The sequence below is a fragment of the Monodon monoceros genome, unplaced genomic scaffold (genome assembly GCF_005190385.1).
Source record: "Monodon monoceros isolate NGI ecotype Baffin Bay Population unplaced genomic scaffold, NGI_Narwhal_1 Super_Scaffold_12, whole genome shotgun sequence".
NCBI classification, from domain to species: domain Eukaryota; kingdom Metazoa; phylum Chordata; class Mammalia; order Artiodactyla; family Monodontidae; genus Monodon; species Monodon monoceros.
Genome location: NW_021703768.1, coordinates 21023853 through 21312210, shown reverse-complemented (window position 1 = coordinate 21312210; position 288358 = coordinate 21023853). Strand labels below are relative to the sequence as shown.

Genomic DNA, 288358 nt, shown 5'->3' with positions numbered 1-288358 from the left:
AAAAATATTATATTTGGCAATATTGATACGTAAACATAAATTGAATATATAGTAGATATATAAAAATTATTTTTCAATGAAATATATATGAATACAGTATTCTTAAATCTAAATAATTTAATCATGGATATTTAAGGGTTTTTCCTCCAAGAATTCTAAGAAGCAAACTGTTATGGTTATATTCTTTTAACTAAATCTTTAATTTTATTTAAATGAAATAATGATTTCAGGTAGGTCTACCTATCCTTCATAAAATGAAGCAAATCTAAAATCCTTTTAACATACTAATGGTAACTCATTTTCACTGATTAAAGTTACATTTGATTTACTGATAGCTAATATTCATGTCATCATTTTTGAAATCAGAAATAAAATTATGTGTGTACGTGTTCTCAAAGAATAATATACTAGGTTTTATTTTCAGAGATTTTTGAAATGAACTTAAAGATATTTTAAAGTAAGCCAAAATATTAGAAAGGTTTTACTGTATTCCACTGAAGCAGTTGATTTTCAGGAAGACTGATTGAGATTAGCAAGCATATTCTGAAAGAAACACTGTTTTGCACTGATGAGGAAGATTGCCGGGCTCATTCCCATAAAACTTTTAATGATTCAAATATGTTGCCAGGCTGTTGTAATTTTTTAAGTTGTATTTTACTGTGGTAAGAACACTTAACATAAGATCTACACTCAACACATTTTTAGGTGTGTAATACACTATTGTTGACTATAGGTACAATGTAGTACGGCAGATCTCTAGAGCTTATTCATTTTGCAAAACTGGAACTTTATTCCTGTTGAATAGAAACTCCCCATTTCTCCCTCCTCTAGCCTCTGGCAACCACCATTCTACATGTACTTCTATGTATTTGGCTATTCTAGATACCTCAGATAAGTACTTATCTTTCTGTGACAGGCTTATTTCACTTAGCATAGCGTCCTCCAGGTTCATCTATGGTGGCACATTTTGCAGAATTTTTTTCTTTTTAAAGTCATAATAATATTCCATTGTACCTTTATACCATTTTTATTGGTATCCATTCATCTGTTGATGGACATTTAGGTTGTTTCTACTTCTTAGCTATGGTGCATAGTGATGGAATGTGGGGATGCTGATATCTTTTTGATATCCTGATTTCAATTCTTTTGAATATATACCCGGAAGTGGGATTGTTGGCTCATATGGTACTCCTACTTTTAATTTTATGAGGAACCTCCATACTATTTTCCATAGCAGCTGTTGTATTTTGAAAGCATTAAAATTGCAGAAATAATACAGATTGAGATAGGGACATTTTTTTCCCTTCATTTTATAGATGAGGAAACAGAGGTAGAGGAAGTTTAAGTCACTTGCACAATGTCAAACACCCACTGAGTGACAGAGCCCTAAAGCTAAGAACTACTGCACACATCCTCTAATGTAAGGTAGTATGGTGAAACATTTCACCTGTTTTCCCATCGATAAGATAAACTCTAATCACCACCATTGTATTACTATCATTGATCCCAAGATGAGAGAAAAAAGAGACATGGAAAAATAACATACAGGATTCTGCAAAACGTAGTTAGCTTTCCAGATATACTGAGATTGATATCTTATCTCCCAAACAAACATATCTCAGTTCAGACATTATCAATTAAGCACCAAAGACACATATAAATGCTTCAATCAAAATAGGCCTTTCTAAATGAAACCATGATTAGTCCACCAGACAGACCCAATCAGTGTCTACATTAAATCAAAATTTGTGTAACTCAGGACTAAAATCCTGTGGAGTTTTTTCAAAAGCTGTTAAAAATGTTATTTAACATTTTGAAAAAAAAAAAGTTGACTGCTTTTTTAAAAATTTCAAGTAGTTGTTGTGTTCTTTGGTTGATACAGCCCCAAACATAAAAGCTGGTATATTTTAAAGCAGCAAAACATAGCTTTATATAGCATTACATTTTCTACATATTGTGTTATTTTATATAATCTCTTCAGTCCCTTAAAAGTGTTATTGAGTGAGTAAGTGGTTGTTTGGCAGTTTTACATTTATAATTGACCAGTAATGAAAATTTAAATAAGAGAAAAAATATAAAATGTTGTCAGATGGTGATCAATTTATAGTGGAATTTTTCCATGTAAAGTTCTATAAATGAAACAATATTTGGAAGAGTTATCTTAGAAGAAATTTTTCCTGAGTGCATGCATATGGAGCGTTTTCCAAATTGCCTTTGTTAAAACTTTATTCAGAACAAATATTTAAAAATTTTATTGGTATTAACCTTTCAGAAAATGAGTAGGACTTTTATTATGACAATAATATTGAGTACACAAACACCTAGAAATAACTCTATGCTTGAATATGGGTCTGCTATAAGAATATGGTACTGAATAATAATTTCATGTAAGTCTCTTTAATTCCTAACTTTGTGTGGGTTTTAAAAACTGAAACATAGGGAAAACAAACAAACAAACAAAAACAAACATCCCCAAGCTTGAACTAATAATCTCCCACAGGTCTTAATTATACTTCCTACCTTCATTCACTCCAACACATTAGAAACTTTCAGAACCTAGATTTGGATGAGGTTTCTTAGGAAAGCAGTGCAAGTAAAGAAACTAGAATCAAACACCCTTGGCTGTTTACCAGTTTATACATGAAAAATAGAGGCCACTGGCCTCTTAAACACATGGTTTTTGTTGTTTGTGAGTTTGTTTTTGTTGGAAAAAAAAAAGATATATTACCTTAAGATAAAACTCTGTATTTTTTTTTTGTTTCTTTATGGACTTATTATTCTGTGCCATACTATACTTTTTGTAGATAAAAATATAAAAACTTCTTTAGGGAATTGAAACATACCCTGCACCAAAAATAATATTTCAAAACTCTATTTCAGGGAAAAATTATCATGATGAAAGCTTCTTTCTAGTCTACATTGACCCATGTGCCTTAACCTTTGTCAGGTAAGTTACAGCCTACAGAGCCATAATAATTCTACAGAGTACATAAAAACTGGTTTTCCAATTGGTGAGGTCACATTAAATCAAAACACAACCGCCGAGGTCATTGGTTTGATTTCTACTGTCCTATTAATTCCATCCATCAGCCATAGTTTGGTACCCTAACCTTGGAAAGTGAGCTTGAAAACATGAGTACTTATTTTCTTAGATTTTGGGAATGAGGTAAACGTTAAGTGTGCAAATAGATCACCAGTCTTTTATGTAAAAAAAAGATAGAGATAAAACTGGAAAGTCTACAAAGGGGGTTGATGAGGAGTATCACTCAAAGGACTCTACATAAGAGTGCATTATTGTCACACACACGTGCTCTTGAAGATTTAATCCTCTGCTTCAAACATGCAACTCCAAGCTGGCAAGTGCCTTAGACCCAAAGGTCATGTGATTTAGTGTGCTTCTAATTCTGTGGTAGCATGCACAAGAATAAATAAGTGCTTAAGTATCCAGTCGTTTGACAGGCCTTGACTTTGCTAAAAATCAGCATTTTAGTCTCATGCAAGAATTAATATTTTTCTGACACCTCTTACTCAACTCTCGAACAATGATTTTGGAGAGGCTCACTCCCAAGTTTGCCACTCGATCTACGGTTTTATGAATTAGTGAGTTAGTTAACAATTAATATGTTACAAAAGAGGTCATATAATGTAGTCAAAGAATAAAAGTTAAAAGAAAAAGTCATCATGCAGGAAATCAGAGAATATTTAAATAGCACAATTAGTCCATTCTCAAAAGACATCAGAAAAATTTTGTTGAGTTAAAGTGATAGACAAATACTAAGATAAAAACTGGTGATTTGACTTATAATTAAAAGACCTTATAACAAATGTATGGAATAAATTAAAATTAGTAACTTTGTGATTTAATTTGGTGAAAAAAAAAGGCCTATACAGAACAATCATTAATTAAACATTTGGAAAGCAAACCTGGGCATTTTAATTTTGACATCACTAAATTGTATTTGCAGGAAAAGGAAAAAAAAATTTCTGTTGACTAACAATTATCTTAAGGTGGATGACATTGTGGTCTGCCTTGCATGGCTATTGATCACATCTCACATTAATTTTTAAAAAACAATGAGATTAATGAAAGCTATTCTGGGTTGGTATATTTTTAGATTATTTCAATAAATTAGCAGAATAGTAACTTAATTCTACTATTTTTAAAATTCTGAATTTTGTAGAATATCTATGTTTTATCCTGAAACAGAAAGAGGTATTATTTTTGGTATAAATTATATTTTTATATTTAGACATAAATTAGTGAACATATTTTATTATTATGTTATTAATTCAGTACCTAGGTCATGACTCAGCCGGTACTAATATTTATTATAAACTATTTGTTATTTAATAGAATATTCCTTTTTTCCATCTATGTGTTGCTCTTCACACTATATACTTATAAGAATTCACCCACATGTGTATGCCTACATGACATTATCAAAGTTCAGTGAATGTAGGAACACATATAAGCCTGAAGAAGGCTCACATGCCCAGGTAGGTAAGAATATATATATATTTTTTCTTTAAGAATATCTAAACTCAGTAATACTTCAGATACTTGATGATAATCTACAAAATATATAATCAAAATAATTTCATTACCTGTCATTAAAATTATTTTCTCAACTGATGATTTAATGGGTGTTTATGTTGATCAGTAAATGTTTAAAAATACTACTTTGCTAAAATATAGTGAGAGATATGCACATTTCAGTTACATTAAAGTAAATCTTATTTTGTGTACAATTTTTAATTTCATATCTACATGTTTAGGTACTTCATATGGGTCTGGAGAGAGTTTATTATTGAGATCTACTTTTCAACAATTGGCAATTCTTGTAGATGTTTTAATTAAATACAAATTACTTTCAACTTTATTCTTCTTAATTCACTGTTTAATATTAAGTATACAAATCCATGCCTACTGTTCCTAGTACGATGTTTTTGTAATATATGATGCTGACATTTTTGAATTCATGAAAATGATAGTAGTTATTTTTAATGTTTGAAACCTATCACCTAATAGAACAAAAGTGCTCATTCCCACATCCTAGCACCTGGGAACCAATTGCAATGGCTAAGAAAATCAAAGAGTAGAACTTTATAATTGTGAAATTTCATCTCAATGAATTTGCATATACCTTCAAAATATCATTTTTATTTCGATTTTCAAATTAGGTTTTATCTAGAAAATACTCAAATGAAAAATGTATAATTTTCAGGATGGTTAGGAAGATAGGTAAGCAAAAAACGCTGAAGCTATAAATTTCCAGGTGAGCAACACAGAAGTGGTGCATCCAGCATGAAAATATTAATGGTCTCTTCTAAAGTATTATATATTCTGAAAATTTTAAATTAATGAAAACTGAGCAAATAACTGAGCAATAATAGTCATGTGTGATATTGAAGGCAGAGAAAAAGACAGGTAAATACAACATATGTGAGGTGTGGAGAAGAAATGTTTAAAAATCACAAAACAGACAACCAAACCAATACTTTGGTTGGTTCCAAATCTACTTTTCCCTCAGTTCTCATGTCAGGATGGCGATTCTATTTGGCAGCCAGAGTCATCCCTCTCTTATTTTTCCTAACACTAATATGTAATTCATCATCAAGTCCTATCATATTTGTCTCTATAGTATATACAAAATATAACTGTTCCTCCATGATATTATCATCTTCTACTTGAACATCATCGAAGTCTCTTTTTTGGTCTCTCAGCTTGACCAGTCCTACTCTTCCCCTTCCTTCAGTCTGTTCTCCATGGTGTGATCAAAATGACCCATTTTAAAATCTAAATCAGATGATGTTTTTCCTCTGCCCCAAACCTGCAAAAGCTCCCTATCTCAGTTAGAATAAAATGCCTGGATGTAACCAGCCCCACAAGGCTGACTCCTTGATGCCAGCACTCATCTCATTACAGAATTATTTACTTTCAATTTACTGCTTTTCAGTCCTGATGGTCTCTATGCTATTCTTCAAATAACTGAGCAAGTTTCTGCCTCTGGGCATTTGCATTTGCTGTTCCCTCTGCCTGGTGAGTTCTTCCCACATGTAGGCAGACGGCTGGTTTCGCTTCATTCACTTCTGCTCAAGCATCACATTATCAAAGACTCCTTTTCTAACGGTGTTGTGCGAAAAGGCACATACTTACCAGTCTCTCTCGATCTCCTGTATTAGGTTTCTATTGCTCCTAGAACTAAGTACCTCAAATTTGGTGACTTAAATGACACAAATTTATTATCTTACAGTTCTGTAGGTCAGCATTCCCACACGAGTCTCACTAGACTAAAATCAAGATGTCAACAAGCTTTGTGTTCCTTTCTCTCTAGGATAGACTCTGTTCTCCTGTGTTTTCTAGCTTCCAGAGACTGACCACATTCCTTGGCTCCTCCATCCTCTCATACCACCGTCTCACTGATTCTCTTCTATTTTCACATCGCTTTTTGAGATGAGAAATGTTCTCTGCTTTTAAAGGTTCGTGAAATTATACTGAGTCTGCCAGAATCATACAGGATAAACATTTCATTTCAAGATCTTTAACTTAAACATGTCTGCAAAGTCCCTTTTACTATGTAAGGTAATATATTCACAAATTTCAAATATTGGATTGTGGATATCTTTGGGTGCCATTCTTTTGTCTACCGTCTCTCTTTACCCGCTTTATTTTTACCTATAGCACTTATCACCATCTTTGGCATTAGTATATGCTTGTTTATTTCCTTACTTCCTTTCTCCCCTTACTTGAATGCAAGTTTCTTGACACGAACCTTTCTATATTTTCTTTACTGCTCTATCACTAAGTCCTAGAATAGTCCCTGGGATATTAGAGGCATTAGAGAAATATTTGTTCAGTGAATAAATAAGTCAGGTGCATTTAATAACTAAAATAGATACTTATGAGCAGGAATAGTAGATTTGATTTTGAAATTAAGAAATATTACTAAACAAATCTGTGATTTCATTTGAATATAAAAACAGAATTTGCAGGTATAGTGAAATAATATGCCTTACGTTTTCATCATAGCCGTCTGTCAGCAAAGGACCACTTCTTCCATGACCATCCAAGGAGTGGTAGGTTAAGTATAGAAAAATGAACAAAGCTCGTATTGAAAGTTTGTTATCAGATGACACTTTAATTCTGTAAAAAAAACAAAACACACAATAGCATATTAACTGCTAAGCTAGATGGTACCCCGAAGATTCCAAAGTGGGTAGGTGGTAGGGTCACTGGAGAAAACAATGACGTCTAAACATTTCATACGAAGAGTACTGCACATCAATGTCTTTTCTTTGAAAAGTGTTAACACATATTAAAATAATTATCATCTGAAGTTATTCCCTTTGGCTATGGTCATAAATCTATCTCAAATTTTATCATTTAACTTTTGATTACATTTTATTTTTGAGGAATTGCATATAAACAATGTTATATTTTTGAGGGATTGCATATAAACAAAAACTACATATTTATTTCTATGGGCTTCAAAAATGGGGGCTTGTAATCTTATTTGCACTGTACATGGTAAGCTAATAAGAACACAGAGGATAAAAGGTAATAATGTCATGAGAAAGATTTTCAAAGCTCTAATAATTAATAGCTGGAATGTATTTCTCTTTTGATATCAAATAGCCATTTATATGTGACTGTATATTGTGCTAAATTTGAATACATCCACATATTATGTATGGTTCACCTAGCTGTGTCAATACTGCTAATATAATAAAGATTTAAATTTTTTACCTGTATGTGGTTATCAATTTCATAAATTTTTTAGTGGTTTCTATTTATGTATAATTTTCTCCCTTAAAAACAAAAGAAAAGGAGAATTAATTAAAGGACAGAATATATTGATCAGAGAGACAAAGACAGAGATACTTAAGAATGTACATAGAATTTTAAGATTAAATGCTAGGATTAAACCGTTATTTTAGCTTAGTCCACTTTATCCTACATCCTGGTTTAATGAGGGGGAACAGCCCACTGTTGTGGTGACAACCACCTGTTCCAAGCTAGGACCAGAAGCCTCCAGTGATGAAGCCAAGCTTGGAGGCCTCCCTATCCTAGGGCTTTGATTCAAACTCAGTTCTTTCCCACTTCTGGGTCCCTGCATATTCTCCTCAGTTCAGGTCTTCTCTCCTTGCTGCTGTCCTCCCCCAACCCCAGTGTAAGATATAGGAGCTGAAAACATCTAGATTGATTAATATTGGACTGACCAGGAACTTATTCAAAAAAATGTCAATAGGTCTGGACGACTTATGAAGGGGGGTGTTTGCGAGAGAGAGGGAAAGGCAGTTCAGGATTAAGATACAGGAAGGAATTCTTTTTGATAAATAAAAAAAAGTAATAATGTTTAAACATACTTTGATGATTATGATACTATAAGTCTCATGTCGGTACAAACACTTTAAAACTTTTTGGGTTATTATGATGCTATTAGATATGAGTTAATGTTGAAAGTCACGGATAGTTCTGCATCATAAATCTTTCCCCCGGTTTTGGAATTCTATGTTTAGCACTACTTATTTTGTTAAATTATGTTGTTCTCTTGTTTTTCTTAAATACTGATTATTTTATTTGTACTTTTCAGAAAAGCCCTTTTACTATACTAGAATGATGACAAATAACAAAAATAAAGTTGATATAGAACACACTTAAAAAATTTCCACTCCTGGAGCAGTATTTACAGAAACCAACTAAGGAATTTCACAAGTGATCATTCTTTTGCTTTGATTTATTTTGTTTCTTAAATTTATTTATTTTTGTCTGCATTGGGTCTTCACTGCTGCGTGCGGGCTTTCTCTAGTTGCGGTGAGTGGGGTCTACTTGTCTCTGTGGTGCTCGGGCTTCTCCTTATGGTGGCTTCTCTTGTAGAGCACGGGCTCTAGGCGCACGGGCTTCAGTAGCTGTGGCACGTGGGCTCAGTAGTTGTGGTGCATGGGCTTAGGTGCTCCATGACATGTGGGATCTTCCTGGACCAGGGCTCGAACCCGTGTCCCCTACATTGGCAGGCAGATTCTTAACCACTGCACCACCAGGGAAATCCCTATTTCTTAATATAATATTTAAACTAGGCAGTAATTGAATTGCTAATAATTTTAACAAATCACCTAGAAATTGCTTTTGATCTTGTAATTTTTGCAAAGAATTTGAATCATTTGCATTAATTAAGTTAGGATAAAAAATGCAAAATGTTAAGCAACTGTACTTAGCTTGAGATCTTGTATCTAGCTGAATAGCTGCAGTATCAGTTAAATGAAGAAATTTATGAAATATAAACCTTTATCTAAAAATAAAACTTCTCGTGAGGGTGCATTTATTTTGGCCCTTGGTCTAACTGTCGGCTGTATCAGATTGTGTTTAAAGAAATCTAAATACTTGATAAATCTTGGTGACTTTTCAGCCAAAGGATATCTTGATGCAGGGACCATGATATCAAAAATAAATAAATCTTTACATAAAATTAAACAATGGTGTAGTCACTATATAAATGACTTGCACCAACACAGATTTTTTTTCTCCATGATTTTCCTAAAATACATGTGGTTCAATAGGTGTCGTTGTTTTGCTTTTGTTTTTGTGTTGTTTTGCTTTTGTTTTTGATTTGTTTTGCTTGTGCTGAAAAGTGGTTGAAAAGTCGGCAAAGATTAAAGTACTTTTGCAGGGGCTATGCTGTAGGAGTTGAAGTGTGTTTTGCTCTATTTCAATGACCTATATAGCATGAGCAAGATGTTCTTAGGGCAACAAAAAGGATACATGTATGCATAATATGTCTGGTAAATTAGGAATCTATTGTTGTAGTGGTTACATATTTGCAGTAAGGAAACTACTTTGGCCAATTAGGTGCTAGGAGGGCATGATTTAAGTGTTACCAGGCAACACACACAATGATTTCTTCTAACAGTCACTGGAGTAAAGGGCATTCCATCATGTTTCTAATTTCACCTCAAGCCTCAACCTCATCTAGGAAACTTCTTTGACCCTCTTCCTAGCCCCTCCCCAGTTAGGTCAAGACCCTTATGAGATGCAATAGAGTGGTGTCTTCTTTCACAGTACTTATCACGGTGAATAGTAATATGATAATTTATGAAATTAAATAATTATTCTTTTCTCCTACTAGAGAGTGAGCTCTGTGCAGTTGAGAGCTAAGTGAACTATTGATTACATCACATCCCCAGTGATAAACAAAATATATGATGCATTGTAGCAGCTCAATAAGTAGCTAGAAAATGAGTAAGTGAATACATGGATGAATGAAACTTTACCTACTGATATCATTGAGGCCTGATGCCAGTGTCTTGACACTAGAGATCAGATGTTATAGAGTCAAGCCCTGCTTAACAGGAGTCAAATACACTTTATTGTCCTTGTTTACTATTGACAAATAGATTTATCGATGTGTTTGTCTGTTAAATGTCAACACTGATTACTGTTCAAAGACTCATCTATCATGGGAACTTTTCAGTCTATGAATGACATCATAATGCATTAGTATTATAAGTAGTTCAGCTGCAAAATCATGGGTTCCAGAGCAAAATGAAAATGTGGAACCCCTTGTTCAAAAATTACTAAGAAACTCAAGACTGCACCAGCAGTACATTAAACCAGGAGTGGGCTCCTTCTGAGCATGGGGCCCTGTGTGACTACACAGGATGCAGGCCCACAAAGCCAGCCCTATCTATAAGGAAGAAGATATTTTCAGTTTCCTTTAGTTTTGGAATCTATGAAACTCCTCCACCTTCCCCTGTTTCCTCTCCTCGTTTCATTACCTCTAGCTCTTCCATATTATCACATGAAGGATTACACAGGACTGAGCGTAATCCCAAGAGGGTATCGGGTAGGAACAGACATTTGCATGCCAAGCAAGCTACCATCATCACTGGAGATTGTAAGACAGGAGTTCAGAACCCCTCCTTCTTCTGTTTGTTCTCCTGGTAATTCTGGTGGGACTCTGTTTAATCAACATGCTGCCGGCATGGAGTATCATCACCAGGCATTTTCACTGCTGTCCTCCCTCTAGCATGTTGACTGCTGAAATTAAAACCAAAACTGACATTTATAGGAGTTGTAACACTATATTTTGGAAGCTCGAGAGTAACTACTTCCACATTCATCACACACTTGGCAAATTCCCCCTTCTTTCCCTTCATTTACTTTCGTGTATCACTTGTCTTCATTTCTGTCTCTCTCATTAGACGGTTACGTCCTCATTTAGCCGGGATCATGATTATAGCTCTCCCCTACAATCTCATAAATAGCACAATGTTTTGCAGTGCTTCTGCATATAATATATATGTGTTAAAAATAATGAGTGACTGCATAAACAGTTCTCTCAATTGTAAATCGTGAGTTTTAAGTTGGGGTTTCTTCCTTTCCTAGATTGCTTTACAGCAACTGTAGGCCAGTGATTCTCAGATTTCAGCTCTCAGGATCAATTTGAGACGTTTGAAAACAGAGTGCTGACCACCCCCTTAGTTTCTGAGTCAGTAGGTCTGAGAAGATGAGAATCTGCATTTATAACAAGGTTTCAGATGATGCTAATGTTGTTGGTCCATAGACTGCATTTGTGAACATTGTTCCACACATTTAAAGAAAACATTACTACTTTTCCTCCAGTTCTATTGAGATATAATTGACATACAGCACTAAGTTTAAGGTGTAGGGCATAATGATGTGATTTACATACATCATGAAATGATTAGCATATTAAGTCTGATGAACCTCCATCATCTCATGTAGATGCAAAATTAAAGAAAGAGAAAAAAGTATTTTTTCTTGTGATGAGAGCACAGGATTTACTCTCTTAACTTTCATATATAACACAGAGCAGTGTTAATTATATTTATCATGTTATACATTACACATCCCTAATACTTATTTATCTTATAAATGAAAGTTTTTACAGAAAAAAAATATTCAGTGATACTTGCTAAAGCATGGTAAGGAAGTCTTTATTCAAAGGGGTCATCGAGATGGGTATAGGGACCACTGCAGTGGGGTCTGCTGTGGAGTAGAAAGGTTGGGCTTAACTCTGAATACAGCATGGGTAAGTCGGAATTATAGCCAAGGAGCAGGATGGGGCCAGTGGATGGAAAATTACTGAGAGGGAACATCAGCGGTGAGGGGGGATTCTGGTTAAATTGACCTAATCAGATTCTTGTTAAAGGCAGAACAGAGTAATCAGACATCACCTGGGGGATGATAGAGCATGAGGAACTTGATCAAAAATTGAAGGTGATCAGATATTGAGGGTGGGGATTTTAATTAAATTGACTCAGCAGGATTCTTGCTAAAATTGAACAATGCAGAGTTGAGCATGGAAGTCCAAATGTCAGGCCTAGTTGTAAAAGAGTTCAGGGGAGCCTGAGTAAAGTTTGATCAATGAGGGAGTCTTTGTCACAGGCCACATATTTGGTTCTATAGGTTGAATGCCCAGTTATGTGCAGAATTTTCCTAAAGACTAGGGTGACCACATGCTGCAAATAGGTGAGTTTCCAGCTGACATTTCTCATTGGAACAACAAATAATAATCTGGGGAGACAATTTTCCATGTGTCTCTCTCAGATTTTTGTACTAAACTCCCTTTTCTTTGAGCTATCTCTTTAAAGACATTTGTATAGAAACACCCTTGAATGATGAGTTATTGTTTCCACCAGGGTAGAGGGATTTGCATGTTTTACAATAACGTAAACATAATATCTCCCTTTGGAGTTCAGGCAGTTTTGTTCACAATCCATTATATAAAAAGCAGTGCTGGGCTTCCCTGGTGGCGCAGTGGTTGAGAGTCCGCCTGCCGATGCAGGGGACATGGGTTCGTGCCCCGGTCTGGGAAGATCACACATGCCGCGGAGCGGCTGGGCCCGTGAGCCATGGCCACTGAGCCTGCGCGTCCGGAGCCTGTGCTCCGCAACGGGAGAGGCCACAACAGTGAGAGGCCCGCGTACCGCCAAAAAAAGAAAAAGGCAGTGCTCCCTAACCTTGGTGTCCCTCAGTTACAATGAAAACCCACTGCCTGTGCAACATCCACCTGCCCATCTCAGGCATTGCCCAAATGAGATGTGGAGACCAAGAACATGGACACAGATATGATAGCCATGCTGCTTCCGTTGCCTTTAGTCTCTGACTTAGGAGTCTCATGTCTTCTGCCAACACCCATCAAGCTCACAGCTAATTTGATAGCTTACGTGTAGGGTAAAATGTCACAAAATTAACATTTATTGACAAATAATAAGTGAAGGAAAGGAAGAGGAGGAATGAAATATTTTAAGAGAGAAGAAATAAAAAATAGTTGTGACTTTTCTAGTCTTAGATATTTAATTTATTTAAGAATATTGCCTTTTCTTAAAAAGATTCTAAGAATTCTTAGAATTCTTTTCAGAGTGATAATATTAATTAAAATGTTTTTACCACTCAGACCTAGTCTCTGTATTAACTGTACAACTTAAAATCTAACATAAGAGATTATATTTTTGTCCATTAAATGCAATTGCAAACACATTAGAATTATGATTTATTGTTTTCCACTTTTTTTATTTGAAAGATTTTCCTTTTATTCACTTTCTCAGGTATAAATTTAAGTCATAACCAAACAGTCGAAAATTCAGTCCTAATTACTTTCATTTCACCAGTGTTTCAAAATTTAAAATAAGCCACTATCCTTATTCAGGTAGAGATAGAAGCAGTCAGATTGAGTAAGAATTTACTTTTCAATCAACATGAGAATTATTCAATCTATTTTTTTCTGTCTCGCTAAGACAATAAGATTCAAGTTAGTTGTAAATCTTTTCATGTGTCACCAAAAATTTTTACATTAAAAATAGTAGGAAAGAAGTCAAACAATGTGATTTAGGTTTGATCTAAGGAAGAAAATGAGCCCTGACCTTTATACCTAAAGTACACAGAACATGGTGGCTTATAAAGAGAAGGGGGCAGGAGGGTCAAAATAAATTTAAGATCACATGTTCTTTCATTAACTCTTGATTGTTTTTCATAATAATTACATTTTTGGAAACATAACTGGCTATTTGATACTTTAATTTTTCCTGGCTCAAGCCTCCCTCGTCCCACTCCCAAACTGCATGATCAAAGAAATGTTGACATATGGTTAAATAGTATTAGTAACAGAGGTTATCATTACAAACAGGTTGTAGTAAGAGTTCAGTTGCAGATAACAGAAACTACTCCAGCTACTTCAGGCAAAATAAATAAGTAAAATAATAATAATTATTATTATTTCATTCTGAGTGATAGATGGTAGTTTACAACATGAATAGAAAGAGAGGATTAGATGACTATCATCAAGAGCACTTCTAGCCCCCAAAATCACACATCCATTGCTGTGATCCAAACAGCTGCTTCAGGTAAGGGTGACTGCAAAACCATGCTTCTTCAGCTATTATCCATGGTGGACAAAATAATGCCTCTCACCTTGCCTTTCTCTAATTCAATTTCTAATTCTAATATGATGAGGACACCTAAAAAATGGAATATGAATCACCCTACCCCCTCCCAGACCACTCACTGCCAGGAGAACGTACTTTAAAATTTTCCAGCCTCTAGAGTCTAGTAAGGCAGGCTGGTAGGAGATTAGAAAAAATGTGTCAAACAAACTATGCCAAATTATTTCTCTGCCAATGTATTTGTGGAGAGTGAAGCGGTGTAGACATTCTCTATTCTCATTTCATAACCATAGAGAACTAGGTTTGATTAACTTCCTGTTATAGTGGAATTGATATAATCTCTAATACCATTAAAAGAAACCCTGGATTTTTATTTTTCCTTAAAAAAATAAAAATAGAATTACCATATGACCCAGCAATCCCACTACTGGGCATATACCCAGAGAAAACCATAATTCAAAAAGACACATGCAGCACCATGTTCATTGCAGCACTATTTACGATAGCCAGGTCATGGAAGAAACCTAAATGTCCATTGACAGATGAATGGATAAAGAAGATGTGGTACGTATATACAATGGAATATTACTCAGCCAAGAACAAGGAATGAAACTGGGTCATTTGTAGAGACATGGGTGGACATAGAGACTGTCATAGAGTGAAGTAAGTCAGAAAGAGAAAAATGAATAGCGTATAAAACAAAAACAAATGTATGCACACGAAGGTAGGAAAGTGGCGGGGGTGGTGGTGGTGGTGGTGGGATGAATTGGGAGATTGGGATTGACATATATATGCTAATATGTATAAAATAGATAACTAATGAGAACCTGCTGTCTAAAAAAATAAAATAAAATTCAAAAAAAAAAGAAAAGTAAAGAAAAAAATACATGTGAAATTAACTTGCTTCTAAAAAAAAAAAAAGAAAAAGGAACCCTGGAAAGGTAGCTGAGAAGCTGTTGTTTTAAAACAAGTATGTAGCTGTTTAGCAGGTGACACCTTAAGGATTGTTGCTTATTGTTTAGCAACAGTGAGACAACTTTTAGGCATATAATTCCACATGGAATGGAAGGTTGTTTTAGTTAACTGATTTTAACCAAATTGGGTCTTTTACATTTGCAATGAAGAGGGTCAGCTTTCAGAGGGTCCCTTATTATAATGACAGCATGCTCTTCAATTTCTTGAGTGTTTTATTACTATAGTAAGGCATTTTCTGTGCAATTTCACATTTAGTTTTTAAATTATGGAAATATATTTTTTAAAGTTTTCATCAGCTTTTATTTGCTTATAATGGTCATGTGGCCTTTCCTTACATTGAGGGACACTTTTGTGAGGCACTGACCCATTTGTCCCATTTATACAGAGTTTACTGTTCCTTTTTCTGACTTTCCATGGGGTAACATTTCCTAACATTTGTGACCATAGGGAAGCTTTACCTAACGCGCAGGACTAGTTTACATAAGATTTCCAGAGAAGACAAAAGAAATAGAGAAATTTGCAGAATCCCAAGTTAAACCATGTATAGAGTGAAAGAAACAAGGAACTGAAAAATGATATTGCTTAATAAAACAAAAATTATCAGAAGCTTTAATTTTTAGCCAACATTTCATTTATACTTTATTTTAATTTTTATTACTAAAGCTTTTATTCAATAGGATACCATACGAGTCTCTCTTGCACAAGGAGGGCATTAAGAAAAATGGGATACATTTTAATGCACTCGTTCAAATTCTCTGTCTCTCTCTCTCTCATATCTGTATCTACACATTCTGAATTTTAGGATACATGGATGTTTTGTTTATTATTTACTTAATACATATCTGATCATAAAACAGAAAATGCAATAACTGGTGATACCACTGTTTCATACTTCAAAGTTTTTAAATGCTAGTAAAATTTATATTGCATGGATACCATTCTGTAACATTATGACAAAATTTAAATTTTAAACAGAACAAAATTTTGTTTTTTCTCTTAAAACTAATAAAATATGCTGCTATATGGTACATAGATATGGTGACACTACTGCTATTTTTATCCAATTCTGTCATCTTCTCTAATAGTATGAGTGGTTTTAGCTGGGCAAATAGCTTTCCAGAGTAAATACTACATTTCCAAGCATCCCTTGAAACAATTTGTGGCCAAGTGTCTCATTTCCAGCTAAGGAAACCATAGAAGATTCTAATGAAAGAGGGCATCCTTTCCTTCTTTATTTTATTCCTCTTTCTAGAAAGTGGATGTGGGGGTGATTGCTATTATATCATATATGTGAGTTCAACTCCTCAGGACTAGGAGAAAAGGAACCATCAAGAGAAAAGGAACCCAAGTTTCTGATGACTACACAGAGCACAGAAATCATATCAATTCAGAAATTTATGCAAGAGAAGAGTAAACTTCTATCTTGTTAAAGAAAACTATTATCAGTATTTGGGGAATACATCATTCCAACATGTATTTTCATTAATAAAACAGCATTTTACATATGAGATCAGCCTTTGGTTATTTTCTCAACTGGACCAGTGAAAATGTAATATAAGCAACTCCTCATACTATGCAGCCATTTATTCTGAAACTAACAAAAAACATACAAAAATAATTAATCTAGTAAAATGCCATCATACATGTATGCACCTGACCTGTTGCATTTAATTAAACACTATACAATTTATATATAGACTATGACATTCTATAATTTCTCTTGACAACCAACTTTAATATGTCAATGGCAGTATTATATTGAACACATACATACATCATATTAACACAAATACATTACAGAAAAAAATGGAATATTTATTTTTATCCGATTCTAAAGTTAAGGTCCTCTGTTCAAAAGCAAAAACAAAAACAAAAAAACTATGGGTAAGTGATCTAGAGACAAGTGTAAGAATTCTTGCTCTATTATCACACAACTTTAGTAGGGTCATCACAATTTTCCAGATGCCCTCATCTGTAAAATTGTTTCAAAAGGCTCTTTTGGGGGCTTCCCTGGTGGCGCAGTGGTTGGGAGTCCGCCTGCCGATGCAGGGGACACGGATTCGTGCCCCGGTCCAGGAAGATCCCACATGCCGCGGAGCGGCTGGGCCCGTGAGCCATGGCCGCTGAGCCTGCGCGTCCGGAGCCTGTGCTCTGCAACGGGAGAGGCCACAACAGTGAGAGGCCCGCTTACCGCAAAAAAAAAAAAAAAAAAGTCCCTTTTGGCTCTAAATATCATTTTGTTGAACCGAAATATTTGATATTTTAAAATATTAAACTAGCTGGTAACATTGGTCATATAATAACCTTGCGTATACTAAAACTTTTTTGAAATCTAATTTAGGATCCCCACACCCTTTTTCTCCCCCAGACTGAGTTGTCAGTTGAGCTGATTATATAAGGGGTCTGCTGGGGTTAGAATAATAAAATAGTCTACCAGGAGGTAGTATGACATCTCAGAAACAGTACTAAACTGGAATTATGAATATACATAAGTATATATGTTTTATATTTAATAAACATGTTTATATAAATATAAAATATAAATGTCATTCTAGTTTTAACTCTGTCACTCTAGTTTTAACTCTAGTTAGCTCTGTGACCTTAATTAAATCATTTAACATTTCTGAGCAGAATCATGCATTCTAAAAAAGTTACTATCTTCATAATTCCTCCTCCAGCTTTACGATTATATTTATAGTATATTATTATTTTATGGCATGTTTATGTAATTTATTCATTTAAAAAGGAATCTACATGTAGCCAGAAAAATATAAGGACGCTCATTATTTTGTGGAGCTATACTGACATCCTTTGGTAAGATTTTGGTTCATTCCAACTTAATGTAGAGATAAATAGGGAGATGAACAGTTAGATGGTTAAGTAAACAGAACCACCCAAATGTATTTATTATCTCCCCCTCCCCCCCGCCCCCCACAGGTTTGGGCATGACAGTTAAGTTTCCGAGAAAAAAAGTTAAAAGAAAAAAAAAGGAAAGATGCTGTTACGCCCCAAATCTAAATATTTTAATAGCGTTAATTGAATATTTACATTATGAATAAAATATTTTATCTATAAAATATAAAAAGGCAAAGCAGGTAAGATTAAGCAGACAAGACTGGCTCACGGACATCCCCAAACGATGAGCAAGGTATGTTCTAGTATGAAAATAAGCAACAAAAATAAGGTGTTTGGAGAATCAAGGAAAGAAAGTTCCCTGAAAGCAAAAATAAATCATTTAAACCGCACCAAAAATCACTCTGGTAACGTGTCAGATCTGGTTGCAGTGTGACTTGGCACTCGGTTCATGTATTTTGGTAGTCTGGCGTAAGGATGGTGCCCGAATAGATATATCAGATGAAGAAGTATCTATTAAAAGGAATTGCAAGAAGCAGTCCTGTTCTGAGATTGTATTACGGACACAGCCGGATTAGATTGGGTTGATTACCTTAGCCTTGAAACAGAGAGTCTTTCTGCCCTGCGGGGGAGGGGACGCCTTTCATCCAAAGCTCTCCTCTGCGCTGCGCCCTCCCCTCGCATTCACTTGCAAATCGCTGTGTGCTTGCAAAAGCCAGCACTTCTAACCTTCCCATGGCGAGTGCTGCAGCTCTATCAGCAGAACCTTTCTCTCCGAGTGAGGAAGGGTTTTTCCCCCCTCCTTCCTTTTCTTTTCTTTTCTTTTCTTTCTTTTTTCTCCCTTAATCAGAAGCACTGAATGAAAGCCAATCAGAGAGAGCTCGCCCCCGTTTTTTTCGGTTCCCTGCCGTCCAGAGTTAAAAGTGATGCTGAGAGAAAGCTTGAGTTAGATTGAAGTAGAATCAGTGATAGAAAATAACAGACGAAAACAAACAAAAAGGGGACATAGTGACAATTTCTCCAGGGTTATTTTGGCTGGAACCAACTTCCATTATCCAGAAGCTGATAAAAAAAGGTAGGAAGACTTCATCTCGCTCTCTCTCTCTCTCTCTCTGTCAATCTCTCTCTCTCTTTTTTTCCCCTAACTCCCTTAAGGTCTCTTATTTTCTTTCCTTGGGGGAAAATGTTTGTTTTTAAGTTGTATTCAGCAGTTATTTTCAAATAATTATCTTTAATACATAGAAAATTACTAAGCATAAAACTATATATTGGATTCTAGAAACAACTGCTTTGAATATCTGAAGAGGTAATCTAAAACTGGATAAATTACATATTATGCTCAACAGTGGGTCATTATGTTAGAGTTTATGAATTCATTCACTGTGAACAAATGCTAAAAATATATTATGGAGTGTAATTTGTCACGCTCATACTTGTTCATCTTAATTTTAAAAAATCCGTTGAAAAGAACATTGTTGCTATGAACTCTATCACCGAACATTACTTTGCATTCCATATGAATGGTCCCACTCTGCACTTATTTATAGTCGTAGTTCATTGAAGGTTCAATATAAGGAGAAATGACAGGCAGAAGACAGATGCCTTGAACCTGTCAATGGTCACTAAGCATCTACATAAATAAGATAGATTGGCATTTATCAGAAATAGAATAGGCATAATTCCTAGATTCGCATTTTGTATCTGAGTCAGAAGTATGAGAGGGGAAAGATGAAGAGGGGAGATTAAATGCATGTAGTCAGCAGTTGCAGCATTTATTGTCTCTGCTGCAATAAAATCCATATTTTATGTGGTGTTAAATTAATGCAGCACATTGCAAGACTAAATGCATGTCCCCAACAAGTAACTATTGATAGCCCTGTAAGTATGGGAAAAGGCGGTAGTCTGAAAGTGTTTTTATGCCACTGCAATAAAAACCTACCATCTTCTTATCATTAAAAAGGGGGGTCTACAGGTGCAGTCACAGGCAAACGTCATTTTAGAATTGACCTCTTGTCTTTTGCTTCCAAACAGCAGATCTATTTCCTATAATTGTTCTTCATTCCAGTAAGAGCTTCTATTATCCAAAAGGGCACATGCATTACTCTCAGCTGTTTGGAGCTGCATGCTTTTTTCTTGCTGTGTTTTTCTTGAAGGATCTATATTAAAAATAATCTGTCCCTCTGATGCTGACAACTGGTATACTTCAATATATATGTTAGTAGAGTTTCTCCCTCCACAGCATCCCCCTGTCTATCCTGCTTTAAAATGTGGCTACAAGAGCTTCTCTGTGGTGAATAACACTTGGCAAGAGTGTGCTCATTTTTTAGGTCTGGTATGGTGAGGATTTTTAATTAGTAGAACTTTCAGGAAAACATTATGTCATGGACAAGAGCTCTAGGTTCATTTTTAGTTAAAGTACGAAGAAAATAGGAAGAGGTCTGTGTCATAGGGAAATAGGTAAATGGTAAATTGCATAGATAATCTGCTTGCCCCCCTTCCCTGTAGCATAGTAAAGGTGGCACATACGTATTCTATGTGTAATGCATAAGGAAATAGTGGTTTATTGGCGGGTGGGTGTGGAGCAAAGGTGTTAGAAAGTGCACAAATCTAAGCAGAGTGTGTTTGTGGCTTAGGAACACATCAAATACAAATCCATTCTGATGATGAAAACAAAGAAATGCTTCTTTCATTTGCTTTCACTTTTTTTTTTTTGGATGTGTTTTTAAAGTGTGAGTCAACGTCTGCTTTCATTAAATCAGATACTTCTTTGGTTTCAAATACTTGCTGCTAACATATTGACTTCCCTTGTGAATGTGTATGCCTTCCCTGACTCCAATCAAAGCATAGAATTCCATACACTTAGACGCCTGAAAAAGAAAAAAAAAAGAGAGAAAAAACCCCCAGGGACATAGGAGAGGCGCACATAACCTGTATGACATCCATATGCACATGTATATGTGTGGTTAGATTGCTTGGTACCTGATTAATGCTTCAGGTGATATTCCTAGATGTTTATAGAACCTAGCTGTTTGTTGATAAGAACAGTACTATACAGGTATTGAATTTAATATTGTTCTGTTAGATTTTCACCTACACTAAGATTTTCTTAAAGAAAAAAGAAAAAAGGGATAGAAAATTGTTTTTCTGTTTAGCGAGATATGCATTTCTGGCACAATATTAAGAAAGTTAGTGTATCTGAAAGAGGTGTGCTTTTTTTTTTTTTTCCCGTGTTGAAAAAGAGAATATTTGAAACTGAAAGGTTAATTCCAACATGTGTGAACCCTGTTCAGAGTCTAGGATGTGTTTTTTGGTCTTCATTTAATTTCCCATATAAACAAATGACTGAGACAGAGTATATATGATCTGGGAGTTTCTGGGCATATGACTTATTTCATATGTTTCTTAACCTACTTTGCAGCAAGTGATAGAACCAGTGCTCCTGGAATATGTTATTTTTATACCAAATCATTCCGCTAGGCTGCAGCATGGGAACAGCATTCGCTCTGACGATGCTGATTCAGCAGCAAAGTGAACAATATTTCTGTTAAATGTTATTATCAGAAATAGCATTGCAGAGTAAACAATTAGTACAAAGTGGGGCTGTAAAACCAACTACCTCTAGTCTAGCCCTTGGGTTTCAAAAGCATTGACCATAATATATTCTTATTTCTACCATGCAAATTACATTCTAACACTGTTGCCACACAGAAGTTCTCGTAAAATACTGAAACAACAAAGTATTAAGTAGAGAAATAAAACTTATTTATGCCAGTCATAAGTAATTTTATACAGCTGTTTGGTCTCCAGATTCCAGGTCTATTTTTGAAAACTCTACTTCTGATTAAACTAAAATATTATCTGGAATAGGGTTTCAGAAAAGTCACTTCACTAACCATATTTATTTAACAGTCATGCCTGAAATAGGCTGAAGTTAAAACCCAAGTAGCAAGAAAGGTGCCCTCATTCTTGTTAGGTTTATACTGAGCAATGGTGGCATAGATTAAGCCCTGTACTAAGTGTGTATAGTCCCTCTTATGAATATTTTGAAAAAAAAATCAGAGTCCAAAGAATAGCATTATGAATTCATAGTTGAGAAATGAAAGTTAACATAAAAAAATCTTTTTCCTTTTCTTCACACTTAATTCGGACCAGTGAGTTCATGGAGAAAATTTTATTTTTTCATAATTACAATAACCTAAAATATGCAGATAGAAAAAAAGTTCTGAATTTAAGCATTTTTAGATCTGCCTTTTTTTTCCTAATTAAAGCATTTGAATTATGTCTACAGAGCAGTGATATAACAATCCCTGCTTTTACCTCCAGTAAGTTCCACACTCAGAATTACAGATTTTTTTTTATCACGCATCTGAATGAGAAAATTTCAAACAAGTCTACAAGGAATGCCTGTTTTCTAAGATAACAAAATCAGCTCAGGGTCACCTCTCTCCTCTTCCTTTCTTGTCCTGGAGTAGCTTCAGCTCACTTGATATTTTAGTATGAGACCGCAAGCCCTTTTATAATCCAGTTGTGCTGTCTTTCATAAGGGTATCTAAAACATGTGATGCCATTTTTGCCTTTGCCATACCTTCTTCGTCCAACTAACTCAAGAGGCAAACATTATAAGAAAATCATATCTATGACATTAAAAGTTGTAGATTTCTGGGAATGCATTATTTTAATGTAATATTGGCATTGATTGGTTAAAATAATCTGAGTTTAAAAAAATGTTTCAGTATAACTTTTGATTACCTCTTTATTCTCAATGCAACTTCTCATGAAAAAGTAACTTGATTTTTTTTAAAGAATAAAGGTACTTTGTTTTCACCAGTCTTCTTACTTTTTCTCTCTTGCAATGTATGTGAATTTCTCTATATCACTAAGAGACATTTGTTAAATATTACCTATTGGTGGTAATATTTAAATAAAGGGATTTAAAGAAAGGGAAAACTGAAAATTGAGTAAGAACGAATAAAATAGAATTCCATTGTACTGCATTTTACGAAATAAAGTGTAACGTTCCTTGAAAATAATGACTGTCTGTGGGAGGCTGAATTACCTTCATATAGCAGTCCCTTATAGCAGAGGACATTATGTCCTTAGAGAGTTTGTCAGTAACAGTATAAAGTGCTTAACCAAACCATGTGATCTCAATTTGAAATCCACCCCCCCCACCCCGCCCCTGCTTTGTTCTTTTTAGAAAGAAGCCTTGATACTACATACTCTATATGATGCAGAAATATAAAGTTAAATAACATTTCCACTTTCAGGGCAGGATTAAGCAATAGGCTATAAGGTATCATACAACAACATTGCTTCATAACAGGAAATTCAGTATTAATGACATGTCTAAACATTTCAGAGGCCTGCTGACCTTCCTCCCTTCCTCCACCGCCCCCCACCTCCTTCTCCCTCTCTCATTCCTTCTCCCTTCCTTTCTTCTCCTCTTCTTCATTTATGACAATTACAGACGTCTTTGAATGAGTTTTCTCTTGTGCTTTTTTTATATTATCCTATATGAAATAATATTTCTGTAAATCTTGTGATGTTTATGGCCAGTATTCTATCGTCTGCCACATTGTACATTGGATTGATTACATTATCCTTTGCATTATACCATAAAGTATATGAGAGTTCAGTTGACTAGAGCGTGTCCTTTCAAATGAAAGCAATTTTTATAAACATTATAACACCTAGGCTTTTAAGGAATTGAAATTGGCACCAAAGTAGTTTATTGCACTAGCAAGCAAAGTATGGGAATTCAGCATTTATTAGTGAAATGACTTCTCCTAAGTATCAGAATGTGGATGCATAGGCATAAGTTATTATACTCAGTACATCAGTTATTGATTGGGAATCTTTGTTGATTTACTGGAACAGAGAATATTGAAATAGTTTGACAGAGCCCTGATTTTAAACATACATTAAACATAAATTGTGTGTTTTCAGAAAGCAGTCTTTCATTAGACTTGTTGACTCTTCTTCGTTGCAAAATACAGATATTACCAGTGTGTAATCTAAAAATGTAAACTGATTTAAAATGAGCAAACGTCTATTCTAGATATTGTAGAGTAAAGAATTACATTGCTCCTACCTTGCTTCCAGTTGAAAATTTGGGGAACAAAAACCGTAACAATAATCAAGTCAAGCAGAACATGTGGGGAATTTAAATAACCAATAAACTGAATAAAGTCAATGTTTTAACTTGGGTTATTCTGGTAATTCTCTACAATGTTCATATGGTAGTTATAAATATAAGAATTGAAGTTGAAATTTGGAAGAGTTAGATGAATAGATCAAGGGCAATCAACATATTTGCCTAGGTTATTGAGTGCATTTTTTGCATAATGCTAGTATCATAAGTTTCAAAAATGTGACTGATTCTCCTTTTTTATGTAACTCTACTCCTAATAAAATCAAGTTCAATCAATCCCATGTGAAAACCATGGTAACTTCTGGGATTTTTAAAAGTAAAGAATGTTTCCATAATTCTTGGATCAGACTTCAAATTTAGATGAAGTACCATAATGTTTCTGGATAATTTGACTTCTAAGTACCAGCTTTAAACTAATAGCCTCACATATAGGTTGACTTGAAAGCATTTGAACTATCTGAGGGACTTTAATAGTTTTGTGTTTACCATGTAAATCTAAGTGTATAGTATATTAATTATTTTATTTAAAATATTTGCTTTAAATAGACCCAAAATTTTAAATTTTATTCCTTCAAACTCATTGGTTTCAATCTATTGCTAATAAAATAAAGACTGTGAATTACTAATCTTTTCATACCAACAGTGTGATATTTATTTGCTTTTGCAATGACATAAAAAGAAAAGGAACCATTAGAATAAAACCAAGTGTATATCAACTTATTTAATCAAATAAGCAGAAATTGAGTACACAATGACTAACCATAGCCTAGTAAAATATAATATTTTGTTTTACTTCTTTCTGAAGCCTTCTAAGTTGGGGGTTGTTCCTGCTCTGTAGTCTTGAACTGTATTTTGTCACCAGAGTGACTTTTTAATGTGTAGTGCACATTTATTCTGTCTGCATCTAGCTTCCTACTTTGAATAAAATCCTTTCCCAGTGAATAAGTACCTATGGAAAGTCTTGATTTCTTTATCCACTCCCTTCAACAAGGCTTCAGTGAGTCTTTTGGAGATTTGTTCAACATTGAATGCCAACCACAGGCAAATACTTAGAAACCCCTTCCCTTTCTCCTCTTCTTTTCCTTCTTCTTTTTTCCCCTGATTGAGTGAAGAACGGAGATTTTTTATAGAATTTCTACATTTTAACCTACTGACCTAAAATTTCAACATTTTAACATACTGACCAAGGTTTTGGATGGATGCATCTGAAAGAGAACTACATTTTTCTAAGATTCTCCTCTGGCTACTGTGCCCTTTAAAATATGCCCTGATTTTTCAATATTTAACTAGATACTTCTACATAATCTTATCTTATTATCAATTTGTAAAATGTCACTATCTTGGGAAGAGACACTAGTAAGTATTTTCAATACTAAAAAAAAAAGAAAAAAGACAAATACTGGGGAAATGAAATATCCCTAAAATCTAAGTTAAGAAAAATGGTTTCTTAGCTAGACTTTTTTTCTTTGAGTTGGATTATCCTCCATAATTGAGTATGAAGTCTGAACAAAGTAGGTGAAAAACATGTTTTCTATTTTAGGGCAAAGATATGTCAGTGTTAGGCATACAACCTCTGCTGGGCATCTAGACCCGTGGAGATGTGAAGTTAGAGAAATGGTGACCACAGACTTGTCTTTGACTTCAGAACAAAGACATTAATTCACCGCTTTTTAGGTAGGGGTTGGATCAAACCAGTTTCTAGGTATGTCCAAGATGAACAAAGTATGAATGAGAAGAGCCTCGTCTTTTCTAGAAGGAAACTGAAACATTGAATATAAACCACTGCTCCCTCAAAATCCTTATGGAAATGTTCGGCTTTTAATGGTGCTAATAAATTAAGATATGATAATGCAAAATTCATAATCATTGTGTTTTGATTTTAAGCTATCATGTATACCTACATATTTATTATTTTTCATGTGTTATATTTTTCGTTTGCCTTTTACTCAATAAATTTAAATGATCTCCTGGTATCTAAACAATCACTTGCTCAATTTTTTCTTAGCTTCTAATTAATTTTATTCATTTAGGGGGAGGTTCCTACGAGCCATTCCCTTAGTGCTACACCCAGAGATATAAGGATGTATCTAATATAAATTTTGTGCTTGAGAAGTGGTTTTAATGTGAGATATTCACAATTAAATATCATATGATTTATAATAGAAATATTAGTAGTTATGTTCTAAATATTTCAGTTATGGAAAAGTATTAAATTAGCAGAATGTCGTTGGACAGTTACCTATTCCTCTGCCTAACACAGATTTTTCGGTTTTGATTTTCTATTATGTAAACTACCTAAGAAACTTCTCACTATCTTGTTTAATTAATTCTTTCATTTTTCTGTTCACTGTTCTTTAAATGCCTACCATGAGCCAGACACTGTGCAAACAGCCAGATACGAGAATGAAGGGGAAGAAAGACAAAACAGAACAAAAACCTTTTCTGCAGTGAGGCATTAAATAATTAATCACATTACTTTTTATTATATTCTAGTTTTGATTAATACAAGAACGATGAGTATCAGGTACTTTTAAAATGAGTAACATGAGGTTCTAATTTCACCTGTTTTCATAAGCTGTATTATTGTATTCAAGGCCACATGACATCTTTCAAGAACCTATCAAAATGAGTTAGCAGATTAGTTTAAGATGCATATTTGTTCAGTCAGTGTTCAGTCAGTGCAGGCCCGAGGGTGGATTCTGAATTGGTGCTTCAGTTAGGAGCAGCCATGGTGGTTGGTGATCCATGTTTGCACTTCACATGTGCAGTAACCGATAGTCATCCTGCAGCAAGGACTCAAATTTGAGACTAATATTCCAATCCCAAACGAGAAGCCTAAATGAAAAGCCTACATATCTGAAGACCAGGCAAATTCTATTGCTAAAAATTCTTATGAACAGAAGCTTTCACACCCCAACAAGCAAAATATTCACTGCATAGAAGCCACTGAGTTTCAAACTTGGTCACTCTGTCAAAAAGTTTCTTCTATATAATATTATTTCGTGAGGATACCTGATAAAGGTCATGTTTAATAGGGAGATGTTAAGGCTACATGCCAGAAGCACTGAGATTGCCTTTCTTAATAAATGTAGTGACTCTTACCTAAGTTTACTCACAAGGATGAAAGCATGGAAGGTGGCACCAAACTGGGTTCAAATGCTGTGTCACTTACCAAATATTTAATATTCCTGGTAGTTTTTTCATCTGTAAAATGGGGTTAAATAATTGTACTTATATGATAGTGCAGTTGTCATGACTGAAAGAAACCATAACTGTAAAGTACTAACAATTCTTGACGCACAATAGGTGTTCTAGTGCTACATATTATTGTTATTGTCACCTTGGGTTTTTTTTTGGTATTATTATTTGTAAATTAATGTGACCTATGCTTTTTCATTAATATTGAGCGTGTTTTATTTTAACCATAGCATATGATGCAACTTGGGCTACCAAATTCAAATTTAATTTGTATCATGTAATAATTTGTGTTGAGATGACAACTACATGGTGTTTGAAGTCTGATTTTGTCACTAATTCTACGGCCAACATCATAAGTTTCTCATTCCAAATTTTTTGTTTGTTTGTGAAAATGGGAGTTTGAACCAAATAATTTCCAAGGACACAGTTTATCTATTGTTCCAATTGGAAAGGGCTAATACAACCTATTATTGTAACTGGAAAGGACTCAGCATATTACTGTTAAAATATAATCATTCCCTAACCATTGTGAAAATGTCAGTTGCGTAAAGTGAGAATGTAACCTGAAAACTTAAACTACATTCTCAGAATCACATATAGTTAATCACATGAACTAGGGAATTAATGGATTCAAATTTTGAAAATGATGTGAAAGACCTAAAAAGGGGACAGAGGAGAGAGAAAGCATTAGAAAGATGGACACTAAGTGTTGTGAGTTCTGTAAGCCACATACACTCACTCAGGTGAAACATGAACCATTTCTGAATATACTGCAGTAATGGTTCCTTTCACAGATTCTCCTTCTTGAGGTCAGAGTAATGAAAATTAGAACAAGGATGATGAACAGAGTCAGTGCATTAACAGAAATAATCCCATTAAAGTTTTGATACCTATAAATCTCAAGAATAGTTCTGCCGTCTGTATTACAAGCTGAAAGGTCAGTGGGTCAGAAAGTCTCTATTACAAGCTGAAAGACTAGGTCCAAGAAACCGTCTGATGGAGACAGAATCTGCTGCAAAATGTGAAAATTTTAACAGGTTTTACTTAGATAGTTCATTTTTTCATTCTTCACATTTAAGGTAATATGAAAATCAATGAAAAATCACTGTTTCTGTTTTTTTCTGCCTTTTTGTGGCTCTATTTATATGGTATATTAAAAAGCATCTGGAATGAATTCTATGGAATTACATAAAGTCTATAAATTCCTTTCTTTTTAAAACTTCATTTTAAAAATCCAGAATTATATCACATTTTTAAATTTTCTAGTTTTATTTATAATTCCGGACTCATTAATATATTTGTTTTAGAAATTTAAACATATTAAACATATTTAAAGAATAAACTTAGCGGGCTTCCCTGGTGGCGCAGTGGTTGAGAGTCCGCCTGCCGATGCAGGGGACATGGGTTCGTGCCCCGGTCTGGGAGGATCCCACATGCCGTGGAGCGGCGGGGCCTGTGAGCCATGGCCGCTGAGCCTGCGTGTCCGGAGCCTGTGCTCCGCAGCGGGAGAGGCCACAGGGGTGGGAGGCCCACGTACCGCAAAAAAAAAAAAAAAAAAAGAATAAACTTAGCCTTTTATCTTACCCACCCACATGTAGAGGTGAGGTGAGCCATAATAGAGACTACTAATCCTAGCCAACAAATATAATTTTGTGAACATAGTGAAGATAATTCTCATTTTTGGTCATAGCTATATATTTACATTTATTATCTATTTAATTATTTACTATTTAATCAAAGTCACAGTCTTCTTCATAACGTGTTTATTAATGCTGTGATCATTTGATAATACTTTTTTTGTCATGGCTTCACTATAGCTTTGGCTAAGCAATTTAACTTTATGGCTGATTGATTAGAATAGCTAATTTAAAATATTCTAATAATAATATATACTTCATTTTACTTGACTTTCTAAAGGCATGTACTTTTACAATTAGACCTCCCGAGGGCTAAAAATTAGTCATGCTTTCTCTTTAGTTTTAAAATTCTTTAATTATGCTAGAGAAAAAGTTCATTCACTCGCATATATATTTACTTTCATTTAACTGGGAATCAAGTGAGAATAAAATTGTGTGAAACTACAGGAGAAATTAATTTTGAAACCTAAGTAAATGAAACGTTGAATAAGTATGCAGATTAAATCACTTCCTTTCAAAATCCATCAAATTCTTCAAGGTTTTCAACCATTCAATGTGTTGTTTTGAAAGTCTGCATTTTAAAATAATATAACTTCGACTTCAAAACTTAATCAGAAGGTTGAAATGAGTTTATGTTTCTGAGGTATTGACCCATTTATAGGGTAAATTGCTGCTAATATTTCTGGTAAAATTCTATTCGACAAGAGGTAAAACATACTTAGGTGTTTGGCGCCCCCTTGTGGCCATCATGTAGTATATTAGGGAAAACTCCAGATTCTTTTCCAACTGAACGCTGCACTTGGGAGCATTGAAACCAATGTGAACTTATATTAAGGGTTATACAATGGCATTACAGATGGTTCATGTTTAATATTTACATGTCTATATGAATTATAAAAATATTGTTTTTCAAAAATCTATACAAAATATTTTAAACAACACTTTTCAGGCAAGATATAATTTCTAAACCAAAATATACTTTTACTGTGCAGCTGCAAGTCGACACTAATGACTCCTTAAACATTTAATGTTCTCAAAGCAAAATTCCTTCCAGTATCCTCTGGTGTGCAGCACAAAGAAACCCGGGGCTGCGTTATTGTGATTTTTGCATTTTGTAAAACTTAAATGTAAATATGTGACCTGCATGAAAAGCATGAAACGACTGCCAGTAACCCCTGGTCATTGAATGTGTTTTTCAGGGGGCTCACTGGAAATTCAGAGAGACAAGTTGTTTGCTTTCATTTTTTTCGTAAATATTAGAGTAATTTATAATTTGCATAGTGTAATATACATATTCACCAAATGTCTCTTTTACTAAGTTTTTTGTAACTTAACAACACACTTTCATGAGGGTAGGGCCCATTGTTTACTTCTCTTACAATTTTACCAGGAAGTACCTGCATTTAAAAATAAAACAATACTATTATTTTCTTGAAACCAAAAATAAGACTTCTAGATTTTTAAATCCAGAACCCTCACTGATTTCTTATATGGTTTTCTTCCTCATTATCTAGTTTATTATCTGAGGGTAAAAATAAAGAAATTTGATCAGAATGAATTTTCTTTGTACATCACCCATAGCAATAGATGAGCAAAAGAAGTTCTCTAATTTATTGCTATATCTATAGCTCTCTCTCTCTATCTCTACCTACCTACCTATTAGGATGGCACACTTATGTTACCATCCTAAAATATTACCATTCATCATCATTATCATTAAAACCTGAGTAAGACTTCAGTTCCAAGACTGGACATGAAAATGCCTAGTCATACTTACAGGCTTCAGTGTCAACAGTTCCTGAACTGCCTGTCTTTGGGGCACTGGGATGATTAATTTTAAAAGAATGGAACTTAATGGGAACTGAAGACAAATTTATAAAATAACAAAAAGTCTTGTGAAGATTATCTGTATGTTCTGTGTTAATGCCCTGAGTTTCCCATCTTTATAAAGCAAATCATTTTCTCTCTGTTCTGAACTTGCCAGGCTGGCTCTTGATGTAAAACAGGTGGTCAGAGCACGTCATTTCTCATGCACTGCCCAACAGTCTCACTGAAAACGAAGATTACCTTGCTTCCCATTAAACCATGTTCCCTCTGTCAACAAAAGTGCTTCTATTCTAAGAGATATTACTATTGATTTGCCTTTATTCTCAAAAGACTGATAGGGTTTTCATTCTATGCAGTGGTGCACACTGTGTAATTTAAACAAATATGTAAAGTATATATTTCAACTCCAAAAGGGAGACAGAAATTGAAATGGTGTATTTAAGAGGTTAGAAATGTTTAAAATTTAGAAGAAGCCTTGTAATGATGTCATATTCACATTTAGTGCTATTGCTTAGGGCAAAGTCTCTTTTTTTGCAGAATGAATGGTAAACAGATAATCATAGATATTGAAAGAAACATATAGAAATCTCTCCTCTGGTGAGTAAAACCAAGAAATAACTCAAGACAATTTTACCTAGAAATTTCTAGTTCCTTCTCAATTTTAGTCTAAAACGTAGCATACCTATTTGCCCAAGATAATTTAGCTTCAAGTGATAAGGGAGATTTCCATAATTAACCATCATCCTAAGACCATTTTTAAACTTCTTAAAAATTTCTTCACTGTCCTAGAGCTAAAAATGCATTGTCTCTAATCTTAACTCTCCACCCCCAAATATGCTTATTTGATAAATCCTTTTAATTCTAACTGTATAACAAGTATAAAATTGGTCTTTTTAACATTTCAACTCAATACTACAGAAGAGATTAAAATTACATCTTTCCTTCACAGTTCAATCATGTTTTAGAGTTCTTAATATATATTATAGAATTTGCTAGGAACTTGAGGTACAGTTGTAGATAATATGGCCCCTTCCTCAATGAAATGAAAATATAGTAGGAAAGAGCAACATTTAAAGGTAAATACGTTGTAAATTAGTGTTTTGCTTGTAGGATGAATGAAATTTTAGGGGAATGTAGGTGGGGGAACATGGCAATTTAATCCTGGGGGAGCTGAAGGGGGGCTTGAAAGGTGAGTGTTATTTCATTGGTTATTAAGAGATGAAATTAATGAAATAAGAAACAGCTTTCTGCACATCCAAAATCCTCCTAGCTGATCTTCTCTCTTTCCCCTCTAACCCTTCCTAAATATATTTTTCTTATTTTTTTCATATAATTATTCATTCAATAATACTTACCGATTTTCCATTATAGAGAAGGCAGTATGTTAGGGACCAAGATGTGATGGAAAATAAGTCATATTCAAACTTTTCAACCTCGAATGCCTTCTGGTGTTTTACGGGAGACCATCAAAACAGAAGTTAAAATATAGTCTGATAATTGCAAGGAACAGTGTCAGCACAGGGTACTATGACGTTAAAGATGTGGGCATATGCCAATGTTTGAGTCCAAGAACGGACTCCTTCAGGGATGAGATTAAAGCTAAACCCCTAAAGCTGTGACACTTTGTGTCACTCATACACTCAAAGATTTTTCTGCACAAGTCCATTTTGAGAGATATTGCTACATAGTGGTAAATTGTTCTCCAGAGTTGGGCAGATCTACATAGAGTATTACTTCTGTCACCAAGGAGTTTGGGAATCTTGGCCAAGATATTTAATCTAGCTAAGCCTCAGAGTCTTGTCTGGAAGATGAGATAATATGGCTACTTCTTAAACCTGCTGAAAGGATTAAATGAAACTATACTTATAAAGCACTTAGTAGAATTGTTTTTGTTTTGTAATTAATAGATTCCTAATAAATATTCCCAGCATTATTACTCCTTGTGGGTAAAATCCAAATTCTTTAACCTAATATGATCTAATTCTTCCTTCTTCTTTTAAATCATTGTAAGTCCCTCTGCCCAAACCCCTGTAATTTGCCTCTTAGTAAAGACAAGTTCACCAGCTCTCAGTTTCAGGTGAATTGTCCTTACTTTGTGTATTATTTTATTATTATTATTTTTTATCTCTCTAGCTTTGTTTATATTGGTCACTTTGCCCCTAGATTCTGCCTGGTAAAACTCATACTACTCAGGTAGGCTTCAAAAGTTATTTTTTCCTTAAGTTGTTCCTTGCATTCTCCTGCTAAAAGGGTTCTTTAGCTTTGGAAAACTCACAACTTTTTATTCATACCTCTCTTTACCATGAGTAATCATCTGCCTTGAATTTTTTTTGTGTGTTTGTCTTATTTCTTTTTTTAATATATAATTACTTTCTTAAAACCAGGATCATGTTGATTTTTATCTACAACTCCAGCACTTAGCTCAGTAACTCCCACATAGTAGCAGATGTGTGATAAGGAAATTCATGCGTCAGATAAGTACAACATATATTATGGTTTACATTTTATAGACATATTACCATAGAATAATTGAAAGATTAAACAACCGTTAAAAACACAAAAGGCATCTTCCTTTTCACTGGATAATATTCTGGATCTCTCCTTTACCCTAAAGCAATTTTCTCTTTTACAAATACAAACTCTAAAGCAGCTTTTTTCTCATCCTGATTGATTGATTGACTGATTATTATCTTATTCGTTTAGCATTCACAATTGGCCCACCCCAGACCTACTTTATCAGAATTTTTGGAGTTATGGTATGGCCATACATATTTTATTTTATTTATTTATTTTTTTATGGAAGTATAGTTAATTTACAATGTGTTAGTTTCAGGTGTACAGCAAAGTGATTCAGTTATATGGCATATATATACACACACACATATTGATATATATGTGTGTGTGTATATATATATTCTTTTTCAGATTCTTTTCCCTTGTAAGTTATTACAAAATATTAAGTATAGTTCCCTGTGCTATACAGTAGATCCTTGTTGGTTATCTATTTTATATATAGTAGTGTGTATCTGTTAATCCCAAACTCCTAATTTATCCTCCCTCTTTTCCCCTTTGGTAACCGTAAGTTTGTTTTCTATGTCTATGGGTCTATTATTGTTTTGCATGTAAGTTCATTTGTGTCTTTTTTTTTTATATTCCACATATAAGCAATATCATATGATATTTGCCTTTGTCTGGCTTATTTGACTTAGTATGATAATCTCTAGGTCCATCCATCTTGTTGCAAATGGCATTATTTCATTCTTTTTTTATGGCTAATATTCCATTATACATATATACCACATCTTCCTTACCCATTCATCTGTTGATGGACATTTAGGTTGCTTCCTTGTCTTGGCTGTTGTAAATGGTGCTGCAGTAAACATTGGAGTGCATATATCTTTTTGAATTATGGTTTTCTCTTTATACATGCCCAGGAGTGGGATTGCAGGATGTTATGGTAGTTCTATTTTTGGTTTTGTAAGGAACCTCCATACTGTTCTCCATAGTGGCTGTACCAATTTACATTCCTACCAACAGTGTAGGAAGTTTCCTTTTTCTCCACACCCTCTCCAGTATTAATTATTTGTAGACTTTTTGATGAAAGCCATTCTGACCAGTGTGAGGTGATACCTCATTTGCATTTCTTTAATAATTAGCAATGTTGAGCTATACCACAAAGCTACAGTAATCAAAATAGTATGGCACTGGCACAAAAACAAATATGGATCAATGGAACAGGATAGAAAGTCCAGAAATAAACACACACACCTAGGTCAATTAATTTACAACAAAGGAGGCAAGAATATACTATGGTGAGAAGACAGTCTCTTCGATAAGTGGTGCTAGGAAAACTGAAACAGCTACATGTAAAAGAATGAAATTAGAACATTCTCTAATACAATACACAAAAATAAACTCAAAATGGATTAAAGACCTAAATGTAAGACCAGATAGCATAAAACTCCTAGAGTAAAACGTAGGCAGAACACTCTTTGACATAAATCACAGCAATATCTTTTTAGATCTGTGTCCTAGAGTAATGGAAATAAAAATAAACAAATGGGACCTAATTAAACTTAAAAGCTTTTGCATGGCAAAGGAAACCATAAACAAAAAGAAATGACAACCTATAGAATGAGAGAAAATATTTGCAAATGATGCAACCGACAAGGGATTAATCTCCAAAATATACCAAGAGTTCATACAGCTCAATATGAAGAAAACAAACAACCCAATCAAAAAATGGGCAGACGATCTAAATAGACATTTCTCCAAAGAAGACATACAGATGGCCAAGAGGCACATGAAAATATGCTCAACATCACTAATTATTAAAGGAATGGCTGTATATATTTAATTTTTTTTCCTGGGTTATTTGAATGTGCACATCAGATAAATAACTGTAACTAGAAATTACTATGCTGTTTTTAACGTCTGAACCCATGAACATATTCTAAAATCAATTTTAAAAGGAAAGTTTCATAAATACATTTAAAATTTATGTTTTTGAAGGCAGGTGCATTAAAAGGGACATTACTCACTTTGAAATATGCATATTTTTATGTTATTCTTTTTTGACTCTTGCTTTATAGCCATTTATTGGTTTAAGCACATATGTACAGAGCTTCATGTTGTACACTAAGATGAGTATAATAGAACAAGTAAGAAACATTATGTTATTGAGAAGCAAAATAGCACAGGCTGTGGTATGTAGTTAAGCATTAAAATGACTCTAAACCAGTAAGTATTAGGATTCATTAGTATAAGTCAGAAAACTGAAGTAATGAGGGAGATGAAATTGTTACTTGACCTTGGCTTGGAGGATACACAGAGTGTATGCAAGGGGCAGGTATTCCAGAGCTTATATCACTGTGAGCAGAGACAAGAATGAACATGGGGATTTGGTTGGTCACTAAGGAACCAAGCTGGGTTTATGCTGAGAAAGCTATATTTATGAAGAAACTTGAATACTAAGGGTTTTAGACATGATTAAAAAGTTCATAAAAAGGTACCATTTTAAAAGTCCATTTAAAAAGTCTTATTTTACCCCGAACTCATTGGGATGAATAAGGTTAAAAAAAAGAATCAACCATTATTCTTAGCATTTTATTTGCCTCCAATGGTGGGGTTAATGTAAATCCAAATGCCTCAAAGTCAACCCAAAACTCTTGTCTCCCCCAGGTACCAACCTGAGAGTGCCAGTGGAATTATCCTAATAAATACCATGTCTGATTCTGCCCATTCTCCATCCCTAGCAATTTTCTTATATGTGCTTTCAGATACATATATGCTGTGAGTTACCATTTGATATCTGCCATTTTCCTCCACTTCATATATAGTTCCTCAAGGTTGATTTCTGTCTAGCATTTTCTCCCATCAATGAAAGTGTAATTTTCTCTGGTCTGTGCATGGTCATAGTGTTCTGGTGTCCAAAGCTATTAAAACTACTGATGGTCACACTAATGAATTAGCATCTTTGATGTATCAGATAGTTTTGTTTAAATTCTCCTTTAGTATAAGCTCATTTGTGTGACTGGGGGTTATTTATTTCAAATTCTGTTTTGGTTTTTTTCCTGAGAAAACAACTTGCTCTTAATCTCATAGCTAGTTATTGGCAAAATACAAAGTAGAACTTATGCCTTAAAACTCCCTTTCCTGTGTTATTATTAAATGTTATAGAAATAATCAAAGCTTTCCTTACTGTAAAATGAAAACTCAGACAATATTAACGTCATGACTTTTTTTTTATAATTAACTGAGGTAATACATGAAATATGCTAGTGCTGTGTGGTGTACAGTACATACTCTTAATATGATAATTGAAGCTATCATTTTGCTTTCACTAATAGTGATTATTTGTAAGAGATGTTAGTTATGTTATTACAAAGTTTTAAGGAAATGATTAAATATTGATAATACACATAATAAAGGTAACTATCATTTATTGAGAGCTTGTTAAGTGCTAGACGCTATACAGAATGATTTGTCCAGTATTTCTTTTAATCATCATGTTAAAGGAAATGGGTAATATTATTGTCTCCATTTTATAAATGAGAGAACTGAGGCACAGAGAGGGTAGATAACTTTCACAAATCACAAAGCTAGTGAGAGACCCAGAATGCATACTCTGATAATATTGTCCCTGCCCTTCTGTTCTTAACCTTTACCCCATATTTATGTAAGTCATATGTGCATTCCTGAGAGGAGAAGATGTAGCATCTATTTATTTCTACTCCTGTTTTCCTTTTTATAAAATTTCTACTTATTAAAGACTTATTTTTATTATTTCTTTTTCAATGAGATAACATTGGCCTAAAAATAAGTAGGATTTTAGGATGTAAAAGTACAACAAATGTGCCATATTTTAAGCCCTGTTCTAGTAACATGCACAATTGAGTTGTCAAAATTTGTGAATGATGAAGAAAGACTTGCCTTGTAGGTAGGAAAAGGTTCACTAAAACAACTTAAAAACTTAAAGTAACCATAACTTACAAAGTAGCCGTAAATTCCTCCGTGGACTTCGTATCATTCTCTTAGCATTATGTAGTAGTTTTTTTTTTTCTTAATGCTCCCTGTTGGAGAAATAAACATATAATGCTATTTTTGAAGTACATAAGATATTTTTCAGGTATACATAGGAAAATAGTCACAATGATTGCTTCTGGGAACAGAAGTAAGGGATTCATGTGTCGACAGAGAACCATTTTCATTGTATACGCATAATTTCGTTAGAAAGTATTATCATAAATATGGATTAATTTTTGAAAAAAAATTTAATTTTAAAAAAGCTTGTCACTCATCATGACTCCTATTGAGCATATGAAAAATGAAAGATTCCAAACTCTTAAACTTGTCTTCATAGCATAAGATGACCCACTCATTGTCCCTTTATATAAAGGAAAAATAAACAACAGCAACTAACAAGTCCTTGTATATGCAGACACACTACTCACTGAGTTTTAGTAAACTGAGTAATTATTATGAGAAAAACAATAACATTTCTTTCCCACGTGGCTCTAATCATAAGAAGGATATTATATTTTTTAAAGAGTTCATGTTGAGGTTGTGACAATGCCCAGTTTTTCTCAAACCTGATTCAGGTTGTATGAATTTGAAAGCTGTGCGCTTTCATATGATAATGTGAATATACTTCACATGGTCATATATTTAAGGTGAATAGCTATCTTGTAACAAGTAACTCTCATGTTATTTCAGGATCCACTTTTCTATTGTTATCATTGTTGCTTTCATACCACCTTTAGGTTTCTGCAAAAAGAACAGGGGTGGCAATATTTTATATCTTATAGGTTTTTGCCAAATGAGCTTCAAATGATGTTGCAATGAATTATGTGAACTATTTGAAAATTTTGCCACCTAGAGAAAAGTGAACCAAGAGTTTACTTTGCTCTATGTGTATTAATCTCTAAAGAATTTTCATTTTAATTCTTGGTGCCATATTCACACTTATCAAGCACTTAGTTTTGGTGAACCAAAAGAATCTGTTACATAAAATTAACATTAATTTGAATGCTATTAGCTTTGAGATTTTTGCTTGCAGATATTACTTTTTATGTTGTATTACAGGCACAAATATTTATCATTTTACAAAAAATATATATAAGCTCTTATGCTTAGTTTATACATGTTCCAATAACATTATTCTGCAAGTCATTCACATCCATGAAGCAGCAACTATCATAAGAGAACACAATTCAACATAAACGCCCACGATAAATTTGAGGTGATCTTTCAATACTTAGGAAAAATGTTGCAATTAAAACATTACTGACGGAGAGTAATACGTAATGATGGTATTTTATTCTGAAGCTAAGATTAACATTTTACAATGTGATGGACATCATGATGTGAGAGAAGATAGATCCCTAAAACCAAAAGACTAAGATGCTTCAAAACAAACCTCTCTGTGTACCAAAATCTAGAATGCCTCTCTGGTTGAGACAGCCTTTGGTACGTTTTCATGTTTGTGAATTTGTGAATATATATAACCCCATTTTCATAATGCTCATTTGGAAGTTTTACCCTGACTGCAGGAATTTAATTTATTCAACAGCCATTGGGTCCTTGTTATGGGTAGAGCATGGCACCTCATCAACTCTTGCTATTTAGCCCATGTTACCAAGACACCTGGTTCTTTAATTTCAGTCTGAAAATATTCAAACTCAATCACTTCAGATATAACTACAGAACAAGGAGAGCCCTGTACTTTGGCAAAGATAAAAGCAGTATTAATGGTATATTGGGTCACTTCACTTGAATAGTCTAGGATTGATTTATTGTATGGTTTTTTTGGTTTTTTTTTTTGCGGTACGTGGGCCTCTCACTGTTGTGGCCTCCCGTTGCGAAGCACAGGCTCTGGACGCGCAGGCTCAGCGGCCATGGCTCACGGGCCCAGCCGTTCCTCGGCATGTGGGATCTTCCTGGACCGGGGCACGAACCCGTGTCCCCTGCATCGGCAGGCGGACTCTCAACCACTGCGCCACCAGGGAAGCCCTATTGTATGTGTTTTATCTAAAGCTTTTATGAACCTATTATATTCTCAGCCTGTGTTACTTCCATGAGCACTCCACCTAATAAATAAAGTACTATGGCACTTCGCATTATTTGTCCTAAATTTATCTCTTTTAAACTTCAAAGAGTGCCCTCAGACCTGGTATAATTGAAGTATGTGGAGAACTTGGCTTTCACACTATCCACCTTTTTCATGATTTAATAGATGTCAGAGTTTCCAGACTGAAAATTGTGTGGTGATTAATATGGAAATACCAATGCAATTTCGTGTACTGACATAGGAACCTCATACCTCTGTGACCACCTCATCATAGCTGACATTAAATGTCTCAGAGAATTTATGTTTTCCTCCCCCTTTGTTTATGTTGTTTACTCACAATTTGATTAAACAATTTTCAGCAATATTTGATATTTTTTATTGATCCATTTAAATATTATTGAAGCAGCGGGAAAAAATCCATATGTAAGATAGACTAAAATCTATGACCTTATGGAGTTTACATTCTACAGAGGGGATCAGACAATAAAAATCTAAATAACAGAAATATTTAATATGGCTGGTTGTAATAAGTGTTATGGAGGAAATAATGCAGAGAAGGTGGTGTTATCGGTCCAAAAGTGATTTATTTCTCAAAACAGGACTCTGCTTCTTTATGTTGGATTTTGTCCCTTACTATACTTTGGAGCACCTAGTGAGCTCCCAAAAAAATGGTTGCTGTGTGGTTATCTGTCTATGTCCCGTTTTTTCCCTTCAACTTGTTGCTGTACTTTGATAGTGAACAAATGTTACAGAAATGTATTTCTTAGGAAGAAAAGGGAGAGAGAACTTTCTTTCTCACTAGATAAGGTACAGTTCAGAAAATGCAAAAAAAAATAGTTTTGAGTGATACATTTTTCATTTTCATCATTGATATAGTTGACAGTTGTGTGAAAGAAAAAAGAAAAGACATGAGCCATGAGACAAATCTCTAAAAGCACATATGCGGTTATTTAAAAGTACAGCTCAACCTGCAATAGCATTTGGAATTCAGCATTGCCTTCTGCTTGCTTTGTTGCTGATAGCTTTCCTTTTCTGCGAGGTAAGAGGTACTCTGACCAGAGGGTTGTTTCTTCTCATAAATATTTTTGTTCACATGATGCTTAAACGCTGTTGAAAAACTCCTGCCAAACCTACAAATCTCCCTGTTTGGGGTTTTCTGATTCTCTATTGCTAACTTTGCATTATTTTCCATTCACGTAGCTCTGAGGTGATTGAAAAGAGAGATTTTCTCTAATTGTTTAAATTATTTCTGATTTGAAAGAAATATCCTACTATAAGAATGCACATCACAACGAGGGTTCTCTTTTAAAATTTGTTATGCAATTTACGCGTTTTGAACTGTCACTGCACATTTGTTCTGTTGTATATTGTTATTACCTTTTCTCCTCATTGCATGCCATATTTTATATGCAATCATCAGACACTTTCATGCTCAAGTGGTCGTTAGCTGTGCGCTCTCCAGCTGTTCAAAACTGTTAAATAAAACTAGTCCACCCATCGGGAGTGTGCCTGACTGGCTTCCCTGCATCTTTAGGAACCGCTGGCTTGGAGCTGGCTGTGAATGAACACTGACGCTGCCCTGAGCCCGTTGCTCTATTTCCCAGTCCTATACCTGCTTCCTGTGTGACACAAAGGAAAGGCGAAATAATACTCATTTCTGGCAGAGGCATAACCGTTTTCTTTTCTTCTTCTTTTCCATACACTTGGCGATAAGCATAGCACTCTTTGAAGCTATCTCACATTTTTTATAGCCTAGAAAGTGCCAGAACTAAGGTCAAATATGTAAGTCACTTAACTCTATTTGTCTCAGAATCCTCTTTTAGAAATCAGAGAATTAAACTGGATGATATGTTTTTTTCTGAGTTCTACAAAATGAAATGATTCCAAGCAAATATTTTATTGTAAGAATATATGGGTAAAATATAAACCTGACTTTAGAAGGTTTTTTCCCTAACTACCTGTATTTTTATTTCTTTGTCATTAAAATACATGAAGCAGTGTTTGGTGTCTCATAAATATTGAGAGATACCATACTGCCACCTCCATAAATGCCTCTTCTGTCTTAGAATTTTTAAGTCCTGGGGACCTGGAGAGGAGTAAGACAGAGTCTGTATCCAAAAGTTGATATTATTGGATTTAAAGTACATCATGATTATTACTGTCAAGACTGGCAAAGGTTTGAAATGGTGATCAATTCTCTACTCATAAGCTAGAGTGATTTGGCTAAAGCACATATCTGATTCTGCACATTCTCATCCATCCTAATGTATTCCAAATTTTGCACCCGACTGGAACAGATCCTTTAGTATCAACAGAGCTAATGAATCTGATGTAGCTTAGCTAGGAGAATGTCTCTTCTGCCCTCATACTCCTATCCGCTCCCTCCTGGCAAATTCTCACAGCCCCTTTATGATGAATATCTCCTTGACCCACTCTGTGTACTCTTGCCCACAACATCCAGAAACCGAAGAAATTTGGTCACTGATCATTCACCAAATCAAGTGAATATATTTTGTCAAAGGTCAGCTGTGACTCCTGTGTTTGAGTTTGTGCCGACTCTTTCTGGAGTCTTCGTCCTGACCGAATAACCTTCAGATAGGTCTAAATACCCTTCAAATAGGTCTCCTTGTTTCTGTGCTTGCCCTACCTCAACCTGTTCTCAGCCCAAGGAAGTGAGATTATTCTGTGCAAATATCTCAGTTGGTGTAAAAGCCAAAGACTTTGCAAGAGCTGGTGAGACTTCTCTATCTTCTGATCCCCATTCCCTCTTCAACCCCATCTCTTTCTGCTTTCCCAAGGCTCTCACCACTTCTGCCAGCCTGGTTTCTAGCTAATCATCTAACTTTCTATCATGTTCCTGCTTTAGGTGAAGCCTTTGCATTTTGATGTTTCTCCTGCAGGAAAATATTTTTGTATACACCTGTACATATACACTTACATGCATGCCTCCTTTCCTTCGGGTCTTTACTCAAACATGACCCTTCAGGAAGGCTTTCTCTGACTTCCCTAATTCAAGTAGAAATCCTTCAACACTCCCTGTGCCATTTTCCAGTTTTGGTGTTTCTTAAGCACTTCCCACACTCAACATACTAATATTTTACTTATTCCCTATGTTTATTTTTGATATCCTCCCAATGAAATCAGACTTCTTGCTGACAGTGAATTTGCTTGTTTTGTTTCTGTTGTGTTATTTACTTATTGTGCTTATTGTTTAAGTCCTTCCACTAAATTGTAAACTCAGTGCTGGCCCAGAATACTGTTTGATTTATTTAGCTCTGTGTCCTCTTAATCCATGTGCATTGGTTGAATGCTTAAATAAACAAACAGATATGGGGGTTCTGCTTTGTTTCTAGATGGCAATCAATACTGGAGATTTCAAGGAGACTAGATCACTTCTTTGGTTTTCTTTCTCCCCACTGCTGCTCGGACACATGTCAGTATTCTGGGTGAAGGGTGAGCGGCAAGGGCGCTTATGGACCCTCTAAGGAGCGACTCCGCTGACCTGGAAGTTCTGACTGTCGTTGAGTAGACAGCTGCTGAAGGAAGCTCATTCCTGAATTGAATTCTTCAGAGCTACCAGTGTTTGCTGCATGCTGGCAGATATATCCCAGTTTCAACCTCAAAATATTAAGTCAAATGCTAATAAGTCCAAATGTCTTGTATATTATGCTGGCAGCTAGACCTTGACGATAGGATGAAACTAAAACAGAGTTTTCCATAAACCTTCAAAAGTTGAAACAAACTGTCCAGAGCTAGTCAGTCAGTTGAATTAATTGCTGCTTTATGGGATTTGTATATTTTGTCTGTGCCTCTTCTGTCAACATTCTTTATGTCTAATATGAATACTGACTGGTACAGGGACCATTTACAAAACTGTGGTGATGAGAGGAGAAAAAAACCTACTTTGTCCCTTAAGTCTGGTAATATATAACTGGCACATTCAGAGTTGATTACCTGTAGTCACTCTAAACAATATATAAAGGTCAAACAAGTATATGTCTGACAAGTATATGTCTGACAACTTCGACAAGTATATGTCTTGTCCTTACTACTCGCCTTAAAAAATAGTTGGAGTTATATGATTTTAAATCAAATACAGTGTTAATATGCTTCGTCATTTTTAGAGGCCTTTCTTTTTATTCAAAGGCCAGATTTTGAGATGATCATGTTATGTGTCTTATGCAAGGTGTTTTTTTAACTGGTTCATAAATAAGCCTTCTTCATTCTAAACAAAATGAAGAAGTTCGTTTTTTTTTTTGGCGGTACGCGGGCCTCGCACTCTTGTGGCCTCTCCCGTTGCGGAGCACAGGCTCCGGACGCGCAGGCTCAGCGGCCATGGCTCACTGGCCCAGCCGCTCCGCGGCATGTGGAATCCTCCCCGACCAGGGCACGAACCCGTGTCCCCTGCATCGGCAGGCGAACTCTCAACCACTGCGCCACCAGGGAAGCCCCAGAAGTGTGCTTTTTAATACTATTCTTTCTCAGTAGATTTGGATTATTTAAAAGGATTACTTATATCTTGTAGAAATGTGGAATCTTCTTATAATGTACATAATTTTGTTAAAATGTAATAGGCATAAATAATTAAATACTGCATTTTGAGCTGTCTGACAAAAAGACAACAGGAAGAAATCTAAATTCAGGAATATTAGAAAAACTATTGCCATGTATACTGTGATAAAAATTAATATGTTAACATCTGTGAGAAAAAAAAGGTATATGTCTGAGGTAGTAAGATAAGATTGAAAAAGAAGGAACTTACAGTATACTTGTGGAGAAGCATCTATTTTGATACATGTAAATATACTTTATTCATTTTATTGCTAAAAGTGTTCTTTCAATGAACAAACCTCAGTGCTAACAAAGATTAAAAAACACAAGCAAAAAAAATAAGCCCAGTGTGATACTATTTAAGTAGAAACAATACAAAATAAAATTATATGTTGTTTTTGGATACACACAGTTTGGTGAAAACAGAAAAAAAATGCATACAGACACACACATACCAACTTAATGATGGTGTTTATTTGTAGAAGGAGATGAAAAAGAAGAGCTAGAATGAGGCTTATTTTGATTTATTAGAAAGAGACTTCTGAAGCAAATATGCTGCTTTACTAACATGTCTAAACTCTGATTTTTGGTTATTTGAATTTTTGTTGCAGTATTTGCTATATTTAAAATACATGCATTAACATAACAATACTTGAATTCATAGACTATCATATTGGCATTGTAGAAACTGTTCTGAAATTTTAAACCATTTTTAAGCATTCCAGATGTGTATAACTTTCGCTCTGTGCATATTGTTAGGAAGAAATTAAATGCCAGATTCTCTTTTTTCCAAAGTACATATGATTACATATACAGGTATATTATAAAATTTTATTTCTACTAGAAATATAATAGTTTACTTTCTATATACCAATGCACATCCCATATTTAACATACATTACCAATATTATAACCTCTTATATTCTGATATACATTCTAATATTAACACGTTTCTTTCTTTTTAAAGACATAAAAGGAGAAATATTTATAATTTTTAAAGTTGTGGACAATTTTCATCTGGGAAGAATTCCAGATGCTTAAAAATATTAATCCTCTTATGAATTATTATTATTTTTTTGCAGGGGTAGGGGTTAAAGTCATTGACAATGGAAGATTATGCCCTTTGTATTTAGTGAAATTTATTTGAATTTAACATGATCAGTCTTATTCTCTTTAGATGTGGAAGTCAAAACATCAAAGTTTCTGTCAGGATGTGTGAAAACAGTCCCAAGTTGCTGTGTGCTACACTTCGTTTGTTTGTTTGTTTGTTTTTAAGGCGATAAGGGTCAGTCAATCCCAAGTCACTTATTGAGCTAATATTCTGTCTTAGCTGTGGGGATGAGGGGAGGTGGAGGTAGAGAAAAAGATAAATGAGAAATTACAATGAATTCCTTTACAATGAATTTATGATTATAAATTTTAAAAAGCATATGCATATATATATAATTATTTATAAGTATTTTTAATAATTATGATTCAGATTATAGGAGAATTTAAAACTTTTTGAGAAGATTCATTAGGGCATTACATTATTTCATCATCATCAATGTACCTATAAACCAAGTTGGCCACCTTGTAAAGGGGGTTTTAATCACAGAGCCATGCAGTTTTAGAATTATAAGGGAGCTGCTAGAGAATGAATGTTTGTATCTTCCCCAAATTTATGTTGAAACCTAATCCCTAATGTGAAGGGATTTGCAAGTGTGGCCTTTGGGAAGTGACTAGGTCATGAAAGTAGAGCCCTCATGAATGGGATTTGAGAGACACCAGAGAATTCCCTTGCCCCTTCCCCACGTTGGGACACAGAGAGAAAATGGCCATCTAGAAGAGGGTTCTCACCAGACACCAGATCTGCTGGTGCCTGGATCTTGGACGTCCCAGCATCCAGAACTGTAAGAGATAAATGTCTGTTGTTTAAGCCATATGGCATTTTTGTTATAGCAGCCCAGAAGGACTAAGGCAGGATCTTAGCAATTAGGCTGTCTCCAGCCCCACCTCCATTTTGTATACCATTGTCAAAAATGTTCTGTGATTTTACCTATATCTCCTTCAATTGCTGCAAGGGTAGATTACACCCTGAAATTCACCAGTGTTCAATCTCAGTGTGTTCCCCCCATTATGTGTAGATAATGAGGTGATGCATCCTGTGTTCATTTAAGAGCACATCTCAGAAAAATAAACTATTACTATAAGCATAATTTTGGATAATATTGGGTTAAAGTAATTTAACATGGACATGATGGCAATAATTTCTAGGTCTCTGGAAACTGCACTGAGGAATGTTTACTGAAGGGTGATTAGTTATGAAGCAAAAGTTCAAACCATTTTAAAGTTCAAACTGTAAAGCTGGTTGCTGAGCGCTTCATCACCACTCGTTTTAAAATCCTTTCAATTAACATGATATTTAACTAATAATTTAAATATCACTGTTAAAACTCATATGACTATACTGTCTTTATGCATAAATATTAAGTGGATAAGTAGGAAACCTTTAGTTTTTTGAACTTCATATTTTCATTAAAGTTCTAAAATTGTATTAACTATATCTCTTAAACTCTGGCCTAATTTTATTCTGACATAATGACTTTAAGGGGGTACTGGTTCCATCTAACTGATAACTGTCTAACTTATTAAACAAGTGGTTGATTAACTAGTGCTGGCCACTTCATAGAATCATAGAGGAGAAAATTATATTGTGTAGTTATCTAAGTAATGCTTGAGCATTACGGCAGTTTAATCAAATGTTTATTCACAATCATGGAACTCAGTATCTACAAGAACATATCCTTTTCTTAAATTAGTTTTCTTGTTGCTCTGTTATTTTATACTGAAATTAAATGAAATAATTGGAAGTATTTAGAGGCATTTTGTGGTGTCGGTGTTAAATTTCCTGCCGTCTTAATCATCCTCAATATGTATTTGATAAAATAATTACTTGATTATTTAATTTTGAACTATTTGCAAATTTCAAAGGGCTCTGTCAAAATTTTAAGTTTTATAATTGTTATTCTTTATTGTTTTAGTGTGTTCTATAGGATTGTTCAGTAATATACTAAAATTGTCAAACTTAAAAATAAATCAAAACATGAGTTTATTTTTAATTGGTGAGATCAGTTATATAAAATAATGATGGGAATTCCCTAATTCTTAAATATTTGTAAGTGTTATCTTGTATCTTTAGATTGAAAGGACAAGAACACAGGAAAGTTAACTAAGCACCCATTTACACATTTTAGCAAGATGTGAATTAAACCCTCTTCTATGAAATTGAATATAAATTATGTGTGAGCATGTTAATTTTAGGAAGCAAATGTAGGCATAAATTATTTAACTTAAAATAGTTATCAGTGTTTATTAGAAATATGAATTATATTAATGAAGTTGTAGGATTTAAACTGTTTGAAGTTGTAGGATTTAAACTGTTGGCTGGATAAAATTTGTGGTTTAGACTTAATATTCAAAGTTTCAAATCCTTATTTATGCCTTTTTAAAAATTATTTTTGAAATCCTCAAATAACAGGTTAAAACCATGACAAAATATTAATAAATAAGTGTACTGATAAATTTAAAAACCTTCACAAAATGTCCTGTGAATAAATCTTAATACTACTGGTTCTAATGAGGTAGATATTACCTGTATCAAAACACATCCTCAGGCATTCAAATGGCAAATTCTTAGAAAGTATTAATCCCACTGAAGTGAACACTAAATGTCATCATAGCTGGAAATTTATTTAGAAAAATCTCACACTTGCCAAGTTATTAATGGTATTAAGATGTTTTTTAAAACTCAAAGTATTATGTTAAGATGGCCAGCATTCTTTTTGCTTAATGAAAGAATTGCTTTCTCATCAACAAAAAATTTTGAATTTTTTGAAAACAAAGGAAAAAAATTCATACATAAAAAAATACATTATTTTATATAGAGCTAAACTAGAAAAGACTACCTTATTTCCAGTTATACATCCACAGCTTGTCACAGGAAGTTAAAATGATTTTGTTTGCAAATTTTAGTAAACCTCCAGTTAGTGAATCTTGTTAGATCTTTAAGAAAACCTATCGATTCAGTAAAGTAGAAGGCCAGAGATAGGTCAGCTGTACAGTTGCCTAGTATAAGGATTCTGTGCTTGTCAAGGACCCAGATTCCTTCTGTCTCTCTTTTCTTCCATTCACAGTTTTGAATTCCTCCAGTGATAAGACCTCTATTATCTATCAACCAGTGATATCACTAAGAAGAACTGATGAGATCCTTTCAGAATCCTATGCTTGAATCAGTCAGAAGCGAGGGGCATGGGATTACTGGAATTTATAAATTGGGATGTGGTAAAGTTTATGCTTGAGGCACATGAGCTGAGAAAGTAGGAATGGAATATAAAAATCTAAATCTGAGATTAAGAAAGTGGTAAAGGAATGAATGCTAGCTAGCTGTTGGGGATTTTCTTCCAGTCTCTGAGCATGTTTATTCCAATTAACACGCCTAGAAACTGTGCCCTAGGTATTTTCATGAGCTTGAAGCTTTTATCAATATTCTCAAAATGTCCAGCTATTTCTCTCCCCATAGTTCATAGTTAGCCCAGAAAATGTCCACAGTCTCATTTGGAAAAGCTGGAAAAGATATTTGTGCTGTTATCATGTTTATCACTCAGGTGTACTTAAATACTTAATCATTCACTGGGCCCTGAATCTTTGCAATGACTCAATCTGGACTCAGGTCCAGAATTTGGCTGAAGAGCTATACATCCCTGTTGTAGTTGGGGGTATCATTTTTCTACCAGACCAACCACAAGGTTTTCCTGTTACATAAATTGTGTAGACCTTAGAGTTCTGTACATATATTTCAGTTCTAGAGATCCTGTGGTCAACTAGCCATTGAAAAATGCTCTCTTGTGGTACCACTATTAGTTACAGAAATTACATTTTGCATCTGATGGTTTATTGATATTATTTGGTCTCAACACCCAAGAATCTCATTCTGCTCATGGAATAAGAGAGCCTATTTGCTGCAAAATCTCTTAGCAGCAGTTCTAGCTGACAGAGAACAACCTCAACAATAGTTTTTAAAGATGCTGGTGTGCTGTCATCCATGTATTTCTCAATACACAGGGTAGAAAGCATTTGCCATCCTCTCTTAAGAGATGTAAAGAATAGGTTGAATGAATTATACATGATAAAACCACTCTAATATTCTCATTTCCTTAATTAGATGAGTCTTTTTATACACAAAATACCAAAGAGTTTGGGGTGTCTCAGAGTCATCATTAAGTCCATGTTTTAATTAGCAAACCAAGCAACAAAGCAAACCCCATTATCATGTGCTGAGGTTAGCACAACAATTCTAAATTGATGGGAAGGGCAACCATATTAATAAATGTTGCATTCTAAAATTATGTTCTGCAATCCTTGCTTTAGTACTTTCAAAATTTATTCCTATACATATTTTCTAGATTTTTGCTGATACAAATCCAAAATTATTACAATGATTTCATGCTTAATCATCTCTTCTAGAATTTGAGTTTGTAATTGTCTCCCTGGGGCATGTTGAATTCTGATTCTAATTTAGATCAGGAGATAATTAGAAGTGGTGGAGGATGGGAATAATAAGAATAGCTTTCCCTGGAAAGGTAACTCTCTCAGATGAGGTTGTTATTGGATTTTAAGCAAAAGCAAAATAGGCCTTCTTGGACTTGGAAGGAAGGGCTGTTTCTTCTCACAGGGAAGATTCAGATGTTTGGGAGTTTGGGGGATACTGAGCCATCTGGATCCTACCACATTTTCCTGCTCCAATATTCAGAATCTTTCTTGTTATCAATCGATTTACTAGCTTTCCTATACTGTGGTAGTAATGAGACTGTGTATGTAACAAACTTTTAAATTTTATAATTGGTATGATCAAACTTTTGAGTTTGGAGCTCTGAGTTAAGTCTACAGTTGTAGATGATACAAGATTATTTCATCATTCATAAAATTCCCCTGGTTTCTCTCTGTGTCTTGAGCCAGGACTTAGGACTTCACGCTTGTTGTTTCTTTCAAGCTGTCAGTACAGTTTGAAACAATCAACTCACCTTCACAGTTTACACATTCCTCATGCCCTTTAATATTGTTCTCTCAAAACAGCCACGTGATCTCTCAAAGTCTCGTGGCTCAGTGGACATTTTACTCTAGATCATAATTTAATTAGCTATTTTGCTACTGCAAACCATGGGATGATAAAATTTCATTTTTCAGCTAGATTTTTTTTTTGAGCCATCAGCTGTATCTTGCCTTATAATAAAGTGAACATTTCTTCTATTGCCCTGAAGTTCTGTTGCCTGCAGCCACTCCTCCTACCAATTTATATATCATTTAGGATATTGATGCGTCAAGTTTGTGGAACCAAATTCACATGTGGGTTTCCTAACTACAAAGGAAGCTAAGAAATCTATTATTTGGAATTCTTCCTTGGGAGTCAAGAATTATAAAGCAGGACATTCAGTCAACACTGGAAGGATATTTGAAATAGACTTGTCAGTAAATATAATGACAAATATATAATACCCTGATTCTTATCTTTCCTTTGGGCATTGCCTGTTTATTTTTTTACTTATTTTTTTCATTGTGGTCCTCATGGTTTTTTTCTTATTAATTTGTCAAAGTACATTGTACAAATTACAAAGTTCCTTAGAGGTAGTTAACCCTTTATCATATATTTTGCATGTATTATTTTCCAAATATGCACATTGTCTTTAAAATGTGTAAGCTTGTTATTATTATAGCTTTTACATTTATTATCTCCCTAGTTAATGTATTAAATTTTTCTTTAAAGACCTTTTTAAAATGCCTTAGATATATTTGTGGTATGATATTTTTATAATTACCTTTTGATTCATTTTGATTTTGATTCCATTTGGATCCTATGTTGTCTCATGTTTTTTCTCCAAATGTCTCCCTAAGATCAGCTCAGTGCTTTGTGACCACCTAGAGGGGTGAGACAGGGAGGGTGGGAGGGAGACGCAAGAGGGAGGGGATATGGGGATATATGTATACGTATAGCTGATTCACTTTGTTATACAGCAGAAGCTAACACACCATTGTAAAGCAATTATACTCCAATAAAGATGTTAAAAAAAAAAAAATCTCCCTAAAAGTACCAAAGTCATCTTTTTTCTATTGATAATGAAAGTAATGTCGATATGGAAATATAGCCAAAGCTTACATTTGTCAGTTATTTCTTTGAAGCTTTTGTGTAAACAAAATAAAACAAAATCCTAGTAGTTTTCTTGCTCCTGGGTCTGCCAGTCAGCTGGCCTAAACAAGTTAGATGGCCAGGATGAAAGTGAGTGGGGTGCGGATGTGAGTGTTATTAACCCAACAACTTCTCCTCGCTGGTACATGGCAAAGGGTATAGATATATAATCTTAATAGAAGGAGCAAATGAAGACTTAGAAATGGTTGTTTAATTATTCCTTTGTAACATCTTCCACTGGTTTATAGTTAGATATTTCTCTATTCTTTTGTTCTGTTTTCATTAGGCAATCTGAAAAAATATTAAACACTATTTTCACTTTTACTCATTTTTTCCTTCCAGTTTTATTGACATATAAGTGACATACAGCACTTTGTAAGTTTTAGGTGTACAGCATAATGATTTGACTTACAAACATCATGAAATGATTAGCACAATAAGTTTGGTGAGCATCCATCATCTCATATAGATACACAGTAGAAGAAAAAGAAAAAAATATTTGTCCTCGTGATGAGAACTCTTAGGATTTACTCTCTTAGTAACTTTCATGTATGTTTCCTCTTTAATCATTTGAGATTTATGTTGACATCCCTAGGCTATGAGGATCCAATTTTATTTCAACTAATCAACTAATTTCATTAGCCAACTTACATGAACATATGTATTTTTTTGTGTTTTAAGTTAGTATCAACTGTTTCTTTTTTAATTTGGGGGAGTATTGTTAGTATTGAAAAATATCAAATAAGCCAAGATCACTTGTGGTCATCAAAAAGACCACAAATTATGTTTTAATGTCATTATAAGACATTTTTTCTTCAGTAAAGGTATGTTGAGTTAATGCATTTCAATGAAAACCAAGGTGAAAATAAAGATAGATGGTTAGACAGAGTCAGGATACAACCTCTAATATATACTGTATGCTGTTGCTTACTGAAAGTGACTTTTTGAGCTCCTCCTAACCTAAGCATTCTTGCCTCTGCCTTCTCCCACATAAAACCTCAAGTGTCAATTTCTCCAGCTTGTCTCTATACCAATTAAAACAGAATGGAATTTAGTTACTAAGCCATATCAACCACACACACACTTTAGTGTAAAGGAGCTTTTCAATGTTTTCTTGAGTTTCAGTTCAGTGTACTGCTGGAGAGAGCCTAAGTGTATGCTTGAGGGTGTACAGAAGGTTTGAGGAATTTGGTGTGAGACTGGAGTCTAGAGTTTCGGAGTATTGGATCAGCTATGCTAGTATGAACCCTTGGGGAATAGTGACTCATTTTTTGCATTTCTACAACTACTGATTTGGATTAGATTAACTCTGAGGTCATCTTGAACTTCAAGGTTTTATGAAAATAACTTAGAAATGGAAAAACAGAAAAATATCCTATAATAATACTGGCTTCCATTGTAAGCCTTCATACAAATTAATTAGCAAACATATGCTTAAGGCCTACTTCTTTTCAGGACTTTAGCCATGTGCTGATTTCAGCCTTCCTTTTTTCTTTAAACGCACACATTTTGCTTAGGGTTTGCTTTCAGTGCTTAATTAAATTATTCACCTAAATATAAATACTCTAGGCAATGTTGCAATCTTGTGGTTCTTAACTGTTGGCAATTTTCCTCCTCCTCCCCCAGAGAACATTTGGCACTGTCTGGAGACATTTTTTTCTGTCACAACTAAGCAGGGAACATTGCTACTGGCATTGGGAGATGGAGGCCAGGGATGTTGGCTGCTAAACATCCTACATTTCACAGGATGGCCTCCCACAGCCAAGAATTATTCATTTCAACATATCAACAGTGCTACTGTTAAAAAACTCTGTCATAAATGCACTAGGAATACACAACTTGATGCATTTGCAAGGGGCTGGATTTGCCATTCTTTTTCAGGAATGACTGATGCAAAGATTGACTAAAGGGATATGTGTTTTAAAAGGATGAGACGTTAAATTAAATGGAATCATAATATGAGAGATTTGTGTTTTTCTAAAATCACATGCCTTGCTTAGATATTCTTGAAAAAAAAGAAAGGTATATGCATAAGACAGCTGCTAGAGGAAAAAATAGTGCATACAGTCTGAGCACCAGTGTAATCTATGGTCATACCACAGAGTGAATTTAGCTGACATACAAATTGGCAAACACAAGACTTTGGCCTTAGTCCAGTGGCCTACTGGATATATGAATTTGATACTCCTGTTTATCTGGAATCAATGAAAACATCTGAATGCCTACCAAAGTATTCTGGAGAACAAATTTCATTTTGTTCCACATCTAAATTCTCACAGAATAGGAACAATTGATTGTACAATATTTATTAACATGGAAAGTATTAGTTTTGTTCAGATTTTCCAAAGTAATTCCAATCTAGGGATAGCTTTTACTTTGTACTGACTTCATTGATATTTACCAGTGCTAGATTTCTTTTTATACTGATTAATTTTGTACTTTCTTCTCCTTTGTTTTGTCATTCAGCTTTAAGAAATCCCCAAGTGTAGAACCCATATTCAGTGTTCTTCTCTTAAAATGCAAACAGTCTTGAAAACCATAATACAAATTTATTGCTGAAAAAACAAATTTCTGATTCTCGTTAGCCTCAGGAAACACAAAAAGTCATTCTTCTTTTAATGACTTAAATAGTGAACATTTAAATATTATTTGGTCTTGAGATAACTAAAGTCTACCTTTTTACTAAACTTGGATACCTATTAAAAATTACTACAAATAGACTCCCCCATCTTTTTTTTAAACTTGCCAAAAAAAAAAAAAGACTAAGTCCATGCATTGTAATGGAATATATACTTTTGTTTGAAAAAGCATAACAGATAAAATAATTATAGGTAACACTGCATTAAAAAGTATAGTTCTCATGGATATGGTTTGGAGTAATTAAAAGAGAAAGCATGTTAGTACCTTGGCAATGTGAAAAGATAAATGAAAAATTCTGTAGTCAAATCATAATCTCTAATAGACATTTCTCCAAAGATATCCAGATTGCCAACAAACACATGAAAGGATGCTCAACATCACTAATCATTAGAGAAATGCAAATCGAAACTACAATGAGGTATCATCTCACATCAGTCAGAATGGCCATCATCAAAAAATCTAGAAACAATAAATGCTGGAGAGGGTGTGGAGAAAAGGGAACCCTCTTGCACTGTTGGTGGGAATGTAAATTGATACAGCCACTATGGAGAACAGTATGGAGGTTCCTTAAAACTACAAATAGAACTACCATATGACCCAGCAATCCCACTACTGGGCATATACCCTGAGAAAACCATAATTCAAAAAGAGTCATATACCACAGTGTTCATTGCAGCTCTATTTACAATAACCAGGACATGGAAGCAACCTAGGTATCCATCGACAGATGAATGGATAAAGAAGATGTGGCACATAGATACAATGGAATATTACTCAACCATAAAAAGAAACAAAATTGAGTTATTTGTAGTGAGGTGGATGGACCTAGAGTCTGTATAGAGAGTGAAGTAAGTCAGAAAGAGAAAAACAAATACCATATGCTAACACATATATATGGAATCTAAAAAACAAAAAGTGGTTCTGAAGAACCTAGGGGCAGGACAGGAATAAAGATGCAGATGTAAAGAATGGACTTGAGGATACGGGAAGGGGGAAGGATAAGCTGGGCCAAAGTGAGAGAGGGGCATGGACTTATATATACTACCAAATGTAAAATAGGTAGTTAGTGGGAAGCAGCCTCATAGCACAGGGAGATCAGCTCAGTGCTTTGTGACCACCTAGAGGGGTGGGATGGGGGTTTGGGAGGGAGACGCAAGAGGGAGGAGATATGGGGACATATGTATATGTATAGCTGATTCACTTTGTTATAAAGCAGAAATAAATGCACTGCTGTAAAGCAATTATACTCCAATGAAGATGTTAAGAAAAAAATCATAATCTCTAATTGCCAAGAAATTTGAGTAGTGAATATCTGCTATGGCTGATCACAGTAAGGACAACTTCATGCTTCAAGGCATAATTTCCAAAAGATATGGCATGCTCAACCTTGATCACTTCGTTGAATTACATAATGAATTAATTTATGACATCATCAGTATAAAAAGAGTCAGTCTAATGGGTAGACTTGCAAGTGAATTCAAACTTTACCTGGAAATCAAGTGAAGGTTAGAGAGGTCTGTTCATATTATTTGGGGCATTATATTGACCAGAGGAAGCACCATCCCTGATAAATATAGGTTTCAGGGAAGCTCCTTGGTCTTAGAAAAGACTTGTTATTCTTCATTTCTTTGTTCCATTTGATTTGCTAACAGAACATCATTCTACAAACATGCCAAGACTGCTCTGTGCATTGGGGTTGCAAAAAGAAAAAAAATAAATATTAGTTTCCTGTATTCCTGTAGAATATATTTTAGGGGGACAGTTGATAGTTAAACAATAGACAAAAATATTACACTGTGATGAAATCTGTGAAAGTAATGAATGACATGAAGTGAAAGAAAATGTCTTTGAGGGCTAGTTTTAAGTAGAATAGTCAGAAATTTTTAAGAAGGTTATATTTGAGTTGAGATTTGAGAAATGTGAAATATGTGAAATATGAAATATGTGAAATGTGAGCAGAAGAGCTCTCCGTGCAGGAGGAACAGCAAATGTAAATATCCTGATACAAAAATGGGCTTGAGGTATTGGGTGAAATGCATGGAGGCCAGTGTACCAAAAGAAAATCAATCAATACAAATAGAGGAGAGATGAATGTAGAGCAATAGGCAGGAACTGTATTATAATGCATTGTGAGTACTTGTGCAACTTGAGAAGATGTAGGGAGGAGGAACTGAGTTGTTTAATGGGTCTAAAGTTACATTTATAAAGTGGAATAAGTTCTAGATATGTGCTGTACAACATAGGGCCTACAGTTAACAGTACTCTGTTGTGCATTTAAAAGCTTGCTAGGGAGGCAGATCTCACGTTCTTACTACATATACAAAAAAAGCAAGGAGACACAAAAAATCTTTTGGAGGTGATGGATAGGTTTATTACCTTGTATGTGGTAAGGATATCACAGGTTTATGCATATGTCCAAACTCATCAAAATGTATATGTTAGATTGTGCAATTTTCTGTATACTAAGTATACTTCAATAAAGTTAATTAAAAAGAAAGAAAGCCTAGTTAAGAATGTATGTTAATGAATTGGGGAGGCGTCACATGCACCAGTGATATCAGAAGATGCAAATACCTCCAAGTACTTGACTCCTGCTGTTGAAGATGGCTTGATGGTTGAAGTCAAAGCCTGCACATCTTCTTCAGCTACTGTTCTAGGCAGTAGGAAAGCAGGGGGGTGCTACATAAGAAAATAAGTCCTATTCTCTTCGATTTTCACAGAACAAGCAGGTGCAAAATGAAAATTAAGATAAACATAGGTTTCGTGCTACACTCCAGTTTAAACAGGTCTCCAGGATTCAGCCCCAAATACCACGTTTTAATCTGGTAGGCAGAGAGAATTATTGTAGACACCATTAGCCTCCTGGTTCTGGTTGTGCTTGGTTCTCTGTTTACCTTGTCTGGAAAACAAAACTAAATTCTAGCTTCATCAGGTTGTGGCAAGGCAACAGCAGAGAAAATATGGTGAGATTGATCCTGGACCCATTTTGTTGGCTTCTGCAAATGTCAAAAAATGGTGAAAAAACTTCATCTGTGCTATGTATTGTATCTTCATAAGAGACTGGTTCTTTAATGACCAATAAATTATGTGCCCCCAAATTAATTTATTTAAAGCTTGAGATATTCACCGGGATGTCCTATGTTGCAACACTGTCCAATTCCTAATTACCAAGAATGTCCTCACCAGCTGCCCCAAATATTTCCAGGGATAGTCTTTCATTTTTATGGTAAATGAAAGCTGTCATTTCCTTTTTTTCAGTGAAGAGGATGCTTGCAAGCCAAACCATACAGCAAAGAATACAATGAAAACGAACAAAATTTTGGAAACTAAAGAAAGAGAACATATAGAAAATAAAGATGATTTAGTCTCTCTTTTTGGTAGAAAGGCTATAAAAGTGAATCATGCTGCTGTGAAAGTGAGTCTTATTTAACCACCCATTTATTTATACTTGCTCATATATGTATTAACAGCAGAAAGTACAAATACTTGTTTCTCCTGAGTTTTTTAAAGGTACTTTCACTAACTACAGCTATAGTCGAACAAAACATGAAATGGTAAAGGTTCAATGTTGATACCTAAGCCACTCTCCATGCATTTTCTACTGCTGATTTGCACTTCAGTTAACCATTTTCAGTTTTGAGAAACAGATGTCTCCAGTAAAGGTAGAATGAAAATCATTACTTTGGACTCTTTAACATTTTTTCTATATGGAAGTACTCTAGGATTATCCTAGATGATGACAATGATTCTGACAATCAGTTATTTGCAGTTTGTCTAGAAACAGTAGATGTGAGTTACATCTCTCAGAGGGTTGTGTCTTCATGCTCTCCAAACAGGCACTGCAAAATCATGATAAAGAAATCCAATCATCCTTTAAAAAAGACTCAAAAATGTAACATTAATATTCCATTAGAGGCTGTCATTACCATATACATTTTTTGATGGACTAAAAACCTACCTTACTTTTCCCAAAGTTCAATTTGTGTCATATAAATTTCACTATATTGATTAAATGGGACAGCACCAATAAATTTGAACAAATGAAAAAAAATATTTAAACTGCTGTAAGAAATATGTGTATAGAGTTGAGGGCTGTATAGTTTCAGAAGTTGACTTTTGAATTTCTAAGGGCCACTGTTTTCATGAACTTGGTTTTTTATATCAATATTATAGAACAAAAAAGAATATTGACAATGTATATCATTAACACATTTGTAAGTTATTATGGTTCATCAGTTGTATGAGCACTGATACATTGTGTCAGTAAGAGAATGGGGGAGGGATAAATTGAGAGATTGGGATTGACATATACACACTACTATGTATAAAATAGATATCTAATAAGGACCTACTGTATAGCACAGCAAACTCTACTTAATACTGTGTAATGACCCATATGGGAAAACATATAAAAAGTGGATATATTTATATGTAAAACAGAATCACTTTGCTGTACAGTAGAAACTAACGCAACGTTTTAAATCAACTATACTAAAATAAAAATTTTTTTTAAAAATGAGAATAAACTTCTTTCAATGCAGCTACCATCAATTAAAAGACATTTTCTATATTCAGAGATGGTAAAATGTGAAAAAAAATGCATCTTTGAATTGTCCAGATAAGGTCGTAAGAAATGGGGTTTACACCAAAAAAAATTTTTAAGCTTTTTAAAAATTTCCTTTTTACAATACCTTATTGCAGTTGGAACCACAATAATTATAGCATTTATTGTGGTTTAAGAAACTATTTTTACTTCCAGTGGGCCACTAGGACCCTTTGTCTCTTTCCTATATATGTTTGTATGATCGTAAGCAACTGAATAGATGGTTGTTCTCAGGACTCAGTGCCTTACCGGTTATTGAACTGAGGATCCCAGTTTTTTGAGCTGTGAGCCATGGGCCAGGGTCAGTTCCTTGCCACATGATCCTCTCCCTCAAGGCAGCTTATTGATGCAAACATGCAAGCAGAGAAGGCAGTAGAGTCTCCTAGTAGGTCGCAAGTTTTGAAAATAATATCCCTTCACCTTTCCTGCATTGTACTTTTTAAAAGCAAATCACTAGGCCAGCTTACATTCAAGAGGAAGGGACTACATATGGGTGTGAATATCAAGAGGAAGGGACCATTGGAAACGATTTAGATGTATACCTACTGCAACTGCGAACAAAAAATCTACTCTGAAAAATAGACAGGAATTTAACAACTTTTCTAATGATCCTGTTTATTCTCTCTCTTATAACTGTGTTCATGTTGTTTTATAAGCTATGAACAGTCCATCATTAGAAGATAGTATAATAAACAGGAAAGAAAGTCTGTTTCAAAATCTGAGTTTAGCCACTTACTAGTTCTATTGCGTTAGATATGTTACTTAATTCCTCAGCCTCTTTGATTTATCAAGTTAATCAGATTAATATTTAATATAACCTAGTTGTAAGAATCCTGTTAGGGAAAAATTAAAATTTATTTTCCAAGAATTTATTGAGTGACTGTATACCCAAGGATCCACGCTAGATCCTAGGGATGAAAATCGGAACAGTAAATAAGATGAAGGAATATTTAAACTATAGAAACATGTCTGGTATGTAATAGTCACTCAGCCAGTGTTGGCTCTGAAGAAGATTTTTTGTACTTTTTCTATTTTCTTTTACTAAACACTGATTGTTGATGCTTCAGTGACAGTAGAGGAACAATTATTATACTCTTAAGAGGGAGATCAATTAAAGGGGCAGCAACCCTACTTCCTCAGCAATCTCACCGCTTAATTTGCATTTCTTTACCTCTTTATCATTTCCCGTCTTTCTTCCCCACACAATAAGTGAAAGTAAGTACAAGGCACTTAAAATCTTGGGGTTTTGGACTGAGGAAAATAAAACATTGAGGATGAGAATATTGCCAGGAAATATTTATTGATTTTAGTATGAAGATTTCACCAGAAATAAATTAAATCAATATAAAATCTCTATATTCAGGGATCATAATTCCACTTGGTAGATCTATTTCACTTTTCCATTCAGAGGAAAAGTAATGTTTTATTCATAAGTGTTTTTGAAATAGAAGCCAAACATTCGTATTCATAATATGAAAAGAACGCATTAATATTTAAATATCTCTAAATTTAATCAAATACAATTAGCACAATTGAAGCAAAAATACAGATGACCAAGTCAATAGTTTTTAAATGGACCATAAAATGACTGTTTATTGAAATTAAGATTACATAATTCAATTTATGTTTAAGAAGCTATTTAATATGATGCTATTTTCTATAGCCCAACTCATGCTTCTTGAGGATTCCTTGCCTTATTTGTCCGATTTATATAATTAGAAATCTAATTTACAGAATTTTAACAGAACTTAGCATTTGTGAAAGTACCTTTTTCAATGGTTGGCACATGATAATTGGTCATATAAAAGTTGATTTTTCAGAACTGTCTCAAGATAAAATTAGGTCCTGCAAACAAGGATCAGCTAGGTAAAAATGTCCAGTGCATTATATTAATATGGAATATTTCTGGGTCCATGGGCCCCTTAAAATAAGGTGGGTAACTTTTACTGGGTTTCTTTCCCTGTTCCTCTGTTCTGTACCCTCATCTTGCATTATAATGGTAACCAGACATTATTGCCTGTATTCTTTTTTTTTTTTTACATCTTTATTGGAGTATAATTGCTTTACAATGGTGTGTTAGTTTCTGCTTTATAACAAAGTGAATCAGTTATACATATACATATGTTCCCATATCTCTTCCCTCTTCCGTCTCCCTCCCTCCCAGCCTCCCTATCCCACCCCTCCAGGCGGTCACAAAGCACTGAGCTGATCGCCCTGTGCTATGCGGCTGCTTCCCACTAGCTATCTACCTTACGTTTGGTAGCATATAAATGTCCATGCCTCTCTCTCGCTTTGTCACAGCTTACCCTTCCCCCTCCCCATATCCTCAAGTCCATTCTCTAGTAGGTCTGTGTCTTTATTCCTGTCTTACCCCTAGGTTCTTCATGACATTTTTTTTTCTTAAATTCCATATATATGTGTTAGCATACGGTATTTGTCTTTCTCTTTCTGACTTACTTCACTCTGTATGACAGACTCTAGGTCTATCCACCTCATTACAAATAGCTCAATTTCGTTTCTTTTTATGGCTGAGTAATATTCCATTGTATATATATGTGCCACATCTTCTTTATCCATTCATCTGATGATGGACACTTAGGTTGTTTCCATCTCCAGGCTATTGTACATAGAGCTGCAATGAACATTTTGGTACATGACTCTTTTTGAATTATGGTTTTCTCAGGATATATGCCCACTAGTGGGATTCTGGGTCATATGGTAGTTCTATTTGTAGTTTTTTAAGGAACCTCCATACTGTTCTCCACAGTGGCTGTATCAATTGACATTCCCACCAGCAGTGCAAGACGGTTCCCTTTTTTCCACACCCTCTCCAGCATTTATTGTTTCTAAATTTTTTGATGATGGCCATTCTGACTGGTGTGAGATGATATCTCATTGTAGTTTTGATTTGCATTTCTCTAATGATTAATGATGTTGAGCATTCTTTCACATGTTTGTTGGCAGTCTGTATATCTTCTTTGGAGAAATGTCTATTTAGGTCTTCTGCTCATTTTTGGATTGGGCTGTGTTTTTGTTATTGAGCTGCATGAGCTGCTTATAAATTTTAGAGATTAATCCTTTGTCAGTTGCTTCATTTGCAAATATTTTCTCCTATTCTGAGGGTTGTCTTGTGGTCTTGTTTATGGTTTCCTTTGCTGTGCAAAAGCTTTGAAGTTTCATTAGGTCCCGTTTGTTTATTTTTGTTTTTATTTCCATTTCTCTAGGAGGTGCGTCAAAAAGGACCTTGCTGTGATTTATGTCCTAGAGTGTTCTGCATATGTTTTCCTCTAAGAGTTTGATAGTTTCTGGCCTTACATTTCGGTCTTTCATCCATTTTGAGCTTATTTTTGTGTATGGTGTTAGGGAGTGATCTAATCTCATACTTTTACATGTACCTGTCCAGTTTTCCCAGCACCACTTATTGAAGAGGCTGTCCTTTCTCCACTGTACATTCCTGCCTCCTTTATCAAAGTTAAGGTGACCGTATGTGCCTGGGTTTATCTCTGGGCTTTCTATCCTGTTCCATTGATCTATCTTTCTGTTTTTGTGCCAGTACCATACTGTCTTGATTACTGTAGCTTTGTAGTATAGTCTGAAGTCAGGGAGCCTGATTCCTCCAGCTCCGTTTTTCTTCTCAAGATTGCTTTGGCTATTCGGGGTGTTTTGTGTTTCCATACAAATTGTGAAATTTTTTGTTCTAGTTCTGTGAAAAATGCCAGTGGTAGTTTGATAGGGATTGCCTTGAATCTGTATATTGCTTTGGGTAGTAGAGTCATTTTCGCAATGTTGATTCTTCCAATCCAAGAACATGGTATATCTCTCCATCTATTTGTATCATCTTTAATTTCTTTCATCAGTGTCTCATAATTTTCTGCATACAGGTCTTTTGTCTCCTTAGGTAGGTTTATTCCTAGATATTTTATTATTTTTGTTGCAGTGGTAAATGGGAGTGTTTCCTTAACTTCTCTTTCAGATTTTTCATCATTCCTGTATAGGAATGCCATTGATTTCTGTGCATTAATTTTGTATCCTGCTACTTTACCAAATTCATTGATTAGCTCTAGTAATTTTCTGGTAGCATCTTTAGGATTCTCTATGTATAGTATCATGTCATCTGAAATCAGTGACAGCTTTACTTCTTCTTTTCCAATTTGGGTTCCTTTTATTTCCTTTTCTTCTCTGATTGCTGTGGCTAAAACTTCCAAAACTATGTTGAATAAGAGTGGTAATAGTGGGCAACCTTGTCTTGTTCCTGATCTTAGTGGAAACGCTTTCAGTTTTTCACCATTGAGGATGATGTTGGCCTTTGGTTTGTCATATATGGCCTTTATTATGTTGAGGAAATTTCCCTCTATGCCTACTTTCCCCAGGGTTTTTATCATAAATGGGTGTTGAAGTTTGTCGAAAGCTTTCTCTGCATCTATTGAGATGATCATATGGTTTTTCTCCTTTAGTTTGTTAGTATGGTGTATCAAGTTGATTGATTTGCGTATATTGAAGAATCCTTCCATTCCTGGAATAAACCCCACTTGATCATGGTGTATGATCCATTTAATGTGCTGTTGGATTCTGTTTGCTAGTATTTTGTTGAGGATTTTTGCATCTATGTTTATCAGTGATATTGGCCTGTAGTTTTCTTTCTTTGTGACATCCTTGTCTGGTTTTGGTATCAGGGTGATGGTGGCCTCTAGAATGAGTTTGGGAGTGTTCATCCCTCTGCTATATTGTGGAAGAGTTTGAGAAGGTTAGGTGTTAGCTCTTCTCTAAATGTTTGATAGAATTCACCTGTGAAGCCATCTGGTCCTGGGCTTTTGTTTGTTGGAAGATTTTTAATCACAGTTTCAATTTCAGTGCTTGTGATTGATCTGTTCATATTTTCTATTTCTTCCTGATTCAGTCTTGGCAGATTGTGCATTTCTAAGAATTTGTCCATTTCTTCCAGGTTGTCCATTTTATTGGCATACAGTTGCTTGTAGTAATTTCTCATGATCTTTTGTATTTCTGCAGTGTCAGTTGTTACTTCTCCTTTTTCATTTTAATTCTATTGATTTGATTCTTCTCCCTTTTATTCTTGATGAGTCTGGCTAATGGTTTATCAATTTTGTTTATCTTCTCAAAGAACCAGCTTTTAGTTTTATTGATCTTTGCTATTGTTTCCTTCATTTCTTTTTCATTTATTTCTGATCTGATTTTATGATTTCTTTCCTTCTGCTAACTTTGTGGGTTTTTTGTTCTTCTTTCTCTAATTGCTTTAGGTGCAAGGTTAGGTTGTTTATTTGAGATGTTTCCTGTTTCTTAAGGTAGGATTGTATTACTATAAACTTCCCTCTTAGAACTGCTTTTGCTGCATCCCATAGGTTTTGCGTCATCGTGTCTCCATTGTCATTTGTTTCTAGGTATTTTTTTATTTCCTCTTTGATTTCTTCAGTGATCACTTCATTATTAAATAATGTATTGTTTAGCCTCCATGTGTTTGTACTTTTTACAGATATTTTCCTGTAATTGATATCTAGTCTCATAGCGTTGTTGTCAGAAAAGATACTTGATACAATTTCAATTTTCTTAAATCTACCAAGGCTTGATTTGTGACCCAAGATATGATCTATCCTGGAGAATGTTCCATTAGCACTTGAGAAAAATGTGTATTCTGTTGTTTTTGGATGGAGTGTCCTATAAATATCAATTAAGTCCATCTTGTTTAATGTATCATTTAAAGCTTGTATTTCCTTATTTATTTTCATTTTGATGTTCTGTCCATTGGTGAAAGTGGGGTGTTAAAGGCCCCTACTATGAATGTGTTACTGTCGATTTCCCCTTTTTTGGCTGTTAGTATTTGCCTTATGTATTGAGGTGCTCCTATGTTGGGTGCATAAATACTTACAATTGTTATATCTTCTTGGATCGATCCCTTGATCATTATGTAATGTCCTTCTTTGTCTCTTTTAATAGTCCTTATTTTAAAGTCTATTTTGTCTGATATGAGTATTGCTACTCCAGGTTTCTTTTGGTTTCCATTTGCATGGAATATCTTTTTCCATCCCCTTACTTTCAGTCTGTATGTGTCTCTAGGTCTGAAGTCGGTCTCTTGTAGACAGCATATATATGGGTCTTGTTTTTGTATCCATTCAGCCAGTCTTTGTCTTTTGGTGGGAGCATTTAGTCAATTTACATAAGGTAATTATCAATATGTATGTTCCTATTCCCATTTTCTTAATTGTTTTGGGTTCATTATTGTAGGTCTTTTCCTTCTTTTGTATTTCTTGCTAGAGAAGTTCCTTTAGCAGTTGTTGTAAAGCTGGTTTGGTGGCGCTGAACTCTCTCAGCTTTTGCTTCTCTGTAAAGGTTTTAATTTCTCCATCAAATCTGAATGAGATCCTTGCTGGGTAGAGTAATCTTGGTTGCAGGTTTTTCTCCTACATCACTTTAAATATGTCCTGCCAGTCCCTTCTGGCTTGCAGAGTTTCTGCTGAAAGATCAGCTCTTAACCTTATGGGGATTCCCTTGTGTGTTATTGGTTGTTTTTCCCTTGCTGCTTTTAATATGTTTTCTTTGTATCTAATTTTTGACAGTTTGATTAATATGTGTCTTGGCGTGTTTCTCCTTGGATTTATCCTGTATGGGACTCTCTGTTCTTCCTGGACTTGATTAACTATTTCCTTTCCCATATTAGGGAAGTTTTCAACTATAATCTCTTCAAATATTTTCTCAGTCATTTTCTTTTTCTCTTCTTCTTCTGGAACCCCTATAATTCGAATGTTGGTGCATTTAATGTTTTCCCAGAGGTCTCTGAGACTGTCCTCAGTTCTTTTCATTCTTTTTTCTTTATTCTGCTCTGCAGTAGTTATTTCCACTATTTTATCTTCCAGGTCACTTACCCGTTTTTCTGCCTCAGTTATTCTGCTATTGATCCCATCTAGAGTATTTTTAATTTCATTTATTATGTTGTTCATCATTGTTTGTTTCATCTTTAGTTCTTCTAGGTCTTTGTTAAACATTTCTTGTATTTTCTCTATTCTATTTCCAAGATTTTGGATCATCTTTACTATCATTATTCTGAATTCTTTTTCAGGTAGACTGCCTATTTCCTCTTCATTTGTTAGGTCTGGTGGGTTTTTATCTTGCTCCTTCATCTGCTGCATGTTTTTTGGTCTTCTCATTTTGCTTATCTTACTGTGTTTGGGGTCTCCTTTTTGCAGGCTGCAGGTTCATAGTTCCCGTTGTTTTTGGTGTCTGTCTCCAGTGGCTAAGTTGGTTCAGTGGGTTGTATAGGCTTCCTGGTGGAGGGGACTAGTGCCTGTGTTCTGCTGGATGAGGCTGGATCTTGTCTTTCTGGTGGGCAGGTCCACGTCTGGTGGTGTGTTTTGGGTTGTCTATGGACTTATTATGATTTTAGGCAGCCTCTCTGCTAATGGGTGGGGTTGTGTTCCTGTCTTGCTAGTTGTTTGGCATAGGATGTCCAGCACTGTAGCTTGCTGGTCGTTGAGTGAAGCTGGGTGCTGGTGTTGAGATGGAGATCTCTGGTAGATTTTCGCCATTTGATATTATGTGGAGCTGGGAGGTCTCTTGTGGACCAGTGTCCTGAAGTTGGCTCTCCCACCTCAGAGACACAGCACTGACTCCTGGCTGGAGCACCAAGATCCTTTCATCCACACGGCTCAGAATAAAAGGGAGAAAAAGTAGAAAGAAAGAATTATTAGAAGTAGAAAGAAAGAAAGAAAGAAGGAAAGAAAGGAGGGAGGGAGGGAGGAAGGAAGGAAGGAAGGAGGAAAGGAAGGGAAAAAGAAAGAAAGAAGATAAAGTAGAATAAAATAAAGTTTTTAAAATAAAAAATAATTATTAAGAGAAAAAAAATTAAAAAAACCAAACAAACAAAAAAACGGACGGATAGAACCCTAGGACAAGTGGTGGAAGCAAAGCTATACAGAAAAAATCTCACAGGAAGCATACACATACACACTCACAAAAAGAGGAAAAGGGGAAAAAATCATAAATCTTGCTCTCAAAATCCACCTCCTCAATTTGGGATGATTTGTTGTCTAAAGTAGGGAAGGAAGGAACGAAAGAAAAGATAAAGTAAAATAAAATAAAGTTATTAAAATAAAAAATAATTGTTAAGAAAAAAATTAAAAAGAAAAAACGGATGGATAGAACCCTAGGACAAATGGTGGAAGTAAAGCTATACAGACAAAATCTCACACAGAAGCATACACATACATGCTCGCAAAAAGAGGAAAAGGGGAAAAATCATAAATCTTGCTCTCAAAGTCCACTTCCTTAATTTGGGATGATTCATTGTCTATTCATGTATTCCACAGATGCAGGGTACATCAAGTTGTTTGTGGAGCTTTAATTTGCTGCTTCTGAGGCTGCTGGGAGAGATTTCCCTTTCTCTTCTTTGTTCTCACAGCTCCCAGGGGATCAGCTTTGGATTTGGCCCCGCCTCTGCATGTAGGTCGCTGGAGGGCGTCTGTTCTTCACTCAGACAGGACGGGGTTAAAGGAGCCTATGATTCGGGGATTCTGAATCACTCAGGCCGGGGGGAGGAAGGGACACGGAGTGTGGGGCAGGTCTGCGGTGGCAGAGGCCTGCGTGACGTTGCAGCAGCCTGAGGTGCGCCGTGCGTTCTCCCGGGGAAGTTGTCCCTGGATCCCGGGACCCTGGCAGTGGCGGGCTGCACAGACTCCCCGGAAGGGGAGGTGTGGATAGTGACCTGTGCTCGCACACAGGCTTCTTGGTGGTGGCAGCAGCAGCCTTAGCATCTCATGCCCACCTCTGGGGTCCACACTTTTAGCCGCGGCTCACGCCCGTCTCTGGAGCTCCTTTAAGTCCCCTCTTAATCGCACCAGGAAACAAAGAGGGAAAAAAAAGTCTCTTGCCTCTTCGCCAGGTCCAGACTTTTCCCCGGACTCCCTCCCGGCTAGCCGTGGTGCACTAACCCCCTGCAGGCTTTGTTCACAACCCCAGTCCTCTCCCGGCGCTCCGACTGAAGCCGAGCCTCAACTCCCATCCCCGCCCACCCCAGCAGGGGAGCAGACAAGCTTCTCGAACTGGTGAGTGCCGGTCGGCCCTGATCCTCTGTGCGGGAATCTCTCCGCTTTGCCCTCCGCACCCCTGTTGCTGTGCTCTCCTCTGCGGCTCTGAAGCCTTCCCCCTCCGCCACCCACAGTCTCCGCCCGCGAAGGGGTTTCCTAGTGTGTGGAAACCTTTCCTCCTTCACAGCTCCCTCCCACTGGTGCAGGTCCCATCCCTATTCTTTTGTCTCTGTTTTTTTCTTTTTTCTTTTGCCCTACCCAGGTACTTGGGGGCTTTCTTGCCTTTTGGGAGGTCTGAGGTCTTCTGTCAGCGTTCAGTAGGTGTTCTGTAGGAGTTTTTCCACGTGTAGATGTATTTCTGGTGTATCTGTGGGGAGGAAGGTGATATCCGCGTCTTACTCGTCTGCCATCTTCCCGGAAGCCTATTGTCTGAATTCTAAGACTGGTGGGGAAGAGATGACCAGATATCTGACAGACAGTGAGCATGGTGATCAGTAATTCTGGTGGGTGACTGACCATAGAGGTGAAGTCAGCTGATTGGTGGATTTAGGGGACTGCTGGTAGTGGTATAGATGGCTCAAGCCAGGCTGGGAAATGTGTATGCAGGGAGAGATCTAGCAGTGAAGAGCAGGAATCGTATCATTGCAAGGAAGCTCAGATAGATAGCCTCCTGGTGGTGGCACATGGTCTTTTGGATTCCTATTTCTTTCTGTTGCAAATTAGCTAGTCCTTAAAAACCTACACTGTAATCATTTGAGGGGTAATCATTTTGGTCGATGCCCCCAGAGTTGTGCTGGCGTCTAGTAGTGCCCTGTTGTAATCTGCTGCTGAAATCTGTGGTCCTGCTTTCTCATCTTTTCATCTCTGCCATCCAGTTTTTGTTCTGGTTCTGTGGGTTCGCAACCTTGAGAGTTTACCAGGTGAAATTTCAAACTGGCTCCTGTACACAGAGGGCAAGCAGAGGTGGAAGATAGAGGCAGATAACTCCAGATTGGTAGGTAATAGTTTTAGTAAGGAAGGGAACATATATATGAGGCTTGTCTTGGGCAGCCACAAGATGAGTGGATCTCCACTCCCGCCCTCCAGGATCTTGCCTTAATATAGAGTTAAAGAGTTTTCTATGCCTTAACAGGGTTAAGAGTTGCCTTCTCACAACATGCTCGATTACATGAGGCTCTGTGAGGCTAGATGCATTCACCAGTTATCTTTTATCTACTACCCAGTCTGTGCTTCTAAGTTTTCTTCCCCACCCCTCAGCCAAGCCTTAAGGATGTTGACTAAAGGCATAGAAGAGGAAGAAAGTGCCAGGAGCCGGGAGACTGACTCTGTTTGACCACTTGCCGTTCTATTATTTTTCTGAGAGCCCTTCTTCAGAATACATAGTGATTTCTCCCTTCCCAGTGGTATGGGAATTCTCCTACATTAGATCCTTAGTTCTCTCCAAACTGAGGTTCTTAGTATAGCTTTACAAATTCACCAATTACTGACTTTCAAGGCACTTATTCTTCAAATACAGATACTTTTGCTGAAGAAAATACAATTTTAAATTTCATGCTAAGTAATCACAATCTTATTCTTTCCACACCCTTGGCACCTAACATCTGAAACCTCTAATCCAAAGAATAATGTTAAGTCAGTTGGGATGTAGCAATGAGAAACATGTAATGGGAATTTTTTTATATGCACAGATTTTAATAACTTCAAAAATGCTGCTTATTCAGTTTGTAATGTTAATATGTCTTTTTTCCCTGATGAGTTTTAAGCTTATTTAAAAGAGTATTGGTGTACCTTTAAATCCTGATTATTTATCACAGTATCTGTTTTAGTGATACTGTGATAAATTGTTCATTAAATGGATTAATTAAGTGATGGGATGATAAAAAATTTAATGGTTTCTTTTCACAGAAAGATCAGAACAATACAATATGCACTCATGTTATATTTTAAAATCTTTTGCTAAAATATTCGAAACATAAGTAAATCAAGCCATTAAAGAGCAACACATGTTGTATTGACAAGTAAGAAAAGTCAAGAGAGATGGCTCAGTTTGCTAACAAATCCATTACTGTTCCATACCTTTTCTCATTACCACCAGTTTAAAATTGGATAATTCTGTTTGCAATCTACTTTATTTTGTAAGAATGTGTCTAGGTTAGTATTAGAAAAATACAAAAAATTGCCTCACACACAATGTTTAGTAGTGTCCTTTCTTCTAACAGTAACATTTCTTGTCAAGGTATTTCAACAGCAAACTGAGGATTCAAAACATTGTCAGGCAGCTAAAATGTCCTTTTGAGGGCTTCCCTGGTGGCGCAGGGGTTGAGAGTCCGCCTGCCGATGCAGGGGACACGCGTTCGTGCCCCGGTCCGGGAGGATCCCACATGCCACAAATGTCCTTTTTGAGGTTATCAAATAAAAAGTGAACAAAAATAGAGGGCTTGCTTAAAAAAATATAAAATTATCTTTACAACTATACTAAATTAATAAATTTTCATCACCAGATAATCTTTTTATATTTAGGTAAGGCTATGAGATAAAATATTTAAAGTATTATAACCCTTTTAGGAAATTCATCATAGACTATTTGCTTTTGTTTCAATATGAGCAAAACTTTCATTTGTATGATCTTAAATGCAAAGTCCTTCGTAGCTCTGTGACTGATACATAATTCAACTTTTTTGGAGAAATCATTCATTTGACATTTTTGAATGTAATTATAAAAGGTAAAATTAACGGACATCCCTAGACAATAAAGCGTAAAATCCAACATGTGGAAGTTCAACTCATAGCTCTTGAATTTCTCTGGGATTTATAAGGGATTGTTCAAAAGCTTAGCATGTAAGTCATAAAAATATTATCCTTATTTATAATTTATGTTAGAAATTTGTGTCTGAATAAAGTAGGAACTATAGAAGCCTGATGGTGTCTTTTATAACTTTCGCTTTTGTAAATAATGCAACTCTGTTGAGTTCATTTCCCTTGTTGGCTGTCCCTAAAGTGTGCCCTACCCTATTTTTGTTCTGTTCCATCAGATACTTGTAAATCAAAAATCCCTTTGAGACTAACTCTCCCACCTTTGTGTCTGTATATCTCCGAGGGAAATGTAATCTGACTTCAGTCATCTAATTAGCAGTAGGAGTCTCTGTGCTGCAGGCTGCGACATCAACACAAGTGTGATGAGTCAGTGTGCTGACATCAATGAACACTTTATTAAATTACACACTCCCCTAGGCAGGCACGGGCTTTCAGAGCCCTCATATTTTATGCACTATTGCACGGACTCCCTGTTTTCAGAAACTTTGAGTATCCAGGCCAAGCTGAGGATATAAAGTCCTGATGAGATTATGGAGGATTTTTTCAAAAGATATTCAGCACACTGTTAGGTGTTAGGTTTGGCCTGTTGTTTTGACAACTGATAACTAGCCAGAGTAAAAGAATAACAGGAAACAAGACAGAGCATATCATTTAGGGCATCTTTTTCTTTGGACACCAGTGTCTCAGAGTAAAATAAAGGATCCATTATCTGAATAAAATTTCAAAGGGATAAAACTTTTCTCGATACTCCATATTTAGATGTGTAAATAGTATGCAGTAATTTTTGTTTCCTGTATAATTTATAAAAGTACACATTCTTAAATGATTTTAATTATTAAATGATTTAATACTTAATAAAGGAAAGTGCAATGAAAGTAAATATCCTTTAAAAATGGCACTTATCCTTTTACATAATAGCCATCTTGACAGGTGCGAGGTGAGATTTCAGTTGTGGTTTTGATTTCCATTTCCCTGATGTTTAGTAATGTTGAGCATCTTTTCATGTACCTGTTGGCCATTTGTACAAAGGTGTAATTTACATACAGTAAAATTCATCCTTTTTAAGGTAAAGTTCTATGAATTTTGACAAATATATACAGACTTATAACAAGTAGCACAGATAAGATAGAGAACACTGCCATCTCCCCCAAAAGTTTCTGTATGTTACTTTGTGGTGACTAGGCCCTAGCAACCACTAATCTGCTGTGTTTTGTATCCCTATACTTTTACTTTTTCAAGAATGTGTTATAAATGGAATCATATACTATATATGATTTTTGAGCCTGGTTTCTTCCACTTAACATAATGCATTTGAGATACATCCATGTTGCTGCATATATAAATAGTTCAGACATTTTGATTGATGAAGAGCAAGACATTGTATGGATACACCAAAATTTGTTTGTCCGCTAACCCGTTTGAGGCCATTTGGGTAGTTTCCAGTTTGTTATGATAATGAATAATGAATGCAGTGGGTGTAACCATTTACATATAGTTTTATGTGAACAAATGTTTTTGTTTCTCCTGGACAAGTATCTAGGATAGGAATATTATATCAAATGCTAAGTGCATGTGTAATATTTTAAGAAACTGCAGTTTGTTTTCTAAATGGCTATAATATTTTGCATTCCTACCAGCAGGGAATAGCAGTGTCATTTGTTCTGCATCCTTGCCAACACTTGGTAATGTCTTTTTAAAATTTTATTTTACCAATTTTAATGTAGTATAGTGGTACCCATTATGGTTTCAATTTTCAAATTTTCATTTCTAATGAAAAAAGATGTTAAACATCATTTTATATGCTTATTTGTCATCTGTATATTTTTTGTTGAAATGTCTATTCAAGTCTTTTGCCCATTTTTAATTGGAATGTTTGTTTCTAATTATTGACTTCTGATATTAATTAATATAGCATGGATAAATGCTTTATCAGATATGTGTTTTGCAATTATTTTCTCCAAGTTTATGACTTGTCTTTTCATTTTATTAATGATGTCTTCTGAAGAGATAGTGCTATTAATTTTGATAAAAACAAATTTGTCAATTATTTTTCTTTTATAAATCAAGATTTAGGTATCATCTCTAAGAAATCTTTATGAATTAAAAAACGCAAGTTTTTCTCCTATGATTTCTTCTATAAGTTTTATAGTTTAGATTTTTACATTAGATTGATAGTCCACTTCAATTTATTTGTTATAAATGGAATAAAATATGGCTTGCATTTAAATTGATTCAGCTCTATTCATTGAAATGATTATTTTTTATCCATTGAATGATATTTAGAGCTTTCTAGGAAATCATATGCATGAGTCTATTTCTGGACTCTCTGATCTCTTCCATTGGTCTATGTACATAATGTTTCACCAGTATCTTACTCTGTTGATTAGTGTAGCTTTATGATAAGTCTTAAAACAATATAGTATGAGTTCTGCAACTCTGTTTCTCTTTTTCAGATTGCTTTGGCTATTTTATTTCCTTTGATTTTACATATAAATTTTAGAAGCAGTTTGTCAACATCGACAGGAATATCCTTCTGGAATTTTTTTGACTCTACAGATCAATTTAGGGAGAATTAACATTTGAACAATATTTCTATCCAGATCATAAATAAAATTTATTTATTTATTTATTTATTTACAGTTTCTCCCATGAGACTTTGTAATTTTCAGCATACAGATCTTTTTTTTAAAAATTTATTCATTATGTATTTACTGAAATCCTAGTGTATTAGTTATCTATTGCTGCATAACAAATTACCCCAGAACTTAGAGGCTTAAAACAACAATAATCACAGAGAGCAACTAGGCTCAGTGATTCTGACCTTCTCATGAGGTTGCAGTCAGATGTCAGCCCGAGCTGTAGTCATGTGAAGGTCTGATTAGGGCTGGAGGACCCACTTTCAAGGTACCTTCCTCCAGGGGCTGGCAAGTTGATGCTGGCTGTTTGGGAAGGTCTCAGTTCTTTACCACAAGGGTTCTTGAGTGACCTCACAATGTGGCATGGCTTCCCCTGCGGGAGTGACATAAAAGTAAGAAAGTACCAGGAGGAAGCTGTATTCTTTCTATAACCTCAGAAGTCATATACCATCACTTCCACCACATTCTATTTGCTACAAGCAAGTCACTAAGGCTGGCCCACATTCAAGAGGAGGAGAATTATTCTACCTTTGAAAGGAGGAGTGTCAAAACATTTGTGAACATACTTTATTCAACTTTATTGAGAAATGATTGATATGCATCACTGTATAAGTTTAAGGTGTACAGCATGATGGTTTGACTTACATATATTGTGAAATAATTACCACAGGAGGTTTAGTTAATATCCATCACCTCATATAGATACAAAGAAAGAAAAAAGTATTCTCCTTGTGAAAAGAACTCTTAGGATCTACTCTCTTAACAACTTTCCTATATATCATACAGCAGTGTTAACCATAGTCATCATGTTGTATATTACAATCCTAGTACTCATTTGTCTTATAACTGTAAGTTTGTACCTTTTGACCACCTTCCTCTAATTCCCTCTCCTCCAGCTACTGCCTCTGGTAAACACAAATCTGATCTCTTTTTCTATGAGTTTTGTGTTTGTTTTGTTTTTAAGATTCCACATATAGATGAGATCATATAGTATTTTTCTTTCTCTCTCTGACTTATTTCACCTACCATAATGCCTTCAAGGTCCCTCCATGTTGTTGCAAATGGTAGGATTTCCTCACTTTTATGGCTTAATATTGCATTTTATGTATATGTATCACAACTTCTTCATCCATTAATCCATCCATGGACACTTAGGTTGTTTTCATGTCTTGGCTGTTGTAAATAACAGTAGATTAATCTTACATAGATTTTGTTTGATTTCTACCTAATATTTCATTTTTTTTGTACTTTTGTAAATGATATGATTTTAAATTTTATTTCAGTTTATAATTGCTAATTGTTAATATGTAAAAATGCCATTGATTTTTGTTTGTTTGACCTTGTATTCCTGTGAACTTGCTTAACTCATTGACTAGTTTTAGTAGCTTTTTAAACAAATTGCCTGTGGTTTCACATGTTCAGAATCATACCATTTGCAAATGAAGACAGTTTTATTTCTTACTTTTCTCTATGTATGCTTTTTATTTCTTTTTCTTGCTTTGCTTCTTTGGCTAGGACCACCAGTTTAAAGTTGAATGTAAGTGGTAAGAGCACATCTCCACAACTTGCTCCTAAACACATGGGGAAAAACATTTAGTCTCTCATAACTAAGTATGATCGTATGTTAGGATTTTGTAAGTGCTTTATATGAGTTGAAGAAGTTATCTTTTATTCTTAGTTTACTGAGAATTTTTATCATGTGGGAGGTTGGATTTTGTCAAATATTCTTTGTCAACTGAAATGATCATAGGTTTTAAAAAATCATTTAATATGATTACAGTGGCTGGTTTTCAAATGTTGAACTTACTTTACTGGGGTAAAGTCAAGATATAATTTTACATATCATTGAGTTTCATGTGCTAATATCTTGGTAAGAATTTGTATTCTATCTTCATGAAGGTTATTGCTCTTCTTCTTTGTTTTTGTTTTGTTTTATTTTGTTTTCCCTCTTGTAATGGCTTTTATCATTTCGGAGTCAGAGTAATGATGCCTTAGTAAAATGTATTGGAAAGTGTTCTTCCAGTCTAGTACTTTCTGAAATACTTTGTGTAGAACTGGTAAATGTCTTAAATGTTTGATTGAATTTGCCAGTGAAACCTTCTGGGTCTGGAGCATATAGATTCAATCTTTAAATATTTATGGACCTATTGATGTTATCTTTTTCTTTTTGACTGAGATTGGTTGTCTGAGTCTTCATGGAATTTGTGTATTCCATCTACTTTTTAAAATTTATGAGTGTGGAACTTTTAGAAATGGTTCTTAAATAATCTTTTAATATCTGTAGGATCTGTAGTGATAACCCATTTTACTCTTCTACTGTTGGTTTCATTAATTTTCTCTACTGTTTCTGTTTCTAGTCTTACTCATGGTTACATATATGTGCATATGTGTGTGTATGTATATATATGCATGTGTGTGTACATACACACATGTATTATTGCCTTTGTCTTTTTGATTTGGGTATTAATTTCTTCTTTTAGCAGTCTATTAAAAGAGAAGCTTAGATAATTGATTTGACATGTTTCTCTTTACTGAAGTTGATATTTAATACTATAAATTTCCCTCTAAGCAATTTTTAGCTACACCCCACAAAATGTGAAATATATAGGATTTTTTCCATTTTTATTCAATTCACAATATACTCTAATTTCTTTTGAGACTTCCTTCTTAACCCATGGGATTTTAAAAAGTTGTTGTTTAAAGTAAAGGAGCTGTTACAGTGGAGGATTACTGGACTGAATGGTAATATTATGACATAGTATGAGTATATTTCATGTTTGGTAATTGCAATCATTGTTGCTTTTGTTGTGGTCATCTATTTACAATGTTTGGTGTCAGCTTATTTATCTCTTGTAAAAATAAAATGCAGTGTGTGTGTGTGAAAAAAAGATCAAAGAGAAATGGCAACCAAATGTAATGTGTGATCCTTGGTTGGATTCTGGATTAAAAATACTAAAGAACGCAGTGGTCACCTACTAGGGAAATGTGATTTTGAGATTAGTGCCACTGAAAAGTATAGTCCATGGGCCCATAAAAAAAAAAAAGTTTTTGTTTAATTTTCAACTATTATGGATTTTCAGATCTCTCTTCCTCTTATTAGTTACTAATTTAAATCTGTTGTACTCAGAGATGTGTTATATAATTTCAGTCTTCTTAAATATACTATGACTTGTATTATACCCAGAGTATGGTCTTCTTACTGTACTTCATATGTGTACTTGAACAAATGTTTATTCTGATATTGTTGGGAGGAATGCTGATGGTTCCTACCATAATTGTGTATTTTTTTACTTTTTATTTCCTTTCAGTTCTATCAGTTTTTGCTTAATGTATTTTGAAGCTCTGCATACATGTTTATGATGTCTTTTCTATGTGATTTGGCTGTTTTTCATAATGTAAAGCCTGTATCTCTAGCAATATTCCTTGTTCTGAAGTCTACTGTATCTGATATTAATTTAGCCAATCCACACTTCTATAGTCAGTATTTTCACAATAAATATTTTTCATTCTTTTACTTTCTTTCAACCTATCTCTTTCTATTCCAAATGAATTTCTTTTACATAGTATATTTTCAGGTTTTACATTATTACCTATTGTGATAGCCTACAAACTAGGATACTAAGCTTCCTAGTATTTGGAAACAATTTACTTTTCCTAGTAATTAACTCTAATTAAATATACAATGCAATTTATTGTAAGCTTACTATAGTTTATCATATTTTTATTTTCCATTTTTTCCCCTGGGATAATTCGACCTAATCAAATGAAAAATCAAACTGTTGCTTGCATTTGAAATGCTCAAAATGCATTTGAGCAATGGAAAATCCCCATTTTATTAGCTAATTTACAATCTTAGCCAATCCCAACGTTCCTTCCAGAGACATAATTCTTGAAAAAATATTTGCTACTGAATCTTTGTTCTCAAGGGGACTTGAATAGCACATTTATATATAAAATTCAACATGTCAATGATGTCTTTCAAGTTGAAAGCAATCTGTGGAATTTACATGTCTAAATACATTATTATTAACATTTTAAATAATATTCTTTACCCAGAATCTTACTGTATGTGTCCCAGTACTTCTGTGGTCTGTAGTTCACCCACTTCCTGTGGTATCAGAAATCTCCCATTCCCAGTGGGTCTGTCTTATTTGTGCTCAGCACACTGGAAGCTAGCCAGGATGTCTTCTAGATAAGAGGATTAAAGTGTAAGCTTTAATCATAGTAACATCTATTCATTATTAAATTATGGAGGACCTTTCAGAACAGTGCAAGGGTAATCTGGTGACCTGAGTTATAGTTCTGGTTATGGCACTAACTGTTTGAGACTGAGCACATCACATAACATTACTCTTGAAACTGTTCCCATATCTGTCAGCTTGAGTTATAGGGAAAAAAAACTTATCTCTGAAGCTCAGTTTAAAAGTACTTGATCGTATGTTTTGCTGCTAAGGTCAGTGTGGATTTCTCCATGAGGCAGAGTAGGCACAGTGGGCTTAGGACCCTCATGATTTTTAAGGGAGGGACCCATGAAAATGTTTTTTTTTTTTAAGTAAGAGAAAACATTGAATTTTTAGGTCAAAGACAATGCTTTAATATATAATATTAATATATGTGTCTTTATATGAATGCAGTTGTAAAACATTTTCTAATATTGTTTTATCAACAAAAAAGCCCACGAAGGCAAACTGTCTAGAGCCCATAAAAGTCATAATATAGCCCTGGCTATGGTTGAGAAAATTGTGGCTGAAGGGTTAGAAGATTTGGACTTCACATTGTAACAGGCCTAGAGCTAAATTTAGATTTGAACTTAGTCATCTTAGAATTGTATCATACAATCAAAGTGATATCATTTCATTCCATCAGTGCATATGCTTCTTTTTCCTCTGAGCTTTGCACATTTTTTTCCCCTGATCATGACCTGTAATGTACTCATGACTCATTTTTCCAATTCATGGAACACAATTCCATCCCATTGCATTGCCACAACTCAGTTTAATACCTGCACTTATGTGCAACCTTGTGCATATGTATGCACATACAACATGCACACATGTACACACACAATGACACCCTGGTTCCTCTTCCCTGTGTCAGCTAGGACATGATTTCCTCCAAAAAGATGTCTCAGCCCACCCATGTTTGGATTAGGTGCTCTTTTCACCCATCCACACTGTTCATTCTTGGATGGTGAGAACCATCTTGCTTTTCACCAAAATTTAACAACTTTCGTATTGCCAAATGTAGGCACAGAGACAATACTCCATAAACATTGCCAAGAGAATAATTCTAAACCTTAGTAGTCCAATTTATAGAATGAAAATTCTAAACACACTCTACTGAGATGAGTAAAAATACATGCACACCAATTTGTATGACTAGTTCATTGGGGAGCTTAATATAATATACCTTACTACTCCAAATATTTACAAAGCCAATAGTATGTTTTAGTGTAGAGTCTATACTTAGGCACTGATACTTTCTAAAAAGTTTAATAAGTAAATATTAGAAAATAAAGAAACCTTGTATTCTCTTTTTAGTTCAGCTGAAAACTGTGATGAAAGTACCACTTAGCATTGAGCCAAGCATTATGAAAAATGGAAATAAATGACAATCTAGTCTCTTTCTTTCCTCAGAAGTTGAAATTTAACTAATGCAATGCTATGCCAGCTGTATATTTCAGCTACAGATACATAATTTTGGAGCTAATCCTTTTTTATGTAATGGGCTTCCATGTAACGTAGGCTATCTACAAGTGGGCTTTCTAGTATTGTGCAAATATTGAAGCATAGAGTTAAAAAGTAGTGCTGAGGGCTTCCCTGATGGTGCAGTGGTTAAGAATTTACCTGCCAATGCAGGGGACACGGGTTCAAGCCCTGGTCTGGGAAGATCCCACATGCCGCGGAGCAACTAAGCCCGTGCACCACAACTACTGAGCCTGTGCTGTAGAGCCGCGAGCCACAACTACTGAGCCCACGTGCCGCAACTACTGAAGCCTGCACGCCTAGAGCCCATGCTCCACAACAAGAGAAGCCACCGTGGTGAGAAGCCTGTGCACCGCAACGAAGAGTAGCCCCCACTCGCCGCAACTAGAGAAAGCCACGCACTGCACGGGAAAACCAAAGCAGCCAAAAATAAATAAATTAATTACTTAATAAAAAAAAAAAGTAGTGCTGATAAAATTTAGTGCTTTTATTTAAGCCTGGCTATCTCATCAATGCCACAAAGATCTGTCTTATGATCACTGTGCTTATTCTCATGTAATAACTATACCTTTAAGTATATTTTTAATGGCCAATAATATAGCTCCATGTTTGCACCTTTGACTAATTTTCACAAATGAGTATCAGGTATAGTTTTTGCATTTTCAGGTATAATAGCAAGAACTCATTTTGCAATGCCCAATTTAGTGCATATTTCACACATTCACATAGTAGAACAAGCTAAAGCGTGCAGTGATTGTTTATACACTATTAGTACATGCACAGAAGGTCCTCATAGAAAAAACTTTGAATGGAAATAATGTTTAACGGGTTCTTTTTTCCAGCTATGGATATTTTTTCTTGATGTTCTATTAATAATGTGTAAGTGAGGAATGACCCCATCTTGGGTAGGAATTCCTAATCAAACTCCCAAACTCTCCGTATCTCTTCACTCATTGCTTTTTAGAAACAGTTCAAGTCTTGGATCAAAGAAAATTTGGTACCAGATGGCTTTTATCCTAACATCTGTAAATTACCCTAAGAGCATTCTTGCTATCAGTTTCCACGTAATGAAATAAATCCTACTACAGCAGGATGAGACTTCCAGGAAGCAGCAGGTGTAATGTCACAGCTGTATTAGCGTGGATCAAGTTACATCTGGGACTGTCACACTGGCTGCTAGAGTTAAAAAGGCTGCTGAGAGAGTAGCAAGAACTTTTGGGTGCTCTTCTTTAGCTTATTAGCAAGAATCGTAGAGAAAAGTGGCCACACCAAGTTATGTGTCTCACTCAGCAATGCTTCTCTTTACACCTGCCATATGCTTTATCCACCCATTGCCCAGAATTTATATGGGTTATATCTGGTTTTGCAAATTATCTTGTTAAGACGTTAGCATGTAGTATAGCTAGAGAAGTGTATTTCTGTTTTATGTGCAGGTCACATTCCTGGAGAATAAAATTAATTTCAAAAGGTCTCTCTTGAAGGGGGATTTGAATCTGAGAATAGCAAGGATCAAAGCTTCTTGGAATTCTGTCTGTATTGGCAACAATCCTAACAATGTTTGATAACTTATCTGAGACTAGCAAACCTTTATGTTTCATATTTCATTCAACAATGATATATTGATTGCCTATTTGACTAATGTCTTGTGTGAGTGTTGTGATGTTATGTATAAATAGGATATAAGCACTAAATGATCCTCGACATGTTGTTGTGCTTTTTTAGGGGAAGGGACCAAGTTTCCTTCTCACTGAAATATTTTAGAAAAAATAATAATATTCAATACAGTTTAAAAATATTTACTGAACAATTTGTGCAATCCCTATATTAGCAACTTTGGATGCAAGACATAGGCCCTGCTTTAAGCTTACAGTCTAAACAGAGATACATATGCAAATGCATACTTAAAAGAGAGTGATAAATATTCAATGTAGAATTATATATTTTCTATGACATTAGAGCACAGTAGGTAATGTGTAATGAACTCTTGGAAAAATATGATCAAACATATGGACTCATATTATTTGAGTCCTTAGTGTAATGCTTTGTTTCAATTATCTCACAAAGTGCTTTATACTAGATGCATAAAATGGTATCAGATGCATAAAAAGGAAGTATTTAGTATGCACTGGCTCATTTTAATTGTATAAACACACCTGAAAAATGTTCCTTTTTTCTCAGTGTTGAAATTTCATTAGATTGTATTGGTGCTATGAAACTCTAAAAGGATTAAAATTGTTCATCCATAGAGGCTTGGGTATGGTCTCAGTAATCTTTAGCACACTTTCTATTATAATTATAAATGGTAAAATTAAAGGGAATAAAAGCTGGAACATTAAGATTCTAATCAACATAATCAACCAACTTGAAGAATGACTAATTCCTTTTATTGAGAATGGATTACAGCTTAATTGATCACCTGTTATGTGTGGAGACCTAATTAATAATTGAGATGTGTCAAAATGACTATTATATTGTATTTTGTGATCTGCTCTTCTTGGATTCCTATATAATAAAATTAACATGCTATAGAGAAAATAATGGTAGTGATAAATATTTCAGAAGAATAATGAAGACTCTGTGATTACAGACATGGAATGAGGTTCAGTGGGACAGATGCTTTAAAATGTACATATAAAGGAAATCATAGTTTGTAATATGATCATGAGAATAATTGCTGTAGTGTGTGCTGACTCGAATCAAACAGATTCTTCTAGTTTAAAAAAATCCAGAAAATGACTGATTATTTAGAAAAAAATGTTCTGATCTTCCTACAGTAGTCACCTTATATATTATTTTCCCATCAGTGTAATAAGCAACATACTAGGGCTGTGAGGTACTAAATAGGAAAAAGTCATAAACGTGTTCTGAAGATGAACCTCCAAGTGGTTCAGCTGCGTTGACATTACAGGCGAGTTTGTTAGAAATGCAGAATCTGCGCCTCACCCAAGACTTGCTGAATGAGAACAGACATTTAACAAAAGCCCCAGGAGATGTGAATATACATTAAAGTTTGGGAAGCACTGGAATTATGGGAATGCAGAATGCTAAGGGATGATTTAATAATCTTAAACTTCATGTGGTATTCATATTAAATTATTTTTAAGAGTAAAATAAAGAAATGTGGTTTTGTAAGAAGTTCTTGAAAATGAAATTTATTAACTGAAAATGACATTATAGAATTTCATTAATTTGTGGCATTTTCATTCCAAGAGATAGTTTAACTGTGGTCTCAACCAACTTGATTCCTTCTAATTATAACTGTTTACAAGTACAGTTTATTTACATACTATTTTTATACTCTAAAATTTAGCTTCTGTTTTTCACTGTAAATAGTCCAACCTATTCAGAAAGACTCCTTTACAAACATATTAATTACTTAATTCAAGAAAGGTTTACTGATACACACATACACACATATATATACATAGCAACATGCTATTCGCCAGTGAGGGAAAGTCAATAAAATATAATTACTTAGACATGATTGAGAATTATATATTAGTGGAGGAGTAGGTTATACACATAAGAAGTTACATGTCAGACTTGAAATTAAACAACTGGAAATAACGTGAAATAAATTTTAATAATCATCTGGTTTGAGATATTGCAATGAGTTATCAAGTACAGATGTTATCTTCCCAGTAATAGACAGGTTTAAAATTTTTAATTGATTTGGGTCTTGATGAAGTGGGTTTTTAAAAATTAATTTATATATTAATAATGCCCTCTATGATATATTTTAAATAAGAAAAATTAGGATTAAGAAACCTGTTAGTAGATATTGTTCACTCGGTTGCATGAAATGATGATTTAAAACAGTGTGGTGGCACATTAAACGGTGAGGGCGGTGTTGGGGGAAGAGAGCTGAGAGCCATGGAGAAAGAAAACAAAAGCAAGGGAATATATTGTCTGACCATGTAAGAGGTGTACTTGGTTAAATGGAAGTGTCAAAGATGTTCTATATTTTGAGTCAGGTTACTGGAAGTATGATTATTTGTGGTTTTATACTGAAGGAGCAATGTTTTGAAAAGGTTAATAAGTAGGCTTCTAGCAACATAGAACATACCTACGAAGAATTATCATTAAGCAAATTAACTATTGGTTTGTTTTGCATAATTTCCTAGTTTTATTTCTTTTTGTGAGTGTTTATCAATTTTTCATTTGTTTTTGGAACTGTTTTATATTTCCAAGAAAATTGAGAAGATACAAAGACTTCCGAGATACCCACTGCCCCCACACATGTGTATCCCCACTCATTATCAACATCCATAACCAGAATGGTACATTTTTTACTAAGGATGAACCTACTCTAAACTATCACTCAAAGTCCTTAGAGTTCACACTTGGTGTTGTACATCTTATGGATCTGAACGAATGTTTAGGGACAAATGTCTGAGTTTTTTGAGGATCCTACTGATACATTCTCTTGCTCAGAGATTCTTTCCTTAGCCATACCCAGTTTACCAGTAAGCCCATCAAAGGTATTCTTCATTTACAGTGTTCTTCCTCTCTCAAATTTCATTTTAGTTCTTCCTGAGGATTTCCATCTCTCTGCTTACATAGCCCATCTGTTCTTACATGCTGTCTACTTTCTTCTTTAGAGCGCTTAACATATTAATCAAAGTTGCTTTCAATTCCTGGTTTGATAATCCCAACACTCCTGCTATGTCTCATTCTAATGCTTGCTCTATCTCTTCAGTTTATGCTTTTTGCCTTTTGGCATGCCTTGTAATTTTTCTCTTGATAGCAGGATGTGATGTACTGGGAAATGGAGCTGCTGTAAATAATCCTTAATAATGTGATAGTAGGGATGGGGGAGGGGAAGCATTCTATAGCCTATGATGAGTTCTCAGTCTTTCAGTGAGCCTATTCCTCTGGACTGAAGTCACAAATGTTTCTCAAGATTTTCTCACTTCTTAGGAGGGACTGGATGGTTACTGTGGGCTGGATTGGATTTTCTCTTCCCCCAGGTAAATTAGGCTCTGATAATACTCCAGCAGGTTAGGCTCTGGTTAAGTAGTTTCCCCTGAGGGCAGGCCTTGTTAAGAACAGAGTGAAACCACAAGGGGATTTTTCTCAGATATTTACTGTGGGAACTTGGTCGAGCTCCTGGAGGTAAATCTCACAATGTCAAGGACCTTCCCCCTGGAGTTTTTAATTCTCAGAGTTGTGCACACTGAATGTCCAGAAATTTATCAATTACAGTTCAGTTTTATTAACTCCATTACTGGTTCTCCATGGTTTCTGCTCATGAGTCTCTGGTCTGGTAAGCTGTGCTTCCTTCTATTCACCTGTCTCTCCAATCTTGGGAGCAGTAGTTTGCCTTGAGTCCTCTCCTCTGTTACGAATCCAAGAAGAGCTGTTAATATTTTTTAGTCCATTCAGCTTTTTGTTGTTGTCAGGATGGAGTGTTAGCTTCCAAGCTCCTTACATGTGAACTGAAAATGTCATTCTTTTTTAACTGCTCAGTAGCATTCCATTGTATGGATATAGCATGATTTGTTTATCCATTCACCTGTGACATTGGCTTGTCTCCAGGCTTTCCCTATATCCATGCATTGCTATAAACATTCATATTTTAGATGAGTATACTTTCATTTCTCTTGCATAAATGTCTAGGAGTAGAAGCCTAAGTTACATTATAGATATATTTTTAACACTGAAAAAAATCTGCCTATCCTATTGCTGCTGTAACAACTTACCACAAACTGAGTGGCTTAAAACAATACAAATTTGTCTATTACATTTCTAGAGGTCAAAAGTCTAACATCAAATTTTCCACTGAGCTGTGTTCCCTCTGGCGGCTCCAGGGGAACATCCATTGCTTAGTTTTTTCAGCTTCCAGGCTGCCTGCATTCCTTGGCTACTGCCCTCTTCCTCAGGAAACTCTAACCACTTGTTTCTGTGAGCATCTCTTTTACTGACTCTGATCTCCTGCCTCCCTCTTATGAGGCCCCTTGTGATTACATTGGTTTTACTTAAATGATCCAGGATAATCTCCTAAATCCCCAAGTTAGTCACATCTGCAAAGTCCCTTTTACCATGTAAGGTAGCATATTCACAAGTGTCAGGATTCAGGATATAAGCATCTTTGAGGAGCCATTATTCAACTTACTACACTGTCTTCAAAGAGTTTATATCATTTGACAGTCCCATCAACAGTGTAAAAGATCAATGTCCAAGCTCATCAAGTTGTATACATTAAATATGTACAGCTCTGTGTATTTCAATCATACCTCAATAAAGTGGTTGAAAACAAAAATAAAATAAAGTGATGGCATGAAAAAATGAAAATACTCAGGATATATTTGACAAAAGGTGAACAAGGCTTATATACGGAAATCTACAAAACATGACTGAGAAGAACTCAATAATGGAGAGACATACAGTGTTCATAGGTCAGGAGAGTCAATGTTGCTCTGATGTCCATTTTCCTCAAATTTATCTAAAGATTCAATGCAATCCCCATCAAAATCCCCACAGACTTTTATATATAAGTTGCAAGATAACTATAAAATTTAAATGGAAAATGCAAAAAGTTCTAAAATAACCAAAAAAATTTTTAAAAGAAGACCAAATTTGGGGGACTAACATTATCTGATTTCCAGACTTATAAATTATAGGAATCAAGACAGTGTGCTATTGGTGTAAAGATGAACAAATAGACGAATGTAATAGACTAGCGAGTCCAAAAATATATAGACACACATATATAGACAACTGATTTTTTACAAAGGTGCAAAGGCAATTCAGTGGAGAAAGGATGAGTTTTCAACAGATGGTGCTAGAGCAATTGAATATTCATAAGTAAAACATAGAACTTCAATTCATATCTTGCACCATATACAAATCTTGATTCAAATTGGACCATAGACCTACATTGTAAGAACCAAAACTATAAAACTTCTAAAAGAAAACATAGAGGAAATGTTTTTGTCCTTGAGTTAGGCAGAGATTTTTAGACACGAGACAAAAAGCCCAATCTATTAAAGAAATAAATTCAAAAATCTAATTAATCAAGATTAAATTTCTTATTTTAATTTAATCTTGTCATTGTTTGAAATGGTTTTATCAAATAATATTTATGTAAAATATATTTTAAACATTTTAATTATCTTAAATCAGTATTAAAATGCATTTAATGATAGACTTCATAAAATTTATTATGAAATAATAGAAACTAGAACAATAATGAAGAAAAATGATTCTATATTTTTGTGATGCTCCAATTATTTACTAACAACTTTTACAGATGCAATCTCCACCTACTCTTTCCTAAAAATATTGGTACTTAAGCTTCTAAAGTTATAGGTAAGGTTGTAATTGTATTGAAAATGATCACCAATATAGCAAACAATTGCTTGCAAATATTTCTAAATTGAAAAAAGAGAATTGAAATGAGAATGTTGCTTCAATAAGTTTTAAAGCTTTTAGCAGAAACCCTCAATTATGCAAACTCTCTTTTAACTTTTAGGAACAGTATATTTTTCTGGAGAACACTGTCTAGCATGTCCTGATACATTTTAAAAGTCAGATATCATTTTAGTAAATGTTCCTATTACTTAGAATCCAATCAATTTGAGTTTCTGTAAAGTCAGTGCCTTGTGATGTAAAACCATTTTATGTATCAGATAATTTCTATACTCCAAGTACAGCATTTTACATGACAGATTTTAATACAGGTTACATCTGTCACGTTGAATGCTTCATGTGCTGTGGAGAGCTCCACTGTCATTTAGTACACTCTGGGGAAATACTGCTTTGCCATTAATCTTATTTCTAAAGCATGTTTGCATTAACCTTAAAATCATCCTAATAATAAAACAAGCACACAAAAAAGTAAACAGATTACTTAGAAATCTTTGTAAATGAAAGCATAAATATAAATGCTGGAGTACTTAGAATACATTGTCATATTTGAGAAATGAAACTCAATCCTTTTGGTCCTCCAACCACTTTTTTATAGTATTTTATCATATCCTGAAATAAAATTCATAGCTAACAGAAAACAAAACAAAAAAAATACAGAGAAATTTTTAAAATAAAAATATTCTAACAGTAATATAAATAAATAATAAAATAAAAATAATTATGATTTAAAAATACTATTTTCATGCATAAATGTTTGCATTTAACTACATAGAGGAGGTAATGATACTCAGATGTTTGAATCAATTTACAATTCATTCATTCAAACTGTTTAATGAGCATCTACTATGTGCAAGGTTCTGTTATAGACATGTGAAAACAGTAGCAAAGAAAAGAGCAAACTTCCCTTCTTTCATGGGATGATGGTAGGGAGACAGAATATGTGCACAATAAATAAATAAAACACATGTAGTGTATTGGGATGTGCAAATTAGGGGAGGTTTCAAGAAAGAACCGAAGGAAGCAGGGGATCTACCTACATGGATAACTACATGGAAAAGCCTTCCAGGTGGAGGGAAGAAGTAAAGAGGTCCTGGCTGAAGAGAGGAGCGTATGAAGTGTGTTGCAGGCTGAAGCAAGGACACTGGCTGGAAAGGAGTCAATTTTGAGGAGTGGCCTGGGGGATCGAAGTATAGCATGAAGTCAGAGAAGTGACCATCTGTCATGAAATGGAATACAGAATCGTAGGTATTTGTGAGATGCTAGGTTTAATCAAAGTGAAGTAAGAAGCCATCAGAGTAATCCCATTTTAGTGGGATTACCTCGGATACATTGTTGAGAAGAAATAATTGCAGGCGGAGAGCAGTGAGGAGCCTGGGGCATCATGGACTTCTAGGTCAGCATAGGGGCAGGGAGGTGGTCAGAAGTGGACACATTGTGCAAAAGTATCAAAGGTGTAGCTGACAACATGATTAAATTTTTCTATATAATAGTGTAAATTATGTCATGTTGATTTACTGTAGTAGAGATTTTTTTTTTCTACTCTATGAAGCTCTAGGTGTTCCACAGACCGACCTAAGAGGGGAGAAGGGAGAGGTCTTCAGCTGAAGACACTAAGTTTTTGTGGTTTTGTTTTTGGCTTTACTTTTACCTTTGAGCTGGATTAAATTTGAAGAAACTGTGCTGCTGTTTAAAAATCATTTAAATATCATTACACTGCATGACAGATGCATAGTTCCTGTAGTTTATTAAAATCACTATTTTATTTTCAAAATTTTAATTATGTTGTTACTCTGGAAATGTTGACGTGCAAAATTAACTACATATCCACTCTATATAGGGGTTATAATTCCTGAAAACTGGTAAAGTGCCAAAAGAAATAAAAGCTAAATATGTCCTTTCTTTAGAATTTGTTTGAAAGAAATTATTTACAATTATCTTTTCATAAATTGTAGACATGTTACTAGGTAAATAATGTTTCCAAACTAATAATTATTTTATGTAAAAGAGGGGAAGCAAATATTTTGGTTACTATTATTAATATTTGTTATGTTAAATTTAAAGTGACAGGTAACATTCATAATGTTGTCAACTGACTTTTTTTATTTGTTTATTTGTTTGAAGCTTTTGGAAACATGTCCAAAACATTGATGAAATGCTGGAAACGAGTTGAAACACAGTAAAATTCAACCCAATAATATAGGACTGCTTTTTCTTCATCCACGTTGGGAATTGTCAAGAAGTGAACTATGACAATATATCAATTTTTGCTACTGTTTCTACTCTGGGTATGCCTGCCACATTTCTGTTCTCCAGAGATAATGTTCAGAAGGACTTCTATGCCCCAGAAAAGAATTTTAGGTGCACGCGTACCTAGAAGTGATGGCAAAATTCTGCACCGTCAGAAGCGTGGTTGGATGTGGAATCAATTTTTCTTACTGGAGGAATATACAGGATCTGATTATCAATACGTAGGCAAGGTAAGTCTGTGTTGAAATGGCAAATATTTACATTCCAGTTTTTCATATGTCTCATAAAGAAAATTTGAAGGTTATCAAGATTGCCATTCTTACAAATTTGATTCTCTAAATATCCCTAAAGCAGTTTTTGTTTATGGAATACAAATTAGAATTTGAAAAACTATGTAATGAATATAGCATTATAAGTGTATGAATTCATTTACTAGAATTAATTCTGCCTACTACCTCATGTATTAAAGAGGAACTAAAAATTGCAATTTCAGAATTTGTAGTTAGAAATCAATGATCAAGAGAAAACTATCTGGCAATCTAGTATTTAAAATAACAATGCATGTATATAATACATATATATATATATATATATATACCTATATATATTTCACATTGCCGTTGAATTCAGTGAGGAAGAAAAGATATATTTAAAAGTTGTTTAATATTCTACAGAATGAGAAAACAAATGTTATTAAAAATATGACCTAAGGTCAAAATAATGCTTACTTATAAGAAAACTTATTCCAGATATGAGCGTTACTTATTTTTCTAAAGTCCTACCATGGGTACATTTAAATAAGGGAAGAATAAATGGGAAGACAAGCAGGAAAAAAGTAGTTTACTTGTCGGGATATGATGACATGAGGCGATTTCATGCTATTCAGTTATAAAAGATGGTGAGGAAAATGAGCTTTGGTTAGGACTGGAAGGACAAATACGACATAAAAGTTACAATGGATGCTTTTATACACTAGATTGTATTAATTTCCAGTTTTCTTTCTTGGCACTATCTGAATCTAGTCGAAATTAGGTAATATCTTAAAGAAAAAAATCATTTTAATAATGTTATTTTTATGGATAGTTTATGAAACTATATCAAAGAAAAAAGTTAAACACACAAAAGGAAAACAGATATAATCACATGTTCATATAGCACATGTCAACAGTATAAAATTATGATAGATCGATGATTGTGTTGGTGACTTTTGCATCAACCTCAACTTTAATAGCTTCTTTCACATAATTAAAACTGGGCTTTTAAAGTTTTTGTCTTCTAAGAAGAACTATTTTTGAGAAAATACATGTTCATTGATTTTTAAAACACTTTGATAGGTTTTTTCATGTTCCAGTTATTTCAGATTTTTAAAAAAATGTCTGGCAGTATGAGAAAAATAGCATTAAAGGTTAAATGTCATATTGACTGTAAGGTGAAGAAAAAAGCCAGCAACCTAAGCAATTTTACCAGAAAGCATGCAGTAGTGGACTTATCACAGGGTCATCTGATAGAATTCCTGAGCTCAGAGGGTTAAGGTAAATTTTATGGTTGCTGCAATAGGCAACTTTCAGTTTATGAAAATATAATAACTGAAATCTGAGCCATAGAAACTATAAATAGATTTATTTGGCTCTTCCTGGACATAGCAGTTATTTGTTTATTTGCGTACATTTTCCTTCACCTAGTCCTTAATGAGGATTTAATAAATGTTGGTAAATTGAATTATCATTGCATTATGTACTCTGTTGTGATAATCAAGGTACTTCTATGTACTTTCATTTGTTCTTTCCCCAAAGAATATCAATAACTTGAAATCAAGAACTTTACTTCGTATCTCTCTTTGTTTCTAGCTCTTAGAGTAGATTTTAATATTTAGTTGGTTGAATTAACCTGAGTTGTATTGAACTGAATTCCCAGAGTCATCTGGTGCCACTTAGCTCTTTAATGTAGAGTTTAAATTACTGTGGGCTATTAAAGCTGGTAAATACTTAAGATACATGCATCTTGATATGCAACTCAAATTTTATTCTTCCTTACTCTGCTCTATAAAAGCAAGCCAGAAAACTCTTTAATGAGGAGAGGCATAAGGAATTTATGGAATGTGTTCACCAGTTTCTTCTATAAGTATGCCCTGAACTACCAGATCAACAGACATATATTAGATGCTGTAGCTCTGAGTTTACTTCTAATACCCAAAGCATCTGTTTTTTTGCTTGTATTTGAAGTCAATTTTGTATTTCTATCATTTATTCATGTCATGACCTGTGAAATAGTTATTTTTAAATTTCCCTTGTTTGTAGTACATATGTGTGTTACTTTTTATTAAGTATTTATATTGTATTAATTACTTATACAATTAAAGATCTTATATTAGGGCTTCCCTGGTGGCGCAGTGGTTGAGAGTCCGCCTGCCGATGCAGGGGACACGGGTTCATGCCCCGGTCCGGGAGGATACCACATGCCCCGGAGCAGCTGGGCCCGTGAGCCGTGGCCGCTGAGCCTGCGCGTCCGGAGCCTGTGCTCCGCAACGGGAGAGGCCGCGGCGATGAGAGGCCCGCGTACCGCAAAAACAAACAAACAAACAAACAAAAAACACAATAAAAAAGATCTTATATTAGAAGTAAACATATAGATTTTTTTAAACATATAGATTTGTATATGCGAAAAGGCAATTATGAGATATAGAATATTTTTATAAACATACATTTTAATGAATATAATTGGGGGCTAAGATATATTTTCTTCATGAAGCATAAAAAATTTTAAATTCCCTGGATATTCTTTCCAACATTACTTATAATAAACTTATTACATATTCATCCTTTCAGAAATTCTACTTTCAGTTTTTACTTCATTTAAAGTAGGCATGTGATATTGATGCTGAGAGATTCAATGTCTCTAGGTTAGTTCACAGGTAGGAATAATACATGTCCCAATTACTAGATTTATGGGAAGACACGGATAAACTCTCCATTGTTGTGGAAAACATGGTGGGAGCTCAGAGTAGGAACAATGGAGAGAATTACACTGGTTGAGTGGGGACAAGACTGAAAAGCACATGCATGAAGAGGGGCAAAATTTTTTAAATACCAAACAATTAGCCAATAAATTCTACAAAGAATGGATGGCATATAATTTCTTAGATTAAAAACCCAATACTGCTTGAGGGGTTGAAGCAAAGGGAAAATCCCCTTACTTCTCATTGGATTAAAGCGGAGGAAAGCTTAGGAAAAGCATATAACTGCCAATCAGAATAACTATATGTAAACTTTCTTCTGCCATTGTTTTTGCTTTCAGTGGTGAAATCAATTAACTTCTCTTGGCCTTCATTTTCTCATCTATAGTATGATCATGTCAGTCATTTTATATATATATATATATATATTTAATGTACTTATATATATAATTTTTATATGTTTACATTTTAAATGTGAAGTGTTTGAGCATTTAAAAACCCATTTATATATAAAAATAAAGAAGAAGAAGAAGTAAAGAGAGACAGAAAGAGAAAAAGAGAAAGAAAGCTAGTGGCTGAACTGTCACTGCCATGGCTATTATGAAGAAACTAGCTAACCAGCAGTGAACTCAAAGCATTTCTTTGTTCATCTCTCAATGAGCAAAAAAATATTTTCCTCTAAATCATTCAATCAAATGTATTCTAAACCAAAATATATTTGGTGTAATTTCTTTTTTTTCTTTTCAGTGAGATAATCAGAATATTGACCTATATAGGACAATGCCTGCTAACCTTTCTTTACCTTCCAAAGCAAGAGGTTTAAAACTTAAACTTCAAGTATCTACTTTTGCCCTATGTTACTTTTATATCTCAACCTTCTATAAATATCTTTAAATTTACCAATTTAAGATTTGAGAAACATTGTGATTATAAGCTATTTTTATTAATGTCCTAATGTAACTTCTTATCACAGGTTCCCATTGCCTGATTCAGTTGCCTAGATAATTTCAAAATTTTAGGCTTCCAAATATTCAAATAAATAATGACAATAAACTAGATATTCTTGAATTTACTTTTAGCCATTAACAAACATACAGTTCTAAGTGAATTACTAATTTTATTTACTGTACAAACTTTGCACTTTATATAATAATTATTCTCAAGTGGAGAAAAACATGTTAAAAATAGATTTTTAATCAAAACCAGAGATTAAGAAAAAACACCAAAAAATTAATAATGTAATTGGACAATGATAAACCTGATTCTGAGCCACCATAGTAAAATAATTCACTCCAGGAAGTAAAAACATAATAATAATTTTAGTAAATAATCAAGGCAACTGTCTATATCTTCTTGGGATAATGAAAGCATGTACCATGTGGGGACATGAAAGAGATTCTTGGGGCCTCCAGGCCATTCAGACTTTATAGTACCTCACTGATATCATCCTTCTATAAATGCAGAATACATTTGACACATAGATTCTTTTTTTCTTTTCCCAATGATAGGTTGTTTTTTTTTAAATTGAAGTATAGTTGATGTATGATGTTGTGTGAGTTTCAGGTGTACAGCAAAGTGACAGTTATACATATATATAATACATATATATATTCTTTTTCAGATTCTTTTCCCTTATAGGTTATTACAAAATATTGAGTATAATTCCCTGTGCTATACAGTAGGTCCTTGTTGGTTATCTATTTTATATATAGTAGTGTGTATATGTTAATCCCTAACTCCTAATTTATCCCTCCCCTCCTCCTTTCCCCTTTGGTAACCATAAGTTTTTTTTCGATGTCTGTGAGTCTATTTCTGTTTCGTACATAAGTTAATTTATATCATGTTTTAGATTCCAGGTATAATCGATATCATATGATATTGTTGTCTGTAAGTCTTGTTGGGTTCTCAGTTGCTTAGCATTCTTGAAAAACAGAAACCACGTTTAATTATTTCTTAATTTCATATCCCTTTTCCTGAAGAATTGATGGCTTCAAAGAGCTAGAGCAATAATTGTGCTCTCTATTTTAGCAGATTAAGAATACTATAGGTATTTATAGTTCTTCTGTCCTTAGATGATTACTTAAGCTCACCTCTACCAAGGGATACACGGTTCCCCATAGTCTACCATGGCTTTGTCCTCCCATAGTTTATAACCCAATATGAACCTTCATCCCCCTTCCTGAGTAGCCAATAGAAACTTTCTCCCTGTCCCTAACAGGTTTTTCTCTTTGGAACCAACTGCTTTTATTTGCACAAGTGTCTTGCTGGTCACTTGACTTTTCAATATTTCAATTCACTATTAAATATTTCATTTTCTGACTCTAACCTGTTCCATGATTGAAAATGATACAATGAGCCATATATTTTTCTGGTCTATCTCAACTCTATACCTTTAGTACTGTCTTATTTGCCCTCATGGTCCCTTAATGAGCATGATGAGTTCAAAATACCCTGAATTAATGATTCTAACTGGGGGTTATTTTGCCATCCAGGGGAAATTCATCTATATATGGAGACATTATTTATTTTCACAACTATGTAGAGGGGGTTGCTACTGGCCTCAAGTTGGCAGGGACCAGGGATGCTGCTAAAAATCCTACAATGTATAGGGCAGACCTCCAGTCCTAAATGTCAATAGTGCTGAGACTGAGAAGCCCTGTCCTCAACTTCCTTAGTTTTCCAGAGCCTTTTACATTTCCTCAACAGCTCAGTCTATATTTTACTTCTTTCTGGGTTCTTGTTTCTGAATATGCTCTCAATTATCATCATGTTTCTTCCCTTCGGAGTTGCTGTAAGAATTTACTTTCCCTAACTTGGATTTCTCTCAAGACCTACTTTCCTATTCATATTCTGTCTAATTCTTAAAGCATATGTTTGGCTCCAGTCTCTTGGTCATTCTTCTCTGTAGACTTGTGAGCTGCACACACCCACTATGAATTATTTATTTATTCATTCTGTCAACAAATATCTAGAAGACCTGTTACTACTCAGGTACTACTCTGATGTTAAGTACTGTGGTGAAAATATAATTTCTCTACTCACAAAATGTCTGCCTTTAAGAGAAGGAGAGAATAATAAGTCAGGATAACAGGAAGTTATGGGACTCTTTTTGTCTCAGACACAGCACAGACCCCAAAAGCCTCGAACAAAACAGTAAGTGCCAAATATTGCCATGTTTCATTTCTGCAGTACTTGTAAATAGGTGGAAATAAAATAGTTTGGGGATTCGTATTACACGAATCTGTGTGTTATTAAATGTTGAAACTGGAGTGTCAAGTTCTTATTTATTTATTTCTTCGGAAGAGTTTTTTAATGTGCAATGCTTTATAATGAAGTGATTCTTGGAAATTTCTAGAAGAGATATCTTCCAGAAACTGAAAAAACATTATTCATGAGAGAATAACTTGACTTCAAACATTCACAAAGTCTGGCAATATCAACTGTATGTGTTTTGCCCTTAATAATATAGGTACAATCAAGTCAAACCTGGTTGCAACAGGGGAAGGGGTAGTTGGAACTAAGACAGAAGAAGCTGTCCTGACCTCCCCACTGCTATTTTCCTACAGGGGAAGAAAATCTCAAGTGAACTCATGGAAAAACTTTATGTTTTATTAGAGTTTAGAGAGCTGGGAACACTCTCTGGGACCTTTTAAAAACTGTAATATTATTGAGACTAAAAGTTTCCAGGTGACTTTTTTTTAATACAAACATGATGAAGAGAATCTGCCTAAAACACACACACACACACACACACACACACACACACACACAAACAGATAGGCCTGCTTTAGTGGTGAGATGGGAGTAGGAGAGGGCTTGGTATATAGTTATTTTCTATTTGAACCCTATTAATGACAACCATAAAAGGACTGAGCACAAAACAAATTAATACAGTGAGTGATTTTAGTTAGAAAATGTCCTAAAAGAAAATAAATCAGGATGATTTGATAGACATCAACAGAAAGTCCTTTAGATTAAATGATTAATAAAGACCTTCCTGATGAGGAGACATTTGGACTTTTGGGGTGAATATAGACATTATTTCCCTGATAGGTAAAGACCACAACAAAAAAAAGATGATCCTGAATTAGAATTTATAAAGACTTTTTGTACTAATCCTCAAGCAAGAGGTAATTAAAGCATTTTTAAATAGAGGCATGTACTGCATAACCCTGATAATGTTTTCCAGGGAGACCACCTCTTGGTTTTTAACTCTCAGAATGCATCTCTCAATGTTTCAGCCAGAGGTTATGTTGGAAAAATATGCTCACCTCCTCAAAGCTCACTATAACATTTTAGCAAAGCAGTATTCAGGAAGATCTTAAGTTGCATTCCAGATACACTTGGTAGAACATCAGAACCACCCATAGATGTTTTGAAACTAATAGAGGCTGTAAAAAAGAACGTGCATCTAAGATTTTGTAAGCCCTTCGGGAAGCCTTGCTAATTCATGTTAACCTGTAAGTGATCAAGTAACACTGGTTTAAGCGTTTTCTATACTAACATTATAGCGTGTTATTCATATATAGAGATTTTACTATGGTTTCTTTTCTTTTTTTTTTTTTTTTGGCGGTACGCAGGCCTCTTGCTGTTGTGGCCTCTCCCGTTGCGGAGCACAGGCTCCGGACGCGCAGGCTCAGCGGCCATGGCTCACGGGCCCAGCCGCTCCGCGGCACGTGGGATCTTCCCGGACCGGGGCACGAACCCGTGTCCCCTGCATTGGCAGGCGGACTCTCAACCACTGCGCCACCAGGGGAGCCCTTTACTATGTTTTAGTTACTTTTCTTTAGGAAATTAGTTTTGAATTTGGGTTTAATGTGTAAGCATTCTATTTTTTCCAGTTTAATGGGAAATAGACTTCTTGTTAGCATTTTCAAGCAAAGTGTCAAATATTGAACTCTTTTTAAAAAGATAAATGGAATTAAGTATGGGATACTCATATAAATAACTACAATCATTCTTTTACTTAAAAGTTCTTACTGGTAGTAGTGATAACATATGTTTACTAAACTCTTCCATGAAGTTATTTACATAACGTGTTGTCACTGTATAACCTTCATGAAACAACAGTACACCCGCACCACCTAAACACATTTACCACACTCACTGCCCTTACTGTACTCTAGTGATTTGTGAGAAGTCCACCCTTCCACTCTTTTTTCACTCTTGAATTAGTAACCCAGAGATGCTGTTTCCATCTTTTCTTTCCCATCATAGTCTTATTTTTGTATATCCCTGTTTTGTACTCACCATTTTATAATCTCCTCCACACAGAAGGCTTCTTCATCTCTTTTTCCTCCTTCTTCAGTTTGTCACACAGCATCTTTTAAAATCTACCTCTCTATGTTATGTCCCTTGAATTTAGTTTTATTGGATTATGTTTTAGATAAGACATTTGAATTTATTTTCTAAAAAATATTATTTCTGTGGTTTTAGGCCAATTAATTCACATAGAGTAGTAATAGTTGGAAGTAGATGAAAGGACTTTGATGATAATAATTGATAAAAAAAACAACTCAAAGTATTTTTCTGTGACAAATAAGCTTTTAAAAACTTTACCTATTATTTAAAAATATTAAAGTTCAAAAATACTAAATCTACAATTTAACCCATCATTTTTCAAATGTAGAACTTTTAAGAAATACAGTCATCTCTGAATGAAGATTATGTGAAAATTGAGCCAGACTTTTAGGTAAAGCTCGAGAGAAATCTCTGTAGATGAAAAATGTATTGAAATGTCATAAAAATTTGCTCTGCAAAAAATATCTTAATATAATTTATCAGTAACAGGTGAGTGTGTAATGGCCATGAAGCATGGGAAATTATTATTATAGTATTAAGAATTTCTACCAAAGACTTCTTATTTTCTTTCTTGGAGACAATATACAATTATATATTCAATTAAATTTTGTCCCCTTTGTACTAAAGAATAATGTACTTTTCAGTAAAGAAAATGAAAGTGGATGTATGTTATTATGTTTGCTCTTCAATGTCTCATACTTAGAATATGTTCAAATATTCAAATTCTCAGTTGCTTCTTATGAAAGCATGAATAGAAAAGGAGGGAGCACTTCAATAAATTTTCTGAAGTGAATTATTAAATATTCACATAATGTAGTTAAATTTCTACTTTTGTTTTATCAAAGAATATTATTTAATCTTAATTTTTTATTATTATCATTATTAATATTGTTGTTGGTGGTATTATTATTGTGTTGCTAATTGGGTAACTGCATTCCATGGCTCCTGGTAATTGTAAATAAAAGTTAAAATAAAGAAAACATAAAAGTTTCCAGGAAGATGGACTAAGTTTAGAGAAGGGAACAGTGATTTTGTTGGGATATAATATACAAACCTCTGGTTCTCTCCTTAGAACTCTAATCAACAAGACGAAAAGCACTTTATGCAAATTTCAGACTCTGTCTTTAGTAAAATTCTTTCAGTAACCTCACTTTTAAAGCTATACTTTAAGCATTTATAGATTACGTAAAACTATTAAATTTAGGATTTTAAATGCAGGTCTTAAATCTCAGCCCAGGATTAAAATTGTTTTACCAAGTAGGAAATTGAGCTGTAAGAATATGTACTATTATAGCCTTTTATCTAAAGGAACATTTCCTATTTTGGCTGATGTTTAGCTTAAATTCCATTAGTGAACTCCTCAGTTCAGTGTTGTGGCTTCCAAACACCTGCCAAAACTCCAAGACCACTGAATTTTTCAATTTTCCTTGATACCAGTTCTGTCAGTATATACAAACCATCAAAAGCTTAGCACTGGGCTTCCCTGGTGGCGCAGTGGTTGAGAGTCCGCCTGCCGATGCAGGGGACACGGGTTCGTGTCCCGGTCCGGGAAGATCCCGCATGCCATGGAGCGGCTGGGCCTGTGAGCCATGGCTGCTGAGCCTGCGCGTCCGGAGCCTGTGCTCCGCAATGGGAGAGGCCACAACAGTGAGAGGCCCGTGTAACGCAAAAAAAAAAAAAAGCTTAGCACCAAATCTAGTTTGCATGTGTTGGGTTATCCTGAGTCCAGCAGAGCAGAGGGATAGAGTTGTGAATCATGGACTAACTGAATACATGCATTCCTAAGAGCTGAGCTTCCAAAGGGAGACAACAAAGAGATAAAGCAAAGGTCAAGGACATGATTGTAAGTCAAATAACATAAAGGCAGAGATAGAGCACATCCAAGAAGAAGTAGAAGGGGCGGGGGCAGAGAGGCAAAACTAGGACTATTATAGAGGCCAAAGGAGAACAGAATTCCAAAGAATCGATGACTAATCCTGTTAAGTGATGCAAAGTCATCAAGAAGAAAGTTGTAGCAATTTAGAGATCAGTGTGGACCAAGGAGAGAGCCGTTGCAATAATCTGATGTAAATGGGAGTCGGATGGCTTTGGTTTAGCCCAGAAGGAAGCAACACATCAGTTTCTCATAGGCATGTTATCAATAAGATAAAATAAGTAGGAGTGAGAGAGAGTTTGAAATGATGAAGAGCTGGAGATGGGACGTTATTATATGGACAGAAAGAGAGAATGTGAATGTGTGCAACAGGTGAGCTCACTCTTGGTAAAAATTAAAATTAAAAATTGGTCTATTAAGCTGACAGCCAGCATCATACATAATTACTAAACAAAGAGAGTATTCCCACTTAAATCACCAACAGGAGTGAAATACGTTTTTAAAAAAACCACTTTGCTCACTACTACTATTTAACATACTTCTGGAAGCAAAATAACAGTGTAAAAACTATCACATATAGGTTTTTTTTGATGTGAGAATTAAACTAAAAATAATATAAAATATTCTGAAACATCCTGACATATCCTGATAATGATACCTCTAAAATGTATTTTATTTATTATTACTTAAGAGTCCAACAACCGTTTTTTATTGTTCCTTATTTACAAGTAAGGAAAATATGTCCTTCTTGTCTAAATTAGGTGTCTAAGGGCACCAATCAAGTAACTTGTAGAGATGGGATTCTAGCCCAGAAATTATGACTCCAGAGTATATACTAACCATCATTACCCCTCATTGCACCATTATTAATAGTAATATTCTTATTTTATCAATATTATGTGTTGCTTCACCAGAAGCAATTATATTCTTATTTAAGCAGTACAATGATGGATAGTTAGCTGACTTTCTTTTCTGAATGATATCAGTACAAAACTAAAATTGCATAGGTAACAGGACTATTTCTGCTACTTCATAGAGAAGTCAAATTTATTTTTGTAGTTGTTATGTGTTTATTATTTAATTTATGTGTGGAATTGATAATGCATGCACTTTGAATAAAATTTAAAAGGCAAAATAAGTTGTATAGTTAAAACTAAGACTCCCACCAGGATCCTCAGGCATCCAGAGTTCTCCTCCTAAGAAACAGCTGCATTTACCAGTTCTGTTTTGTTTTTGTTTTGTATTTTTCTACGTATTCCAAGAGACATTATAGAACTATTTAATAAGTATTTATGATTTTGTTTTTACATAAATGGTGGTGTATTTTATGCCATGTTATAAAACATGGTTGGTTTGTTTTTAGTTAAAAATGTAACTTGAGGACATATTCCATTTCAGGACATAAAGACATCCTTCATTAAAAAAAAAATAGTAGCTGCATAGTATTCTTTCCAGTGGATGTATCATAATTTGTTTTACCATTTTTCTTTTGAAGAACGTTTAATCATTTAAAAATATTTATTAATATAATAATATGACATGTTATTTCACAGAGTGCTGGTATATCTTTAGGAATATGACTAGAAGTGAAATGCTGAAGAAAAGTTTGGAAATTTTAAACTTTCATAGGTATTGCTAAATTGCTCTCCACTGATGCAGTTTGAATTTATCATGCCAACAGCAAGGTATGAAAGTTAAGTATTTCTCCACCATTGTATCCAATCTCTGTATTATCATTTTTAATAGCTTTTTAATCTTGTAAATGAAAACATATTTCTCTTATTTTAAGTGAGAATGAACATTTCTTCATGTGTTTAAAGCATTTCCCATTTTTTTTTTTTTTTTTTTTGCGGTTCACGGGCCTCTCAATGTTGTGGCCTCTCCCGTTGCGGAGCACAGGCTCCGGACGCGCAGGCTCAGCGGCCATGGCTCACGGGCCCAGCCACTCCGCAGCATGTGGGATCTTCCCGGACCGGGGCACGAACCCGTGTCCCTTGCCTGGCAGGCGGACTCTCAACCACTGCGCCACCAGGGAAACCCTCACATTTCTTTAAATGAGTGTTTATATCCTTCACCAATTTTTCTGTTAATAATCTAGTTTTTTTCTTTTGATCCATAAGTTCTCCTTATTAATTGACCTTTAATTCTTTTTTTTCATTTTCAAATGTAATACATGCTGAAAGTTGAATAAAACACACATATAAACTTTAATGAATAAGTATAAATCAAATCAGGTGACCTCAACCCAGATGAAGAAATGGAAAACTCATGGCCCCTAAGAAACTCTCTGTGTGGGTCTGTTAGTAACAACATCATTTCTCCTTTCTAAAGGTGGCAATAAGATTCATTTGGGGTTAATAATGCCTTTCTTTATAGTTTGAGCATCTGTGTAGCCACTCATAAACAACACGCTGGAGTTTTAAATGTTTCTGAAATTGAGTGTAATCACAGTTCATATATTCTTTTGTGTCTTTCTTCTTTCGCTCAAATAGCTTTATGAAATTAAACCATATTTTTGTGCAGAGGATTTCTTTATGTGAATGTGTTTGGATTTAGTTATACATTCTATCAATAATGGAGATACGATGTTGCCCCTTCCCCTTACTTTGACTTTACTAACAATGCTTCTGTGAACATTTCTATACATGCACCCTGATACTTATGTACATCAAATAGCTTCAGAGTATATAATTAGGAATAAAATTGCTCATCTCTAGTGTGTGCTTAGCTTCAATTTTTCCAAATACTGCCATTTTAGTTTCCTAAGTTTTAACCAATACCTGCTCCCACTGGCACTATACGAGAATTTCTTCTGTTCTACAAAGAGACCCAAGCTTGACATTTTTAGAAATTTTTTTTTCAAAACTGGTGATTTAATTTGTATTTTCCTAAATAACAATGAAGTTTCATCACTGTGAACAAGTTTTTCAAGTGTTTTATCAACTGTTTCTTCAGGTCATCTATTTTTTGCTTATTGATTGCTTCATTCCCAAATCCATAATAGGTGTGGAGCACCAATTATTTTTCAGGCACTCTCTAGGTGACCAGGTCACACCCCTTAGTAAAAGACAACACACCCTGTGTCACGAAGCTCACATTTTTAGTGGGAAATGCAAAAAATTAAAGATAAACATAATAAATATATTACTCTTATGGTATGTTAGATGATGAAGGTTACTCTCAGAAAAGAAGAGAGAAAGCAAGGTAAGGGATATTGAGGAATGGAACAGAGCAGGTGGGGTAGTCAGTACTTTCTTACTGAGAAGGTGATATTTAAGCAAAGGATTTGGAGGAAGTGAAAGGGGTAACTAAGCAGCTGTTAGAGGAATATTTTTTGCATCAGGAAGAAATAGTTACTGCAAATGCTCTAAATCAGGAAATTCCTCATGAATATTCAAGAAAGGGCAGGGAGGTACATGTGCCTAGAGAAAAGGGGGCAAGGGACAGGTGGTAGAAGGGAAGGGCAGAAAGAAAACAGGATGCCCAGATCCTACAAAGTGTGGTAGACAAAATAATTGCCCCAAAGATATCCACATCCTAATTCTCAGAATTCATTGTATGTTATTTTAAATAGCAAGAAGAGACTATTGCAGCTGTAATTAAATTGAGGATCTTGAGATGGGGGAGATTATACCCTGGATTTCCTATGCAATCCCCATTTGATCACATGGGTCCCTATAGGAGTGAGGCAAGAGGGTTAAAGTCAGAAAAAAAGAGATGTCACAATGCAACCAGAGGTTAGAGTAACAAGCTTTGAAGATGGAAAAAAGAAACAGGAACCAAGGAATGCAGACATCCTCTGGAAGCTGGAAACAGCAAAGAAACAGTCTCATCTGAAGCCTCCAGAAGGAGCAGAGCCCTGCCAACACCTTGTATTTAGACTTCTGACCTCCAGAACTACAAGAGAATAAATTTGTGGTGTTTTGTCACTAAGCTGGTCATAATTTTTACAGTAGCAATAGGAAACTAATACACAAAACATTGGATTTTGACTTTTACTCTAAGATGGAAGATATTGTAGACTTTTTAGCAGAAGACTGACGTTATATGAAATAAGTTTTAAAAATATCAGTCTGACTTCTGGCTTTAAAGTTGGTACGATAGAAATCTATGTAGCATGGATGTTAGGAAGCATTGTTACAGATGACTCAAAACATTTTGGCCTGAGCAACTGAAAAATTGATTGTTTTTATTTAGAGAGCATTAGGAGTAAGAGCTCAAGTTCGTCTTCAGATGTATTAAGATAAAGGGAGTTTTGAGACTGTGTTGGATTGGCCAAAAAGTTCGTTCAGGCTTTTCATTTAAGATGTTACGGACACCCGAAGGAACTTTTTGGCCAGCCCAAATACAAGTTCAGGAAAACTAAAATGGGACCTCTTAGAAGCCATCAGCATATAGCTGGTATTTAAAGTCATGGGACTGTTAGATATTAAGAATGTGAATGTAGTGAGAAGTGGAAATAGGGCTTTATTTAGAAGCAAACTCACATTCAGACATGTGTGAGGTGGCGGATGATATGGGAGGAAAGAAGAAAAACCAACATATACAACTGAGAATGAATATTCCTTGAACTGCAAGGGAACCTAAGAGCTGGGGGTGTCTTAGAAGACAGGTGAAGAAAATGTTTGGAGAACAGAGTGTGTTAACTGAGTCAAAAGCTGCTAAGTCAAGGAGGTAGAGAGTTCTGATTTGACCACTGACTTTAGTTTCATGGAGATTCTAGGTGAATTTGGTGTTTATGGTTTCAGTGCTGTGGTGGGCCCGGAATTCTTACTGCAGTGCATTTCAGAGGGAATGGAGAGAGAGAAATTGGAGCAAGCACACACAGGCAGCATTAGAGTCTTGCTGCAAAGGAAGCAGATGTTTGTAGCACTCTCTGATGGGAGGAGTGTGAGTGGGATCAAGAAAAACAAACATTTTTTTTTACTTGTCTTTCTGCATTGATTAAAAACTCCAGTAGAATATTGAATAGATGACATGAGAGGGATCTCTTTATTTTGTTCTTAGTTGTTTTAAATGTTCAACATTTTATCATTAATTGTGAAGTTTCTTAAGTTTGTTTTTAAAGGTATTTTTATCAGACTAAGGGATTTCCTTTTAATCCTAGTGTTTTATGTTTTTTAATCATAAGTGAATATGAAATATTGTCAAATATATGTATGCATATAATGAACTGTTTATTTTCCCTTCAATATGTTAATCCAAGCAATTACCTTAAATGATTTTTCCTGTTTGAACTAAACCTGCAGATTTTGAAAGAGTTACCTTGGTAATGATATAAAACTTTACATTATCGTATTCCACTTGCTCTTTCTTTGCTTACAATTTCTACTTTTATAAAATCATTCATTTTCATACAAGATATCACTCAGTAAAATTACTTTTTAAACTCTTTTAACTGTTTTATTGTATTTAGACATCAAAGTTATGATAGTCACATAAAATGAGATAGGAAATATTACCACTTTTTCTATTACTTTATATAATTTGTGTGTGTAATTGAATTAATGCTTTCACGAATGTTGTCTAGAATTCATTAAAAATACCTTCTGATACAATAGTTTTATTATAGGGAAACGTGGGCTATTGACTCATTTTCTTTAATGGTTATAGGGCTACTCAGGTTCTCTTTCCTTCTTGACTTAGATTTTGTAAATTGTATTTTTGGCATCTGTTAAATATGTTTTGAAATAAGCTGGTGGGCTAAATTCAGAAGGCTTCCTAGCTCATGGTCTAAAGAGAATTTGTATATGTTTTTAAGACTGGATTTAAGAAAAAAAGGAAAAAGAGGAAGAATATGGTGCAGAGGCTGTTTGTGGCCCTCAATGTTAAAATATTTACTTTCTGCCCTTTACACGCACAAGAAAAGTACGGTGAGCCTGTGTTAGTGGCTTCTTTAGGAGTAACAGTACAGAAAGTCCTCTTTTCGTGGGTTCATATGGGACCATAAAAATGTCTTTGCATGCTGAAACCGTGCCACATCATCTTAATAATCATTGGGGAAAATTAAAACTGTTCTGTTACCTTAGAATTTTTTTTTGTCAAAGCTCCAAAACCCTTCTAATTCTTGCTATTAGTTTACAGGAAATAAAAAAGGTAAAACTAATATTATTGAGTGTGCTGTAATTTAAAAGATTAGAAATATTGATAATTAAATCATTTATTTTATAAAAATAGATTACAGTAGTTTGATTCGTGCTTACATTCTTTTCATCATATACATGATTTTTTTAATGACTTCGTCAAGTTCTCATACTCCTTTATAAGTTTGTTGCTGTAAAATATCTTTTTTAAGAATTCCCTTAATCTATAACGTTACCTGGATGCTGGTTTGTAAAAGTATCACAGAATATTTTAGCGCTGTTTTCCTCCAACATGACTTATACTGTCATTGTCTTTTACGTTCCTTGTTTGTTCAGATTTATTCACACATTTTACATTTTCTTCACTATTCCTTCTTACATATCAACTTTCAGTTAGAGATCATTTGCCTTTGTTATGAAATAAGTATATTCATTAGTAGATATGCTGGTGATGATATCTTCAGCTTTGTTTATCTGAGGATATTTTTGACTTTGTGTTAAAAAGTTAATTTTTGTGGGTATAGAATGTGAGAGTGACAGCCACGTCAAGGAACATTTCTGTCCCCTGGATTATGAATGGATTGTTGTTACTGAGAAATCAGCTGACAATCTGCTTCTCCTTTGAAGATATTTAGCTCCTTTTTGTCTGCTTTCAAGTTTTATCTTGAATCTTAGGGTTCTCTGGTTTACTTGCAGATTTTTAATCTGGCTCAAAATCTTGGCGAAGGCCAGCTTCTTACTGTCGAGAGCCAGTTATTTTTTCTTTACCTTTAATTACTTATGTATTTTCTTTCCTTTATTCCTCTAGTTTTGCTTATGGTAAGGTAATTTTCTCTCCAGTTCCATAGCATGAGCAACTTGTTTTAACTGTTTAATGTTTGAATGTTGAGTATACATCTTTGGCCTTGATATGTGTACCTCTTACCCAAGAAGTGCAACAAAGCTGAAAAGCAAGTTTTCTCCTATAAACATATTCTCATAGAAAGCGCAGCTTTACGATCTGCTGTTCTACTTACTGACCTAGGTGTTTACTTCCTGTTACATTTTGTTCTGACATCTTGTCTTTACTACTTTAAAGGAACTGTTGTTTATATTCTCTCCAGCATTTTCAATTGTTTTGAACATAAGTTTTTCCAAATAACTTCTCTACTGTGTCTGAAAATGGAGTCTCTTCCTATGAGGTTTTTTTGTGTGTGTGTGTGGTATGCGGGCCTCTCACTGTTGTGGCCTCTCCCGTTGTGGAGCACAGGCTCCGGACGTGCAGGCTCAGCGGCCATGGCTCACGGACCTAACCACTCCACGGCATGTGGGATCTTCCCGAACCGGGGCACGAACCCGTGTCACCTGCATCGGCAGGCGGACTCTCAACCACTGTGCCACCAGGGAAGCCCTCTTCCTATGAGGTTTACTATGAGTTTCAAATATATTTTCCCTAGTATATGTTGTATTTTACCATTTGAGTATGTATCTGTAAACAGATTATTCGATTATTTGTATGAAGTTAAATTATTTATTTATTTTTGTCTTCTGAGTTGTTTCCCTCATTGTTCTGATCTCTTCTTGGAAACAACTCCTTTCATTCTCTTATTTTCTCTCTAAATCATTTTATTCCACAACCAAATAATTTAGTGTTTATTTCCTTCAAACAAAGATATTCTCCTATATAACCACAACACACCATCAAAATCAGGAAATTAACATTGATGGATTATAAACATCTACCTCAGACCCCATTCAAATTTTGCCACTTATTCCAATAGCATCCTTTACAGAAAAGCAAGGCAGTTCACAATCATACATTGCATTTAGTTGTCATGCCTCTGGTTTCTTTCTGTCTTCTGATAAAGTTCTCAATATTTCTTTGATTTCATGATCCTGACACTTTTGAAGATTACAGGCCGCTTGTCTTCTGAAATGTTCCTCAATTTGTGTGTGTCTGATGATTCCTCATGATTAGATTTGGGTTATGAATCTTCAGCAGGAAATCACACAAATGATGCTGTTCTTATTGCATCCTATCGGGGGTGGAAGACTTCAATTTGTGCCATTACTGGTAATCACTATGATTATTGGATTAAAATGGCATCTTCTGTAAAATTATTCTCGTAACTTTTTCTCTTTTTGTTTAAAATTGCTTTTTAAGACTTTGTTCAGAGCAGTTTCAAGTTAACAGAAAGATGGAGAGGAAGGTACAGATATTTTTCATATATCCCTTGCCTTTACACATGCATACCCTCCCCGTTATCAAGATCCCCCTCCAGAGTGGTGCATTTGTTATAAGTGATGAACCTACAATGATACATCATAATCACTCAAAGTCCATAGTTTACTTTATAGTTCACTGTACATGTTGTGCATGCTATGTGTTTGGGCAAAGTATAATGACATGTATCATTATGATGGAATCATAGGGACTATTTCACTGACATAAACTTCCTCTGTACTCTATCTATTCATCCCTCCCCATCCCCTAACCCTGACAACCAACAATCTTTTACTGTCTCCATAGTTTTGTCTTTTCCAGAATGTCATATAGTTGGAATCACACAGTATGTAGCTTTTCAAGTTGGTTTACTTCATTTAGTAATATGCATTTAAGGTTATTCTGTGTGTTTTCATGGCTTCATAGCTCTTTTTTTTTTTAGTGCTGAATGATATTTCATTGTCTGGATGTACCACAGTTTTATCCATTCACCTACTGAAGGATATCTTGGTTGCTTCTGAGTTTTGACAATTATAGGAGAAAGCCTTTGTAAACATCCATGTCCAGGTATTTTGTAAACATGTTTTCAACTCATTTCATTAAATACCCAGGAGCGCTATTGCTGGATCGTAATGGTGAGAGTCTTTTGTAAGAAACCAACAAATTCTCTTCCAGGGCTTCCCTGGTGGCGCAGTGGTTGAGAGTCCACCTGCCGATGCAGGGGACACGGGTTCGTGCCCCAGTCCAGGAAGATCCCACATGCCGCGGAGCGGCTGGGCCCGTGAGCCATGGCCGCTGAGCCTGCGCATCCGGAGCCTGTGCTCCGCAACGGGAGAGGCCACAACAGTGAGAAGCCCGCGTACCGCTGTACTATTTTGCATTCCCATGAGCAGTATATGAGAGTTCCTGTTTTTCCACATCCTCACCAAAAATTGGGAATTGTCAGTGCCCTAGATTTTGGCTATTCTAATAGGTGTGTAGTGATATCTCATTGTCATTTAAATTTGCATTTTCCCGATGACATATGATGTGGGACTCTTTTCATATGTTTATTTGCCATCTGTATACCTTCTTTGATGAGGTATCTCTTAAGGTTTTTGACCTATTTTATAATTAAATTTTTTGCTTTTTTATTTTTGATTTTTAAGTGTTCTTTGTGTATTTTGGATAATAGGCCTTTATTATAGAAGTATCATTTTTCCAAATATTTTCTTCTGGTCTGTGGCCTGGTTTTTCATTCAATTGCCATTGTCTTTCACAGAGCAGAAGTTTTTAATTTTGATGGAGTCCAGCTTGTCAGTTATTTATTTCATACATGTGCCTTTGGTATTGTATCTAAAACGGTATCACCGTATCCAAGGTCATCTAGGTTTTCTCCTATGCTAATTTCTAGGACATTTATGGTTTTGCATTTTGCAATGAAGTCTGTGATCCATTTTGAGTTTGTTTCTGTGAAGGATGTCATTTTGTGTCTGGATTGATTTTTGCATGTGGATATCCAGTTATTCCAGCACCATTTACTGTAATGACTCTTAGCTCCATGGTATTGCATTTGCTCCTTGTCAATGACCAGTTAAATATATAAACATAAGTCTATTTGTGGGCTCTTTATTCTGCTCCATTGATCTGTCTAATCTTTCTCCAACGCCACCCTGTCCTGATTACTGTAACTTTATAATGTCGTGAAGTTTGGTAGTATCAGTCCTCCAATCTCATTCTTCTCCTTCAATTTTGTTTTGGCTATTCTAGGTCTTTTGCCCCTCTATATAACTATTAGAATCAATCTGTCATTATCCACAAAATAACTTGCTGAGATTTTAATTGGGATTGCATTGAATCTATAGATCAAGTTGGGGAGAACTGACATCTTGACAATATTGACCGTTTCTATTCATGGGCATAGAATTTCTCTTCGTTTATTTAGTTCTTATTTGATTTCATTCTTCAGAATTTTGTAGTTTTCCTTACATAGATCTTGTACATCCTTTCTAGATTTATACATAGGTATTTCATTTTGGGGGGTCCTATATAATGATATTGTGTTCTAACTTTCAGATTTTACTTGTTCATTGCTTGTATATAGGAAAATGCTTGACTTCTGTATATTAACCATGTATCCTGCAACCTTGCTATAATCACTTATAAGTTCCAAGAGGATTTTTGTTGATTCTTTCAGATTTTCTACATAGATGGTCATGTCATCTGTGAACAAGGCTGTTTTATTTCTTCTTTCTCAATATGTATACCTTTTATTTCCTTCTCTTGTCCTATTGCACTAGCTAAAACTTCCAGTATCATGTTGAAAAGCAGTGGTGAGAGGGTTATCCTCTCATTGTACCTGATCCTAGTAGGAAGGCTTCAAATTTCTCACCTTTAAGTATGATATAAGCTGTAGGTTTTTGGGTGTGTTTTTTTTGCGGTACGCAGGCCTCTCACTGTTGTGGCCTCTCCCGTTGCGGAGCACAGGCTCCGGACGTGCAGGCTTAGCGGCCATGGCTCACGAGCCTAGCCGCTCCGCGGCATGTGGGATCTTCCTGGACTGGGGCATGAACCCGTGTCCCCTGCATCAGCAGGCAGACTCTCAACCACTGCGCCACCAGGGAAGCCCAGCTGTAGGTTTTTTGTAGATATTCGTTATCAAGTTGAAGTTCCCCTCTGTTCTTTGTGTACTTAAAATTTTTAACATGAATGGGTGCTGGATTTTGTCAAGTGTTTGTGCATCTATTGATATGATCATGTGATTTTTCTTTTTCAGCCTATTCTCTCTAAATCTTTTTGGCTCTATCTTTCGAACTCATTTTGCTTGCTCTTCTGGGTCTAGTCTTCTCTTTTATCTACTGTTTATAGCAAGTTCTACTTTCTCTTTTGTTGTTTCCAATTTTGCCTTTCTGTTCATTTCATTTTACTCTCCTCACTTTTTCCCCCCATTAATCCTGTCCGTTTATATTTTAACCCCTTCCTCTGTTATTAGATTATCTTATATCAACCCTTAGGTCAATATTTGGACACATCGTATGAAACCCATTTTCTTGTTATTTTTTTTAACAGTTCATGCTGTTATCCTGCATGTCGTGCTCATCATTCTTATGTGGTTTAAAACAACTTACTACATAGATCATTATCTGTATGGTATTTTGGAGTTCCATAAAAATTGTTTTACACTGTAAAAGAAAACAGTTCATGTCTGTTTCATCATAATTTCCTGATAACCACATTTTGTATTGATCTATTGATCCTATTCTTTTGCTCTTTTTTTCTTATTCTAGTACAATTACACAAATTCCAATCTGGTCCCGTTTTAGTAATTATTGAATACAATGTTTGCCCTAGTCCAGTTATTTACAGGTAATATGTGAAGCAGAGGTAAGAGTGCAAGACAGGAATTCTCTGTATATGTGAATATGATGTGAGCTAAATGTGAATGTGGTGTGAATAAGAGGCAAGGCTTTCATTTGTTTGATTTTATACTTCTTTGCAGCCAGCTCAAATTAGTGGCTCTTGGACTTTTCAAAATATAAATCTTTTTCTCTTTCAGTCTCATGCTAACATAGTTTCCTGCAAATATGACTTTCCTGTTTGATTCATTTTACCTGCCATTTCTGTGCCAAAACTGATCCCCTTTACTCCTGTCATCAGCCCACATAACCATTACCTTTTTTCTAAATAAAATGGCCTTGATTTTTTTCTTGCCATGTAATATTAAATATTTTGTCAAATTCAACTCTGCTAAAGTTTTCTTAGATACTCAGCTCCATGTATTCTTTCTTAGTGTCTTTTCTTTCTGCCTTTAAAAATTCACTGCATATAGGTAACTTTAGGGAGTTCCTTAGTTTCTTCAAGGATAAGGCAAGCATTTTTTCTTATTGATCTCCTAAATTATTTTATGTGTTTTAAAGAAGAGGAAGAGGGAAATCTCTACATATTGTTATTTTTAAACTAGAAGTTGTAACGCAAGTTTCAAAAGCTCCCTTCTGGATGCCCAGAGGATAGATAATTTTATTCTTCTAACTCCATCTCTTGAGTTTCTCAGGTCCTTTTAAGCTCTTAATTAATTTTAATTTCTAGCCCAGGCACAACACTACGACAATATTGACTTCCCCAAAGTCATCCAGACAACACGTTTTTCATTTGCTTTGTTTTGTTTTTCCTGAAGACTGGTTTAGTAAAAATATCATGGAGCTTTGAATCAGAAAAGCTTTACATAAATTTAAGTCCACCCTTGCCTGGATTTATGATTTGTGTTAGTGTTTTCATTTTTAAACCAGACATAACAGTAGTAGTGTGCTGGAGCTAGTTCATGCCTGCTTGCAAGAGCCCATTTAAAATTTTTCAGGGTGTTCCCATGTCAGTTAATGCCATGGTGGTAGTTTTAAATTGAGTATGGTGTGGTATTTACACCACAGAAATTGTCAGACAGTACAAATCAGGCCTCCTTCCCCTGGAGAGTTAGTTGTTAAAGTTTTGCCAGTTTACCACTGTACAGTAGCATTCTTTTCATGAAGGTATTGCTAGAATTGAATATAATAAATATGGACTACATTAAGTATGTTTTCTGGCATATTGTAAATACTCAATAAACGTTATTAATTTCTTTCTTGCTTGCTAACCAGTGTCTTAACTTCAGTTCTCATGGATCTCATGGAATTTCTTCTTAATTTTTTCATCTTATACTGACCTTGACTCAGAACTGAATAATAATGCTTTCCTGGCCTCTGACTTAAATTAATTTAATTTTCTGTCACATCATTCTTCACTCATTCTTTTCTCTGAGGCATTTTCTTACTGCTGACCCCTGTGGCCTTTAGCATTAATTAATCTCTTCTTAGTTTAATTGAAGCTGTTCCTTTTATTACTTACATCTTTTTTTTTTTGGTCCAACTTCCTAAAATCTTTCCCTGTGTCTCTACAACTTCAAGGTTCATCATGAATCTCACTATTAAAATGTGCTGAAGCATATAAACTATTAATATATTTACCCTTCATATACAACCCACAACTGACCACTGAGATGCTGATTATCATGAGCGCCACAATAAAGTGAGAAAAGATTGGTTCTCCTCCAAAACTCTTAAATTGGATCTTTACTGATGCAGAATTCCATTTTGGGTAATTTGCAACTTCTAAGAGAAGGAAGGAGCCAATGGACACTGTCTCTCTTCTTTCTTTTAGAATAAACTTTGAAAAAAGGCTGTGTCAGGAACCAATCTTTATTAAAATAGGTAAGAAGCCAGTAGGACTTCAAAATCAGCAGCTACTAATAAATTCTTAATCTCACACTACAGTGAGTTTGGTCAGATCATAACTTCCTTTGGAAAAATCAACACTATTTCAAAGCATTCACAAAAGTAGACTTTTTCCTTATTGGTAACATTTAAATGGTTCCAAAGCAAATTTGATTAAAAATATGGAGCACAAGCGTACCACAAGCATATATTTTGTAGATATTCTATAGCAATAGTTTTAAAATTTTGTATCTGATTAGATAAAAATACAGACAGCATTTTACTAGTATAAATTTCAGCAGTGTATATTTTGGGTGTTGCATGATGTAGCCTTTCACAACACATATAAGGAGTTTTTATTTGGCATAAACACCTGTGGAAGGGAGATGTGAGAATTTGGATTGAATGAAGAGAGAGTTAGTCAGTGATGCAGGCCCAATGGCCTCAGCCCACCTCATGGGGTCTCTGGAGTGTAAATATCCCATCAGAATCTTCTTTCATTAAATTGAAATGGCTAACCCCTTACACCTCTACCTCCATCAGATTCTGGATGTGAGCTTCCCTCAGAAATGGTGACTTTGGGTGAGACAGCTCTCTGGAGTTGAGACAATCTGTGAAGGGGTTTCACACAGCTGGAGCAACATTCTGTTCTTCAAGGCAGAACTGGGGCTGACAACTCTACACAAACCACAAATAAATATTTTTAGCCTTGTTGTTTTCAATGAAAACAAAATTTATACAAAGATTTTTATCACTGTTAAAAACATAGCAAAAGTTTCTATAAATTAATATCTCTAAGAAAATAACAGATTCACCATGCAACAAAAAATTGGATCATTTTCAGACAAAAATATATTTCAAAGAAAATACATACCTGCCCACACAAACACACACAGATGACAATATCTCCCCAATAAAGAATAGCAATTTGAAAACTTTATATATTTGAAGTACATTTACTAAATCTACTAAAATTTTGTAAAAAAATAAATAATTTAAATTAAGAAACAGTATGGAGTCATTTTAAACAATATAAATGTACACAAATTGTTTTCAAAATTACCTTAATGATTCTGAGGCAAAGCTATGTTTATGACAATAAAAATTATTTTCAAAATAATAAATCTTTAGAGGCATGCATTTATTGCATTTCTTTTCACATAAGTATAAAAGACTTTACACATCAACTATATTAAAATAATAAAGTTTGTAAAATTATTTCATTATTGTGGTAAAATATACATAACTTAAAATTTACCATTTAAACCATTTTAAGTGACATTTTTAAGTTTCTAATCCAGTGACATTAGAAACATTCATATTTTTGAGCAACCATCACCAGTATCCATTCAGAGAATTCCCATCAGCCCAAACTGAAATTCTGTATCTATTAAACAATAATTTGCCTTTACCCCCTCACCTGAGCCCCTAGTAAGCACTATTCTATTTTCTGCCTATGAATTTGCCTATCTACTAGGTACCTCATATGAGTCACACGATATTTGTCTTTCATTGTCTGGCTTATTTCACTTAACATAATGTTTTCAAGTTTCAGTCGTATTGTATTGATAGTACGTATCAGGTATCCATTCTTTTTAAAGGCTGAATAATATTCTGTTGTATGTACATACCATATTTTGTTTATCCATTCATCTGTTGATGGACATTGGTTTGTTACCACTTTTGGCTATTGGGAATAATTCTGTTGTACAAATATATGTTTGAGTCCCAGCTGTCAGTACTCCTGTGTGTATACCCAGATGTGGAATTTCTTGATCATATGGTAATTCTATATTTAATTTTTTGAGGAACCAACATAGTATTTCCACAGGGGCTGCATCATTTTACATTCCCACCAACAATGCAAAATGGTTCCAATTTCTCCACATCTTTGCCAACAGTTTTTTTTTTTTCTCCTGTTTTGTTGATAATAGGCATCCTAATGGGATCTCACATGGTTTTGATTTGAATTCCCCTAAGGACTAGTGATGTTAAACATTCTCTCATAGGCTTATTGGCTGTTTGTATATCTTCTTTGGAGAAATGTCTATTCAAGTTCTTTGCCCATTTTTAATTGGAATGATTAAAGTTATTTTATTTTGAATGATTTTTCATGTGAATTAAGAATATGTTCTCTATGCCCAATATTTCTTTATAGAAGTACACTCAATATATTAATATTTTTCCCTTTGATTTGTATTCTATATTCTTTATTTTTGTAACAAGCCTACCTTTTAAAAGTTTTTTGAAATTGCTCATGCTAAATACAAAATTAAAAATATACAGTTAAGTAAACAGTCTTGTAGATATTTTTAGAGAGAGTAGATCATAAGACTTGGGAAAATCATTTAATTCCCTGGGTTTCTGGTTTTATTATCACTAAAAATGGAGTATTTGGGTGAGATCAAATTTGAGATACCATTACACTCTATAATTCTATATTAACATAGCTGCTAAATTAAAAGCAAAGAAAGAAAGAAATGTATACATAGTTACATGGTTATAGGAATGGGGAGATAATATTTGTTGGCACATTTAAACTTTCTCAATAAATCTCTTCAAGAAAAGCATTTTTAAATTTTAAAGTATAATTTACTTACCTATAGCAAAACACACTGATCTTAAGTATGATCTGATAAGTTTTGACAAATGCATCTACCTCTGCAATCACATGAAGATATAAAATATCCATCACCCTGGAAAGTTCCCTGTGTTCGTTCTTAGTCAACCTCCTACCCACAACAGGCAACCACTGTTGTGACTTCTTTCAACAGAGATTGGTATTTCCTCATTTAGAATTTCATGAAAATGAATTTACAGAGCATGTATTCTTTTGCATGTAACTTCTTTCGTCAGCATAATATTTTTTGAGGTTTTTGCATGCTGTTGTATTTATCAGTGGTTTATTCTTTGTTATTGCTGAGTGGTGTTCATTGTATTAGTATGCCACAACTTGTTAATCCAATCTCCTGTTGATAGGTATTTGGGTCCTTTTGTGTACGTGTGTGTGTGTGTGTGTGTGTGTGTTTGTGTGTTTGGCAAATGCATAGAGTGAAGTTTCCAGTCATGGATTAGGTATACAGTTAATTTAGTGAGAAAATTCTGATTTCCCGATGTGGTACCATTTTAAACTTTTACCACTAATGTATGAGAGCTCCTATTATTCAATGTTCTGGATAACATTGGTGTTGGTAATGTCTTTATATTGAGCCATTCTATAGAGTGCATAGTAAAATTGCAATATATTCTTTATTTCCATTTCCCTCGTGACTAAGGATGTTGAGCATCTTTACTATAGCTTAATAAAATGGTTAATGATATATAACATATATATATATATAACATATATATATAATCCCTTTATGCAGTGTCTTTTTGACTTTTGCGCAATATTTTATTAGGTTGTTGAGATTTTATAATTGAGTTGTAGGAGTTGTTTATATTTGGATATAAGTTTTTTATCTCTCTTTATTGCAAATAATTTTCTCCCAGTTTCTGACTGGCTCATTCATTTTCTTTATGTTGAGGAGAAGTTTTTAATTTTAATGAAGTCCATTTTTTCGTTTTGTTTTTCTCTTTTTATGGTTAGTGCTTTCTGGGTCTTGTCTAACAAAATGTTGATTACCTTAAGACCATATAAGGTTATTCTTCCCCCATATTTTCTTCTGGTAAATTTATAGTTTTATATTTTCCATCTAGATCTTTCATACATTTTTGTGTATAGTGTAACATGTGAAAAGTGTTTTTTTTTTACTATTGTTCTTTTTTCCATATGGAGATCCATATAGTGAACCAGTTGTGCTAGCATAGTTTGTGAAAACGCTTTCCTGTTTGAAATGTCATATGCCTTAGTCAAAAAACAATTGAACATTTATATTGTATTCTAATTATGAATGACTGATTCTGTTCCATTGATCTATTTGTATATTGTGTATGTTATCTTGCTTATTGTAGCTTCAGAGTAAGTTTTGAAATCAAGTAAGTGCACCAACTTTGATTTTTTCAAGTATTTTTGATAATTCTATGTCATTTGCATTTTTATATAAATATTAGCTTCATCAAAATATATTTAAATATACTGGGTTATGGTTTGGATTTTATTAAATATATAAATCAAGTTGGAGAGAATAGACATATTAATATGATTGGGCTGCCATAACAAAATAACATAGGCTAATGGCTTAGACAACAGAAATTTATTTTCTTATGGTTCTTGAGGCTAAAGTTTCCAAATCAAGGTCCAGCAGGTTTGGTTTATTTTGAGAGCTCCACTTCTGGCTTGCAGGTGGTCAGTTTCTCACTATGTCCTCATGTGGCGTTTCCTTGGTGTCTGTTGTCCCATGGAGGCGGGTTGAGGTAGGAGAGAGAAAGAGAGAGAGAGAGAGCGCATGTTCACTCTCTCTAGTACCTCTTCTTATAAAGGCACTAATCCTGTAGGATCAAGGCCCCACCCTTATTACCTCATTTAACTTTACTTTCTTAGAGGCCCCATTTCCAAATACAGCCAAAATGAGGATTAGGGTTTCAATATATGTATTTGAGGGGGACACACAAATATTCAGTCCATAATACATCTTCCAATCTATGAACATGTTATATCTTCCTATCTGTTTAGGACTTCTTTAAATCTCTCAATAATTTTTTGCAAATTTAAGTGTAGAGATCTTACATGTGTTCTGTTATGATTTTTACCTCAGTGTTTTAAGTTCTTTAATGTTGTTGCGAAAGGCATGAATTTTAGAGTTCATTTCCCAAGTGTATTTTGCTAGTATGTAGAAATACAAATTATATTTTGACCTTGCATACTGTGGCCTTGATTAATTTATTTAGCAGACCTAACATTTAAAAAAATAGATTGATTAGGACTTCCTACATAATCAAGTTGTGTGAGTAAAGATAATTTTACACACCTTCCTTTCCTCTTCTCCTTTCCTTCCCTTTCATTCCCATGCTGGACTGTTCAGTGAAATCTTTTGGGGACAGAGCAAAGTAACATCAAATTTGGGACTGAAAAAAGTCTTAGTTGCACACATTGAGGTTTTCGAACAAAATCAGAGTAAGTAGGTATTCTAAGAGATGGCAGCCAGAGGTGGAGTGTCAGAGATTGAGCATAGTAAAGAAAATTATATAGGGATTTGGACTGGTGTGCACTGACAGTCAGAAAAGGATGAGGTGGGCATATTCACTGTGGAGTAACCCAGTGTGAGAGTCAGAGTGTGGGCTGAGGAGGGCATTTCTTCACGGGAAAGACCAGTATGATGTATCCGAGCCTGTTACATAGCTGAACTCCCCTGAGAGAGAAGTGATGGTGGCAGATATGAGAGATTTGTTATAGGAGGATTGACCAAATATGTAAATATATTAAGGTTCACCATAGCAAATATTCTTTCTCTAATAGAGAGGAGTTACAAATAAGGGAAAGGAATAAAACTAGAATCACTTCTATGCTGTTGGATTGCAATTAGAAATATTGGTGGGAACTCATGGTTTTTAATACATGGATATGTATTGATTAGAAATATAGATAGATAGATAAATAGATAGTATGCATTATAGTGTGTACAGTATAGTAGTATACAAATATTCCTTAGTTGTATCCCATGAAAGAGCCTGGGGAAAGCAATATCCCAATAAGAGTGAGTGTACCAAATACCCCAGATATTTGTTTCTAAATACCAATTTTGATGAAGAGGAACAGATGGATGATTATACAGCTGGAGCAGGGTGTGTACAAGACAAACCTAACCCATCTTGTTGTGTCAGAAAGCAAGTAAGTTCTCAAAGAATGAAGGAAACATGTAAAGGACACAGAAGCAGCTTGAATAGGATCCCACTGGACAAACTGGGGGCTATTTGAACATCAAAATAAATAACGTTAGTAAAGGATTATACCCCTTGGAGAAGATGGAAAGTATTAGTTCATGAAGATATAATTTATTAATTACTTGATTAGAAAATGTTATGAGGAGTGGAATATTTACATAGCTTTTTTACAAAGCTTCCCATAAAACATGTATTAATGCAAAGGGAAAATTTATAATTTTCCAGTTGAGAAGACTGAGTCAGTTGATCAAAGCAAAAATCATCAGTAAAGAGATAAATTGAAATTTGTCCTTATTGACAGGATGCAATAAGAACATAAGACCTCTTCTGAAATAATCCAAACAAAAATGCCTAACCTAAATCACAACACGAGGAAATTTCAGACAAACGTAAAGAGGAAGATACGACAAAATAACTCATGGGTGATTATTGTAATTGTTCAAATCATCAAGTTAAGGAAAAACTAACTGTTTCAGTCTCAAAGATGGAAGCTGGAACTGTTAGTTCTTAGTATGTCTTAAAAGTGCATAATGCCTAAGTGCAGCACATAATTTGAGATGAATACTTTTACTACAAAAGATGTTATTGGAAAAATTGGTGAAATTTAAATGGAGCCTGAGAATTATAATATTATATCAGTGCCACCTTAGTGATTTGATAGATAATTTGAGATATGCAAGAGAATTCACTTGGTAGGAAATGGCAACTAGAGAACTCAGGAATCATGGTACCTCAAATTGACAACTTACCCTCAAATGGCTAAAATAAAAAGAAGGTTTTTATATTGTAGTTCCAACTTTCTATAAGTTTGTAAGTGTTTAAAATTTTTTAACGAGTTTATTTCTCCCATTGCAATTAGTACACCTGTGATTGTATTTTTATTTACTAGTTGTAATGGTTAAGATTGCCAGTGTTATGTTAAATGGAAATTATGAGAATGGAAAATCTTCTCCTCTTTTGACCTTACAAGGAAATCATTATGCCTTTTTACCTTTTATATGACATTAACCACAGGAATTTTGTAGAATAAGTAGAAAATAAGGTTTGAAGTTGCTTATGATGAAAAAATAAAATAAAAACACACAGTTAAGGCTAACAGTTTTGTAGATATTTTCCTGGAGAGTATATTAGGAGACGTTGTATCCCATGCTTCTGCCATAATTATCATTATGACTATGGGCAAATCATTTAACCCCTTGGATTTCTGGTTGTATCATGACTAAAAGCAAAATAGTTGGGTGAAGTTAAATTTGAGACACCTTACATTCTGTAATTCTAAATTAACATGACTAATAATATAAAAAGAAAAAATACATTCATAGATATAAGAAGAGGAGATAATAACTCGACTTATTTAACGTTTCTCTATAAATCTTTTCAAGAAAAGAATTTTTAAATTGTTGGGGTATAGTTTACATATGGTATGTTTCCTTATAAAAATTGTTAATATAGTGTATTTAAAAATACTATGTATTTTTAAAACTTATATGAATGATATTTTGCTAAACTAATTCCATTTCTCTTTTTTCTTTTTAACACTATGTATTTTAAAGATTTATACTATTATTTCTATACTTACAGTGTTGAATTTAACTGTTGCACAGTATTTCATTATATGCATCTACCAAATTATAAACAAAAATAAAAGGAAACAATCAGTCCTACTCAGAAAGACTTCGATTCAATTGGTCAACATTAAGAGCCAGATGCATTTTTTTGTTTTTATTTTTTAAATTCCTGTGCATGGTCCTGAGCATGGGAATAGAAGCATGAGCCTGGCCTCCCCGAAAGTTTTGAATCTCTGTTTTTAATTAATTACTGTGGTCATTGTCTCATGACTTGTTTAAAATATGATGATTTGTTGCTCCAAGCTTAAGCTTCTTCAGGATGTTTTAGAGGTGAACTGATCATAATGTCAGTTGTTTTACGCTGTGGTTTTAATTTGCTTTAATTTTCCATCATTCCAAACAATCTTCATTTACTCTCAAAATGTAAGAACTTTCTAAAAATGTTAACTTCTCATATACCACCGCAGCTTTATTCATTAAAAAACATAGGTATATTCTTTCATCTCCACCTAATTATTAGAGAGGGGATGAATAAAAGTTGAGACAAGCCTATTAAATTTCACAGCGAGAGATAAGGGAAAAGAAGAATGCAGTAGGGTTACTTACTATGGCATGTTTTGAGCTGATCACCAAATTACCTTTAAATTCAGAGTAAATTTACTGTAACACCACTAAAAGTGTATATAGTATTGTTTTTTTCTCTTTCCACTGAAATTTGTCATCATAACTTCCTTGTAGAATTATCACTTGTCCATTTATTTATTTAACTTAAGACTTTATTTTTTTACAGCAGTTTTAGGTTCACAGAAAATTGAGGGTAAAGTGTATAGATTTCCCCCATACCCCCTACCCTGATACATGCATAGCTTCATCATTATCAAAACCACTCGCAAAGTGTTACAACTGTTAGAACTGATGAACCTACATTAACACATCATAATCACCAGAGTCCAAGGTTACATTATAATTACCCTTGGTGTTGTACATTCTGTGGGTTTAGACAAAAGTATGACATGTGTTCATCATTATGTTATCATACAGAGTATTTTCGCTGCCTTAAAATTCTCTATGCTTCACCTAGTCATGCCCACCACCCCCAACCCCTGACAGCCATGATCTTTTTACTTTTTCCATAATTTTGCTTTTTCCAGAATGTTATACAGTTGAAATCTAACATTATGTAGCCTTTTCCAGTTTGGCTTCTTTCTCTCCTCTTTTCATGGTTTCATAGTTCATTTCTTTCTAGTGCTAAATAATATTCCATTGCCTGGATATACCAGAGTTTATTTATCCATTCATGTACGGAAGGACATCTTGGTTGCTTCCAAGTTTTGGCAATTACAAATGAAGCTTCCATAAGCATCCATGTGCAAGTTGTTATGTGGACATAATTTTCAGCTCCTTTGGGTAAATACCAAGGAGCATGTTTACTGGATTATATGGTGAAAGTATGTGTAGTAACCTTCAACTGTCTTTCAAGTGGCTACACCATTTTGCATTCCCATCAGCAATGAATAAGTTGTTCTTATTGCCCCACATCCTCACCAGCAAGGGTGTTGTTAGTGTTCCAGATTTGGGGCATTCAAATAGGTGTATAGTGGTATCTCACTGTTATTTTAATTTGCATTTCCTGATAACATATGAAGTAGAGGATGTTTTCATGTGCTTTTTGCCATCTTTGTATCTTCTTTAGTGAGGAATCTCTTAATTTAATCCCTTTTTTAATCAGGTTGTTTGTTTTCTTATTGTTGATTTTGAGATCATTTTATATTTAATCAGATGTGTCTTTTGCAAATATTTTCTTCCAGTCTGTGGTCTGGCCTCTGATTCTCTTGCCGTTGTCTTTTGCAGAGCAGAAATCTTTGATTTTAATGAAGTCCAGCTTATTTATTTTTTTCTTTCATGGATCATGCCTTTGATATTGTACCTTAATGTTAACATACCCAAGTTTCTTTACATTTTCTCCTATGCTTTCTTCTATAAATGTTTTGTGTTTTACACTTAGGTCTGTGATCCATCTTAATCAAATACAAATTTATATCAAACACATATTTCAGAAGTGACTAGTATATGGTATGAAGTTTATCTTAATCCCCCTGAGATTTCTACTTTAAAATAACATAAATATTCTGTTCTATTCATGTTTTTCTATATGTATATAAACATAATATTAGCACTATATTTACAAAAAATGAAATATATGTAATGCTTTTAAGCATTAAATAATAAAAGTAGTACAAATTACCATTTATTGAAGGCATAATGTGTGCCAGTTATTGCTAAGCAATTTAGATGCTGTAATATTGCAATACAGGGATTGCTATTCCTACTTTACCAAGAGGAAGCTGAAGCTTAAAGAGACTAGTTATTATATCTAGTTTTACTTAGCTAATAAATTTCACAGCTAAGATTCAGAACTATCTTATCAGGAAACTTGGATTAATTCACTATAGTGTACTAGCTATCAGTAAATAGATGTAAAACATCAGAGAGAAAACACAACATCATTTTATTTTGTTTTTGTGGGTAGAGTTCTTATTGAATGCACAAATCTATCAGCAATAAATTTCAGCCTGAAATTGCTTTACTCTTAAAATAGTGACAACATTTATAGAGGAAAGAACCCTGGAGTTTCAACTTCAGGGCACATTAGCAGCCAAGATTCCTTGAAAATATAACCTAATCTCCCAGAGTCTCAGTTTCCATATTTTTAAAGGAAATAATAACATCTATTTATGCAAGTTGTAATTTTGGAAATCAAAATTAAGAGATGAATATGCAAACTCTTTAAAATCTATCAAGCCCCTTCCAAGTGCATAGCATTATTGCAGTTTAGGGCACACGTCAATGAAAACGCACAACAGATTCTAACAAAAAGAATATTTAATTCAGTGCAGTTTTAAGTACATAAATGAAAAGAGGAATCAAAAGGAAATACTCAGAAATGGAAGTGGCTCAGAAATGGAAATACTCAGAAATGGAAGCATAAGTAGTTAATTACATGTTGGCCATGTGCTATGTTGGTGGATGGGCTTTCTTCCCAATATAATTTTTTACTGGCCTGTTTAACATGCCGGAAACATGGGAACCAAAAGAAATGTGAAGAATATTCACACACATACACACACACAGAATTGGAAATATTTCCAAATGAAACATAATCTTTTTTTTAATTTAATCAACAGAAAGTAAAGAACATCTTGCTTTTAGTTGAGCAGCTGGGATCATGGATTGCTAAAGTAAAATCATCCAAAAGAGTTAAGTTAAAGGCAAGACAGAAATAGTCACTTGGTCACAAATTTGGAGATAAAGTGATGAAAACTGGTAAGTCCTTTAACATCAATGTAAAGAAAGTAACAAAGTATTAAAAAGTCATACTTTAAAACGTGACTTTAAACATATGTTAAAACACACTTTAAAAGCATGAAATAAATGTATGACTGTACATTTAATTTGTTCTCTGGCCAAAAGCAATATAGCAACTGTAATCTGGCCTATAAGATAAACTGATTTTTTTTTCATTTTTAATCAGTTAAAGCGGTTCCTAATGGAAATTTTCATTCTTCCTTTTTGGAATAATTTAAAACTAGATTGTAATAGTTCTTTCTTATGAAATATGGACCTTGTTCTCAAAGCCTCACTTTGCAACCAGTTTCTTTTTCTTTAAAACCTTTCAATTTACTGTTTTATAATCTGTTTCATTTTCAGATGCATCCATTTTTTGTAATATAGTAACCCAAATTTTTTTTTTTAATTTTATTGTATGTATGTATTTATTTATTTATTTTATTTATGGCCGTGTTGGGTCTTCGTTTCTGTGTGAGGGCTTCCTCTAGTTGCTGTGAGCGGGGGCCACTCTTCATCGCAGTGCGCAGGTCTCTCACTGTCGCAGCCTCTCTTGTTGCGGAGCACAAGCTCGAGACGCGCAGGCTCAGTAGTTGTGGCTCACGGGCCTAGTTGCTCCGCGGCATGTGGGATCTTCCCAGACCAAGGCTCGAACCCGTGTCCCCTGCATTGGCAGGCAGATTCTCAACCACTGCGCCACCAGGGAAGACCCTAACCCAAATTTTAAGAACACACTTTCTCTTTCCTACCCCTAATATGTTTTCAGTCAATCAGAAACCTTCTTAGTTTTCTCTTCCAATAAACACATTTCTCAAGATAAAAAAAGTACTCCAGTGTGATCAGACCAATAGTGAAATGTCTGAAGGAAGGGTTGTTGACTGGATATTGATCTAGGGTCAATGTATGAATGTTGTATAGCTCTACATTCAGTTGATTTATTTTTAAAGTTAGATAGTTTCTTTTATGTGCTCAAATATACCTTTGTATACACAAATTAATAAGAAATGTCACGACTAAATAATAAATTTCAAAAGATATCTATTTATTACTAAAATTGGCTGTGATATATACCTTGGTTAAAGTAGGTTTGTAGGATGATGTGCCTGAAGAGTAAAATGACCACAGCTTTTTTTCTTTACCTGTTTATTTCTACTAAACAAGAGAAAAATAATTCCATTAATACCTAACAGCATGTTTATTTGTGTGCACTAATAAAACAAAATAAGGAATCAAATGTATGTTTTTGTGAGAATTGTCCTGCTAAAAAGACCAGTTAAAACAAATAATTCATCCTAGGCAAACCCTCCCAACCACACACCCTAAGCAAAATATTTGCTTTTAAAGGATAAGATTAAAATATTGCTTAAAAAAAGTTAAATAAAAGAAGGGTGCTGAATGAGGTAGAACTAGGCTCATGAGAAAATACACTGAATCTTAAAATACATAAATGTAAAATATTTTGATAACTAATATATGTTAAATTTCATATTGACAGGTCACTGCAAGGTAAAAATAAAGTCTTCTTTGTCATTGAACACCTGGATTCTAACATTGCACACACATGTGTTTTTTTGAACCAAACTGATATAAATTGTAATAATCGGGATATCCTTTCTTACAGTATTTCTTTGATTTTTTTCTTCTCTGCTCCTTTTTTCTCTTCCAATTTTTATGCTGACACCTTTATTTCTTGACGCTGATTTGTTGTTGTTGTTCAATCTTAGAAGCATACCCTGAGAAGGGTTATGAATTTTCATATCTCTTAAAATATATACTTGCTCCATTTGAGGATTGAATAGAGTTGCCCATATAAAGTGTGGTCATCTAAAATAAAAATATATTTCTCTAAATTAGTCCTCCAGACTAATTATGATATTTAAATTTTTCACCCCAATAGATTTTATTACTTTACTTAAATTCTTGTAATTATTTTGCTATAGTGTCCTTGCTTGCTAAACATAAATAATAATTTGGGAGAATATTTGAAATTTTGAATATTCTGGGAAATTCAGAATCCCAACCATAGCTTATAACAGTGAAGCTTCAAACAAAATTAGTGATGTAAATTGTATGTTATTGCTGTATAAACAAATATCCTGAAATGATAAAATATACTGGCATTGTATTAAACAGCTTCAATTACAGAAAGTTTGCCCAAGAACATAAGTAATTCTCAACATTACTTAATAAAAGTCTTACAGACTTTCAACACTTAAATAATCTTTGGTTACACTCAGTATTTTTTACTCTCAGTTTAAAAATATAATTTGTATTTTTTTCTTTTTCCTATGCTTATTTTGCATAATATCACATAAAATTTTAATAAGCACAAAAGTATTTTATTTTTATACTTTCCCTCTTGTTTCAAAAAACTTGAATTCTAGGGTTGGTTAAGTTTTAAGCAAAATATAAAATTTATGTAATGATTTCTCACAGGAGTTAAAAACAAATTAAATTATTGCTTGAGAAAATTGCTAAGCATCATTAGTTGCATCTTAAATCATTCCATTCACTTTATTTTGTTTAGTGACTATAACAATTTTTAAGTAATTGTTCAATTCATCAGGGAGGGTTTAGTTGGAACATCATCTAGTTGCTGCAGAAGCAGAAGTCATTATTTGTTTTTATAGACAGAGATATTTATTGGCATCCTGGGCCTTTTTTATTTTCTTTATTAACTGACTGGAAATAAGCTCTGTGAAATTACCTCATTTTCTTTTCCCTTGACTAATGACTAAAGGATGCAAGCAAACAATTTAGCTGAAGAATGAAATTAAGCTATGGAATTTTAATGATGTGTTGTCTTTATTTTTATGTGAAGAGGATCACAAATGAAATTAAACACAAAATTACATGGACATATATTGAACCTTTTTTTTTTTCAACCAGCATTCAGTTCTATTTTACTAAAAACAGAATGGCTCTGAATTGAAAATGACACGATGGGAAATAAGAATGATTATTTTAAGGTATTAAAATAGGAGGAAAATATTCCTCCTATTAAAATAGGAGGAAAATATTAAGCCTTAAGTTGGCAACAAAATAAAATTACAAGTAATGCAAAAAGAGCAGAAAATTTCAACTTAAAAAATTTTCAGGATATTAGTGGTAAATAGAAAGCATCTAAATTGAAGTATAGAAAATAAAATAGTAAATACAAAATAAAAAAGGAATAGATTTTAATAACCCCATTTTTGTCTGTGTTCAGAGTTGTAGTATATAGTACTAACAACAGAAAGCTATCCATTCTGTCACAACATCACCACCACCCATACACATTAATATTTTTCATAGAATTTAGGCAAAGGAAATGAGGTGATTTAGGCAAACTTGAAAATAAGAATACCTTCAAATATAGTTTATATTAATGCTTTTAAAGTAAAGACATGAAAAAATCTTGAGATTAAAAACTTATCAACTTGAGACAGCAGAAGCAAGAAGAACTACAATCTTGCAGCCTGTGGAACAAAAACCACATAAACAGAAAGACAGACAGGATGAAAAGGCAGAGGGCTATGTACCAGATAAATGAACAAGATAAAACCCCAGAAAAACAACTAAATGAAGTGGAGATAGGCAACCTTCGAGAAAAAGAATTCAGAATAATGATAGTGAAGATGATCCAGGACCTCGGAAAAAGAATGGAGGCAAAGGTCGAGAAGATGCAAGAAGTGTTTGACAAAGACCTAGAAGAATTAAAGAACAAACATCTAGAAGAATTAAAGAACAAAAAAACAGAGATGAACAATACAATAACTGAAATGAAAAAAGCACCAGAAGGAATCAATAGCAGGATAACTGAGGCAGAGGAACGGATAAGTGAAGTGACCTGGAAGACTGAATGGTGGAATTCACTGCTGCAGAACAGAATAAAGAAAAAAGAATAAAAAGAAATGAAGACAGCCTAAGAGACCTCTGGGACAACATTAAATGCAACAATATTTGCATTATAGGGCTCCCAGAAGGAGAAGAGAGAGAGAAAGGGCCGGAGAAAATATTTGAAGAGATTATATTTGAAAACTTCCCTAACATGGGAAAGGAAATAGCCACCGAAGTCCAGGAAGTGCAGAGAGTCCCAAGCAGGAAAAACCCAAGGAGAAACATGCTGAGACACATAGTAATCAAATTGGCAAAAATCAAAGAAAAATTATTGAAAGCAAGAAGGGAAAAGCGACAACATACAAGGGAACTCCCATAAGGTTAACAGCTGATTTCTCAGCAGAAACTCTACAATCCAGAAAGGAGTGTCATGATATTTAAAGTGATGAAAAGGAAGAACCTACAACCCAGATTACTCTACCTGGCAAGGATCTCATTCAGATTTGATGGAGAAATCAAAAGCTTTACAGACAAGCAAAAGGTAAGAGAATTCAGCACCACCAAACCAGCTCTACAACAAATGCTAAAGGAACTTCTCTAAGTGGGAAACATAAGAGAAGAAAAGGACCTACAAAAACAAACCCATAACAATTAAGAAAATGGTCATAGGGACATACATATTGATAATTACCTAAAACATGAATGGATTAAATGCTCCAACCAAAAGACACAGGCTAGCTGAATGGATACAAAAACAAGACCCATATATATGCTGTCTCTAAGAGACCCTCTTCAGACCTAGGGTCACATACAGACTGAAAGTGAGGGGATGGAAAAAGATATTCTATGCAAATGGAAATTGAAAGAAAGCTGGAGTAGCAGTACTCATATCAGATAAAATAGACTTTAAAATAAAGAATGTTACAAGAGACAAGGAAGGACACTATATAATGATCAAGGTATCAATCCAAGAAGAAGGTATAACAATTATAAATATATATATGCACCCAACATAGGAGCACCTCAATATGTAAGACAACTGCTAACAGCTATAAAAGAGGAAATCGACAGTAACACAATAATAGTGGGGAACTTTAACACCTCACTTACACCAATGGATAAATCATCCAAACAGAAAATTAATAAGGAAACATAAGCTTTAAATGACACAATAGACCAGATAGATTTAATTGATATTTATAGGGCATTCCATCCAGAAACAGCAGATTATACTTTCTTCTCAAGTGAACATGGAACATTCTGCAGGATAGATCATATCTTGGGTCACAAATCAAGCCTTAGTAAATTTAAGAAAATTGAAATCATATCAAGCATCTTTTCTGACCACAACACTATGAGATTAGAAATCAACTGCGGGGAAAAAAATGTAAAAAACAAACACATGGAGGGTAAACAATATGTTACTAAATACCAAGAGATCACTGAAGAAAGCAAAGAGGAAATAAAAAAAAATACCTAGAGACAAATTACAATGAAAACACGACTATCCAAAACCTATGGGTTGCAGCAAAAGCAGTTCTAAGAGGAAAGTTTATAGTAATACAAGCCTACCTCAAGAAACAAGAAAAATCTCAAATAAACAATCTAACCTTACACCTAAAGGAACTAGAGAAAGAAGAACAAACAAAACCCAAAGTTAGTAGAAGGAAAGAAATCATAACGATCTGAACAGAAATAAATGAAATAGAAACAAAGAAAACAATAGCAAAGATCAATGAAACTAAAAGCTGGTTCTTTGAGAAGATAAACAAAATTGATAAACCATTAGCCAGACTCATCAAGAAAAAGAGGGAGAGGACTCAAATCAATAAAATTAGAAATGGAAAAGGAGAAGTTACAACAGATACCACAGAAGTACAAAGCATTCTAAGAGACTACTATAATCAACTCTATGCCAATAAAAGGGACAACATGGAAGAAATGGACAAATTCTTAGGAAGTTATAACCTTCCAAGACTGAACCAGGAAGAAATAGAAAATATGAACAGACCAATCACAAGTAATGAAATTGAAACTGTGATTAAAAATCTTCCAACAAACAAAAGTCCAAGACCAGATGGCTTCACAGGTGAATTCTATCAAACATTTAGAGAAGAGCTAACACCTATCCTTCTCAAACTCTTCCAAAAAATTGCAGAGGAAGGAACACTCCCAAACTCATTCAATTGAGGCCACCATCACCCTGATACCAAAACCAGACAAAGATACTACAAAAAAAGAAAATTACAGACCAATATCACTGATGAATATAGATGCAAAAATCCTCAACAAAATACTAGCAAACAGAATCCAACAACACATTAAAAGGGTCGTAAACCATGATCAAGTGGGATTTTTCCCACAGATGCAAGGATTCTTCATATATGCAAATCAATCAATGCGATATACCATATTAACAAATTGAAGAATAAAAACCATATGATCATCTCAACAGATGCAGAAAAAGCTTTTGACAAAATTCAACATCCATTTATGATAAAAACTCTCCAGAAAGTGAGCATAGAGGGAACCTACCTCAGCATAATAAAGGCCATATATGACAAACCCACACACACACAAAAAAACTTATCAACTTGGTTTTAAATCATTTCGAATATGAAAGCATATATAAAAATATTTTTGCAAACAACTCTAGAAAACAAGTAAATGTGTAGTAATTATCAATACATAATAATAATAAGAAATTATGTTCAATTATTAATAGATTGTCATACATACTGTCATTCATTGATCTCTATTATAGACCAGTGGGCTGCTTTGTAATAAAGATGTATTAAATATTCTATTAAATTATATTAATATTTTAAATCTATTCCTTATAATTTTCTATTCATTAAATTAAAAAAATCATCCAAGTAATTACTATTTAATGGGTAGTTCAATCAAAATGTTTTTTAACCATTAGTGGTTAAGGGACCTTTGAGAGATTTTTCAGCAAGTATGGAGCATAGTGATTTTAATTAAACCTTATGAAAAAGACCTCTTGATCTAATCATACAAAACAACTACTACATTTCGTAGATTTTAAATATCCTTGAAATTTGGAGATTCTACAGCAAAAGAATAAAAAACTAACACAACTTCACAGTTATATTTTATTTAATACAGTAAGTCCCCTACATATGAGGGAGCTCACTCTTGATTATTTCCTTTACCATATAAAGAAGAAGAAAATGATATGTATAGATAAGAAGCACAGGGAACAAACTGATGAGATTTCAGATGAACAAAAATTATGAAGATTTTATGGGCAACTAAAAGTGCAGTGGGTCACGGTGATAGGTCCACCCATCGACAGAATAGATGTGGACATTAATGAGAGTAGTATGGGAGAAAGCTGAGATGAAAGTGAGTATTATTTGGAAGTGAGTATTATTTTCAACTTTAATTCGTACTCACTGGTTGCTTAGTTTACTTCCTCCTCAACAATCCACCACCTTGATATCTTCTCCTTCCTACTCCTCCACCTCCCACCTCGACTAAGTATAAGCAAAACATCCAATCAGATATCTTCCTAGAAGTGATTATGGCTCTCATATTGGGTGTTACTAATATCCAGTATTTGGGTACAGTAGTGGAGATGGGAGCTTATCATCATCATGCATCTCATTTGCACAGTTTATTTTGAAGTTCTCAATCCCCATAGACAGATCCTATCCTTGTTGGAAGACAGTTTTTCATAAATCTCTCACATTTCTTCACTTTCAGGTATTAACAGCCAATTTGCTTAGGTTAATTTAAATTCCAGAATAGTACAAATAGAAAATAGCTCACTCACCAGCAATGTTCCAGGACAGTAGATTAAAAACCTCTCCCTTTCATTCCTGATGAGGGTTAGCTTGCATCCCAGGGAAATTAAGGTAGTGCTAGAAATTCCCTTGGGGATTTCCTGTGACATAGATCCACAATACGCACAGTGGATCTGTGATGCTGCATCAGCCCTTGGGATCTGGGAAGCAAGGGAAACCATACAAACATGAAGCTTAAGGTGCCTGCTCTGCTTACAGTTATAAACTGTCTAAATCAGTTTTGGCTCATTGTGTCTTTAGTGGACAAATCTATGGAAGTGGGGCAAGTCAGCCTAGCAGCAACCAACTGCTTGGCTGCTTGACAATCCCATTTGGACAACGTGTAGTCCTCAGGGTCATTTAATAGTTAGGCTTGTAAGGAAGAAAAAAGTCATTTAAGCTTCTAATGAACATTTTACACAAATTTAAAAGAATAACAAAATGTCACTAGCACTTTAGAAAATCCCACAGCACACGGAAAAGAGAAGAACTTCATTTAATAAATAGAGCATCACTCTCTGGGGAACAAGAAATAAGTCAGAGAAAAGTAAGGAACTTTAGAACATGAAATTATATCTTCTAAGAAAGTGAAAAAAAGTAGGACATTTTTATAAAAAGACTTACTTGAGGGCTTTCCTGGTGGCGCAGTGGTTGAGAGTCCACCTGCCAATGCAGGGGACACGGGTTCATGTCCCAGTCCGGGAAGATCCCACATGCCACAGAGTGGCTGGGCCCGTGAGCCATGGCCACTGAGCCTGCGTGTCCAGAGCCTGTGCTCCGCAATGGGAGAGGCCACAACAGTGAGAGGCCCGCGTACTGCAAAAAAAAAAAAAAATAGACTTACTTGAAACAAAAGTTTTATTTCAAATTATAAATAATCAAAGCAGATTTAAAATTTGTATCTGAATCAAACACTCAAAGATTAATCCAGAATGTCTAATAAGCTTCTCATAGAAAACGTAGAAAAAGAGGAAGAAAAGGAAGGAGGGAGACAGAAAAAGAGAGAGAGAGAAATCAAAAAATGTAGAGATAATCGAATATTAATATAATATTTTTTTCCCCAAGCTGAGGAATAACATCAATGATCAGACTGAAAGGACTCCATAAAACATTCAAGTGAAGGAGCTTAATTTCTAGAATTATTATCACAAGCCTTTAAAACTGCAAGGACAAGATCTTCAGTGTAAATACTATATAACCAGATTTTTTTTTTTTTTACTATAAGCAAATGAAAATCAGGTTCTGAGTAGACTTTTCAATAACAATATTGGGTGTTAAAAGAATGTCACAATTTCTAAAATTTTCTGAGAGAAAAATTATTTGTACAAAACATTTTATGTCTAGTTGAAGTATCAGTCAAGACATTTGAAGAAAGCTGTTACTATAAATCACAGAAAAATAGGGAGAAAAAGCAGTTTGAAGGAATTAGAGAATATGTAGTGAAAAAACTCATGAACAAGCACCAGTTTCCAGGTATGTAGGATTAATATATATTAATATATAATTCAATATTAATTAACATATGTTTCACTGATAAAATAGATTACCTTTCTGGCTAGCCATTGCTGCCTAACACCATAAAATTTAATGACTTACCACAACAACGGTGATCTTATTATTTGGTATATTTCCTGTGGTTCAGGATGTTCAGAAGGACTTGGCTTGGCGTGTCTGGCTTAGAGTTTCTTGTGAAGTTTCAGGCAAATGGTAGGTGGAAAGATAGAGTACTTGAGTGGGCTGGACCTTTCTCTCTCTCTCTGTTAGTCTCTGTGTTCCTCCATGTGGTCTCTCCTCTACTCTGAGGGGTTCCTCAGAGTCTAGTAACTTCAGAACAGCTGGACTACTTACTCAGTGGCTCAGGGGTATAGTCCAAGTGTTATAGCTCACAAAGCAGATGTCTCTTCACATTTTCTGACTCAGTCTCGAAAATCTTGTATTATCACCATGGCTACATTCTGTCTATTACAAGATTCAAGAGGCGAGGAACTAGATTCTACCTCTTGTTGGGGCTTCAAGAGGAGGGCTATTGGGCACTTCCTCTTGATTAGGGAGTAGCAAGTTCTTGGAATAGGATATAGAATGGAAATATTGTTGCAATCACCTGTGGAAAATACTATCAGCTACATACAAATAATTTTTTTTAAAAAATGAATTTACATAGAAGAAAAAAATTGTATTTGGAATTTAAAGGGATGATAAATATAAAAATCTCAATAGATGATGTGGAGAATAACATTCAGAAAGTAAGTTAGAAAGTAAAGCAAGAAGGCAAAGAGACGGAAAATCAGAGCTAAAGGATAATGAAATTAAAGGGAAAAACAATGAGGATCAATATCTGAATAATAAGAGTTCCAGAATAAGAAAAATGGAAGAGAGGGCATATCAATGAAAAGTTCATTCGAATATTCTAGAATAGAATGGTATGGGATTGAAGAATGAAAAGGCCTGGTGTATAACCTGCAATTTTGATAGAAATATACAAACACCAAAGAACGATACCATGCATTTTCAGAAATCTGGACAAACAAAAGATTCTACAAGCTCCCAGAGAAAAATAGATCCATGGATCTTATAAGAAGGTCAGGCATCAGAAAGACTACAGATTTCTTAACAGCAATATTAATATGAAGAAGATGATGGAGTATTGTATTCCATATCCTCAAGAAAAATAATATCCAGCCTTGGATATTATTGTCCAACAAGAGAATACATGTACAATTCAGTATTTGGATTTCACATCAAAAATCAGAGTGAAAAACAACCAAAAAAAGAAAACATACTAAAGACTGGAGAGGCAAAGGATTCTGATGAAAAATCAGAGGCTAACAGCTGTAAGCAAAGTTTGAATCTCAAACAGTTCCTTTTGGAACATGTCAGAAGGTTCTGGGAGATTGTCTTCAGAAAGATGAAAGCTGTTTAATGTTAGCAGCTTGAGAGGAAATTAAGGCAGTTGTGGAAGAGTTTGTGGTTGAATTAAAAAAAAACACAGAAAATGACGAATTTAGACAATTTGTGTTTGTGAAGAAAGGAGAAAGTAAGAGTGGGGTCAAAGATATTGTGTTGGAAAGGAAAATTAATCATTGTGGGGCTGGAGGAATAGAACCAAAATCAACTCTGTGTTTTTAAAAGTCTACCTTAATTATATTTACAAAGAAAGTTTGAAACTAATATTTAGGGTAAGAAAACATTTCCCTTCTTCCCTCCTAGGATCTTTGGCTTAATTACTAAATTGACATATAACAGATTAATGAGAGAAAAACAAGTTTAATTTTGGATGTACCAGAGTCCTAAAGTTATGAGGCTCACAGATGTGACTGAAGCAAACAGCTTTTATACTTTTTAGACAAAGAAACAATAATTTGTGAAGAATTGGCAAAAACAAAGGGGCTTGGGCTCTGGGTAGTAAATTAATGAAGAAGTAACAAGGTTTGTTTACACAGTCTTCTTGGTCCTGAATTCCTTATCTCTGGCAGTAAGGATGCCTTCTACCCTCCAGGTTCAGGGAGGGCAGCCTTCACATGGGGGATTTATTTCCAGCTTTCAGGGGGACAAAGGAGGGCCCGAGTGTCCTTCTTGCAACAACTGTTTCTTGAGTAACTTTAATTCAGAATAATCAATATACCAAAGTGACATATTTGGGAGCAGCCTGCCCTGAACCCCATCAGGCCCCTCCTCTGAAACTTCCCTGGAAGTTTCACATATTTAAAGCTTAGCTGATGACTGTGGAGAACAGAATTGGTTTAGTAGCTGAAAGGTAAGAGATCTGCAAAGGGAGAAAAGAACATAGATTAAAATGAGAATGAAAAAACAAAAAGGATCCAACGGAAGCACATTTCCTCACACCCCATTAAACCAGCTTCCCAATGCTAGGAATAGATCAGTCCAATAAAATGGCTCTGCTTCATTTATCTGATGGAAAGTGTTAATCTTATCTTTCAACAGATGTAAGTTAGATACTATTTGTCCCGTTTGAATTAATAGAAGCAGCATTCTCCACCATAATTCCCTCCTTGCTGGGCAGTCAGTGTATCTATTATGGGCATGGTGCTTTGGAGTTCAACAGAGGCTAAGCTGTTCACTACTGCCTGGAGCAGTGCTGAAGTTCACATAGTGGTATTGAACTCTGGTTCTGTTACTGTAAAAAGTTTTAAGATCGTCTTTTCCAATGTATAAGTTCCAAAGCTTGGGAATAAGGTCCTCAGCACTACAAAGAACTTGGATTGTTGATATACAAGCAGATTTTCTATGATTTCTCATCTAATCCATTTATGTGGCATGCCTTTATGGACAAAGGAGCTCAAGTTTGTAATTTGGCTGGTATTTAAGGAAAAGTTTTCTGGTGGCAGAAAAAGCTAAGTACCTGAGTCCATAACATCCTGACCATTTAGGTGGGAACCTTTTACATATCTTATCACCACATAAGATAAAAAGACCAGTGTGCTTCAAAAGCAAGGTCAGAGTGGAATCTATAATTTCCTAGATCAGGGGATTCCATGCTACTAGTAAAATTAGCATCCGCATATCTCTACTTTCCATGTACTCCTGTCAGTTTATAAGAGCAGAACAAGTTGTGGAATATTTGATAGAGGAGGCCTGCAGTTTGGCTTTGGCAACTATAAAGCTTAGTTTTGTCATCTGGCCAAGTTCATCCAGATTTTTGGTCTATCCATGTATAGTTTGGGGTATTGGACAATCTAATCAGAGGAGCAGCTGAGATACCCCCAACTCGTGCAAGGGTGATTTGGCAAACATCTGTGCCATAAAAGGTAGTGCTGGAGCCACTTTTCATCTCCTTGATAGGTTTGAATATGCCATCCATGGAATCAAACCACAGAGTTTGACTGCAATATTGCCCTGATATGTCACCAGGAAAGGTCCAGCGGCACATCTGTTTTCAATACCAATTTTCAATACCAAGGGAAAAAATTTCACCTATTGTCTTTATCAGGGCAAGGAAGAGTCCTTGAGTTTCTAGAGAGGTTTTGCTGGGCCCAAATAACTCACTAGAAGAAGAGGCAGACTGATGGGATACCATACCCTGTTCCTCCACCTTCCATACTGGAAGGAATGAAAACTAGTTCAGATTCTTTTGCACTATAGATGCTGACATAACCAACAGTCAGCTTGATTAGTTAACATGACCAGGGTTTGGTAAACTGGCATAAGGGAGTGTCTGGTTTGCCCCTGACCTGTTGAAAAAGTAAGTGTTAATAAGAGCAAGACATAGGTTGAAAGAGAGCCATAGTGGAAGCATAGAGGGACAGTAGATAGAAACAAGCAACCTCTAGTCAGCCTTCTAATAAATGATTAATTAATGTAGAAGAAAAAAAAATGTTCATTAATAAGAAAAAGTGATTTTTCTTTGTTTTATTTATTTTTTTGGTTTGTGTATGGGGAGTCTTTAAAGGTGGGGAATAGGTAAAAGTGAAGTTTCTTGATCCCTGATCTAGGGGAAAGTTGTCTACTTCATAATGCCACCTGCTTCTGGAGACTGGGAATTGGCTCTAGAAAAGCTTTACTTTAAGATTGATCACCTGTAGGGGTTGTCTGTCTCCCAATTGTCAGGTGATATGGGGTATTTTTTGTATTGAATCCAGGAGGATCTCAATCTCATGTCCTTAGTGGATAACACTTGTTTGTACCCATCGAAGTTTAGTTCCAGAGGCTTTATAAACTTGTCCAACTAGTGCCCTTAGGTCTCTAGAGACCAAACAACGAGTCCCACAAATTCAGATTGGAAAAAGTGGGCTAGATATCAAAACAAATATAAAATTATACTGAAGGGCAGCTATGTCCTTAATAAATGGAGATATATAAAATTTTTTTTCTTTAAGGGAGTAACATAAATGTGCTTTAATTTTTGTTTTATTTTGATGGAACAGAAGGGAAACAAGAATTCTGTTTTGGATCTGTTAAATGTGAAATATCAATAAGCCATCCCATTGAAGATGTCAACTAGACAGCTGCATATTTAGAGCTGAAGTTGAGGGGAGAGGATTGGGTTACATATATACATTTGGAGGTCATTGTCACATACATTTCATTTAAAGGAAATGAAAGTTGAGTTTTAGAAGGGAGCTGAATAGGAACAAAATGTACAACCCCAAAATATACCTCATTGGCTTGTTGATTATTTTAAGCTGGTTGTTTTTAAGAAACAGCAGACACAAGTGAAGCGTTGAAAACCAAGTACAAGTCACCCCCAGTCAGCATATTTCTGAAGCCGGGAAAATTCTGAGGGGCTGAGGTGGACCCATTTTTCCTGGTTTGTCATAGTGGTGGTAAGGAGTTCCCTTACATACCAGGTGAGGAATTCTTTATTCAGATGTTTGGCAGATTTATGCTTCAAAGTTTCCACATGGCATTTTTCTTTATAAAATACCTTAAGCTTTCAGAAATATACAGTCTGTCAACATGAAACCACTGTGGATATGAGCTTGTAGTTTCAGTGAGGTATTAAAGCACCTAAGAGATCAGCAATCAGAGATTAGTATGGTAATTATTATAGCCCCGCAGCCCAGGTATCCGAAGAAGCTGAAACTTGCCACGTTAACATCAGGGCCCATGGAAAGGTCCCAGAAATTTTTATTTAATTGACTTAGGGTGTGGTACAGGCATCAGGGTTTTTAAAAACTCCATCAGGTATTTCTACTGTGCAGCTAAGGCTCTGGAGATGTACACAATTTTTGAGAATAGGAGGTGTTCATGTTTAAGATGATACTCTCTCCAATTTAATCTGTAAATTCATTGCAATTCCAATCAGATTTTTAGCAAGACTTTTGTTCTTTATTTTTTTAGTAGAAAGTAACATGCTGATATAAAACTACATGTGGTAAGGACCAAGAACCCTCAAGACAATTTTTTAAAGGACAGATAAGGAAGGGTACTTATTTGAATGGGTATTAACAATCATTGCAGAGCTTCAGAAATTGAATGTTATTAGTAATAATGCTATATTTGTGACAATAGACAGATGGAACAAAATAGAAAGCTCTAAAGTATACCCGTGGTTACACAGAAATTTTTGTTTGTCTCTCGTCCCTCTGGAAATGTCCTGAGACCCAGGCCAGCCGTGGATCCCTGGCGGCCCATCTTGGAACCTGCAGCATGTCTGTGAGTGGCCAAAACCTTTCTCAGGGGCTCTCCAGTCCCCCCTCTGGGCCTCACCTCACCATGATCCAGGAGGAACAACCAAGGTCCGGATCAGGCCTGTGCTGCCTGGGGTGGCCAACCACATGTGGCTCATCCTGGGGTGCAGTCCAGTGGGAGCCTGCCTGGCTCTGGGGGTTTGGAGACTGTCGGGCAGAGAGGTTGGCCCCAAGGACAAGGCAGCTTCTGGGGACTGGATGTCTATGGCCCAGCATGATCCAGGGGTACCACATCCATCACGGGCTTCTAGATGCCAAAGGCCATGAGGGAGAGTTGACCACGACAATGCTGAAGACCAGGCCAGTGGCCAGGTTGTTGAGGTCGTACTTGACGAGGAAGATGAATACCGCGCCCACGCAGGTCTGCAGCACTAGGCAGTTGGAGAAGGTGAACTGAGGCCCTGCTCCATGATGGTCTTCAGCTGGGAGGCAGTCACCATTAGCAGCGTGATGCAGCATGAGCTAGGCCTTGGCCATGCTCTTCTTGTCGGCATAATGATCAAAATTAATAAAACACACCTGTGCTTATATAGAAAAATTTTAGATGAGTTGGAATTAAGATCAATGGTTTAATAAATATCTGTTGTAAATCCTTACTAGAAAAAGTTGATCTGTTCCTAACACCACACACACACACACACACACACACACACACACACACACACACACAAACATACATACACACAACAATGTGTGTATATGGTAAAAGTGAGCTACATGTCAAAGAAAAGCTTTAAAAATATTAAAAGTGAACAGATTATATGAAAACATAAGTATGACTTTGGGTTAGGTAATAATTCTTGAATAAGGTACAAAAAGGAATAAGCATAAAATTTTCGATAAATTTAACTACATTGAAATTAAACATTCTCTAGGACAAAAGAAACTATTACCTGTGTTAAAAGAAACATCCCAGACTAAAAGAAGAAACATGCAATGATATAACAACAGATTATTAATATTCAGATATATAAAGAATTTCTTTCAAATTGAGAAGAAAATGACAGAGCGAGAGAAACAAAGGGAAAAAAGATATGAAAGCACAAAAGCAATACACAAAATCACCTATAAATATTAAGTGAGGAAGTGTGTATCATTCAAAGAAATAGCAAGTGCTAAAGCGAGAGGTAGAAATAAACTTAGCATGTTCAAGAAATAGGAAGGTCAGTGTGAGTTCAAGTGGTTAAAGGGAGAATGGAAAGAGTTGAGGCCAGCATGACAGGCCAGGACTACTTCACAATGAATGTTGTAAATGAGGGTAAGGCGTTGTTTAGACTGTGTTCTAAATGTAATGGGAAGCCACAGGTGGATTTTGAGCAGAGTAGTGGCTGTACCGATCTGCATTTTTAAATGATCACTCTGGCTAGTGGGTGGAGAGTAACCATGGAAGGATGGAAATAGAGGTGGGGAGCCTAGGTGGAAACTTAAGGATGCAAATAGAGATGGGGAGACTAGGTGGAAACTTAAGTGACAGATTACAGTGACTTGTATTGGAATGACAGCAGTGGAGGCTGTGAGAAGTAGTTGGAAAAACATTTGAAGTCCAAAAGATTTGCTTATGGAATAAATAGGTAGAGTTGGGGTGGGGGGAATCAATGGCCCCTAGGATTTTAGCTTGAAAAACTGGCTTGATAATCATGCAGTTTACTAAAATAAGAGTTGATTTGTGGGAAAGGTGGAGATGAAGCATTCTGTTTAGGATAAGTGCTGTTACTCACATTGCAAAAACATAAAATATGGAAGGAAAAGAGGCACACAGTCTTCAAGATGATGATGTGTATAAAGATGTAAGGAAAGGAATGAAAGGGCAAAGAAGACTTCAACTAATGAATCACAGTTTATTTTAATTTTATTTTCTTTCTTAAAGCAAAAAGGTCCAACATAAATTTACAAAATATTGACATTTATGGAACTCTGACACTCACTTGTTTGTTTTATTATTCTCTGTTTTTCTTTATATTCCATTATATTGGCATCCATTTCCTTTGGGAATTATAGCCAGATTTACAAGCCTAGCATTGTAGTGAGTGAAGGTGGTGGGGTCCGATGGAAGGCGGGAAGACATCAAGATAAATTATGCTAACTTTGTATTGAGGAATAATAATCATACAGAAAAGTGTGCATATCAAAACTGCACATTTCAATGTATTTTCACAAACCAGTTTAAATTTAGAATCCTTTAAAATTTTATTCCCTCTTCTTTATTTCTATTATGTTATTGTCATGTACTTTATTCTAGCATCCAAAGGTATTACTATTATTGTTTTGTATATTCAGTAACTATTTATATTTACCACACAATTATAGTTCTGGTGTTTTCATTCCCTTCACAAATTTTATTTGGGACCATTTTCTTCTGTGAAAACTCCAATTTAATATTCCTTTTACTGAATACCTATTGGGGTAAATACCCTTAGTTTTTGTCCAAAAACATACTTATTTCAACTTCCTTTGAGAAGCCTATTTTTGCACAGTGTAGAATTTCAGGTAGCTCATTATTTTCCATCACTGCTTTAAGATGTCTTTCCATCATGTTTTGGCTTCCATCATATCTTTTCAGAAACAGGCAGACTTGCTGCTTTGAAGTTAATGTATCTTTTTTGTTCCCAAATACTTTTATAGTTTTCTCTATGTTTTTAAATTTCAAAAATATGACTATAATGGGATTATTTGTTGTTTTACTTTTATTTATCCTTTTGGAGTTTCTCAGATTTTACTGAATCTGTTTCTTGGTATCTTTCATCAGTTTTTTAAAATTCTTACCCATTTTTTCCTTCAAATATAATTTGCATTCCATTCTCCTTTCTTTCTGGAAATCCAATTTCATGTGTGTTGCAACTTTTGATTCTGTTTCACAGGTATCCAGTGATCTTATTTATTTTTTCTCATAATTTTTTCTCTCTGCATTTCAGATTTGTATTTTCTATATACCTAACTCCTTGATGGCAATCTCTGCTTACCTTTCAACAGACTAACCTTGTGTTTTACTATATATCCAATCTGCTGTAAAAACTATCTATAGATTTATGAATGTCAGGCATTGTATTTTTTTTAATTTTATTTATTTATTTATTTATTTATTTATTTATTTTTGGCTGTGTTGGGTCTTCGTTTCTATGCGTGGGCTTTCTCTAGTTACGGCGAGTGGGGACCACTCTTCATCGCGGTGTGCAGGCCTTTCACTGTCGCGGCCTCTCTTGTTGCGGAGCACAGGCTCCAGACATGCAGGCTCAGTAGCTGTGGCACACAGGCTTAGCTGCTCCGCGGCATGTGGGATCTTCCCAGACCAGGGCTCGAACCCGTGTCCCCTGCATTGACAGGCAGATTCTCAACCACTGCGCCACCAGGGAAGCCCCAGGCATTGTATTTTTGGTTTAGAATGTTCTTTTGATTTTTTTCTCAATCTCCATTTTTCATCTGCTCTTTCCACTATTTCCTTACATTTTCAAATATATTATGCATAGTTATCTTTCAATTTTGTCTGCTAAATACAATATATTAATCATATACAGTCTGTTTCTATTCTGTTTTTACTCTCATATTGGTTATATGATCTTGCCTTTTTGCATGAATAGTAACCTTTCCTACCATACATTATGTATAATGGGTTATTTTTCACTGGAAAGAATTTTTTTTTAATAAATTTATTTATTTATTTTTGGCTGTGTTGGGTCTTCGTTTCTGTGCGAGGGCTTTCTCTAGTTGTGGCGAGCAGGGGCCACTCTTCATCGCGGTGCACGGGCCTCTCACTATTGGGGCCTCTCTTGTTGCGGAGCACAGGCTCCAGATGCGCAGGCTCAGTAGTTGTGGCTCACGGGTCTAGTTGCTCCGCGGCATGTGGGATCTTCCCAGACCAGGGCTCGAACCCATGTCCCCTGCATTGGCAGGCAGATTCTCAACCACTGTGCCACCAGGAAAGCCCTGGAAAGAATTTTTTGATTGTTTTTTGGATTATTTGCTTATCATCTGTGATCATTAATTTTGTGTGTCAACTTAACTAGGACATGGTGACCAGTTGTTTGGTCAAACAGTAATCTAGATGTTGCTATGAAGGCTTTTTTTTTTTTTAGATGTGATTAACCTTTATAATCAGTAAACTATAATTAAAGCAGATTGCTCTCCATAATGTGGGTGGGCCTCATCCAATCAACTGAAGACCTTAAGAGCAAAACGTGAAGTTTCCCAAAGAAAAATGACTTCTGCCTCAGAACTGTAACAAAGAATCCCAGCCTGAGTTTCTAGCTTACTGGCCTGCCCTGTGGATTTATGACTCAAAATTGCAACATATACTCTTACAAATTTTGAGATTGCTGTCCTTCCCGATGGATTTCAGACTTTGTATCTTCCACAATCCCATGAGCCAATTCCTTAAAATTCTCCAAACAATACATAGATATGTAGAAAAATAGATGGATATATATATATATTATATATATAAAAATATAGATTTCCTATTGGTTCTATTTCTTTGGTTAGAAGGCAAATGATATATCACTACAGTTCAATCAAGGATTGAGGAAGATCAGATTGAATTGCCATTTGGTAAGCCTACGTCTACCACTGTTTATCCCTTTACCAAGAAGGTGAACCCTCCAAGTGAGAGTGGGTCCTGTCTCTTTTGCCCCCCAATTCCTCAGGATATTTAGTTTTGCCCTTCAGAAATTCTCAGTTTAGATCTTTAATCATTTGCTTGATGCTCCTTCAACAATTGACAGAATTCTCCAGCAGGGAATAATCTGTATGTTTTGCTACTTTGCATGAAGAACAACACATTTCTTGCTTTCTTTTCTCTGTGGCAGTGACCATTTTTCAAGGGACCAAGTCTGTGAGTCTGTATTTTTAGCCTATAGAGGCACTAAGAATTGTTGAACACTCCTAGGTGCAAAGTCCCTGTAGATCCTCAGGTTCAGTCTGACATTCCCTGGAGGGCTTTCAAATTTCACCTCCTCATGAGTCTTTTTTTGTTTTGAACCTAAGAACCACCAGTCTCTGGGAATGTGACAATTACATTCTAGCTTTCAGAAGCTTTCAGCCTGGCCCTTAGCCATCTACAGACTCATAATTCAACAAATGTTTTATGGAAAGACTGGCAATGCATTTGAGGACCTTCACTTCCCCAGTGTTTTCACTCCACTACCATGTGAACTCTAAACTCTTTTCTGACTTCTTGTATTCCAGAAATACCTTGCTCTTGGGACAATCACAGGTTCTTACCTCCAAACCCAGGCTCGGAACTGGCAAATTCCCCTGGGGAAAATGCAACTGCAAGTCCTCTGTTCACCTCTGAACAATCCTCTCCTCCCAGGTTTTAATCCATTCAGTTCCTATTGTTTACATAGCAATTTGGCCTTAGCAATGTGATTTTTTTCTTTTTTTGTAGTCCAGCTGGATGTTCTATATGTTGTCAGTGGGAATGTCATCCTGCTATTATTACCTAACTACCTTATCCTACTCTTAATTAAATTACAGACGTCTACAATGACTTACCATATGGTTTTAGAGATAAATTTGGATTTGCATTTCTATCCCTGGCTCTTCACTGAAAAATGTAAATATGTCTCCTGGTAATCCATGTATATATCATATCCCACTGATACCATCTCATAGTTAAGTGGAATTTATAGCTAATTTATAGCCCCAATCTTTTTCAGTATGAAGAATACGATTTTATTTATGTACATTTATACTTTCAATGTAGAGTAACGCTGATCCCCACTTTTCATTATGGACTTCTAATTCCATTTCACTCCATTCAGAAGAATTTCACTTCTTTCCAAAGAAGTAGCACAAAATGAACTCTTTATTCCTCATGTCTGTGGTATTTGACTCTGATGTCCATTTCCTTTTTAAAGTAAATAATTCCTTATTATGTACTGTGAAATGTTAGGAGTCCATAAGAATAGAAAACTCGGTTCTTATCCTCAAAATATATTTGTAGTTCCATAAAGACTTATGAAAATAATAGTTCAAAATTTGAAGTGGTTATAAAATTTTATATGTATATACATATATATAATACCTATATACACATTCATACAAACAGACGCACATGATAATTGGTGCACTAAGGAAAGAGAGGTCAATTCAGCCTTACAAAGGAGTTTGAAAAAATGCCTCATATAGGAGATGAGATATAAATAGGATCTTTATCGATGGGTAAGGATTTTCAGGGTGGATAAATCAAGGTAGTGGGGAAGGACACAAGTTTTAGGGGCATGATAGTGTCAGATAAGTTTGGGGGCTAGGTTTCCTCATTTGATGAAGATATGAACGTTCCTCCACCAAATGAGCAATCCCCTTTCATAAGGAGAACATTTACCTTGATTTCTCAATTCCTTATGTACGTGTGTGTGTGAGTATGTGGAAAAACATATAAAATCTACCTAGAATAGAAGTTTTTAATTTAGTGGTCTAGGGCTATATTTGTACTCCCTGATACCGCATATTAACATTCTTTTTGTATTTTACACACACGCACGATTTGGAGCGGGAGGGGTGGGTAGCATTCATAGCCCTTTTCCAGATTCCCATTTCAGCCAGTGTCTTAAAAAAATCCAACAAATGTAAAGATCCAAACCTCTTTTCATTTTCCCCGTCTTGACCATAACCCCTAGTGACAGCAGGCAGCTGCTTAGTCCTTCTCCTTTGGGCATCCAATTATGTACTTGTCAGTCTATAGTTTTCAAGATAGAAGCATCTTTATGAATAAGACTTAGAAACCCAACAGCTTCAAATACTTCCTCTGTAGCAAAATCTCCGAAACTTCTAAGTCCTAAAATGGCACACAGAATTCTCATTACCCTCCTCAATTTAGTTTAGTTCAATCCGATTCAAAAAATGCTTATTTAAATAAACTCCTTCAGTGAATACATATCCCTAGCCCTCTTCTTCCTTTCATACCTCCTATCATTATACCTTTCTTGATTAAAAGAAGGAAGGAAAGATTCTCAGCTGCCTGTGAAGCCCATAAAAAGAGATGATCACCCTTTATTTTTTCTTCTCTGATTTCTGTAGACCTTATTAATCAAAAATGAATCTCTTGATTTTAAATATTTTGCATTTACTTAACAATTTTTAGACATGTATTTACGCATACTCCCATATTATAAATCTAAGATGCTTAAGAAGACTTCAAGTTGTGGGGAAAATAAGGTGTGAAATGTTCAATGTCATTTTCACCCTGCAAGGGAATACTCTGCATAATTTAGTGATCTTCAAAACTATAGAAGGAAGATGCCAGGCTTCTAAAAGAATATGAACCTTGTCTAAAATATTTCCCCAATAACTCTCTTTGGAAAGGAAAACTAATACCATAATTAGAAAGAATGTGTCTACTGTGTATTATGCATACCATTTATGGTCGAGAAGCAGATAATGCCCTATAAAACTGTGTTTATGGAAAGCTTAAATAAATGCCTTCAATGTAGTCTTGGTATCTATACAGTACCAGAAAAGAAATGTATGAGTTGAGACACTGTAAGATGTGAATTAGCAGCAGTCCTAGCAGGAGATGTCTTTATTTATTTATTTATTTTTTACATCTTTATTGGAGTATAATTGCTTTACAATGGTGTGTTAGTTTCTGTTTTATAACAAAGTGAATCAGTTATACATATACATATGTTCCCATATCTCTTCCCTCTTGTGTCTGCCTCCCTCCCACCCTCCCGATCCCACCCTTCCAGGCGGTCACAAAACACCGAACTGATCTCCCTGTGCTATGCGGCTGCTTCCCACTAGCTATCTACCTTACGTTTGGTAGTGTATATATGTCCATGCCTCTCTCTCGCTTTGTCACAGCTTACCCTTCCCCCTCCCCATATCCTCAAGTCCATTCTCTAGTAGGTCTTTATTCCTGTCTTACCCCTAAGTTCTTTATGACATTTTTTTTCTTAAATTCCATATATATGTGTTAGCATACGGTATTTGTCTTTCTCTTTCTGACTTACTTCACTCTGTATGACAGACTCTAGGTCTATCCACCTCATTACAAATAGCTCAATTTCGTTTCTTTTTATGGCTGAGTAATATTCCATTGTATATATATGTGCCACATCTTCTTTATCCATTCATCCGATGATGGACACTTAGGTTGTTTCCATCTCCAGGCTATTGTACATAGAGCTGCAATGAACATTTTGGTACATGACTATTTTTGAATTATGGTTTTCTCAGGGTATATGCCCAGTAGTGGGATTCTGGGTCATATGGTAGTTCTATTTGCAGTTTTCTAAGGAACCTCCATACTGTTCTCCACAGTGGCTGTATCAATTGACATTCCCACCAACAGGGCAAGAGGGTCCCCTTTTCTCCACACCCTCTCCAGCATTTATTTTTTCTAAATTTTTTGATGATGGCCATTCTGACTGGTGTGAGATGATATCTCATTGTAGTTTTGATTTGCATTTCTCTAATGATTAATGATGTTGAGCATTCTTTCACATGTTTGTTGGCAGTCTGTATATCTTCTTTGGAGAAATGTCTATTTAGGTCTTCTGCCCATTTTTGCATTGGGTTGTTTGCTTTTTTATTATTGAGCTGCATGAGCTGCTTATAAATTTTGGAGATTAATCCTTTGTCAGTTGCCTCATTTGCAAACACTTTCTGCCATTCTGAGGGTTGTCTTTTGGTCTTGTTTATGGCTTCCTTTGCTGTGCAAAAGCTTTGAAGTTTCATTAGGTCCCATTTGTTTATTTTTGTTTCTATATCCATTTCTCTAGGAGGTGGGTCAAAAAGGATCTTGCTGTGATTTTTGTCATGGAGTGTTCTGCCTATGTTTTCCTCTAAGAGTTTGATAGTTTCTGGCCTTACATTTCGGTCTTTCATCCATTTTGAGCTTATTTTTGTGTATGGTGTTAGGGAGTGACCTAATCTCATAATTTTACATGTACCTGTCCAGTTTTCACAGCACCACTTATTGAAGAGGCTGTCCTTTCTCCACTGTACATTCCTGCCTCCTTTATCAAAGATAAGGTGACCATATGTGCGTAGGTTTATCTCTGGGCTTTCTATCCTGTTCCATTGATCTATCTTTCTGTTTTTGTGCCAGTACCATACTGTCTTGATTACTGTAGCTTTGTAGTATAGTCTGAAGTCAGGGAGCCTGATTCCTCCAGCTCCGTTTTTCGTTCTCAAGATTGCCTTGGCTATTCGGGGTCTTTTGTGTTTCCATACAAATTGTGAAATTTTTTGTTCTAGTTCTGTGAAAAATGCCATTGGTAGTTTGATATGGATTGCATTGAATCTGTAGATTGTTTTGGGTAGTAGAGTCATTTTCGCAATGTTGATTCTTCCCATCCAAGAACATGGTATATCTCTCCATCTATTTGTATCATCTTTAATTTCCTTCATCAGTGTCTTATAATTTTCTGCATACAGGTCTTTTGTCTCCTTAGGTAGGTTTATTCCTAGATATTTTATTCTTTTTGTTGCAATGGTAAATGGGAGTGTTTTCTTGATTTCACTTTCAGATTTTTCATCATTAGTGTATAGGAATGCTAGGGATTTCTGTGCATTAATTTTGTATCCTGCTACTTTACCAAATTCATTGATTAGCTCTAGTAGTTTTCTGGTGGCATCTTTAGGATTCTCTATGTATAGTATCATGTCATCTGCAAACAGTGACAGCTTTACTTCTTCTTTTCCGATTTGGATTCCTTTTATTTCCTTTTCTTCTCTGATTGCTGTGGCTTAAACTTCCATAACTATGTTGAATAAGAGTGGTGAGAGTGGGCAACCTTGTCTTGTTCCTGATCTTAGTGTAAATGCTTTCAGTTTTTCACCATTGAGGATGATGTTGGCTGTGGGTTTGTCATATATGGCCTTTATTATGTTGAGGAAAGTTCCATCTATGCCTACTTTCTCCAGGGTTTTTAGCATAAATGGGTGTTGAATTTTGTCAAAAGCTTTCTCTGCATCTATTGAGATGATCATATGGTTTTTCTCCTTCAATTTGTTAATATGGTGTATCACATTGATTGATTTGTGTATATTGAAGAGAATATAGAATTTAGAATTTTATAGCACGCTCTGCTAAGAAGTCTGACCTGCTGCAGGGTTTTGAGTAATTCCTAATGGAGTCTAAGAAACCCCCCCAAACTGCAGGATGATCCAAGATTGGACTCATCAATAAGTGTGGCCCAGAAGCACAAGGCCAACTTTCAGTAAGCTGCATCCTCAGAAGACCAAACAAGAAGAGGAATCTCTAGCTTTTGAATCTGGACGCCCCCTGGAGTTTGTACTCCTGGGGGAGATGTCCAGAGAACTCTGTCAAATGTAGAAAACAAACCACTTGATTTTTTTTTTCCAGACACTAAATTAAACAGACAACATTGCCCATCAATCATTTAATCCTCTATACTTGCTTCTGATCCCAGAAAGAAATTGTTCAGAAAATTGTTTATTAATCTAAGTCATATATATGGGGTATTTTAAAATTACTGTAGTTGTTTTTACAGTCCATTCCATTGATAGATAAGCTTTATTTCTCCTCTCCATTTCTATTTTTGAAGAAAAAATTGTTTCACTGGGATTCATAAAAATTGATGTATATTTTTCTATATCATTAATATTAAAATAATGCTCCATCTTACTGTGTAAATGTCACACACTCCAATTCAAGATTTGCTCCCCCTCTCTCCCTTTTTTCCCTTAGTCTCAACAAAATGTGTAACTGCTTATTTATTTCTGACCAGATTGTGTTTATTTGCTTTAACATGCTTTCAGCTGTTTTCTGGTGCTAGACCATCTTCACTGGTATTTTTTTATTGGATGCACACTTAAAGTTACTTGATTCAATGCCTTATTTTCCATTTGATATTATATTACTCACTAGAGCAATTAGAGCAAAATACTAATGATGATGGTACCAGAATAGCATAGCATATTAGCCATATTCTGGATTTTTTAAAAAAAGAAATACAGACTATATTGGCTGTTTGAAAGAAAAGCAGGCATAAAATTATCACTGTACATTAGAAAATCTATTCAACAATTTCTGATACTCTGAAGTTAATGAACACACACAAACAAGATATTGTTAAACTCAGATTGTGTATCTTATAGTCCTTTGGATTCATTTATCAAAATGTATCCTTCAAAGAACTAGTCTAACATTATAAATACAATCCTAATATAATTCTACAAATATAATTCTTATTTTCTCTACTGTCTTTTCCCAGTGTTGGGGATCAAACCAAATACCAATGATGACCAATATCTAAAAGTGTATCAGTATTCTGAATGAGAAAGAATCTCACACAGCAACATAAATTCCTCTGAACTAGTAATCAGACTTTTACTGGCAGTATCGATAGATACGTTTTTTTTACGTTTTAAAACTTGTTCATTTTTCTTCCAGCCAAGGGGGAAAGTATAAGATAAAATCTTTTATCAGTTATCCTTTTGGTAACAAATTACTTAAATTCCCTGTACTTCATAGATCAATACTTTGATTGCTTTTATAGTATTTCCAAACTTAATGTGAGAAACTGAAAAATAAAAATGAACTGATATTAAGAAGTAAAAGTTCCACCAACAAAGCACTGATCCTCAAGTGTAATCTTAATTTAACTCCTTTGTGATAAAAAATTGATTGGATCTCAGTTTCTTCCTCTTAAAAGTAAAGACACCCTTAGACTATATAAGCCACAAGACCCCTTTTAGCTTACAAACTTCGTTTTAGACAAATATATTAAAATGAATGCTTTACATGAAATGTTATAAAAACCTGCCACATTTAAAATTACTAAGCTTTCATTAAATAATTTGTTGTTAAAATATTTATTTAAATTCAGTGGATTGTTTAGTTTTAATTATTAAACTAATCAATATAAGCAAATGAGTTATAACTAACCACATCCAAATTTAAAAAGTTAAATAATAGGAAAATGACTTTTAAATGTACAGCATAGTACCAGTTGTTCTGTTTTCATTAATTGTCATGTACCTTGCCATGTCCTTTATCTGCTTGTGAATTTACAAGGAACACAGCAGGTTGTGAATTTTTAATAGGCTTTCTTCAAGGAAAGAAAAGGTCAGTATTAACATAAAATTCTTCTTGAGGATTTGTGGCCCAAATGTTTCACACAGGAGAACAGGGGAACAGAGGAACTAAAGCCACAATAATCTGGTATTTTTTTCTATGTTTAAAGAAACCTTAATATCTCACATAATAAAATAGCACAAGGTCAAATCAATATAAAATTTATTTCAGAGTAGACTCTTTAAGTTATTTAGCACTTGATCCATAATCCCACTTCTCAATAACACAAACAACTGATTTTGTTTAATTAAATATTTAATAAATCCAAGTATTGATAACTAATAGCCAAATGAAAAAAGGAAGAGTAGTGGGAAAGCTACAGTTATAACGACTAACCCCTGTCTGATCATTGCCTAGTAAATGAGTTGGAATGTAAAATAAAATTTTATCACCCACACAAGGAATGACGGCGAGAGACAATACCAGGATAAGGAGGGAAGAGTATGCAAAAGAAGAAATAATTACAATAATAAAGAGAAACTTGAAAAAGAGAGAGGGAGCTTAGGTGGAGGACTATAATTAAAGAACTTTGTCCATTGGTCTGTTTCTGTAACTTTTAGAAAATCAACATCATCATCATACCCCTTAGTAGTTAACTCTGTCTCCCATCAGGTTCATCTAGGGCAGAAAGCAACTTCCCAAGTCTTAGGACATCTAGAAATGCATGTCGCTGCCTCATAGTACATATCTATTGCAGTCTCTTTCCTTGTCCAATTCTCAAATATGTTTATTTAAATAATATTTCAATAACATAGACTAATGTCAAGCCCCCAAATATGGTCACTTTTTTCCTTTTATTCTAGTGTTAGTGTTCCATTGTTTCCTCTGTAAGCAAAGAAAGTGCTTTTTCTTTTTTTTTATGCAGGCTCTCACACAGTTCAAGAAAAAATTATTATGTCTGGTTTCTTAAAAGCAACACATAAATTCATAGATCTAATTTGTTTCTCTTAATTATAAGGTAGAAATCTTTTCATTTCCGACTCACGAAACCAACAGTCCAGTTTCCAACCCTCATCGCTTTGATTCCCAACTATCATGTTCAATTTTCTAATCCAACGGAAACTGCTACCCTATGTGGTCCAGTTACAAGATTTAATTTTCACTCTCTGTAGTATAAGTGAAGGTAAAAATCCTGCTGTGATCCATATTCCAAAACTGAGCTTTATAAAAATTAAAATATCACTATACTAGCAACTTTTTTTTTTGCACATCTAACCGATTAGAAGAGAACTGGTCTTAATGATTCCCATCTTGTCTTATTTCCTTCTCCACTCTGAATCTACCTTCTATATTCATCCAGTGTCCTTTATGAGGTGTAAAATTTGTAAAATGCAAAAAAAAAATTCCCAGGTTTTAACCTCTACTCATTCTTTATCACGTAACTTAGGTGATATATGCTTAAGGAAATCCTCACTCATTCCTGTAGGCTAGTTTAGGGACTATCCTGTGAAACTCCATTACACACTGTGTTTGAATCTTCCATAGCACTAGGATGGAATTGTTCATTTACTTTTAGAGCTACCTGATTCTTATGAGAGTAAATAAATATTTCTCAATTAAAATTGTTGAATGAATAGACAATAAACATCATAACTGTCTAGTACAAATCACAAAGTTATATGATCAGATGATTGATAATATCAATAATCTTTTCTTGAACTATTTTGATTCCCAGACAGAATAAGAAATATGCAATGCTTATATCTGTCATTTGGAAAATTGCTACATTATTGTACATTTATAAAATTGGAAAGTTTCCCAGCAACTATGTGCATTTCAGTGACTAAAAAGCTTCTAACTTGGGCTTCCCTCGTGGCGCAGTGGTTGAGAGTCCGCCTGCCGAGGCAGGGGACACGGGTTCGTGCCCCGGTCCTGGAGGATCCCGCATGCCGCGGAGCGGCTGGGCCCGTGAGCAGTGGCCGCTGAGCCTGCGCGTCCGGAGCCTGTGCTCCGCAACGGGAGAAGCCACGACGGTGAGAGGCCCGCGTACCGCAAAAAAAAAAAAAAAGTCATAAGACTGAAGGCCTCTCACTGCTGTGGCCTCTCCTGTTACAGAGCACAGGCTCCGGACGCGCAGGCTCCGAACGCGCAGGCTCAGCGGCCATGGCTCACGGACCCAGCCGCTCCGCGGCATGTGGGATCTTCCCGGACCGGGGCACGAACCCGTGTCCCCTACATCGGCAGGCGGACTCTCAACCACTGCGCCACCAGGAAAGCCCTTCTTGTGACTTTTTGAGAGTAGTTCCCTGGACAACACAGTCATATGTTACTTCTGAGAGCTGTTTAGTTAAAAGCAGATATTTCTTGTTTCTCAACCTTACTTTGTTGTTTATGAATAAGTAAAAATGCAGTAAAAAATTATTTGTTACCTGACTTCTATATCTTTTTCTCCAAAGTACATATCTATTTGGAGTTTTTTTTCTTATTATATCTGTAATACTGAGTTATTTATCCAAAAATCAGAAAAATGGAGTTCGATTCAAATTTAATGGCTAAATGCTGATTATTACAAACGATTAACAAAAATATAGACTGTTTTTGCAAACCCAGCAGTGGTATATAATATATCGTATTACCTATATATTGTATTACCTAACCAGTAATAAAATATATTGGGGAGGGGGTTAAATATTTATTTAAGTTAAACATTTTTGATATCCACATAAAAATGTTTTCACAGCCAAGTTCATTGATATGAGCACCTATAAAGAAAAAGAAACTTTCAAATAAAGAAACAAAATTCTACTTTAAAGAGAATATAATCAGTGTAATACTTCTACAGGTAAATAGATTAAAATTTTTGTTGATTTAAATAATCTAAAGAGCAAAAGTCAAACCTACTTAGATAAATATCTAACTCTATAACATTTTGCATACTGGAAGGATATTGTCTCCAGTTTTTATTTTTCTAGGCTACAGGTCAGTATGCCTATTCCAATTTATGACTATATTTTGTATGAATATTAAAAAGACAACATGCTACAAATGAACTTATTTACAAAACAGAAACAGACTTACAGACATAAAAAACAAACATTACCAAAGGGGAAGGAGGAAGAGGGATAAATTAGGAGTATGGGGTTAACAGATACACATTACTGTATATAAAATACATAAACAATGAGAGTTTACTGTATAGCACAGGAAACTATATTCAATATCTTGTAATAACCTATAATGGAAAAGAATTTTAAAAAAGAATATATAACAAAATCACTTTGCTGTATACCTGAAACTAACACAATATTGTAAAACTATACCTCAAATTTAAAAAAGACAACATGTGCATGATGATATCTAAGTTATAATATATGCTTTATCAAAACTTGGAAAATCTACACATTCTTTTTCTATTTCTTATCAGATAAAAAGCAAAATAAAAATTTTAAGGCATAATCTCTTACTGCAAATAAGGAAACATGATCTTAGCATTAAAAAAAAAATTATTGGTGTGGTGGTACAATTAGAGAAAAACTTACAATCCTTGTGTTTTACAAAGCCATGCTCTGTTCCTCCTATGGCTAAGTCTCTCCCTCAGGGTATGAATTCCATGACAGGCAGGGGGATATTCACATCTGGAACCTGCACATCCATTTCCAGACGATCCTTGAAGTACTTGGGACCCATTATTTCCCGCCCAAACATCCTTGAACTTGCTTCTAGGTCCTGGAGAGTCTCTTCTCCAAGTCAGTCTACCAACGGCCAGATTTACCCATTGTTATATGTGCCCTTAATGCTGAGGGCTGGCCTAGTGTGCATCTGTTAAAAAACTATATACAATCACCCCTCCACATCTGTGGGCTCAGTGTCTGTAGATTCAACCAACCACAGGTGGTAAACATAGTGCACAATCCATGGGTGGTTGAATCCATGGATGCTGAACCCATGGATACTGAGGGCTTACTGCACTATGCCATTTTATGTAAGGGATTCAAGCATCCTCAGATTTTGGCATCCACGGGGGTCCTGGAACCAATCCCCCACAGATACCACAGGGCAATTGTAGATGGAATTTGCCCATGACACATGGGCTCCTGGACAAGCATTAGCACTGGGATGGGATGTGGGTTAGGCTGATATATCCACATGAATGCATTTCAAGCTCTTTGACATGATGACTAGATTGTGGAAGATTAGTGTTGTGGGCATAAGCAAGGAGGCAAGAAAAAGGCTTGCCCTACATTGCATTGTTTCTACACAGAACTTGTTGTTTGCAGTTGTTAAGATAGATTTGACAAGGTAGGAGACTAGATGAGCATATTTTATTTTATAGTTTATTAATTTGATTTATAACTTTAAAGTATATAGGCAGGTGTTATATAGACATCTATTCGTACTCTTGCTCTGAACCCCACAAATATTTCTGGGACAGTTGTTGTCGTTCGTGTGAATCAGAGAATGATGGGTAGGGCTTCTAACATAGAAGCCATGCCTCATGCAACTTTGCCTGTCTTACAGTTCTTAAAATATTGCTAATTCCCCAACAGAAATACAATAATTAAAAATAAGTTTACAGGAAATAAATTTCTTGCATAATATGAGAGTAAAAGTATTTTCCACTCAAAGAAAGAGATGAGAGAAGCAATGTTTACACCAGCATATCAAGACTAATGACTTATGTCTTTGTCAGGAGTTATTTGCCTACGGAAATGGTTATTTACCAAGCAAAGCAAAGAAAGGAGCTGTGTTTGGTTTATTTTTATTACTTTTTTCCATTTAGAATAAAAATCACACTGATATGTAAAAGGCTAGTCCTATTGTTTAAAGTATATAGATGAGTGTGATCATACTTATTCAACTTTCATTTCAAGAACTAAGATAACTGACCCCATTTTTCAAAGATGTGACTTGAGAGACCTTCTTTGAATTCTTTCTGCATTATGTATCTTTAGACATTATCATGGATATGCTCATTTTTATCCCCCCTAGCTTCATTCAGACCAAGATAAAGGAGATGGATCCCTCAAATATATTTTGTCTGGAGATGGAGCTGGTACTCTTTTCATTATTGATGAAAAAACAGGTGACATTCATGCCACAAGAAGAATTGATAGGGAAGAAAAGGCCTTTTATACTCTACGTGCACAAGCTATTAACAGAAGAACTTTGAGGCCAGTAGAACCGGAGTCTGAGTTTGTGATCAAGATCCATGATATCAATGACAATGAGCCAACATTCCCAGAGGAAATTTATACGGCGAGTGTTCCCGAAATGTCTGTTGTAGGTAAGTTCATTTACAGTGTTTATGACGGTATTCAAAAAGTATAAAAAATAATTATCAAGAAATTCTTAAAATATTATGATCAATTACTTGAAATCATATTTGATTCCCTGCTAAGAGTACGTGTTTAATTTTCTGAATTATGAAACGAGTCGGGAAAAAAAAGGATTAATGCATTTCTAATTTCCTATGGGTTTGTAAGTTTCTACAGTACAATAAATAGACACTTCCTTCAAAAATCCAAGAAAATACCATTGACCTTCAGGAGAAAACTATGAAAATGCAAATTTTTGTCACATGGATTTGGAGAACAGCTGTGTAAAGTCCTGACTCCAAATATATTATAAGTACACTTAGAACACCATAAATGTAATCTAGAGTCTACATATATACTCTAGTCATAATCTGCCTAAAGAGTTTGTCTGGATTATCTAGATGTTATGAACATTGGAATTAATTAGATTTTCTATTACTTCATATTAAATATTTTAAAACATCCTTTCAATTTAACCATTATATATAAAACTCTGCTGATATAAATCTCTTATTCAAATAAACCAGTTGGAAATCAACAGCTAATCACAAACTGATACAGAATTTAAAGTTAGGTTGCAGAAGCAGTAAGACAGAAGGCGTGAAAAAACTGGAAGTATAACATTCAAGAAAATAGAATTCCTTTTTCGATGTAAATAAATGGAGGGTGTATTTGTAGGCAAAGAAAGTTAAAATTGATTTCATGTTTTTGCTAAATAGAGAATCATAGAAAATTAAACATCAAAAAACAATAACATTTTTAGAGATAATGTATTTGGATTTAGTAGAATAGATCATTTCTCAAATGTGGGAGAAGTATAAACTGATGAAACAATTCTGATACATTTTTTCCTTGTAACAATTTTAATAGAAAATTTCCAACTGCAGTTTTCAAAAGCATTGTTCAGAGATTATTATTTAATATTTACTTCACTAAATCCCAAGGACTTTTGGCAATCACCTTAATATAAAGCCCTTTTATATATTTTGAACTTTATTAAATAGCTTCTAATAGTTCTTGGGACTTGGGATCATCTTGGATTGTTTCTAAATTTAGAATTTAATCTATTCATAAAATCGTATTCTAGAACAGATGTTAATTATTTTTATAGTTAATTAGTGGAGAGAGAGAAAAAAGAGCATACTTACTCCTTTGTGATTAGATATGCCCTTTACACAAAGCAAATCTGTTATGTAAAAATGAATTTAAATATCAAACCCGAGCATTTGTAAAGTGTCTGCATTTATTATAATCTGATACACTGTAGCATTATCTATTGCATGCATCAAAATACACCTGTTGGCTAAATAAAATATGTTGTTGAATTCAAAGTTTACCTACAATACACTATATATATATTATTTTCATCTAAATTATATATGAATGTTTCTTTAAGAGGTCATTATTAAAGCCAAAAATCATTGAAGTCTTCCATGAAAACCAGTGCTTTTGCTCCTCCTTCTGGTACTGTGCAGAACTAAGCTGAATTTGGATACTTCAGGTACTTCTGTGGTGCAAGTCACAGCTACAGATGCCGATGACCCTTCCTATGGGAACAGCGCCAGAGTCATTTACAGCATACTTCAAGGGCAGCCATATTTCTCTGTGGAACCTGAAACAGGTCAGGAATCATGAATCAGTGTTTGTTCATTTAGTAGTCTTTATGATATTTATAAGTAAAAAATAAATAAACAAATAAAGGGCTTCCCTGGTGGCGCAGTGGTTGAGAGTCTGCCTGCCGATGCAGGGGACACGGGGCCACAACAGTGAGAGGCCCGCGTACCGCAAAAAAAAAAAAAAAAAAAGGTGGGAAAATAAGAAAAAAATCCTAACATTAATACTCACAGAAGAATGATGATGCCACAGTTAAAGATTTAAGAACTCAGAGTTGAATGATCGAGTGAGCTAATGGGAATATACCTGCTTTTATGTTTTTGCATCTGGGTTTAGGGCACTAGACAGCACATACGATATTCTTTATGAAATAGAAAAACAACACAAATTGGCAAATATTTACATAGAATCATTTTTACAATTTCTAGACAATAAAAATTAATAACAAAAGCGTTTTCGTCTTTCAAAAATCACTACTATTTTGGATTTACAATTGTGAGCTTAATCAACTAATAATTGAGATTTTAATAAGCATAATAAAAGTTTTTCCATTTTCTTCAAGGTATCATCAGGACTGCTTTACCAAACATGAACAGAGAAAACAGGGAGCAATATCAAGTGGTAATCCAGGCCAAAGACATGGGTGGCCAGATGGGAGGCTTATCAGGGACCACCACGGTCAACATCACGCTGACAGACGTCAATGACAATCCACCGCACTTCCCCCAGAGTAAGCTGTCTTTAATGGTGTTTCTGCAGGGCAAAAGCTTTAGAGTAAAAACAGAAAAGAGGAGAAAAAGCAATTGTCAATCATTTCATTTAAAACAGACCAAAACTGTGCCACAAAAATGAAGAAAAAAATAGATATATATGCTGATGAATTCACTGTTATCAAAAGATAGAAGTTAAATATTTCAAACATAGTTCATTCAGAGACAGAGGGATCTATGATCACAAAACCACTCCATATATATATATATATATATATACACACATGTAAGTTTACATATGTACTGTCTCTCTCTCTCTATATATATATATACATATATATACTCTATCATCTAAGAACTATTTCTGTCAGCAAAGGAAATGTTTTATTAAAATAAAAACTAAATTATACTTCTACAATGAATGTGTTTATTTCTACTTAGAATTTAATAAGGAAGATTCTAACCCAAGGGTAAAATTTTTCAATAAAATAACTAAGTTGCCATATTGTAAGAACTTAGCCAGAAAGAACTACATAGGGGGAACCTTACAAACTAATCAGACTTCCATTTAATATCACTGTGTCAGACTTGCATGTAATATCTGTGTTTGGAATGGCAGTCATACTAAAACATTTTGTATTTTTGATTTATTTATAGATTTATTTTGTGGTTTAGAATGAAACCTTCAAATTCTCAAAATAAGTCAAGAAGAGGTTAAGAACCATTAGCTTCTGACCATATAATTACATTTATTTATTCTCCTTTCTTATACAAATTTGGTAGACATGCAGCTAGAGAGGATGATATTGGGTCTCAATGGACACCGCCAAGACTCAGCCAATTTCCTGCTAATCTAAAAGACCCTTTACTTCAAGATGGAATCTCACGTTGTTAGGAAATGTGGCATAAAACACAGGCTTTAGTATGATCTGTGTGTTTAATTTTTAACATTTGCTGTGTATTAACTTCTAAATTGATCCCCCAATTTTAGTTTGTTTTTTGCCTGAAATAACTTTGTGATAAAGTATTAAAGTGTAAAAAGCAATAGCTTTTTGTGATATTTATATCTTTATACTAAAGACCATTACACAGAAAGAATTACAGTCTAAGAATTCACTGTATTATTTTGACTCTTTAAAAGCATTTCACCTCTTTTCTTGTACTATTTTTATCTAACTTTGATTATTAATAGTGCATGATTTTAGTTGAATTGTTTAAAATCACATGTGTGGAAAGATTATAAAATTCAGAGAGAATATTCTTGAGTGGGCTAATCATATGCTTGTGTATTTTTATGATATTTTGTTAGATATTTAAGGTACATGCTCCTCAGGACTGCTACTGTGGTGTTTGGCCCAAAACACAGAGAAGGGTGTTTGCTTATGCTGTTTTCAAATTATCAAGTTTCAACTTCAGGTTACCTTTAGCATCAGCAGGGAAAAGCAAACCAATAATAAATCTTTATAGTTCTTTTAGAACAGGTCTAAAGACATGCCTCGTTGCACTACAATTTAAATTTCACATTTTATATGTATTTCTAACCACCTCTTAGCATGATCCTGTTACCAGGAGAATGGACATGCAAATATAGGAGAACAAACTGTTAAGTGGTTGCATAATCCACAGTGAGCAAAAATATTTGTGAAAAAAGTATTTTATGAGTAATAAATGACCATTAAAAGGATTATTATAGTTTAAATTCTCAGGAACATATATACATGTGTCCAAAATACAGTCCATTTAAAAATTATGCATTTGATAAGCAAATTAATAGATTCTAATTAAATGGAAAAACTAGACATTTGAAAGATGAAAATATCTGATAAAAATTCATTTTATCATTTTTCTTCTACTGTAACACCTTTATTAATTCATTCACTAATTACTTTCTTTTCTTTTGTTAAGTCAGAATTTGTGGTTGGTATCTGGTAGGCACATTACACAAGCCTGACATAATAATAATAGTAATAATAATTAAAAAAAGAAACAGCAATAGCATAACATGTTTTCTGAATGGCGTTTTTATGTCACCCTGTATCAGTTATTTACTGACCTACTTTATTTTATCAAAACAACTCATTGAGGTCAGTATTCTGATCTCCATTCTACAAATGAGAAAACGAACATTATAGACATTAAGGCCAACTGCAAGTAATAGCAGAGGTGGTTTGAAGTCCATGACCAACTCCAGATGTACAACACAATATATTATGAGAAGTTTTAGAGCATCCTGTATCTTGTCTCATATTGTTTAATTATAGATGGAAACATAATTTATGGATCTTTGTTTTCTCAATTATCTTTTCTCCTATGAACATTTGCAACCATATCTTACTGTTGGGAACACTCAGTCATGGCAATTAAAACGTTACTTGATAGTCTAAGTCACCTAACATGCGGAAAACTAGTTTTTAATTTCTCATATCATTTCATTAAATAGCCGAGGTTTGGAGGGAGTTCCACAGTTTATGAAGACCTTCATATGTAGCATATCACTGAAACTTGCAACTAACTCATGTAGACTCATTGTTATTATCCTTATACCCAATATACGGAAGAAGTAAAGGAGGTTCAGAGTGGAAATAATAAAGAAGACAAACTAGTACTGCCTAATAGAAATATGCAAAACAAAAATGTGTGCCACAATAGTAATTGTAAATTTTCTATCAGCCAAATTAAAAAAATAAAAAAAATTTTCTATCAGCCATATTAAAAAATTTTTCTATCAGCCATAAAAAAAATAAGCAGGAGAGACATTTATTTTAATCGTATATTTTAACCCAATATTATCCTTTAAACATATCATCAATATAAAACTTATTCAGATGTTTTACATTCTCTTGTTCCATAATTCTTTGAAATATCCTCTTTCATTAAGTATTTTCCAGTTACATCAAGGCTCAAGTCAGACTAATGACACTTCTAGTCAATAGCTGCATGAGGGTTAGTGGCTTGGCTAGTGGCTGCCATATGGGACAGTTCAGGACAGACTGTGAGTCATCCTCTTGAATCCCAATGCTGTCTTCTTCACTTAGTAGCTTTTTCACCTTGCTCCATTGAACTGACCTTTTAGTAGAAAGGTGCCATTTCAGTGCCTTTCAGTAAAACGGGATAGCAGTGCCTACCCCATGGAGTGGTAAGACTAAATAATTTAAAGCAGGGTCCCCAACCCCCTACCAGTGCGCAGCCTGTTAGGAACCAGGCCGCACAGCAAGAGGTGAGCATTGGGTGAGCGAGAAAAGCTTCATTTGCCGCCCCCCACCGCTCCCCATCGCTCGCATGACTGCCTCAACCATCCCCCCGACCCCATCCGTGGAAAAATCGTCTTCCATGAAACCGGTCCCTGGTGCCAAAAAGGTTGGAGACCGCTGATTTAAGGTATACGAAACGCTTGACTCAGTGGCTGGCACTAGTGTATTTATGTGCTCAGTAATATTGATTTGTGCAAGTACTGCTGTATATTTATTATTTTTCAATACTATAAAAGTAGGGTCAAAACTTAAACTTTCATACAGATTGATCCAAATTCTACATTTCCCAATATGGTACATCTGCGGAAGATAAAAATCTCCATCATTTGGAGGGGACAAGGACAAGTGAAAGCCTACGTGTCCTCCTTCATTGTTTAGCTTATTTATTGTGTGGATCTATAACAATCATTCTCAATCAGGGACAGTTTTGTCCCCCAAAGGACATTTAGCAAGGTCTTAAGACATGTTTGTTTGTCTCAACTGGTGGGTACTACTGGCATCTATTGGGTGTAAGCAAGGATGCTGCTAAACATCCCTACAATTCACATGACAAAGAATTACCTGGCCCAAAATGTCTCAGAGGTGAGGTTGAGAAACTTTGATATTATCTGAGGAACTGTTCAAGTGAAATCAGAAATTTTTTTATCTAAAAATATTTATTGAGAACACTCTTACACCAAACATTATTTTAGAAAAAAAATATGAATATTGTTAAAAAAACAACAACTTTTTTTTGTCCCTATGACCTTTCATTAAAGCAGGGGAGGCAGATGATACATAAGAAAACAATTCTATACATACAAGGTATTGGCTCAGTTCTGGTTAAAAAGAGGAACACAAGTGTTCCAAGGAAGAGGATAAGGGAAGGTCTTGCTCAAGAAGGGATACTAAATCCAAACACTGCAAGATGGAATAGGCTCACCATACAAAGAGATGGGAAAGTCCTTCAAGCAGAGGGAACAGAATATGGGAAACCCTGAGTTGGAAGTTGAATGATGTTGAATAGAAGTTGAATATCAAGAAATGAAGACCACAGTGGTTGGATCTTACCAAACAACAAGGAGGTTAGTGGGAGATTAGATCAGGGAGCCCTACACTCACAGGAACATTGGCAATAGTCAGTTATTGTTGGAATTAACAAGCGCCTAACTGTGTGCCTAAGTTACCATCATACTCTAGTGATTTTAGAGGTATATAAATATGTGAACATTAATAGGACATGTACACCTTAGTATGATTCTAAAAGAGAGGTAATGGATTAGAAGGCTGGGGTGCACCTGAAAACTGAGTTCCAAAAGTCTTTTAGGTTTTTTGCTCCAGATATTAAATTGTATTTTCACTACCAAAACAATATCTCTGTTGAAATTATTTCAGAATCCTGGATTATTTCAAGTGACTTTAATTTTAAAAACAATTAGTGAAGAAAAAAATCTATTGCTTACCTTCCACTGATAAGCACTGTGCTTGCAATTAAGCCCATGAAGGTTAATAAGTTTTGTTACCAGAAGGGACTCCTTTTCAGGGCCCAAGAATGGGCTCTTGTCTAACACTCTGAAACGAATTGTCCGAGGAGACACACATACCAACAAAGCAAAAGACTTTATTGGGAAGGGGCATCCGGGCGGAGAGCAGCAGGGTAAAGGAACCCAGGAGAACTGCTCTGCCATGTGGCTCGTTGTCTCAGGTTTTATGGTAATGGGGTTAGCTTTCCCGGTTGCCTCTGGTCAATCATCTTGCTTGTGCCCATATTTGCTCTGACTCAGGGTACTTCCTGGTGGTGCGCGCATCTCAACAAAGATGGGTTTTAGTATGAGGGTTTCTGGGAGGTTGGCAGGACATATTATGGGCTGGCATCTCCTCCCTCCTTTTGGCCCCTCTTGAATTCTCCCATTTAGTTTTCAGTGGCAGCACCTTGTTCCTTACCGAGATCTCCTGTTGTGAAACAACCAATGCAAGCAGTTATTATTGTGCCTGGCCAGGGCGGGCAGTTTCCGTCAACAGTTCCCTAACATCTTGATTCCTGATTACAAGTGGCTTACTGTCGAGGAGGGGAGAGAATATTTCAATATGAAATGACATGTCTGACAGAATTTAATGGGTGTATAGAAGAGCAGCACTTTTCCAAATATGGGGAAGGAGGATTGAGTGCATCCTTTACAGTGAAAGGTTTTCTGGAGAATTTCTCTTTTGATATAAATCCTTTCTTCAGACTACTAAAAGCAATAAGGGCAGGAAAGGAAGGAGAGTTCATGAAGTTGGGAATTAGCAAAATTACCAATGTAGGATATGCAAAGGGCATATTCTGTGCAGGTAAAAAAAAAATGGTAAAGGACTGCTTCAAAGTGGTGGTGAGGGTTATCTTTGGTGATGCCTTTAATGTTTGCTTTTCTATTTTTTATCTATTTTTGTAACTTGATACAAGAAAACCAGAATAACAAAGGATAGAAAAGGACAAATGTGACAATTGCTTCGAAGTCAGATAAAATGAGTGCTGAATAGCAAAATGGGAGTAATTGTGGATGATCTTTCCCAATTGGTTTTAGTAGAAATCATTTCAAAGAAGCTGGAGGGTAGTAAATTGAGGAATAAAAGAAAGTCAGGAAGACGATCAAAGAAATAATGCCTGCACTTTAAGAAGCTGAGGTGAACAAGAAAATTAAATAGAAAAGGAATATATTGTAATAGTTAAAAATAAATCCTGGATTAAGGGTGGTTCAGTAGATAATTTTGAGAGCCTCCTTTGTCCAGGCTCAAAGCAGGAATTAGGGCTTCAGTGGCCAACCAAGGACATGGACTACTGGAGGAAGGTGTAGAAGATAAAGTGATAATCACATGAATACATAATATGATGTCTGGCAATGGGGTAAGTGCGTGCAGAAGAGAAAGCAGAATAAAGGACTAGAGAATGACAGGGGTGCTATTTTAGGAAGCATGAATAGGGGAGACTTCTCTAAGGAGGCAGTGCATAAAATTAGACAATTCAGCTCCTCTAGACATCAGTTTCTACATGTACAGTACTTAGAGTGCTACAATTGAGAAATAAGGTCATATATAAAATGTTTTCAGTAGTAACTGTAAAATATAAAGGTTCTCCATACACAAGGGTTTTTCTCCCCTTCCTTCTTCCTTCTCAAGGAGTATGACCAGTGTTTCAAATCTTGTCTTTATTGCTCTGATGCTGTGCTGCTATTCATTAATGGCCCACAAAAGATGAAATAAAAGTGCCTTAAGCCAGGAGATACCTATAATCTCGGCAATGTACCTCATATGAACAAATGAACATCCATGGATGAGGAGTCCAGAGCAAATGTTCCTGCTCTCTAAGCAGTCAAATGTTCAATGGCCCTTGACTTTCACTATGTTTCATTGTGCTAACAGAGACAAAAGTTATACTCCATCACCTGTATTCTATCCACCTGGTATTTTCACTTGAATATTTTAGTCTCTTTTACGTCACATCCTTCCTTCTTTCCCTAACATCAGAAAAACAAAATAGGCTCCATGGAAAAGGTCTATGAAGAGATTAAATTACTGGAACCTGATCATTGTAGGGCTTGGCAAAAACACCCGGGACAATGAGATTTGTGACCAAATGACCTTTTAAAAAAGCGGCTCTGGAAAAATGCTATGATACTAATTTTCATCTAGACCAGAATCAGTGATTAAGGAATAGCTGATCTGCAGAGATGAGCACTGAATAGCAGCTCCCAACAGCTTTGTCTTAATACAGAAGAGAATGTTGTATGGTAAGACTCTCTCAAATCCGTTCCCAAAAAAGAAGAAAAGAAAAAGAAAGACAAAATGAAAAATAGACATCAGAAAGGAAGGTCCAGGCCTAGAACAAAAGAGTTTACAAAAGCGGTTATGTCGATGGTCAGGGTCCCAGTCAACCAGCTGGTGCCTAGGACTTGGCTCTAGTACTTGGATGGGACAGTTACTAGGACTCAAGAAGAAAGAAAGACTAAACATCTGAGATCAGGCAAAAAATTCCAACCCACAAAAAGAGCCAACTCTAGAACATAGTTTGAGAAGACCACAACTTGTTATTCAAATGTAGCTGCTTTCCCACACATTGTATCACAGAAAAGAGAGGAGATTATTTTTCTCATCCTACTTACCAGTGAGTATGGCCTCCAGAGAAATCCAGCTCTCATAGAACCATGCCCCTGATCTACTTAGTACTGAGTCACAAACATGTTTGTAGACAGCTTAGGTGGACAAGTGGAAGTCAGGAATCAGTAACGAACACATTTACATAATAGCTGAGCTGGGATTTCATGAGGAGAGAAAATTTATAAACTGCTAAAAAATATAATATGATTGAGTGGTGGTCTTATTTGTATTTGTTTATCTTTGACCTCTTAAGATGTTTCAGAATATTATGTATATAGGTAATCAATATCAAATTTATGAGAATTTGATATATTTATTATGCAAGATTACAGATCTAGCCCAAGTGCACTCAAAAGAGTGAAGTTATTGCTGCTTACTATATCTTTTCGCCATGACTTATTGAGAATGGTAACAAAAATCCGTTTTTCATCATTTGGTTGTCAGTTCCGAAAATTAACACAGAATTTCTCACTTATAGGAAAGTTTTTTTTTAAGATAAATTATAGATGATGGGCACTTGGGTGTACAAATAAATTAAATGAGACTCTAATTTCCTGAGTATTTTGATGCCAACACTTTATATTTCCATCAAATTATATTTAAAGATTATACACAAATATAGCTAATTCAGATGCCATACTATGCAATTGTAGAATCACTCAGCGCCTAGAAGAGATTATACCTAGGTTTGTTTGTTTGTTTTAACTGCATGACCTTTATTGGCTACTAACTTTATTTAGCTCATTAAATTACATAAATATGGATTGTCTGATTTGCCCACATTTAAATAAAATAAAGCAACAGTATAAAAATAATAGTAACAGGCACAGTGTTACAGCATGGACTAAACACGGTAAAATATAAAATTAACTCAATCTTCATATCTGTATAATTATAATATAACATATATTTATTTACCCCTTTATATTAGTTCAAGAAAAACTGAAACATGAAACTTAAATCACTTGTTTATGATTTTACAGCTGGAAAAGAAATAACAGCCAGGTTGAGGATCCAGGTTCGATGATTCAAAAATCTGTGCTTCTAACCACTACACCAAGAAAGAAATTGGTACATCAAAGACTCTCTTTATCTTCCCTGGTACATCTTGCCTTTAGTTAATTCAGTGATTCACTACTTGTATATAGATTACAGGAACAACTTTAAATAGGACATACTGAATTCTTACAATGTCCATGCATTTTCATACAAACCCGGGAAAATCAAAGCTTTATTTGTTAGTGCTTTTGCATTACCCAAGGACCAAACATGAGTGACTGCTTTGCTGGGATCCTTATGCTGCTTGGCAGATAGATAAACAAGTTTACATGAAACAAGGTCATTCAAGGAAATGTCTATATGATGTATGCAGGGATTTAAGACACGTATTTTCAGTGAGCTGTGAGACTACCATTACCCCTGCCTGGTACAAGGGAGGTTTGATTTAATAAGTGCTGATTTTCGCTTTGTAAATAGAGTCAACCTTGCCTCTACTGGGGATTCTAAGGTAATGTAGGCCCCGGGCTGATCTGCATATTTTAAAATTATCAAGCACATTTCAAGTAGAGCAACAGTCAGGTATGTCCCAAGGAAGATGCTTTAGCCTGGGAATGAAATTAAAAACGTCTCTTTTCTCCCTTTTTTAATCTAAAGAAAATGAATATTCTTATATTCAAAAGCACTGTTCTACAATTTACATAGGTTAGATATAGCTCTGATTTTTACCGTGATCACAAAAATAGCCTCAAATATTTGTAGGATTTTCCCCCATGGTCCTAGTACCTAGAATTTGTAAGAATTACAAAGAAAGAATGTTACTGAAGCATTCTTTAATTTTTTAAACACTGATTGAAGCCGTACTATGTGGAAGGATGTATGATAGGAAATAATAATAAAGTAATAATTTTATAGAGAGAAATAAGGAACAGAATATATACATAAATGGTTTGCCGTTTGAAAGATTATAAAACACAACACTTCTCTCTCTGTCTCTCTCACACACACATACACACACACAAATAAACATATATACACTTTTATTTTATTATATTGTAGTTTCCCTCACACATAGTCTCCTTCACTCTTTTGCTTGCTTTTTTATATAGGTGGAGTTTGTATATAGGTTGCATAAATGTAAGTATATATGCACATATATGTACATATACACATATATATGCACATATGCATGTAAACTTATATACACACATATAACTGGAGAATGATATAATAACATTCACACTATAATTGTCAATTAAAGCCTAAATCATAAAATGATCAACCCTTCAGACGTAAGGGAACAAGGAAAGAGAAAAATATTTAAGTGTTTTCGAGGCAGGAAAACAGGCATTGAGGGGGAGAGCATTTTTGTTAGGGAGGATGGAATGAACACAGGTGACATTCAGAGAAATGTATGTGATTTGGTGTGGCTGGATCCCAGGGCTTGAAGCAGGTGTTGTGAGAGATGAGAATGGAAATATAGCAGAGTCAGCATCATGAAAAGGGTTGGATACAAAAATAAAATGCTACATATATTATGTAAGGGAGTATTTTTTAAGAGAGCACCAGGCACAGTTCTTCATTTTGTCTAATTATTCTGGCATTGCTTGGATCGGAAGAGCAAAGGTTGATGAGAGTCTGAACTGAAGCTGAGGAGAGGAGGGATTTGAGATATAGTTAAGTAGTTGAGCCGTAGGACGTAGTAATTAGGTTGATAAAAGGTTCGAGGGAGAAAGAGAGCAAAAGATACTTTCTAGTTTTCTACCAGAAGAGCTTGTTTGAAGAGAGACAGGGATTTCAGTTTGATTCGAATGTTTTAAATTAAGATTCTTGCAGAAAGATAGTGGTTTTAAATACCTAGGAGACAGTGAACTATGTTGATCTGATGTACACAGCACGATATATAAGTGAGAACAGACATGATGATCTCAGCTAAGCTAAATGTTTAGAGTGACATAACTGAGGAAATGTACGATTCCCAAGTATGATGAAATATATACTTCTCTAAGAAAAATAGAAATTATACAAAAATCCACTTGGAGCTCTCCAGTTATTCCCATGGAAAGTTGCCTTAGACTAAACGATTTAGCATTTTTGCATCAGGGGATTCGAAGTCCCTTTGTGTTATGGTATCCTCTAGAACACACTTGGAATATACCCCTGGGTAAGTATAGAGAGATATAGAAACAGAACTAGCTGTGCAAATATATTTAGACTCAGTTAAGCGGCTGTTACAGAGTTTTTAGTAAGCCTACAATTTCAGGGAAGACGCACTGCAGAGACTGAGTACCTAGTACAATGTAATATGTTTATGAATGACTCTAAGGTTATCTTAACCTCCCCTGATTCTATATACTTTTTATGTTCCTACATATTGCAATTGTGTGTATTTATTGATGCCAGTTAACTTGGAGACAATTTCAAAGAAATGAATCAAGATGGATTCCCTAGTCTCTGGGAATCAATGGCAGCTTCTCTAAAAGCTTTGTCCTGTTGCTTTCTTCAATGGCATGAACAGGAAACTAAGACATCTTGCAGCATCTCATTTTGCTCTAATTTAACTTAAATGCCCAAAGCTAAGTTGGTGATCATGTCTCTAGTGCTCACAGAATAGGTTTCTGCCTCTCCTCTGGTGGGAGTCTTCAATTCCAAACCCTCAATCCTCTGTCAGTCTCTGGTGTGACTTTCAGCTCTCAGCTCCTTTTCCTAAATGCCCATTTAGCATTGCATAATTTCCTTAACTGCTCTGCAGTTTCCTCTCAGGAGTTTTATCTTGTTTTTAATTTCTTCCTGTTAAGCTCATTAAAAAACATCTTTTAAACATTATACAATGGAATGGTTTATAAACGTGCATAATTGTGTCATTTTTCTTAGAGCAAGTGTTGTTTGAGATTATTATGCAGTGTAGAGATGTGACAATAAGATTACGCACAAAGCAAATAAAAAAATTAAACTAATGTTAAATTATTTTGTTATTCACATATGTGGTGATTTTTTCTCACAACTCTGGAAAAGTAGAGAGTTAATGTAAATGTGAATAGAAACAAGGGCAGGGAACAAAGGAAAGAGTCCAATTATATTTCCTGTGTTTTATCAACAAAACAAAACGGCAGCTATCTGTTGCCAAGCTTCCAAAGCCGTGTTTGCTCTCTTAGCTCTCCCATTTGTTTTCTGGCGTCTATTTTGCTGTTCCTGAGGAAGTCATGCTGTCACATCTCTTACTGTGCCCATCTTATGCCTTTCCTCCAAAGTCTCTTACATTGAGCCGTCAGTTACTTCTGTTTCCAGTACACAAATCTGCAGTGTTTTTAATACTCAAGTACAAAGGTTCCATTGATCAAATTTTTGGTGGAAAAAGTGACCTGGAATACTTAATCTTGAATCAAAAAAACAAACAAACAAACAAAAGAAAACAGAAATGCATTAAAATTGTTTTAAGTCTTTAATAATGAAAATTTAGATGTTATGTGAGGTTGTCATTAATAGCCTCAGAATACACTTATTTAAGTAGTCTTATCTTTTGGCCAGTCCTTAGGAAGTATTCTTTGCAATATTACCATTTAGATTTTTATTTCTAAATACAATTTTTCATAGGTGATATGGAAATGGCAATTACCTTTCTCCTCCTTGCATTTGTGCCTTGCACTTAAGTCGATAACCAAACCAAGAACATACCCACTGGGAAGAAATATTTATCTGCCCTAAACCTTAAAAGAGAAGCAAATGATTCAATCAGACACCTGGGAATGAATTTCAAACAACTATAAATTGGAATTGACAGGAAAGCATACCACATAATTAAAGCTTCATCAACTGTAAGATAAAAAATAAGGAGCATACAAATAGACGTCTTTAAGGAAACATGACACGTAAGATGGGTGACAGGTGCTACTTTGCCTTTGTCAGTGTGTGCAGTACAATCTTTCTCCTTTCTGGATCCCCTCCCCCTACATGGTAAACACCCTTGCATGCTCTTAATGAAAGCAATTTCACTTTGCTTGACAAACTAAGATACTTGTGTTCAACAGACGAGTCTTGGAAAAAAATTTAAAAATATGAATGAATAGCTCTTTCATACCTTTAAAATATAGAAATGCAGTTTTTAAACTTTGAAGTAAACCCAGTAAATCTCATCTCTGAATAGTTTTCTGAGCATAAACGCAGTTCCAGAGAAAACATTATCCAATTATATATGTTGGGCACTGAATAAATATTTATTGGATGACTTAACTACTAAAGTTACCATATAATCAAAATGATCATGAATATGTGTGTTCTATATGTGTATACAACATATATACCTTTAATATAGCTATCTGAATTATTTAACAGAAGAACTAAATCTATGCTATTTTGATGAATGACCTCAATCTTAATCATTGCTTTTCTGCAAAGTATGGAACTCCTTGAAAACACTTTTATTAGTATTTCAAGGAAAAATAAATATACTTTTGTGCATGTATATACACACACTCACTATGTGTGTGTGTGTGTGTGTGTGTGTGTGTGTGTGTGTATCCCTTATATATAAAATGATTTAGGCTTATTATAATGTGAATCAATGGAGCATGATCCCTTCCCTGGTAAACCTCAGAAAGTACTGAAAATTAACATGGATAATGCTTACTGTCATCAAAATGATATAAATTTTGTGATGGAGATCGTCTCTGCACCAACCAAGAAATAAAATGAAATAATAAGTGATTTTGGATCCTTGACCAGAACTATTATGACAAGTTCAAAGCAGACAGTTTTTCAGAATCTAAGCCTGTGTCTAGAAATCCAAGTAATCTCATAAAAGTCCAAGCTAAAAATAAAAAGTGGGAGAACAAATTCCCAGAGAATACTCCCAGTGAAATCTATGTACAGTAAAATTAATGAAACCAAAAAGCTGTTTTTTTTTTCTTTTGTTCTCTCTCTCTCCATGTTAAAAAGATCCATGATACAGAAACTTTTTACCATAACCTGATAATCTCCAATAATATCAGGTCAATTTTCTATTTAATTTTTTAAAAAATAATTTGCTTCAGGGAATTCCCTGGTGGTCCAGTGGTTAGGACTCAGTGCTTTCATTGCCGAGGGCGTGGGTTCAGTCCCTGGTTGGCAAACTAAGATCCCGTTTGCTGTGTACCCTGGCCAAAAAAAAAAAATTAAAAAAAATAAATAAATAATTTGCTTCAAAGTATTAAATTCATAGATAAAATTTTTAAATGAAAAATAAGCCACCCATTCCATTCTCCCTCACCCATAGCTCTAATCATCACAGAAAACAACTTTAAACTCTTACTCTTTTTAGTTCATCTAGGTTAAGCTGTAATTCTCTAAGTAATATTTTCTTGTTATTTTTAAAATATTTTTTACATTACCTTTTGACTTCTTTTCATTATTCATGAAAGTGGAGTTCAGTAGCATCTCAGTCTATGCTCCCCTTAATATAATTATGATAACACTTTTTAAAGTTTCTCTATTGGTTTGCTTAGAAAATTTAATTGTTATGAAATTTCTTTTATATCCACCATTCTCAGCCTTCCTCTCTGTCTTTCTGTCCCAATGGCATTCTCACTGAAGCACTAAATATATTTAAGAACCGTTTAACTGTCTTAAGAAAAAGCTCTACAATTTTTAAAATACACTTTTCAAAGTACTATACTATTACCTGTAAAAGTTTGATCTTTAGTCCAAAAATGTATACAAAAGCATACACTGGCTCTCAAAAGTCTTAGAGGAGAAAAGCCAGACATTTTATTTCCAATGTAATGATTTCAACTACTGACTATTAAAGATCCTCTTTAGCAAAGTTGTATTTTCTGAGATGTTACAGGTTTGTGCTTTAGATGTGCAGTGGGTACAGCTGTTCAAAATGTGTTAATGAAAAACTCTATAGCACTTAGCTTCATTCTGGCAACATTCAGAGTTGCAAACCTAGATTCCTCAGTATTCCCCTTCCAATATGGGCTGGCTAATCTCTATAGCTCAAGAAAATCTGCCATCCCAGACATTTCTTTTTCACTTTTGTAACTTGGATACATAGCTCTGTAGATCTCCTGTATTCCTGTATCTTGATTTAGCCCATTATTTTCCTGGAATACATTCATTAGTTTCTTTTAAAAAGCCCAAAGGCAGAGAAATTTGCTGAGTCTAAAATTATCTTTATTGGGCTATCATACTTGATTAATATGGTGCCTATAGTGAATATTCAAGGTTCAAAATAACTTTATCATCAAATTTTGATGACATTGCTCAATATCTTTCTAGGATCAGAGGTTACCTTGAAAGGTCCATTGACATTTTGATCCGTGCCTTTTATTTTTTCCAACCACACAATTATATATTAATTTTTAATTGTGTGTACTTCCTTCCATTGTCCTCTAGTTCACCAATTCTGTCCTTTGGTGATTTTAATTTTCTGTTTAACCCATCCATTATTTTTTAACTGTTTTGACTTCAACTATTATATTGTTAATATCTATGTTTTGTATTTGGCTTCATATCAATATAGCCAGCCACTTTTCATTGTCTAGTAAAAATATTATAACTTTTACTCCTTAAAACATAATGAATATATTTTTAAAATATTCTTCATGTGATGACTCCACATTAGTTGTTTTGTTGATATGATTCAGCTAAAGTGCTTAATTTGTTTTGTTTTGTGCTTTTGAATTTTATTTTATTGTTGCTTTTCAGTGTTTTGTTTTTGTTTTCCTGCTGACACTCACTTATATTTCCTTTTGTTGTTATTATGTATATATATATATATTTAATTAATAATCATTGAAATTTGTGAGACCTGAAGTTGAATTTTACTTTATATTTTTAAATAAATCTTTATTGGAATATAATTGCTTCACAATACTGTGTTAGTTTCTGTTGCACAACAAAGCGAATCAGCCACATGCATACACATATCCCCATCTCCCCTCCCTCTTGAGCCTCCCTCCCACCCACCCTATCCCACACTACAGGGTCAATGACCCCACCTACAGGGTCATTGCAAAGCACCGAGCTGATCTCCCTGTGCTCTGCTGCTGCTTCCCACTAGCTAACTATTTTACATTCAATAGAGTATACATGTCGATGCTACTCTCACCTTGCCCCAGGTTCCCCCTCCCACACCGTGTCCACAAGTCCATTCTCTACGTCTACATTTTTATTCCTGCCCTGCAACTAGGTTCATCAGTACTTTTGTTTTTCAGATTCCATATATATGCGTTAGTATATGGTATTTATTTTTCTCTTTCTGACTAACTTCACTCTGTATGATAGGCTCTAGGTCCATCCACCTCACTACAAATAACTCCATTTTGTATCTTTTTATGGCTGAGTAATATTCTATTATATATATGCCACATCTTCTTTATCCATTCATCTGTTGATGGACATTTAGGTTGCTTCCATGTCCTTGGCTCTTGTAAAAAGAGCTGCAGTGAACACTGTGGTACATGTCTCTTTTTGAATTATGGTTTTCTCAGAGTATAAGCCCAGTAGTGGGATTGCTTTGTCATATGGTAGTTTTATTTTTAGTTTTTTAAGAAACATCCATACTATTTTCCATAGTGGTTGTATCAATTTACATTCCCACCAACAGTGCAGGAGAGTTCCCTTTTCACCACACACTTTCCAGCATTTATTCTTTCTAGATATTTCGATAATGGCCGTTCAGACTGGAACAAGGTGATACCTCATTGTAGATTTGATTTGCATTTCTCTAAAAAATAGTGATGTTGAGCATCTTTACATGTGCCTTTTGGCCATCTGTACGTCTTCTTTGGTGAAATGTCTGTTTAGGCCTTCTGCCCATTTTTTAAATGGGTTGTTTGTTTTTTTGATATTGGCTCCATGAGCTGTTTGTATATTTTGGAGATTAATCCTTTGTCTGTTATTTCATTTGTAAATATTTTCTCCCATTCTGAGTGTTGTCTTTTTGTCTTGTTTATGATTTCCTTTGCTGTGCAAAAGCTTTTAAGTTTAATTAAGTCCCATTTGTTTATTTTTGTTTTCCTTACTCTAGGAGGTGGGTCAAAAAAGATCTTGCTGTGGTTTATGTCAAAGAGTGTTTTTGTTATGTTTTCCTCTAAGAGTTCTACAGTGTCTGGTCTTACATTTAGGTCTTTAATCTATTTGGAGTTTATTTTTGTGTATGGTGTTAGGGAGTGTTCTAATTTAATTCTTTCACATGTAGCTGTCCAGTTTTCCCAGCACCATTTATTGAAAAGGCTGTCTTTTCTCCATTGTATGTTCTTGCCTCCTTTGTCATATATTAGGTGACCATGTGTGCATAGGTTTATCTCTGGGCATTCTATCCTGTACCATTGATCTATATTTCTGTTTTTGTGCCAGTACCATACTGTCTTGAATACTGTAGCTTTGTGGTATAGTTTGAAGTCAGGGAGCCTGATTCCTCCACCTCCATTTTTCTTTCTCAATATTGCTTTGGCTATTCGGGGTCTTTAGTGTTTCCATACAAATTTTAAAATTTTTTGTTCTAATTCTGTGAAGAAAGCCATTGGTAGTTTGATAGGGATTGCACTAAATCTGTAGATTGATTTGGGTAGCATAGTCATTTTTGCAATATTGATTCTTCCAATCCAAGAACATGGTATATTTCTCCATCTGCTATGTCATCTTTGATTTCTTTCATCAGTGTTTTATAGTTTTCTGAGTACAAGTATTTCACCTCCTTAGGTAGGTTTATTCCTAGGTATTTTATTCTTTTTGTTGCAATAGTAAATAAGAGTGTTTCCTTAATTTCTCTTTCTGATTTTTCATTGTTGGTGTATAGAAATGCCAGAGATTTCTGTGCATTAATTTTGTATCCTGCAACCTTACCAAATTCATTGATTAGTTTGAGTAGTTTCTGGTGGCATCTTTAGGACTTTCTTTGTATAGTATCATGTCATCTGCAAAAAGTGACAGTTTTACTTCTTCTTTTCCAATTTGTATGCCTTTTATTTATTTTTCTTCTCTGATTGCTGTGGCTAGGACTTCTAAAACTATGTTGAATAAGAGTGGCAAGACTGGACATCCTTGTCTTCTTCCTGATCTTAGTAGAGATGCTTTCAGTTTTTCACCATTGAGTATGATGCTTGCTGTGGGTTTGAAATATATGGCCTTTATTCTATTGAGGCAGGTTCCCTCTAGGCCCATTTTCTGGAGAGTTTTTATCATAAATTGGTGTTCAATTTTGTCAAAAGCTTTTTCTGCATCTATTGAGTTGATCATATGTTTTTTTTCCTTAATTTGTTAATGTGGTGTATCACATTGATTGATTTGCATATATTGAAGAATCCTTGCATCCCTGGGATAAATCCCACTTGATCATGGTGTATGATCCTTTTAATGTACTATTGGATTCTGTTTGCTAGTATTTTGTTGAGGATTTTTGCATCTATCTTCATCAGTGATATTGGTCTAAATTTTCTTTTTTGTGATTGTTTTTCTGGTTTGGGGATCAGGGTGGTGGTGGCTTCATAGAATGAATTTGGGAGTGTTTCTTCCTCTGCAATTTTTTGGAAGAGTTTGAGAAGGATTGGTGTTAGATCTTCTCTAAATATTTGATAGAATTTGCCTGTGAAGCCATCTGGTCCTGGAATTTTGTTTGTTGGAAGATTTTAATCACAGTTTCAATTTCATTACTTGTAATAGGTCTGTTTATATTTTCTAATTCTTCCTGGTTCAGTCTTGGAAAATTGTACCTTTCCAAGAATTTGTCCATTTCTTCATGATTGTCCATTTTATTGGTATATAGTTGTTTGTAGTAGTCTCTTATAATCCTTTGTATTTCTGCAGTGTCAGTTGTGATTTCTCTTTTTTCACTTCTAATTTTATTGATTTGCATTCTCTCCCTTTTTTCTTGATGAGTCTGGGCAAGGGTTTATCAATTTTGTTTATCTTCTCAAAAACTAGCTTTTAATTTTATTGATCTTTGCTATTGTTTTTTCTTCATTTCTACTTCATTTATTTCTGCTCTGACCTTTATGATTTCTTTCCTTCTGCTGACTTTGGGTTTTCTTTTTTCCTGTTTCTCTAGTTGTTTTAAGTTATAGTTAGATTGTTTATTTGAGATTTTTCTTGTTTCTTGATGTGAGATTGAATTGTTACAAACTACCCTCTTAGAACTGCTTTTCCTGATTCCCATAAGTTTTGCGTTGTTGTGTTTTTGTTGTCAATTGTTTCTATGTATTTTTTTATTTCTTCTTTGATTTCTTCAGTGATCTCTTGGTTATTTAGTAGCACACTGTTTAGCTTCCATGTATTTGTGGGTTTTTCTACTGTTTTTTTCCTGTAATTGATTTCCAGTCTCATAGCATTGTGGTCAGAAAAGATGCTTGATATGATTTCAATTTTCTTAAATTTTCCAAGGCTTGATTGTGACCCAAGATGTTATCTATCCTGGAGAATGTTCCATGTGCACTTGAGAAGAAAGTGTATTCTGCCACTTTTGGGTGGAACGTTCTATAAATATCAATTAAATCTATCTGTTCTATTGTATAATTTAAAGCTTGTGTTTCCTTATTTATTTTCTGTTTGGATAATCTGTCCATTGGTGTAAGTGGAGTGTTAAAGTCCTCTACTATTATTGTGTTACTGTCGATTTCTCCTTTCATGGTTGTTAGCACTTGCTCTATGTATTGAGGTGCTCCTATGTTTGGTGCATAAACATTTATAATTGTTATATCTTCTTCTTGAATTGATCCTTTGATCATTATGTAGTGTCCCTCCTTATCTCTTGTAACAGTCTTATTTTAAAGTCTATTTTTTCTGACATGAGTATTGCTACTCTAGCATTCTTTCAATTTCCATTTGCCTGGAATATCTTTTTCCATGCATTCACTTTCAGTCTGTATGGCTCCCTAGGTCTGAAGTGGGTCTCTTGTAGACAGCATATATATGGGTCTTCTTTTTGTATCCATTCAGCCTCTCTGTGTCTTTTGGTTGGGGCACTTAATCCATTTACATTCATGGTTATTATTGATATGTATGTTCCTATTACCATTTTCTTAATTGCCTTGTGTTTGTTTTGTGGGTCTTTTTCTTCTCTTGTGTTTCCCGCCTAAAGAAGTTTCTTTAGCATTTGTTGTAAAGCTGGTTTGGTGGTGCTGAATTCTCTTAGCTTTTGCTTGTCTGAAAAGCTTTAGATTTCTCTGTCAAAACTGAATGATATCCTTGCTGGGTAAAGTAATCTTGGTTGTAGGTTTTTCTCTTTCATCACTTTATCCTGCCACTCTCTTCTGGCCTGCAGAGTTTCTGCTGAAAAATCAGCTGATAACCTTATGGGGATTCCTTTGTATGTTATTTTTGTTTTTCCCTTGCTGCTTTTAATATTTTCTTTTGTAATTAATTTATGTTAGTTTGATTAGTATGTGTCTTGGTGTGTTTTTCCTAGGGTTTATCCTGTTTGGGACTCCCTGTGCTTACTGGACTTGGGTGACTATTTCCTTTCCCCTATTAGGGAAGTTTTCAACTATAATCTCTTCAAATATTTTCTCAGACTCTTTCTTTTTCTCTTCTTCTTCTGGCACCCCTATAATTCAAATGTTGGTGTGTTTAGTGTTGTCCCAGAGGTCTCTGAGATTATCTTCAATTCTTTTCATTCTTTTTTCTTTATTCTGCTCCTTGGAAGTTATTTCCATCATTTTGTCTTCCAGCTCACTTATTCGTTCTTCTGCCTCAGTTATTCTTTTATTGATTCCTTCTAGTGTATTTTTCATTTCAGTTATTGTGTTGTTCATCTCTGTTTGTTGTTTATTTCTTCTTGATCTTTGTTAGACATTTGTTGTATTTTCTCAATCCATGCCTCCATTCTATTTCCGAGATTCCAGATCATCTTTACTATCATTACTCTGAATTCTTTTTCAAGTAGATTGCCTATTTCCTCTTCATTTATTTAGTCTTGTAGGTTTTACCTTGCTTCTTCATCTGTGACATACTTTTTTGCCATGTGATTTTTTTTCTTTTTTTATGAGTGGGATGTGTTCCTGTCTTACTGGTTGTTTGGTCTGAGGCTTCCAACCCTGGAGTTTGTTGGCTGTTGGGTAGAGCTGGATCATGGTGCTGAGATGAGGACCACCGTGAGACCTCACTTCGATGAATATTCCCTGTGGTCTGAGGTTCTCTGTTAGTCCAGTGTTTCAGACTCAGAGCTCCCACTGCAGGAGCTTTGGCCTGACCCCTGGCTCATGAACCAAAATCCCACAAGCAATGTGGGGTGGCAATAAAAAAAAAAAAAGAGAACAATAACAAAGTAAAAAATAAAATTAGACTAGGAAACTAACAGATATGTTAGAAAGAATATGAAAGTAAAAATATAGATGAAACAACTGGAGGGTACAACAGTACCACAATAGTAAAAAAGAGGAGGAGGGAAAAGAAAAAAAATGAGGGGGAGGCCTTGGCTGTGGAGGGTGGGGCCTAAGCAAGGGCGAGGTTTGGGCAGTGAGCAGAGCCTATGCTTAGGACCCACAAGCTAGGAAAGGCCCTGGGGGCTGTGGGAGGTGGAGCTTAGGCTCAAGGAACAGAAGGGGCCCAGGTGTGCCCCCCACCCCTGGTCTCAGAGGACAGGGGACCTTACCTGGGAGCCCAACAGGCTTCCTGGGCTTGAGTGGGCAGGGTAAATGCCCTCTGCTCCTCTCCCACTCCTCCCAGAGGGCCCCTCCCACCTGCCTCTCCTGATGTCCCTGGTCTCAGGGGCATCGATCCTGTCTGACCTCCACTTCTCCTCCCCCCTCAGTCCCCCACGTCTTACCAGTTCACTTGGTGTTTCCTCCTGTCTCCTTGGGCTTCAGGGTCCCCCACCAGCAGGTGGCAGGTGCCCTAGTTGCGGGGAGATGCTAACTCAGCATCTTCCCACACTGCCATCTTAGAGGGTTCTTCCTGAAGTTGAATTTTAAATAGAAGATGTTTACTTCCATCAAGTACCAGGAACACTAACAACACTTTTAAGTAATGCTTAATTTGACAATTATTTATGATGTATATCGGTTTGCTTGTTTGTTTTACATTTTCATGCAGTATGTAATAACTACAAGAGAATATAAGTTGTACCACTTTAACGCATTACAAGGACTTTAAAAATAGTTTGCATTCACATGCATGATCCTTGAATTTTGTGCTCATATATGTACATGTTCAAGAGAGATTATTCACATATATAAATATATATACATAGTATTTATGTTTTTCTAAACAAAATATTGTTGAGTTCTTGTTTATGGTTTATAAAAATAGTATCACACCATATATAATTTTCTGAAATTTGTCTTTTTCCACTTAATATGATGCAACTAAGATTCATCCACATTTTTTCTGATGTAACTATAGCTCATGGTTTTCAATTTTGTATTATGTTGGGATGTGTGATAATGTAACAATTTATTTACCTATTCTCATGCTATTTGACATTTGGTTCCCTTCCTCTTTTTTTTTTTTTTTAACTTTACAAACAATAATTCCGTGTTTAACTTTACATAACTTTACAAACAATGGCATTTCTGCAGCTATTTTCCTCATACACATTGCTGGATTTTATCTATGCTAATATGTAACAACATATAATCCTGTTATGGGTTGAATTGAGTCCCTCCAAAATATGCTTTTAAGTCCTAATCCACAGTATTTCAGAATGTGACCTTATGTGGAAATAGGGTCTTTAGAGGTGATCAAGTTAAAAGGAGATCATTAGGGTTGGGACCCTTTTACAATATGACTGATATCCTTAAAAAAGGGGGCAATTTGGATACACAGAGAGACACACACTAAGGGAGTACAATGTGAACATACAGGGAAAAGATGGCCATATAACTGGAATGATGCATCTACAAGTCAAGGAATACAAAGGATTGCTGGCAAACACTAGAACCTATAAAAGGGAAAGAAGGATCTTCTCTAGAGCTGTCAAGGAGAAAATGGCCCTGCCAGATACATAGATTTCAGACTTCTAGCCTTCAAAACTGTAAGACAATAAATTTCATATTGTCTAGGTGGTTTAAAGCCACCTAGATTTTTGTACTTTGTCATAGTAACCCAGGAAATGAAAATTTCCCAAAATCATTGTGTCAAATTTAACACCAATCAGCTCTGCATAATAGTTCCTCTTAGACCACATACTTTTTACATTTGGTTTTGTCAGACTTTATTTTTATTAGTTTAGTAGGTGTAAAATGATATCACATCATGTCCTTAATTTAATTTGCATTGCTTGATTAAGATCCAGTATATTTCTCTATGTTTATTTGTCTTTCTTGTTTATTCTACTGTAAACTCTTTTCCATTTACATCCTTGACTAAATTTTCTACTAGCTTATAAGCATACATCTGTATGTATGTATATGTGTGTGTATACTCCAACAGGCATTTGGCATGTTGTTCTATATCTTATGGCACCTGACTCCATCATTTTTCTTCCTTTGTGTCTTTATGAGCCAAGTATTTACAACTGTATTTTCATTGAGCTATGTAATACATCTTTCCAGGGCTATTAATGTCTCTCACTTTTGGAAAAGGCACTTGAGGGAGAAAGGTATGAGGAGAGGTAATGAGGAAGGGTCCTCCCAGTATCATAATCTCAGTGGTTTTCTTGTCCACATAGATTCTCCATGAAGTATTGGATTGGCCAAAAATTTCGTTCGGGTTTTTCTGTAAGATCTTAGGGAAAAACATGAATGAACTTTTTGACCAAATAATTGTAGCCTGCCTTGTGAGCCTTCGCCCCTTGTGTTGTGGAGGCCACAGTGTCATCTTTCTCCCCTAGTGGCTAAAGTTGCTTATATCTGTAAAAATAGAGCTCTTCAGGGTCATCCAAACCCACACAATGAATGCAAAATGTCATAAAGGGTGGCTTGTGTCTAGATCACCCTTCCACTAAATGCAAAACACTTATTGTGGAGACTATTTGCTGTTGTGTAACTACCCTGAAGATAGCTTGGAGTTTGATATGTATTCTTCTTGCTTCAAGAGGCCATAAAAATAAGGATCAATTTTTGAAAATGGCAAATATCTTCAGACCAAAAGTGAGCTTCAGCTTTCTACTTACTTCTCTAGGTTCTCATTTTCCATTCAATTTGGAGCTTATACTTTTTTAACACCTTCAAATGTGTATCTCTATCTCTGTGATCCACAAAGATAGTACTGTTTTTCAGCTAAAAAGTTCAACTGAATTAAGTTACATTTCCAGAAACCTAATCTGATTTTATGTGTTTTAATCAACTAAATAATTATTTTCTTATCAAGGATCAAATTTTCAAAATGCTGTACAGTAGAAGCAAGTTGATTGGGTTCTTTGTACTTTTCTATGATCCCAATAATATCTGATACATTTAACTTCCATCTCAAGGAATTCTAATTTCACTTTCCTTTCTATTCCTCAGACAGTAAATCTCCAAGAAGAATTTGTTTATATTATAGAAAAACACTGTATTAGTGACTAGTGTTTGGCCATTAGGGTTTTGGTTTTTTCTAGTGAAATGGAATTCTAGGCCTTTTTCAGTGACTGTGATTAAAACAAAAATGTGCAACTACTTTAGAAGTATGAATTTATAAATAAAGATTTGTGTATTCAGTTCTAATATTACAGTGTTTCTATTTAAATATTTTTGCTCTATTGTACTACAGGGTTTTCTCTTATGCTGAAAAGCCTTAAATACTAATATTTTAAACCATAACACTCTAAATTCCTTTGAAGTTTACAGATATTTTATTTCTAAAACAAAGATCAATTAATATGTTAACAGGCAATAACTTACTGTTATTTAAATTTTTATATCAAAAACATAATTAGACTTACATTTCAAATACAAATAGCTTCCTTTTGCCTTTTTTGACATATTTGCATGTTATGAAAGAAGAGTTGCTCCATTTACTAAAATTTTGAATACTACACTATATTAAAAAAATCATGGTTCTTTCTTCACTAAAAGAAGTCAGGGCTCAACTTGGAGACATGGTTGATTTCAGGGCTTGGGCAGGGAAAATATAAGATGAACCCACAACATTTTGTGATGCTGGGAATTAAGGAAGTACTTCCCCCCCCAAAAAAGTAAATAAATAATGGAGCCATGTTGAAAAGACACCAGAGCCAACCTAGAAGATCACCCAATGACCAAGCCTGTAAGAACTTGCACAAAATAATAAATAGCCATGTTATTAGATTATAACACATAGAATAAAATAAATGTCCTTACTGATATAAATAAATAAGTAGGGGAGAAAGGGCAGCTTTTCCTTACAGAAGAATTCCAATTAATATATGTGGAAATAATGAAGAAAATAGAAGATCACCATTAGAAGCACCATTAGAAAGAAAATAGAAGATCACCATTAATGGTGCATTAGAATAATTGCACCATTAGTTATTGCAAGGAAGATCATTGATTGATTATAAAATTAATGAGCAGACTTTTGAGGAAAAATAGGATATTTGCATAATCTTGAAGTATATTTCCCCAAATATATACTAATTATAAAGAAAAAATATTTACTTAACAAATGAAAAAGACTGGCAGAAACACCTTCTTAAGCAAGAGATCAAGGTTAATATCAACAGTCATAAGACATATTTGCATCCAATGCTATACTGAAAACAGATCACTCTTATGATATCCTTGACAAAAAAAAAGAAATGCATGACCTCGATCTAATCATGAGAAAATATGAGACAGACCTAATTTTAAAGATTTTTATAAAATAACTGACCAGTATTCTTTAAAGGTGTCAAGGTCATAGGAAGCACGGAAATACTGAAGAACTTTCACAGATTGGAGGAAAATAAATAGGCATGACAACTAAATACAAAGTAGGATCTCTGAAAAGACTTTAATGGAATAGCTGGTGAAATTAAAACAAAGTCTGGATTTTGTTAATAGTAAAGCGATTAGAATAGTGTTTCTCACATACTAAACTTTATACTATATAGGAGATTATGAATTAAAAATTTAAAATGAACTTGCTAAATATTATACAGTCAGGTATGGTACAGCTTGAGTTTTAACCCACACTATATAACCACTGGACTTTTCTTGTCTGGTTTTGGTATCAAGGGCATACAATACTGATCTCACATAATGAGTTGGAAAACAGTCCTCATTTTTCTTTTCTCCAGAAGACTTTGCACATAAAGCTGTAAGTTACTGTCTTTAAGTAGAATCATTTTCTCTTCACCACATATTTGAGTTTCTTTTAATTTCTTTTTCAATTTTTTTTGTCTCCCAATTTGTATTTTATTTGAACCATCAGTTGTGTAGAAGTTTTTCTTAATTCTTCTAAAATTTCAAGAATATGAGTATTTGAGGGATTATCTTTTTTGTTTTAACCTCTATCTTAATTGTGTCCTGGTCAGAGAATTTAGTAGATACTGATTTATTAAAATGTATTCCAACTTGTCTAATAACTTAATACTTGATCAAATTGGGTTCAGTGTTTCATGCCTGCTTGAAAAGAATCTATATTCTCTAGATGGTGCATACAGGTTTTATATATATAAAAGTCAGTTGAAACATCCATATTATTTGCATTTATTTTGTTAAGTATTCCGTGTATTTATAATGTTTCTAGTCTGTTTGACTGATCATTTATTGAAAAAACTTATTTTTGGCTGTATTCCACATATACTCTAGGTTTGAGAATAGATAAGCATGGTACTAAAGATTTTCTTTTAAAACCCAGATTTTATAAGACATTATAAACCAAATGAAGAAATTAAGAATTTATCCTAACATCAATAAAAAGTGCTTTCAGTAGAGAAGTTAAATCATTTCTGTCTTTTAGAAAGGCTACTTCGGCTCCAGTGTAATAAATCAATTCATTGAGATGCTACTTCTCTAACATTTAATATTTAAAAGAAAGTTGTTGAAGTAAGTAGGCTAGAGTTGATGATGTTCTGAGGTAGAAGCATAGTGAAAATAAATGTATATCAAAAGAAAGAGCTAGAGGTTGCCAGGCAACGTATTGTGTAGAAAGTCTTTCATGAGGGAGAAAAGTGTATTAAATTGAAGAAGAAAAGCATATTTTAAAAACCTAAAGGGGACCTAAACCTAAAGGAGTGTTATGGAGACTATTAATTAAGGGAGGGAATGACAATAAAAAGGAGCCAATCTGTGGAGGGCCAGCCTCTGTATGTTTTATTTTAAGTACAAAGAAAGCTATCAAATGGTTTTGAAGTTCTGAATAATTATTGATTAAATTACTGTTTTCGAAGGGATAATATGGATGCAGTGTGTACTGAGAGTAGCTGAGATTTGAGTGGATTTGGCCAAGAATAGCACCTGGTAGACGAGTTAGGAAGCTTCTCAGTTATCCAATATAAGAATAAGTATGAGGCTTCCCTGGTGGTGCAGTGGTTGCGAGTCCACCTGCCGATGCACGGGGACAAGGGTTCGTGCCCCGGTCCGGGAAGATCCCACATGCCGCGGAACGGCTGGGCCAGTGAGCCATGGCCGCTGAGCCTGCATGTCCGGAGCCTGTGCTCCGCAACAGGAGACGCCACAGCAGTGAGAGGTCCGCGTACAGCAAAAAAAAAAAAAAAAAAAAAAAGAATAAGTATGTAGAGGCTGCTACATTCAAAGAAATACAATGGGAATATAAAGGTGGAAAACTACAAAGTTGTCCCTGTCATGTATCAATACAACATCCTCATGGTACATACAAATAAACAAGTAAATAATATGATACACATAAATAAACAAGTAAATAATATAATGCCTAACAGTGACAAGGGATATGAAGAGTTATTGGGAGTGGTCTTCTCAATAAAGTTGTTTTCAGTAAGGTTATTTGTGGAAGCTTCTGAGGGGTCAGAGTTGAGCAATCACCTGAAGGAAGAAAGTGAATGAGCCATCTGAATATCTAGGAACAGCTGTTCCTAGCAGAAGAAATAGCAAAGGCAAAGAGAGCCAACCAGACAGTAGCTAAGGAATGAATTGAGAGCTGCATTCAACAATGTGTTACCAGAGATAAATGGAGAGAAAAAATGTACAAAAATAATTTAAAAGTACGCATTAAGTGACTAACCAGGGTGTGGTAGAAACTGAGTCTTAATGATGTCTCCTAGAAAAGGACTTTTCAAACTGAGCAGATATAGATGCCTGTATTAGTTTGTTAGGGTTGCCATAACAAAGTACCACATACTGTATGGTTTAAACAATAGACATTTCTTTTCTCACAGTTCTGGAAGCTGGAAGCCCAAGATCAAGGTGGTTTCTTCTGAGGCCTCTCATTGGCGTGTAGATGGCCATCTTCTCCCTGTCTTCACATGGGCTTTCCTCTGTGCCTGTCTGTGTCCAAATTAGGACACTAGTCATGTTAGATTAGGGCTCACCCTAATGTTCTCATTTAACCTTAATTACCTCTCTAAAGACGTTATCTTCTAGTACAGTCCTATTTTGAGGTAGTGAATGGGGGTTAGGGGTTCAACATAGGAATTTTGAGGGCCATAGCCCCCTAAACACTCAGCACATAATAGACCCATTTTCTCAGATTTGATAAATTGTGTTATGATTATTTGAGGTTCGTGGAGGGGGGAAGAATTTTATGTGAGGGAAATAGTATGTGAACTATAGAGATATAGGAAATTAATTTTTGACAAGAAGGCTTTGAAAAGTCCAGTTTGGTGCAGATCTTTCCTGGAAGTGACTAACAGAAAGACACATTAGGAAAGATATAGTCAGGCAAGAGCACGACTAGCTAAGAGGTCTGGACTTTATTATGTATATTAAGGAGAATTACTTAAGGTTTATGAGCAAGAAGGTGCTCTAACCAGAAGTGTCCCTCAGGTCGATTAATCTGGCAGTAGCGTGTAGTTTATGATCAGGTACTAAAATATAAATCTCATTAGCAGGAGAGGTTGTTCATGCTGAAGCACGAGTAGGTGTACCAGAGGCTTAGATAAATTCTTGTTTTGCTCTGAAATGTAAGGGAATTGGTCAGAATTTAGTGTTTTTACACTGACACAGTGAAGGGCATCTTTGTATTTCTCCCACAGAGTATCCTTTGTGTCTCCTGTCACAAATAGAAGTGGAATTCTTCCCCACTATGGCTGATTTCATGGAATTTTGTAATGTTCTGCCCTGCAGCTGAAATAAACTGAGTAGTAAATAACTAAAAACAACAAAAGAAAAACAATTTTAAAATATGTTCACTGCAATATATAAATATTCACAGTATATTCTGTGATTTGTTGTGATTGTATAAATACACACAGGTACATATGTGCACTCAAAGCTGATATCTAGTTACTTGTGCAAATGCAAAAAAAGACAACATGCTCATTTTTAAAAACAGAACTCCTGAAACAGTTAGAGATTGGGTCTCACTATTTTAATAGGCACAGATCAAATCCCCCAGATTTCCACTTTTTCTGTTCCTAGACTTTATATTATCCATGTTGTGTGTATTCAACTTATTAGTCAACATCTAATGTAGAGTTTAAGATTTATAATATTCTCTCATACACATTTTACCTTAGAATACTCTATGGAGAAATCTCTTTCTCTCTCTCTTCTTTTCTGTAATCTTTACAGACACCATCCATCTTCGAGTTCTTGAATCCTCCCCAGTTGGCACATCCATTGGAAGTATAAAAGCAACTGATGCTGATACTGGGAAAAATGCTGAAGTAGAATACCGAATTATTGATGGTGATGGGACTGATATGTTTGACATCAGAACTGAGAAGGACACACAGGAAGGCATCATCACTGTGAAAAAGGTGCAGAACATCAACAGAAATAATCATCTGACTGTTTAGGAAGTAGGGATTTCGATATGTATTATCCACTCATGCTCTGTCCATTAAGATATATCCCTACCATGTTCCAATGTAAATGCATAAGTAGGGCTTCCCTGGTGGCGCAGTGGTTGAGAGTCCACCTGCCGATGCAGCGGACACGGGTTCGTGCCCCGGTCTGGGAAGATCCCACATGCCGCGGAGCAGCTGGGCCCGTGAGCCATGGCCGCTAAGCCTGCGTGTCCGGAGCCTGCGCTCCGCAACGGGAGAGCCCACAACAGTGAGAGGCCCGAGTACCGCAAAAAAAAAAAAAAAAAAAAAAAGCATAAGTATGAGAGACATAAAGCCAAAGATCTCCTTGAATGTTTTGACCAAATGTTTTTGTTAATTAAAACATGAAACCTGACATTTTACAAAATTTAAAAGGCAAGTTAATATACATGTGATTGTATTTCTGAGCCACATTAATAAAAGCCCCTTATTAACATCGTTTCCTTAAAAAATTAGTTAATAACTAATAATAGTAATATATCATCACAGTTGGAGGCATAAAAAGTAACATGCCATCTATCCAGATGTATGAAGCAATAATTAGAGTTGCTAATAAAAAGAGACAGCATGGATTGGAAAATAATTTCATTGTTCACATTTTCCCTTCTGCTACATAAATTAAACTTTTCTGCTAACATATGCTCAGTGATATGATTTAAAGGTAACTAGTTTTTTATTGTACATTCAGTACCATCCTTATAAGAAAAAATAAGGCCCAGTAAAATGTATGTCCTAATGAAATGTCCTGAACACTCTATTTGCATAAAGTAACCATCAGTTAATCACGGAACTCTCCTCAGAGTCTATTGCGAAGTTCAAGGTACACAACCACTTTTAAACAGACAATGACCAGCAAAGGAGTGACCTACTGAATATTTAAGTTCCTTTTTGTTTCATAATGTAACCTAATTACCAATTAGCTATCAAAATTTTTCTCTTTACCCAAGGTTTTTCTTATTTTCAATGTTTCATATAACTGCTGAAAAGTTTTGTATTAGTCTTCAAAATTTCATCAAGTTTATGTAGTGCCATGAGCCTGTTGAACGGAATGGATATATCACAACATATATTTTAAATTACTGAATTTTTTACTTAGAAAAACTTAGCAGTAGCCAACAGCTCAGCACACATACGTACACACAAACACACACACAATCCACCAGGCCATGTTTTGTAATGAGTTTCCACTATATGAGACAGGTCTTAATATCCTTTTCAATTTTTCTAAGATTTAAAATCTCATTTTCCTATGTTCTGAAGTACTACATTTTAAGTACATAAGAAGTAAAAATTGAATTCTACCTGATGTGTAAAGATTATATATTTTTATTAATTTTAATTATTTACAGTTTATAAACAACTTGACAACTCAACTATGCTTTAAAAATCATACTGTAACTTGGAAGGAACATATAATTCAATTTCCCTCAATCTAATTTGATGATTTATTTACTTAATTATTTTTAATACAGCCACTTGACTATGAGAGCCGAAGGCTTTACACTCTGAAGGTTGAAGCAGAAAATACCCATGTGGATCCACGTTTTTATTACCTAGGACCATTTAAAGATACGGCAATTGTGAAAATCTCTATCGAAGATGTGGACGAACCACCTGTTTTCAGCAGATCCTCCTATCTGTTTGAGGTTCATGAAGATATTGAAGTGGGTACAATCATTGGTACTGTGATGGCAAGGGACCCAGATTCTACTTCTAGCCCCATTAGGTAATTATGCTTATGCTTAGGATGAAAAGAAAGGGAATTGAAGTAAATGTAGAGAGCATGAGATTCTATTTAAAGCGTTTAATGCATTAAAAGTTAGAGCTGTGCTGGGCTTCCCTGGTGGCGCAGTGGTTGAGAGTCCGCCTGTCGATGCAGGGGACACGAGGGGACACGGGTTCGTGCCCTGGTCCGGGAAAATCCCACATGCTGCGGAGCGGCTAGCCCCGTAAGCCAAGCTGAGTCTGTGCGTCTGGAACCTGTCCTCCGCAATGGGAAAGGCCACAACAGTGAGAGGCCCGCATACTGGGGCAGGGTAGGCACACATTTCATAGTTTGATTCCGTTTTAATCATGCCAGTTACTGAAACTTGGCTTGTATCATCTGCCTGTCTCTTTAAGATATTTGTTGTTCTGACGCCTGGTACAGATAAAAGGGACTATTTCAGCTGTGCATCTGCAATGTAACAAAATCAATTTCTCTGTGCTTTTGGGTTCTTAAATAATATGAGGTTGAGAGGAGTTTTAATAATTAAAAATTATATAATCATAACAATGTTACAATGTAGTTATGATTTCAGAAACTTCTATATCCTACCAGCAAAGGGGGAAGTTTTTTTGGTGTTCTTTTGGCTATATCAAAAAGTTTAGAACATTCCAGAAAGATCAGAGTCATTTCAAATTTTTGTTTTGCTTTGTTTTCTTATGGCACCTAAAAACATATAAGATGTGATAAAAACATACAAGTGAGAAAGACAAAGTTTTCACTGACATTTGTTCTCTCATTTTAAAAAAGTACAAATATCTATATACAATATTCAGGATCAAAATTACTGCTCACTTTAAACTGTTAGTCCATCAATTATTTTGGATTTCATTTGTTTCCTTATCCTCAGCAGACTGATTTTGCTTATCCTTTTTACAATGTGGGCCAGTCTAGTAGGAGTTCAAGTGGTTGTACAATTTCCAAGTACACACTTCTCTGACTCCTAACTATGCAGCAGTGGAATGTCGGAACCTCTACTTTTATGCACCATGTGACTCTAGCTCAAAGTTTAAAATTCTGTAGGTTCTGCCGTATCATCAAGTGACTTCATATTATATATATATTTATATGAATATATATTAAAATTATTATTTGATTTATATAATTTTACCTAAATATTTTCTTATAGTCACATACATGTCACATACATGACAGGTTACATATTGGCAGTCAAAACCTGCATATGGTAGTCAAGTACAGCTCCCATCTGTCAACATGATTTTCCCATAAATTCCTCTCCCATCCATTTATCTTCATTGAAATTACAGCATTCCTTGGATTTTTTTCCTTTAAAGCTTTTTTTTTTTCTTGTCATTCCTTCGGTAGACATTTATTGAACATACACTCTTATTCTTCCCTATTGAATACTACCAAGCATTCCCTTGGCAGAGCTCCTAACTGATTTTAATAGCCTGTGTTCCGTGTTCCTGGTTTTAAAATGGCCTTCTTAAAATAAAATATAATATTTAAAAAAAGTTCAGTTTAAATCGTGGCATTATTAAGAGGCAATATATTTTTCCACACAGTGAAATAGATTCTAAATATTCTCATAGACTAATGGTTATTACATGTTAAAATATGTCTGTGGATTCTTTCTTAAGTTAAATTTTTCATCAGGATGCAAATTTCAGGACCAGGAGAAAAGAATCCATTTATGTGTACTAAGCAACAGAATTAATGACTTCATTGCTTATTAATGACGGAGTCTAGCTAAGATTGTTGTTGTATATTTGAATTTATGCTAACTTGATATAGAAAAAGCAAAGGAATATTTCTGGATGTTAATATTGATAGACCATGCAGATTAAAAAGATGTATATGTATATATATATACATATATATATATATATATATATATATAGTCAAAGAGGTAAAGTAGTTTTACTAAAGCAATGTATTTAGGGATGGATAATCGGATGATACAGTCATGTTATAAACTGTCCATGTCATGTATTGTAGATGTTAATGCAATAATCAAAGGTATTTACCTAAAATATGTCTTTTGGAACTGATTTTTTAAATGAAAATGTTAGGTAATAAACATAATATACCGATAGAGAATTGAAAAATAAACTGTTGCCCCTTGAACAACTCAGGGATTAGGGGTGCAAATCTCCCCTCTCCCCCTCCCCACAGTCAAAAATCTGAGTGAAACTTTATAGTTGGCCCTCTGCATCTGCGGTTCCGTGTCCAAGGATTCAACCTCACATTTATTTATTCAATAAACACAGACTCTAGTTTATATTTTCTGAAAACATCTGCATATAAGTAGACCCAGGAAATTCAAACCCATGTTGTTCAAGCATCAACTATAATTATATCAGGTTTGAAAAAGAACCAGGATCTCTCTGTATCTTCAAGATAATTTCACATAATCCTTTAAATGTTGTCACTAGCTTTTAAACTGAACTACAAGAAAAAAGACAAAACACACATAAAATGGATTTGGAAAAGACAATGATGCTCTATATTGATTTACATAATGCAACTTCCTGTCATATTTCTGTAGAAATAAGGATACTTATCATTTGCCAAAATGCCAAAGAAGTCATTCAACAAATATTTGTGGGTCACCATGTCAGTTACTAATTTGTTTCTCAGGGAAGTCTCAGTCTGTTAGGAAAGAAGATTCAGTATAAGAAATAAGATTCATTGAGTATCTACTAGATTCTAAGTATGATGCTTGCCGTTTTCATGTTTGATTTCCTGTTTGATATGTGAGATGAAATGAATTCCTAATACAATGTGGTAAATGGCAGAGATGATGGTACAAGGTGCTTTAGGATGGAAGGGGACAAATAGCTTCTACTTCAGGTAATCATGGAACAGTCCAAGGAGGAGGTAAAATTTACATTGAATCTTTCAGTAGTAAAATAATTTTGTCAACCTGGGATATAATTTGTGAATTATTCCAGATATAGAGATACAATGTTTTGCTTTATTTGTGAATGGCTAAAGCATGTAGTTTGAATACAAAACTAAATCCATATTGTGTTAATAGAGAGGGCTGGGGTTTATTAAGGAAATTTGTAAATTACTGGTCTGTTCTACTTAGAACTGATTTAAAATAAAAATCTAAAATAAGCAATCCTCAAAAATAAAATCATATTAACTGTATCAAAATGTTAAGTTATTCTTCTAGTGCAATTTATTAAAAAACCCGCAAAAAGATCATAAATTTCAATTGATCTTTGGAAATATTATACAAGTTTGGAACACTAAAAGAAAAAATTTTTATGGCACTTTCAAAATTATTTTGTGTTATTACTTACAAAATACTATTTAAAAATAATATTTCATATCTTATTCCTTCAAATAAATGACAGTTGTGGCTTAGGAAAATATATGCCATCACTATATATTACTCCTCCTTTTGTCATATTTATTTTGATTTGTTTTTTAAATTTTTAAATAGGGAACATTAAAGATAACTTGGGGGATTATGCTTGCTAACTCAAGAATTATGAAACATTTGTAAACAACTAGGCTTGTGAAGTGGCAGGAACCACCAATGAGGGGTACAGCTCTTTTAAACCTTGGCTGACAACCCCCCAAATAATGGAACTTATCCCAACTACATCATCCTGATTGATAAACCTGTAGTTGGGCTTTGGAATGACACCCGACACAATGCTTTTAATCAATTTGCAGAATAGTTGGTTTTGTAATATATATACTAAGATTTAATTTGATACAAACATATAAAAACTCTTATCCCAAACTTTTCTATTTTTAAAACATTTCTAGTTAAAATGTATACATTTTATAATGATACATGTGGGTAAGAAACCAAAGCTACCTGGGTATCATACTTTGAAGCTGCTGAACGCCATCATAAATTGATGATCTACTACTCTGAGGAAACTAATGCTGTCTCCAGTATTCTTACTAAAAGACTTTACTAGTGGGAATGATATTTTGCATTTGATCCTTGTAATAATTCTTCAACAGAGTTCTCAATCACTAGGTAATGTCCGTTGGTAATGTAAAATTGTAATTCCAAGTTCTGTGGAAAAATACATCAAGGTCAGTTGAATATGCAATAGACAATGATTTAATTAAACAAACATTCAGAAGACCAGCATTTGAGTGCAGAACAAAGGTCAATTCAGGTCTTGGGAAGAGGTTTTGGGAGGATGGGAGAGGGTCAGTTTGTGTGTGTGTGTGTGTGTTTGTGATAAATCCATGACACAGTCTGCATTCTGGATCAGTACTATGTACTTTCATGAAATTATTATATATCGCTATATATGTGTCTTTGCATTTCACCATTTTCTCCTGCAAGCCATCAGTAATGCTGCCCTGTATTTTTCTCTGCCCTCGATGTTCAGATTTTCCTTGGATCGCCACACTGACCTGGACAGGATCTTTAACATACATTCTGGAAATGGATCCCTTTATACATCAAAGCCACTTGACCGTGAACTATCTCAGTGGCACAATCTTACTGTTATCGCTGCTGAAATCAGTAAGATGAGTTTTATGTATATCATATTTAGCATAATTTTAGGTTTTATTTTGTATTAAGAATAATTTCTTCTCATTGCACACATGAGTTGTAATTTCAATCTAAGGTTTTAAAAGGCTTCTCTACACCTATAATTTTTTTCAATAGTTTCTATATATACTGATAAATAGCTGTAGGCATCCACAAATCTACATTTAATATTAACTAATAAAAATGATCTAGAGTTGGAAACTAAAGATATTCTCTTTGGGAGAAAGGGAAATTATTAAAATTGTTGCTTGGACGCCATGAATAAAATCTATGCTAAAATGCTGGGAGTCCATTATTTAACAATAAACACAGAGATAGATATTATTACTTCCTTTTTACAGGTGAAGAAACAAAGGTATTAGTAATAAGAGCTAACATTAAACACTCGGTGAAGGTATTATTCTAAGAATTTTAAATTAATTCTTTCCTCCTAATATTTTTCTTGACCTTATTTAACAGAGAAGGAAATAAGACTCCAGGGATTTTAGTAACTTGTCCAAAGTCACAATGCCAGAAGTAGTAAAACTGGGATTTGAAACTAGTCATTCTGTTTCTAGAATGACTTAATTCTATACCAAATTTACAAAATTTCACCCAACTAGTAACAGACAAAGCCGGCATTCAAAATCATATCTGTCTCTAATTGCAAAAGTTCTTGTCCATACACAGGACTGGCTACATAATTTTTATAGCCTATTATAAAATGAAAGTATCAAGCCTCATGTTAAAACATGATTAAGAAATTTAAGATGGCAACACTATAAAACTCTTAGAGGAAAACATAGACAGAACACTCTGTGACATAAATCACAGCAAGATCCTTTTTGACCAACCTCCCAGAGAAATGGAAATAAAAACAAAAATAAACAAAAGGGATCTAATGAAACTAAAAGCTTTTGCACAGCAAAGGAGAACATAAACAAGATGAAAAGACAACCCTCAGAATGGGAGAAAATTATTTGCAAATGAAGCAACTGACAAAGGATTAATCTCTAAAATTTATAAGCAGCTCATGCAGCTCAATATCAAAAAAACAACCAACCCAATCCAAAAATGGGCAGAAGACCTAAATAGACATTTCTCCAAAGAAGATACACAGATTGCCAACAAACACATGAAAGGATGCTCAACATCACTAGTCATTAGAGAAATGCAAATCAAAACTACAATGAGGTATCACCTCACAGCGGTCAGAATGGCCATCATCAAAAAACCTACAAACAATAAATGCTGGAGAGGGTGTGGAGAAAAGGGAGCCCTCTTGCACTGTTGGTGGGAATGTAAATTGATGCAGCCACTATGGAGAACAGTATGGAGGTTCCTTAAAAAACTAAAAGTAGAACTACCATACGACCCAGCAATCCCACAACTGGGCATATACCCTGAGAAAACCATAATTCAAAAAGAGACATGTACCACAATGTTCATTGCAGCTCTATTTACAGTAGCCAGGACATAGAAGCAACCTAAGTGTCCATCGACAGATGAATGGATAAAGAAGATGTGGCACATATATACAATGGAATATTGCTCAGCCATAAAAAGAAACAAAATTTCACTATTTGTAGTGAGGTGGATGGACCTACAGTCTGTCATACAGAGAGAAGTAAGTCAGAAAGAGAAAAACAAATACCCTATGCTAACACATATATATGGAATCTAAAAAAAAAAAAAAGGTTCTGAAGAACCTAGGGGCAGGACAGGAATAAAGACGCAGACGTAGAGAATGGACTTGAGGACACGGGGAGGGGGAAGGGTAAGCTGGGACGACCTGAGACAGTGGCATGGACTTATATACACTACCAAATGTAAAATAGATAGCTAGTGGGAAGCAGCCACATAGCACAGGGAGATCAGCTTGGTGCTTTGTGACCACCTAGAGGGGTGGGATAGGGAGGGTGGGAGGGAGACGCAAGAGCGAGGAGATATGGGGATATATGTATATGTATAGCTGATTGTTTGTTATAAAGCAGAAATTATCACACCATTGAAAAGCAATTATACTCCAATAAAGTTTTTTTTTTTTTTAAAAAAAGAGATGGCAACAGCAGAGCATTAAATAAGGGTGGGTGGGTCCCTTCTGAGTGTGAGGCCCTGCTCAGTTACACATGCCCATGAACCAGCCCTGCCCACACACACAAACCTGTTCATGGTTTCTGATTCCTGTATTATGATATGTGCATGGAATAGATCAACTCTTTGTTTTAAAAAGAAGCATAAATTAGGGACTGAATCATGGTAAAAAAAAAAAAAAAAAAAAAAACTAAGCCTATACATTTCAGATCTGAAAAACTAAGCTGAATCCACAAACATATATCAAGGTCATATACCAAGTTATTCGAAGTAATCATTCCAAGATTTGTAAAGCAGGGCATTGGGGCTTAATTACGAAAAGTCTCAGAAGGATGGAACCGGGCTAGACTGACCATCAGCAATGAACTTAATGCCTCAAGAGAAAGTACTAGATTTAATTTTTTCTTAAATCTGCCTCTGAAATATAGATTAACCCCACCATCCAAACAATCCAGTTTTTCCATAATGAGATATAAATAGCTGTGTCTCTCAGGGTGAACTGAAGAATTTTTTAGTTTTTCTTCAGGAAAGTTTTATTTCTCTATCTGTATCCATATCACAGTGTTTAGATGTGCCCGAGAGGATCCAGTCTGATTACTCCAGAAGCATAATTGTTTGTGCTCTCTGCTCGATTCAAGCTCCTTATTCAAGCCTAATGAGCTAGGAATTGCATTTTCCATTTCAGATACTTTGAGAAATTTAACTTCTAAAGCTAGTTGAAGTAATGACAATTCTGTAAAAAGCTAAGTCAATTATGTTCTTCATTTTAAGAATTAAACCTACTTTCTGCCCGTAAATAAAATCAATCTATGGAGTAACTGCTGGAAATGCCTACCTGCCAAGCCACAAACAGTCAGGGGCCCATCATACTGTTCGGATTATCAAATGGAATGAGGGTGAGAGGGAAACAGCATGTAAGGAATTGTTTTCACTAGATTTTAAACACTGGGTTTGTGGTAAGCGTGCCATACACCAAGCCCAGAGTAGTGCAGAATGGCCTGGAAATGTACTTCTTACCAATGTTTCCAGGCTCTGCCTCTAACAGTTTAATTCTACATTCATATCAGTGTATCCCATCGTATGGAAAGTATTACTCCAGGTAATCATTTAATGCACTATACCATGGACTAACTTCTCTTTTTCTTCTTTAAAAAGTATTTTAAAATTCCATGTGGAGAATATAAAATCTAAAATTAAGGTCATAATCAGGGATTGTAAAACACTTTGATGTAGAAACCAATGAGTTCCTATAACCACATCTGAAGATTAAATTATAAGCATTGCAATATATTCTGACGACAGTAGAGCAAAGTTTATGACTGAAGGACTCCATTTTCTATACCTGCTTCCTCATTAGTAGAAATCCTTGCCCTAAGTAAGTAGAAAAGATACCTCTTTCTAAAGCCTGGGATTTCTAGATAACGATTTATACTTTCTTCTTCCTGGAGGTATGGAAAAGCCTGTGAATACGTGGCATGGTTTTACCTTAGGACATACATTTTAAGATCCTTTGTTGCTCACACATTCTCACTACAGTAGAGTTTGCTGGATGACCAAGAGTCTCAGGTGGTAAATATATGCCAGGTCCTATTCAGTATGATGCTTCCTTGGAAGGCTTTATATTTTTATTTCTACCTAAGCAGCTGCATCTGCCAGTAAAAAGATTAGTGTAAGCACTGTTTTTTGAATAGGTGACTCCAGGCCTGATGCTTTACAAAACGTGTTTATCCCCATGGATTTAGCTTTTGATTTGAAGAGCCTTGAGTTATGTGTAAAGAGGCTGGAGAATCTCCATATTGTGTTAGGGAAGGGACTGACAGTGCAGTTTTTTAGATGTGAAACTTTTGTCTTTCTTGGCTTCTGTGGCACAGTTAGAAACTGAATTGCTACCAACAAAAGAGTTATTTTTATGTCAAGACTTTGTATTGAAGGAAAACATTTAGATTATGTCCATTAACTATAAAAGTAGGTTAAAGAGCACATTCTAGAAAATACAGAAGAATCATACCTTCCCACTCTTCCCCATAGCATCAAGTAACTTGGGGTAGCTGAGGATTCATTTGGAGGTGAACGCTATGCCTCTGGGTTTTAGCAAGTTGTTTAGGAGTGAGGGAGGTAGGAAAATAGCAGAATAGCATTTTTCTCATTTTTTTCTCCTCTCCTCACTTTTTCCCAAATGTACTCCCCTTGAGACCCACATGAATTGCAGGAAAGCTAGTTAACACATTTTTATTGTGTACATGCTTTACGTGGAGAAAGATAGCTTAAGCTTTTAAGTAATGTAAGGAAATAAGATATGACAGTGATACTTCCCTGTTGGCACAGTGGTTAAGAATCTCCCTGCCAATGCAGGGGACACAGGTTTGAGCCCTGGTCCAGGAAGATCCCACATGCCTCGGAGCAACTAAGCTTATGCGCCACAACTACTGAGCCTGCGCTCTAGAGCCTGTGAACCACAACTACTGAGCCCACGTGCCACAACTACTGAAGCCTGCACACCTAGAGCCCGTGCTACGCAACAAAGACAAACCACCACAATGAGAAACCCACACACCACAGCGAAGAGTAGCCCCTGCTCACTGCAACTAGAGAAAACCTGCACGCAGCAACAAAGACCCAACGCAGACAAAAATAAATAATAGATAAATAAATTTCAAAAAAGGAAGATATGACAATGATAATAAAGGATCTTAATAACAATAGTCAACATGTATTTGTTTTGTGTGTATACCAACAAACTGATACTTCGATAAGAAGTTTCCATGCATTAGCTCACCTAATTATTCAAATAACTGTATAAGATCAGAAGTTCTATTTTGATTCATTTTGAGTAAACTGAGGCATTAGAGACAGAGTGTAAACTGGCCAAAGTCACACAATGAATAAGTGGTAGACCTGGGAATCAGGTCAATTCTGTTTGACTCCAGGATCTAAACTCTAACCACCTGACATACTAAGAAGTGAATAATATGCAGCAATAGATTAGCAAATATGAAATCAGAGCCTGAGAACTGAACACATGTGGGTTAAGAAGACTGAAGGAAGACTAAACAAGAGTGTTAAAGAGGAGGTGCACTTTAAAGTTTCCCTTGAAAAGAGTAAAGTAAGGTAAATACACTTCAGATGGAAGTGTCTGCCTTGCTTCATACTACTCAGCCTTGTAAACACCCCTGCCAAGTAATCAGTTCTTACATGTTATTTTTTTTAAATGCTGATTTAATTATTTTAGTAACATTACAATTACATGGAGAGAAGGGAGGAGAAATAAATTCTCTTGAGTAGTGATATACTCCCTGTTTGTACCTGACAATATTTTTTAACCCTTGTATCTGAAAATTATTTAGATAAAATTAGAAAATCAGATAAATTTCACAAGGGTAAATCATATTATTCATAACCAAAGTTGGTAGAGACCATTTAGTAAGATGGCTACTGTCCCTCAGCTTATCTGCTATTTTTTTTTTTGCTTTATTTTTAGCGAATTATCTCCTTTCTCCTTTTATATTGATCTTGAGCTTGACTTTACCGAAGTTCACAAAGAAGTTGAACTATATCCAGAGACTGAGATTTTGACATCACAAAGGCTGATGAATATAAACCTGAATTTAAGATCTCCAAACACCTCAGATATCAGTGCAAGTGCCTAGAAAAATTCTTGGTGGAGATAATGCAATTATGACTAATATGCGGTTGTTACCCAAGGCTAAGATATATTTTAAAATTCCATTTACAAATCAAAACATATTTTTAAATGCATATTTTTATGTGAAAACTTTGATGCCCTTGATTTTAGCCAAAAAATAATCATGATTATTACACTACATGTTACTATTGAACTAATTTTGTTATACAAAATTGAGCCTGGATTGTTGAAATGGTACCAGTAACAATTGTATTAATGAAACATTTAAAATCTTGTATTTCATTGTAAATTTCCATCCAATTTGTAAAATTAGTAGCTATATATTAAAATTTCCAAAAGGAGGGATGAGAGTAGCTGTTGGAATACATTTTAGTGATAGAAGTAGTCAGAAGGGTAGGTTGTAATATAACAACTACCACATAGATGACCTCGGGCAAGTTACTAATTTATTTAAAATCACTCTTTATCCAAAAAAAATGGTATAAATTAAGAAATATAATGACATATAATAAAGATTTAATAAATATTTGTTCTTATATTGTGTATTTGGAGAATGACACAAATATAATATGAACTCAATTATACTGGATAATGCTTTTAAAAAGATTTTTCAAAATATTAATACTACTCTTGAGCCCATTAATAACTGAATTCATGACTACCTAATTAGGCTCTGCAGTAATTTTCTTTATCGCATTTGCTCATTACGTTAGTAGAATGAAGGTGATGCTTATTTGTATGTGAGCACTTAATATCCACAAGAGGCTTATATAAATTAAATCTGGTGTACAAATGTGTCTTCCTAAACAGATTTTTTCCTTTCCTTTTTCTAGACAATCCCAAAGAGATGACTCGGGTGGCTGTTTTTGTGAGAATTTTGGATGTTAATGACAATGCCCCACAATTTGCTGTGTTCTATGACACTTTTGTATGTGAAAATGCCAGACCAGGACAGGTAAGCACCCATAGAATTTTAAAGTGTAGGAAGATTTTAACAGGGACGTTAAGTATTTTCTTTTCCCAATCTTGAGAGGAGTGAGTGAACAGAGATAAAATCACTCATATAAAGTCCCAGTAGTATGATTAAAAGCAAACAAAAAACAAAACCAAAGGCTGATGTTTTTAGGGTTAAAAATGTTTTAAATAACAGTGTAAACACATTTCATATGTCCTTCGTAAAGTTCTAATGTAAATATGAGATTTTACTGTAGCCACAAAAGTTAAAGTGTAAGAAGAAATAACTTCTTAAACTTTCAAAAACAAAAATAAACGAACAAAAGAAAAAATAAATCCTGCTGTGCCATTAGATAAATATTGGTAACAGCTCACAAGATGGGAAATGAAAGTTGGGGAAAACAGAGACAAATACTTGGGATCATCAAAGCATTCCATCAATATTCCAATGTATGCAAATACGGTTTTGAAGCAGGGCCGCAGAGTTCACTCTTAAGACTTATACTTGCATTTCATCATTGTAGCAACACATAAAGTGCTTCATGACTTCGTTTTCGTCCTTTAAAACATTCTTCCTATACCAGATTTGTTTATAACTCTTTAAGTCTTTTCCTCAGTGGACTCATTTTGTTGTTTGAAGAGCCCCAGCCTGTATGGCTGAAAGAGATGCTCTTAATTGGTTTGAATGCCATCTTCACAGAAGGAAGCTGCATGTTATAAATAATAATTGGGAATCAAATGTGTTTTAGAGAAGCCATCGCGAAACTGTATTGCGTTTTGACATCATTTGATGCTCTTTATAAACATCGATGTGATTGGTACATTTTTATGCAAATTAGATTGTGAAATAGCTCAAATTCTTCCTTCAGAAGATTCTAACAGGAATTCAATAGCCTGTCTATTGTTCGAAATGGTAAAATTGCTGCAATTGGATTCATTTTTTTATTTGAAAGTGTTATGGAAATGTTTAATTTGGAATATTTAAAGGACTAAGCGGCTTCCAACCTACTTCTTAATGAAACAGTGTGCCCTAAAAATACAATTCCAAATAGTCCTCTGCTTGGCAGGCTCAGCATGATATGAGTTGAAGCCTTTTCTCTAGGAGATGAATTACCCACTTTGCAACTGCTGCATATATTGCTCGCTGTATGGTTATTCTATTTGATTTTCAAGAGATATCTTTTCAGAGCATTTGAGTCATTATAAATACCCATTCCCAAATGTATTCAAAATACACAAAATAAGGGATTGTGTTTGTTTATTTTTCTTATGTCTTTTTTCTTTTAACCTATATCTGGCTCAGTAATTTCATATTTTTTGAACTTTTAAAAACAAGTTGGTATATTGAGGGAAAATAATCTAATCAAAGTTGATTTTCATTTTAAAAAGTAGTCTATTTTGACAAATTTGACAAGAAGAACATGATTAATAATTTTTGTCTAATTGGCGGCATGTGCAAAAGCCTCCCATAGTAGTTATTTTTAATAAGACTCGTTTGTTAGATGTCATTTTGGTCTCATATGCTGAAAAATTGTTGCTTGAACTGAACTGTAATATACTCACTGATGGAATTCTAGGTTATGACATCCTAGCAGGCAAAATCAAAATAGTTATTTGATAAAGTCCTTCTTCACTGAGGCTTTCTTGAAATTAATTTGTTAGGTCTGTCTTCCCTCCTTCCGGGGAAATAGGAGCTTTCTGGAACTTCTGAGTGTGCTTTAGTTATTTATAGAGTAGTTTGGTCCACCCAGTACTCCTCTGAATTAAGTGCTCTTTAAGAGCAGCACTTAGAACAACATAGAACTTAATTCTGATTCATTTGGTGTGTGGACTCAATGAGACAGAAATAAAGCTAATTGCCACCCTCTCCACCTTTCTTGCCTTTTCCCTGGCCTAAGGGTAGAAGATTTTCCCCCGGGGAAAGGGATGCAATTTACAAGTGATGTAGTATGAATAGTCCTGTCTTATGCTTGAACTAGGCAACCAAACTCCCATCTTTTCCATCTCAGACAGAGTCAAGGGACCTTGGGAAAGGGCAGAAGAGAGGACTGGCTATTTCTCTTTTCTTCCATTTTCTCTCACACAGGCTTTACTCCTTTAGTCAATAAAATATATTTTAATAATTTTTAATTTCTATGAGAGGGCGATAGCATTTCAGTCTCACAAGAGATTTCCCAGGGAGTCTCTCCAGGGAGACAGGCTGCTTATATTTACCCATTGATAGTATCTAAGCTCCAGGCCCTTACCAACCCCCAAAATCTTATTACATATTTTCCATAGAACAGTGTTTAGTTACTTCCCTAACAACTAAAAAGGGTGCTTTTTTACCAGAGCAAAGGGGATTTTCGCATCAGTGGAAACTACTAGTCTTTTCACCGAAAAAACTAAAATGTTAAAACTCAGTGACCAGTTTTCTAACTAAACATCTTAAAATCCATTTGTCATCCCAAAATTCATTATCTTATCCCTGAAACACCCTTCAAGTTCATTTAAGATTATTTTAGAATAGCTCAGTGAACATGCAAACCAATTATATAATTGCTAAGGAGATAAAATATAAATGACTTGTCTGTGTCTAGTTTTCATATGCTCAAAATGGATACTGGACATCACCTTTTTTTTTTTTTTCCTAACTGTGGCAACTTCTTTTATTGGCAGTGGGTCAAAATGAATTTGTCTCTAGTCAAAATAAAATAGTGAGGTCTCATAGGGAGAGACAGGAAAAACAGTTTTACCTCCTTCTTGTTGCCATCTTCTGATTTCTATTGCAACTCTTTATGGTACAAATACCGAAATAAAATGTGACTTTAATGTATGACTGGAAATGCAAAGGAAGACTGTATTAAAAGGTAAATGCTGAATATGGGGAAGTTGAATGCTAGAAGCCAAGTTATATCTCAAACGGAAAAAAAATCTATCTTGTAAAGGAAGTAAGTGTCTCCATCTGCATAGAGAAGTCTTCTGGTCATAAAAGTATGTTGTGATATGATATTGATTTGCAGCATGTCATTCTATTTTGTCTGCATTGTTAAATGAGTTTACTTATTCCCTTTATAACATTTAATGAAGATACATTAGCAAATCGCTGAAGTATTGCTACCATATACAGTGCTACTCTCTTTTATTAAAATAATACATCTTAATTGAGAATTTTTATGTAAACCTTTATAATTTCTTATAGTTATATGTAAAGATGTGGCCATTTCATTCTCTGAACTGTGTTATTTTGTCCATAAAAATGAACTGGAATTGTAATTTGTAATCACAGTTGCAAATGTAAATTTATTATGAGACATTGTAGTTTTTATTTTAAAAGACCATTAGCTCTACTTTTACATTTCTATAATTTTTATGCATCTGTATGTGAGTTAATATATTAATATTGATATATATAAACATAAGAATTTCTATTAGTCTACTATCTTTCTTGATATGTTATTTCTTTATGCCATTTTTTCCTCTTCAACTTATTTCTATAAATCACTATTTGAAAATAAAATATTTTAGACTGCTCCACAAACGAGTCAGTCAAGAAATATATTTGTAACTGAATAGATACATCTTAAAGGGTATTAGTTAAAATTATTTTAACATTTTTCTCTTGAATTCCTTTATATATATACCACCTTTTGGTTTTTGATTGAATGGATAAGCCATTAGCCATAAATTCTTGCTTATATTTAATCTTAAATAACCACTAAAATTTCATAATGTTAGATTTTTAAATATATATTTTAAATTATTTAAAGTTTTAAATGATTGTTTTGCTACTTATTTCTAGACGATAAACATTTATCTTTGTTTGGTCCAATTATATTTCTTGTATCATTTTGAAATAAATGATTAAGGAGTACCACAACTTTATCACATTTTAATTTTTTTTTTTTTTTTTTTTTTGCTGTACGCGGGCCTCTCACTGTTGTGGCCTCTCCTGTTGCGGAGCACAGGCTCCGGACGCGCAGGCTCAGTGACCATGGCTCACGGGCCCAACCGCTCCGCGGCATGTGGGATCTTCCTGAACCGGGGCACGAACCCGTGTCCCCTGCATCGGCAGGCGGACTCTCAACCACTGTGCCACCAAGGAAGCCCCACATTTAAATTTTTATAGAACACTTTAAAAGAAAAATAATTTAATATGGAATACTTAAAATATTTCCTTAATTTTTTCTAATTATTTTACATAGTGTTTTAAACTTAAAAATCCTTTCTAAATTAATAAAACATCAGTAACAAATATTTACATCAAATATCCAGAGAATATTAAATTGAGTTAATGCAGTAAAAAATATATTCCTTTCAGTTAAACATAAATTTGACCATTTACTAGGCATTGAAGCACATATTTAACAACTTCTGAAATCTTCTTGCAAAATTAAAATATGCAAAAATACATAAAATGGTATTGTATAAATAAGTTAAGGACAAAATGGATATATATGCAAAAAATACATAGCTATCTGTTACATATATATTTGTATAATATTAATTAATTGTATAATATGTTCAAAGCAGTCATCTGTTTATAGTATAAGGTGTTAACTTTTCTACTTTGTTACTCAATAGCTTCTTATATTCTCTTACCCTAAAATAAATCAGAGTTGACCTTTTTAAAATAACCAATCCCTATAGTATTATATGTATATGTTGAATTTAAAAATATATAATTCTGTTGACAGTGCAAATGAAGTGAACAGTTACTGTTAAAGTAGATAATACTGTAATGTTTGTCTTTCCTTTATAAAGTTATATGTAATTGTCTATAAAATCTCTACATTCTTTGAATAGTTTTCACTTTACTTTTAATGAAGAGGAAAGCCCTAATCACAATAATTTTCTAAATTTTCCTACATTAGATACATTTATCTTCTAGATAAATGTTTAAATATACATGAAATACCTACTTATTTCAAATGCTATATCTAATAAAACTGTAAAGAATACAATGTTACTATTTATTTTAATTATAATTAAATTTAATTGATTTAGTATTAAATTAATTACTAGTGGGAGGGAGAGAGAGACTTTGTTTAAATCTAAGTAATAATAAAAAGATGGAATAACTCAAACAAAGGTACATGCACAAGGAAGAAAATCAATTGTCCTTTAAAACATGTTAGACAAAATTGGATATTAAAAAATTACATATTATAAAGCAGATTCTACCCATGGAAGTTTGATAAATATACATTTTTCTCTCTTCTGCAGCTAATACAGACTATAAGTGCAGTAGACAAAGATGATCCTTTAGGTGGACAAAAATTTTTCTTCAGTTTAGCAGCTGTCAATCCAAACTTCACAGTACAAGACAATGAAGGTAAATTTTAGAACGTGTTCATTATGATTTAAGGTGACATTATCAAGAAATTTTCCCCAAAGTAACAATAACCATATACATGATATATTCATTTATAGATCTGTGTTACAAAATTTTGGTTTCATTATATTTTTAATGCGCTATTATGGTAATTTCTTAACAGTGGTCACTTTCTTGAATTTTAAGATTATAAAATATGTGAAAGAAGACTCTATATGGGTTCTAATGCAAAGACTGAATCTTGCAAACATTAGAAAGGCCGGAATAATCAGTTCCTATAACAAAATAGTAGGACACACAGAGAAATGAATGGCTCAATGAGACTCTTGTGTAAACTTCAGTGAGATTTAGCAGCAGCAGATTCACCAAAGCCAAAAAGGCATAGAAGAGACAAAGAAAAAATAAAAGTAGCCACATTAGCCTATGAGGGGATTGGGTGCAAAAAGATAGTTTCAATGGCAAGATGCACTATTCTTCTGTGTAACATATGTATCTTATAATGTCTCTGTGATCAAAAATACTAAACATATTTCTTGCATTCTCAAAAAAAGCAGAAACATATTTTTGAGGAAAAATACAAAAATAGGTCACTATTTTCAAAAAGTCAAACAACTTTATTCTTTGGAAAATATGTATGGTAATTATTCTAGGCTAAACAAAAGTATGTAATCAGAGTTTTCTGTCTTCAACAAATTTATGTTAAAACTAATTATATAAGGTAGTTTTTGGTAAAAAGGCATACTTGTTTTAGAGCTGCTATAAATGTAATTATTCTTAAAATAAATCTAATAACTACTTTGGCATATTTACAATACCTTCCTAACTGTGTATGTACACTGGTAGAGCCAGGTTGCTATAGCATATCTAGGTGGATTTCAGAATGTCAGAAAGCAGTTTAAGATAATGGATAGTTTTACACTGAGCAACTACTACTTGAGATATTTGATATAGTACGATCTTTGCACAAATCAGCTGAAGGGAAGCATCGGTTGGTAACATCTATTTACTAAATCTGATCTCCTGAAATGTCTATCTTTTCTGTCCCTCTGGACACCTAAAATAATTGTGATTAGAAATATTAACGTAGAATTGGCAAATAAAATACAAAATGCCCAATATCAGATGTAATATCTGAATATCAGAAAAGGACCCATCATTTTAATTCGCTGAATCTGGTAACATAAACATAGAATTTAGACAGGACATTCTTAGTACTGAGCTGAAATATTGTATTGTATTGTACCACTTTCTAATTGTATTTTAATTTGTTTTATGTTCTTGTTAAACTGAGCCCCGGATCTCAACAAGCCACCTCTCAATTTTAAAAAGTAATAGAGACTTGAAATAGTACCATCTTATCACCGCACTTCACAGTTACTGGGGAAACAACTCAAGGCTAATCTTAATTAATTTTTGATAAATAGTAGCAATTTCCTATACTGGGTAGAGTTCCTGATCCTACATAAGTTACTCAAAGCAAGGACGGAAGCCATATGAATACAAACCTGAACATACACTAAATAGAATACCAGTAAAGTCTGATGGAATATTTGATCTAATCTTTCATAAATTCTGTTATTGGGTGAATTTTGAAAGAAATTCCAATGACATAGACATCACCTTAAAGTTGACCTTCTTGAGAAAATACCCTTGCATTTGTCTATATGTTCATCTTAAAAATCTTTAATTCTACATCTTTCTTAAAATACGTTTCCTGCTTCTGTGATACCACAGTTGGTATCATATTGTTAAAGATGCCTCAGTTTTCATTAACTTACAGGTCAAAAGCATTATTATATGATGACTTTCTGAATATTTAATAAAATGATTCAAACAGAATTGTTAGTTTAGGGTAAAACTTCTTTTGGCCCTTCAATGTATCAAAGCTATTGCAGGCAAAATTAAGATTTAGAAATTTTTGAAAAGTTAAAAGTAAGGCAAGAAGATTCTGAAAATACCCGTATGCATGTAAATGTTTGTTTTAGTGTAGGTCTGAGAAAGGAAGAATTGTATCCTAATACTTCTTGGAAGAAAAGTCAGAATTGCAACATTATCAGGATTACATTTTATTTTTTAAATTTGCTTATGCACATCTTCTATTTTGCTAATTTACTATTCTAGATTATGTGGTAGTTAACTGATATACTAAGATTTAACTTCTTGCTAAAATTTAGGAAATGATTACTTTATGTTCAACCACTATACCTGCAAAACGATTGTCATTTTCTTTTCTTTTTTTTAAATTTTGTTATCCTGTTGGTTTGATTTAGCAATTGCCTAACTCACTCCCTTCCCTACATTGGCATTTTAAGCATCCTTATGGGATTGGCTAAACAAGACCCAGCACATTGGACAAACAGAATAGGAAATTATCATCCAAGTATATATTGATTTTACTTTTCAATATCATTATATAGATGCACAACCCACATTTAAGGATACTGGGTAAGTTATTGGATAAAGGAAATATCAGTAGCAATATACTAGGTAGGAGGATGCTAGCCTTGATTAAGTCCCTACTTCTTTCTGTGTGTCTGTTAGGCACTCCACATTAGTGTCTTCCACCAATACTTTGAGTTACACACTGTATTCATTTTAATAGGTGGAAATCAAAGTTCAAAAATATTAAGTAACTTGATGACTGTTCTTCATACATCGGGACTCTTGAAGGTTTTTGAATGCTTAATTGATTTTAAAAGTACAACTATAGTTAAAATTTACCCAATCATATTTTTCTTCATGAATATTGGATTAATGTGTGTTTTGTGTATGTGCACACACATACATTTGTAAATAAAAAAACATTTACTATAATTTTTTCTTTGGTATGTGTAATATTTATGTTTTTCGAAAACTGTGATAAACAATATGCTACCATCTCTATAGTCTTGATAAATGATTCACTTATAAAAAAATCACCATTTTGAAAGCATCTGGAAATTAGTTAAAAATCTAATAAGTAATAATGGTATTAGATTCTTCAAACTGTCTTATTTATCTTATCTATATTTGAATTGCCTTGTATATATTTGATAGGGAAATTGATATCAATTTTGTATTTTACACAAACAACTCTTTATTTTTGTGTCAAACCACGGTGATCAGGATGAGACAAATGTATTGTCCCCAAAGCCATTTGTAATATGTTAAAATTTATTTTAGATAATACTGCCAGAATTTTAACCAGAAAAAATGGCTTCAGTAGACATGAAATAAGCACCTATCTCTTGCCTGTGGTGATATCGGACAATGATTACCCGATTCAGAGCAGCACTGGCACACTCACCATCAGAGTGTGCGCATGTGACAGCCAAGGCAACATGCAGTCCTGCAGCGCTGAGGCCCTGCTCCTTCCCGCCGGCCTCAGCACAGGGGCCTTGGTCGCCATTCTCCTCTGCATCATTATTCTGCTGGGTAAGAAACCGTGATTATTTCCTAGATGGCTTACTTCACTGTGTTTGTAAGTGGAAATGTTACTATTAAAATACTTCCCCTAAAACTAACCCCCAAATTTAAGACAGACATCAATTAACAGTGGAATGTTGTTTGTATTAAAATATTTTATCTGATCAGACAGAGTCATTACCTTCCCTTTTTAAATAATGAAACTGAAAGTTAGAGATGTTCTAAACGTTTTCCAAGGTTACACAATTTCTGAGTGGCTGAGCTAAGGCAAGGCACCTTGCTGTCAGTCTTTATACGTAGTTTTTCAGTAAATCTAAAGTATTTCCACTGTTTTTGGTTCTTATTACAGCTGGACAATGGCCTCACTATCTTACCTCTTCACTTATATAATGTTAACATAGCCCTTTACCTCGTTCACTTGTCCCTAAAACAATACTTGATTTTATAACCCAGAACAAATTGCTTTTTAACTGCTTTTGAGTTAAAAATCAGATTGTTTACTCTCTAGTTGCATTATCTTAAAACTATTGGGAGTATTCTTGTGACTCTAATCAAAAAACACTGTATCTGTTATTTTAAGAAGCAGTGAAATGAACTGGGATTTTGAAGCCAATCTTAGTAAGTTTCATTATCCTCATTATTAGCACATTTTTTACTGGCTAAGATCCTTTAGCTGATCATAAGCAATCTGAGGTTTAAAATCGTTACATCACAAGTTTATGTGTGTGCACAAATCATGAATTTAGCCAAAAGAAAAGGTCACATTTTCTCAAAAACTTGAAGAATAAACATTTTCTTTCTCTTGGTGGTGGCCTATTTATTTTTTAATCAGTTTGAAGGTCAAGAACAGTTGTCAATGGATTAAAACTTTCTTTTTTGTTGCATTAATAAAAGTCCCGGGCATCCCGGGTTCTTGCCCCGGTCCGGGAAGAACCCACATGCCGCGGAGCGCCTGGGCCCGTGAGCCATGGTCGCTGAGCCTGCGCGTCCGGAGCCTGTGCTCCGCAACGGGAGAGGCCACAACAGTGAGAGGCCCGCGTACGCAAAAAAAAAAAAAAAAAAAGTCCCTTGTCTGCCCTCTCACACAAGCTTGAGGGCAAGAAGTCTTACTGTTCTGAGTTAATAAAACAGAAAACATAACTTAATACCACTTTACATAATAACATAATTGCCTTCATTCAGGCTGCTGTAACAAAATATCATAGACTGGTAGCTTAAACCGCAGAAGTTTATTTCTCACAGTCTGGAGACAGGGAAGTCCAAGATCAAGGCACTGGTGGATTTCATGTTTCGCAAGGGCATACTTCCTATTTCACAGACGGCTGTCTTCTCTTGTATCCTCAAGGGGCAGAAAGCAATCCTCTCTCCTGTGTCATGTCAAGAGAGCACTAATCCCATTCATGAGGGTTCCACCTCCATGACCTAATTACTTCCCCAAGACTCCACTTCCACACACCATCACATTGGGAATTTATTTAGGCTTTAGCATATGAATTTTTAGGGGACACATTCAGTCAAGACCAGTAATAAATCCCATATCCTTTAAATGTTTGTTCTAATGAGGCTAAATAAATATAGATATTTCTTCATACATATACCTGGTAAGATATTTTCCCTTCCTTTCCTCATCTAACTGAATTCACATCTGTTTCTCTAAATCATCATTTTTAAAGGATTATGACCAAAATGTTTGGGGATAAAGAATGAGGGTGGGAAATTAATACAACCAGAGGGAAAATGATTTTAGCTTTCTCCTATCTTTTATGCTATTACCATTATTATGATTACTAAAATAATAAGTATATTATTATTATTACTGATACCTTCCCATGGAAGTAGGGAAATGTCCTGTCTGAATGATACACATTTCTACTTGTGGATCTATACTCATTAAGATACTTATAGCTGAAATTCATACATAATTTTTGTAGTTAATTCAGTGTAGTAATTTGAATTTACTCTTTGCCATCATGTGATCCAGCAATTTTTTTTTTGATCTCATGAGTGATATATATTTCCATGGAAAACCTCATAAATTTCTAAACTAATAATGTCTAAATAATGTGATCTTTTTTTCCCAGTAATTAAGGCCTTCTAGTAACAATGTAAGGGAAAAAAATATGTAAGTCCATCCGCAAAGCTATTTAACAGATATGGATACTCCGTATCTTGTGAAGAAAGCTGCCTTTTTAATATTGCATAAGGATGTAAAAATATGGGTGTATTTTTGCCCTTCTTCATTGTTTTATTTGAAGCTGAATTTGATTTGTGTCTATTTTTTAAACAACATCTTATGTCACTATTTAATGCAAAGTATAAATAACGTCTGTATAATCAGGAACTATCTTTAAACAGTTCTTAGAAAAATAGATAAAATAAGTCACTGTATTTGAAAAAACCTTTCACATTGCTTTAAAAGTAAATTAGAACCACTGTTCTTAAACTCTAACCATCCTGGCTAAATTCTTCAACACTCCCCTCTCCTCTCACGCCTCCCCCTCCCAACAAGCCCTGCAAAAAAAAAAATTATGGGAATACAAAATTAACCCTAAATTCTAACCAGTTCCAGAAAACCTAAATAACAAACTCGTTTATAGTACTTCCACTCGTTATTTATTAATATGTGTTTCAGATGGACCTCTAATACATCTTTTTTCTTTTTTCAAGTTATAGTAGTACTGTTTGCAGCTCTGAAAAGACAGCGGAAAAAAGAGCCTCTGATCTTGTCTAAAGAAGATATCAGAGACAACATTGTGAGCTATAATGATGAAGGTGGCGGAGAGGAGGACACCCAGGCCTTTGATATCGGCACCCTGAGGAATCCTGCAGCTATCGAGGAAAAAAAGCTGCGGCGAGATATTATTCCGGAAACTTTATTTATCCCACGGAGGACTCCGACAGCTCCGGATAACACGGATGTCCGGGATTTCATTAATGAAAGGCTAAAAGAGCACGATCTGGATCCCACCGCACCGCCCTACGACTCACTTGCAACGTATGCCTATGAAGGAAACGATTCCATCGCGGAATCTCTGAGTTCTTTAGAATCAGGTACCACTGACGGAGACCAAAACTACGATTACCTCCGAGAATGGGGGCCTCGGTTTAATAAGCTGGCGGAAATGTACGGTGGCGGGGAAAGTGACAAAGACTCTTAACCTAGGATATATGTTCTGCTCAAGCAAGAGGAAGTAACTTTACCGACATCGTCTCCACTTCACAATATTTGATATTCAGGAAAATTTTCCTGCCACTCAGCACAATTTTTTTTCCCATTTCCTTTTTAATTTGTTCATTAATTACATTAATTCTTCCCTGTAGGATGTCTCATGGAATATATACGACATTTTATTTAATCACTTCCAAGAGCCAAAGCTATGGAAATTCAGTGTTGTCCTTCTTAGGAAATAAAAGATAATTTCAGAAACATGAACAGGATAGTTCTCCCTTAAGCAGCCTCACAAACAAGCCGCTTCCGTTTCTTAAAGGTGAAGAAAAAATTTAAGGTATATCCTGTTCTGTATGTTAAATTAAAAAAAAAAATGTACATGTGGTGTTAGTAGGTGTGATATGCAACCTGGTATACAAACGTTTGTGCAATTTCATTTCATCAAATTCTATCGGCTAATGTTTTATATTTATATTTTTGTATTTATTTTTTAAAAAAATAAACCAGTTTTTACAACTACCTTGTCTCTAGCTTCTTTTTTCTCTAGGGAGAAAAAGTTTCTCCACAGACTAAATATCTTGGTACAAAATTCCACTGAATACAGGTAAGAACACAAAATCATTATCATTACTATTGAGAGCTCTAACCAAATTAATATGATTTAGGGAAGAATTATTTTTCCAATGAGTCTTGCTATGCTGTGATATGTGAAAAACTCTTCACATTAAGAGTGACAGTCATTTACAGATCACCTAAAAATTTACCATATAAGCAAATGTAAAACATGACCAGCCTTATGCTAAATATCCCCAAACACCAGCAATGCAGTAATTTCATTTTGTCTTTATTCACTAAAATAATATCTGAAAGAATAAAACGTTTTCTTTTTTTGTATGGCATTTGTGCTATTCAGGTTTATGGGCAATAATAGTTCAGACAGATTTCATACTGAAATAATCTTTTAATGGAAAATAGGCTTACCTCCCACGGTGACTTTGAAATGCCTAGTAATGACAGTAATAATGCTGAATATTCCATTAAGATACAGCAGTGGAATTATGTAATGTTTCCCAAAATGCATTACATATTGCATATTGGTAACAAAGTCTGTTTTTCTGTCAATGAATGTTTCAATAGAAAGGAATAAAAAAGTACTGGCGGTTAATTATCCAGAGTTCCTGAGATTCAGGGAAGCCAACTGCCACTAACTGATGCCTCTTTTCTCAAGATCCAAACATGATTTATTCATAAATGGAGCACTTTGTTGGGCCTACACTAGGAAGTCACATTCCCTGCTGAGTTTACTGTAAACAATACCAAAGATTTGTGTACTTTCCAATTAGTGAAAATGGTATGCTCTTGGAGTGAGTCAGCGGGCAATATTGACATATCCTTAATGCAGAATTAATTATTTCAATCTTCTTGAATGCTTTTTGTTCCCCAGCTTCCAGGCTGCAAGACACATATCCCTCTGACCACAGACATTTAAGTTTGCATAGTAATCTAGTCACGAAAGAAAAACAACCCATGTGGTCTAATTAAAATTACAGTCACGTTACAAGGCTGACACATCAGACCACAGTAAAACCTAACTTGGTCAACTTCCTATATTCCAAGAACCCATGCACACACCCAAAAGATTGAGAAAATCCTCAGTATGCTAAAAGGTTTATTTATTCAAATAAAATCATCAACAAATGGAAAAGATAAAAGAAGGTATATCTCACGAGCATTTCACATTAGTTATGATTCAAGCTATAATATTTGGGCTTCCCTGGTGGCGCAGTGGTTGAGAATCCGCCTGCCGATGCAGGGGACACGGGCTCGTGCCCTGGTCCGGGAAGATCCCACATGCCGCGGAGCGGCTGGGCCCGTGAGCCATGGTCGCTGAGCCTGCGCGTCCGGAGCCTGTGCTCTGCAACGGGAGAGGCCACAACTGAGAGGCCCGCATACCGCAAAAAACAAACAACAAAAAAAACTATAATATTCATTTGAGTAAAAATTAGTTAAAAATTTTCCAGCATTAGTTACTTTTATTAATATTAGATGTCAGTAATTGGAATTCTTATTTAAATATTTTTAATTATCCTCATACAGATAATTTTAGACTGACATTAACTTGCTCTATCATTTATTTTGTCATCCAACTTTTATATATTTAAAGAATCAGTGAGCTTTTGCATTATTCAAATCAGGTTTCCAAAAATTCTCCTTAAAGAGATTGATTAGCAGGCTTCTTTGGCAATATAAAATCTATATTGTACAGAAATCATTTTTCAGAGTACTGAAACAGTCCTTGGTATCAGATATCCTAATATTTTTTGATAATGAAGGTGATATGTTATATAATTAATTTTTTGGAGATCCTGAAATTAAAAATACACCTATAAGGACCTGCTCAGACTGTAAGTTTCCCTTACATTATACTCTCCCAAAAGCAGGCCCAATATATAGATTATTCTATGTCCACAATTTCTTCTATATGTGGAGTGGGGAAAAATGTCACTCAGTAACATGTTGATTTTATCATACAACTATGGACTTTTCATTTATGCATCCATGTATTCATTTATCAATTATTTTGAGCAGTTATTATAAAAATCAAAGAATATTCTAGATCCTAGAAATGTAATAATAAATCATATATAATTTATATATATGTACGTAATTATTGTATTAGTGACAATGGGGGGGAAAAAGGCAAAATAATTACCAAAACTCTCAGAATTTGTAACAAAATACCTAACTTGTACTAACTTTTTAAAGTACAGTGAAAAGAAATTATTCTGCCATCCTTTTTTTATGTTTTTTTTTTTTCTTTGTTTGTTTTGTGGTACGCGGGCCTCTCCCTGTTGTGGCCTCTCCCGTTGCGGAGCACAGGCTCCGGACGTGCAGGCTCAGCGGCCATGGCTCACGGGCCCAGCCGCTCCGTGGCATGTGGGATCCTCCCGGCCCGGGTCACGAACCCATATCCCCTGCGTCGGCAGGCGGACTCTCAACCACTGCGCCACCAGGGAAGCCACTTTTTTATATTTTAAATATTCAGATAAGGGAAATAAAATGATTTATAAACCTTCGGTCATTAGAAATGGTGATTAAGTTAATCAATTCTCATTGGTTCTATTTTCAATGAAATATCAAAGAACGTTTATATAATGATAAAGTAATGCTCTTAGACTGAGGTTTCTCTGTATATGTTAAGTAGATACTGTCACACAACTGCAAGAGTTCCAGACATAAACTATGAGTAATTAGATGTTTAGGATACTCTAAAATAAATAAACTTAAGGTATAGAATTGAGACTTAGGGATATCTACATATTTGGGTTCATTTATCAACACATCTACCTAAGTATCTATATATAATGGCTTCACCATGCTTTCACCAGCTGCACCCCCCTCCCTGCTGGCAGTGCTGACCCTGTGCTGCAGCTCCCTGTCCAGTGGCCTTGCACATGGGTGGGCACCCCTGGGCAGTGCTGCAGGACTAGGTAAGCTGCAGCTGCTGGTGGCTGCAAAGGGAACCTCCCTGACTCACATGCTGCCCCTCCAGATCTACTACAAATCTACCACAGATCTATTAGAAATGCCCTCTGTTCCCAAGCTTGAAATAAAGTAGACTGTTGGTGTCCTTTTGCACCTGGCTGCTGGACCTTCCCATTGCTCTGAAAGAGTGCAGGTTTCACCCACAGAGAGGGGTACAGGGCTCCCGCTTGGACATCCTATAAGTTGAAAATAGTGTAAGATAGAAGCATCTAGTTACTTTTACTGAGGGTGCAGGAGAGAGCCAAGTCTTTCCTTTTTTACTCCAATGTTTTGCTCAACACCAAGACTTTTTTTTTTTTTTAAGAAGATGTTGGGGGTAGGAGTTTATTAATTAATTTATTTATTTTTGCTGTGTTGGGTCTTCGTTTCTGTGCGAGGGCTTTCTCTAGCTGTGGCAAGCGGAGGCCATTCTTCATTGCGGTGTGTGGGCCTTTCACTATCGCGGCCTCTCTTTTTTAGGAGCACAGGCTCCAGACGCGCAGGCTCAGTAGTTGTGGCTCACGGGCCTAGTTGCTCCGCGGCATGTGGGATCCTCCCAGACCAGGGCTCGAACCCGTGTCCCCTGCATTAGCAGGCAGATTCTCAACCACTGCGCCACCAGGGAAGCCCAACATCAAGACTTTTTAACTGTTGTGACCATACTATTCCTAGCAAATCCCCCATGCAAGCAATTGGATTCATTTAATCTTTAAAACATACACAGAGGGCTTCCCTGTGGCGCAGTGGTTGAGAGTCCGCCTGCCGATGCAGGGGACACGGGTTCGTGCCCTCCGGGAAGATCCCACATGCCGCGGAGCGGCTGGGCCTGTGAGCCATGGCCGCTGAGCCTGTGCATCAGGAGCCTGTGCTCCACAACGGCAGAGGCCACAACAGTGAGAGGCCCGCGTACTGGAAAAAAAAAAACAAAAAAAAACATACACAGAATCCCACCTCTTCTCACCATTTCCATTACCCAACTCAAACCATCAACACCTGTTTTCTCCATTGTTAGGAGCAATTAACTTCCTAACTGGCCTTTCTCTTGCACCTTGCCCCACTTATACTCTACCATCAGCACTGAGGTCAGAGAAATATTTTCAAAACGAATTTCCCATTTGATTGCTCCCTGGTTCTAAACTCTGCTTCCTCATTTTACTCAAGAGTAGAAGGCAAACTCCTTATAATATCCTGAAGGCCTGTCCAGAACGCTTTGACCTCTTCTCCCATTTACTCTGCTCCAGCTTCTCACCCTTTGCTGCTCCCCTCTGACTTCATGTGTTTATACTGACCATTCCTTCTATCTCCAGCCATGTCCTTATTTCTTTATAAAATGCTATTTTATAAGTTCTCTATAAAATGCTGTTTTAATTACGGTCCACACTGTCCACCTTACTTATAGAATTTCCCTAGACTGACCCGTTGCTCTTACACTGCATTTGTTTTCTCCCTAACACTACCACAGTTTTAACATGTTATATGACTTATTTGTTTACTATGATTATTTTCTCTCTCCCTCAAATAGAATGTAAAATTCATGAGAGCATGGATTTTGTGTTTTTTCATCGTGATGTCCAATACACAGAATCATGTCATCTGTTTAGGTATTCAACAAACACGTATTGGAAGAATTCATAAATATTGTATTTTGGATTTATCACATATTATACTTAATTTTAAATATGTATGTATACATATTATGCATATGATATTTCTGCTTCTTCCTTTATCCAGATAGTGAACTACTCAAAGTTATAGGAGGTATCTTAGTGATTATTTTGCTCATTTACCAGGAACCATTTTACTTCCAGACTGATATAGTACTTGGGTATTGTTTTAAGGATAAATGTTAATTAGCCAAAAATTATTTTGACTAATTGCTTTAGGAAATTAGAGATTTATTCTGAAGGGCACACAAATCTGAGAAAGTCAAAACGATGATTTAAACGAAGTTACATAGTAAATGTGCTTAGAATATTTACAAAGTGTTGAAAATTATAATAGTGGGAATTGACATAAAATAAATACTACAGTCAGAGAATGGTTAACTTTTCAGGTTCTGTTCTGGTGTGGTTGGGGTCTGGGTCATGATGGGAAATTAATATTGCAAAAAGGTCAGATAAAGGGGCAGTTGATCAGGGAAAATTTTGAGAAAGATTATGATGAAAGGGAACAGAAGACCAGAGCCCCAAGGAAGATGCTCCTGCTTCCTTGCCAAAAGGCACTAGGGTTCAATTTTTTTTTTTTGAGGGTTTATTTATTGTTTTAAATATTTATTTTTCTTTTCGTTCTTTTTTTTTTAAACATCTTTATTGGAGTATAATTGCTTTACAATGGTGTGTTAGTTTCTGCTTTATAACAAAGTGGATCAGCTATACATATCCATATATCCTCATATCTCCTCCCTCTTGCGTCTCCCTCCCACCCTCCTTATCCCACCCGGTGGTCACAAAGCACCGAGCTGATCCCCCTGTGCTATGCGACTGCTTCCCACTAGCTATCTATTTTGCATTTGGTAGTATATATTAGTCCATGCCACTCTCTCACTTAGGCCCAGCTTACCCTTCCCCCTCCCCGTGTCCTCAAGTCCATTCTCTACATCTGTGTCTTTATTCCTGTCCTGCCTCTAGGTTCTTCAAAACCATTTCTTTTTTTTTTTTTAGATGCCATATATATGTGTTAGCATAAGGTATTTGTTTTTCTCTTTCTGACTTATTTCACTCTGTATGACAGACTCTAGGTCCATCCACCTCATTACAAATAAATCAATTTTGTTTCTTTTTATGGCTGAGCAATATTCCATTGTATATAGGTACCACATCTTCTTTATCCATTCATCTGTCAATGGACACTTAGGTTGCTTCCATGTCCTGGCTATTGTAAATAGAGCTGCAATGATCATTGTGGTACATGACTCCTTTTGAATTATGGTTTTCTCAGGGTATATGCCCAGTAATGGGATTGCTGGGTTGTATGGTAGTTCTATTTTTGGTTTTTTAAGGAACCTCCATACTGTTCTCCATAGTGGCTGTATCAATTTACATTCCCACCAACAGTGCAGCATTTCACCACACCCTCTCCAGCATTTACTGTTTGTAGATTTTTTCATGATGGCCATTCTGACCGCTGTGAGGTGATACCTCATTGTAGTTTTGATTTGCATTTCTCTAATGATTAGAGATGTTGAGCATTCTTTCATGTGTTTGTTGGCCATCTGTATTTCTTCTTTGGAGAAATGTCTATTTAGGTCTTCTGCCCATTTTTGGATTGGGTTGTTTGTTTTCTTGGTATTGAACTGCATGAGCTGCTTGTAAATTGATCCTTCATCAGTTGCTTCATTTGAAAATATTTTCTCCCGTTCTGAGGGTTGTCTTTTTGTCTTGTTTATGGTTTCCTTTGCTGTTCAAAGGCTTTTAAGTTTCATTAGGTCCCATTTGTTTATTTTTGTTTTTATTTCCATTTCTCTAGGAGGTGGGTCCAAAAGGATTTTGCTGTGATTCATGTCATAGAGTGTTCTGCCTATGTTTTCCTCTAAGAGTTTTATAGTGTCTGGCCTTATATTTAGGTCTTTAATCCATTTTGAGTTTATTTTTGTGTATGGTGTTAGGGAGTGTTCTAATTTCATTGTTTTACATATAGCTGTCCAGTTTTCCCAGCACCACTTACTGAAGAGGCTTTCTTTTCTCCATTGTATACTCTTACCTCCTTTATCAAAGATAAGGTAACAATATTTGCATGGGTTTATCTCTGGGCTTTCTATCCTGTTCCATTGATCTATCTTTCTGTTTTTGTGCCAGTACCATACTGTCTTGATTACTGTAGCTTTGTAGTATAGTCTGAAGTCAGAGAGCCTGATTCCTCCAGCTCCATTTTTCTTTCTCAAGATTGCTTTGGCTATTTGGAGTCTGTTGTGTTTCATACAAATTGTCAAATTTTTTGTTCTAGTTCTGTGAACAATGCCAATGGTAGTTTGATAGGGATGTATGCAATCTGTAGATTGCTTTGGGTAGTATAGTCATTTTCACAATGTTGATTCTTCCATTCCAAGAACATTGGGGTTCAATGTTTGAATTGATGTCCTTCTTGTATTCTTTTCTTGTTTTCTTCCTTACAGGCTGTGATTACTGGGCATAAAGAGTTTGATGTGTATTTTCTTTTTCTTTTTTTTAACATCTTTATTGGGGTATAATTGCTTTACAGTGGTGTGTTAGTTTCTGCTTTATAACAAAGTGAATCAGTTATACATATACATATGTTCCCATATCTCTTCCCTCTTGCATCTCCCTCCCTCCCACCCGATGTGTATTTTCTTGCTTACTTTTAAAAAGCCTGACTTGTTGAGATTGCCAAATATATGAAGATATTGATATGCAAAGAGAACAGCCTGCATATTTACCTATGCATGGACTCTAGAGACAACCCTGAATCAAGAACCCACACACACAAAAAAAAAATGGAAACGAGCTGAGAGAATTGATGTGAATGAGCAAAGATTCTTGGAGCCAGAATGTACACTGATGGTTAAAAACAACAACAAGGGACTTCTCATTGGCTCAGTGGTTAAGAATCCACCTGCCAATGCAGGTGACAGGGGTTTGATCCCTGGTCCAGGAAGATCCCACATGCTATGCAGCAACCAAGCTCGTGCACCACAATTACTGAGTCTGTGCTCTAGAGCCTGTGAGCTAAAGCTACTGAAGCCCTCGCACCTAGAGCTGTGCTCTACAACAAGAGAAGCCACTGCAATGAGAAACCCGTGCACCGTGACAAACAGTAGCTCCCGCTCGCTGCAACTAGAGAAAGCCTGCATGCAGCAATGAAGACCCAATGCAGACAAAATTAGAAAATAATAAAAATTAAAAAAATAAAAACAGAAGCAAATATGGGCTCAAAAAAAAAGAAAGCCAGCAAAACTATATCTATCTATCTATCTATCTATAATTTATTTTCATCCACTCTAACATTTTTTTATACGTATTACATTTTGCGTCCAATTTCCCTGAAAATCTCTTTATTTCTTTAATGCTACAAATATAATACTTACTCCCGTGCTGAGCTAGCTAAGTCATTTGAAGATCTGGAAACCAGCTAAGCAAAAAAAGAGGAGAAAAGGCATGTTTCACAACTCTAATTAGTAAGGGCAAAAACAAAAAAAAGGCAAATAAAGTTACTTTGTTTAACCTTATTTTCTACTATTATTATAAATGGATTATTTTAAGTTATGAATAAATTAGTAGCACAATGAATATTCTTTATTAAATTAAATGATTTATATATGAAAGAATTAATGATTAATAAGAGCATAACAGAAAACTGGTAGACACTATGTGAAAGCTCTTTTCCAGCTGTGGAATCATCCTGAATTTGGAACATGACATTTACAACTCCACAGGAAGGATAGCACAGCAACTTCATTCCCAAATTTATCTGAAACCACCTGCACAATGTGAAATATTTAGAAGCATTCTTAAGATTCTTTCCATGATCTTTGCCTCTCTCCTTTTACAGTCAAGAGGATTTTAAATGACTTTTTAATCAATATGTAAAATCTATGCCACTGTGTTACAGTTTACATTTACTTCCATTATCCCCACTATTAATATAGCTTAAATTAAATCTTTCCTAAATGATGTTGTTAATGTCAATGAACCTTTGTGAAAAGCAGCCAGTGATTGACTCTGCTTCTGAATTATTCTACTTTTCTTTTAGAAGAGCAGGACTTTAGCACTACAAAGTTATTTGTTTGAAATTATTATTTATCATTTCCCATCTTTATTGAGATATAATTGATATATAACACTGTATAAGTTTAACGTGTACAACATGATGATATATGTATACATCTTAACTACATAACTTTCATATTTGTTTTTTCAAAGAGTTAAATTTTATTACAGGTAGAATTTGTCTCTGCCTTTGTAATAACCCTGAGCATAGAAAATATTCATTCAAAAGCGTGTAGGTACTTTAGTAGCACCAACATATGGAACATTCTATTGGCAGACCTATATAATTTAGATTAAGGCAGCTCCTTAATTTTTAGGTTGCATTTGGTTAAACGCTTAAACCTGATAAAATGCTAGTTCCAAACAATGCATTGGACACCTAAGTAGGTATTACATAAATACTTGTTGAGTGATTGATTAATCTTGGCATTCTAATACTTTGTTTTCTAATTTTGGCACTGTGGAAAATTTCAGGTTCCATGCCTTCCTTACCCTCAACCAAAAAGGCAACATGTTTCATTCATATTTGAAAAGGCATATTCTAGAAATGTCACAGTAACCTTTTAAGATGACAGTCTCTGCCTAGGAATTCTTGACAGTAGCTATGCACAATTATGCCAGTTATATTTTGAAACTTTCTTACATCATCTTCCCAAAAGTGATAGCCTGGTAGACAGTTTAGGTGATTGGATGGAAGGATATGCAAACTCAATGCACACTTTTATAAACTTATTTTTGAGATAAGAATAGAAACAGTAAAATTCAATTACTGGTTTATTCATTGTCAAAATGAGTAATTTATTTAAAAGTAATCATATTATGTCTCAATTTCCCTATCTGTGAAACTAATATCTCAATGTTTTATTAACACAAAACATTGAACACAATTAATTTTGTGCCTAGATACTTTCATTAGTATAAATTTTTCAATTTTATTGAAAAGTAAAAAAAACTGAAGACAAACACCAAAGTTATTCTCCAAATCACTTAAAATATAATGATGCATCTTTTAAGTAGTAAACATAAGTACCTAAAATATCACTGATTAGCAACATCTTTAATGTGTGTTCTTATACACAGCATGGTAAGGCTATATCTAATTTATGATAATAGTGTTGATTAAGATGATAGAGATGATGATGGTGATGATTATAAGTAACATTTATGTGCCTAATACTCCAGGGTTTGTTCAAAGTCTTACATATACTAATACATTTAATAGTCACAATGACTCTGTAAGGTAAATACTATTATTATCTCCATTTTACATATGAGGAAATACAAGTGAGGATTACATAAAATTGCCCAAGTTTCTACTCTTTCTTCACAAAGGAGTTCGGAAACACAATTGGCTCAGCTATAAGGTTAATGCTCTTTAACCCAAGCCTACTCCTGGTAAGGATAAAACAACAAATCTTTATATCTCAGGGTTAGTAATGATAGTGAGGAGATCTCTATCAACAGAGTTGCTTATAGAGAATGAACTTTTTAATTAAAAAATATGTAGTATTTAAAACACACATTTGGCCTTAGCTTCACAGTTGGTACTGGGTTATCATCTAGGTCAGTAGAATTTGTGTAATCCTGGTCTCTCAGTTTGGTTGGGGATTGTCTCCTTGGACTCTCTAACGTGAGGGTCATATTGTATAATCTACCCTCTACTGGGCCACGAGTGTGTGGAAGATGAGGAGATGATCAAAATATCAAAATGGTAAAGGGAGCATTTCTCTGGTGAGTGGATGTGAATGATGTCCTCTCTAATGTCGATGGAATGGGGGTTCCCTTTAAGTACCAACAAGGGAGTCCCTGGATAAGACTGGTCCTAGGTGTGAGGGAGCTGGAGAGCTGAGGGCCAGGAATTAAGCAGTATTAGAGCTTAGTGTAAAGTATCTGTCCATTTGGGGGACCACTTATGGTTTAAAAGCTTGAGGAGCATATCTTTGAGTAAACTGCTGTGCTTCTCTATAAGTCTGGACACTTGGGACCTGTAAGCTAGGTGGAAATTCCACAAGAGTCCATGGTCTAGAGCCCATGACTAAACAGCTTGGGAGGTTAAATGAGTCCCTTGATCTGCATCTACACTATCTGGTGGACCCAAGGGGATGAGCACGCACCTGGTTAAGAAGGAGATTGCGTGATGAGACGCAGCGTTTCTGGGGAAAGCCGCCAGCAGTAGTCCTCTGTAAGTATCATACCTACTAGCTCCAGCAGAGGGCAGCAGTGGTCAGATAAAATTAATTTGCCTTCCTGAATAGGGTCTGTCACCTAGGGGCACACGTCCCCACCTGGGAGCCTTCCAGAGTTTTATTTGGGAGCGAAGAGGGCAACTATTTACCACCACTTTGGCTAGACCTGTGGTGAGGGGGAATTCGCACCTGTACGCTCCATCTGTGAGTGTTGTCACTCCCCTGTGCTGGGGTGTAATACGGGCCCACCTTGCTAGTGTGCATGGCACCTCTGGAGCAATAGTCGTGTGTGGTACTCTAGGAGGTAGCTCATGTGGGGCCTTGGAAAAAGCGTGTCATTTGGATAAGGAGTCGCAATGTTATAATGTGCTTGTTGGCATTTGTGCACAGAGACATGAGTGACTATAATCAGCCTATGTGAGTCGGCTCTCTCTTTCCAAATGGAAACACCCCACAGAAGCTTTTTTTGAATTATGAAATTATCCATTTGCCTTTGTCCAGACTAGACTGGACGAGCCCATTGGCTACCATCCTGGAGCCAGTAAAAATGTGTGCCCTTGGGAGTCCCATTTTTATGGCCTGTTGTAGAGCCAGGGGCGCTGCCACCATGTCTGCCAGCTGACCCAAGCCAGGAGAGCCCTCCTGGTCTAGGGATATGCTGCCAGAAGGATGAAATTCTGCCGCCTTCCAGTGGGCTGCACCGCATACAATGGGCACTGCCATTCAGGAAGAACACCCACTCTCTTTCCATGCAGTTGGTCCCAAGGGGATCCACAAATTGCTAGAGGGCCCATCAGTGGAGGTACCAGTAGCTGCACCTCAGTGTCAGTGGGCAAGAGGCTGAGCATGGGGGCTGCCTCATTTTCCTGCAAGGGAAAGGCCCTTGACGTCAGTTTAGTCCTTTCCTGAAGGTGCCGCATTTCTTTTTAACAGTGAGGCCTCAGAGGCCATGCCAAGACTGCTGGATTGAATCCCTGACTCAAGGACTTTTGTGTGAAGTACTTCGGACAGTGAGCCGTATGATTCCTCTGTCTCTAAAAGAGCCCAGGAGGCTGCCAACATTTGACATGGGAGTGTCATGTCCCAGGCTGCTGTCTAGGGCAGGCGTTTGGTCCAGGGCCCCATGCCCAGAACCTCAGGTAGAGCCATGCTGAGTCTAGAGACCCCACAGGGTGTTGCAGTGACTCAACTAGGAAGTCTGAGCTGTAGAGGGACTAAAGGATGGAGCTGCTGACTGCTTTGCTGGGTCAGCTGCAGGGAAGTCTGTTGAGGCGCTCCCCAGTGGGAAGAAGCTGATTTGCATATAACAGCATAAATAGCCTTAAGTAGAATGAACAAGAGTGTTGCCTCCAAAATGTGAACAGAACTAACATGTGCTGGGCCTGTCATAATGTGACAGGAGGCTTGATTGTGAGTTGAGGTTTTACAGCGATAGGAATTTTGAGGCCCTCAGCTGACTTCAGAGGCTGGTCCTTGGATCTTATGTGGGGCAATTGTCCATCCTCTCTGCTGTAAATATTGTGTTTCTAGCTGTAAATCTTCTTGGGCTGCATCCTCAGAGAGCCCCCTAGTAGAGTGTCATCCATGTAATTGCCAGGGCGGCAGTGGTTAGTGTGAGTGAATCTAGATCTTGCTACCTCGTTATGTGCCATTCAGATAACCCATGGGCGGCCAGGCTTTTTGGATATCATCTATCAGGTCTATAATGTTGGGAATGGAGGCCTTAATGGTGGAAACCTTAAAGGTGCATTGAAATTTTGATAGTCAATTGTTAGTCTCCATCCATTGGTGGCCAGTTTTAACACTGGCTAGGTGGGGCTATTAATAGGTGAGACCATGGACCTAATGACCCCAGTGTCAAGCATATTTCTAATGATGGGCTGAAGGCCCTCTGTACCTTGTTTCAGTCAATACTGTGGTGTATTTACTGTTTTCACTGGAGAAGGCTGTTGGATAGGTTCTCATTTCACAGCTCCCACGAAAAAGACCAGGAATTTGGGTTTATTCCACCTAGTATATAGCTGAGTAAGGGCCTCCATGCCCATATTAGGAAAAGAGAGAGTCAGGGGACCACCAACACTGGCAACTGTTTTAGAAACATGGTGCCAATAGGCACACCTAGCTTAACTCGTACTCCTTTTATAGTTTTACCTGCTGTGTCTTATAGGCTGCAGAAAGTTCCCTTGAAGAATTTGGAAGGGTTGCCTGGAATCACTGGGATGTGCGTTCCTGTGCTAATAGAGCCAAGAATCTCTGGTTATTTTTGCTTTTGTCCCAGTGGACCACCAGAGTCGTCAATGGGCAATTATCACTGGAAGGTGGGACAAGCTCCAGGGAGCTGCCCATTTGTTAGGGTAATGTTCTAGAGAGGTTGTTTAGGGCAGAGGGAGTCCCAGGACCCTCTGAAGGCCTCTGGGCCATTGAGGTTGGACTCTGTAGCAGGGATCCTGAAGATGTAAGCTCACTGGCGACCCCCAATTGGTGGAGATGTAGTATAAGGTACTCAGCTGTTTGGAATTGTTCCAGGCATTAAATCCCAACAGGGCTGGCATGGAGGCTCCAGGACCAGGAGGTGAGAAGGGTACTTTTCAAGGTGGGATGTGGGGCCTGGCACCCAAGAGTTGACCTTGAGGTTGTGGGTTGGTACTATACAATCCTTGGTACTATACAATCTGAAAGTCTAGGTGAACGCCTCCTTCACGGAGGGCCACCTTGTCTATTCTCTCCATGGCCTCGTTGAATACTGTAGGAAGTCCCCACAAAGTGGAGGATTACAAGCTTTGTAACTTGGAGGGAGGGCTTCCTGTAAGAAGAATTCTTTGGATTTAAAGTCAGTTGGGGCCTCCTCAGCATTGGAGGTGAAATCCAGTTCATCTGGGTTGCTATCTTAAAAGAAGTGAAAGATCCATTGGACCATACCAACCCAAGGAGAGTCAGGCTTCATCTAGTGTCTTCCTTTGGCTTTGAGCCTTGGAGGTAATAACTGCAATAGAAGGGTGAGCTTCATGCAAGCCATAAAAATCCTAGTAAGCAGGGGAAGGGATTTTCCCTCTATAGGCTTAGGGCTTGTGCTTTTGGGTTTGGCCTCTCCCTCCTCCATAGAAGCCTTGGTTATAGCATTGGGATTATTGGTGGCAGCAGCCTTTGCTTTAATTCTGGTTGGCTTGATCCTGGTGTGGCCCCTCATGGGTGGGGGGATGGCATCACCAGTGTCTCTTAAGAATTTGGCCTCAGGCTCTGGGAGTCTTTTAAAAGGTTATATGTTTTCGAGTTCTTGGAAAAACCAGCTAGTTGCCTCATTTCTGGGGCAGTGAGTAATAGCTCAGAGCTATTATTAAACACTATGAAGAGTCAGTCAGCACTCCCCCACACTTTTTTTCTCTCCTGCTGCATCAAGTCTTTTAAAATATTTTGAATCTGAAGACAGATAAAATTTTGAGTTTCAGTTTCTAATTCTCTGTATTTGCCACTGATTTGACCTAATGAATTGTCCCTTAAAAGATATGCAGTTGACATCCCCTGGTGGTGGGACAAGTAGTCAGTTCCCTCTGAAGCATGTTCTAATAGACCTCACTGAGATGGGGTCAGCCTTTGCTAGAGCAATGGTACCAGGATCATTCAGACCTAGACCATGAGAGTGAAGAACCAGGGCTTTGGTATGTTGGTATGCCTGGGTGTTGAGCAGTGCCAAGGCTGCTTCTATGGGCATTTCCCATTTAGTAAGGAGTTTAATTTCCTTGGGCATTATAGTGGGGGCAGTAATAGGTGTTCTGGACATTTGTATTGAGCCATTTGATCTTGTGCCACCTCAAGCCTAGAGTGGGACAGATGATATTCATGGGATCAGAAGACTTGAGATGGGACAGCAGCAAGGTATGCAGCATCAGAAGGACCTGGGCCCCAGCCACATGTGCCTTTGCCCTGGGCCATGACTTTCCCAATGACCGTGTCCCAACCACATGGTTTAGAGCTCAGTGTCCTGGTGCAGCCTGAAAACACAATGGCCTGGGAAGGAGAGCCTCTCCCTCCTCTTTCTAAGGTCACTGCCTGGCACATTTATACAGTAGATCATACCTGGGTGGGGGTTGTCACTTTCCTCTCCTGGCCATTAACTAACACGACTGGACCTTGTGAAAACTTAGCCAACTCTCCTAAGAGTCGGTAGCTGGGTTCATGTTTATAGTTGGGAAACACACCCAAAGCCTAATACCTGCTGGGGGAATTTGCTCCCCTTCCTGTGGGGTATTTCTAGGTAGAAAACACATCTGTAGCACCTCAAGTCAGCTCCAATTATCAACGCTCTGAGGCTCAGGAGGATTCTGGTGATTTTTTCAGAGCTTGCACTTTGGAAAGGGAAGCCAAGGTAAAACTCAACAGAATCAATACAATGCAGTGAAAAATAGCACAACTGTAGGTTAGTATGTGGTAGACTTTTTCCAGATAGAATTACCCACCTGGGAGAGCCAGTCAGTAAGCCATCTGCAGCTAAATGGCATTTCTAACGGTTATAGCAAGACTGTTACAATCCATCCCATTCATAAAGCCAATTGTGACTTTGCTAAAAGCCCTAGGGTATTGGGTGGTGAGCCACACTTCAACAAGGGAAGTGAAATAGAGAAATTCATTACACATAGGTCATGAAAAAAGTAAATAGCATGCCCTGAGGGGCCACACGGGCTCATGGCAGGTTACAAGTAGAGAGAGTAGGGCAGGACCTGGGCCCTTGCACTTATTAAGGTCATAGGTGGAGTGCTTTGTGTTCCTAGGCTAAGGAAGTATTGGTCAATTCAAACTAAAAGGAACAGGGTTTTGATATGCTTCTGGGAGGGTCTTACCTAAGGGTGCACAAGAGGAAGGCCCTGGGAACAGGGGGAATGCTTATCCCAAGGGAAGTAGGGGGTAGTTAGAAACATACATTTACTTGTGACTCTGGGAGCTGTTATATAAGGCATGTACTCATAGGAGGGGTTAATTTTTTTTTAAACATATTTATTGGAGTATAATTGCTTTACAATGTTGTGTTAGTTTCTGCTGTGTAACAGAGTGAATCAGCTATATGCATACATATATCCACATATCCTCTCCCTCTTGTGTCTCCCTCCCGCCCTCCTTATCCCACCCCTCTAGGTGGTTGCAAAGCACTGAGCTGATCTCCCTGTGCTATGCAGCTGCTTCCTGCTAGCTTTCTAACTTATATTTGGTAGTGTATATATGTAAATGCCACTCTCTCACATTGTCCCAGCTTACCCCTCCCCCTCCCCATATCCTCAAGTCCCTTTTCTACATCTCTCTTGTTATTCCTGTCCTGCCCCTAGACTTATCAGAACCATTTTTCTTTTTAGATTCAATATATATGTGTTAGCATATGGTATTTGTTTTTCTCTTTCTGACTTACTTCACTCTGTATGACAGACTCTAGGTCCATCCACCTCACTACAAATAACCCAATTTCTTTCTTTTTATGACAGAGTAATATTCCATTGTATATATGTGCCACATCTTCTTTATCCATTCGTCTGTCGATGGACACTTAGGTTGCTTCCATTTCCTGGTATTGTAAATTGTGCTGCAATGAACATTCTGATACATGACTCTTTTTGGATTATGGTTTTCTTAGGGTATATGCCCAGTAGTGGGATTGCTGGGTCATATGGTAATTCTATTTTTAGTCTTTTAAAGAAACTCCATACTGTTCTCCATAGTGACTATCAATTTACATTGCCACCAACAGTGTAAGAGGGTTCCATTTTCTCCACGCCCTCTCCAGCATTTATTGTTTGTACGTTTTTTGATGATGGCCATTCTGACCAGTGTGAGGTGATACTGCATCGTAGTTTTGATTTGCATTTCTCTAATGATTAGTGATGTTGAGCATCCTTTCATGGGTTTGTTGGCAATCTGTATATCTTCTTTGGAGAAATGTCTACTTAGGTCTTCTGCCCATTTTTGGATTGGGTTTTTGTTTCTTTGTTATTGAGCTCAATGTGCTGCTTGTATATTTTAGAGATTAATCCTTTGTCAGTTGCTTCATTTGCAAATATTTTCTCCCATTTTGAGGGTTGTCTTTTCAACTTGTTTATGGTTTCCTTTGATGTACAAAAGCTTTTAAGTTCCATTAGGTCCCATTTGTTTATTTTTGTTTTTATTTCCATTTCTCTAGGAGGTGGGTCAAAAAGGATCTTGCTGTGATTTATGTCATAGAGTGTTCTGCCTATGCTTTCCTCTAAGAGTTTTATAGTGTCTGGCCTTACATTTAGGTCTTTAATCCATTTTGAGCTTAGTTTTGTGTATGGTGTTAGGAAGTGTTCCAATTTCATTCTTTTATATGTAGCTGTCCAGTTTTCCCAACACCTCTTACTGAAGAGGCTGTCTTTTCTCCTTTGTATACTCTTGCCTCCTTTATCAAAGATAAGGTAACCATATGTGTGTGGGTTTATCTCTTGGATTTCTATCCTGTTCCATTGATCTATATTTCTGTTTTTGTGCCAGTACCATACTGTCTTGATTACTGTAGCTTTGTAATATAGTCTGAAGTCAGGGAGCCTGATTCCTCCAGCTCCGTTTTTCTTTCTCAAGATTGCTTTGGTTATTTGGAGTCTTTTGTGTTTCCATACAAATTGTGAAAATTTTTGTTCTTGTTCCGTAAAAAATGCCATTCATAATTTGATAGGGATTGCATTGAATCTAAAGATTGCTTTGGGTAGTATACTCATGTTCACAATGTTGATTCTTCCAATACAAGAATATGGTAGATCTCTACAACTGTTTGTATCATCTCTAATTTCTTTCATCAGTGTCATGGTTTTCTGCATACAGGTCTTTTGTCTCATTCCTAGGTATTTTATTCTTTTTATTATAATGGTAAATGAGAGTGTTTTCTTAATTTCTCTTTCAGATTTTTCATCATTAGTGTATATGAATGCAAGATATTTCTGTGCATTAATTTTGTATCCTTCTACTCTACCGAATTCATTAATTAGCTCTAGCAGTTTTCTGGTAGCATCTTTAGGATTTTCTATGTATAATATCATATCATGTGCAAACAGTGACAGCTTTACTTCTTCCTTTCCAGTTTGGACCCCTCTTATTTCTTTTTCTTCTCTGATTGCTGTGGCTAAAACTTCCAAAACTATGTTGAATAATAGTGGTGAGAGTGGACAACCTTGTCTTCTTCCTTAGAGGAATTGGTTTCAGTTTTTCACCATTGAAGACGATGTTGGCTGTGGGTTTGTCATATATGGCCTTTATTATGTTGAGGTAGGTTCCCTCTATGCCTACTTTCTGGAGAGTTTTTATCATAAATTGGTGTTGAATTTTGTCTAAAGCTTTTTCTACATCTATTGAGATTATCATATGGTTTTTAACCTTCAATTTGTTAATATGGTGTATCACATTTATTGATTTACATATATTGAAGAATTCTTGCATTCCTGGGATAAACCCCACTTGAGGATGGTGTATGATCCTTTTAATCTGCTTTTGGATTCCTTTTGCTAGTATTTTGTTGATTATTCTTCCATCTAAGTTCATCAGAGATATGGGCCTGCAGTTTTCTTTTTTCGTGTCATCTTTGTCTGGTTTTGTTATCAGACTGATGGTGGCCTCGTAGAATGAGTTTGGGAGTCTGTTATATTTTAGAAGAGTTTGAGAAGGATAGGTGTTAGCTTTTCTCTAAATATTTGATAGAATTTGCCTGTGAAGCCATCTGGTCCTGGGCTTTTGTTTGTTGGAAGATTTTTAATCACAGTTTCAATTTCAGTGCTTGTGATTGGTCTGTTTATATTTTCTATTTCTTCCTGGTTCAGTCTTGGAAGGTTGTGCTTTTCTAAGAATTTGTCCATTTTATTGGCATATAAATGCTTTTAGTAATCCCTCATGATCCTTTGTATTTCTGCAGTGTCAGTTGGTACTACTTTTTCATTTCTAATTCTGTTGACTTGAGTCTTCTCCCTTTTTTTCTTGATGCGTCTGGCTAATGGTTTATCAATTTTGTGTATTTTCTCAAAGAACCAGCTTATATATTTATTGATCTTTGTTATTGTTTCCTTCATTTCTGATCTAATCTTCATGATTTCTTTCCTTCTGCTAACTTTAGGTATTTTTTGTTCTTCTTTCTCTAATTGCTTTAGGTGTAAGTTTAGGTTGTTTATTTGAGATGTTTCTTGTTTCTTGAGGTAGAATTGTATTGCTCTAAACATCCCAATTAGAACTGCTTTTGCTGCATCCCACAGGTTTTGGGTCATCTTCTTTCACTGTCATTTGTTTCTAGGTATTTTCTGATTTCCTCTTTGATTTCTTCAGTGATCTCTTGGTTATTTAGTAGCGTATTGTTTAGCCTCCACATGTTTGTATTTTTTTTTACAGTTTTTTTCCTGTAATTGATATCTAGTCTCATAGAGTGGGGGTTGGAAAAGATACTTGTTGTGGTTGGAAAAGATACTTGATACAATTTCAATTTCCTTAAATCTACCAAGGCTTGATTTGTGACTCAAGATATGGTCTATCCTGGAGAATGTTCCATGAGCACATGAAAAGAAAGTGAATTCTGTTGTTTTTGGGTGGAATGTCCTATATATATCACTTAAGTCCATCTTATTTAATGTGTCATTTAAAACTTGTGTTTCCTTATTTATTTTCATTTTGGATGATCTGTCCATTGGTGAAAGTGGGGTGTTAAAATCCCCTAATATTATAGTGTTACTGTCAATTTCCCCTTTTATGGCTGTTAGCATTTGCCTTATGTATTGTGTGCTCCCATATTGGGTGCATAAATATTCACAATTGTTGTATCTTCTTCTTGCATTGATCCCTTGGTCATTATGTAGTGTCCTTCTTTGTCTCTTGGAATAGTCTTTATTTTAAAGCCTATTTTGTCTGATATGAGAATTGCTACTCCATCTTTCTTTTGATTTCCTTTTACATGGAATATCTTTTTCCATCCCCTCACTTTCAGTCTGTATGTGTCCCAGGGTCTGAAGTAGGTCTCTTGTAGACAGCATATATAAAAGTCTTATTTTTGTATCCATTCAGTCAGTCTATGTCTTTTGGTTGGAGCATTTAATTCATTTACACTTAAGGTAATTATCGACATGTAAGTTCCTATTACAATTTTCTTAATTGTTTTCAGTTTGTTTTTGTAGGTCTTTTCCTTCTCTTGTGTTTCCTGCCTAGAGCAGTTCCTTTAGTGTTTGTTGTAAAGTTGGTTTGGTGGTGCTGAATTCTCTTAGCTTTTGCTAGTCTGTAAAGTTTTAAATTTCTCCATCAATTCTGAATGAGATCCTTGCTGGGTAGTGTAATCTTGGTTGTAGCTTTTTCCCTTTCATCCCTTTAAATATGTCCTGCCACTCCCTTCTGGCTTGTAGAGTTTTTGCTGAAAAATCAGTTGTTAACCTTATGGGGATTCCCTTGTATGTTATTTGTTTTTTTTCCCTTGCTGCTTTTAATAATTTTTCTTTTTATTTAATTTTTGATAGTTTGATTAATATGTGTCTCGGTGTGTTTCTCTTTGGGTTTATCCTGTATGATACTCTCTCTGCTTCCTCGACTTGATTGACTATTTCCTTTCCCATGATAGGGAAGTTTTCGACTATAACCTCTTCAAGTATTTTCTAAGACCATTTCTTTTTCTCTTCTTCTTCTGGGACACCTAGAATTCGACCCCTATAATTTTAATTGTCCCAGTGGCCTCTGAAACTGTCCTTAATTCTTTTTATTGTTTTTTCTTTATTCTGCTCTCTGGCAGTTATTTCCACCATTTTTTCTTCCAGGTCACTTATCCGTTCTTCTGCCTCAGTTATTCTGCTACTGATTCCTTTTAGAGTATTTTTAATTTCTTTTATTGTGTTGATCATCATTGTTTGTTTGTTCTTTAGTTCTTGTAAATCCTTGTTAAATGTTTCTTGTATTTTCTCCATTCTGTTTCCGAGATTTTGGATCCTCTTTACTATCATTACTCTGAATTCTTTTCCAGGTAGGTTGCCTATTTTGTCTTCACTTATTTGGTCTTATAGGTTTTTACCTTGCTCCTTCATCTGTGACATACTTTTTTGTCGTTTGTTTATTTATTTTTTTCATTTTGGGTGGTGCTGTATTCCTGTCTTACTGGTTGCTTGGCCTGAGACTTCCAGCACTGGAGTTTGCAGGCAGTTGGATAGAGTTGGGTCTTTGTGCTGAGATGAGGCCCTCTGGGAGGCCTCACTCCAATTAATATTCCTTGGGGTCTGAGGTTCTCTGTTAGTTCAGCAGTTTGGACTTGGAGCTCCCACCACAGGAGCTCGGGCCCGACCTCCAACCTGGTAACCAAGATCCCACAAGCTTCGTGGTGTGGTTAAAAAAAAAAAAAAAAAAAAGGAGCAGTATAATATCAAAGAATAAAAAAACAAAACAAAATTAGAAAGTTAAAAAATATATTAGGAAAAATAAAAGTGTAATTGAAACAACTACAACAAGGTAAAATAAAACCACAACAGAAAAAAGAAAACAAAATGGTAGGGGAACAAGACAAAAGGAGAGAAAAACAACAAATATAAAGAATAAAATAAAATTAGAAAAATAAAAGATTTATTAGGAAAAATAAAAATATAAAAGAATCAACAAGGTAAAACAGAACCCCAATCTAAAAGAGGAAAAAAAAGAAAAAGAGTTTGGCTATAGGGGCAGAGTTTAGGTGGGGGTGAAATAGGCAGGGGCAGGGTTTAGCATGGGATGGGACCTAGGCAGGTGAAGGGGGTGACATTTGAGCATGGGGCTGTGCCTAGGCTCAAGACCCATGTATCAGGAGAAGACTCTGGGGGCGGGGCCTAGGCCGGGCTACGTTCAAGTGTGGGGCTGGGCCTCTGCTTAGGACCTGTGCAGAAGGTGAGAGGCAGCACGTCCAAAGGGGGACCTCCAAGTGTGGTGTTCAGAGTTTCGAGGTAAGGCCCTGGGTGAGGGTGTGTGGGTCGGGTTTAGGCCCAGCACAGTCTGAGGGGGTCTCAGAGTGGGTCTCCGTTTGTAGAGGTAGGGGCCTGGGTGGGGGTGTAGGGGTGGGGCTTGGGCTCTGTGCAGCAGGAGGGAGGCTCTGAGGACAGAGGATTAGGCCCGGGAGCCCAACAGGCTCCCTGCTGCCTAAGCAGATAGCGAAAGCACTGGCCGTGTTCCCTTCCATTCCTCCATGGCGCACCCCACCATCTTTCCCAGGGTCTCTCCCATCCCTGCTGGACCCCTAGCCGTGGGTGGGTCTCGCCGAGTGTAGGAACTCCTCCCCTCCCCCAGCCACCCCTCAGGGGTGCCAGTCCTGGTGGTCCGGCCTTTACTTTTGCTCCCCCTTCCCTTCCTCCCACTCCCTCAGGACCCGTGTGGCTGGAGGGGGCCTTGGTGGGCAAGAGATCAGGCCCGGGATCTCAACAGGCTCCTGGGGACCCAGGTGGGCAGGGGAAACTTGGCCACACACTCTTTTGATCCTCTGCTCCCCCAATGGCTTCCCAATTTTCCCCTTCGGGCATGGAATCCCTTCTCCTCGCTCAGCTGTCCCTCAGGCAGCGAGAAGTCCTGTCCTGCCTCCACTTCTCCTTCCTTTTCACTCCCTCTATGCCCCACATCCCACCTGGTCACTGAGGATTCTTCCCATCCCCTAGGTGTCAGTGGTCCCCCACTGGTGCCTGGTAGGTGCCTTAGTTTTGAGGAGATGCAAATTCTGTGTCCTCCTAGTACACCATCTTGACTCTGCCCCCTCAGGGGTTAATTTCAATTCAAGGCACCAGTAAGACATTTGGCCACACAAAATAGACTTTGAGACAGCAATATTATGGAGTAGTTTAGCTTAACTCTTAAAAATGGGCAATCCCTGAGTTTTTGTCCTTTCAACATGTTTCTTTTGAATTTTTATATTTGAAGGACATTATTGCTGAATATAAAATCCTTGGCATGCACTTAGTTTCCTGAGTTTCTTAAAAAGGTCTACTACCCCATTGCCAGTTTTGTACACAGCATCTGAGAAATCTAATGAATGACAGCATAGTTTTCATTCACTTCTAAGTAGTTTGATAATTTTTCTTAAAGTCTCCAGGAATTTTTTTCTTTGTCTTAAAGCCTAAAATTTTTACTGAAATATACCTCAGGATTGATTTTTCATAGCCCAGTTTTTCATTTCTCTTTGTCATTTTCTTTTCTTTCATAAATTTGCTTTATTAGATTTTATTCTTATCTATTTTCACTTGACAACTTTGTAATTTGTTTTTTATTTCTGATATTTTCCTTTCATGTAACTTCCTGACTCCAGTCAAATTACTTTGCATTTATTGCTACCCCTTTTTATATCTATTATTCTTAATTTTTGGATATCTAGCTTTAGGGGATTTAGTGTTACTTTTTAAAATCTCAGGATTCTTATTTTGGATATTTACTTCAATTAGCAGTAATAAAATTTACTTCTGCTCTGTGTGTGTGTGTTGTTTTAGGTGTAAAATAATCATTGGATGAAATATATTTTGATTTGTATTTTCTCTTTTTACCATAGCTCTATTATAGAGCTTGTGTGACATATTTTCTAACCTTAAGCATTACATGGGAAAAGTTTGTATTAGTTTTCTATTGTTACTGTTACAAATTACCACAAATTCAGTGGCTTAAAAACAGCAAGTGTTTATTACCTTGCTGTTCAGTAGTTCAGTAGTCTGACACTGGTCTTACAAGGCTAAAATCAATGTGTCTACCAGATTCAGTTCCTTTACGGCATCTGGCATCCATTTCCTTGCCTTTTTCAACTTCTAGAGGTCACTTGCAGTCCTTCGTCAGAGTCCCCTTCCTGTATTTTAAAATCCCTCAGTGGTGGGTTAAGTCCTTACATCACATGACTCTGACTTTCTCTTCTTCTATCACCGATTGCTAAGGAACCTAATGATTACTTTGAGCCCAACTAGAAAATCTAGGATAAACTCTTATTTTAAGGTCAACTGATTTGCAACCTCATTTCCATCTGCCTCCTTGACTCCCTCTTGTCATGTAAAGAAACATAATGCACAGTTTTCAGGATTAGGATGTTTTTACCTTAAGGGTGCCATTATTCTGCCTACACAGGTTTCAAGTTCAAAAGCATCCACTTCTGTCAGTTTAGTGAAGTATATATTATTCAAGTGATGACGTTGTCAATGTTGGATGTAGCAGGTGAAGGTGAGCAGTTAGTGAGTCTTGTTTCTATTTATTTCTGTAAGATTCTTAATATTCCACCTCTCCATTTCTTTTTCCTCTTCTTGATTTATTATCTTTTCCTCCAGGGAAATGTTTCTGCATGTCTCTCCCTTCTGGTCCTTTTCTGTTTCAAGCTACCTTGCTGTAGCTGGTATGAGCTACCAAATCCCAGATATGTGTTCAGTCTTTTGGGTTTTAGTACTGGAATTTCTCTAACTGAAGGTAATTTAGTTTATGATTTGTTGTTCTCCTCTTTCCCTTCTGATTTTTCAAGAAGTCTCTTAAATTTCCTCTCCCCACATAGCTACCTTCTCTCTCTTTACCAGCAGGCTTGCAGCAGAGTGAGAGCGCTATGAAAACTTAGTGTTTATATCTTTACTCACAGGTAATACAGTTTTTTATGGTATGCTCTGTTTCTTAGTAATGCTTAAGGTATGGCCAGAGTGTGTATGGGGAAGAATGCATAGAGAAAATCAGATTCAAGCAAACACTACTGTCTTTCAGAGTCAAAGTTCTCTTGTGTACTATTCTTTACAGCTAAAAAGCTAGCATTCTTTCTGATAAAGTATATATGCCATGCACCTCTTTGCTTAAAACTACAGTATACTAGTAAAGATGAATTTTAACAGGGTTTTTAATGTTTTCTAAGGGACAAATCCTTCTATGTTGTTACCTTTTATTTTTGTAACTTTTAAGTAATTGTTGAGACATAAGACTGGCTAAAATAAAACTAAAATAAAATTATTTAGGAAAGCAAAAATATGTTTTTTTAGAACTAACTAAAATTGCTATTACTAGAATATCTCAAAAACAGAAAAAAGGCAAAACAAAATATGTCATATGCAAATTTATATTTTCATATATTAATCAAAATGTCATGCAGAGACATGAAATAATTATTTTCTATCTCACGTTCTAGTCCCAATTTATCTCTGAATAAAGGCTTTGAACTAGATGATCTCTATTTCAATAATTGTAGTTTTATACTCAATATCTTTGGTTGCTTTCTATTACTAGAATTGCTTTTTATTCCTGCTTCATGTTTTCAATATGTTCTTTTTCCTTTTTCTTTTCAATAGTACACACATACACACACACATTAGTTTTGATTCTCTTTTATTGGTGATTTACATTATTCATGGTGTTTCACTGTGGCTGTCTTTCTCATATGTCATGTGCTCATCTTAATGCTCATGTTTTACTCTAGCTAATAATATCTAACTGGGGCTGGAGGAAGGGTCAAAGTCTAAGTCCTATCTTGTTTCAAACTTTTGTTTTATTGCAAACTACCATGGAAATATATTTTTCATAGTGTATTCTAGTAAAGTTGCACATACTTGTATTTATTTTAAAAATGTTTATTGACTTCCTATTAAATATCAGGTATTGGAGCAATCTGACTCAAGGTGTCAGGATTGAATAAAACAGACCAATAGCTGTGTCCTCAGGGAGGTAATATTTTACACAAGAAAAAGAAAATAAATATATGGTGGCCTATCCATACACACATACATACACACAGATATATAGATAGAAATAGATATGTAGATATTGTAGATATACACGCATTTGAAAGGTTTAACTTACAAATATTTTAAGAAAACATACTTAGCATCGCTCATGGGATACATCTTGATGTTTCAATCCACTTTCATTTCATTTAAACACACTCATTGTGGCCCACTAAGATGATTTTGTGACCTGCAAACAAGTATTTCTCCAACCTGTTTTAACATTAATGTGTGGCCTCTTGTTCTGTCCCAGTTCAGGGCAGTGATTTCTCCAGTGCTGGGTTCCATTCCTCCCGTTCTTCCCACATAGGATCCCTATATAGTCCCAGAGAGTTTTCAGAATTCATGTACTTGTGAACTCCAGTTCCTTCAATCCCCCTCTTTCTCATGGGTTCAGGGTGGAGTCCAAGAGCTGATGCTTGTTTTACATTTGGTCAGAATCGTCAGGGCTGGCTCAAGTATTTCTTAATTTTCACATTTTATCATCTTTTATCTTGGCTAATATCTTCTCAATTATTTGAGAAAAATGGATTTTAAATTATAGGAAAATAAGATTAAAGGAAATATTAGTCAATCCTCTCTTTTGTTTTGCAAAAAAAGAGAAGCAAGAAGCAAAGACTTACATTTACCCACCAAGTTTTTTCAAAAAAAAGTTTATTTATTTATTTATTTATTGTTGTGTTGGGTCTTCGTTGCTGTGCACAGGCTTTCTCTAGTTGCAGAGAGCAGGGGCTACTCTACGTTGTGGTGTACGGGCTTCTCATTGCAGTGGCTTCTCTTGTTGTGGAGCACAGGCTCTAGGCACATGGGCTTCAGTAGTTGTGGCACACGGTCTCAGTAGTTGTGGCTTGCAGGCTCTAGAGCACAGGCTCAGTAGTTGTGGCAGCTGGGCTTAGTTGCTCCACAGCATGAAGGATCTTCCTGGACCAGGGATCAAACCTGTGTTCCCTGCATTGGCAGGTGGATTCTAAACCAGTGTGCCACCAGGGAAGTCCACCCACCAAGTTTTTAAGTATGTTTATGATTAAGACTATAATTATTAAGACTATTTTAGGATTGTTTCACAAGGGAGGAAAAAACTACTATTCTGTTATTATAATAAAGAGCAAAAAAAAGAGAAATTGCTTCTTGAAAAATATTAAATTAAGAGTAAAAACCAAGTCTCTTAAAATTATCTGCATAAACAAAATCACCAAGTATTAATAATAAGCTTTAATTTATATAATTAGAAAGGGCTGACCTAGCTGTGAAGGAATAATGACTATACTATTTAAACATGTAAACATGTTTTTTAAGATGTAGTTGAATATATTGATATTCAAATGAACTTTTCAACATGTGGTTGAATAACTGGAGAATATCCAGGCTTTAAAATGTATTTAAATATATACTGAATTGTTTATACTTAAAAATCTTTTTACATTTATTGATATATCCTGAGAAATACATACATATGTTACACACACACTTTTATATATGTATATACATACAATTACATATATGCATATAACAGTTTTAAACACATGTTTAATGCTGTTATATGTATACATATAAAATTGCTATATGCACACATGTACTTGTATATATCTGTATAATTACACAGATATTATGTATATGATTTTACACATAATACTTCTTTGTAGCAGTTTTTTTTGTTGTTAATAGATCAGTATTCATAGGTTCAATCCATTATTTTGCTTTGAGGTAGGCAATTTTTTTTTAATAAGGTGTAATTTAAGTATCAAAATTTTTACCAAATGTATACAAAGTATAATCCCCACCTCAATTAACCTATAGAACATTTTGTCATTGTCGTAGATTTCTCATGTCCTCTTTTAGTAAAGCTATACTCCCAAGTCCCCCAAGGCAAAACAGGTTCCTGACTTCTATCACCAACAATTTGTTCTGTTGGTCTAATACTTAATATGGATGGAATTATACAATGTGTATTATCTTGTAACTGCCTTCTTTCACTTATCACGAAATTGTGAAATTCATCCATGTCATTGCATGCATCAATTGTTTGTCCCTTTTATTGCTGGATATGAATTGTGTGAATGCCATAATTTCTTTATTAATGGATTAAAAAATTATTATAATAGTGTCATTTTCCCCTTTTGATTACTATGAAAGAAGTTTTTGTGAATATTTTCTTGAGAGTAATTGCTGAGACATATATTTAGGGGATTGGAATTGATGGTTCATAGCTTAGGTCTTGTTTAATAAAACAAACAAACAAACAAAAAACCCCTGCAAAACTGTGATCTGAAGTGATTGTAGCATCATATACTCCTAGAAGGAATGTGTGTAAGATCCAATTGCTCCACATACTAGCTAACATTTGATACTATCAGACTTTAATTTTAGTCAATAAAATTGAGTATGAAGTAATTTTTCTTGGTGACTTTAATTTATGTTTCCCTGAAGGATAATATGTTGAGAATCATTTCATGTGATTGTGAAGCTTTTACACATTTTATAAACTGTTATTATTATTATTGAATTATTAGATATGCATACAAACATAGACACACTTACATAAATATTCTGGATACAAGTCTTTAGACAGCTTTTACATTTATTAAGTGTTTTATATAAATTTTAACTTGCCCTCTTATTTTCTCAATATTTATTTTGAGGAGTTGAAATGTATAATTTCAATAAAGTCTAATTTATCCATTTTTTTCTATATTTAATGATTTTAATGCTTTTAATAAGGAATCTTTACTTAGAGGCCACAAAGATATAATCCTAAATTTTCAACAAAGATATCATATTTTGAATATTTATGCTCAATTCAATTATCCATTTCAATTTAATGGCTGTAAATCATTTGAGGTAGGGATATTGATTCTCATTTTCCCTTATGCAGATACCAAGTTGTTTTAGAACATTTCTTGAAGAGAAAAGCCTTTCCCCAGTTAATTACCTTAGTACTTGAAGCAAAATCTAATTGTTCATGTATGGTTATGTCTACCCCAGGGCTTCATATTCTGTCCTGTTGATCTTTTGTGTACCCTTACATTCTCCTAATAACAATAGATTAATAGTAACTGTGGTATTAAAATCAAGTTGTATAAGCCTTCTGTCTGGGTCCTCTGCATTTTTATGTCCATTTTAGAATCAACTTATCAATTTCTACCAAGAAAACCTGTTGGACTATTTACAGGGATGACCTTGAATAATACTGAGCGCAGACATCCTTGCCTTTTTCCCATCTTAAGAAAAGTGTGGTCCATACACTAAGTATTAAGTTAGTTATGGGTTTTCATGGAGATCTTTCATTATATTAAAGATGTTCCCTTCTATACTTAAGTCACTGAAGATGTTTCTCAGGACTGGATATTGAATTTTGTCAAATAATTTTTGTACATGTATTAAGATGATTATATCGATTTTATTTTTTATTCTTTTAATGCTGTAAATTACTCTGGTTAATTTTGAATGTCAAACACATCATTCTAAGTCATTTACAGATGTCAACTTGTTCAATCCTTATAACACCTCAGTGAGAGAGCTCTTATTAATTTACCCAAGGTCGCTCAGATAATAATTTGTCATAATAAGGTTTGACACTGTAAGTTTAACACCTGAATCTATGCTCTTAGCCACTACTATATTTAACAATAATCTTTTCTAATCAGCCACATGAATACATTCACTTAATACTCTCATAGGAAATATATATGATACCAATTTATATTACAAATAAAAATATATAAGCATTTTGAAAACTCAAATAATACAACAATACACTAAAGGCCAAAATCTTTTTAAAATCTCCTCTAAATATGAGTATTTGAGAATTAAGATGGCTAATCACTATTAACATTCTTAAGCAAGAAAAAACAAATGTCCCTTCTTGGCAGAGATCCTCATTCCTGTCAACTTCACTTGGTTTAATGATGAGAAAAACAATAATATTTAAAGACTCACTGTCAGTTTGGCAAGCATTTAAACACGTGAATACATTTTTAAAACCTAATGTTAATCATTTTTTCAACATGGAAAGTTAAAAATTGTAACAGGTCAGCCCTCTTGAGGACTTTCATTGAATTCTTTAGTTTGTGAACATATTTTTTCCTTTAACAAAACATCAGAATATTACAGAAAATACAAAATTGAAATAAATACATTTGTATTTTCATACTAAATGAAATCAATCTCACCCAATAAAGAATAGTAACAGAATTAAAATGCAGTTATTTAAATTATTATTTTCACAGGAGAGTTAAAAGATACTTATTTCTATGATAAATAAAACTTTACCTTGTATAGCATGTTATTCCAAAGTACAATAATATGCATTATTTTATTTCATCTCTATTCCTATAACTGGTAGATCCTATATCATACTTATTTTATTAGTCATATTTCAATTGGCATCTGCCTTATTCTGATTTTGAGGTGTTTATTCCCGTACTGATTCCCTTTCCTAAGTAATTTTTGTCAATCCTTAATCCTTTATAAATCACCTGATTTCTAGACACCACTAAGTTCTTTTCAATTCCCTTAAGGTCATAGTTTCAAAGACAGGATAAAATTGAGATGAGGGAGTCCTTTCCTCCAGTCGGAATCCTGACCCCTACAGATTTCTGTCATCTATGCAGTCCTGTCCCCAACAGGAAGCACCATGTGTTAGAGCACTCTGCTGTTCTAATCTGCCAAATCCTACTTCAGTGTTAAAAGGAGTAAGTCTCTCTTCCCAGTGTGGTGCTCAGAAAGGAGCTTCATGCCAAAGGAGATCGGGGTTCCCACGGTCGAAGCTCTAAGCAAACTGTAATTAAATTCATTTTATGAAGCCGTATGGTAGAGTCTAGAAAGACACCAGCAATACTCACATTTTTCCTCCTCTAAAACGTATCTTCTCCAATTACTCAGCTCCAGTGTTTGACTTGAGTCACCATCACATACCATAACCTTTTGCAAGGTGAGTTGACCCTTGGAAGGACACATGTCCTTCTTTCCTAGATTTGGCCACATTTGGAGTCTACTACATGCTATACGCTTTAAAACATTAAGACTTATGGTAAGGTGGAGAGCAAAACTTCTAGTTTTAAAGGAGATGAGGAGGGTTTCATAAAGAAAATGAGAATTGTCCTCCATCTGAATAGTGGATAAGATCCTCTCAGCAATGAGAAGTAGTAAAGCCTGCTGGGAATGCAAAATGGCACTACCACTTTGGAAGACAGTTTGGCATTTTCTTATAAAACTAAATATATTCTTACCATACAGTACTACAATCATGCCCTTGATATTTATCCAAGTGAGTTGAAAACCTATGTCCATACAAAAACCTGCACATGGAAATTAACAGAGGCTTTATTTATAATTGCCAAAACTTGAAAGCAACCAAGATGTCCTTCAGTAGGTAAATGACTAAATAAACTGTGGTACATTTGGACAATGGAATATTATTAAGCACTAAAAAGAAATGAGCTATCAAGTCATGAAAAGACATAGAAAAGCTTTAAGTGCATATTACTAAGTGAAAGAAGCCACTCCAAAAAGGCTACATACTGTATGACTCTATATGACAAAAGGCAAAACCATTGAGACAGTAAAAAGATAAGCAGTTGCCAGGGATTGGGATGAGGGAGGGAGGGATGAAAAGGTGGAGCACCGAAGATCTTTAGGACAGTGAAATATTTCCATATGTTACTATAATGGTAGATACACGTCATTATACACTTGTCAAAAACCCATAGAACTTACAGCATCAAGAGTGAAACACAATGTAAACTGTGGACTTTGTGCAATTTTGATGTGTCAATGTAGTGTTATTGATTGTAACAAATGTCCCACTCTGGTCAAAAGATGTTGACAATGGGGGAAGCTGTGCTGTGTGTAATAAAGGGGTATATGGGAACTCTGTACTGTCCACTCAGTTTTGCTGTGAATTTGAAACTACTCTAAAAAATTAAGTCTATTTTTCTTTAAAACATGGTAAAGCCATTTCAGCCAGAGAAAATATCACATGTAGGGGTGGATCAGCATGTTAGTTGTCTGATATACCAAGTCCTGAGCAGTACCACATCATCACTGGAAATGTAACAAGGTAGAGAAAATTATATTTGCTAGTATTTTCTAGAATGTAATACTGTACATATTAGGTTAAATCACAAAAAGTTGCTCAAATCTGACTTTTTTGACCAAGAAAAAATTTTAATTTCATGTGGCTCAATCTAATATTGGCAAGTTAATGTTGATTTGTGTTTTTATAGGAGGGTGAAGCACCAATGTGATTTCTCTAGGTTGGTGGTCAATAAAATGGTTCAAAGAAGGATGAGTCCCGTGGACTATTTGTCCTTTGATGAGAGAGTTTTTTTTGGTTTTGTTTGGTTTTGGTTTTGATTACTGAGAAGTATATGGAAGACTGAGGCCAGGGGTGAAATTCTTGAAAAATAAAAATAGAGGAAGAGTTTAGATTATGGCACCAAGAATCCAGTGGTTCAGCATTTGATTTCTGTAATCAATATTTAGAGAATATCTTTCTGAAGAGGCATCCTTTTACACACTAGGGTTATGAGATGTCTCAATTGAGACTTATGCACAAAGATACTAGAAAGAACATAGGGAGCCAGAGGAAAAAAAGGACTCCAAATTTAATGTATCCCAAGAATCAGAGAGAGATGAGCAGAAAATCATGAAGACTCTTATGCTCCATCTAAGATGATAGGTCATTCTTCAGAAGCATTAGGAATTCGTGGGAAAATAGATCTGATTTATGCTTTAGAAGTAATTTTATCTGCTGTGAAATAAATTGATTAGTTAGGCATGGTAAAGAAAGGCAACGGTGGGCTTCCCTGGTGGCGCAGTGGTTGAGAGTCCACCTGCCGATGCAGGGGACACGGGTTCGTGCCCCGGTCTGGGAAGATCCCCCATGCCGCGGAGCGGCTGGGCCCGTGAGCCATGGCCGCTGGGCCTGCGCGTCCGGAGCCTGTGCTCCACAACGGGAGAGGTCACAACAGTGAGAGGCCCACGTACTGCAAAAAAAAAAAAAAAAAGTCAATGGCCACTGAGGTGAATGCAATTGGCCAGTCAAGAAATGATGGATGTGGAACCAAAAGTGGTAGCGGAAATAAAGAGTGAGGGAAATTTTGAAAATATTTAGTATAAAGTATCAGGGAAAAAAAACAGTTAAAACAAATAGATTAAGAAAGCCTCAGTGGATAGTTTACAGGGAGGGAATAGGTTTAAAAGAGAAAGCAAAGACTTTGCAGTTTTGTGTAAGAAATGAGGGTATGTTGTTGCCATTCCCTGGGGAAAAGAAACAAAAATCAAGGAAAGAAGCACATTTTCAAATAAAAATCTCTCTTTTAAAGTAACAAATTGTGTAAAAAAGAGTACAATATTTAAGGTATTGAAAGATAAATATGAGCTTACAGCATGGACAATAGAAAAGTGGAGATTGTTAAAATATTGGGACAAAATAATGAACTGAGAAAAACATACACTCTGTCTTTCACTTAATATCCCATGAATGGACCAAAAAGATTATTTCATATATAAGAAGAAATATATAGATGTTCAAAAAAACAAGAAAAAGTGATGTTCCTTGACAGAAATATGGAAGGGAAGCCTAAAACTTATAAAGTAGAGAGGCTCAGATCTCAAACCTGAAGAAACCACTTCCCAGAACTTGTACAGCAGATAATTGCTTCAAAACTAGGAGCAGGGGCTTCCCTGGTGGCGCAGTGGTTGAGAGTCTGCCTGCTGATGCAGGGGACATGGGTTCGTGCCCCTGTCCAGGAAGATCCCACATGCCGCGGAGCCGGGCCCGCGGAGCCATGGCCGCTGAGCCTGCGCGTCCGGAGCCTGTGCTCCGCAACGGGAGAGGCCGCAACAGTGAGAGACCCGCGTACGGCAAAAAAAAAAAAAAAAAAGTAGGAGCAGCATCAGAGTGCCAAGCTGAGGCAATGCACGCAAGTTGCAGCAATGAACTTGGAAACGTTTGTTGTCAAGGCGACTAATGGGAAAAATAGATTTGGAAGAGCTAGACTGTTCAAGTTCCTCCCATTTCTGCTCAGAACTAGCAGTAGTGCCACTTGATTTTGAGCTGGAGAAGTGAGTGTCAGCCTTGAGAATGAAGAGACAGAGAAATGTTCTTGGGAGCCCATTATACCCAGGAGAGAGTGAAGGGCTCATATCGAAATGAAATGACTCTGGCATATACCTCTCAGTAGTAGCGGTACATAATGTCCATTTTATATGACACCTGGGAACGACCACAGCAAATTACAACTGGAATAGAATTTTCAAATAGTAATAAATAATAATAACAATAATCATAATAATAAATTAAATGAGTCAGCAAATATTGAAAAAACTTTTACAATGAGACTAAAGCAACAAATTAAACAAATTGAATTAAACAGAAATAAGATAGAAAATAGGAAATTTTAAGATGGATATAATAAAAAAAATCCTCAAGGAGATGTCTTTGGATATTGCATATATAAAAAGAAGAAAACAATGAACTTGGAGGTTACATTTTTATTTCCAAAATAATGCAGATTCCCATTATATATAGCAATTTGTTCAGTTTAAAATCATCGTCTTCTTTTAATGGACAACATTTATAAATTACTTTATAAAGTGGTTGCTTTTACCTTATATTTTCTTGAAGCTAATTTTCAGTTAGGAGCATGCCTAAGTATTTTCAAAACAATGTTGCATAAGGCTAAGAAATGGACCTTCTTTATAATACAATGTCAAGACACCTAACACAGTTTTTTAAATTTGAATTTTTATTTTGTTTTAAGATTACATATGCTTAGTTAAAATGAACAAAATCTTGTAGTTCATGCTGTTGATCTTTTTTTTTTTTTTGCGGTATGCAGGCCTCTCACTGTTGTAGCTTCTCCCGTTGTGGAGCACAGGCTCTGGACGCGCAGGCTCAGCAGCCATGGCTCATGGGCCCAGCCGCTCCGCGGCATGTGGGATCTTCCCGGACCGGGGCACGAACCTGTGTCCCCTGCATCGGCAGGCGGACTCTCAACCACTGCACTACCAGGGAAGCCCTGTTGATCTTTCTGATGTGAAAATTGCGCAAAAGTGTAAGAACGGAATATTAAGCTTTATATTGGCACCTAATTTCTGTCTTTGCTGATTGAGTATGGAGAGTTCACATTCCAACTTGCATCTCTGAATATGATTATGTTGTTAATTTCTCTTTCGCTAAGTGTAAATTCCTTGAGGATAGGAATCATTTTTCATTTGCGTTTTTTTCACAGAAATTGTGCACAGAATCTACCTTTTTGTGTATATTCCAACAATGTTTTATGAATGAATGAAAACAATGATTATTTACAAACTTCTTCAAAATATTTTCTCCTGTGTGAGCAATACAACACCATCTACAAATGAGACTTTGAGGGAATAATTATCTTATTGTGCTAATTTGTTACTCGAAACCATTTTTTAAAGAAATACTGTTATAATCAAATCAATTGTGAAGTCAGCTTCAATTGGAAAATATTTATGAAGTAGGCTACTTTAACATTTTCAAAGAGAAAATAGCAGAAAATCACCTCTTTCTCCTACTGTCTTCTTCCTATGTCATTCTTTCCACAAGTGTAAAGATCATTTCTATTGCAAATATTAGGGGATTGTCTGACACCTAGTGGACACTCACTAAATGCTTGTTAAATTATGTTATGAAACTAAAGGAGAGAAAGAAATGAGGGCAGCATCAGCAGAGTATGTAAAGCACCTTAAAATGCTTAAAGCTATAGCTGAGAATGAGAGAAGGGGCTGGCACCTTAGAAGCTTCCTGAAGGCACTCTTTAAGAACATTCTCCTAGAGGTTACAAATTTCTTGACTCTTTAAAACTGAAAGGAGATTAAGAATACGACCTGCTAATTCAAATGTCACATTCATTTTAAGAAGTAGGTAAAATAACCTAATTAATTTGTAATTTATCCACATAATTTAATGATTTAGCATAATAGAGCAAATGTGAGCTTTTGATCTGAATAGAAAATACCTTGTATTTCATAGCTTGTTATTAAGTTAGCAATGCATTTTATTTAGAGACTTAAAATCGAGTACACTCATGCTACACAAGGGATCAGTGAAAGAATAGAAGAATACAGACACAAATATTTCACCTATATCAGTTTAGGTCAAGTGTGACTAGGTCAATATAGATCTTAACACTAGAATATGCTGCATACTATTTTAAATTAAAAACATCCTTCTATCTGAAAAAAACATTTTTTATGCCTCTTTAAAGTAAATTGTCATAAATTAACATATCTGTGCATTTTTATTATTTAAAATGAATTGATTTTTTAATGGAAGTTAGAGAGGATTTTATTGTATTTCTTTTTCTTGGATTTTATATGCCAGCATTATTCAAATTTAAGATAATACAAAAGATAATCCTATACCTACACCTAATGTGTCTTTATTAGTCATAGTCACTGCTCACCTATTCATTTTTGGCCTGAAACTATATACAGATGCAAACACGGATAAGAAGGTGGCTCTAACTGAGGGAAGAGACCTGTGTTCAGTCATTGATGTGTGTACTGGGTGTGCAGCCTACCAGGCACAATTTCACTAAACACATATGTGCCCCTGAAAGAGTCTGACCTACTTATGATGTGGCCCAATGCCGCACAGGAAGGTGGGATTTCAGGGTCTCAAAGTGAATATAAATCAGCTTTCATATGCACTTGCTCTTCCTTCAAAATAAATTCATGTACATTATAGTTTGAGCAAAGTATATATTTCTAAATTTGCCATCAGTACTAAATTTCAATTATGAGAATTGGCATCAATTATATGATTATAAAATTTTAAGTTGTAGCAGTGTTATATAACTATATCACGGTATTAGAGAGTCACTATATTTTCCTGAATTAAAGAAATACAATGAAGGGCTTTCAGGAACTGTGAGATGGGGGAGGTCCCGGCCAGGAGATCTCATTGTCCTCCCAAGCCTTCGACCCTCCCCTGAAGCCCCTCAATAAAATGGCTTGATTGCCCCAACCCCCCAAAAAAGAACAGAAATACAGTGAATGAACACATGGGTTAGAAGCCAGAAAAAGGAAAATACATAAGGCTAATTTGATTGCCTGTTTCAATATGAGAGAAATTAAAGTCTACTGTCTGGGGCTTCCCTGGTGGCGCAGTGGTTGAGAGTCCGCCTGCCGATACAGGGGACACGAGTTCGTGCCCCGGTCCGGGAAGATCCCACATGCCGCGGAGGGGCTGGGCCCGTGAGCCATGGCCGCTGAGCCTGCGCATCCGGAGCCTGTGCTCCGCAACGGGAGGGCCCAGCGTAACGCCAAAAAAAAAAGCCTACTGTCTGTCTGAGACTCATCAGCAACCAAAGGCCTCTTTATTCAGAAGTCAAGCCACTCCTGGGCCCTATGTGTCACGTCTTGGAATATCAAGTTTAGCCTGTCATGAACATTTAATTTACTGAGAACGTGATGAGAAACAGTGCATATCAAAATGCATTTGTAATGTATTATTTATCATTAATGCCAGAAGAAAGGAAAAGTAGGTAGAGATGACAGAGGAAGAAACAGAGCAAGGGGTCAACAAGCAAGACATATTTTCCCAGACCACCAGGACCTTATCGTGAGGAAGAACCAAAGCTATTGATATATATCACTTCCTGAAACACCTGGGAAACATCGGGAGGGGGTTCCAGCTGCCTTGAGAGACAAGTTCCAGGGTGGTCCTGTGAACTGACTGCAGAATGAGATACTACTGACTTCTTTTCCTACTGAAAATTCCAATGAAACTCAGAAAAGAGAGCTAATCTAGAAATCCATACAGTAATTTTTTTTAATGTAGAATCTGATCTGTTTGAGATTCCTTAAATACATATATTAAACAATCACTTGTTAAATAATATTTTCCACAGTCTCAAGATCAGTTATTTAATATGATATTCAAAGACTGAAGCAAATATTTGTAATGCATTTCTGAAAGTCATCCATGTTTTATGTTTTACTGATATTGGATTCCTCATAGTTCTAAAATACTGAAACATACTGGTTTCTTGTTCTTTGCCAAAAAACCCTCAAACTTGTATTCTTCATTGGAAAAAATTTTGTCTGACTTTTTGATATAAATGAATCAGTCATTAATAATAATTAGTAAATGAATAAAATTGATGAATCCAAAAAATAAAAAAAATAAAGTTGATATAGTAATGTGGTATATACTTATTCTTTTACCCCCTTAATTGTTTTTTTTAGGCTTAGTTCAAGTTATACCATAATCAGCACTGACATATACCAATGGTATTTTTTCTGACACATCTAATCAGATGAATACATAGGCATAAGAATGATATATAATTTGGAGTCAACATCAAGACAAACCAAACAGAGAAAGATATGGATGAGCCCAGGAACAACATTTCACAAAGTCAATTTTACTTTACAAGACAGTTCACCTGTTTGTTCATCCTTAAGCTGGATATTTAAAAGGGTCCATAAAGCTGTCACAGTATCTTATACTCCAGAAGAACCAAAGGCATATTGATACTAATAAAATGAAGAGATTAATCTATATTCATTCAGCAGTAACTTATTGCCCAGTGATGGAGTCCAAGTACTTTGTTAGTTTCTGAGTATTTGAAGCTGGGTCAGACCAGGGTCCTCACCTCAAGTTCATTGTAGACTGTGTCCTGTAAAGCACAGGGAATGATGACTACAGGTGCCTGGAAACTCACAGAAGGCTTCACAAGGAAGACTCTAGTCCATTTAAAATTTGGAGGAGTTGGGTGTTGTGAGTGAACAAATGTGGAAAGACATTTCACGCAGCATGGATGACATTTGAAAAGGAAGGAGGCAAGGAACAATGATTTTTTTTTTTTTACGGAAAATTTTTACTCAGGGAAGTAACATGTTGATCTTTGCTTAATGTCCTGAAAATTAAAACTTACCTGATTCAAAATAGACCATTTCTTCATCCTACACAATCACTTCTTAACAGAATCTCTCTACCAGCTGCTTAATGATTTAAAATAAACTAAAGGAAACACTTTTATCATCCCTCTTCTTTCACATTTCCCACATATAGACATGGCTCTCACATGTTTCCTCTCCTTCACATCTTTTTCTATTAGGAGATGTTACCACATATGGGTGACACATTCGAGTATGCAATCAGATATCCTGGTGCTTGAATGCTAACTTCACCTTCCAGAACCTCTCAGACATTCATATATTATCAATTAAGTGTAATGATCTTGGTTTCATCAGCCCTATTGTGATGGTTAATTTTATGTGCCAACTTGGCTAGACTGTGCTGCCCAGTTGTTTGGTCAAGTACCAGTCTAGATGTTGCTGTGAAGTCATTTTTTTAGATGTGATTAACATTTATAATCAGTAGATATTTTTTTATAAATTTATTTAATTTTTGGCTGCGCTGGGATTTTGCTGCGCACAGGCTTTCTTTAGTTGAGGCGAGTGGGGGCTGATCTTCGTTGTGGTGCATGGGCTTCTCATTGCCGTGGCTTCTCTTGTTGCGGAGCACCGGCTCTAGGCACGCAGGCTTTAATAGTAGTGGCTTGTGGGCTCAGTAGCTGTGGCTCGTGGGCTCTAGAACGCAGGCTCAGTAGTTGTGGCACACTGGCTTAGTTGCTCCGCTGCATGTGGATCTTCCCGAACCAGGCCTCAAACCCGTGTCCCCTGCCTTAGCAGGTGGATTCTTAACCACTGCACCACCAGGGAAGCCCTATAATCAGTAGATTTTGAATAGAGCAGAATATCCTGCATAATGTGAAGGCCAATCAGTTAAAGGCCTTGGGAGCCAAAGCAGGTTTTCTGAAGGAGAAGGAATTCTGCCAGAAACTATAACAGAAGTTCTTCCTGCATTTCTAGCTTGCTTGCTACCCTACAGATGCAGACTTTTTAGCCCCTACAATCAGGAGAGCCAATTCCTTAAATTAAATTTCTCTCTCCCTTCCTCTCTGTCTCTGTCCTCTATTTGTCCCTTTCTATCTGTCTGTATCTGTGTCTCTTTCTCTGCCTCTGTCTTTCTCTGTTTTTCTGTCTCTCTCTGTCTCTCTAAATTTATACATAAAATACAGTACCTATATATATTATACTGTATATATACATATATATATATATATATTCTATTGGTCCTGTTTTCCTAGTATGAGGCACTAAATAAATTCAGATAATGTTTTTCTTTTTGTTATCAATATTATTATTCTGCCAACTTTGTTCTGTACACTGGATGCTTGCACTCTATGAAAGGATTCTATGAAGAGGTTCCTTAGCCTGCAGTGTCTTCCTCTCCCAGTGAGTCCTCTACACAGCTGCAGGAATGATCTCCCTATGGAAAAAAAGCCTTAATAATATTAATAGGAAAACAGGTAACAACAGCATTGGTAACTGAGTAAAACTGGGCACTATGTTCATCACATGAATTTTATTATTTTATTTAAACCTGACAAACCCACAAAAAGTATATGTATATATTTATTTATCCCCATATTTCAAATATGGAAACCAAGTCTTAGAGCTGTCAAGTAATCTGTCCAAGGTGACACAGTTATTATGGGGTAGAAGCAGGATTCAAGCCAAATTCTACCTACTCCATTGCCCACAATTCATCCATACTTCAATGCGCCTTTCAAATTTAACTTTTAAAAGCCTTTCTCCACTTGGTCCATACCCTTCACTTTCCTTTTCTTCAAAAAGTATTTTACTCACCCTGCTTGAAAAATCCATGCACTTTAAGATATCTGATTTTTTGTGCCTTTTCTCTATTTCCTATCTGGTACATCTGGCAAACTATTTCAAACACTGTAGAATTCTGATTAAAAGCAACCTTCTCTTGGAAAGCTCCCCTGACAACCAATCTACCTGAAGATGAAGTGCGTCCTCTGCTTCCTCTGTGTTATGGAAGTAACACATATACACCTCTATTATGGCATTTATTATATTCAACTGAAGCTATTTTTTCCTGATCCTTTAGAATCTGTAATATATAAAGTCAAAACAAGGACATGCCCTATTTATCTTTCTATTCAATTACACAGTGGAATATCTGACACATAGAATGAACATTTGATAAGTGAATGCAGGAATGAAGTGAGTTTGGGAACAAAAGGTGTAAAGTTAAAAAAAAAAGTCTTGTTTTTTAAAATGCCAGCAATGTAATAATTAAAATAAAAATTTGATTAATTTTTATAATGTATAAGCTAAGAACGTTGATAACGAGAACTAGGTAGGTAAAGTGAAATAAAATATGATTTCCTGATTGAATTACATCTGAAGGGCTTTATATTTTCTGGAATTTATAGATTTTGAAGAAAGAGAAAAACTATTTCATGACTTAAATTGATTAGACATTCTAGAACTTTTGAAATACACAGGATAATTATACAAATTTCTACTTAGCTTTGTATCTCTGACCCAAGAGTCAAAAGGAAGAAAAATGAAAATGTCTAACTTCAGGCAAAAATAAGCATCCCACTAAATACAGTGAGTCAATTTTATTATATAAGCATAAAATTCAGATACTAATGAGCTACTTTATGTAAGCCTAGTTATTCCAAAAAGTGGAAATGGATTTGTGCAAATATAAGGACTCCATAGCAGTTATAAAAAAACGTATGAAATACAGGTTGTTATCAAACAGAACGTCAGCATGTAAAGTCTGACAACTTTGGTTGCTTCTTCATATGACACAAATTAAAACCCTCTTACATGTGGAAAAATGCACATTTTGGGGGGTATGAATGTGCATAGTGATTTGAGATTCTGCAGGCAAATAAACTGCTAATTTTCTTTTAATTTCAATTGATTAGTGAAAATATAAATGCATGGAACCACTAATAATAAAGGAAAGCCCTATGGAGTATTGTCAAGAGTATGATTTTTTTTAAGTTTTAATTTAAATATCCCAAATTCAGTTTCTGACCCTTTCCTTTGGTATTTCTGGGCTTAAGGCTTACACTATGTCCTTAATATGCCTCTATTTTATAATCTGTAATACAAGGATGAGAATAATTATTTTCAAATCTCACAGAGCTGATATGAATGTCAAAATGTTAATCCCTATGAAAGTGCTTTGAAAATAATAAAACACTACATTTATATTGCTAATGTTATTAACAATGTAATTTCTATGATTTTTGTTAAAAAATAGGATATTATCCCAGAGTACTTATCCCCAAAAAAGTGAAGTATAAGGGATGAAAAAATCATGAAAAAAAGAACATTTATTGAATTTCCCTGAAAAATGTGTTGTTTTTTTTTAAACTTGGGTTTAGAAGTATATACTATGCTAAATTTTGAGAATGGTATTGTGAAAAGTATGCTTGGAGGAAAGACTTTTTTGAGGAGGAGAACAAGTCATAAATTCCTCAGATGAGCTGATTTAATCCAAATATCACCAAACAACTCTGCAGAAGGCTGAGGCTGAAGCAGTACATTTTTAAAGAAATCTTTATTGGAATAGAGTTGATTTACAATGTTGTGTTAGTTTCAGGTATACAGCAAAGTGATTCAGTTACACATACATATAACTGAATTCTGTTTTTATCTTCTCTTCCATTATAGGTTATTATAAGATATTGAGTATAGTTCCCTGTGCTCTACAGTAGGTCCTTGTTGGTTATCTATTTATATCTAGTAGTGTGTATATTTTAATCCCAAATTCCTAATTTATCCCTCCCCTCCCCTTTGGTAACCATAAATTTGTTTTCTACATCTGTGAGTCTATTTCTGCTTTGTAAGTAAGTTCATTTGTATCATATTTTTAAGATTCATTTTAAAGGAATCCTGATAAGGTAACAGGACTCAGAGAGAGAGAGAGAGTGCAAGTCATTTGTGCTAGAGAAAGGTGACATCTCAATTCAAGCCTTCTTGACAAATTCAGAGACAAGATATGGGGTTGAGTTTGATGTTGCAGATGATTCTTGAATAAAGCTGAAGAATAAAGGCAAACAAACAGCTTTTCTTGATATTTTCATTCAGATTCTTAAAACAGAAGAGGAAATGAAGAAAGAAGCAGTGTCTTCAAGTAATCTTCTGCCCATTTCTCCACACCTTTTCTTTGGGCAACTAATTCTTAAGAAGAGTCCAACCTTCCTTCTTGGGATACATGTGGCTCATAATATGTTGGCAGTGGCTCCTCCTGTCACAGGCATCTGGGAGGATGAAAACTCGATTTTCAGCTGGATGATTTGAGGAAGCAGGAGGCTATGGACTGAATTGTGTCCTCCCTTCCCCCAGTTCCTATGTTGAAGCCCTAATTCCCAATGTGACAGCATTTGGAGATGGGGTTTGGGGATGTAATTAGGTTCAGAGGAGGTCATGAGGGTGGTGTCCTCATGAATGGGGTATGTGTCCTTATAAGAGGAGACCAGAAAGATTGTTTTCAATCTCTTGTTCTGCCATGTGAGAACACAATGAGAAAGTGGGCATCTCCATGCCAGGAAGAAAGCCCTCACCAGAACCCAATCATGCTGTCACCCTCATCTTGGACTTTGAGCCTCTAGAACTGCGAGAAATAAATATCAGTTGTTCAAGCCACCCGATCTTTGGTATTTTGTGATGTCAGTCCAAACTAAGATAAAGGACATCCAGTGAAGTAGTCCTAGACTGGATCTTGGTTTCAGGATATTTAGACTAGTGTTTCTGACCAGAGATCTCAGAACCAGATATCATCTCTTCACTGGTCTCTTTTCCTTCAGGTTATTGTATAAGAAGTGGTGGTGTCACTCGTAACTGCTTAATTCAACTACAATTTTAACTCATCAGAAACAAGATTCTTTGTATTAATACAAATACTTGTCTAAGTAAAGTGAAACTTAGCAAAATTGGATCAAAAGTAGAATGTTTAAAATTGGGATCTTTGGCTACACCATATCGTTTAAGTTTATTTATTTCATTCACCAATCTGAAGAATGTATCATAACAAAATTAAAGAGTCATGTAAAAACATTTATTGTGGCAATATTGTTAAAGAGAATTGTTAGAAATAATAATGTTTGGTGTGCACAAAATTATTTACTAATTTTATAGAAAAATTCCTTGAGTGAAATTCTATACAACTATTAAGTTGTATTGTGGGAAAATTGCATGAAAAAAGTCACATGTAAATTATATGTATTTATATACATATATATACAAATTTACGTATATAAACACACATATATTCATTTTAAACTAAGTGCAACTCTAAAATATCAGACTGTTGTCTATATTTATTTCTGGGAAGCATAATTTTGTGTAATTTTTTTCAAACTCTCTCTAGTTTCAAAATCTTTACAATAAGCTTGCATAATAGAAAGGTTACTCTTATAAATAAAGTTATGTGGAGAGAGGTACTACATGAGTATGAAGTATGTCATCAAATGGAAAGCCAATTTCCCTTGATGTTTGCAGTAAAGAATTCCGGTATTACATAAATGTTGAAACACTATAGATTGCTTGCATGTAGTTATATCCAATTAGGATACATGAAATTAAATGTTTGCAGTATCCACCATAACAAATGCTCTAATAGAAAAATTTGAGTTTTTCTAGTATTATTTTAAAACTAATCACAATTTAATAATTGTATAATTTTTCTTTTGCTGAAAGTATCAGGAGTTGAGTATGAAATGAGACATGAATAAATATACTTAAATAAAATTAAAAATAATGATAAGCTCATAACTCCATTGTAGAGACGGACATATAAACACTATGTCAATGGTAATAAATATTAAGAGGATTATTTGATGATAAAGGAGAAAGAGTAGATGAGGGAGAGACTGAATTTTTCAGTCTTCAGGTCTCAGCCTAGACCTCTCTTTCCTGATCTTTTAAAAACTGGTACATGCTACTATATAACCACCAGCATATGCTTCACAGCATTGAATTTGTTTATTTTATTATTGTCTTTTTTCTCCACTGTAGTATAAGCTGGAAAAAGGAAAGGATCATGTCTCTGTTGCCCAGATTGTATGCTCACTATGTAGCACATTGTCTGACATATTGGAAGTAATTAATCAATATTTTAAAATCAACAATTTAGGAAGAATATGCAAATCAAGCAAAAATGGAGTAGGTAGAAAATGGGAAATAAGAGAAAAAGAAAAAATCTAGATTGTTGACATTACTTTCAAATAGAATTACTGGTTAATAAATTGGGCTGCTTTGTTTTTCTATTTTGTCTTTAATCTAAAGCAGTGTAGATGTAGACATTTGAGATATCTATAAAAGATTTTCAGGGATTATTAATAAAGTCCCTCAAAATCAGATTGAGACAACAGAAAATAAAAGTAGGTCTAGTATCTTGTAAATTCATACCATGTAGATAATATAGTTATTTTAGCAATATAGAAATCAATCCACCAAAAATTATATCAATATTTGTTTTCAGAAATTGAAATACAAAATACTTTTGTATTCTACACTCCGGATGAGAGTCAAGAGAGCAAAGAGCAAGACAACATAAAGATCAATTAACTACTAAGGGAGAAAAAACAAACAAGCACACAGTATAACAAGAGTAGTGAGTGGAATTTATTGAATGTGCTAGCTTGCTATTTAAGGACAAAAAATATTTGAGCCAAATGTTAAAATAAATGATGTACTATAAATTCTCCAACAGAACCTCTTAAGATGTAAAAAGCAAATATTTTTCTTTTGCTGATTGTACAGTCAGTTTTTAAAAAAGGGAGTAGAATACTGTTACAAATTTTGGCCATGGTGGGGAGAAACATGAAGCCACAGGAACTGTCAGTTAGTCATGAGCTGCCTGAGAGGTCTTGCCCAGTTGGGACAATGGATTTGTTTTACTTTAGGTCTGTACTGTTAGGTAAAGGGAATTACAGTTTGAGATACTGTACACTGTGGCAATTTCAATACACCAAGAGCACAGTGGCTGTAAATTTTAGAAAATCTATTCTGGGGCACCATGGGGACAAGTTGCAATAAGGCTGATGAAAGTTAAATAGACCATATATTTTAGTCGGGGCTACAAATCTATAGCAAACTCAAGCCAAGAAAAACAGGTAATGTCTCCCATTCAAAAGAAAAAAAAGAGCTTGTTTTCTATTATTGTAAAAGATAAAATCTTTTTAAAAAGTGAGGAAATCTGTGACTTAATGAGAACTTATTTTCTGTTGCTTCTGTTGTATCTGAATCTTCTATTCTGTGTATATTCTATAATGTTTATGTCTTTATACCTGTAACTGTGTTTTATTTTTTTACGGAAAAAAAAGGTCCTTTGAAAAGTGATGGAGATTAGTATTTTTTTGGTTTACAACATCTACACCATTACCTTGCATGTATTAGTCACAAAATATTTCAATGGTGATAAATGGTGTCTGTTGAAAAATATGATTAATGAATTAAACAAAAGGTCAACAGTGCAGAATAAACCTCCCTCAGGTATTGGCAATGGAGAAGAAGCAGGAGCACTTTTTTGAAAAAGGCATAGGAAAAAGCCTGCTACTGAGAAGATAATGATTACCATCCAGTGTTAACTGGCACATGCAATACTAAAGAGGGTTTAGCTTTCTCATTCTAATTTCACTTTTTTTTTCTGAGCTGTTACCTCTACCGCTTTATCTCTTAGCTAATTCTCAAATATTTTGATTTTTGTTTATTTTGAAGGCAATTCTCAATGGTGTTTTTACATGTCTTGTGATAGCTATTGTTGCCTATTCTATTTTCAAGGATGTTTGTACAGCAAAGAGACTTAGAAGATAGAAATAGATAGAAATACCCTTTGTGGGTAGCCCGTAGATATGTTTCCTGAGTCTGATAAAGATAATGACTCCATCTGGGGCTAGTTTGGGAACGTTTGCTAGCAACCTCCTCATGATATTGTTTTGTTTTGTTTTTTTTGCAGTACGCGGGCCCCTCACTGTTGTGGCCTCTCCCATTGCGGAGCACAGGCTCCGGACGCGCAGGCTCAGCGGCCACGGCTCACGGGTCCAGTCGCTCCGCGGCATGTGGGATCTTCCCGGACCGGGGCACGAACCCGTGTCCCCTGCATTGGCAGGCGGACTCTCAACCACTGCACCACCAGGGAAGCCCAATACTGGTAGTTTTTTAAGCTTGGGGTTCCTCAGCTAGCGCACAAATCCACTGTGTGCAGCATACGACTGAGCTTACTTCCCAGTTGCCGTAATGGGACTTCGGAGGCAAGTAGAAGCCAATATAAATATAAAATCATGCTGCCTATTGTTCAGTGAATGATAAACTTCCTTATTTGTGGCCCAGGAGTCACATGTCCTCTGCCGGAATCTGTGAAACTGTGGCAGATTCACTTCACAGTTCTTTACATTTGTAATGGCAAATTCTTTTTGTGATTATTCATTTTGAGGAATCACAGAAGTAGAACACATGCAGGGTCCATTTAAAACCTGCAAACTCAATGACATAAAGCAGAGGTAATAGCCTTTTGAATGTGACTAGAAGAATGTTATATTAAATATTTCAAAAATATCCTCTTTGAGTAAGAAAGTCCTTGTTTTTAAATAAGAGGTATTTTGGGTAAACAAGATAACAAAAAGTATCTACTTTTGAAGGGACCATGTTTGTCAATGGCCAAAAATGAATAGACCTCTGTTTTTCTAATAAGGTGAGGGGTGTTCTTTACTGTAGGAAACCTAAGCTAAAATTAAACGGATGATTTTCAGGGATTGCTGCAGAGTCTGCTGTTTCAGATAACATCTTAAATCAAAATTTCTCCCTTATTTCCCATTTCGAACAAACAGCTGAAGAAGAGTTCCCAGTGTTGGTCAAAACTACTGCTGAGTATTGGTCATTATCATCTCCTCTGTCTCTAGCTACATTCATCATGAAGGTCAATGTCCAGACCCTGAAAGCCTTCTGCCCTATGGAAGAAGCTGGTTGGATATTAACTGTACGTCCTTCCTTAGGTGCTGTGAATAATAGAAAGAACTCCACCCCATCTATTTTTTAGTATTTAAAATTTTTTGAGTAATCATTCTGATATTGAGTAATCATTCCTAATGGCACATTTTTGGATTAGGGGAAAATCTTCAAGATTATTCAATAGCCAACTAAAATGTTACATCAATATTTCTGATTATTTCTTCTGTTTCATTGGCCTGCTTTTTTCTGATTTACCTATTAAAGGATACCGGTGACATTTTATATGAAAGGGGCACATTTATAATTTAAAAAATACAAATTCTTTTGCAAAGCCTAAATTTACCTTTGCAAAAGAATTTGTATTTTTTAAATTGTAAATGTGACCCTTTCATATAAAATGTCACCAGTATCCTTTAAGTGGTTTATGATGAGCAGAAGCTTATGTTTTGTTATATATTATGTTCAGTAGGATTCAGTATTTTTTTTTTTTTTATGATCACAGTGTTCTCTCTACTCTGTGTGTTTTGTGATTTATATTGCATGGACCTAGAACACTATGCATATTTCTTTATAAACATGGACCCCCTTCTTGATTGTCTTTCATAATTAAACAATCAAATGACTGCCCTTTATCTTAACACATTAATCTTACATCCATCCATAATCAAATGTCTTTTATTTAACTAACTACAAATACATGAGGCAGTCATCAACTATTTTTCTACAGTGAATCTAAGTGAAGATTCTGTGGCAGAATTTCTAACTCTGTTCAACTCATCTTAGGTATTTAAATTTATTTCTCAGCCCCAAATATATGCTTTTCCTCTCCAACCAAAATGAGGTAAATGTCAGACTTTGGATTTGATTTAAATTTACACCAAGCTCTTTCATCTCAAATGCACACATCTCATCTGTGACTGCTTATCACTGAGATGACTGAAAGCAATTGCTTTAAGTGCTTAACTCTATGTATCTGCATCCATCTGTAGAACTTTGGTGCCACACTCATATATATCACCATGCTCCATGCTTCTGTGATTCTCTCTATGGAGACTGTCTCATAAGACATACACTTGGCATGTGTCTTGAATCACTGCATTAACCTAACTCCATTGCCATTCTCTCACAAATCTGGATGAAGAAATTATAGTCAAGTGTCAAAAATTGAAGACTTCGGAAAAGAATAATAAAATATTGAGTATTTGTTATACATTTGAATGAACGTTAACACGCACTGCTGAAGAAAAGATGACGTTTGAGCAGAGTTTATTCCTTTAAGTATTAAAATGTTTTCCCTTGTCCACTTATCACCTTTCCTATTTGTCAACCAGATCTGACCCAATATAATTTTTACATTTAATAGTTATCTATATTTAAAAAAATATAAGACAGGGAGATTGAACAAAACAAAACAAACAGAAAACCAAATTTTCTTAAACTAATAAATCAATTTCAATGCGTGAAACCTAAATATGAATGTCAAAGATCATTTTCACCTTAACAATATTGTGGATTGATATTGTCACAGCAATCTGGAAGCATTTTGGATATGGTAACCATATCAAATTTAAACGTCCAATCCCTTCCTATGCACAGAAATTTCCACCATATAACACTTTCAGTGGTCTGTGAAGTAATCATAGATTCTGATTCAAACTAGAAATAAGCAAAATGGTTTATTTTAAAAAATTGCCTGTCTGTTTTTCTCAATAAATTCCAGTACTCTGCTATTAAAAAAAAAGGAAAAAGTTGCTCAGTACTCTAAACAGACTATATAGAATATTATTGTGCTTACAGAATATAATTATCATCAGTTATTTTAATAAGAATTGGATTAGATTAATATCCATTACAGCATACCAAATACTAATTGAGTCCAAATTTGGAGAGTTCTCTCATAAGTTTCAACCTTTATATTGAATTTTATATTTTATATTGATTGAATTGTGAACATATATTACTAAATCTTCCTGTAAATCCGTTCCAAATAAGGTGGCATTTACCATTTATGTTATATGTGGATCTATTTCCAAACATGATCTATTACCAAGTAATCTTTAAAGCATCTCCTGGCCCTGATGTTTTAGTTAAATATAACAATATTTCTTGCCTTCAAGGCAAGGGGATCAGGACACAGTGACGATGGGAGGGGGGGAGGCACGGAATCCAGGGACTCTGCACCTGTGCAAGTTTAGGAGCGGTTCTGCCTTGTGTTCCCGGGAAGGGTCGAGAAACCTTCCTCTCTGAGGGAGCCCCTCTGGTCTCCAGTCCTGAGCCTGGCTCTTTGATCTCTGGAGAGGCCAACTTAAAAGTCTTTCTTCCCAATTTGGGTGTTAGGGTGGAGCCATAAGCGCCTGCCAGGGTTGGGTGGGTGAGCTTCAGTTCAGCTGTGGAGAACTCACTTCACTGCTCCTTTTATTCCAGCCAGGCAGTGTTTTCATCAGTAAAATGCAGAGAAGTTATTCTCAGGTCACCTGTCCTTTAATACTGCTTTTTAACCTTCAGTCAGTGTACGTGCAACAGCCCTAAAGTAAATGGAGATTCATTTTCTTTGTTACTTTGTAAATATTAAGTCATTAACAAAGTTTTTGATTTTTGAGTTCCTTTATGAATGGCATATTCCTGGATGTGGTGTCATTTATATATATACATATACACACACACACTCACACATACACACCCTTAAGGAAGTAAACACTATGGCATGAGTGAAAATGGACCAAATAACCATAATACAAGGCAATGTGTGATCAAAATCACCAGTTACGGAAGGGAATGAAGATAAAAGTTGTTCTTCAGGCCTTTGATAGAGACTGGATTTTGAGCAGGGATGGGATTCAGCTAGCATTCTAGGGAAAGGAAACAGTAAAAGCAAATACTTGGGCAGGAATACGCATGACACTTTGTAGGGTGAAAGGACAATCTGGTTTTAACGGAGCACCTACTTTATCATAGTTCCCCAAAGTGGAAGCTCTTGAATGCCCTACATAGGAATCAAGATGCTATCCCATGGGAAGGGGGGGGGCATTGAGGGAGCTTTGAGCAGAAACAATTTAAGTAGAGATAAACCTTAGGAAGTAATATTTGGGATGAACTGAAGGGAATAAGGAAGACTAGAGAAGTTAAAGAAACCATTGCAGGAGTTGAGGTAAGAAAGAAAGGGCCATATAAACACAAAGGTTGATAGAAAATGCAGAGAAAGGGACGTTTTGAGAAGGAACTAACTTCTTTAGGGTGTGTTATACAGTGAAAGAATCTACCAGAAGGATGTATTGATTTAAAATCTATATGCACTACTTCAAAATTTATAAAGCATTAATTGGTATAACTAAAAGAAAAATAACATAATCCATTATAAATGCAGGAAACATTAATTCTTATTAATTTACAGATCCAGCAGACAAAAACAATCAGTAATGATATAGAAGATTAGCACAATATAATTAACTTGAGCTACATTTCAGATATAAAACATTGTGCCCAATAGTGACAGAATGCACATTATTTTCATGTGAAAATAAAATATTTACCAAAATTGATCATATGATAGATTATCATAAATTATTTTTTTATGAATAATTGAAATAAATGTAGAAGATATAGCTCTTTTATAAATAAGTTTACTTATTTATTTTCTTTTTTGGCTGCGTTGTGTCTTCATTGCTGCACATGGGCTCTAGAGTGCAGGCTCAGTAGTTGTGGCTCACAGGCTTAGTTGCTCCGTGGCATGTGGGACCTTCCCGGACCAGGGCTCAAACCCATGTCCCCTGCATTGGCAGGTGGATTCTTAACAACTGAGCCACCAGGGAAGCCCCATAAATTATTTTTTTAAGATTCAATATCTATTAGAGGTTGTTCTCTAATCTTGGTGGATTTGATAATTACGAGATATTTTCTGTCTGAAAATAAAGTGACAGAGCTCTAAATAAGTGTTGGATAAAAGAATGTATCACAAAGGAGGTTGAAAATAATTTGAACTGCATGACCGTAAAGATATGACATATAAAAATTTGGAGATGCAAGTAAAGTAGTGCTTAACAGGAAGGTTACTGTTATAAATGAATATATTAAAAAAGGAGGAAAACTAAAAATCAGTGATCTAACATTCTATTCTCATAAAAGTACAGGAAAAATAAATATAACACAAGGAGAGTAGAAAGAAATGAAGATAAAGAACCCATCAAATAAATAAAAACATATGGCAGAGAAAAATCACTTCTTTTGGAAAGATTAAAAAATTTGATAAACCTTCATGGTTATAATTTTTGTAAATCTCCATAGGCAGTATCTAATAATGCTGAATATCAATTCAGTAATTCTAATTCTAGGCTTATACTCCCCAAATGTAAATATGTGTTCACTAAAAAACTTGAACCTAAATGTTCACAGGAACTTCTTTTTTTTTTTTTTTAACATCTTTATTGGGGTATAATTGCTTTGGAACTTATTCTTAATGGTTCCCAACTGGAAATTAATAAATGTCCATCAACTATTGAATGGATAAATAAATTGCAGTATATTCATATGATTAAATACTTACCAGAGATGCAAATAAATAACGTATAACTATACAGAACAACTTGGATAAACCTCACAGACATAATGTTGAGTAAACAACCCAGCACAAAGGAATACATCGTGCACTATTTAATTTATCTGAAGTTGAAAAGCAATGCAAAATTAAACAATATTGTTTAAGACAGAATAGTGGTAAAACTTGTTGAGCTAGGGAGTGACTACAATGAGGAAGCAAGAGCAGAGTCCTTGGGAGACTGGTAATATATATATATATATATATTTTTTTTTTTTTTTGCAGTACGCGGGTCCATTGCGGAGCACAGGATCTGGACGCTCAGGCTCAGCGGCCATGGCCCACAGGCCCAGCCGCTCCGAGCATGTGGGATCTTCCCAGACCGGGGCATGAACCTGTGTCCCCTGCATCGGCAGGCGGACTCCCAACCACTGCGCCACCAGGGAAACCCGAGACTGGTAATATTTTTATGTCTGAGTGCTGGTTACAGTGGTAAGTTCACTTTGTGAAGCCTGGAAAAAGATGACATGTGCATTTTTTTCTGTAGACACTGTATAATTTAATAAATTTACTGAAAAAAGGTCAATCACAAAATTATTTTAAAAAACACCTATTTATGTACCCTACTGTAGATCATATGATAGCATTCATATTCAACTGAAACCCATAATATTAAACTTTCTAAATATGCCTATTTTATCTTTTTGAAGTTGGAAATATTGCCTTTAGAATGAAAACAAACACAATATTTAAGAGTGATTTAACATGAAGATCCCAGCATGATTACATATTGTAGATCACTGTTCTTTACTAGATAAGCACTAACAAAGACTATTCTGTGCAAAAAAAAAAAAAAAAAAAAAAGTGTGATAGATAATTTGGTTTAGATAAAATATTGACCAAAAAAAGAGAAAAAAGACTAACATTTTAAAAGTGGTTTATTTCAAAGTGACTGCACTTTTATTTTTGAAGTCCGTTTATCTCAAAGTGCTGATATAGACACACACCTCAAATAATGTTTTACTAAATTATTTTTTAGCAATGCTGAATTTAACTGGCTAAAATTAATTGAGAAAAATGTTTATTTAAGGGTATACGTTCATACCTTCACTGTGAGATGAATAAAAACTCCAAAAATGAAAGCAGTACCTCTTTAAAACAGGAGAGACCAACCAGCCACATGCTGCAAGTTGACTACTTTGGGCTCCATCTGACCTGGACAAGACAAACGTTTGTCTGTACCTAGGTTTTGTGTATCCTGCCTACAGAGCCTGCACTAGTTGACTACTTAGGGTCTTAGAAATTGCCTGATCCATACTCATATAATCCCACACAGTGTAGCATCTGACATGGGGGACTACTTGACAGCAAAGGAGTGATGGAAATTGCCTCCACTGGTCAATACATATATGCAACTGTCCAGAAGAAGCCTGCCTCATAGAGACCTAGAGCAAACTTCTAAAGCTAAAACTCCATACTATGAATAGATGTACTACCATCCTTTAGGATGTAGTAAATGCATTAAATCAGAGACCTTAATGTGCCACCAGTAGGAAGAATGCACAGGTCCTAGAACCAAAGGGGAGAAACAGCAGTGGTTCCATTTACCATAACTCTGGGGTGTTCTGTGCTCTGTGTAACTGGAATTGTATTCGCCGCAAGGTTGGAGACTCTGGTCCCCAAGAAGGACATAATATTAGCAAAGGACAAAGCAAGGGTCTCATTAGACTATAAACAACGGCTGCTGCTGGAACACTTTGGACTTCTTGTGTCCAGGAACCAGCAGGTGAAAATAGGAATCACTGTCATGGAGTGGTGACTACTCCTGACCAGCAGGAAGGTGAGGCTACATAGAACGGGGGCATAAAGCAGTATGTAGGAATGAGCTTGGCGAACACAGGATTTCACTGTCTCACTGGTCCCCTTACCCTGCAAGCCTTGCTTAGAACAAAAGTCAGTAGTTTTATTTATTATTTTTACCTCTATTGCCACTATTCCACACTACCATCTTATTTGTTAACTGCAATGGTCTTCTTTTCTTCCAACGTCATTCTTCTTATCTTCTGAATGGAAACACACATGCACACACTCGGGCTCAAGCATCCTCTTTTTAAAAAGTCACACTGGGGGGACCTTCAAGATGGCAGAGGAGTAAGACATGGAGATCACCTTCCTGCCCACAAATACATCAAAAATACATCTATATGTGGAACAACTCCTACAGAACACATACTGAACACTAGCAGAAGACCTCAGATTTCCCAAAAGGGAACAGACACCCTCAAGTGACCTATATGCAGAGGCAGGGCCAAATCCAAAGCCAAAACCCAGGAGCTGTGCAAACAAAGAAGAGAAACGGAAATTTTTCTGTGGAGCCTCAGGAGCAGTGGATTAAATCTCCACATTCAACTTGGTGTACCCTGCATCTGTGGAATACCTGAATAGACAAAGAATCACCCCAAAATTGAGGCAGTGGACTTTGGGACCAACTGTAGACTTGGGGTTTGCTTTCTGCATCTAATTTGTTTCTGGTTTTATGTTTATCTTAGTTTAGTATTTAGAGCTTATTATCATTGGTAGATTTGTTTATTGATTTGGTTGTTCTCTTCCTTTTTATATATATACATTTTTTTTCCTTTTATTCTTTTTGTGAGTGTGTATGTGTATGCTTCTTTGTGTGAATTTGTCTCTGTAGCTTAGCTTTTACCATTTGTCCTAGGGTTCTGTCAGTCTGTTTTCTTTTCTCTTTTTAGGATAGTTTTTAGTTCTTCTTATCATTGGTGGATTTGTTTATTGGTTTGGTTGCTATCTTCTTTCTTTCTTTCTTTTTTTAAATTACTTTTTTAATTTTTTTTTTTTTTTTTTTGTGGTAAGCGGGCCTCTCACTGTTGCGGCCTCTCCCATCGTGGAACACAGGCACCAGGTGTGCAAACTCAGCAGCCATGGCTCACAGGCCTGGCCACTCCATGGCATGTGGGATCTTCCTGGACCAGGGCACGGACCTGTGTTCCCTGCAGGCAGACTCTCAACCACTGCACCACCAGGGAAGCCCTAAATATTTTTATTTTTAAAAATTTTAATAATTTTTTTAATTTAATACCTTTATTTTATTTTTCTTTCTTTCTTATTTTTCCTCACCTTTCTTCTGAGCCCTGTGGTTGACAGGGTACTGGTGCTCCAGCTGGTTGTCAGGCCTAAACCTCTTAGGTGGGAGAGCTGAGTTCAGGACATTGGTCCAACACAGACCTCCCGGCCCCACGTAATATCAAATGGAATAAGCTCTCCCAGAGATCTCCATCTCATTGCTAAGATCCAGCTCCATTCAATGACCAACAACCTTTAGTGCTGACCGCCCATGCAAAACAACTAGCAAGACAGGAACACAACCCCACCCATTAGCAGAGAGGCTGCCTAAAATCATAATAATCTCACAGACACCCCAAAACACACAACTGGACTCAGTTCTGCCACCAGAAAGACAAGATCCAGCCTCATCCACTGGAATACAGGCACCAGTCCCCTCCATCAGGAAGCACAAACAACTCACTGAACCAACCTTACCCACTGGCAGCAGACACCAAAAACAATGGGAACTATGAACCTGCAGCCTGCGAAAAGGAAACCCGAAATGCAGTAAGTTAAGGAAAATGAGAAGACAGAGAAATAAACAGCAGATGAAGGAGCAAGGTAAAAACACACCAGATGAAACAAATGAAGAGGAAATAGGCAGTCTATGTGAAAAACAATTCAGAGTAATGATAGTAAAGATGATCCACAATCTTGGAAATAGAATGGAGAAAATACAAGAAATATTTAACAAGGACCTAGAAGAATTAAACAGCAAACAAACAATGATGAACAACACAATAAATGAAATTTAAAAATTCTCTAGAAGAAATCAATAGCAGAATAACTGAGGCAGAAGAATGGATAAGTGATCTGGAAGATAAAATAGTGGAAATAGCTACTGCAGAGCAGAATAAAGAAAAAAGAATGAAAGGAATTGAGGACAAACTCAGAGAACTGTGGGACAACATAAAATGCACCAACATTCAAATTATAAGGGTCCCAGAAGAAGAAGAGAAAACGAAAGGGTCTGAGAAAATATTTAAGAAGATTATAGTTGAAAACTTCCCTAATATGGGAAAGGAAATAATCAAGTCCAGGAAGTGCAGAGAGTCCCATACAGGATAATTCCAAGGAGAAACACACCAAGACACACATCAATCAAACTATCAAAAATTAAATACAAAGAAAAAATATTAAAAGCTGCAAGGGAAAAGCAACAAATAACATACAAGGGAATCCCCATAAAGTTAACAGCTGATCTTTCAGCAGAAACTCTGAAAACGAGAAGGGAGTGGCAAGGCATATTAAAAGTGATGAAAGGGAAAAACCTACAACCAAGATTACTCTACCTAGCAAGGATTTCATTCAGATTCAGGAGAAAGTAAAACCTTTACAGACAAGCAAAAGCTAACAGAATTCAGCACCACCAAAGCAGATTTACAAAAAATGCTAAAGGAACTTCTCTAGGCAGGAAACACAAGAGAGGAAAACCTACAAAAACGAACAAAAAACAATTAAGAAATGGTAATAGGAACATACATATCAATAATTACCTTAAATGTAAATGGATTAAATGCTCCAACCAAAAGACATAGACCGGCTGAATGGATACAAAAACAAGACCCATCTATATGCTATCTACCAGAGACCCATTTCAGACCTAGGGACACATACAGATTGAAAGTGAGGGTATGGAAAAAGATATCCCATGCAAATGGAAAACAAAAGAAAGATAGAGTAGCAAATCTCATATCAGACAAAATAGACTTTAAAATAGACTATTAAAAGAGACAAAGAAGGACACTACATAATGATCAAGGGATCATTCCAAGAGAAGATATAACAATTGTAAATATTTATGCATCCAACATAGGAGCATCTCAATAAGGCAAATGCTAGCAGCCATAAAATGGGAAATTGATAGTAACAAAATAATAGTAGGGGACGTTGACACCCCACTTTCACCAAAGGACAGATCAACCAAAATGAAAATAAATGAGGAAACACAAGCATTAAATGATACATTAAACAACATGGACTTAATAAATATTTATAGGACATTCCATCCAAAAAACAGCAGAATACACTTTCTTCTCTAGTGATCATGGAAACTTCTCCAGGATAGACCATATCTTGGGTCACAAATCAAGCCTTGGTAAATTTAAGAAAATTGTAATTGTATCAAGTATCTTTTGCAACCACAATGCTATGAGACTAGTTATCAATTACAGGAAAAAATCTGTAAAAAGACAAACACATGGAGGCTAAACAATACTCTACTAAATAACCAAGAGATCACTGAAGAAATCAAAGGGGAAATAAAAAAACACCTAAAAAGAAATGACAATGAAAACACAACGACCCAAAACCTACAGGATGAAGCAAAAGCAGTTCTAAGAGGGAAGTATATAGCAATACAATCTTACCTCAAGAAACAAGAAAATTCTCAAATAAACAACCTAACCTTATACCTAAAGCAATTAGAGAAAAAAGAACAAAAATAACCCCAAAGTTAGCAGAAGGAAAGAAATCATAAAGATCAGATCAGAAATTAATGAAAAAGAAATGCAGGAAATGATAACAAAGATCAGTATAGCTAAAAGCTTGTTCTTTGAGAAGATAAACAAAATTGATAAACCATTAGCCAGACTCATCAAGAAAAAATGGGAGAAGACTCAAATCAATAGAATTAGAAATGAAAAAGGAAAAGTAACAACTGACACTGCAGAAATACAAAGGGTCATGGGAGGTTACTATAAGCAACTATATGCCAATACAATGGACAACCTGAAAGAATGGACAAATTCTTAGAAAAGCACAACCTTCCAAGACTGAACCAGGAAGAAATAGAAAATATAAACAGACCAATCACAAGCACTGAAATTGAAACTGTGATTAAAAATCTCCCAACAAACAAAGGCCAGGACCAGATGGCTTCACAGGCAATTTCTATCAAACATTTAGAGAAGAGCTAACACCTACCCTTCTCAAACTCTTCCAAAATATAGCAGAGGGAGGAACACTCCCAAACTCATTCTACAAGGCCACAATCACCCTGATACCAAAACCAGACAACGATGTCACAAAAATAGAAAACTACAGTCTAACATCACTGATGAACATAGATGCAGAACTCCTCAACAAAATACTAGCAATCAGAATCCAACAACACATTAAAAACATCATAGACCATGATCACGTGGTGTTTATCCCAGGAATCCAAGGATTCTTCAATATATGCAAATTAATCAATGTGATACACCATATTAACTAATTGAAGGAGAAAAACCATATGATAATCTCAATAGATAGAGAAAAAGCTTTCAATAAAATTCAACACCCATTTATGATAAAAACTCTTCATAAAGTAAGAATAGAGGGAAACTACCTCAACATAATAAAGGCCATATATGACAAACCCACAGCCAACATCATTCTCACTGGTAAGAAACTGAAACCATTTCCTCTAAGATCAGGAACAAGACAAGGTTACCCACACTGACCAATACTATTCAACATAGTTTTGGAAGTTTTAGCAACAGCAATCAGAGAAGAAAAACAAATAAAAGGAATCCAAATCAGCAAAGAAGAAGTAAAATGTCACTGTTTACAGATGAAATATACTATATATAGAGAATCCTAAAGATGCTACCAGAATACCACTAGAGCTAATCGATGAATTCGGTAAAGTATACAAAATTAATGTAGAGAAATCTCTTGCATTCCTATACACCAATGATGAAAAATCTGAGGGAGAAATTAAGGAAACACTCCCATTTACCATTACAACAAAAAGAATAAAATACCTAGGATTAAACCTACCTAAGGAGACAAAAGACCTGTATGCAGAAATCTATAAGACACTGCTGAAAGAAATTCAAGATGACACAAAGAGATGGAGAGATACCATGTTCTTGGATGGAAGGATCAACATTGTGAAAATGATTATACTACCCAAAGCAATCTACAGTTTCAATGCAATCCCTATCAAACTATCAATGGCATTTTTCACAGAACAAGAAAAAACAATTGCACAATTTGTATGGAAACACAAAAGACCCCAAATAGCCAAAGCAATCCTGTTAAAGAAAAACAGAGCTGGAGGGATCTGAATCCCTGACTTCAGGCTATATTACAAAGCTACAGTAATGAAGACAGTATGGTACTGGCACAAAAACAGAAATATAGATCAATGAAACAGGATAGAAAGCCAAGAAATAAACCCATGTATATATGGTCACCTTATCTTTGATAAAGGAGGCAAGAATATACAGTGGAGAAAAGACAGCCTATTCAATAAGTGGTGCTGAGAAAACTGGACAGCTACATGTAAAAGGATGAAATTAGAACACTCCCTAACACCACACACAAAAATAGACTCAAAATGGATTAAAGACCTAAGTGTAAGGCCAGACACTATCAAACTGTTAGAGGAAAACATAGGCAGAACACTCTATGACATAAATCTCAGCAAGATCCTTTTGGACCCATCTCCTATAGAAATGGAAATAAAAACAAAAATAAACAAATGGGACCTAATGAAACTTCAAAGCTTTTGCATAGCAAAGGAAATCATAAACAAGACGAAAAGACAATCTCAGAATGGGAGAAAATTCTTGCAAACGAAGCAAGTGACAAAGGATTACTTTCCAAAATATACAAGCAGCTCATGCAGCTCAATATCAAACAAACAAGCAACCCAATCCAAAAATAGGCAGAAGACCTAAACAGACATTTCTTCAAAGAAGATATACAGATTGCCAACAAACACATGAAAGGATGCTCAACATCACTAATCACTGGAGAAATGCAAATCAAAACTACAATGAGGTATCACCTCACACCAGTCAGAATGGCCATCATCAAAAAATCTACAAACAATAAATGCTGGAGAGGGTGTGGAGAAAAGGGAACCCTCTTGCACTGTTGGTGGAAATGTAAATTTATACAGCCACTATGGAGAATAGTATAGAGGTTCCTTAAAAAACTAAAAATAAAACTACCATATGACCCAGCAATCCCACTACTGGGCATATACCCTGAGAAAACCATAATTCAAAAAGAGTCATGTACCCCACTGTTCATTGCAGTTCTATTTACAATAACTAGGACATGGAAGTAACCTAAGTGTCCATAAACAGATGAATGGATAGAGAAGATGTGGCATATATATACAATGGAATCTTAGTCATCAAAAGAAACAAAATTGAGTTATTTGTAGTGATGTGGATGGATCTAGAGACTGTCATACAGTGTGAAGTAAGTCAGAAAGAGGAAAACAAATACCGTATGCTAACTCATATATATGGAATCCAAAAGGAAAAACTGGTTTTGAAGAACATAGGGGCAGGATAGGAATAAAGACACAGACGTAGAGAATGGGCTTGAGGACACGGGTAGGGGGAAGTATAAGCTGGGACGAAGTGAGAGAGTGGCATGGACACATATACACTACCAAATGTAAAACAGATAGCTAGTGGGGAGCAGCTGCATAGCACAGGGAGAACAGCTCAGTGCTTTATGTCCAACTAGAGGGGTGGGATAAGGAGTGTGGGAGGTAGACGCAAGAGGGAGGAGATATGGGGATATATGTATACATATAGCTGATTCACTTTGTTATAAAGCAGAAACTAACACACCATTGTAAAGCAAGTATGCTCCAATAAACATGTTAAAAAAAAATCACAGCATGTCTTCTCTTAAAGTTTCTGTGGAATTTAAACAAAGGTGATTCTAAAGATAAATACTGTATTTACCATAAAAATCAGGTGCTACACAAAAGTGGATATATACTTTATTGATTGTATATTACCATGTGAGTAATATAGGCATGAAAAATTACAACTTCTTTCAGTATTTGTATCCTTTTGCAGATTTTATTTTTAGGAACTTCATTTAACCCACAGTGATATTAATGATGATTTATAAAACTGCTAAAACCTTTAGTCAATCATTGGTATGCTTTCAATTATTAGAATATATTGGGCATGAATAATTAATTTTCGTTCTCATTTTAATATTTTTCATTATCCAGCCTACAGAAGTTTCCTACTCCCACTGTGAGACACACACACACACACACACACACACACACGCACACACACACACACATGCAGAAGCAGAGCCTTTGTTATCATACTTTCTGTTCCCTCTCACTGTATTATGTAAGGTTAAGGGAAGTTTGAAAGGAACTCATTTTATTTGGGGCCTATAATATGCTGTAACTGGGCTAGGAATCTCATATGTGTCATCTCATCTAGTCCTCCTAACACACTGGTTAGCATTACCATCCTTTTTTGTAAAATGATTAAAAGCTAAATCTGAGAAGAAAAAAACTCACTCAGGTTCTCAATTAGAAAACTGTAGAGTCAGGAATTAAGTTCAGGCCTGACTCCAAAGGCCATGCCTTTCCCTCTAGGACTTATCTCCTATTCCATTATACTATTAAAGTCATCAACCAATGAATGTGTATGAACTTAGCAGTATATATTACAGTGACATGTTTATATGTTTTATTAGCATTAAAATAAGCTAATGGTTATTCCTATATTACTGGAATATATGTTGCATAGTCTTATGGTTATTGCAATATTAATAGGGTATGAAAGAATTTTCATAGTGGTGATTGCCATTTTAAGAAGATATATGAAGAAATTTATAGGCTATGAAAGAAATAAATATGCTGAAGGAAAACACTGTCATAATGCATATTCCAAGAGTGGCACTGCTTGAATGGTTATGGATTACAAAAGTAATTTCACTGGAAAATTTTAATGTCTAATAAATTTAAAGTTAAAATGATACAGAGAAGATATACTTAAATGGTCTCCCTGTCATCAGGCTCTCTCTGCTTCAGTCTGTCTACCAGAATCCTCTTCTTCCTAAGATATTGCTTTGAATGTATTAAATCAGTCTTCTGAGTTGCTGAAGTTCCATTTCCTTCAGTACTGACAGGAAAATAAAGTCCATTTCTGTAATTTGATATAACAAACCATTCATGGCGTTACTCTCATCTGAATTTCTAATTTCTAACCCTACATTGTCTTCTTTTTTTGAATAAATTTGATTTACTCACTGTGCATGTAAATTCTAGTTGCATATTATCTCTTCTCTTAAATTGTCAGTGTCTGCCTGTACATAAAAAAGTCCTTCTATCTGTAAAGATTGTTAACACCCTGTTTCTATCTTATTTTGTCAACTAGCTTTTGTTTGAAATATTTCTAAATATTATTTGAAATGGTATTCTTTTCAGCTCACATTTTAATTGTATATTACTGATATATAGGAATAAAATTGGTTTTCCTATAATAAATATATATGGGACTCTGGTTATATTTAATGGTTTGCTGATTGTATCCAATGTATTGATATAGTCTATCAAAAAGACATCTTGGGTTATTTGTTTTTAATTCTTAGGTGTCATTGTGGTATATGTGTGAATGTGTGGGATGCTTGTAAGGAGGTGCTGACACAGGGGGTATCTAACAGCACTGCCAAGATGTCCACTACCATTGTGAACAGAAATGATGAGAGAGGGCACCTGAATAGTGTCGCCGATTATTCTAAACAGGGAAAAACTTACAAATGTTCACCATTAACTGTCTGCTGTAAGGTTTGGTAGATTCTCCTTATCAAGGTAATGAATTTCCCTTCTATTCCTAGCTCATAAGATATTTTAATATAACTCATTGCTTGGATATTTTTAATGCCTTCTCTACATATTTTGAGATGATCATAAGTTATTTTTTCCTAGAGATCAGTTAATGTGGTAATTTGCATTACAAGTTTGTTTAGTGTTAAATTGTTCTCGCAATAAGATGATGTTTGTTTTTTAACTATTGTTAAGGCTTTTGTATCAGAATTCATAAGTGAGATTAAATCATTATTTTTCTTTCCCATTCATATTCCAGTCTGGTTTATTAATAGAATACAATACTCTTTTGCCTAATAATGCTTGTTAAGGTAATTAAACAAGGGGGCCATTAGGCTGAAGTGGTTCTTATCCCTTGGTAGTTTATGTAAACAAAACCTAAGCCAGAGTCAATACACTCGAATCTCAGCACACAACACTTAAGAACAACTAATACAAACAGCTAACTAGACCTTCCTAAATAAGGCAACTGCTTAAGCAATAGCTAATCAAATAATTTATTTGCTTTGCCTTCTTGTCTTCTCCATAAATAAAATCTTATATTTTAAGATTCTCCATATTATAAAATCTTATAAATTCTAATATTGCTCAGTTTACCTTTTAACAGATTTTTCTTTAAAGTTGCTTTTTCTAATGACATTATAACAGTGACAATGTCCTTACTTAGAATTTTGCTGGTATCATATTTTTAAAATAACTCTATCTTCTATGGGGCAATTTAGACCATTTTACTGATTATACTTTTCAGTACATATATTAGGACTAATTTCTACCATCATAATTTTCACGTTCCTTTACTCGGTCATTTAAGCTTTTTTTTCTGATATCTTTGGATTTGGATGTTTATTTTCCCACCCATTCACGTACTGGTTTAAAATTTATATACTCATTCTTTTCTCTTATTCTTTTTCTAATTTTGAAATTTTATTCTGTGTCCTAGAGTTAACAAATTTCAAAAATAATATGTACAATCCAAAATAATCTACTCCAGGGCAGCACAGATGTGGATACAATACACAGATATGTACAATCCACAGATACAATCCACAGATGTGGATACAACTTAGGATCCCTAAGTTGATCTTAGGGATCCTCAGCGATCCCTAAGCTACTTTATTAATGTTTCAATAACTACTCTACATATTGATATACCAGGATCTAACAGCTTTAAAAAACTTCTCGTATTTCATTACCTGCAGTTTCACTAAGATGTGCCCACATGCAGATTTATCCTATTGAATTCTTATGCCTTTTGAATCTGAGAAGTCATTTCTTTCAACAAATTATTCCTTTGCCTTCTCTCCATTCTTTCTATTTCCTTACACTTCCAATTCCAATAACACTTGCTAGATTATTCCCTGGTTCATTATAGTCTCTTTTATATTTTTCCTTCTATGAGTCTGTACACTAATATACATCACAATCTCAGGTCTTTCTATTTTTTCAGCTGAGTTGAATCTGCTGATTAAAATTTAATAAGTTTCTAAGTTTTAAGCTCAGTAACACACTTAGAGAGGTCATAAATAATTTTAAAATGATCTTTTCTCTTTTGGATTTTTATATGTTTGATTTTCTTGTATGTTTAATTAATTTATTTTAAATCAATTAAACATTCTTGCTTAAAAGGCTATCAAATACATCTATAATCTGTAGCTATTGGGAGTTTAATTCTGTTACTTATTAGAGTTACTAATATATGACTCATGATATATTTTCCTTTTTTTACCTTTGGCCAAGATAGTAATCCTTTGTCAATACTATGTATGTTGCAAATTATTTCTTCCAATATAGATTTTTAAATCTTTGATTATGTAAGTCCTTTGTTTTATACTGTTATTTTAATATTGATATAGTTAATTTTGGGATGTGTTTATCAGCACATTTTTTCCAGTACATTTTGAGTTTTGCTGTTTATGTTTATTAGCTCTTTAATTGATTAACTTTCATGTATGCAAAATCTAAATGCAATTTCCTATGTGCAGAAGCTACTACACATCAATTTTTGAATAGCTAATATGTACCCCACAGATTTGAAATGTCAGATTTATGATAATAATAAATTTCTATGTGGGGAAAAATAGAATAACTATATGAGTTGTTGGCTCCCTCCCAAAAATGGGGATACTTCAGACGTGAGAAGAGAGAGGAGTTTGTAGATCTAGAAAGCTGACATAAAAATCTGTGTGAAAACTGTTTAGAAATAGAAGACATTTTAGAAAAAAATATCATCCCAGGATATAGTATACGTGTTTGAGGGACTATCAAAGGAAGGTAATAGATAATGGAAAATCTTTTATACACTGTTTAAATCTTGGACTGTTCTATTGCCACTTGTAATCTTTTATTTATTTTGTTACATTAATTGAATATTGGAGTGATAATAAACTCAATACATTCAGAAAATACTTTGATAAATTTAATTTCATATATGTGACTTTAAAAAATATACTCTATAGTAAGGAATGGAAAGGAACATTCTACCTTATGATGTCTATATTACACACACTTAAAACAATCATCAAAATTCATGGAGTAACCAAAATTCATTTCTTTTAAACTTGAAAAAATAATTTATAAAACACTTCTGCCACTACTGCTGTTGTTTAAGTTAAAACCTGTGAATGCTTTAAAACAAGAAAAAAAAATGCTGTAAGAGAATGCTGTAATTTCTGTTAGAATGAGAAGAGAGTTAACTTTTTTATTATTTGAAAATTTTTTCAGCCACATTAAAAATCCATCAGTCCCAGCAATTTATTTTGTGGATATTGACAAACTGATTCTAAAGTTTACATGGAGAAGCAAAAGACCCAGAATAGCCAATACAATATTGAAGGAGAACAAAGTTGGAGGACATGTGCCAGCCTACTTCCAGATGTACTTTAAAGCTATAGTAATTAAGATGGTGTAGCACTGATGAAAGAACAGGCAAATTAGCCAATGTCACAAAATAAAGACCCCAGAATTAGACCCACATAAATATAGTCAGCTGATTTTTGACAAAGTAGCAAAGGTAATGCAATGGAACAAAGACAGTCTCTTCAACAAATGGTTCTGGAATAACTGGACCTCCACATGAAAAAAAATAAATGTAGACACATACCTTACACCCTTCAAAAATTAACTTGAAATTAAGCACAGACCTAAATGTAAAACACAAAACTCTAAAATTCCTAGAAAGTAATAACACAGAGAAAACCTAGATGACTTGGGGTATGAGGATGCCTTTTTAGATACAATACCAAAGACATCATCCATGAAAGAAATAATAAGATGGGCTTCACTGAAATTAAAAACTTCTACTCTGTGAAAGACAATATCAAGAGAATAAGAAGACAAGCCAAGACTGGGAGAAAATATTTACGGAAGACACATCTGGTAAGGACTGTTATCCAAAATATACAAGAACTCAAAATCAACTAAGAAAACAAATCATTAAACATAGGTTAAAAATCTCAACATATATCTCACCAAAGAATATGTACAGGTGGCAAATAAGCACAAAAAAAGATGTTCCACATCGTGCCATCAAGGAAATGCAAATTAAAACAATGAGATAGCACTATCAGAATAGTTCAGAGCCAGAACACTGGCAACACAAAACGCTGGTGATGATGTAGAACAACAGGAACTCTCTTTGCTGGTAGGAATGAAAAGTGGCACAGTTACCCTGGAAAACAGTTTGGTATTTATTTGTTTACAAACTAAACATACTTGCCATACAATTGAGCAATCAGCTCTTTATATGTACCCAAAGGAGTTAAAAATTGCGTCCATACAAAAACCTGCACGTGGATGTTTATAGCAGCTTTATTTATAACTGCCAGAACTTGGAAGCAACCAAGATATCCTTCAGTAAGTGAATGGATAGATAAACTGTGGTACATCCAGACAATGGAATATTATTCAGCACTAAAAAGAAATGAGCTATGAAGTTATGGAAAGACATGGAGGAACCTTAAATGTATATTTCCAAGTGAAAGAAGCCAATCTGAAAAGGCTACATATGGTATGATACCAATTATATGGCACTCTGGAAAAGGCAAAGCTATGGAGATAATAGAAAGATCAATGGTTGCCATGGGTGGAGGAGTGAGGAAATGAATGGGTAGAGGACAGAGGATATTTAAGGCAGTGAAAATACTCTGTTTCATATTATAATGACGGATATATGTCCTTATACATTCATCCAAGCCGACAGAATGTACAATACCAAGAGTGAACCCTAATGTTTTTCGGGTGATAATTACATGTCAATGTAGGTTAATCTTTGGTAAAAAATTAACATTGTGGTGAGTGATGTTGATAATGGAGGAGGCTATGTATGTGTGTGGGTGCAGGGGCTATATGGGAAATTTCTGTATCTTCCAATTTTGTTGTAAAACTAAACTTATCTTTAAAAAAAAAGTCTTAAAAAATACATCAGAATCTGAAACTAAAAACTGATAAGACTTCATCATAATTGCTAAATATAATATCAATTTACAAAATTTAAGAATTTTTATTTAGAACAGTACTTAGTATAAAAACCAAAAACGTTACTAATTAGAAATCAAGAAAGTAAATTTTCTAAGCATTAATACATAAACAAGTCACAAGACAATACAAAAAATTACGTCAATAAACAACATAAAGAAGATCTGAATAAAAATAAAGAGCTAAATCAGCTCATGAATTACAAATTTTAGTGCTGTAAAGTTTTTAATCACTCTTTCTTCCAGTAATAGATAAATATGTTTACATTCAAGTGAAAAAACTTATCTATGTATTTTTAGCAACTCTACATATTTGTAATTTTAAAAGAGTAAAAGTCCATTATTAATTAATTTCTTAAGAGCATAAAAGTAGAAATCAACTTAGCAGGTATACAAATATACTACAAAGCCATATATTTTAAAACCTTTTTTTTTTTTGCCAAAAAATCAGGAAAATAAAAGACTAATGGAACACACTAGAAAGCTCATAAATAGGTATACATAGGCAGATATGACAATGATGGTACCTGAAATAAATGAGAAGGGGTGGAATATTTAGGAGCTGGTTTAGAAAAATCTGGCACGCCACATGCAAGAAAAAAAATGGCCCATATTTTGTTATAAAAATACATAAAATGAATTAAGATTGTGAAGCTAATTATAGAAAATGCCAGATGATAAATTGATAAATAACTGTGTAATCTTGAGTCAGGTAAATAGATCTTTAGAAAGATAAAAGGGATAATTCATAAAGGGAAAACATAATGATTTGAGTGTATAAAAACCAGTGATTGTATTCAATGTATAATTCTATAGGATGTTAATTAAAGCCAGATATTCACACAATTTATATGGTATAGAAAGCATCTGTATGATGCTTACGAATAATTGGAAGGCAGGGCATAGGGGCACAGACTATAGAGTCAAGATTTCCTGTTTTCAAATACTGGCACATATCTGGTTTTTGTTGTGTTGTTGGTTTTTTTTTTGTCAATGGCATATTTCTTAATGTCTTTGTGTATCAGGTTTTTTTGTTTTTTTGTTCCAGTGTTATTTTGATCATTGTATTTTTATGAAGATTAATCAAGTTCATGCACAGAATAAGATGAAAACAATGCATGGAATATAATAACATTTAAATAAATATAGATATTAATATGCATTAAAATGTGATCTATTAGTTTAAGTTTTATTATTTGTATTATCATCTTTTACCAACAAAGGCATACAATTTAGATCATCAAAGGCAAACTTAAAATTCAGTAAGATAAATACAGGACAACAAATAGAAATATGGTCACAGATATAATTAAGCAATTCATTGATGGGGAAACAGATAATTAATAAGTAAAACATATCAGACTTAAAGGATATGAAATTATTTTTACTTTTTATCATCTCTGGAATTTGCATGTAGCTTACAGTTATTGTTTCATGTAATTTAATTGACAGACTGTTTAAGCTGTACATAATTAATGGAGAAGTGGATCTTAAATTGTTTGGTATCTCATCATTTATGAATAGATGAAGAGTATAAAAACTCTTTAAACTCACAAGTAGTCAGAGAAATGCAAATTTAAGAAAAGAGAAGACTTTACACTCATGACATTGACCAAACACTAAAAAGTTAAGTAACACAAAAGTTTGATGTGGATTTGGAAAGCAGAAAGTATTCTGCATCTCTAATGGGAGTGTAAATTTGTCAACAAACCTGGAAAGCCATCTGGAAGTACATAATGAAAGTAATTATTTGTATACCACAAGACTCACCTAGATTATCTATCTACGTATCTATGTATCTATGTATCTCCATTGTATACATACAAGAGAAGTTATTGCAAAGGTACATAAAAACACTTCACATTGGTAACTGTAGTGTATTTGAGGGTATCAAGAGCGTTTAGAAATAACCTAAGTTTTCATTATATGGAACTATCAGACACACACTATGGAATATAGTCAACAACAAACTAGATGTATACACAGCAACATAGGTTGAACTAACACACATAATGATGAGTGAGAAAAATCAAGAAGTGAAAAATGAAAAAGGTACCTGGCAAAATATTCATGTAAATTAAACGTTACGTACACAGGCTAAAAAACACAACTAAAGCTATGTGTTCAATGCCTATACTCAAGGACATGTAACATTATTTTAGTAGCATATCTACTGGAGTTAGGGAAATAGCAGTGGAGATTCAGCATAGAGGGGAAAAAAAATGAAAGAAAGAAATTGTCCATTTTTGGCCCACTGATGATAACATGCTATGAACAAAGACACAGGTTTGACATTTTAAGTTAGACTATTAATTAATGAATAAACTAATGAACATTAGTTAATGAACATTATACTGGTTTGGGGCTCTATATTCTGTTTCATTTATGTTTAATTTATTTCTGCACCAATTGCACATTTTTGACTACTTGTATTCATTTTAAATGTTATCTTCTGGAGTTCTTACTTCCTCAGTTTCTTCATCATTTTCAAAACTTCTTGTTGGAGGAGGTCATCAAGAGGACTTGACCACTGGCTGACATGCAGGCTGGACCCAGGTGATCAGAGATTTCTCATCCCATCCCTTGTCCTCGAAATGTATGTTCTGCCCATCATTCCACTGCTAGGAGCTATTTAAAGGACACAGCTTTGAGAAAGTAAAGTGTTGTTGAGACCATCTGGACTGAACATGTGACCAAACCCAGTTAAGGCCTCTGAATAAACTTTTAAGATTCTGATGGGCGGGTTCAGAGATCCACTTGTCTTGTGGCTACCAAAACAAGCCCCATATGTAAGTTCCCTTGCTTATTAAACCTGCCATTTAATAATCTGGAATGGTCTGCCTCTTCTGTTGGTCTCTCTTGCTCTCCTCGTACAGGGGCCAGTTTCAAATTTCACCCAACAGTTGACAAGTTAGCCAGGAGACCAAAGAAATGGGTCTTAGGAAAGAGGCATCCACAGGGGAAATCCCAAAGAGGCCATCAACCTCTTCGTGGGGAAGTGTGACCCATAAGAAATGCTTGTAGACTATGGGAATGCCCTGAAAACGCCGGTTGGTTTGATGGCCTTGTGTGAGCAACTGTGCATAGTGTACTGCAACAAAGCAAGGAAACGAAGGGCTGCACAGTGGGCTGGCCTCTGCCGTGGGCAGTCAGCTGGCCACCGATCCCCAACTGGAGGTTGAAGCTTGAGTTAGAAAGTTGGAAGAAGAGCTGAGATTAGAGAAGAAAGTACAGAGGTCCACTACTCTGCTAGCTTCAGGGCTGGCAAACAAGATGGGAGAGCAGGATAATAAGTTGGAGACCTCAGCTTGCCGTTTTGCAAAGTTAGGGGAGTACAAGCTGCCTCGAATTAAGGTCCGAGCGCTGTTGCAAAGCCTGTGAGACCCTAAGAGGTGGGATCCCTGGGAAAGTGAGGAAAGCAAAGAGGAAGATGTTGTGATGATTGACAGTGAAATGGACAAAATACCCCTAATACAGAGGAAAACTAAAACACAGCAACAACAACCCCAGCAAGTGGGGCAGTCCCCAATTCAGGAAACGTTCATGATGAGAGAATATGCTCACACTGAGCTTGTTGATATACATGCCAGCTTTCAGTAAAAGGCCACGGAAAACATCCAGGCATCATTTGTGAGGCTATAGGATACTGAGCGGGGGTGGGGTGGGGTGGTGATGGCAGTTCTCTGATTTGGGCAGGAGGCACAGAAAATAAGCAACATCACCACACACCCTGCCCTCCAGCAGTGCCTACATGGTGCTTGGGAGCTCAAGGTTCTCACCGCCTCATAGATTGGATTATTCTAGCCTCTGGGAGTTTTGGCCCAATGAGGGGGATCTCCCTGGGCACATGAGGCCCTATAAATCTATAAAGGAGGTACAAAAACTCTTAGGGAGTTGGGAATGAGACTGGCTGTCTATGCCCCTGTCTTTGAAGGCCTTGATGAGCCCACATTCACTGCAGGAATAAAAGCCAAGATACGCCAGTTCACCCCCAACACCTGTTATGGATGCAAATATCCACAGTGAGCCCAGTCGAGGGACAAAACATTTATGATGTTGGACAATCCGTTGCCGATCTGAGGGGAAAATGACAAATCCTAGGAGAGGGTATAGGCTGTGGGAAAGCCATAAGACAGAGAGGAAGCTAAAAGCTAAAAGACCACCTTGGCTATATTCCTTACTATAGGGTAATCTTTGACTATTTTTATGATTATTTTATAGGTTTTTGTAACTCTGCAAGAAAATTGTCAACACATTTTGGGAGGGATTTTTACATCTTGTCATTTTAATATTTACTGAGATAAGAAGTTATAATTTATCTAGTTATATTCTTTTATGTATGCTTTTAAAATGTATGCCTACACATTTTTTCTTGATTTGGATTACCTAAGTTTTGTACATGTTATTCAAAAATTTTACCATTTTTTTCAATTTTATAATTCATATTTAATGCTTAGTAATTTACTTCTTCCATTTTTTAAATAACTTCCTGAGGAGAAAACTTAACTGATACATTTTCAGTTTTGTACATTTTCTGGCAAAACAGCTTTTCTGTTTTTTGGATATGCTCTCTTTAAAAGAATGGATCTTTCATCTCACTTTCATTTCATTATTACAAGAAGATATACTTATAATTTAAGATTCATTTTTTGTAGATGTCTGGTTTTATTGCATTGTCTTTAGGGAGCATGATCTGTAAGAAGGTGGATTTTAAAAGTTTTGGCCTTTATTTTGCAACCTCATACACCATCAAACTTTCTTTATGGTTTACATGTCTTTGGAAAGAAAATAAGTTATAGTTTTGTTGAGTACAAATTTACTTATTATATTAAGTTACTCAAATCCTCTGTATTTTGCTTATATTTTGACTCGGTTTCTCCGTGTCAAAAAAATCTGTCTTTAAGAGCATTCTATATTAAAGTTTCTCAGATGCAATTTGGCTGCATAATTTTTTCAGTTCTTTTAAAAATAAATAGCACATAGATGTATTTTGATATTTTAAAATTTCATGTTTAATATTTTACTTGAAAGGTGATTTAATTAATTCACAATAATGATAGACAAATTTGATGTTTGGATTTGTCCTGTAATCTTATTTTTTGTCTTATTCTTGCCTTCCTTTTCACATACTCTTCTGGTTTCACTTTTTAAAATTTAAATCTCTGATATCTTGAGAATTTATTTTGATGAATGCTTATGTTAGTATTTAGATTTTTAAAAAATAGTTGGCCTTGTGTATCAACACTATTAATTAGTAGTTTATTTTTCTGTATTGCTTTTCAATGGGTCCTTTTTATATACTAAATATCCATTATATTTGTGTCTATTACTATTCACTAAATTCCATTAATCTGCATAATTGTAAATTAAAGTCAAATGTCTAATAATTATAACTTTAATCATTTTGCTATTCATTTTTAAATAATTTTCTCAGATATCCAATTGTAATTTATTATTTGTGTAATATTTAGAATTTTTCCTAATTTAATGATCATCTTATAGATGCTTTGAGCTTAAAATAATAGCTAAAAGAAATTTTTCTATTTATAATACTTACAACATTGAGTATATATATTCAAGAAAAAAATTATGTGTTTCCATTCTTTGAAGTTGTTTTTCATTTCTAGTTCAACTTTATAATTATCTAACAAATCTTGCGTACCCTAGTTGTTTGTCATTTCCTTAACTATTGTTATTATAAATGTTTCTTTTCTATACTACATTCTTTTAAAAGGTAATTGTTGGTATTGTGTGCTAGTTAGAGTGTTTATTTTTATTTTAAAATTACTGTATTCATTCAATTTGGTTGTGTAATTTATTCCAGAAATTTCTCAAAGTTTGCATGTAGGCCTGGATTACAAGATAGATCCAAGTTTGGTAATTTGCCAAGTGGGTATGTTAGAAAAAGGGAAGGAAAAAGCAGTAGAAAATATTAATGTGACAAGTTCTAATTATGAAAAATAGAATTAAGTTTACAGGGAGATGGAGGAACTTAGAACATGAAAGTGAATTTGAGTCTCAAAGAGATAAAAAGAATTTCTGTGAATGTAATTGACCTAGAAGAAAAGGAAGGAGTGACCTGAGATTTCTGGGGAGAGTTCGGTGTCACATTAGGAGATGCTAAGGAGTTGGGAGAAGGTAAATAAGCAGGTGAGGGAACTGATTGTCTAGGAGTTTGGTTGATTCATCTCTGTGGATGATGAAGTTACCAAGCATGATGGAAGGGTTTGGAAGACAGAGGAAGGCTGTCTCATTAAGTTTCTAATTGTTAATTTTCTTGAATTATTGTCATGGGTTTTACAGATGTCAAATTAAATTTTGTGAAAAAAATCATATTTCTGCATATTTCTTTCCAGTTGTCTTATATCTTCTATATCTCTCTGGACTAACTGTACTGAAAAATCACCATCATCATCATCATCATTATCATCATAATTATATACCTGGTGTTCTTAATAGAAATGCATCTACTCTAATGTTTCATGTGTATTCCAGTCACTTTTCATTATGTTTTTTATTATTTTTAATAAGGAGAAAAATTTATTCAGACTTATCTATACATTTATTTCATAATGTGTTATTGTGTCTGGGAAATGAATAGTCAGAAAAGACTTATGATGGAATAGATTGAGGACTAATTTAAAGAATTAGAATAGTTTTTACATTTTCTCACCACATAAATTATATATGTATAATTTTATATATGAATACATATGTAAATATGTATGAATATATATGTGTGTGTGAACTATGCAGTATGTCCTCCTTCTCTATTGTTGTCAACTCTTTTTTTATGTGGTGCAAGTACATAGACATATATGTTTACATGTACATATGTAGAGACACTTAAGTGGACATAAATATGTGTGTGCATGTATATATAGTATATATAATATAGATGTAATTAATACAAAACCTGTATTTCTTAATTAGTTTTGGCAAGTGATGTAAATCCTCAAGAGAAGTAAAACGACAGGTCGACTGTGAAACAGTCTAACATAATGACATAATTCATCAAATTGATTGCTGTTCAATTAAAGAAGCCATCACTTTGAGCAGTTTATTTAACTACATTGTCACTAAATTGTCCAATCTGTTTATTTCAGTTTGTTCATTTGAACACCGTTAGATGGATGTTTTCTAAAATTCAGAAAAATTGGAAACGAAGGTCAAATCACCATTTTAACAAAATAAAAGACATCAGTTTTGTAACTGGTAAAGTATCGCTTGCACTGTCCTAAAATGAAGCTCCCTGTTACAGTTTGTGAATTATGCCATTTGGAAATTATTGAAAAATAACACAAATATCAATAGGCAAAATGCTAGAATGCCAAATTACATCAATAAGCAAATATTATATACATATAATTGAAATGTTTTAGAGTGGTGTAAGTATATTTAATTTCAAATATTTCTGGTTCAGTTATAAAATAATAAAGTAAAAATGTATACAGTATTTAAACATAGAGCATATCTTTGATAATTTATAGGTAATATTTTCCTGTAATTTTCTTTTAAAATAATAGCATGAACTAAAGATGAAGCATCATTCAGATCTGAATGAGGATAAAAACATGTTCCTTCTCCCCTACACTGCATCTGTTTATCCTGCAATGCTCTCAAATAAGAGATTCTGGAATCCAAGAACTGTCCCCTGATTTTGGCTCAGAAACATAGGCTATCAGAATGAAAGAGGATTCAGGTTTTAGCAAAATCGGCACTGTACTTGAAGATGAGCCATTAGCTTCAAATACATGCCAACAGTAGCAGCTGGCCTTTAAAAGTCTCACATGTTGGGCTTCCCTGGTGGCGCAGTGGTTGAGAGTCCCCTGGGTTCGTGCCCCGGTCCGGGAAGATCCCACATGCCACGAAGCAGCTGAGCCAGTGAGCCATGCCTGCTGGGCCTGCGCATCTGGAGCCTGTGCTCTGCAACAGGAGAGGCCACAACAGTGAGAGGCCCGCGTATCACAAAAAAAATAGTCTCACATGTTCGTTTCATTTCTGCTCATTGATTTATCTAAAATGAGTGAGGAAGAATAAACAATAAGAAAAGGAGGACAATAGTATCTTTATAGTGTTTTCACTCTATTGGGGTTAAATTTAATTATTTTTGTCATTCAAAGATCAGTAAATTTGAATATCATAGTGAATATTTTGGACCATATCTCAGAAACTTCCTCAGACAACAGTCTTCATATATCATGTACTATATGAATGTATGTATGTGTGTGTAAGTGTGTGTGTTTGTATATGCATATAAGTGCACCTGTGTACATACACATATATTTTGTTACAATTATTCTATATATGTATATATTTTGTATATGTGTATGTGTATACATACATACACATATATTTTGTTACAATTATTTTGAAAAGTAGAGACAATCTATTAAATGTATAATTTACTGTCTGTTCCTCTGGACTATATAGCAAGATTACATAGCATAACTATATGCACAGATGCTGGTAAATAACTATGATAGCTGCCTGTCAACATGATTTTAATACCATATATAAAAACACATATACATATTTAAGGCACTGAGGAATTAGATGCGTCCACTAAGTTATCTCTCCACTCCTCATATGCCTTATTGACCATAAGATTCTTCATTATTCACTCAGATGATCAGCAGTAATGGCTTAAAGTGGGTAAAGATCCATTTATTTCATACAACATGACAATTCATCAGCATATTAAAATAAGTATTGTATGTCTTAGAGTACCACTAGGATGTTAAAAGTATTACAAAATTCTTGTTATTTCAGGAGCTATAAAAAAGAGTTAGAAATATTTAGTTTGGGGCTTCCCTGGTGGCGCAGTGGTTGAGAGTCTGCCTGCTGATGCAGGGGACATGGGTTCATGCCCCGGTCTGGGAAGATCCCACATGCCGCGGAGCGGCTGGGCCCGTGAGCCATGGCCGCTGAGCCTGCGCACGTCCGGAGCCTGTGCTCTGCAATGGGAGAGGCCACAGCAGTGAGAGGCCCGCGTACCAAAAAAAAAAAAAAAAAGAAATATTTAGTTTGGAAAGCAGAACTTATGTTCACATTGTTGATGGACTGGGAGGTGAAGGAGAGTTTGGTTCGACATGTATTTTCCAAAGGTCTAAAACTTCAACATAAGAAATAGGAGTTTGGAAAGAGTTTTTGATTCGCTGGTATGTAAGATCACCCTAGCAGTGATAGTTATCCAACAGTGGATGAAGGGCTTGGGATGTAAACCTAGAGGTGTTGAAGGACATGCCTGGAGACTGTGCTGAGGCTTCAAGCAGCACCTACATAGCTGAACATGTTTAGAGATCTGTTAAAAATATCTGCCATGATATTTCTAGATGAGAAGGGTTTATAAGAGTGAATTCACTCAATTGTTTTTAATAATCTAAACACTTTTTTTATCTCCCTTTTACTTAGTAAAGTTTGACATTATACTTCCACATGATATAGTTTAATTTGCCATAAAAGTTATTCCAAATGGCAATGTGTTGTCTTAAGCAGAAAATATGGAAATTCAAGAATATATCTGCAGTGTGTTTTGCAAATCTGT

At 35.1% G+C, this 288358-nt stretch overlaps 1 protein-coding gene across 3 annotated transcripts; it reads left to right on the top strand.

The window, feature by feature from the left end:
- Nucleotides 1-88433: 88433 nt before the first annotated feature.
- LOC114892423 (cadherin-10) lies at nucleotides 88434-211137 on the top strand. 3 transcript variants are annotated; one of them, XM_029217314.1, is made up of 11 exons: nucleotides 88434-88664; nucleotides 154554-154848; nucleotides 156381-156500; nucleotides 157056-157223; nucleotides 186071-186258; nucleotides 187800-188053; nucleotides 192424-192560; nucleotides 199140-199261; nucleotides 204466-204574; nucleotides 207737-207988; nucleotides 210653-211137. In XM_029217314.1, the coding sequence occupies exons 1-11, from the start codon at nucleotides 88434-88436 to the stop codon at nucleotides 211135-211137; spliced, it is 2361 nt and encodes a 786-aa protein (XP_029073147.1). The 3 variants fall into 3 exon arrangements, with proteins under 3 accessions (XP_029073147.1, XP_029073146.1, XP_029073148.1); XM_029217313.1 differs by having other exon boundaries at nucleotides 210647-211137; XM_029217315.1 differs by lacking the exon at nucleotides 207737-207988 and having other exon boundaries at nucleotides 210647-211137.
- Nucleotides 211138-288358: the final 77221 nt, after the last annotated feature.

What these genes read in the sequence shown, in the direction of transcription:
- LOC114892423 (XM_029217313.1), top strand. Translation starts at nt 88,434, where the DNA reads ATGACAATATATCAATTTTTGCTACTGTTTCTACTCTGGGTATGCCTG. An exon ending in CACAGTACAAGACAATGAAG is followed by an intron (nt 204,575 to 207,736) that starts GTAAATTTTAGA and finishes AATTTATTTTAG; the next exon opens with ATAATACTGCCAGAATTTTA. An exon ending in CTGCATCATTATTCTGCTGG is followed by an intron (nt 207,989 to 210,646) that starts GTAAGAAACCGT and finishes TCTTTTTTCAAG; the next exon opens with TTATAGTAGTACTGTTTGCA.